At 39.5% G+C, this 288,358-nt stretch overlaps 2 protein-coding genes, 1 long non-coding RNA gene and 1 other non-coding gene across 8 annotated transcripts; 2 read left to right on the plus strand and 2 right to left on the minus strand.

The window, feature by feature from the left end:
- Window positions 1-9,112: 9,112 nt before the first annotated feature.
- On the minus strand, window positions 9,113-153,745 carry NCOA7 (nuclear receptor coactivator 7). 3 transcript variants are annotated; one of them, XM_060030012.1, is made up of 16 exons: window positions 153,622-153,745; window positions 128,942-129,052; window positions 86,937-87,157; window positions 71,076-71,155; window positions 67,583-67,690; window positions 63,532-63,645; window positions 62,851-62,976; window positions 60,954-61,138; window positions 55,807-56,819; window positions 54,389-54,557; window positions 26,134-26,281; window positions 18,398-18,523; window positions 16,945-17,097; window positions 12,169-12,264; window positions 11,652-11,725; window positions 9,113-11,276 (listed from the first exon to the last, which is right to left on the minus strand). In XM_060030012.1, the coding sequence occupies exons 2-16, from the start codon at window positions 128,989-128,991 to the stop codon at window positions 11,141-11,143; spliced, it is 2,799 nt and encodes a 932-aa protein (XP_059885995.1). In that variant the 5' UTR covers window positions 128,992-129,052; window positions 153,622-153,745; the 3' UTR covers window positions 9,113-11,140. The 3 variants fall into 3 exon arrangements, with proteins under 3 accessions (XP_059885995.1, XP_059885994.1, XP_059885996.1); XM_060030011.1 differs by having other exon boundaries at window positions 55,807-56,852; XM_060030013.1 differs by lacking the exons at window positions 26,134-26,281; window positions 54,389-54,557; window positions 55,807-56,819; ... (6 more) ...; window positions 128,942-129,052; window positions 153,622-153,745 and adding an exon at window positions 19,794-20,328.
- Window positions 153,432-159,506, plus strand: LOC132436942 (uncharacterized). Of its 3 annotated transcripts, none has more exons than XR_011246711.1 (4): window positions 153,432-153,522; window positions 157,231-157,310; window positions 157,448-157,530; window positions 158,686-159,506. It is a non-coding gene; the product is annotated as an uncharacterized lncRNA (long non-coding RNA). The 3 variants fall into 3 exon arrangements; XR_009521930.1 differs by lacking the exon at window positions 153,432-153,522 and adding an exon at window positions 153,742-155,060; XR_009521931.1 differs by lacking the exon at window positions 153,432-153,522 and adding an exon at window positions 155,090-155,228.
- Window positions 159,507-164,048: 4,542 nt separating this feature from the next.
- On the plus strand, window positions 164,049-164,120 carry TRNAE-CUC (transfer RNA glutamic acid (anticodon CUC)). The gene has a single exon. It is a non-coding gene; the product is annotated as a tRNA-Glu (tRNA).
- A 15,983-nt stretch (window positions 164,121-180,103) lies between these two features.
- HEY2 (hes related family bHLH transcription factor with YRPW motif 2) lies at window positions 180,104-190,925 on the minus strand. Its single transcript, XM_060030541.1, has 5 exons — window positions 190,796-190,925; window positions 188,805-188,883; window positions 188,585-188,668; window positions 186,186-186,267; window positions 180,104-182,220 (listed from the first exon to the last, which is right to left on the minus strand). The coding sequence occupies exons 1-5, from the start codon at window positions 190,876-190,878 to the stop codon at window positions 181,535-181,537; spliced, it is 1,014 nt and encodes a 337-aa protein (XP_059886524.1). The 5' UTR covers window positions 190,879-190,925; the 3' UTR covers window positions 180,104-181,534.
- Between the last annotated feature and the right edge of the window lie 97,433 nt (window positions 190,926-288,358).

Consider the following 288,358-nt stretch of genomic DNA (forward strand, 5'->3'; position numbering starts at 1 on the left):
CCCATCAAGCTTTCACTGCCATCATCCCGTCCAAACTATGCTGTCAAGTTGACCAATGACCCCCATGTCACCAAATCTAATTGTCTCTTCTCAGTGCTCATCTTTTCAGCAAAAGTTGATTATTATCTTCCTCTTGATAAAACATTTTTTTCCTCTTGTTTTCCAGCACATCACACTTTCAGATTTCCTCCTACTTGATTGGTTGTTCCTTCTGCAGTCTCCTTGGCTGCTTCCACTTCTTCCAAACCTCTCTCATCACTAATGGGCTTTGGTCCTAGGTTTTTCTGTCCGTCCTTCTCTCTCTCCCTCCCACTCACACATAAAAAGCTGTACATATTTAACATATACAATTTGATACTACTCTTCTCTTTAGCTATACTCACTCCTTTGGTGATCTCATGCAGCCCAATATCATCCCATTAGTCAGTGACAGAGGAGAGACCCCAACCCAAGCAGTCTAATGGGAACCTGTGCTCTTAAATCATGGTACTTTGACGTGTACATGTGTTCAGATACGTCTAGTATGAGTCATGTTTATTAAATATACATATGTGAAAAAAAAGAAAAAAATATATACATATGAATTTGTAAGAAAGATACCTGAAAGAATAGATACCAAATATATTTGCATTGTGATCTCTGGATGGGTAAATTATGTCTTGATGTTTTTCTTTCTTTTGGTTTTTCTGTATATTTTACGTCTTCAACAATGAAAATATAGTACTTTTGTCATAAGGAAAACATTTTAACAGATTTTTAAAATTCAGAATTCCAAATAAACTTCATTTCCTTTAATCATTCTCTATTTCATAAATAATCTCATTCCATAAATTTTTGAGTTGTTCAACCCTGATGTCAAGATCCATGAAGCATTTTTAGGCAGATTTCTTGGTGTTTGGGGGAGAGACAGACAGTGGAGCTACTACAACCATATGTCTGATACAGTGCAGTATTTAGTCCATTTTGCAGTGAGGATAGGAAAGTGTGTTGGTGAGTTTGTCTTAATCTCATAAAGTACCATCTCATCAGTAACACCCCTTTTCCACATCCTAAATAGAAATTTCCTGAACACAAATACAAAAACCTTCTCTGGCTTATATTTAGTAAATAGGAGTAACTTTTTGCTGTTTCACTAGTGTCTCAAGAATTTTAGATTTTTCTGAAGGTGAAAAAAAAGCGTGGACACACTTCCCTCTCCTTGAGAAAAACAGTATAAAAGGAAATACTTAAGGCTAGAGTGGCTGTTGCTTGGTACTAAGTACTGCATAATTTTGGCCTCCATCTGTTGGAGTGAGTGAAATGTCTAACAGGCAAAAGAAGGGGAGGAAGGAGTGCTTGTGTGTGGGAAAGGAGGGAAATTTCCGGTTTCCGATTATTAAACTGCCTTATTTAGAGCTCTCTTGGAAGAAATACTGGCAAGTGGCCCAGAGTCCCGACTTGTGACTGTTTGAGCTTTGCTGAAGTACTTTAAGGGAAGTCCTGATGTGTTGTTCTGAAGTGGAAACTGTGTAAATTATTTGTAATGGAGAGAATGATAAAAGAAAAAAAAATCCCATCTCCTTATAGCAACTTTCCCATTCCTGCTGTTTCCCTGGTAAGTTATCTTGTTTACTTACCTACAGAGTATAATGCAGACACTTCTGCTTTTTTTCATAATACTTTCCTGAAAGCCATGTCTTCAAAGCATTGAAAGTAATTTCTACTTTTATCAGAAATAAGATTACACTTAGACTTTGCATTTCTGATAAAGAATTCAGCATAAACAAAGTTTGATGTGACTAACACCTTACCTTTGTCTGGCATTTTGCAATTTTCTAAGGCACTTTCATATATGTAAGTTAATTTGATTCTCATAACAAATCAGAGAAGTAGATTTTATTACCCCTATTGTAGAAATGGAGAAAATGAGACATAGGAAGATGAATCAGCCTACTCACGATCATTTAGTTGGTGGATGATAGAGGGATCCAGACCTTTAGTAGAACCAGACCAGAGGCACTTCTTTTCTCCCTCAAATCAACAGAAAACAGCTACCATGTAAATCAGCCCACCTCCATCATCTTGAAGTTAATGTAAATTTTCTTGTCAAATTCACACCTGTATTTTTTCATAATCTCAAGGCCAATAAATCTCATCTTCACCATTCATTCTTTTTCTTGTTAAAAATTTTTTTTTAGTTTTCATAACTGATACCCAAAGCGTCTTATGCTTCTTTTTCCCCTAACGTTTTTCCATCTCTGACCTCTGAATCTCTTTCCACTTTAAAAGCCACAGTTTATTTGTAAGCATCCTAATCTGTATCCTCAGCTTCCTCACAGAACCATACCTTCACCTTCTTGCCTTAACTGAAACCTGGCATTCCCCCAAGGATATCACTTCCCTTGAGCATCGACAAACAAAAACTACTTTTTCTCCCCACCTTCCAACATGCTGAGAGAGATTTGGAAGCAGTGTTGGCGTTCTCTAGCTTCTAACTGCCAGTCCAGGTGATCCCATTCCCACCTGTATGCAACTCCCCACCCTCTGCGCCCTTTCGAGTATCATGCTATAGCATGAAGCATAATCACATCGTGCACCAGCTTCTTGGTCACTCCCCCAGATTCACAGAGAGCTTCAGGACCTGGCCCACAAATGCCGCCAGACTCCCGCGTTATCTCAGACAACCTCAGCATCCATGATTCATAGCTTCTCAATCACACAAAGGGATTCCAGTGCCCTTTGCCTCCATTCCTCTTTAGCAGAACTCATTCCTGTGGCAAAATCCTAGCTTGACATTTACCCAGATGCCCTGAAAACCTAAACTTTAGTGACTCTTCACACCTCTGAAAGCACCTGTCCCAGCAACTTCCTGACTTCTTAGTAATTTCTGTTCTTGATCTTTCTTCAATGCTTTCTGTTGCATTCCTACCTTCACTTCCTTCCCTACCCAGCATAAACCCCAAAAGCCCATCATTTCCCAGAATTGCTTCTGGGCACCCACCATGCCCTCCCTCTATTTTTGCTGTACTGCCAACAAACTTGCTATCACCTATGGTTATCTAATCGGTTAAAGACATGGGCTGGGGAGTCAGACTCCCTCAATTTCTACCATTTAGTAGTGATTCCACCTTAGGTAAGTCATTAATTTTTCAGGGCTTCTGTTTCCTCAATTGGGAAATAATAATAGAGTACTTATCTCATGACCATCACAAGTTATTGTAAAGATTAATTGAGATAATATATGTAAAGTGCTTAGGATAGTACCTGATGCATAAGCGCTCAATAAATATTTACTATTTGGATTGGCCAAGAAGTTCATTTGGGTTTTGAAAAACCCGAATGAACTTTTTGGCCAATCCAATATTATTACAAATAAACTGCTTGATGCTGCTTCTAAAAAAAAAATCACATAATCAAATTAATAAGTGCCAATACATGCCTAAATCTGCAAAGCAAAACACAAACATTTTTCACCTCTCTCCCTAGATATTGTCCACTTAAGGGAGATGCTTGAGAAAATACCCTTGTAGGGCCTGAGGACCTCTGATACCATCATGTTATCTATTTGTCCTCCTCATCAAAGGTAGATGGGATTAACAGACTGACTAATGTCTATTATTCTTAAGGTAGTAACAGCAAGGATTTTGTGTGACCGCTTCCCAGAAGACAGACTAGAAGAAGTAGGCATTAGACGTGAATAGACATCTCACAAAGGAGAAAAGATAAATGGCTAAGAAATACATTAACAGATGCTCACCCTCATTAATAGGGAAATACAAATTAGAACTACAATGAAATAACATTGCACATTCTTGAAACTGGCAAAAACTAAGAAATCTAACAATATCAGATGTTGGACAGAATATTCTAATAGGCATGTAAATGGTACAATCACTTTGTGAAACATTGAGGGGTTATCTTGTAAAGCCAAATACATACTCCGTGGACCAGCTGTTCCATCCCAGTGAAGCTCTTTCTCATGGGCCTCAGGACAATGGTTAGAGCCAGACAAAACTGCAGGCAACTCTGTGCACTGACAGGAGAATGGATTAAATAGTGGTACATTCGTACATTCACACAGAAGAATATTAACCCCACACACAAATGAAATATAGCAGCAATAACAACATGGAAGAATCTTAGAAACAATGTTGAAGGGAAAAGAAAAAAGCACATCTCTAACAAGTAAATGTATATATTGAATAGTATAATGACATTTTACATATATTAATCCATTTAATTCTAACATCTCTTTGAGGAAGGTAGTATTGCTTTCATTTTACAGATGAGGAACCTGAGGCACAGAGAGTTTAAGTGTTGATAACTTGCTGATAAGTGGAGGTTCCAGGATCTAGTTGACATTTACTTTATGCTTACACAGTACCACACACTTGCCTAGATTATTATTTTATAAAAAATGCTCCACATAAAATGTCCTTGATTTTTCTGCCTGATTTAATCTTTCTTCCAAAATCAACACAATGAGTTAGAACTGGGGAATCCAGTTTATCATATCCCTTTGCACTCTTTCAACCTTATCACAAAAGTGCAGGCTCACTGGATAGTTTGATCTTCCTTGAATGGTCTTCTGAGCTATTTTCCAGATTTCACATGTGGAAACAGAATGTGACTCACCTTCAATGCCCTAAATTAGCCCTGAGGCCCTGGAACTTCCCTTCAGTCTATGCTTTTCAGAATGCCGGTAACCAAGAGATCTGAAAATGAAGGAATTCGTTTCCCAGGAAGCATCCGCACACACCCCACCACCACCACCCTACCCCCCAGAAATCTCTTCCTCAGTCTTTACTTAATACCCCTAAGACCCAAAGGACAGAACTTGAGCAGCTAGAGGAAGGATCATTTCTTCCTGCCTCACAGTCTTAAGAATAATGCTTGTAAATTTGTGACTAAGCACTGTATAGCAGGGAGGGGAGGAGAGCCAGGAATCCAGAACCTTTGTTTTATTCCCAAGTTCTTCTGCTTAGCTGTGCAATGTTGGGCAAATTCAAATTCTCTGGAGTTCATTTCCTTTAGTTATGCACTTTGCTCAGTTAGACTTGACAAACATTTATCGAACGACTCCTAGGTGCCGTGCACCCTGCCAAGCACTGGGGCTATAGGGATGCGTAAGACCTCGTTAGCTACAGAGGACCTCCCAGCCATTAAAGAGCTGTCTTTCCAGAGTGGAAAAGTATGGATCTTGGTGCCTGAGGTGGTTAAGCAGAGTGTGGGTAGCCTTGTGGTGGAGATGTTGTAGAGACTACACAATGGTCAGCATACTGTTGTGGTTAAGAGCTCAGCTCTGGGGTCAGTCATAACTATAGATATCCTGGCTTTAACCCTCATGAACTCTGTGACTTCAGGCAAGTTACCTAACCTGAAGAATCAGTTTACTCATCTCTAACACAGAGATAATAATTAAACTATATTCGATTTGAGGATCAAATATGATAAATGCATATAAAAAGGAGGGTGAAAGTCATGATAAATAAATGTTACCTGTCTTCCTCATTCTCCTCTTCATATTATTATTGTTAATACATCATTTATTGCTCAGCAAGGTGTTGTTGCAGGGTTTGGAGATTTAGAAGTCGTCCATCAATCTTGCTCAGCTCTAGCTAACTCACTGGAGGATGGTACTTTAGATGGATATTCAGATCTTGTCCCAAGGCCTTTCCTGAAGATGTTGACATGTGTTAATGGGATGATTACAGGCCAGTGAAAAGTGAAGTTGACCTTGGAGGAGGTTCTTCTAAATGTTCTGAAGTATGAGGGATGGTGTAATTAAGCATAGAATAAGCAAGAGGATGCATTTTAGATAAAGTGAGGGTGTGTTAATACATTCTATTGGGAGAGGTTTAAATAAAGAGTGAAAATCATGCTGAATAAACTTGACTTGATCTAAAAAATTATGGTCCAGAAATTTTATCAGAAGTGAATGATGAATATGACTACAAAGAAATTGTAATTAACTTCTCATGTATTAAAAATGCATGTATTTCAAAAATACAAACTGAGCAAAATATTTGCTATATTTTGTCATGTTTATGACAAAGGGCTAATTTTGTGAGTATACTAAAGAAATCTTACAAATCAGTAAGATGAGGAATAACTCAATTGAAAAATGGATAAAGGACTCAGACAAAATATTCAGGAAAAAAGACACAAATCTGGCCAATGCATGTGGGAAGATGTTCAACATCATTCATGATTAGAATATGAAACTTAAGATAACATTCAGCAAAGATTAAAAAGAGATCAGTATAACCAATATTAGTGAGAGTGTGAGGTAACTAACTGGCATACTCATACACAGTTGGTGTAAACTAGTATAACTTTTAGGGAGGAGTAATTAATATTATCTTTTAATATAAAAAGTGCATGTACTCTGACTCACTGCTAAAAGTTATCTTACAAATATACAAATTCATAATGCACAAAGTTCTATACACAAGGATGTTCACTAAGAATTATTCGTAATAGCCAAAAAAAATCCATTAGTGAAGAACTGTTTAAACAATGACAGATCCATGCAATGAATAATGAGGTAAGTCTACCTATATCGATAAAAAATGATGTTCATAGTATGTTGTTAAATCAGAAAGACAAACTAAAGAACAGTGTGCATAGTATGCTTCTGTTTATATGAAGAAGATATAAATAAGGATATATGCGTAGAAATGCCCTAGAAGGAAACACAAGGAACTTTTGTGGTTGTTACCTCTGGGGATATAGGGGAGGAAGTGTTTGTCTTTTACTGAATTCCCTCTGTACTGTTTGATCCATCAGCCTGTAGAGATTGTGGTTAAACCATGGACTGCTGTGGGGATTAAAGGCTGAATTCCCATGTTTTCAAAATATGTCAAGGTAAGGAGGATTTTTTAGCTGCAGAGACATGAGAAGACATGCCTTATCATCAAAGTTTGTTGAATGTGAGTGTTTCTTGTTTAGCATATTCCTCAGTGTAACCTCAGAGTTATATTAAGCTAGATCAAGGTGACTTTTTGTAACCCTAGAAGTGGAGTGGTTGATGAAGTGATGGGCTCTTGTTGATAGGGAAATAGGACACCAAGATTATCTAATCGTCTCTTTTCTTATGCCTTTTGATCGCCCTTCATTCCAACAGGCTGATATTGAAAACTTTCTCCACAGGCAGGCAGGTTCTCTGGGTGTGCAGGGGGCCATTGGGCATCCCAGCTGGCAAGCTTAATAAGGAAGATTGGTCACTGAATAGAACTGTTTGAGGCATTTTGGGCAGTTCATTAATCCTTGATGATTCTGAAACTGGTTGCACAATTCTGCATAAGGAATACATTGTTTTTCCTTCCTGTGGTTCATTGTGATTGTGGATGGGTGCCTGGTGAGGGGTATGGCTCCTATAGGACTGCCATGGCAGTAGAATGTCCAGTATGGCAACAAAACACATACTGATGGCCAAGGCAGGAAATGTTTATTTGAGACAAGGCCTGGGCACTGGGAGAGGTTTTTCGTTATTTTTCATTAAAGATGAGGATCAGTAATGCTATAGAGATCTAAGTTTTCAGTGTAATCAGGGAACTGAACCCTCTGGTCTTTTTGTTAGTTGATGACCTAAGCAGTGAGACACACTGTTACTTTAGGTGGTACCACGTTTTGTAAGGATCCATAATGGCAGGGACAAATCAAAGTACTGAGAACTAAAGGTTCTCTGTGGCGAGGGAGTAACAGTCTGAGTTCATTGCTGATGACATAACGATTTGGCCGTGCCAAATCTTGATCTCAAGCTGTGCTGTTCAATATGGCAGCCACTGGCCACATGTGGCTAAACTTAAATACTTTAATATTAAATAAAATTAGTAAAATTAAGTGAATTAAATAAAAAATTCAGCTCCTCAGTCATCCAAGTCACATTTCAAGTGTTCAACACCAGTATGGTAAGCTAGTGGCGACCGTAAAGGACAACACACATTCATGGAACAGTTCTATCAGAGTAGAATGTTCTGTTGAGCAGCACTGATGTAGAAAATAAATAGGTCTCCAAAGATATTCTATCAAAAAACACCATTTGGATGCTTGCTTGACCATACCAGGGGGTCTCTGGTTTTTATTCTGAACCACTAGAGATCTGAAGTAGAAGGGTGGAGGCAGTAGGATTTTAGATTTCGGTGTGAATTGTAAAGTCTCACTTTTTCAGTTAAGATACCTTTTGTTGGCAGATCACTATGGATAATGGTCATAGGCAAGGAGGTAGGAAGATGCGACGCTCTGAGGTTAGGGCTTACCCTGAATGAGGAGTGAGTGACCTGATTGGGCAGAAGGAAGTAGTCAAAGATACTTTTAATACTTGAACAAAGGGCCAGTACAGCTGTTTAGTTTCTGGAACTTCCTTTGGTTTCTGACCTCCGTACCTTTCTTTATCTGATTATATTGGTAAAAATAGGTTAGGCATCCAAAGAAGAACATGAATCTCAGCTTCCCTTTCTGGTTTAAGAGATTCTTAATGCCTTCCTCGAAAGGAAAGTACTTCTTTCATTAGTCCTGTTTCATATGCCTCTAAAACTTTAAAAGGATTTAAGGAAAGGGAAATCAAATGAAGGCCAATACTACTTCTCACACTAGTTCAGGGTGTCCCTGGTGGCTTGTAGCATATCTAAATCATTTTCAACAGAGTCTGGTGAGACATTTGGTTGCCCCCTCCCATCCACATCTTTTGAAGTAGACTCATGAACTGAGGAATTGGCAAGGAATGAACACTGTTTGAGGTCTTCATCTTTAGGGGCTAGGAGACAGGATGTCAAAGAAAATCAGAGGGTAAGGTAAGGTGTCTCTCATGGAAGTTAGAAAGTAGGTCAAGAGAGAGATGTTAAAAAGAAAGTCACTATTCAAAGAACAGCTAGGATTAAGAACAGAGAAACTGCTAGACAGAGCCAAGAGTTTTCTCTAGTAACTGTAACAGGAGCAGTTTTCATGAACTGATGAAAGAATAGGAGAGTGGCTACAGGGAACAAAGAGGGAATTTCCAAGGCAGCAATAAAAACATGAGCACTGGACCTTATTTATTTAGTCTTGGATACTTCATCATCCTCTCATTCAAGTAAAAGCTCTAGCATGCAATAAATACTTGTTGAATGAATCCTCAGGAAAGAAAGTCACACTGAATGCATAAATTCCTTTATTGAAAATATTGGGCTAGCACTGCATTACATATATTCAGTATCCATAAATGAAGGGCCACACATTTCTGATTGGACAATACTGTTTTAAATAGAGAACACAGCATCTGAATATGCTCTCACAAGTATAATATCATGGACTAAACTAGGTATGAGTGAACTATATGCAAAATGACCATTTCGTTAATAGCATATGGTTGCAAATGGCATAAATGGTAAACGTGATCATCATGAGACATTCCTGGTATCTCATACCAACACATAATTTAACAAGCAGATTAAGGTTAAACTGCCAATAAGTTGTTAATCAAGAGTTCTCAATAGGAGAACTTGGGTGAAAGTGCACCCAGGCTATAGACTTAAGATTTTATAGCGTTCATTTAAACTTGCGTGGAATGTGGGTGGAGTAAAATAACTGTTGATCTGACAGGAGGCCACTTGGCAATTTGTTTGTTCTCTTTTATAAATAGTCTAAAATAAGAGAATAAGCTAAAGGAAATATTCTGCCAGCTTAAGGCCAACATTCTAAGAACTGTTTACTTCTTTAAAATGCAGGTATATAAACACTACTTTTTATTAATTTTTTCTTCTAAGATCACTGGGTATGTATCTTATGACAGACCACTTTCTCAGCTTTGGCTATCATTTGACATTTTTTTTCCATTAGCAGTCTTTGGCTTTCATAAACGTCTGACAGTCAATAATATTTGTTAAAATTTTAACAAGTCTTTATTATTAACTTTAATAAAAGAGTGTTTTATGATGTGAAAGTGAGTTGATATTAAAAAACAAGTTTTTACTTTTTATTCTAATTTTGGTATGAATGCATTTCTTTGCATTGATTTTTCTCAAATAAAAGAGTCTAGAAATCAAGACAATTGGGATAATTTGCCCTTTTTTTCATTTGATATAAAATATACAGAAATTAAAACACTCAGTCTCATTTCAAACAGAGGCCTGTTCATTAATGTAAAAACTTGGGGAAAATTATGCAAAAAAATCCAATAAAAATACAATTTTTGGTATTAACACGTGATTTTATAAGAAGCAAAACATTTTCTTTTCAAAAGCAGGGTTTGTTCTAAATCTAGGATCATAAAGGTATACATTTCTGTAAATATCAACTTATGACTGAGAGAAATAGCTTATTTTTCTTTTACACAGTTGTGTTCAGAGTAAATAACTAAAAATGTACCTTTTTAATGACTAAATGGAAAGCTGGCCTACAACAGTCAAATCAATAAACATTGGTATTGAGTTTTAAAAAATTCAGAATTATGTGTATATATATATATGTGTGTGTGTGTTTATACATATATATATTTGGACATTAAGCAGCACATACATATACATATCACCCTAAACAATCAGGGCAAAAAAAATTTAATATAAAACTATATAAATCAAATGGGTTTGTTGCCAAAACATAGCACAAAATGTATACATTTCTTTATTTCAAAATTTGACACATTAAAAGAAAAAACTGCCAACACATTTCAGACAATACACTAGAAATAATAAATAAAACAGTTTTTAAAAATCATATATTCCCTTTAAGTGCTGTGCACTCTGAGTTTTTCTAAATGAGACTAAACTTTTCCATGGCAAACAACAGTATGCTGTACATTTTGGTAATGAAAATTATATTGATAAATATACAAGGAATGTATATATTTCCACAGTATTTTCTTTTTCACAGTTAACAAAAATAAAAATTGCATTCAACTCACATCTATAAATATTCTGATTCCTCACTGTATGGATTTGAAGGAAGTGAGAGTATAAAGTCTTTCAACAATCTGGACTTCAGATTTCTTTCTTCATCGTCTGCCTTCCACATGTACCTTTCAGAATCTCTCTGCAATGTGATCACACGCTGAGATGAAGGCAGAAAGAAAGCACTATGATGGGATGAGGCAGTCTGGGCTGGGGCTTGCTCTTCCAGCCAGCTTTAGCAGGGCTGATTGAACCCAGTCTTTTTAATGTCGTATTTTAAGGCAGTCTGAATTTCACTCGAATGTCCATACCTCGAGATCCTGAACTATGAAGTCTTCCTTTTTGGAAAGAATATCATTATTAAAAGTGCTGCAGGAGTTGCTTCGTCCATGGTACAAATCAGCATCTAGCCATAAACCAAATCGTCCCCTGAAAAGGTTAATAAAATGGTGAAAACATTTCAATTTTATGTGCACACTTTCTGTCCTCCCTTGCCCCAACTTCTTTCTTTTATGCTGTACACAGACAAAACCCTAAACTGCTTATAAAACAAAAGGTACATTTCCTTTATTTCATTTAAATGACCCATCTTTCCTAAAAGACGGGTGGCAGCAGTCCCTCATTTAGACACATAAATAAGTCATTTTACCTTCAATTCTTAGTGTCATGTGTTAGACCACACTGTCCTAAATAATCGAAGCACATGGACTAGCTAAAATCACCTGACACCAAAGTTTCAGTTACCTGGGTCAAAACAGGCTCACTCAAGTCAGGTGGTAATTATAATAACAACAAAAACCTTACCCTCCACCACCAAGTTCCAAAGAACTTATGTCTCCATTGATAAAGTAAGAGTTTTCTCCACTCCACTTAAAGACCTTAGGACAGAAACACAAGACAGAGAACAGACATTTCAATCTGGAGAATTCACGAAGAGGGAGTAGCAGCATAGTACCTGTGTGTGTGCAAGGGCACTACCCATTGGCTGAGGAAGCTCCTGACGGCCAGACCTCTCCCGCACCAGGATGAGGTCTCCAAAGGGGTTATGATGTAGGAAAGACCTCTCAGACACATGTTGGCTCTGACTTGCAACCCCTCCCTGATATTAGACCATGCAAAAGAGCAGTTCCCAAGGCCTGGGGAGGGAATCTAAGCAGTTTCTGTGCTGCAGTCATGAAGTGCTGGCCAGGCTAGAGTGAGGCCAGATGAGGTTACCTCGAGTAACGGGATGGGACAGCTGCTGCTCCAACCACAGCCCCCCATCACCGACCCTCCTGACACCGTGACACCAGGAAGTTGGGTATTTCTTTCATCTAGGTACCTTGAAGTTAGGGCTAAACGTGTAGAGAAAAGTTTCGCCTGTGCCATAATAGTGATCACTGAACTTGAAAGGATGAGTTGCATATGCTCCAAAAATCTGCCAAAAGAAAACAGAAACCTTATCTACTTTCAACCATAAACCTCCCAAAAAAAAAGACTTTCTGAAATATTTTAGCACAATCCTATTCTGAGATCTCATTATATCTCTTTCAGCAAAGATCATTACTAAATCAGAGTTCCTAAATAAAAAAGACCACCATCCAACAAATAAAATGTCCCCAATTCTCATTAGAACCCAAGTGGCTTAGAGAACTTATCTGTCAAAGGCCAACAGTTGCTCCAGTTTTAAAAGACTTCCGAAGTCCACTATAGAGACAAATTTCTTTTAGTGAATACAGAGGACATACTGGAAACATTAACAAGATGCATCTTGCACACAGAAATGAGTGGTTGAGAGAATGAAGGCATAGCTCTGATGTGTTTTCTAAGTAAAATTGTGGCCAGAGGTTTCCCTGGAGAAAATAAATTTTTCTCTCCTTTGATTCGAAAAATGAGTTTTCAACATACTTATTAAAACTGCATCCTTAACGTGACTGATCCAGTATATCTTAGTTCAAAATGGCTTTTAAGAAAAAAGTAACAATTCCGTAATACTGTGGGCTTTAAAGGTGGGTTAGATGTATCTGAATCAATGATTTTTCTATTATTTCTTATTGGGGTTGGAAGGAGTAGTCTTTTCAGAACACGCATGTCCACTGCTTCAGCTTCCTATCCTCTGCTCAGATCCTGACCAGTGTGTGCAGGAGTGAGGACTGGCAAGAATATATATTCTGGAAATGTCCCTAGGTGATTCTGATATATTTTCTCCAAATCCCACTTGGGAAACAATGCTTTTTTTAAAAAATATTTATTTATTTGGTTGTGCTGGGTCTTAGTTGTGGCATGTGGGCTCCTTAGTTGCAGCTCGCTGGCTCCTTAGTTTTGGCATGTGAACTCTTAGTTGTGGCATGCATGTGGGATTTAGTTCCCTGACCAGGGATCGAACCCGGGCCCCTGGCATTGGGAGCGTGGAGTCTTAACCACTGCGCCACCAGGGAAGTCCCAAGAAACAATGCTTTAAATGGAGTCTACCTGAAAAATGTCTTATAAGTTTTCAAACTAATTTAAATTGGATTATCATCATCATGGAATCTCTTCTTTACCAAGTACACTCAGTTCCTAGCTCCTTGAAATACTAAAAATTAGGTAGAGTAGAAGTCTAGAATCTCTTTCTAACCCATGTTCTTCATACCAAAACCTGTCCCTAGAGCTGTTAAGAACAAGGAAAAAACAGTAACAAATTTTCTTAGCAATCATGGAAATCTGTTTAAGCACTGGAGATATGATGATACTAAGAAATTACTGTTAATTTTTTAGGTATTATAGCATTATGGTTATGTAAGAAAATGTCCATTTTATTTTTTTCTATTAATTAACTTAGGAAGAAATTGTAGAATAATGGTATTGTTGGGTCTATACCATCGAAAATTTTAACATGTTTGACAGTAATAGAACAAAGGAATCCAGGGGAATGAATGAAGATAGCCCAAAGTGGTAAAAGGAAAGCTAATATGACAAAACCTATAAATGTATAATTGCTCTCCTTTCTTCTCTCAGCTTTCTTAGTAGATAAAAATTATACAAACAGCTATGTAACAGTTTATTGTTGAGTTTGTAATATATATCAACGTAATATAACAAAATTACCACAAAAAGTAGAAAGATGTCATAGAGCAATATAGGAGTAACATTTCTATATTTCACTGGAATTAAGTTAATATAGATCGGACTCTATTACCTGATGATTGTTCTATTATTTTCCACAATGCTTTGTGGTATAAATTACTCCACGGTCTCATTCAATTAAATTTGGGCCCCTTTGCAGGGGTAGTTTCTGTGGCCAGTCTATGAAGTTCATCCTGACTCCAGGAAGGCTCTCCTTAGCTGTCTCTTTCCCCGGTTCTCTCTGGTAAACTAGATGGTCTACAGCTTAGTTTGCTGCCTTCATGGAACTACCAGCCTCCTCTTAGTTGTTTACCACCAAAATTTTCATTGTTCTCTAGAGTGTCCCTTGGCTTGACCTTCCCCATGTTCTTCTAAATAACATCAGTTCCTTTGGAGAGAGCTTCTGAGCTATATGTTTTATGGTCCGCCTCTTCCCCTGGAGCTGGGGGCTGGACAGTGGCCTGCTTTTCTCAAAGGTACAGTCCTGTTTTATGAGCAGGGTGCTGGGCAGGGGCAGCAGCCACTGGTCTTGGCTCCGCTCACCTGACATGGAACTTCTGCCCTATGTGCTGGAGCAAGGGCAATAGAGACCCCTGTATTCTCGGCCTGCCATGCAGAAGGTAGAGCAACTGTCCTCTGAGAAGGGGCTGGTCAGAGGAAGAGAGCCCTGAAATTTAGCCTCTGAAACAGAGATCTTGGGTAGGGGATAAGACATGCTGGGGACCTGCCCCTAGAGGAGGCATATCATAGTCTTTGCCTGGGAGCTGGCAGCTGAGGGATCCTCATCTTGTCCACACGTGCCCAGAAGGAAGCTTGTCTGAACAGGGGTTGGGGGAGGGAGCAGGCTGTGCCTTCAAATACCGCAGAATCTCACTATTATTACTGGGCTTCATTAGATTTTCTTAAATAAATGGCTCTTCACTTGCTGTATGCCCTTAGGGCAATTTCCAGAGACTTTAAATGATTGTTGTTTTTATAATTCCCACCAGTAATGATTGTTTCACTGGGGGTTGATTCCGTAGAACTCCTCATGCCTGCCATTCTGCATGCGTAATGCTTTTATCTTAGAATTTTATATAATTCATTTCCAGATAAACTTACAGGTGTTGTTCTATCATGTTCCCAAGCACAGCAAGCCGCATCCTTGCCTTGGGGGTAGGTGGGGTGGGGAAAGCAGAGTTATGCCTTCAAATAACACAAATGCCTCCAGGGCACCAGATCCAGTAAGATTATACCTCTAGACAAACAGTGTAATCTTCAGGTATAGGCAGGCCTCCTTTACATATCTGCTGATAGGAAGCTGAGTAATACTGGGCATCATCAAAACCTGCTCTGTGAGGCCAACACATTCCCCAACAAGTTCTCTTTTGGTAAATTAATAGAACTAATCTATACCTACGGTGCAGGTACGGGCACGCGTGCGTGTGCGTGTGCGTGTGTGTGTGTGTGTGTGTATGTGTGTGTGTGGTCTAAAACCATCTAGCCCTATCTCATCTAAAAAGTAGCACCTAACTTTGCAAACATTTCACTAAATCCCTAAGTAATTCCATTTTAAACCTTTGTTATTATTATTTAAATTTTTAACTTGACTCTCCCTACTGTTCAGCTTGGACTATGATTAAATAAAGTGTTTTCAATCAGTAAATAACAGTAGGAACAATGATAGTAACTAAACTATTCCTCACAACTCTTAATCTACTTACAGGAATGATCACCGTTGAGAAAGACAGTGCCCTTCTTTCTGCTAATTTTTCCCAAGACAAATTATGACAGCAAAAATCTGTTTCCCCTAAAATGATCCTAATTATATGGCTTCTCAGTAAGCTCCCCAATGCTTAATAGTGCCCCACATCTAACAGACAGTCATTATACATTTTCTGAATGGATGAATAAATAAATGGTTGTCAAGTAAACCCTGCTTCCAAATGCCAGGAAGAGAAAATAATGACACCTACAAAAAGTGTAAAGAAATTTCTTCTTGCTATAATATAGACCAAGTTGAAATGAATAAAGAGCAGACTTGAAAGATGCTTTCCTTTTGTGAAGCAGAAGTCGGCCTGGATGGTACATGAAAGAAACCTGGACAGATTCCACTCATACCGAGTGAAGAATTATTAGGTTAGGGGAGATGGGGGTAATATCTAGATTTCACCAGTGCCTCCAAGACCGACAGCAACGTGGGTGAAAGTGCACTAAGCAATGGTCCAGAGCATTTTCTCCTGTTTCGTAACAACTGGGCCCTTCAGGTACAACATACCATGGCCTTAACTGACTCTCCATCTCAGCAACTATGCGGGCAAGTTTGGTGGGCACTACTTCAGCTACCTGGAAGAAGTTCTGGTATGGCACTGGGACTGCTTTCTGCAGCTATGTCCAAATCTAGACTTGACTTTTCTTCCAGCTTCTCCAGTTTTAGGTTACAGAATATCATTATAGTATATATATATTACAGTATATATATTATATATAGAGTTTATATATATATATATACTCCATGATGAGTACAGGAAAAAAATTCCTTAGAATGTGACTGTATTTGGAGATACGCTCCATTTTCTTTTTTAGAGATGCATTCTGAAGTATGTAGAGGTGAAATGACATAATAATTGGGATTTACTTCAAAATACTTCAGGGAAGAAAAGCCAACAAAGGAAAGAATGAAGTGTATGTGGCAAAGTCCTGCTAACTGTAGAATCTGAGTGATGAGAGGTCATTGTATTAGTCTCTCTACTGTTGTGTAGGTTTGAAAAGCTTCATTAAAAAAAAATGTTCCTTGGGCTTCCCTGGTGGCGCAGTGGTTGAGAGTCCGCCTGCCGATGCAGGGGACACGGGTTCGTGCCCCGGTCTGGGAAGATCCCACATGCCGCGAAGCGGCTGGGCCTGTGGGCCATGGCCACTGAGGCTGCGCGTCCGGAGCCTGTGCTCCACAACAGGAGAGGCCACAACAGTGAGAGGCCCACGTACCGCAAAAAAAAAAAAAAAAATGTTCCTCTATAAGAGGAACAAGCCTCACCTGATTATCCATATCTTTGATGACCAATAGGACAGGACTGTCTAGTGATGCTGACTTCCGGTAGAGAGTTTTCAAGCTGGTCCCATGCTCTAATGTGCTGTATACGAGACTCCATGGATACCCCTGTACCCTTGCTGGAAGGCGTCGGGCCAGCTGTGAATCCAAAGATGAAGATGTAAATACACAGTCTGCCTACAAATCACTCATGAATTTGTAGCACAAAACCGATGCCTGTGGCTCAAACTCGATAATTACACTACTTCCATATCTCTCCCCTATACTGTAGCAAATATTTGCCACTATAAACCAAGAAGGGAAAATCATCCCTTGGCAGGGATGCTCCCCAGAGCACGCATTCCCTCTCAGGGATGATCCTGAAGGGTCACTATGCCACTATATATTTGAAGATACAGCACCTAGCTTGATAAAGAGGTATGAATTAGACACGTGCTCTCTTGTTTACACTTCAACCTGACTTTCACCAAGCAGTTCATGTTTCTCGAATTGTTCTTTCTAAACCTTCAAAGGCTCAGAGCTGCTACTGACAGCTGTAAATTCCCACCAAAGTGAGAACAAGAAGACACGGGTGTTTTATGCTAGTAATCAGATGTAGTCTGTCCTCATTACACTTGTATCTTTCACTTACATTAATATTAAACTTGGCTGCCATAAATATCAATAATGCATATCTCTTCAAAAATACACACAAAGGAGGCTATATAAAATGTTCAAGTCCTCAAGAATGCTTGACATAGTTCTAGAATCAGCATGAACTCCATCCCTGTAACTGCTTGGTCAAGTCGCCTAGCTTTCCTGGGCCTTCGGAGATGGCATTTGTAAATTGAGGGACTTGAACTTGATGATTCTTTAAGGTGTCTGAAATTCAGGTTTCTAAGCTGACTGATGGGGGAAGCACAAGAGGTCCCTTACTAAAGTTCAAATACAAGCACGTAGTATTTCATAAAAACTCACGTAAGAGATGTTCAGAAAATAGAAAGTAAACCAAAAAAAAGTACAGAAAAAGGAAAATTACTCCTAGTGGTAGGTGGTTTTCATAAAGCAAGTAAAGTGTACTTGCTATATGACTTTTACTGAGCTCAATAAATTGAAACCATCGGAACTCTGCGATAATCATTAGGATAAATTTGGATCCTTTTAAAATACATTAGGACTATAGTAGGACACTTTAAAAATTGTTTTGAAGACAAGAAATGGCTTTTTGTTCAGGTTCGGGGAATGGACGTAGGTGTCTGGCCAAGTCCTTGCACTCCCAAGAAGGTGGCAGGGATGCTGCCTTTCAGAAGCAGAGAAGGGCCCTGGTTAGGCTGCTGGTGTTTCTTCCTTTAAAGCTCGGCTCATGCTTCACCCCAAGTGAGAAGAGCAAATGCCAGGGGTGGGAAATGTGTTCTAAGGTTTGGAAGACACCCATCCTAAGTCCCCAGGAAGAACCCACCTGCTCGATGTGCATGTTCTCCAGAAGCGCACTGTGGGGCTGCAGGATCGGCAGGGCGGCCTCATCCTCATCTTCATAGTAGCTACATGTGCTCTTCCTGCGTTTTGCCTCCTCAACGGTGATGATCTGAAATGGAGAAGACAAATAAACCAAGAAAAACGATATTTTTGCTTTTCCTTCACCTGCTATAAAGGACCTCAGGTACACAATTGCCTGTAACAGGTAGGGTTTTAGCAGCAGGACATAAGTTGAGCCAGCACTTTGGGGGAAATGGCTAATCACAATGTCAATTTCAGAGCAAATGGAGAATTAACACAGTACAGCTATAGCACTTAATATGTACAAATTAAAGTCACAAGTTTTCCAGTTTTACTATTGCTCAGTCATCAAGTAAGAATTATGTGTAACTCCACAAGCGACTTATACCCTTGAAATGCCCTAAATTATTCTCCATTAGCCTGCATCTAAATTTGAATTGTTACGGGACTAACAGATATCATACTATGAGCAAGTCTTCTATAAATAGGGAAATGGGGACGATAAGGATAGTCCTTTAATCAAGAATCCTAATGTTTTCTCTCAAGGCTGATCATAGCAACCAACCCTGACAGAAATAGCAAATGATAACATCTAAGGAAAGCAACAATACAAAGAGACACGAAGCTTTAGTCTAAATTACAATTAGGTATGATTCTTTATGGAGAGTTGAGAAACCATCAAAATAATCTTTCCTTCAAGGCTGAGAACAGAAACATGATGTTGTACACAACATTTATTATTTCATCATAAATACACTTATAAACTACCAGGTTAAAAATCATTTTTCTTTTGCCTCTCCGAAAGTCTGGATAAATCACTAAATTACTTTGTAATTGAAGGATACAGACAGAAGGTAACTAATTCACCAAAATTCCTGAGTACAAATATTAATGACTTTTGCATCATAGAGAAAAAACATTTACATTACATTTAGTGAAGGTTGTCAGACAATGACTACTTAGTTTCCAAAATGCTGTCATCTGAGCTGGATTTACAGGTAAGGAAATTAGCCCTTAAATGTTACCGTCTTCTCAAGGGGCATTTACTTAAAGAAAACACTGTTGAAGAATCACACATCCAGCATTTTAAATGTATTAAATAAAGCATATATTTTGGGGGAACTCTACCTTTAACACAGGTACAAAGTGGGGCTGTGGAATGAAAAAATCAGTATGGAGTTTTGACTCCAAAGGGAAAGGGCAAACCACACCATCTCTCTCTCCAAAGTGAATAAAATACCTGCTCTGGCTGAAGTATTAGAACGATCCTTTCTAATTAGAAAGCATTTCAAAGCATCTTAGCGGCAGAGCTTGGAGGATTCACGGGCACATGATTAGCCCTCAGGACTCCAACATACCTTCACAAAAGGCTCTTGGTCCGGTCTGGCACAATAGAAAATCTGAATGTCCAGGGGCAATCTTCTCATCGTGAAGTAGTGTGAACTGCCTGCTTGCTCTCTAAAGAGGTGCAGGTTTTTTCTCTTATCTGCCTCCACACCACTGTTACTTACAGCCACACTGAGCTACAACTGTTTATGCAGTATCTCCTTTCCTGCATGATTGAGTTTCTGTTTCCCTTAGGAGACAGTTCAATATTTCTACAGGAACACACCCAAATTAGGATTTAGAGCAAACACACACTTCCTGTTAGGCATAGCTGTGAGGCTGTAAAAAGACACTTTCACCTTTGAAATGGTGGTTTCCTAACAGCACAACAAAACCGCATTGTTGTTTTTTTTCTTCTTCTCTGTCTTGTACTTTTCTTCCCAATTGTCCTCCAGCTGGCTGAGCTAGCTTTTCTAGCCCTGCCTTTTCAGATTTTTTTTTTCTGCATTCTAAAGCGAAACCTTCATTTTAAAAGTTTATGTGTGTTCCCTGACGTCAGTTTGAATCTCAAAGGAAATATGAAAAGGAGCCTTTACCAGAGGTAGGTTCATTAAGCTTAGAACAATGGCGTTTCACTTCAATACCGTCATGTTTGTTAGGTATGAGAAACTTCAAAGAACTGAAAGAACATCCGGTTTATATGAGGCTGAGAAAAATGTTAGTTTAGATTCAGGTTTTCTAAAGAGCACCTTTTAACCTTTCAAAATATTAATCTTAATGACTAATAAGCATGATGAGTCCTCCTCTACTGCCCAGACCAGATATCAGCGGGTTGGAAAGAAATGTAGATTACCATTGGATCAATTTTCAGGGATCTTTCTGTGAGTTTTCCAGATCGAAAATGGCCTCTTGGTCTCCAGTACCCCTGGGAGATTGGGCGCCACTACATAGTTCATCCTGGGGGTCAGTTCTAATGAGGCTCTGGGAGATAACTGGTGACCAGTCTCAGGTCAGCCAGAACTTATTCTCAATGCAAGAGCCTGGACACAATCTAGTGCAGAATCACTTGGATTTTGTGCCAGTGAGACAGCATTCTTTTCAGTGCCTGACACTTCATGACAGCTAACATTTACTGAGTGCTTTCTATATGATGGCAAGTGCCAGGTGCTTTGCCAGGCATGTGGCACAAATAATTCCAGTATATCATTTATCAGCTTTTCAAATTAGCGAAAGCTTTAAGAAAGGGATAATAGAAATAGTACTTTCTGTTGCCAGAAGCACAATGAGAAGAAGGGTATTCCTCACATTTCTGGAAAATTGTCATTATATAAAAGATTAGGAGCCTTAAAAAAAAATCAATAGCCTTATACTAAGTAATATCACTTTCAGGAAATTAGGGGAACAGTCAGAGTTACAGATCATCTCATCCTTGTGAAAACCTTGAACCAACACGATTCCTAAAAGTGGGGAATTGTTAAATAAATTCTGATTGAGGTTTAAAATATTATATAACCATTAAAATGAGGCTTCAAAATCTTTAATATGATACAGTTCTCACAAGATGTCAGGTGAGAAAAGCCAGACACCAAACTATACATAGAACATTATCCCATTTTGCAAAAATACTCTCTCACCCCTACCGCCTAGAAAACACCCTAAAATAGAAAAAAATGAGTCCAAAAAATGTACAAAAGTAATGTGTGGTTAGATACTATTTTCTAAATGTTCTGCATTGTGCTTTTCTGTAGTTTCCAAATTTCCTATAATAAAAGCAGGTGTTACTTTTATAAAATTAAGAAGTAAAGCTTATTTAAAGAGCTTGGGTATGGAGGATGGACTTAGTGGTTGGGTTGACTGGAGTTGCCCTAGAGTTTAAGTGAAGGATGCAGACAGCTGACTAGGGCAGTGGTCCCCACCCTACGTAAGATCAGAATCAACAAATTCTAACTAGAGATGACTGACTACATATGATGATGAAAGAGAAGAATCTGGGTTGATATCTAGGCTTCTAGCTTGGGGCACCACTAATTAAGATGGGAATACATGAGAAGAAGCAAGTTTTGGGGAAAGATGAAGAGACGTTTTGGACATGCTGAGGATCAGACACCTGTCAGGGGAGTGAAGGTTCCTCTTCCCCACCCACAGAGGAGAAGCAATGCCACCATGAAGCAATGCTATCACAGTGGCCTGGCCTTAAGGTAATGCTAGTAAGCAGAATTTGCTCCTGCATGGGAGGGAGCTTGGACAGCATTCTTCTCCTCATTGTACTTTTGACTTTCTCTTCCATGTGGCAAGAAATAGGGATAGGGGCTTCCCTGGTGGTGCAGTGGTTGAGAATCTGCCTGCTAATGCAGGGGACACGGGTTCGAGCCCTGGTCTGGGAGGATCCCACGTGCCACGGAGCAACTAGGCCCGTGAGCCACAACTACTGAGCCTGCGCATCTGGAGCCTGTGCTCCGCAACAAGAGAGGCCGCGATAGTGAGAGGCCCGTGCACTGCGATGAAGAGTGGCCCCCGCTTGCCACAACTAGAGAAAGCCCTCGCACAGAAACGAAGACCCAACACAGCAAAAATAAATAAATTAATTAATTAATAAACTCCTACCCCCAACATCTAAAAAAAAAAAAGAAATAGGGATAACAGTCCAGTCACCTCTCTCTCCAGTTATCTTTTCTTTCCATGTCCCAAGTGTTAACAAGTACACTAGGAGCTCGCAACAAGCCAACCCATTTCTTCCTCCTTCTCCATCCCTTCTTCTTTTCTTCCTCTTCCACTACAGGTCTAGAGACACCTTCTAAAGGGATTTGCCCTCTCATTCTCCTCAGTGGCTCAGTCTGAGTGGCTCACTCAAGCCCACTCTACTCTAGATCTGGAAGCAGACCTTTCTCTCTCTGCATGCCCCTTTAGCTCCTTTTCCTCTGGTGCTGGTAGGTGTGGCCTCTTCTCCCACAGGAGTTGTCAAGACCTGAGATTCAAGGTTGGGATTAGTGGAAAGATGCAGAATAGGCCTAAAAGCGGGCTGCTTCAGTTCAAGATATTCAGGCCTAGTCGGGAAAGGATTAAATCCCCAGTGAAATTTAAACCTTCTCTCTGGCCCTCCATATTGGGCAAGAGACCATAGCCTCACTAAGAAAATATACATTTCCTAGCTATGCTTCGTCTGTGCGCATATCTCATGGGGGTGGGGGCCTCTTGGGCACAGATGGTTAGGTGAGGAGGACGGGAATTGATATTCTCTGACGCCTTGGCCAGAATGCCAGTGTCACACCATCTCTGCCTCGTGGAGACCCAGTCATGCCTGTGGGGCATCTATGTGCTCTAGAACAGCAGCCTGGAAGAAAGGTGTGTGGAGGAGACAGAGGTGGGAGTCAGCAGCAGAAACTTTGAAAGCCGATGAGCTCGTCCAAGGAAGATGTAATAGATGAGAAGAAAAGAGAGCCAAGGACAAACTAGGGAACACCATGAGAAAAGGGACAAGCAAAGTATACTCAGAGAGACTGGCCAGAGACAGAAAAAGAGTTGATATGAAGAGCCAAGGGAGGGACAGCCTAATAGGCTTGGATATTTTTAATCAATGGTTTCAAACAAGAAGCTTATGAACTGTGGGAAGACAAACATGCAAACAAGTAAAGTGCTGAGCGATACACTACAGAGCTATGAGCAATGGGCTGTGGAAGGACAGGAGGAGTAACTCTGGCTGAAAGCATCACAGAAGTGATACACGAGCTGGACCTTGAAGGATGACGGGAGTCTGACATGGAAAGCTGTGTGTGTGCATGTACACATTTGGGCTGCGAGGGAGTGAATGAGAAAGGGACGAGTGAGGGCAAACACACATATGAAGGGACCTGGCATTCCAGAAGGAGTTAGACCCAAGGGGCAGGCCTCATCATCCTTCATCATCCCAGTCTGACAGAGTTCCAGCCTTGGAAGATCTGACTGCCCACTTGATGAATCTAAACCCAGGCTGGGAGTATTGCTGGAGAAAACCTGCCCTCACTGCAGCCTGGTTTCAGACCCCACCAGGGCTTTCAATACCAGACAGCCATCCTACTGCAGTTCTTCAGTTGGCTTTTTTCCTAGTCTCTGTAGCTGCTACTTCAGACCTTCTCCGTATTCCTCTAAGTCTTCCCTCCTTCACTTCTAGGGGGTGCTCCCTCCTGCTGCAGAGAAATAATCAAATGAGCAATGGCAGAATTTACCGCCAGTGAGTCTACATTTTATATGCACACATCCTATTCTTTTCTGCCGCCCGACCACCTAAGACCGATTCTATCCCTACCCCCACATTCCCGGACAATTCTCGGGGATCCAGCCTCCCGCTTATTCCCTCTCCTATTCCCTTATCTTCTGTACCTTCTGTTCCACCGTTCCCGCTGACCTCATCCAAAACGTTACAGTCTCTCTCACGAGAGGGAAAACCTCCCCACCCTCACCTCTTCTTCCAGCCTTCCATCTCATTTTTATTCTCCAAAACCAAATTCGAGTGGTTTGCCCACCTTTACTAGCTCCACTTACTCACCCCCAATTCATTCATTGAACACTGGTAGCTACATTTTGAAGCTACCACTTTAATGAAACTGCTTTTTGTCAAAGTCACCAACTATTACCTCCTTGGTTTTAAATCCAAAAGACATAGCTTAGTTCTTACCTTCTGACTCCTCCGCAGCATTAGGCATTTTTGACCACTACTCTCCTCTTGAAACATTCTCTTCCCTTGGCTTCTAAGACATGACTTTTCTTGTTTTCCATGCCCTCCCCTGGCTGTTCCTTCTCAGTCACCTTTGTGGGCTCGACTATCTTTGGCCCCTTAGAGCTGGCATCCTGAAGGGTTCTGTTCTGAGTCCTGCTCCTTTGCCAATGGACACACTCTCCTAGGCTGCCCTCACCTACACTCACAACTTCAACTTTGCTAATCACTTCCGAAAGTATATCTCCAGATCTTTTTCCTAAGTTTTATTCTCAGTTGTCTCTTGGACATTCCACAGACACCTCAAATTTAGATTAAAACCAGAACACAGAGCGTTTTCTGCCAAATCTAATCCTCTTGCTATGCTTCTTATCGCAGTGAAGGGCAGGTACCTCGATCCCTCCAGTTCCCATTCTAAAAACCAAGAGATCAATCTTGACATCTTCCATCTTCTGCACTGCCGCTCTTTCAGCAACTGTTCTCTCTCAACACTGATTCCTGCAAGAGACTCCTAATGGGTCTTCAAGCCTCAAGTGTTGTCCAACTCCATGAACATCTGCCAGCAAGAGCAAGCTCTCCAAAATGTGTATCTGTATTTACTTCTCCAGGCTCCAAACAGCTCCTACTGGTTGAAGCTGTTTGAGGACAGCTCAAACTGCTGCCTTCCTACTGCCCTTAGGAAAATAGCCAAACCAAACCTATGACGAACAGTTCATAGGTCCTTCGTGATCTGCCATTTCATTATCTCCAGCTTCATTTCTTGCCACTCCCTCAGCTTTGCACTCTTATGATCCAGCTACACTGAACTCTTATTAGTTCATCAAATGTCCCACACTCTCTGTTTCTCCCCTGGGTCATTCCTCTACATAGACTTTTCTCTCTGGCCAGAACATGTTCCGTGTTCCATGTCCCACTTTCACCCCAACTGCCTGTCCTCCCACTTCTGATCTCAGCTCAGATTACTCCTTCTGGGTCGCATTCCCTGATTCCCTAGCTCCATTCAGGTGCCTGGGTACATGCTCCCATAGCACGTGGCATTTCACCTACAACGGTAATTATCTCACTATATTGTAATGATTTATCTATACTCCTTGATCTCATCCACTGTGCCCCTAACATGAGAAGGGTGTGGTAAGTGCTCAAAAAAATTATGAACAGTTTTTTAGGTCAAATTAAGAAGCTTGACTTTCATCCTGTACGTAATGGGGACCCTGCAACAGTTTCAAAAAAGAGAAGTGAAACTACTGGGTTGTAGGGGTGGAGATGAGGTCTTTCTGACACACATAACTAGCTTCAACACAGATGAATAAGGTTTTTTCCCCATGTGATTTCAAAGAGGCACAGGAAATCTGACTTCTTGCCAGCCAAGAGGTTACTGGAATTTTGACACAAGAACATTTTGTTTGTGGACTGGACTTTTTTTTTTTTTCTTTTTTTTTTTTTGCGGTACGCAGGCCTCTCACTGTTGTGGCCTCTCCCGTTGCGGAGCACAGGCTCCGGACGCGCAGTCTCAGCGGCCATGGCTCATGGGCCCAGCCGCTCCGCGGCATGTGGGATCTTCCCGGACCGGGGCACGAACCCGTGTCCCCTGCATCGGCAGGCAGACTCTCAACCACTGCGCCACCAGGGAAGCCCTGTGGACTGGACTTTAAGGGACAGTCTAGCCCTCTCTTGAGTCTCACCTCCCAGCTCTTGGTGGTCGGCTCACTGAAGAAGTTGTCAATCATATTCAGTTCTTCTTTTTCCACCACCACAAAGCCTTGCTCTTTGGCATCTTTCCCATAGACATCAGGAGACCACTGAACAAAGAACGTGTACAAGTGATCCACCCTGAAAAACATGTTCATCACAGGGGTTAACACCAAATCTACTTTCCTGGCAGGCACCAGTAGGAACTTGGGCATGTACAGCTATCTTTTTCCTGCTTGGCAAATCCATTTTGCTAATTGGGAAATCTCCCATGTTGAAGATAATCTCTGCTAATGCATTCCAAACCGAAAATAAGTCAATAAATGGAAGCTAAACTCCAGACACTTGAAAAAATGTCTTTCAATCTGAGGCAAAGATCAAGAAATGGGACATAAACGTAAAAAACACAATGAAATATTTACACCAAATGTTTTTTCCTCATTGGGTCTTTGTTTATTGGACACCTGTATTCATGAGAAAAAAATTAATCTGAAGCTTTAGATGGGAACAAAGATAAGCAATATTCCAATGGGTCTTATGTAGATTGAGGCATTATTATATAATTTTAATAAAATATCTTTAATAACTAGAAAATATCAGGGATAGTATTAGCTGTTATTTTAACATTAGAAAGAGACGATTTTATTGATATCGGAATGCAGTTTGCTTCCCATATCTCTGTTCTCTTATACATATTTAACATCTGAAGCATCTCTCCAGACTTAATCAATAGAGAGGTGGCTAGTTCCTGAGCAGAGGGTGGGGCTTTTGGTCCCAGCACCTACAATATCCCCCCACCCCCCGCCCATGTAGAACAGTCAAAAGCCCTCTGACCTTAGATTCTACACCTGCAACCATCACAGTGGGGGAGTGGAAGATAGATAGGATCAAATGATTCTTAAAGTCTTTTCTAATTACAAACGGGTAATTTCAATTTGAGGCTACTGTTTGGGACAATGCTAACTTATTGCTAAGTTTTTAAAAGTTATAATTGTAAAAATATTACAACACAATTGCTATAGATTCAATGTTTGTGTGCCCCTAAAATTTGCATGTTGAAATCTAATCCCCAGTGTGATGGTATTTGGATGTAGGACCTTTCAGAGGTGCTTAGGTTATGAGGCATGATTGGGATTAAAAGAGACCCCACCGAGCTGGCTAGCCCCCTGTGCCATGTGAGAACACAGTGAAAAGACAGCCGTCTATGAACCAGTCAGCCCTCACAAGACAGTGAATCTGCCAGCACCTTGATCCTGGACTTCCCAGCCTCTAGAACTGTCAAGAATAAACCTCTTCTCTATAAGCCACCCAGTCTATGGTATTCTGTTATAGCAACCTGAACAAACTAAGACCAATATTAATTAAAACAAAAAAGAAATGTCACTATAATTCTAATATTCCCATCGGTCACACTGTCTTTAGGCTTCTATAGTCCTATCTGTTCTTGAACACATGTACACAGTTTTCTTTCCATTGTTATCAGGGCTAAGACATAATTGTTATATGTAACATAAAATAATGCATATTTGCCATGTTGCTAGTCCTTGTACTGACTTTTAAAATTATTTATTTATTTATTTATTTATTTATGGCTGAGTTGGGTCCTTGTTGCTGCGCGCAGGCTTTCTCTAGTTGCGCCCAGCATGGGCTACTCTTCGTTGTGGTGCGCGGGCATCTCACTGCAGTGGCTTTTGTTGCGGAGCATGGGCTCCAGGAGTACGGGCTTCAGTAGTTGTGGCATGCAGGCTCAGTAGTTGCGGCTCACGGGCTCTAGAGTGCAGGCTCAGTAGTTGTGGCGCACAAGCTTAGTTGCTCCACGGCAGGTGGGATCTTCCCAGACCAGGGCTCAAACCCGTGTCCCCTGCATTGGCAGGCAGATTCTTAACCACTGCACCACCAGGGAAGCCCCTTGTACTGACTTTTAATGCCTACATTTCATGAAAGTAATAAACCATAATTACCCAAATTCCTATGCCTTTGGGATATTTAGGTTTTTTCCATTTCTTTGATTATACAACGTTATGATGAACATCCTCATGAGCTATGCCTTTTGCCACCTTTTGAATTATTTCCTCAAGATTAGTTCCCAGAAAAGGGATTATTAGGCCAAAGGGCATGATTTTATAGCTTGTGATTCATCCTGCCAAACTGCTCTTGAAAGGCTGACTAGTTTACTGTGACACGAGCATTGCAGTTTGCATCTAAGTCTCATAACAATCTTGCTTATCCTTCTTTTTCTAAATGAATTTAATATATATTTTAAGTTTTACCCGACTCACTTTGCATTTCTTTGAGTGGTAGTGGGTTGAACATTTTTTAAATGTTTTCTCCCTGGCTGCTTTCATGAATTGGCTCCTTGTGATTGTGGAGTCAATGTTTTTCTTTTCAATATGTGGGAGCCTTTATATAATGTAACATTAACCACTATCAAATGTACTTCTAAGCTGTTTTTTCCTTTTTATATTAATTATGCTTTTTCTTCCATAATATAGAATTACCAGTTTTCATATATTTTATACACACACACATCCTCTCAGTTCCGTTTCTCTTGAGATCCTTGACTAATACAATGGACTACTCTGAAAAACTGTATAAGAAACTGATCAAAATGGTTATCTCTGGGGAATGGAATGAGGTAGAAGATATATTGCATTTATATACATATATATATCTTTCCATAAATTATTTAAATTTTTGGACTAGGTAGTACATTTTATAATTGGAGAATTAAAATTATATTTCAAAAGGCAAATAATGAGAAGTTTCCATCTCACTCATATCCCTGTCCATCACATTGTGGGTCCACCTTTTTCTGCTATAGTTGACCACTTTATTATTTCCTTGTGTGTTCTTGTAGTGTTATTTTTGTAGATAGAAATAAATATGAATATAGATTCTCTTTGTCTTTCATTTCTACAAAAGATAGTACTATCCTCTATCTAGCTTTTTTCACTAAACAAGATAGCCTGGATATCCTTCCACAACAGTATAGAGATGGCTTCCTCATTCTTTCTTTTATAGCTACACAGTACTTTACTGTGTGGATTTATCATAGTTTATGTAACCATCCTCTCCAGCTGGACACTTGGGTTGTTTCCAAGACTGTGCTTTTATAAACAATGCTATGATGAGTAACTTGGTATGTCATTTTTGCACACGTACAGGTAGAGTTGTAGGACCTATTCCCAGAAGTGGGACTGTGTTATCAAAGGAGCAATTCACTTATGCTTTTTATATATAATACCATGTTGCCCTTTTTAGGGATGGAATCATTTTTTGCCCTCCTACCAGCAATATGTATACTCTTTTGAATCTCTGAACTATTATTAACATGTAGTATGACATTTCCTATTAAGAGTTAACTTAGAAAAAATCATGACTCCAGAAAGGTTTGAAAAATATATAATTCTAGTGCTTCCCTGGTGGCGCAGTGGTTAAGAATCCGCCTGCCGATGCAGAGGACACAGGTTTGAGCCCTGATCCGGGAAGATCCCACGTGCTGCGAAGCAACTAAGCCCGCGCACCCCAACTACTGAAGCCCGTGCGCCTAGAGCCCACACTCTGCAACAAGAAAAGCCACTGCAATGAGAAGCACACACACCTCAACGAACAGTAGCCCCCGCTCGCCGCAACTAGAGAAAGCCCATGTGCAGCAACAAAGACCCAACACAGCCAAAAATAAATACATTAAAAAATATATATATATATAATTCTAACTCTTTTAGTTTGCTAACACCTAAAATTTAGTTCATCTTAACTGTATTTTAGAAAAAAGTTGAGAACCAAATATGCTTCACTCTAACTTTTGGAAAAGGACACATTTATTACATGCTTATCCACATCAAATAAAATGGCTTCCAAATATTTGTTGGCTAGCTTATTTGTGAGAAAGAGGAAAGCAGTCCCTGATACGTGGGAGCTAGCCTGCTCCTATCGGTCAGGCCCCAGTGTTGGGAGAAACTGGCCTGGCACTCACAGCTAGGCCCTGGTATTCTCCCGTTGAACATTAACAACTTCCCAAAACATCAATATCCGGCAAAGCCACTCTATCACCATGATGAATCAAGACAGAAATGAGACCACTGAGGCCTGACATCTAAACACAAACACTGTCCAACCACAAAAATGACCAAACATCTCTCTAATCTGGCTAATATAAATGACTGTGCTTCTTTACCAATTACGGCACTAGCCTCTCTAGTTTTTCCTCCTTCTACATAGGATTTATAATATACTCAATCACAGAATGACCTTTGCTTCCTGACAGCTTCCAACCTAGAGCAAAGTCCCACTTCTTTAAGTCATCCCTCGAATCACCTAACGTAAACCTACATCCTACGACCCCTTTCAAGCACCCGTTTACTGAGATGGCCCTAGGTCCCATGCAGTGCATTCTCCCTCGTTGCAACAAGTCAACCCAACACATTCAATTTCAGGTGTGTCCCTGGTTGTCCCTGGCTGCAGCACATCGCTTCCTTCAATAATACTCCCTGTGTACCCACTATGTGCCAGTGACCCTGACATTGAGGAACTACCTTCTGGAACATTAGGGTTGGTGGAGATATAGGATATCATTTAATCCAGCTAACTCTCCTTAGATGTAAGAGAATGGGGGCTCTGACGTCTACTACCAGCATCACAGCCAGGACTAGATCGCCTGAGGTGGCAATCAGTGTTCTTTGAACCACACTACAAAGTCCTCCCCTTAACCCACATCGATTTCTGAATTGTTTCCCACTTAACTTCCTGGTTATGACACAAGACACATTTTTATCACTTTCTGAACCTACTTTCCATGAAGCACTGCTCATTTATCCTCTAACATTTTACTCTCAAAGGAGAAGTCACTGTACAAGCATAAACACTGAAAAAGCATCCCAAGAAATGCTGAAAGCTCATGCTGACATATACCCCTGTGTAAGACTGCAAGGGAATGAGGGATGAGGCACAGATTTGAAGTTAAGATTTCATTTCTTCTTAGATATTATGAGAAAATATAAATTGTGAAAACTGCAGGTCAATAAAGATTTTAAGGTGAGATCCAATCTTAGCAATTGCCAGTCACTTCCCTTTTTGGTGACCAAGACATTGAGTTGCTTGGGGAAACCATTTGAGCAATCCTTTCTATTATGTAGATGCAAGGTGAGTAGGACTTAATATTCTGGAGGAAGTTATAATTGAACATTCCCTGCTTGAGGAAGATAACTCTTTCCTCCAACCCACTGGGTGGGTGGATGGGATGGAAGGTGGGTGAGAGGGGAAATCTGTATAAGAAGGAGGATTTCCTAAGAAGGAGGAATTGTGTGCCTAATACCTCTCTTTCAAAGTTCAAGATTATCAGAGCATCTCTGATGAATTAAGGTGGTCCTAATAGAGGTAAGACCTTAGGAAAGGATAATACCCCTTCTTCCACCCCATCCTTCTTGACGAGAAACTATTCAAGGGGGTGGGGAGAATGGCCTGGTCTAGACTCATGACCTGGGATCCACAAGATGCCATGGTTATCTTAGGAGTGGGTGAATGTGGGCATGGTGTGCTGCTGGGAAAACAGTGGGCATACTATGGAAGGAGATGGCTACATATGTCATACACATATGTGTGAGTTCCCAGGAGCTGTAACAAGTGAGGGGCTGGGGGAAGGTGAGTTTTGGCACAAAGTATTCTTGCCTGCCCTGTGCCTTTCTCTCTAGAAGAAATATGTCAACCCGGGGCAAGAATCTGGGATGACCAAGTAAAAGAGGTTTATTCTAAATCTCTTCTCTTGGGACTGCTGGATTTCCAGTGAGTGGTGAATCAAGCCTCTGGGATCGTCTGTTGCCAGAGTGAGTGGCCTATTTTGCAGCAAGGTCAAGAGCAGCCAGGGCCAGCACTGGGCTTGTTGAACTTACCACAAAAGGAAATATCTACAAAGGAGGAAAAAGGCATTCTCAAAATACCACAGAAAAGAGGGTAAAAGTCATAACAATTTTAATGTTAAACAGAGAAGCAACCTTCTGTTTTAAGCAATGCTGATGAAATATGTCAGCTACCTGAAAAGAAAAGACGTGATTCCCTGCCTTGAGGACCGCACACTGCACAACAACTCTAAGAGGCAAGTGTTACTATGCCCAGTTTAAAGATAAGGAAACTGAGGCTCAGAAGATTAATGTGCCCAAACACCCCATCTCTGGAAATGTTCCAGCTAGTCTAAGCTGACTGCCTCTTCTTTTGTGAATGCTAAACCCTAAGGGGGATGGTACATTTTTTGTACCTGTCCACAGACAGAGGTCTCATACTGTAGGTCAACTACTTCCTTGGCTTTGGGTTGTTGTTTTTTTTTGCGGTACGCGGGCATCTCACTGTTGGCCTCTCCCATTACGGAGCACAGGCTCCGGATGCGCAGGCTCAGTGGCCATGGCTCACGGGCCCAGCCGCTCCGCGGCATGTGGGATCTTCCCGGACCGGGGCACAAACCCGCGTCCCCTGCATCGGCAGGCGGACTCCCAACCACTGCGCCACCAGGGAAGCCCTTGGCTTTGGGTTTTATTAACGAAGCTTAAGTAAGTGTGAGATGCCCTGAGTGGCCCTTAGGTCACATGCGGCCCACTCCCCATTCCCGCTCCCCCACCTTGCACGCACAGGCGCACATCGCTGCCAGCACTGTGCTCCATGCTCGGGGAACATCGCGCGGTGGCCGCCTCACCTCAGCCACACTCCTGGGAATGGTTCTCCACTGGCTGCAACAGGCAGGGCAGCAGCCCTGGACAACCTCCCGCCTCTCTCAGGTGGTGGGCTTTATCTCTGCAGCCAATGAGGTTGCCCCAGCCTCGAGAAGCCTCAGGTGAGATGGCAAACCTCCAAAGTATGTTCTGCTATGGGGCAACCTGATGGGAAGTGCTCATGTCTCTTCTCTCAGACATCCAGGGCACTGGCAAACGCCAGTTTCCCTCAACTACAGCCTCCCGCATAAAATCTCCTCCTTCTCTCATGTAGAGAGGGCCCTCACGCGATGCCTCTGAGGAAAAAGGCGTGAACAATTAAAATGGCCTGTTCCACAAGAGAAAATTAAAGTTCACTTGGAGCCAATCTTATTGCTTAATTCTTAGGTCCCTGGAGACCAAAGAGAAGAGGATGTGACTTCATCTTTTCTCCTTCTAGATTAGAGCGGCACTAAGTTTATTTAAGTTTATCTAACCTAATTCTTGGAATGGCTCTTTTTGGCTAACTTAACTGGATTTTCCTAGTGGCTAGTTACCAGAACTGAACCCTGCCCTCTGGAAACAGGCCTAAAGTTCTGAAAACTCCCCTCCTAGTGCCTCTGGGTTCACCTCGCCCACTCCTTCCTCCTGACTATACCAGTTCCACTCTCACCTTGACCCTCAGCCCTCCTCTTTCCCCAGCATTAGCCCCTCCTGGATTCACACACCCCCAGGCCAGTCTTTCCACCTTACCTGCACCGCCGCCCCCTGGAGGCGCACAGCTTTGATCCTTCTATTGCACTTGCCCTTCCAAACGCCTGCCCACAGAAACAAACATCATCTTTCTAACTGCTCTCTCGGGGTGATGCACGTTGCTGAGTTTGCTTGTTGGTGCTTAATGGATCCATTACAAGTCAAGGGCACCTAACACTGGAGAAACCCTCCCTCGTGGGATTCTCTACTCCCCTCTAGCTCTCTTCCTTCACTGCTTCGCACAGCAGCTATTCCAGACCTCTACTTTCTCAAGCTCTCACCCCCGCTCTCCTACCCACCCACCCTGCCTAAACAGAGGACTCTCCGTTGTACCATTCTAGTAATGCACTCCCCTCTGCTCCCCTCTTAGTGACCTTTCTCTTCAGAAGAAGGAACTACTCTCCTGTTTTAACCCTCCTCTCTGAACTTTCAACAGTCCTGCTCCTTAGTGGATTCCCTCCATTATTCCCACCCCACTTCTTCATCCCTTTATCTCTTTCATCTTTTTTTTTTTTTTTTTTTTCCGGTACGCGGGCCTCTCACTGCTGTGGCCTCTCCCGCCGCGGAGCACAGGCTCCAGATGCGCAGGCCCAGCGGCCAAGGCTCACGGGCCCAGCCGCATCGCGGCATGTGGGATCTTCCCAGGCCGGGGCACGAACCCGCGTCCCCTGCATCGGCAGGCAGACTCTCAACCACTGCACCACCAGGGAAGCCCTATCTCCTTCATCTTAATCCACAAACTTACTTGCACTTCCTTAAAAAATAAGCCTCAAGATTTTGTTTCTCCCTAAAACCTCCTTCCTACACCTCATCTTCCCTTCAGATTGTACTGTTAACATCTGGGTTATGCATTTTTTTCCAACTCCTTTTCATTCCTGATTTTATTAACCTTTTAGTATACGCCCTTTCTTAAACCTGCCTCAGACACTGTCTGGAAGGAGGCAGGGTTTTTAAATCTTATTTAAAAGATTATAATGCTTGATAATCTTATTATTTATTTTTATTATTATTATTATTATTATTTTAAGAAGAGTGATGACAAAGGTAAGCCCAGTGGAGAATCATTTCACACTGGGGTCAGGGACAGCTTCCCAGGGGCCAAGGGCAAGCTGAGTTTTGTTTTTTGGTTTTTTTTTGGCTGCATTGGGTCTTTGTTGCTGCGCGGGGGCTACTCTTTGTTAAGGTGTTGCGGTATGTGGGCTCTAGGCACGTGGGCTTCAGTAGTTGTGGCATGTGGGCTCAGTAGTTGTGGCTCTTGGGCTCTAGAGCACAGGCTCAGTAGTTGTGGCACATGGGGTTAGTTGCTCCATGGCATGTGGGATCTTCCTGGCCCAAGGATCGAACCCGTGTCCCCTGCATTGGCAGGCAGATTGTTAACCACTGCACCACCAGGGAAGCCCCCAAGCTGAGTTTTGAAGGAGGAGAAAGAGCCAGTTACAGGAGGAAGAGAAGTGGCATTCTACTGGAGGGGATATGTGCAAAAAGACCTGGCATCTTAAGGGCAGGGTGATGCTGGAAGGAAGTCAAACTGGACATGGCAGAGGGAAAGAGGGGCAATACAATCATGTCACTGGTGGCTTCTGACAGAGGATTCTGTGATAGGGAAAAGCTGCTGAGATGCAGTGCCTGCCCAGAGTGATTCAGGCCCCGTCCTAGAGCGAGCAGGTTGAGAGAAATAAAAAAAAGTTCCTAACACAGTTCCAACAACACAGCCAGTGGGCATCTGAGCTGGGATGTCCATGTTGAACAGAAACTCATCAGGCAGGGGAAGAATTCCTGACAGGTAGAATGAAAGAGCAAGTTTTACTCTTTGCTAATGGAATGGCAGGAAAGGAAGAAAAAAAAAAAGCCAGAGGGGCCAGGTCACTAGGTCACAGAAAGTCCTGGGCATGAGATAAAATGCTTTGACCTTATCCTGAGGCCACTGTTTACCAAAGTGTAGCAGGGGCAGCTCCACTGACTTCAGAGGATACACAGAGGAACCCATTTTCATAGTTACGTATTTATTTAAAGAGTATTAGGAGGAAATGCAACTAGCATATTATATACTTCAGATTTCACAGATATTACTGCTCAGGAAAAGCCTAAGTAAAAAAAAAAAAAGATTTGACCTACATCCTTTGAAGACAACTATTAAGTAAACAGTAGTACAGATGGTTTGCAGATATGGGGACATTTGGAAAGGAAGTGAATGACCAAAGCTTGAGAAGCACCACTAGACAACACCCAGGGCTCCAGCAGGGAAGAAGCCTGGCCAGGTCTTTAGTTTAGAGAGATTGCTGTGGAGCCAAGGAGGGAAGGTCAGGAAGAGATAGGACCGACTAGAAACAAAGGCTCTGTGAAGAAGGCGACAACGGTGATCCAGCCATAAGATGATCAAGGCCAGAGCCCAGGCGAGGCAGTGGAGATGGGGAGAAGGCTGCCATCCACACTCCTCCAGGCACAAAAATAATCCCCACCCATCCAGAAACTGGTAATACCGAAACCCAGCACTCAAGCTTTGTTCAGGTTTTCTGTCTAACTACAAATGTGGACTTAATCAGATTTCTTCATAAGCCTCAAGGCTCCTTTAGAGATTCACCCCAAAGGAGACACCACATTCAAGCTACAAATCCCCATTCAGCAGATAAAGTTGTCATCTCTGAAGAAGGAATTCTTTGAAGGTAAGTGACAAAGGTCCTCAGAAGGCAGCAGGCTTACCTTAGAGGCAACAAAGCACTGCCAATTATAAGAAAGGAAGCAACAGCAGCAGTAACAACTAACTTTCATTTAGTGCATGGACAAGCTCATTTGTTTCTCACCATAACCTCAGGAGGTAGCCACCGTAATTATCGGTCCTATTTAAAGGTGGAAGAAACAGACACTTACACAGATTAACTAACTTGCCCAAGGCCACACAGTATGTTAGGGGCGGACCTGGTATTAACCTCAGGTCAGTTCGTGGTCCCAACCAACATGCTTCACCATTTCCTTTATGGTCAGTCCCTCTGTCCTGGTTTTACTATTTCATAAAAGCCCATCACTGACAAAGCTGTAGGGTTGAGGGATATAAAAACTGATGACAAATCTGAGTTGATGCTTGGAACAAAACATTATTCTAACTATTCACAGATTAGGTGTATGGGTTTTAGGTATGATTATAATCTATGCTATCAAACAAGACTACTAGCTATGGTGGGATTTTATTTACTGTTGCTTTTTTCCCTTTTTTTTTTTTTAACATAATTGTGACGTAAAGTACAAAAAGCACACATTTCTAAGTTAAAGACCTGACCTCCCAAGTTGGTGCCACTTGTTATCAGCTGGAAGCTTAGAGAAAGGTCCTTAATCTCCCTGAGCTTCTAAAATGAAGATAAGAAAACCTAGCTCCTCATATAGGTATCTGGAGCATTAAATGTATAAGTTCATTCTACTTTCGAACAGATCTTTCAGAAAGTCCCTTCCGTGTGATTCTCTAAAATCCTGCTACCACATAAACCAACAAACTTGACCAAAATGACCCAGAAGCAGTTAGGCACTCTTGTCTTATCAAAGGTCACCTGACCAGTAAGAAAAGAAATTGGGGCAATACACAGCAAGATATAACCCCTAAATCACTCACTTGATTTCAAAACTATAAGCAGGAACCACTAAATAACTTAATAACTATTTCATTAAAAATATACTTCAGAGTACATTATGGCACAGAGAATAGGAAATAAGATAAGGAAAGGGAAGAAGAGAGAAAATGTGACCTAGAGAGTACTTAACTATATACGTATGCAGTCCCACCATTCACTTGTATTGATTGTAAATTAAAGATATTTCAATGCACTTTGGCCTAAAACCTTCCCAGGCTCCTCCATTCTGAGTACAGCCAGATAAACCCAATAAGGCAAAGCACTCTTGACCACAGAGGTCGTTACTAGAAAACTATCACCTTTTAAAACCCACCCTCGGGCTTCTGTGGTGGTGCAGTGGTTGGGAGTCCGCCTGCCGATGCAGGGGACACGGGTTCATGACCCGGTCTGGGAGGATCCCACATGCCGCGGAGTGGCTGGGCCCGTGAGCCATGGCCGCTGGGCCTGCGCATCAGGAGCCTGTGCTCCTCAACGGGAGACGCCACAGCAGTGAGAGGCCCGCGTGCCGCAAGAAAAAAAAAAAACAACCCACCCTCAGTGGCCTGACCCAAGGTCCTCATAATGAAAGGGGTCATTTTACGGAATTCCCTGTCAGTCCAGTGGTTAAGACTCCGTGCTTCCACTGCAGCGGGCATATGTTCGATCCCTGGTTGGGGAACTAAGATCCCGCATGCCACGTGGCGTGGTCCAAAAAAAAAAAAGAAAGGGGTTATTTTACTTGCTTGTAAGGCCCCTTCTGGAGCCAATATACTACAACTCCAGAGGAAATCAATGGTTAGTAATGCCCTGATGTAATGCCCATTCTTAAAGGTTCTTTGTGTGTCTATGAAAAGAAAACATTATTTAAAAATCACCAACTAAATAAGCTTTGTTCTAGTTCACCAAAAATAACAGGAATCTTTTGAGAATCACTATCAAAAGTTATAGTTACAAAAAAGGATCACTCAAAAATAAGTAAAAACTGGGAGTTCCCTGGTGGCCCAGTTGTTAAGACTCTGCACTCTCAATGCAGAGGGCCTGGGTTCGATCCCTACTCAGGGAACTAGATCCCGCATGCCTCAACTAAAGATCCTGCATGCAGCAACAAAGATCCCGCGTGCTGCAACTAAGACCCGGCACAGCCAAATAAACAAATGTTTAAAAAAATAAGTAAACCCCCAAAGTTTATGTTAATATCAATGCTGGAGGCCTTCAGCTGGCAGCCTGTGGCAACTAAGACCCGGGGCAGCCAAATAAATAAATGTTTAAAAAAATAAGTAAAACCCAAAAGTTTATGTTAATATCAATGCTGGAGGCCTTCAGCTGGCAGCCTGTGGTGCTTTTTAGACTGCTCACCATTTTTTTTTTCTTAAATTAAACAGTGGCTAACACCGTAAAATCGGGGAGATTTGACACACATAATCCACAATTCAATTTCTTTTGAAACAGATGGGAAGATGTAGCAACACCAGGCTCACGTTCCCACATAACAGCATTAGGTTGGAGGTCGCGAGTTACCGAGCAGCTGATTCCCAGAGCGGGTAGTTAACACTGGCCCCTAAGCTTCCCTCCCTCCATCCTTCCATCTGGCCCCCGAAAATATTTAGGTTGCAATAATCACTGTTTCTGCATACTTACTCCCAAATGCTATGTGCGGCACCCATCGGCAGGGACTAATTATCCTGCAGTGGAAACAGGCGACAAGCTACTCTCCAGAGCCCTGGCGCTCACTCCTCCACCAGAAAGCACAGCCACGACAGTAGAGCACTCGCTTAAAAAGGGGGTTATTTCTTCATGTGCTTAGGTCTGACTGTAGAGTCACTGATTAACTCAAGGCATTTGCCAAAGCTGGTTAGTGAAGTTACTGAGGGGTGGCTGCCTAACAAGGTGCTTCTGGAAAATGATGATGAATTTCTAGAACTTTCAGTCAGTGAATCAAAGGTAAAATGACCAGGAAAAGAATGAGAGGAAGCAAGATCACTTCAAACCATTTTAAAGTATTAAAAAAAAAAAAAGAAGTGAGAATATTTATATAAGTAACTAATAATCCTATCACTTATATTTGTTCAGTAGTTTCCTCAAACTTAGAACTTGTGTTAAACACAAAGAGAGAAAGATAATTCCTTTAAGGAATTATTTTGGAGACCTTTTTGAATTTTGTCTTTATTAGTGACATTCTCACCTTAAAACATCATTATAAGACTACAGTAATGACATAAAAATCACCAGGTTTGTATTCTGAAACATACCTGGTTTGGCTAAGTATGGCCTAAGTTGTTCTAGAAAGTATAGTACTTTAAAGATTATTCAGCACTATGGTCTTCTTGTCACTGACAGTTATTAAAGATTTCAATTTAGCTCTGATCCCATTAAAAGATAACTTTTGATCAGAAAATCTAGCATTAACTACGGTTAAAGATTCCATGGTAGAAAACTAGGTCAGTCTGTGATTCCTTTAATTCACCCTTTTCTCTCTAAGGAAAATGTTAAGAGCATTTTGCTTAGTCTTCATGAGGGTCCTTAGGACTTGGCTATCTTCCCATTGTAAAGTGAGTTTAATAGGAGAATCAATTTTTTTAATGATTTTTTTAAATGATTTTACTTCTTGTTAACAAAAGTAATACATGCTCACTAAATGCATGCAGATAGAATATTTAATGGCAGAGAAGGATACTCTTAAGTAAAAGCAGTTTACAAAACAGTGTGTGTCTATCTATACGTACACAATTGTATATATATACACTATCATTACATTAATCCATGCATAGAAAAAGGCTGAAAGGCTACAAAAATAAAGATAAATTGTAGTTATCTTTGTGTAACAAAATTATAAACTTTTTGTTTTCTTTTTTATATTCTTCTAAATACTATATAAAGTCTATGCATTATTTTAATTATAAGTGATAAGTTATTTAAGCATTTTTATCTGTTAGACTATAGGCTAATTTATTCATGCACCCATTCAACTAACATTTAGGAATATATTATATTCTAGACCTTATGCTGTTTCTAGGACACAGTGTCATAAGACTTGGTCCCTGCCCTCAGAAGGTTAAAGTCCAGGAGGAAAAAGCCACAAGTAGTCCACATTTGTAGAAGAATGTAGTAAGTGTTATGATAGAGGTGAAAGTATAGGGGAGCAGCATCTAAACCAGACGGGGGAAGTTCTTAGAGATGATATTTGAACTAATTTGTGCACTTAGATGGGGTGGGTAGGGGGGTGGGCACCCAAGCAAGCAGCTAATAAGTCTGATTCATGTTTCTTAACACTGAAACACAGAAGGGTCACAATGGGAGCAAGAGATCCTAGAGATGTTAAATGGATAGAATAAGCTGGATGTGGTGACTGAGCAATGTGGGGAGATGACTGAGAAGCAAGATTATGCCCATGTTCTGGCTTTGGGGACTGAAAGGCTGGTGGTACCAGTTACTGTGATGGAGAAAACAGAAAGCAGGAGTTAGGGGGACAGTGGCAGGGACAAAGATGGAAATAAGGGGACTTCCCTGGTTAAGACCTCACGCTTCCACTGCAGGGGGCGCGGGTTCGATCCCAGGTCGGGGAACTAAGATCCCGCGTGCCGCGGGTAAGACCGAAATCCTAAGGAAAAAGAACAAACTTTTTCTTAAAAAAAAATGGAAATGAGAAGCCCAGTTTAGAGCATGATCTGTTTTGAGTTTGTTTGATCCATGGATGATCCAAATATTGAAGGTTACTAGGTATATATGTGTTTGGGGCTCAGTAGAAAGTTCTAGACTAAAGATAGCTGAAAATGATTGGCACATAATAAAAAGAATTAGGTGCAGGCAATTGTATATACAATGAGGAAGAGAAAGAGTCATTTAAAGGGTAACATTTAATGAAGAAACAAACTAGGAAGGGATGATAGAAGGAAAGAAGGTGTTAAAGAAATGAGGGATGGTCAATGGAGTCAAATGCTGCAAAACAAAGTCAAATAAGAACAAAGAGGGAGAATGCCTCGCAGATTCACCAATCCAAAGCAGCAGGATGCTCAGGGAAGGACCTGGGTACTTTGTATGTTTAAAGGCTTCTAGATGAGTTTATTACAAAGCTAAATTTGGCACCCGTTGATCTAAGCCATAAATTCTTTGTTAATGCCATATACTTTCATATCTGTGAAACAGAATACACTCCGCCACAGGCTTCAGTCCCCAACACACCTGAATCTAGAAACTGGGGATGACCACTCCTGTGAGGGGAAAAGGTGCCGGACTTCACTTCCTCTCCCCAGTGCCTCAGTACCTGAGGGTTGTTCCCCTGTCAAGTGCAGGCTGGGAAAGGGCTGTAACTGTCAGTCTAGAGAGGGATCACTGCAGGGTGTATTGTTTGGGGAAACAAGGATTTACGCAGGTAGAGAAAAGAAGGGAACCACCTGAATTCGAGAATATAGTATTTTTAGAGGTGCCAAGCTAGAAAGGTCCTAGACTTACTGCGAAAAGCCCATAAAACGACTAATTCCAGTAAAACCCCAGATTCAGGCAGATCAAGAAAAAGCTAGAAAGGTCAGTCTGCAAAGAGCTTTTAAAAACAAACAAGGGGTTTAGACTCGAATCCTGAAGGCTTAAGATATTTTGGGGGCAATGTGACAAGATCAAAATATCTTTTTAGAAGATGTGGCCGTAAGGTACAAAATAGATTTTAAGGGGGGGACTTCCCTGGTGGTCCAGTGGTTAAGAATCCACTTTCCAATGCAGGGGACGCGGATTCAATCCCTGGTCAGGGAACTAAGATCCCACAAGCCATGGAACAACTAAGCCCACGCATCACAACTACTGAGCCTGCGCACCACAACTAGAGAGAAGCCCGCACACCACAACGAAGATCCCATGTGCCGCAACTAAGATCTGATGCAGCCAAATAAATAAATAAATAAATATTTTTTAAAAAAATAGATTTTAAGGGGAGTAACTAGAGAAGCGGAAATTATAGTTTATGTATAAAGTGCTGTGTTCACAGTAATAGTCATATAAAATAAGGTACCTGGATCTTCAGAAGATGGAATATTATGTGGTTTTTTGTTTGTTTGTCTGATTTTGGTCAGATAACCACTGTAGCACATAAAAGTTCATTCTAATAATGAGCCAATGCTAGAACCAGCCTGAACTAAGTTAAGACATCGAGTATCAGAGAAAGGACATTTTAGTCAGGCCCTTTATTTCCATACAATGTTCTGATTAGACTACTTCAGTTCAATTAATGAGCACCCATAGAATATCACCCATAAAATACCAGTCACTTCCTCTCCCCATAACCGCTGAAACATATCTAGCCAGACGGAAGGCACTTGATCAAAGTCCGAGTTGAATAAATTTGAGGATACTGCAAATTTTCATTCCCTCACTAGCCAAGAAATGACTTTGACTGTATGAAGTATCCCTTTCCCACTCCCATTTCAGTGATTTGTTAGCCCAAAGAGTATAATCAATACAGTTTCGACTACTGGCTCTGGAAACTGGTTATGAGAATGGGATTTGAAATCAAAATGACTTGAGTATAAATCCTGGATTTGATGTTTGCCAGTTTGAACAAGATGTTGAAACTCAGTGTGTCCCAGTTTTTGTATTGGTAAAATGGGGAATAACGCCACATGGCTCACAGAACTATCATGAGTATTAAGTGAGATAACCCATGCAAAATAGCATCCGGAGTACCACGACCGGCTCAGAGTCAAGGAGGGTATCGAGTGCCCTGCCTGCCCTCTTGGCTCTCTGACTTAGAGCTGGGGAAATGGATAGTTCAGCTGGTGAGTTAGTTTCTTTGCTACTCCCCTTTGAGTTTGTAAGAGTGGCAATCCTACTTTAGAGGATGAAGATATCGTAAAAGCATCTTTGTGAAGGTAGGTGCTCAACCAGAATAATCGGATGCACTTTACAAAGTTGCAATTCAAGCACCAGAATTCTATAAGGGTCCAAAGATGCTTAGACCCATAGTTTGAAAATGAATAAGATTTCAGATACACAGCACATCGTGAAAAGCTCAGTACTCATGACTTTCAGAATTTATTCTAAATATTCCAAAACTAAGACAGAATATTTTTTAAAGACAAAAGGAAAATACAAAGAAGAGCTGAAAGGTAGATCCTGACTAGGATCTGACATCAACCAGTCCCTCCTAACAATGTAAGATAGCTTTGACGGACAAAAGGTTACATAAAGGGTCTTTGTGTCTTTGGCTGCTACTTCTAGAAATGTGAAAAAGGGAAATAAATCTCAATTTGTATTTACTATAGTATAAAACCAACAAAGATTGGACTAAAATGGTCTCTAGATAGATAGAGATATCCAAGTATCTCATAAAATTAAAATGTGATTAGAGACAAATTTTTTTTAAAAAATCAATTATATTCCATTATATCAGTACAAGGAAAAACAGTAAAGAGTAGAAAATAAAATTAAGAAATCCCTACAAAATCCTACTTAGAAAACAGTAACTATGCGTATGAAACTCTAGATAGGGCTAAGGACTAGCAATGAAACATATTTAATATGAAATACTTATTAGTTACTTATCCATGGGATGAGCTTTCCACTGAATATCTTTGGGGGAAATGCTGACCTAAAGAAAAGGCACCCTTCCTAAAAATGGGGGCTTGAACACTTGGTTCTACTCTTTGAGGTAGGCAACCATGGAGAACCCTGGAGAGAGAATACACACACTTGCAGGAAGTACCTACTGCTCACGTATTGGATCTGAGAAATATGCATATGACATGGATAGCACGTTTTAAAAGGACAGACACCTGTGTGCTCATGGGTACATAACTTAAATTTTGTAAGTATTAAAAAAAAAAAAATCCCAACCATTACAAAGTGCTTGGGAACCTCAGTTATTCTTGACATTATGTAAGGAAATACCACGCTTTCTAAAACAGAATCAACTTAACATATATGATGAGTTTACTCTAAATATGGGCAGGCACAAAATGTTAATTATCCCACGTAAAACAAAGGGCTTGTTGATCTCAATTAGAAACAGATTAGAGAAACATGGTATTTTAGATAATTTTTAACAAATATATATTACAAAATAGAAATATCAAGGTATAAATTAATTTCTCATTAAAAGAGTCACACAGAATAAAAATCCTCAGGCCACTACTCACTTGACTCCGTAACAAATGTTATATAACAAGTGTTCACTCAACTTTAAAATAAAACATTTAAAAAGCTACATTTGCTTCCTTTCTCTTCTACCAAATGGATAGAGAATCATACCACTTAGATTTCCCAGTATGTGGGGCAAAGGGCACTCATGCTGGTGCTGTATAAATTGCCACACACTTTCCTATGCAACCTGTATTTAAACGCCTTACACGTACCCTTTGGTTTGGTAAGACAGCCCGAAGAATTTTACAAAGGTGTTTAATATAGCGTTGCTTATAATGGAAAAAAAACTGGAATAACCTTATATACAAAGCAGAAACATAATTAAATCAACCAGGAAACATAATGGGGGCTACTAATTATATTGTTCATATACATATAATAGTATAGTAGTACGTAATGTGGAAAATATGCATAACGTATTAAGTGGGGAAAAAACCAAATTGCAAAATAGATTCTACCTTCCTCTCCCCTCCTGCTTATCTGTATGTTCAAGTGTTGCTAAAACTATCTTAGCATAATTATTTTCAAGTTTAAACACATTTAAAAATACCCACGGGCTCTCTCTTTCCCCTTTCCCCTCTCTTATTAGTTTACTTATTACACAAATCACACTAACCAATTAATTCATCTTGGATTAAACATTTATACATGATTTGGTAAATTCTACATAATTCCCAGTTAACTCCATTTCCATCTTATTTATTTTAGAAGCTGGATATTATGAAATCAATTATTATGAAACACTTCAGAGATTGAGGCCATAAATAATTGAAAAAAAGAAAACTTTTAATTTGAATAGGAATTATTGGTTCTTTCTAAGAAAGGAAATATCTCAGTGTTAAGAAAGGAAAAAAGACAATTGTATTTTTTATCTAGAAGAGTATCCAAATGTTTGGAATACAATCTATATTGTCTCTAGAAAGTGCGAGGAACTGTTTTCACAAGATCCTCAGGGTAGGTTTCCAGTCTTACTCATTTATAACTAGCCCAGTGCCTGCCAGGACGTACACACTCAGTAATTGTACAACTATGATCTAGTTACTTAACCCTCACCATGACTCGTTTTTCAAATTAGGAAATCATGTTTCAAATGGATAATGTATCTCATTCTAGGGCCCACAATTCCTAGGGATTCTCATTCATCTCAGTCCAGTTTGGGGGCTCATTATTCCATTGGCCAGAGCAGGGCAACCCAAGGCGCCATACCTCTTCCAGGGCAGGACACGATTCTGTCTTCTTAGACATCAGATAGCTTCTGGCACAGGCTCGCACAGAGTAAAGGTGCAAAAAATAGATGCTTGTCAATAACAACAACCTTATTGCCTGTGGTACTTTATCAATTTAGGATTATCTTCCCGATAAAATATTCCTTTAGGAGCAATAGTGTTGGGTTTTTTGTTGTTGTTGTTTTGTTTTCAAATTGAAGTATAACTTACAATATTATATTAGTTTCAGGTGTACAACACAGTGCTTTGGTGTTTTATACATTAGGAAAGGATCACCACAGGAAATCTAGTTACCATTTGTCACCATACAAAGTTATCTATTGTAGATTTCTGATTTGTGGTTACCATGGGATTCATGTATGTTGACCTATAAGTACACTTACTTGTTTTAAGCAGGTAATTATTTAAGTTCCAACACATTCTAAAAGATCTACATTTTTACCCCCCCATTTTGTGTTTTTGATGTCATATTTTACATCTTCATGTTTATCCCTTAACTGTTTATTGTAGTTATAGTTGACTTTACAGTTTTTCATCTTTTAATCTTCTTACCAGGACTTCCTTGGTGGCACAGTGGTTAAGAATCCACCTGCCAATGCAGGGGACACAGGTTCGAGCCCTGGTCCGGGAAGATCCCACATGCCGCGGAGCAACTAAGCCCGTGTGCCCCAATTACTGAAGCCTGCGTGCCTAGAGCCCGTGCTCTGCAACGAGAAGCCACTGCAATGAGAAGCCCGCGCACCGCAACGAAGAGTTGCCCCCGCTCATCGCAACTAGAGAAAGCCTGCGCACAGCAACAAAGATCCAATAGAGCCACAAATAAATGAATAAAATTTAAAAATAAATCTTCGTACTGGCTTATTTCAGTGGTTGATCCACAGTCTTTACTATATATTTGTCTTTACTAGTGGGATTTTTCCTTTTATATAAATTCTTCTTGTTGAAGCTTTTTCTCTTCCACTTAGAAAAGATCCTTTGACATTTGCTTTTAGAGTTGGTATAGTATTAATGAACTCCTTGCTTATCTGAGAAGTTCTTTATCTCTCCTATTCTGAATGACAATCTTGCCAAGTAGAGTACCCTCGGTTGTAGGTTTTTCTCTTTTAGCACCTAAAATTTATCATGCCACTCCCTTCTGGCTTGCAAAGTTTCTGCAGAGAAATCAGCTGATAGCCTTATGGGGATTACTTGTACATGACTCTTTTTCTCTTGCTGCCTTTAGAATTCTCTCTTTAAGTTTTGCCATTTTAATTACGATGTGTTGGTGTGGGGTCTCTTTGGGTTCATTTTGTTTGAGACTCTCTCTGCTTCCTGTATCTGGATGTATGTTTCCTTCTTCAGGTTTGGGAAGTTTTCAGCCATAATTTTATCAAATACATTTTTGACCCTTTTCTCTCTCTTCTCCTTCTGGGACCCCTATAATGTGAATGTTAGTATGCCTGGTGTTGTCCCAAAGGTCCCTTAAACTGTTCTCGTTTTTTTCTTTTTGCTGTTCTGATTGCATGATTTCCATTATTCTATCTTCCAGATCACTCATGTGTTCTTCTGTACCACCTTGTCTGCTGTTAATTCCTTCTAGTATGTTTTTCATTTTAGTTATTGTAATTCTTCAGTTCTGACTGGTTTTTGTTTTCTAGTTCCTTGTTAAAATTCTCACTCTGTTCATCCATTCTTTTCCCTAGTTCAGTTAGCATTCTTATTACTAATGTTTTGAACTCTTTATCTGGTAAATTATTTCTCTCTGTTTCATTAGTTGTTTTTTCAAGGGAGTTTTCTTGTTCTGCTGTTTGAAACAACTTTCTCTGTCTCTATGAAATTAGGTCAAACAGTTACCTATCCTGGTGTTGACGGGATGCCCTTGTGTGGAAGCATACCGACACAGTCTGCATGTGGCTTTGGTGGGAGAGCTAGATATGAAATGAGCACAGGTCATGTCTTTCCCCAGGGTGTGCTGGCAGCTCTTACCTTGGTGGGAGGTGGAGTTGGCGATGGAAGCAACAAAGCCAGAGCCAGGTGTGAGCTGGGGCTTCTCCTGTGCTCAGTGGCTGACACTTCCTCACTGGGGGCAGGGGCAGGTCCCAAGGTGCTGAAGCAGAAGCACTGAGGTTCAGGTTTGAGCTGGTTCTGTTCCCTCTAAGTGTGTGCTCTCCCTGCTCCCAGCATCGGCACCTTTGCCCCAGAGGAGCAAGGGGCTGGAGCGGGCACCTGGAGTGGGCAGCCCCATTGTGCCAGTCAGCACTCCAGACCACACACAATCTGCTGGCTCCATGAGCACCAGGGAATGGCTCCCCTCTCTGCATTCAGAGGTAGTGCCAGGTCCAAGCTGGCTCCTTCCTCACAACTGTGCGCTCTCCTCGGCAAGAGCAGCCTTAGCCCTAGCGGGGAGCTGCATCAGAGAACAAGAGGGGCCCAGACGTGCACTGAGGTGGTCATGGGAAACTGCCCATGGGAAACCAGTCAGCATCCTGGGCAGTTTCATCCTGAGCAGTTTCAGTCTGCTTCCTCCGCCTTGTTTCAGGAGAAAGCAAGTGTGTGCGCGCTCTTCAGGAACAGAGTCTAAGTTCCCCGCAGCCCCCCTGCTATTCCCACTGGTCTTCAAACAAGCCAAGGGGTATCATCTTCCCTGTACTGGACCCCAGGGCAGGGGCACCCAATATGTGGTTCAAACCGCTCACTCCTCAGGGAGGATCTCCCAGCCCATGTAATCTCCTTCCTTTTCTGTGTCTCCTCCTAGAGGCACAGGTCCCGACCTGATCGTTTCTCTTCCCTTCCTGACTTTGTGTGGATCATTTTTTACAGCCTTGGTTGTACAAGAGTCTTTCTGCCAGTTTCCAGTTTGTTTTCAGTGAGAATTGCTCTACTTGAAGATGTATTTTTGATGTGTTCATGGGGGAAGATGAGCTCAGTGTCTTCCTACTCCATCATCTTGATCTTTAAAATTACTACACTATTATTGACTATATTCCCTGTATTGTACATATATCCCAGGACTTATTTTATACTTGGAAGTTTGTACCTCTTAATCCCCTTCACTTATCTTGCCAATCCCCATGGCAACCATCCAGTTTGCTTTCTGTATCTGTGAGATGGTTTCTGTTTTGTTATGTTTGTTCATTTGAATTGTTTTTTAGATTCCATATAAGTGAAATCATACAGTATTTATCTTTCTCTGTCTTACTTATTACACTTAGCATAACACACTCTAGGTCCATCCATATTATTGCAAATGGCAAGATTTCATTCTTTTCTATTATGGCTGAGGGATATTCCATTGTGTTTCTTCCTTACCCATTCATCTATCGATGGACACTTAGATTGCTTCCATACCTTATTGTAAATAATGCTGCAGTGAACAATGGGATGCATACATCTTTTTGACTTAGTGTTGTTTTCTTCAGATATATACCGAGAAGTGGAATTGCTAGACTGTGTGGTAGTTCCTTCTTTAATTTTTGGCGGAACCTCCATACTGTTCTCCATAGTGGTTGTACCAATTTGCTTTCCCACCAACAGTGCATGAGACTTCCCTTTCTCCACATCCTCACCAACACTTGTTACTTCTTGTCTTTTTGATGACAGCCATTCTGACAGGTGTGAGGTAGTATCTAATTATGATTTAGAATTTATTTATTTATTTTTGGCTGTGTTGAGTCTTTGTTGCTACGCGCGGGCTTTCTCTAGTTGCGGTGAGCGGGCATCTCATTGCGGTGGCTTCTCTTGTTGCAGAGCACGGGCTCTAGACGCTCGGGCTTCAGTAGTTGTGGCGCACAGGCTTAGTTGCTCCACAGCATGTGGGGTCTTCCCAGACCAGGGCTCAAACCCGTGTCCCCTGCACCGGCAGGCAGACTCTCAACCACTGCGCCACCAGGGAAGCCCCTCTGCCCACTTTTTAACTGAAATTTTTTTTGATACTGAGTTGTATGAGTTCTTTATGTTTGAGTTCTTCATGTGTTTTGGATATTAATCCCCTATCAGACACATAATTTGCAAATATCTTCTCCGTTTCAGTAGGTTGCTTTTTCATTTTGTTGATCATTTCCTTCACTGTGCAAAACCTTTTTAGTCTGATGTAGTCCTATTTGTTTATTTTTGCTTCTGTTGCCCTTGCCCAAGGAGACATATCCAAAACAATACTGCTGAGACCGATGTCAAAGAGCTTATTGCCTATGTTTTCTTCAACGGGTTTTATGGTTTCGGGTCTTACATTTATATCTTTAATCTATTTTATTTTTGTATGTGGTGTAAGAAAGTGGTCCAGTTTTCCCAGCGCCATTTATTGAAGAGACTGTCTTTGCCCCCATATTCTTGCCTCCTCTTTTGTAAATTAATTGACCATAAAAATGTGGGTTTATTTTGGTGCTCTCCATTCTGTTCCATTGATCTATGTATGTTTGGTGCCAGTATGCTTTGATTACTATAGCTTTGTATTATAGTTTGAAATCAGGGAGTATGATGCCTCCAGCTTTGCTCTTCTTTCTCAAGATTGCTTTGATTATTTGGGGGGTTTTGTGGTACCATACAAATTTTAGGATTATTTGTTCTATCTCTATGAAAAACACCATTGGAATTTTGATAGGTATTGCATTGAACCTGTGGTATGGACATTTTAACAATATTATTCCAATCCATGAGCATGGGATAGCTTTCCATTTATTTGTGTCTTCCTTGATTTCTTTCGTCAGTGTCTCATAGTTTTCAGCATTTAGGTCTTTTACCTCCTTGTTAAATTTATTCCTAGGCATTTTATTCTCTTTGACACAATTGTAATTGGAATTATTCTCTTAATTTCTTTCTGATAATTCATTATTAGCATACAGAAACAACTGATTTTTGTATATTGATTTTTGTATTCTGAAACTTACTGAATCATTTATTAGTTCTAAGAGGTTTTTTTGTTGTTGTTGTTGGACTCTTTAGGGTTTTCTATATATGATATTGTGTTATCTACAAATAGTGACAGTTTTACTTCTTCCTTTCTGGATGACTTTTCTTTTTCTTGTCTGATTGCTGTAGTTAGGACTTCCAATACTATGTTGAATAAAAGTGGCAAGAGTGGGTATCCCTGCCTTGTTCCTGATCTTAGAGGAAAAACTTTTCAGCTGAAGTGAGTCTTTTGTATGCAGCATATAGACAGGTCTTGTTTTATCTACTCAGCCACCCTGTGTCTCATGATTGAAACATTTACTGCATTTATATTTAAGTGATTATTGATAGGTGTGTACTTATTGCCATTTGGTTCATTGTTTTCTGGTTGTTTTTGTAGTTCTTCTGTCCCTTTCTTCTTCTCTTGGTCTCTTCCCTTGTGGTTCAGTAATTTTCTTTAATGTTATGTTTGGGTTCCTTTCACTCTATTTGCTTGTATCTATTGTAGGTTTTTGTTTATGGTTACCATGAGGTTCATACATATTGACATGTGTGTGTATGTACATGTATATACATATATACATATGCATACACACACATGTACATATACATGTGTGCATATATATATATAGTTTATTTTAAGCTGATAGTCATGTAAGTTCAAACATATCCCAAAAGCACTACATTTTTACCACTCCCCTCCATGTATTATGTTTTATGACATCCTATTTTACCTTTTATTTTGCGTATACCTTAACCATTTATTGTAGTTATAGTTGATTTTACTCCTTTTGTCTTTTAACCTTCACAGAAGCTTTTTAAGTGGTTAATCCACTGCCTTTACTATATATTTGCTTTTATCAGTAAGATTTTTTTCTTTCATATATATTTTTATTTCTAGTTATGGTCTTATCTTTTCCATTTAAAGAAGACCTTTTAACACTTCTTGTAAGACCTGTTAGTTCAGTAGTGATGAGCTCCTTTAGTTTTTGCTTGTTTGCTCTGTATCTCTCCTTCAATTCTGAATGATAAACTTGCCAGGTAGAGTATTCTTGATTTTAAGTATATTTCCTTTCTACACTTTAAATATATCCTGCCACACACCGTGGCCTGCGAAGTTTCTGTTGAAAAATCAGCTAGTATCTTATGGGGCTTCCCTTGTATGTGACTAGTTGTTTTTCTCTTGCTGTCTTCAAAATTCTCTTTAACTTCTGCCTTGTTAATTATGTCTTGGTATGTATCTCTTTGGGTTCATCTTGTTCGGGACTCTCTGTGATTCCTGGACTTGGATGTCTGTTTCTTTCCCCAGGTTAGGAAAGTTTTCAGCCATTATTTCTTCAGAAAAGTTTTCTGCCCCTTTCTCCCTTCTTTTTCTGGGACCCCTATTATGCAAATGTTAGTGCATTTGATATTGTCCCAGAGGTCCCTTAAACTACCTGCATTTAAAGTTTTTTCTTTTTGCTGTTCTTATTGGATAATTTCCACTATATTATGTCTTCCAGATCACTGATCCATTCTCTGTATCATCTAATCTGCTGTTGATTAGGAACAATAGAGAGGAATAGTGAAACATGTTTGTGAACTTATGTCAACAGGAAAACATTAAGGAGCTGCGGTGCATTGCATGAGCCAAAGAGACCTGCCCATGAGAGTACACTGTCACACAGAAGGTCTATGAGAGCATCTTATGACCTAGAAAGAAAGCCACTGCTAGGGCGACTTCACTCTGCTGCTGAAACTCCAATGATATGAAGACCCATTAAATAGAAAGGCAAGAAGAAATGCTCAGTTTGATGTAGCAAGGGAATCCAGAAATTATCATCAGAGTGAGAAAAGCACTGCACGCCACTTCCTAGCTCCTTAAGGACTTTGTTGACCTTAAAGTCCTGAAGAATTTCATAAATTGGAAATAAAAATGAACTTTTATTTCTTGTGCACTTGGAGTTCTGGGTGGGAGCTAACTATAGAATTTCTTCATCTTTCCCTATCTTAAACTAAAATGTAGGTTTTCTTAAGGGTAGGTAGAGATGGAAATACATAAAGGAACAACAGAAAAAAAATTCCTAACATCTATACAAAAAATCATTAACATAGTGAGATAATGTCTCCCAGAAAAATCTTTGGTTAATTAATGATTAGCTTAAGAAAGAAAACTAAGAATGTCAGGTTATTTGTTAGCCAAAGACAAATAAATCATGGACACTATAAAACACAATGTAATAGAATTCAACAAGTGACCTACTTTAAAAAGCTCACAAAAACCACCTCTGTATGAGGTCAAAGAGAAGTACTGTTTCAGCATTACAGACTTATTCTGGGTTAAAGAATGACAGTAAAATAACTACATGTGTGAGACTGCAAAAAATTTACTCTAGAAGATTCCTTGGTATGCACAAGTCTCATTAAAGATAATAAAATTGAAAAATCCTAATGTCCTTATATTATAAACAGTACATTTCTCCAGAGAAAAAAACATATGATAGGTAGTTTTCCTGACGGATGAGGAATCCACATAACCTAAATGTGGCTGAAAGTTTCAGTGCTTTGTTTTCCCCACCTTTAAAATCAGTTTGTCCATCTATGACATCTGATTCTAGAACACTGATTTTAATAGGATTTCAGAAATTTATTATTTAAAAATATTTCAACAGAAGAAATGTGAAAGACACATATTTTCTTTGTATCTCCTCAGTGTCCCTAGTTTAAAATTTCGTGGAGATAGCATTGGGGCTGCAAGCACAGGACAGGAGTGTATTTTGTAAATAGGAAACAGATTATGTTTAACGTCTATGTAAACATGGGTCTGTGTCCAAGCCAGAAAAAATATTAACAAATTTGTTCATTAAAATCCTATTAATTATCTTCACATTAAACTATGATTTATTAAAATCAGGCAACTCGATGAGAATTATCATTCTGGGTACTAATCAGCCAGAAGGTGTGCTCGTGCTTGAAATTTAATTTTGCTTTATTAAAAATTCATGCTTTGGAGTTCCCTTGTGGTCCAGTGGTTAAGACTCAGTGCTTTCACTGCTGTGGGCCCAGGTTCAATCCCTGGTTGAGGAACTAAGATCCCACAAGCCACACAGTGCAGCCAAATAAATAAATGAAATGACCTCTTCACTACTGAGATATCAGGGGGAAAGTTCATTAAAAAAAAAAAAAAAGATTCATGCTTATGGAAGCTCAGTGAGTATTTGTTCTTGGTAGGTACGTTAGCCAAAAAGTATGCCTTGATGACTAGTTAGGAGAAGGAAAAATGTGTGAATTTAACAATTTTGGAAACTAATTGCAAGGCCTTTGTAAAGAAAGTATATTTTATTCTATTACATACAAAGGAAAAACAATTTTTTCTAAAAATAATATTTCCTAAATATTTCTATTATAAAGATGTCTTCAGTGACCTACTGCTGAAGAATGTCTATGTCACTATCCCTGCTATCCTAGACTGTCACATCACCAATAAATTTTCTTCTTTGGCAATTTAAAAACACAAATCTCTTTAGAGGTATATAGCCCCTCGAGTGTACCCAGGTGATCTCATGTTACACTTCTCACGCTGCTGAGCCACAGATACTTTTCTCCATAAGGCGAAAGCAATCTTTAGTCCCCCCAGAATAACAGGCACTTTAAAATTACAATCATGCCTCTCTATTGCACTTGGGGTTTGGATCTGCTCCATCATATTCCTTTATTCCCAACAGAATAGCAATTGCAATTACTGGCACTTTAGAATATCTCAATCTTCCTTCATTTAAAATTCAACTGGGTAGAAAGTTTTGAAAGTGGTTCGGCACATAGTACCTAGGATGATCTCAAATTTGCTATATTGAAAACACCCTTTAGCAGAAAGCTACTGAAATAATATCCTTCTAGAAATTCTAAAATGTACAATTAAGAAAAACCTATTATTCAAGAATAAAATTATTTCAAGATTAAATTAAAAATCAAGATGCAATTAGAATCTACTTGACCAACAGATTTCCCATTCTAGCTCACACTCACCTCTCCCGAGGAACAGCAAACCAGTACTCTGGTTGCTTTCTTCGTTTGCCATACTGCTGGACCATGGCTGCAGTGTGAGTGGCAAAGGACTTTCTCATTGGTTTTCCCACTTTAATGCACAGAAACATGGGTGGAGTCTTGCTTTTCTCTTCTTTTGAAGGAAGTATATCTGAATCACACATGAAAAAAATTTCCTCATTATTGACGATATTGGTGATAGTTGGCATAAACATCATACAACATCGTCATATTAGGACTAATTAAATTTTTCAGATCTTCTTTAGCACAGAAGGAAAAAGCTTTGGATGTTTCAGGTTTGTCTACACCACATGAGATGCTACAAACTAGGAATAAGGATAAAAACCAACACACAAAACAGCAAAGGGTGGAGAATTGTAACAACCCACAAGAATACATATTAATGAACGGTACTGAGGACCCAACCATACCATAACGCAATTCAGTTTAGAACTGAAATACCTTCAAAAACCTTTTAAAACTCCTTTAGATTTAGAAATTCAAAGTGAAAAAGGAAAGTTACCTGAAAGATGTAAAAAAGCGAACTACTTTTGAAATAGAATTCTATGTCATAGTTTAATGTTCAAAATAGATAGCATATATTGCTAATTGTTCCCAATTACAGTTGAGCCCTGAACAAAACAGGGTTTAGAGGCACTGACGCCTGTGCAGTTAAAAATCTGTGTATAACTTTAGACTTGGCCCTCCATGGATTCAACCAACCATGGATGGCGTAGTACTGTATTTCGTATTTATTGAAAAAAATCTGTGTATAAGTGGACCTATGCAGTTCAAAACCTTCTAATGTAAAGATATATACCCTATTGAGAAAATGCTGTTCTCGAATAATTATACTACTTTTGCTATTGCATGTACAAGTTTTAGGAAGGCAGCTATACAGGCATACCTTGGAGATATTTGTGGGTTTGGTTCCATCACAATAAAGTGAATATCGCAATCTAGTAAGTAACACAAATTTTTTGGTTTCCCAGTGCATATAAAAGTTATGTTTATACTATACTGTAGTCTGTTAAGTGTGCAATAGCATTATGTCTAAAAATGTACATCTTAAAGAATCCCTTGTTGCTAAAAAATGCCAACCATCATCTGAGTCTTCAGTGAGCTATAGCAGTAATATCAAAGATCACTGATCACAGATCACCATAATAATGAAATGAAGTCTGAAATCTTGCAAGAATTACCAAAATTACACAGAGACATGAAGTGGGCAAATACTGTTGGAAACAAGGTGCCCATAGACTTGCTTGACACAGGGTTGCCACAATCTTCAATTTGTAAAAAAAAAAAGAAAAAAAGAAAAAGAAATGCAATGTCTGTGAAGCACAATAAAACAAGATATGCCTATACAACAGAATATAAAGAAATTAAAAGTGGCTTACCTTCAATGGGTACCTGAATTCTCTTTAATAGCCATAACTGAATTTCAGATTTATTATCCATTTGTGCACCCTGGCAGCTGTTGTCCAGAGTAGGTTCCAAAGAGGAGTCTGGATCCACTTTATTCATATTTTCTTCTGTAGAAGAGCCTAGTTGCAATGGAAGGGGTGCTCTCTCTTTCACCCAGGTTTTATCGGCCTGTTCATTGCCCTCAATCGGGGGATCACCTGCCTGGGGAAGAGAACTACTAAGAGTGATGTCTATTCCCACTGGCTCAATACTTTTGCCATCACTTAATTCTGCCTTCTGCAAGTTATCAGGTAACTGTGACCCTTCTTTGTTCTTATTAAGGTAATATTCAATGAGTTTAACTTTATCTAGATCTTCATGTATGTTCAATGTGTTTTCCACCTGGCTTTCTGGGGAACCAGACTGCTTGTCCACCTCTGGCATTATATCTTGCTTCTCACAGGTTTCTAAATCTAGGGTCCCCTTCAATTCAGCATCACACTCTGTTTCTGAAAAGTTCAGGGCTGACTGCACCTGCATTTCCATAGTAGAACTGATTATTTGTGATTTAGTCTTCCTTAGCTCCGCTGGGTCAAGAGAAAGGCACTCCTTTGAGCTGTCTCTTTTGTCCATTCCACTATCATTTTGAGAAGAAAGTTCTTCCAAGTCAACGAAGTCGTCTTCTTCTCCTAAGAGAGAATTTTCTTTGGCTATAGATTCAAATGCAGCCTGAGTGTCAGAAAGTTCCTTGCTGACTTTAGCTACTGCGGCAGACCGTTTGATTGCCTCTGCAGAGAATTCCAGTTTCTTTAACTTGTCTGACACAGAGCTGTCTGAGGGTTTCTTTTCTGTGTGTTCTGTTGACTTCTCCAAAGGTCTTGTTGATTTGGAATCTGAAGTGATGGTTCTCTCTCCATTCTGCTGCCGTTTTTCTTTGTTGAGAGATTTGAACTTACTGAATGGGTTGATATCCTTTTCTGAAGCCAGGTCTTCCCATTCTCCAGGCCTGTACAGAGGACAAAGATCCTGAGGTAGGTCACTGTGGGGGGAAAAATGGTGGGTGCACATGGAATGTTAAAAACAAAAACCAAAACAAAATGGATGAAAGGCAAAAAACAAAACAAAACCCAGCCAAAAACCAAAACATAAATATACTACAACTTAAATTTATGTTTAAAGGACTTTAAAATAAGGAAATGAAATCCAGAAATTGACTTCAAAATGAAAAATAAAATCAACTATAAAAAGTGGCAAAATAAAGAACCATGAGAGTTGCTCGCATATCCTATTAGAAGCAAATGAATGGTATTTGAGGTCATTTATGAACATGGAGATGTCACCCACCAGATTTTTAATGATGAAATAATGTTTCTGATTTTCATGAAGGACAAAGGAGAGGGACTGTTTCAGTACTATGACTAAAATTCCTTAGATATTCAAGGCTTTTCCTTTTTTATAAAAGAGTACATAAACCAACTACATTAATTCTGAATGGCTCATTGACTGAGTAGCTACTCATTTAACTGCTCTATAAAATGACTGACACTGAACCATAATTTTGGAAGATCTGATGCTTCCAATAAAAGACATCCTTCTACTCCTGAAGGAGATGCAAGAGGATGATTTCCACTATTATTGTGTATATACAGCACCTGCTCCATTTTACAGTTTAAAATTTTATAGTTACCTGGGACACAGTCAATTGTTTTTCCTTAATAACAGATGCTTTACTACGCAGATTTGAGGTTTTATCAGTTACTCATTGCCATAAAGTAAAATTGATATTGTAATAAAATGAAAGAGTTAAGAAATTTATACTAATTATTATAAGTAAGAGCTCATTCAATTTACTTTTCTATAAAATTTTGAACTGGGACACAGTTAATTGTTCTTCCTTAATAACAGATGCTCTACTACCCAGATTTGATTTACACAGAAAACATTGATTAAACATGCTCTCCAAAGTTTAAAATAAATTGTCAAGAAACACTTTTTTAAATCTGTACTTCGCTTACCCTAGTGTCGATAGTGGGTTAAAACACAGAGGTATAAAAACCCTATTTAAAAATAATATTTTTGGATTTCAGAAATAAATTTTCTAAAAAGGCTAGATCATATTCAGGTAATACTTTATTATTCTTGCTTTGAAATACTTATGACAATACTCAACAAAGTGCCAGGAAGTTCAAGTTACTGAACTTGAACTGTCTCCCCAAAGTTACCAAATAGATCACTTGCATGGAACACCCATGCTTTTTCCAATACAAAATAAAAGCCTATGTAATTGTCAGCCTCTGACAAATGCTTTAAAAAGCCTCTAATTCATAATTCATTACAATTCCATAATCATTCATCGAGCCCCTAAACACCACATGCTAAAAGACAATTGTAACAGTATCTCTGTTCTTCAGGAACCTGCACATACAAAAGTGTTCTGCTCAACGTGAGCATCTCAGATGTTAAAGATGCTTCAATTCTAGAGTCAAATAAGTTAGTGTAATGTAGTATAATTTCCATTTTCAGACCCAAAATTTAATTTGGCATATTAAAGGCCAAAGTAAGTCCTGTAACAAAGAAGCCCAGCTTTTCACATACTTAACTAGCAAATTAATAAGCAAAACCATCTTCCATGAACACCTAAGCCCCTTCCTCATCTCTTCCTTCTCTAGCTAGCTTGACCCCCACAAAGAATGCATTCGACTGCACTCTAATCAGCCTCCTATATTACCTTCTTGTCTATCCCTCCCTTCTTGTTCTACCTAATCCAAGCCGGGATTAATTCAGCCATCTCTTTTTCTGCATCACAACTGTCAAGCTCTGTCGGGGCAAAGTACATAGTGGTGTCAACTGGCTCTGCTGTTAATTAATGTTTTCTAGACTCAGCCAGAGACCTAATAATGACCAATAATCCTTTCGGTTGTTCTGTTCCTAGTCTCCGTGGCAGCTGGAGTTACAAAATGTCTTACACAAAATATATAAAGCCTGAAGGTGAGGATGGAGAGATTTTACACACGCACACACACACACACACACACACACACTCTCTCTCTTTTAAAAACTATTTGCACGTGGCAGCTAGATAATTTGCACTTCTTGTTTTACCATACAACTTTAAATAATGAAATTTAAACTACTTTAAACAATTGATGGAATTCTGAGGTCAATACCAAGTTCATTTCACACTGATTCCACTACCACATTCTATTTTGCTCATTGGTGCACATACTGTTCATTAGCCTAAGAAGTCTTTATACACCTGCATCCACGGTAGCAATCACTGTACAATTCTGAAATAATTTCAACACATTAGGAGCCAATTCTCAACTCCTCTCTCTCCCCCCATCTACAGCATTAGGCCCGGATCATGAAACACAATCTCACATTGAGAGAAATCTTTCTGTAAGAATGTACCTTCCCTATTATTAAAAGAATACTTAACATCCTAAGCTGAAGATGTGTAACAGTATTACTCCACTGAAGCCATCATTGGGCAAGAAATGCCCCTATCTGCCCGTGCATCCACTTCCAAACTTAACTGTATCTTTACCTACTCTTATCTTCTTTCCTCTTGTCACCTCATGTTCACACTTTCTTCCCAAAAGTGACTCTTTCACTCCCTCTCCTCCTTCTCATCTAAGATTCCAAGGTAGCTGGACACTCCTTCACATGGTTCTCATGGAATGCCGTGTGCACGTCTGTATCTACAGTGTTGTTCAATTACCACTTCTCTCCACCTGTCGCACCCAGTAAACTGCAGGACAGGGGCCGTGACCCACTTATCTTCATATCCTTGCCACACAAGAGACGCGCACTAAGATGCATCAGAAGCCTCATTCTGCGTGAATAAAAGATTCCCACAGAACAATGATTAGAGTTTCAGATATGAACTGAAGGTTCAAATAAACAGCCTATACTTATTAGGTACCAGGCTATTTTCTAAGAGTTTTGGTATATCAATGCTTTTAGATCTTGTAACAGCTCTGCAAGCAGAAGAATACTATCAATTCCATTTTACAGATGAGAAAACCGAGGCTCAAGATTCAGTCACTCGTGAAGGTCATGGAGCCATAAGTGGCAGAGCCAGGGAAACCCAGGCATCATCCTGCAGGACTGCCTGGTCTGCTACACTGCCTCCTAAACCTCTAGGCACTTCTGCCAGAACTTGGAAACTACCCAGTGACCATGCTCCAGTGGTTCCTTCAGTGGCTGGGCATGTAAGGGTCTAGTGGATCAGATGCTAAGGACTGTAGAAGTCCAGGGGAACCTGCTGGCATAAACCCCTAGGGACGCTGTGTCTGGGTTAGTTCCCTAGTTACCTTCCCTTCTTTTCCTGAGCCCAAGGGGCTAGCTTCCCTTTGTTCTGTTGGACCCACTGCTTTGCCTTTACCTTGCTATCACTGAGAGTTTCTAAAGTGTTTTACTGCTAGCACATACATAGTATACAGAAATAGGCACACTGACAAAATGACAGAAAGAGTCAGATTATCCCTACAAGTGAATCGATTCTCTGAGTTTTCTTAAACCCTTTCTTCATGGGGAGCTTCTTTAAATCAAAAACCTCAGTTTTAGAAGGCAAAAGTAATCAGGACTAAAGTAATATCCATCTACATTTAAGAGACAAAACAAACTACTATTACAGCCTTTGCACACCACTTAAGGGATTCTGGTTACAGGGGCAGTGCCTCTGCATGTCCATGCAAATCTCTCTCCACACAGGATTAAGGAAACACATGAGCTGGGAAGATACCTATCCTAGAATTTGAATGAGGAAGAATGTAACTCTGTTTACCAATTAAACCAAAGAGAAAATACTATTCTCTTATCGATAATCAGACAAATTCTTTCAGAGAAACTTCATTTATTCTTTCATAAATTAAGAACATGCATTGCTCTTCAGAAAAATAAGCCAAAGAAATACCATTATTACGTGATTTTTTGATTTGAATGTTTCACTCTTCCTTATTGACCTTATCATTTCCATTTCCTCTCCTTTTTCTATTTTTTAAAATTTAGTGCACAAATATTCTACCTTCAAATTCACCTCTACACAATCTCTCACTCCTGCCAACGCCCTCACTTTTTAATTGCATTTAATTCTCCCAATACCCCTTTTTCTGGTAAACAAAGAAAGATCTCTTACGATGGCAAGGCATCTTTGATCTTCATGTGGGAGATGTCATTGTAGAGCGCGATGGAAACAACCTCTTCCATGGGGCAAATGAGGCCGTACTCCTCACACCCATTTTCAATGACCAGGGGATCGGACTTATGAGGGTCAAACATGATATTGTTAGGAGTAACGATCATGACACCTCCGACCACACCCTGAAGAAAAAGACAGTACAGAGTCGCTACAGGCAAGATGCAACCACCCTAGCAGCTTTAATGAACTTATGTTACCATTCCATTGACCTTCTGAACCATGGTATCCTGCAGGGCAATTGCATCCCCTCTACAAGGGCTGGAAAAAACAGGCTGATGAAATACAACGTTGGGTGCGGTGTGCTGAGCAGAGAAACAGGCTTGCCTCGCTGTGGCAATCAGCTAAGCCTGGTTCTAGCATGGCTGCTGCAATAGTACAATTGTGGTAGGATCTTGGGTTTCACATGTATGTCTCAGATTCGCCAACGTCCTGTCTGTAAAATGAGAAGGGCTGTCCCAGGTACCTTCCAAATTGAGAACTGGGTACTCTAGAATCCACTCAGCACATATTCACTACCTGTCCAGCAAGTGCCTGGTACTGTGCTAAGGGAGCGGCTGCACTTCTAATATTTTGCTCTAAGATGCTTAGAAAGCCCACATTCAGCAAAATCGGACACAAATAGGAGTATGAAATTTTTGCAGACAAAAGTGAATATATCCAAACTATGGAAAGCGAAAGCAAAGAACAGTAGCTTGGTGGGTACTTAAAGTCTGAAACTTGGTCAGTTTATATGGTAGACCCTGTTGGCCACAGGGATGTTATCAACCAGGGACAGCAGGATATAAATAACTCCCTTTAGGTAAGTTATTTTTTTTATTTATTTTTTTTTGCGGTACGCGGGTCTCTCACTGTTGTGGCCTCTCCCGTTGCGGAGCACAGGCTCCGGACGCGCAGGCTCAGCGGCCATGGCTCACGGGCCCAACAGCTCCGCAGCATGTGGGATCTTCCCAGACCGGGGCACGAACCCGTGTCCCCTGCATCGGCAGGTGGACTCTCAACCACTGCGCCACCAGGGAAGCCCTAGGTAAGTTATTTATTTTGATACTCTTAATGAGTTTAGTGATCACCTTGGCAAAAAGTTTTGCCTTTCAGCACTACTTAGTCTTGGTTGCAAAAGTTTCAAGTGCATATCAATAATGTATTTTCCTACCATTTGAACCTGGCATGAAGTCTCTACTATGAGCACAGGAATTCGCTTTATATCAATATTACCCCTTCTTCAGAGGCTCACAAAATGTCAGATTTGTTCTTTATACAAAACACCAACAACCAAAAAACTGAAACCAAGATGTAACAGACATTTTTCATACCAGAATTTCTAGCGGCAAACAGGTCGAGAACTTAACCATTTTCCAGGTTAGGTATTTAGCTCTTCACATGAACTTTCTTTTAATTAGCATAACCTATGAGTTAAATTTTATTATTGTTCCTACTTTATAGATGAGGAAAAATGGAAGCTTAAGAAATTCAAATACTTTGCCCATCGTCTCAGAGCTAGTGGTGGTAGAGTTGGAATTTAAGTTCAGTGAGCCCGACTCCAGCATTTGCTCTTAAACACATTCTGTACTGTCTCTCTAACAATTTATGGGCTAAGAACTGAAATATAAGTAATAAACCCAAGGTCACAAAGAATCGCATTTCAACGTGATGACTGTTATTCCCTCAGTAAGTCAAATGTCAGGCATCCAAGAGGGGAAAACTAATGGACAGTTGTGAAATGTTAAAGCTGAAACTTCGGGTAAGATATTTTAAAATAGCCTGCCTTCAGTCTTTTGGAACTAGTTTAGTTTTCCATAGACTCCAAGAAAAGGAAACAAATGGCATAGCCATATACCTTTCCATCGGTGAAGTAGCGACAATTCATTTTTAAGAATTTTACCACGCCTGGCTCGTCCTCTTCAGAAGTGGATGATAAGACTCTCTCAATGGGTTTTAAGGCCTTTCTTGCTAAGTCAGCATCCTTTAGAAAGCAAAATTTTCCAAAATCAAATAGAAGCACTTTTTCAAAAGATTATTCATTTATTTGAATCAAGCCATCTACGTTCCCTGTAAGTAACCTGTTCCTATTTAACGTGAACATAAAAAAAGGCATATGTCTTTCAACCTTCAAAAGTATCACCCAAATCAAACTAAGATTTTTAAAAAGCACATATGTATGAACCCATAAAAATGCCTCATCAAGTGTCTTAAAAAATACCTTAAATGAAAGAATTTATATTGGACTCATGGTTCAAATTCTTTAGAAAAAGGAGTAAAGTAGTACGAATAAATTATTGGTCTCATTGAGAGTTTAACTTCATACTTCTACATAAATAAGACATGCATTTCTGCCTTTGAGACCTTAAATGTGAACAGGTTTCTTCTCTCAACTAATGACAAACTACTTAACCCCACCTCTTTGTCGAGGGAGGAGAGTTTCAGATGAACTCTTGTGAAAAATAACTTGTAGAATTCTGCAATAACTCAAAACCATTGCTGAGAAATATGAACTTCAGTGCATGAATGAAATACATACAGGCAGTTTATCATATTCTGCATCTGATGATGAAGGAGAGACAGTAGCACCAGGACTGGATGATGATAACCTTAAGGTACTGGAAGGAAAGTTGGCATCTGGCACAAAAAGAACCTGAGAATGGGGAAGACAAGCTAGGTGAGTCCCAGGAATTGGGCAAACCACAAGGCAGTGTTTAGAGCAATTACTCTCTGTACAGTATCAGGCTGGGTGTGTGACTAAGACCTAGTTGGCTGTCACAGAACTCATGAGCTACTTGGGGCCTTCCAGACTAATCCATGAAACTATACTCAGCAATATGAATGTGTGCAGATGTGTGCAGTGCAAAGGGTACTGAACACACTGCAGGAGCTCACAGAGGGGAGAGGAAAGTGGGGAAGTATTCTGCAAAGGCCATATGAAGCAGGTGGGTCCAAGTGAAGCTTTGGACAATACATAGGATTTGGATAGGGAGGGAAGAGCCTTCCAGGGCAGGGTACTAATAGTACAAGGGAATAGAGGAGAGAGTCACATGGCGTGCTTCTAAACGTAATTCCTGTGTCAGGAAGGAAGGGGACACATCTAGGCTTTCTAAGCAGGCCCTGAGTGCTAACGCAGTAAGGTCCTTATACGATAAAGTGTACAAGATAGTATTAATGTACAAGATAGTATCAATAATCAATACTTTCTCTTCCATCACTGTTTAGGTTATCTAAAAAATAAAATAAAATAAAATAAAAACCCCTGAATTGTACTAAATAGCTTCCTTCTGTAAAGTATTCTGGCTCCCGAAATGTTATTGTGATTCTGTTATTCAACACTTTTTTCACGAGACATGGCTACATTCTGGCATCATATCAAAAACAGCCTTAAAGTGACCTCTAATGTTATAAAACATAATTCAGAGCAAATCATGTAACAGCTGTTTAACACTGTTATTCACTCTTTTCCATCCTTCCAGTCATCTCTCTATTTTAACTTTAGTTATTTTAAATCTCTCTTCAATCCAGAAAAAATGAGGCAACAACAAAAGACACATTAAGATAACGGTGGGAAAATCACCATCAAGGAGAAATAAGATGAGGACTGATTATACTGAAACTGTGCTCCAAAATTACCAAACATTCATTGAGAAGTGGGCCATAAAACTGGCTCTAAGTTTCCAAATAACCAATGCAAAGAGATAGACATCATGAGTTAACAGAATTCAATGTTCATAAAATAAAAACAAACCAGTTTCTTAGAAGTACAAGTATTCTCCCATGAAGTCTCATTAAAAAAAAAAGTGTCTCACAGTGAACTCTTTGTCCTTGATGACACATTGACAGTAAATACAATAAACAGTTTGGAGGACTGTTCTTTACAATTTCAAAATGGGTCAATGGAAAATGTCAGAAGTTTGGAGTTCCATAAAAGCAATTTACAGAAGGCTACAGCTCTTATGTATCATATGTATCTAGGCTAGAGGGACGGACAGATGTCATTTCTTCCAAACAATTCTCCATTCATATTTTTTTTTGCACCTGAGCTCTTGACAGGCATTAGGCAACATAGAGTGAGATTCTATTGTCTGACACTCTAAATGTCAAATCAAAGGGATAATTCCTATGCATAAACAGTTCACTGCACTGTAGACAGAAGTAACAGTTGAACACAGGGAAGCTCAGTCAGAATACGTCTTACTTCAACATGGAAGTGAGTCTGGATCACTCTTCTCAATTCCTTATCTTTGCCAGAAAAAACATGAGTGGAGCTAGATGCTGGGACAACTAACAGCACATAACTGTTGAGTTATATGAGGGTTACACAGCACAGTAAAGGCTAGAAGGGACATCCGAGATAATGCAGCCCAACCCCTCATATTTCAGAGATAAGGAAACCAGGGTCAAAAAAGGAAGTGACTTAGCCAAGTCAAACAGTTACTAAAGGGTCAAAGGAAATGAAGCTTTGGGGCACCTATTTCTATATTTTTACCCTTAACTAGGCATATTAAAACAGTTCCTATACCTCCTATTAGCTGCTGGACCTTAATCCCGTTCACTTAGTAAACGAATAAGGAATCACCCTAAATTATTTTACTAAGTCCCAGTGACTACAGTCTTCAGCCTTGAATTAGTAAGCCTAGGTTCACTGCTATGGGTCAGTTACACATTATGCAGCAATACCCCAGATTATAAGAAATCCAATAAAAGTGCCTGAAATCTAATTTTCCCAGAGATAAAAATTTATTAATTTTTAAAAAGTTTTAACTCATATTTCCCCTCAATTACCTGGTATCAGCAATATAGTAATATCTCCTTTTGACAAGGACATAAATACCAAAAGCATGATAGTACAAACTGGCCAATTTATGGTCTGTTGGTTTCATTTGCTGCCCGTGAAAGAAACGCAAAGAATACCACCATTGCCTGAATGAAGTTATACTTAGAAGAAGCAGTATACATCCTGAATAAAAATGTCACTCTAATGTAGAGATGCAGGAACATGGTCTAGTAAGTCAATAATGGAACCGGAATGTGCTCATGGCAACCAAGTAGTTCTACAGATGGGACTGGAAACTTGGCCTCAACAAGGATCTGCCTATGACTGGGCCATTTACATTTATTGGCTAAGTGTAGTTTTCAAGTAGAAACATAAGAATATCTTATGCAGAAGGTATTTAAAAAATTGCTGGATTAACCGAGAATGGCAAAATTATATGACATGTCAATTTCATTTAGTTTAACAAAGTACTAAAAGCCTGGGAAAAAATGTGTGGCTTTTTTTTTAAATTGAAATATCACTGATTTATAGTATTGCGTTAGTTTCAGGTGTACAGCAAAGTGATTCAGTTATATATATATTTTTCAGATTATATTCCACTATAGATTATTTCGAGATATTGAATATAGTTCCCTGTGCTATATGGTAAATCCTTGCCGCTTATCTATTTTATGTATAGTCGTTTGTATCTGTTAATCCCATACTCCTAATTTGTCTCTCTCTCTTTCCCTTTCTCCTTTGGTAACCATAAGTTTGTTTTCTACATCTGTTAGTCTATTTCTGTTTTGTATATAGACTCATTTGCATTATGTTTTAGATTTCATGTGTAGTGATATCATATAGTATTTGTCTTCCTCTGTCTTATTTCACCAAGTATAATATTCTCTAGGTCCATCCATGTTGCTGCAAATGGCGATATTTCATTCTTCTTTATGGCTGAGTAATATTCCACTGTGTGTATGGGCACTTGGGTTGTTGTTTCCATGTCTTGGCTATTGTAAATAGTGCTGCTATGAACACTGGTGCATGTATCTTTCTTAATTACAGTTTTTGTTTTTTCTGGATATATACCCAGGGGAAGGACTGCTGGATTATACAGTAGCTCTGTTTTTTAAGGAACCTCCATACTGTTCTTCATAGTGGCTGCACCAATTTACATTCCCACCAAACAGTGTAGGAGAGTTCCCTTTTCTCCACACCCTCTCCAGCATTTATTATTTTAGACTTCTCAATGACAGCCATTCTGACCGGTGTGAGGTGATACCTCATTGCTGTTTTGATCTGCACTTCTCTAATAATTAGCAATGTTGAGCATCTTTTTGTGTGTCTGTAGGCTTTTCTTGATGGTCCTGCTGAATGTCTCCACCTTTGGCTGGATTCACTTCTTTTGTCATGGTATCAAATCAAGACCAAAATGACAAAAATTTTGTCTAATTTAAAACAAAACAATGACCACAATGGACCCCAGGAGTGGACTAAACTGAAACTTGCAATTCTAAATTAAATATTCTAAGAATATCTGTATGAAATTCTACAGGGAAAAAAGTTACATTAATTTAACTTCTCTTGATGGAAACATCTATAACACAAATGATAGTTTGCCAACTGTGTTAATCATTTGCAAAGCATTCATCTCTGAACAGTTCATAAGTACCAGGATGCTTTCAGAATTCTTGGATCTAAATGGAAGACTGAACCAATGCACATTATCATTGATGATAATCCTGTGACACTAAGAGTGAGTCATCAAAAATGGCAACAAAAATAAATGCAAAATCTCTAAAGTAAAATTCAACAAGAAGATCATTACCTGGCCTGGAACAATAGTATGTGTGAAAAGCTTATTCAGTTCCACTAGTTTATTGGGAGTGATGTTAAATTTCAGTGCTATGGAGTTTAGGGTGTCCTGGCTTCCAGCCTAGAATAATCAAACAAACAAGATTCAATACACAAAGCAAAAAGCAAACAAAACCTTCCTCTTGATAGTCAACATTAATCTATTTGTGATATGAGTGAATAAAAATGTAACACATACATCCAAATGTATTATGAAAAAAGAGAATACATTCTCAATTCTTAACAGAAGTCTTAGATATTATTCATTTCTGGACTCCCTTATCTTCAAATTTCACTGTCCACTAACAGATTTCTAAACTTACTCTGGCACAACTTAGGTGTATGGAGTAGAGGGTGTATGAGGTATAATATAAAGCTAAGAAGAAAAGAAATATTACAGACAATACCACTCCTAGGGGTAATAGGACTACTTTTTCTCTTTGCATTTTTCTGTCTGTCTATTTGCCTGTTTCTTTACTGCACTTTAGGCTCCTGGACTGTGGCCTGTTAATGGCCTTTTTCCCCACAGTGCCTGACACATAGAAGGCACTTAAATATTTGATGAATGAAAAAAGTGAAAGGCAGGGAAATCTAAAAGAACTTCGGATTAGCTACAAAAATTGTTCACTGACATTAAAAATGACAATTTCCCATGGTCAGCCAAATTAGTGTTATTCTCTAAATCTATAAAACTTGTGATATGTCTCAGGTATACATGTTTCTTTCCTTCTCTAATAGAAGGGGAATAGGAATAAAAAGGGCAGTAAGAAGATGTGAAACTTCAGTGAAAAAGCTCCACCCAAAAAGAAGTCTGCTGCCTCTGGTGAGGTCAATATCCCAGGACAGACTCCCTGTCCAGGGTCACTGGATGGAACTTGTTAGCGGGAGGTCATTCTGGCGAGTGTCACTGAGAAGTTCCCAACTATAGCCCTGGGTCAACACTGGTGGCTGACCCTGTAAGCAGAACTGGCTCCACCAGGGGAGCCTCGAATTATAGGTGGAAATTTGAGGTGGCTGCAGGAGGTTGTGGACAGGGGCAAAGGTACACATGTAGAATTCAACTTACCACTCACTGCCCTTAAGTGTCAAAAACCTACCAACTAGGGCTCCCCTGGTGGCGCAGTGGTTGAGAGTCCGCCTGCCAATGCAGGGGACACGGGTTCATGCCCCGGCCCGGGAAGATCCCACATGCCACGGAGCGGCTAGGCCCGTGAGCCATGGCCGCTGAGCCTGCGGGTCCGGAGCCTGTGCTCCGCAACGGGAGAGGCCACAACAGTGAGAGGCCCGCGTACCACAAAAAAAAACAAAAACAACCCCACCAACTAGATGAACTGTCTCAGGCTAACCAAGTTCATAGTTACCGACTGCATTAAAATTACCTCAACGTATTTCTAGAACAAGACATAAATACGTATATTTTTAAAAAATTATTGAGAACTTAACCTATGCCCCTACCTTACCCTGAGCAAAATCACCTGTACTAAAGTGAAAAAACTTTTTTAAAATATATTTTTTTCAAATATTATACATTTACATAACATATTCAAATCTGGGGGGTTTCAGGGTTTAGCGTCAGTATAAGACACAGATTGATTATACAGACCAGAGCCAGACTGCTGGACCTGAATTCCAAATCTGCCACTTGCCAGCTGTGTGATCTTGGGTCACTTGTTTAACTTCTCTGTACCTCAGTTTCTTCATCCAAATTGAGATACATAATTGTAATTTCTAATTCAAGAGCATTTACTTCATGGCAAGTGATCAATAAATCGGCTTCATACTTTTACACAAACACTTGAAGATACTATGTATAGGGGTTTCAGGAAAGGAGAAACATTTTAACAATCTGCCGTTATTACACAAGGATAAGACATACATATGGAACCAAGTTACAGACCCTGGGAGGGATACTGGTATCAATACATGGTTGAAACTAAACAGAATGCTTGAACATCCACAGCTCTGGAGCAACGTAAGCAATCGGGTAAGGGGTTCCGGTCACGGTTCTCTAAACACGAAGTTATGGATCCCCTTTTATTTCCGACGACAAGTACACAGAGTAACTTGCCAACTAAAACTAATCCCCATAACATAACTCAATCAGGTGGATAGATCTGAATTACTAACTTGATCACCTGTTTATATGAATTAATTTGGGGTTGATTTTTTTACTCTCACTGCATTATTTAGTACGTGCTATGTGAAGCATCTCCTAGCAAAGATACTTCTCATTTCCTTGGAGGGGCTCGTGAATCACACTGTAGGCTACACACGTGGCTTTAGAATTAATATTGTTATTCATGATAAATAATCCAACACTTCCTCAGTATCTTCTAGGAGGCAAGGAACTGTGCTAGGTGTTATGGGGATCAACAATATATTGCAGACAGCGGTAATGTGAGATATATAATCACCCCCAAATCCTTTCTGGAAAGGACCAAGCCTATAAACCATAGAAAGATGCCTAGGGATGTTCACAGAGCCCTGAGCATGAAATGCGGGTGCCAGGGCTCTTCAGTGTGATGCTACAGAAGCTTGGAGAGGATTCACCATTCCAGAAGAAACGGCAGGGAGGGACAGGCCTTGCTGCTTGCCTTAAATAGAGCCTGGCACGGCACACAGATAATGAGTAGAAAAGAAGTACACATGAGGAAAACACAGGGGCAATGGCAACAGCACTTAATTTCTTTCTAGAAGTCAGAGATCACTCTTCAGCAATGCTGGTTCAAAGTGAATTAAAACAGATCTATAACTGAGTGCCCACTTTACGCCAGGCCTAGGATAAGTAGACACAGCTCCTGGGCTCCAGGAGCTCATGGCGCAATGAGAGAGATGAGCATGTTAACGTGGAAGTGCAGTAACGGACACATACGCTGCATTATTCATGTGCTGATTCAACCATATGGAGGCCTATACCCTGCAAGCACCAGAAACAGAGTGCTGACCAAAGAGGAATCTAGTCTCTCTCTGTGGGTAAATGAATTAAGGCACAATCTAGATATAACAATCACACGAGTGAATCAATAGTGTTAAACGGAGATACACTATGTAAAGATTCCATGAGAGAGAAAAATGAAGGGATCTGGCCTAGACTTGCTGGATGGTCACGGAAAGGAAGAGCGAACATGGAGAGTAATGGGAAGAAGATGTTAAGGCTAAGGTTCTGGTTTGTAGAAATGTACGGATGATGGAGCCACAGCTTCTTGAACAAAGACCAAGCACGGAGGTCTAAGTTAATGTCTGAGTAGACAGCTGAATCTTTGGTTTGGGAACTCAGAAAGCATGTCTGGGATGGAGACCTAAAATTGGTCGTCCTTGGCATATCAAACGGTAATTCAAGTAACAGGTATACCCAGGGAAAAAATAAGGAAGGAAGAGAAATGACTAAGGGGAAGGATGTGTCAGGGAGAAACATTATGTAAATCTAGTGGTATTAACAAACTTTCATTCTACCTGTTTATACTTACAGTGTATTCCATAGTACCCTGGGGCTTCTGAACCACCATCTTCTTTTCTTTTTTATCATGTGTTTTGTTTTGATTGTCATCTGGAGAATAAAATGTTTATAAGTGAATGATTTCATTTTCAGAAATTGAGGATAGGGTAATCTACAGTATATTAAAACCCACTTTCGAATTGACTTTGAAAAAAAAAGATTAAAAGAAAAGTGGACTAAATGTACAAATAGACCAAACTCATAAAAACATATTGTTCATCCATGTATACTTGAATAAATGATTAATGTTAACTGTGATCAAATAGTACAAATAACAATGAGGTTATGCTTTATAGTTATTCAAGTATTCGTTTAAATGATAATGTATAAAGACGAAGTTAAAGTAAAACTAGTACAGTCATGATATAAATGATGTATAATGATGTATAATGTAAATCAGTACAGCCCTTTCAGAAGGCGATTTGTCAATATGTAACAATAGCTATAAAAATGTTCATTCTTTGACTCAGTAATCTTTCCCTTATTTATCCTAAGGAAAAATTCAAAAGAAGAAAAATGCTATGCACAGCATATGTACTGCAGTATTATTTATAATAATGAAAACTTGTAAAGACCTATATGTTCAACAACATATTAAGTTGGACCACAGAGTTCGCTATTTTTAAGGGTCAAACTGGTCAACCTGATAGTTTGGCAGCTACATATGATTCAACCTAATTGTTATGATTAAATGTATCAACCCAGACACTGAAAACCAGAGACATATAACAATGGATACAAATTAAGTGATAAAAAGTACCAAATTGAATTAACTATGAAAAGATGCTCTAACTTGTATGAGATCAGAAAAATGCAAATTAAGACGCAGCATCATTTTACATCTATTAGCGTGGCAAAAATCAGAAAGCTGGATAATTCTAGTGTTGGCAAAGATGTGAACTGCTACTAGCGATGTAAACTGGTATAGCCATCCCAGCAAATTAAGCATACGTAGCCCACATGAGTCAGCAAACTAACCCACAGATATACATCCTCTCCCAGGAGATATCATGAAGTAACATGCTGGAGGGTATACAGAACAACAGTATCTGTGGCAGCAGCGAACAGGAGGGTCAGCAAAATATATCTAATTACTGCCTAGAATCCCAGAGCATAACAAGCCCAAGCATACACTGCAACATGTTTACATCGAGAGAAACAGAATGAGATGTACAGAATGGTATCATTATGTATATTTCAAAAAGCAGTCCACAAAACAACTACACACATTTTTCAAGGCCACATCCAGAAAAAAGCCTATACACATTGGACACAATAGAATGGAGTGGAGCGGGGAGAGAAACGGGAGTGGGGAATGAGGATAAAAAGGAACTCATGAATAAATAACGAAGGGCCCAGCTCTGACCAGTGATGACAAGCCACGCACTCTGAAGTGTGATTAACGCGTCCCTCTCCATCTGAGGTCCTACAACTCCCCACACCCACATGCAAACCAACAATATCATTTCAACTACACAACAAATGTGGGTAAACTGGACGAGAGCTGGAAGGTAACACAGAAATATGAAAACAGTTCATTCACATGGGATTTACTGACTTTTAAGTATTTCTTTTACATTATTTTAAATTAAGAACCAAGAAAAAAAATAAAAGATGCTGCTATTAGTATCCTTTTCTAGTCATTTGTAGAACCAGAGACACCCTGAAAAATCCCTGTGCTGTAAAAAATGACCTCCCTTCTGTCAGGTGACCCCATCTAAATTACTTCAGGAAGATGAGGCTGTACTGACTGTGGTTTTCAGATCTCCAAATTCTGCAGATCAGGAGATTCCACACAGCCTACTGAAAAACCCAATCACAGTATTTTACAACTCTTATCATCTACCTGGTGCTCATTCTTGTTAATATCTCAGCTCTACTCTCTGTCCCACACTCCTGCCCTTCTCTTTGTCACCATAAACAGCTGTCCCTTTAGTTCCTCGTGCTTTCAGCACAGTCTCTTCATGTCCTTCTGTAGGTGCTTCCTATTTCTAGAACCTAAGCTGCTGTTTCCCATCTGTGGCAGCTACAGCCCATGCCCTTCCATAGGCTGTGCCTAGTCATCTCTGGTCCCAATGCGGGCACTGTTGTTAGCCGCCAAATCATGAGAGTTTCCGTACTGTTCAGCTGCCAAAGAAAGACAGGCGCTGGCTGAACCTTTCAGGATACACTTAACTATGTGCACCTGAATTAGTACAAAACTTACTTTCCTTTGGCACAAGTGGGTAGGCCAGAAAAATGGCAATCACAGTAGTATTAGTAAAAGAGAACAAAAACCCGCCAGAGTCTAAGATTTTGAAATCCTCGAGGTAAAGACCGTAATGTACCCATCTTTGAGCATCTTGTGTTTTAATATGATATCCGTTATATATGCTTGCATGAACTTTCCAATATAGATCAACGAGCCTGACAAGTTTGATGGTGGGCAACATGCTCACTCACAGAGCATCACACCAGGAAAATCGTCGGAACCAATCAAAGCCACAACCCGAACACTAAGTTTTACAGCTGACTGAATACAGAAAGCAGAGGAGTAACTGGCACATTCTAAGGACCCAAACGTCTTCATATCAGTGACGCCCAAGGAAAGGCTTCATATTACTTCCTAAATATTTTCTTGCAGTAAGTTTTCAAGATGGCCGGCTGCTTGTCTCAATAAGCGAAGTCCTGGATACCTTATCCAGATGGATTCTGCAGCACATGGTCCATAAGGCACTGGGGAGAGTGGGGAATAGACCCAAGCCTCCTTGGAAAGAGCTCCTTTGCTGTGCTTCAGGAGCGGACTCCACCTCCAGCACTTCAGGTGAGGACTCATGGCCATCCACAAGGATGGAATTCTCTCTCAATGACACCTGACACCTCTACTTGAAGCTTTAGGCCTCCTCAGGCCCTTTGCACCTCTCCAAATTCGGAAACTCCCCCTGCTTACAAAAACCTGAAGCAAATGATGTAAAAGTATCTACTGCCAGAGGAGAAAATTGGCCAGGTGATCCTCAGAAGCTATTCAGAACCTCCTATTCGCCCCCCCTTCGAAAAGTTTCAGAGCCAGTTTTCCCACCCAGTAAGAACGTAACTGGGACAAAATTGACCAAAACCCTAGAAGAATGAAACATAAGCCCTTTTGCCTAACCTGTCTCATTTCTCATAAATCCTGGAGGGGCCGAAACAGGGAACGGGGAGAACCTGTGTTGACCTCAGGTGGACCTGGTGCCCTGCCCACAGCCCTGCTTCTTCCTCCCTTCCCAGCCCACAGAAGGGCCAGGGGTGTCCAGAAAACAAGGCTCTTGCCTCCTGCATCTGAGGAGATGCTAGATACGTTTACAGAAAGACTCTTCTCTCTCCATGTGTTAGGGCTAAAAGAAGGTGATGTTCAGGAGAATGTCCAGGGCCTGAAAAGGCATAAAGTCGGATGTAAAGGAATCCTTTCACTAGGTGATCTGTGAAGTCGTGGAGCTTACAACTGCCAAGAGAATATCTGAGGTTTGAGAACAGAACCTAAGGAAGGCTTAGATTTGGGGGGCAGGGGCCAAAAAGAAGTGTGGCTGATTGGCAGGTGGGGAGGATTGAAAAGATAGGAAAATGAGTGTCATGTCACAAAGGCGTGGAAAAAAGTTAAAGGAAAGTTGTACTGACGCTGTCAAATGTTACCCTGAGGATGAGAGATGGAAACCTGGAAACAGGTGACTGGGAGGTCACAGAGGTCCTGAGATGAAAGTGGAGGGATCTCAAGACAGATGGTGTTAACCCTATCAGTAAAGTTATTTGCTAAAATGTAAGGAGGTGAAGACAGGACTGGGGCTTTAAGGGGTTGTGACATTTGGAAGAGTTATTGTGGCAAAGGTCAGGTTTTAATAAAGTGAATACTGAAAAAAGCAACAAGCAGCAGCAGTAAGGGTTCCCCCAGGGGTGGGTCTCAACATCAGGGTGACAGACCATGCAAGAAATCAGCCAATCCCCTGCTGTCACGGCCACCCATGGGGTTAGGACACGCAAGCAGGGCAGCAAGAGCTCGAGGAGTGGTAGGTGAGGGGCACCGAGACGGGGTTAGGAGAATGACGTGACGTGTTAGCTTCCTATTGCTACTGTAAGACGTTACCACAAATCTCGTGGCTCCAAATAAAAAACAGACACAAACGTACTATCTTACAGTTCTGTACGTTCCAAGTCTGACATGGGTCTCACCGGGCAAAATTCACGGCGTCAGCAGGCAGTTCTTGCAGTTCTTTCCGGAGGCTATAGGGGAAGACCGGTTTTCTGGCCTGTTCACCTCAGAAGTAGCCCACGTTCCTCAACTCAAGGTCCCTCCCTCCATCTGCAAACCGTGCACCAAGCCGTGTGCTCTCATGCTGCCGTTTCTCTAGCTCTCTTCTGCCACCCTCTTTCACTTTTCAGAATCCTCATGTTTATACTGGGCACCTGGATAATCCAGGATGCGCACCTCCTTCAGGTCAGCTGATTAGCAACCTTAATTCCATCTACAACCTTAATTCGCCTTTGCTGTGTAACCTGACAGGTTTCGGAAATTAGGACACGGATCCCTTTTGGGGAGGGTGGGAGGGCATGAGGGCATTATTCTGCCTACCACAGGTGGAGAACAGGTTTATGGGAAAAGATAAGAGGTTCAGATCCAAAGAGGGGATTTTTGAGGATTCAAGTAGTGATCTCAGGTGTGAATGTGAGTATGCCGGGGAGAAGGGGGATAGGGGAAGGTGCGTGGAGGTGTTCAGGAATGCAGCTCTGGTTATATGTTTCAGTTCTGGAAAAATTCCAGCAAGAATGAGACAATATCAATGTCACTGAAACCAGAGCATCTGGCTCCTGGCACAGACCCCTGGGGACTGAGTGAAGTCAGGACAGTGGACATTATTATCCATTATTGTACATGAAAACAGAAACAAAGAGATACCTGTGAATTCCCTGGATCTTGATTCCATAAGCTCTACATAGATAGAGGAAGGATAGAAAAGTCCGTGTGTAGCTTTGTTTTTTCTATTATCAACTATCTGAACAAGCACAAACAGAATGTTGAAAATTATCAGGTTTTCAAATTATATCAGAACCAATTTTTCTCTGGCCTTACATCAACCGGGTGTGTGTGCCCCTTCTTCCCTTACTCCTCTTGAACAATCGGTTCTCTCCCTTCCTTCCAGCTCTATCATAAGACCATCTGAATAGGTACATGAAGCTGAAAGCACAGGACCCACTACACACTTGTCTGAAGAGGAAGGACAGTTTCCATGGCATCCAAAAGATGTGGATTCAGAGAGCAACAATTGTCTATGTCTCTCTAGATCTAAGAAAAGGGTACCCTGCTTTGTAAACAGGAAAATCTGTTTCCAATGACAGACATAGCCCTAAACTGGGAACAGATGTATTTGGTTATGGCAATCTGATGATATTAATCAAAGTCAGGTCATGTGCCATTTCCCTTATGTCACCCAACATTTTTCTGATTATTATTTGGTTTTGGGGTCAAAACAAGCTGGATTCACCGAACAACCCTCATAGCTCTGCAATGTTAAACAAGTCACTTGAAATCTTTGTGCCTCCGTTTCCTTATCTGTAAAATGGAGATCTCACAATGTTGTTCAAAAGATTAAATGAGATAATGGGCACAGTGTTTCTCTCAGAGCCTGGCACAAAGTAAGTGTTTAACAAATGTAATTAATAATACTGCAGTCAACATAAGTAAACAGCAATTTGAACAGAGCAGGGTGTTAAAAGAATTATACCATAAGCAAAAGGTTTCATTCCAGAAATACAGGAGTGATATAGCATTAATGTGATAGATGATTATAAACTGCTTAAAGGAAAAAAAACATATCTGATCACGCTGATACATGCCAAAAATCATCTGATGAAATTAAACAGCCATTATTATATTTTTAAAAAGAATAAAATTTTTAAAAATCCAACTGTTAGAAAACTAAGAATAGGAGTGAATTTTCTTAACATGATGAAGAATGTTTAGTTACTCTTTGATATTAATGAGAAATGTGCTTCTGAAAAAGCAATGAAACCCTAAAGGTTGTATATCAAAAGCAATTTCCCCATAAGAATGAAAACTAAATGACTTCATGACATCACTTCCAGGACTGCAGTGCCTGGTTAGTTACCTAAATGTAGCCTGAACTAACACACTAGTGAGGCCGCCACCCCAGCCTTACAGAAGGTTCCAGGGTATGCAGTGGGAGGGATACCCACAGGCACTGCACAAGCTCCACCCATTCTTTTTACTCCTGTTTTTCTATGAAGACAAGTGCCTGAGAGCACTTCCTGCAAAGCTTTTAAGGCTTCTGGGCATAGTATCTCCCAGTCCACTAAATTACAACAAAGAGGCTAACCTAATGTGAGGCAAGGCTAAACCGCAAGTACTCAAGGTCATAAAAATAAACTCTGCAGTGGAGATGAAAGCAGAAACACTTCAAACATAAGGAGACAGCTTGGAAATCCCGAGGAGGAAGAGGGAACCCCTGCCCTTTATTGGAGGCCACCTTTTAGAGCCCTGAAAGGCAACATGTGTGCAGAATGGACTCCATGTGCCCACTTGTTCCCCAATGGTCTCTAGAATTAATAAGCACTATTCTAAACCCTCCTAAAGCAGGCCTGAGTAAACAGACGAATTCTTATAGCAGAAACCAAAAGCAAATATAAAAAGTAAAACACTAACCAAAACAGATACAGGAATTCCTACTATCATAGTTTATACTCAACTTTGTTCTGGAATCTCTAGTCATAAAAAAGTTTTAAATACTGAAAAGAAAGAAATGAAAATTTGATTATTAGCAGATGAATTAATTATCTACCTCAAAAGCCAACATCATAAAAACATCCAGAAATCATAAAATTGTTCAGTAAGGTGACCAGATGTAGCAATCTTTTATACTTGTGATAAAAACTATTTGGAAAAGTTCCAGCATAATGGTATCAAACTAGAAAATATCTAAGAATAAATACAGCAAGACAATGGCAAAAGATATATAAAAAAAGTTTTAAAGGTTCTCTGAAGTATATAAATGGAAGCTTGAATACAGGGTGGTGCATATAATGTTCCTAAATAGGAAACATCATTCTGGTGAATATTTCACTTTCTCTTCAAATTAATTTTTAAATTATACGCGATTTAGGTCAAAAATTAAAAAACATTTTGGAGAAGGGAAACATGTCAAACTGTTAACCAGGCATAAATATATAAGACTAGAAACTAAATACATTAAGACGATCCAAAATTATTTTTGAAAGAGAAATACAGTTAAATACAGAAATACAGTTAAAATACAGTTGAATGAAAGAAGAAAATACCAATCACCCATTTTACCCCCATTCAGAGAGAAACAATGTTTGCATTCTGGTAAATATACTTCCAACAGCTCTCCTTCTTTTACACAAAGATGGAATTGTAGTCTATACACTATTGTCAACCTGCTTTTCTACTGTAACAATATTTTGTGAAAATTTCCCACGGCATTAACTGTTTTTCTTCATCATTAAAAAATGGTGGGAATTCCCTGGTGGTCCAGTGGTTAAGAATCTGCCTTTCAATGCAGGGGACGCGCTTTTGATCCCTCCTCGGGGAACTAAGATCCCACATGCCGTGTAGCAACTAAGCCTGCGCACTCCGGAGCCCGCATGCCACAACTAGAGAGCCCGCATGCCGCAACTAAGATTCGATGCAGCCAAATAAATAAATATTAATAAGTAAATAATTATGTTAAAAAAACACATTGAAAACAAAAAAATGGCACATGGTATTCCATTTAAAGTTATTTATGTTATTTTAATTTTTCCACTATTTTAAACATGCAATGATAGTCACTGTGGTCAAATCCACTACGCTCATGATCATTTCCTTAGGGTAAGCTTCTGCAAACAGAATTGTTGGGGAAAAGGGTGTGCAAAAGTAAAGCTCTTGATAAAAATGGCCAAACTGCCTTTCAAAAAGATCCGACCACATTCCTCCTATCAGTGTTTTTCCCTTGCACTCTCCGCAGTTCACTTCTAATTTGATTTTTCAAAATCACTAACCCTATTTAGTCTAATCTGTTGTCCTTCCCTTGGCCCCAACCACATTCGAGTGTTTCTCTAAAAGTGAGATTTCTCATAATACAAATGTGACATCACACGACGGACTGAGCAGGAAACAAGATTTGCAAGATGCAGACCACTATAGTCATAAGAGGACTAGACTTTCAGCTGGAACAAATAGAGCAGGTTCTGTCAAACACAGCTGCTTCACTTAGTGACTAGAATGGATTACAATATACTGTGTTAATGGGAGGGCTGGAGCTGTGAGGAAAAGGAAAGAGGTTCCCTTGAGCGAAACCCAGCCAGTTAGCAGGGCCTGGGGGGTGTGGGAATGGGGAGACGTTGGTCAGAGTACAAACATCCAGCGATAAGATGAATAGGTTCTGAGGATCTAATGAACAGCATGGTGATCACAGTTAAATACTGTATGCTGTACTTAAAAGTTGTTAAGAGAACACCTCTTAAATGTTCTTACCACATAAAAGAAATGGTAATTATGTGACCAGATGAAGGTGTTAGTGAATGCTAGGGTGGTAATCATTTTGCAATATATCTATGTATCAAATTAACACATTGTATACATTAACCTTACACAATTTTATGTCAATTATATCTCAGTAAAGCTGGAAAAAAGAATTATGATGCCTTTTTATATTCCTACTTACTGTCATGTTTACAATCATTATTATGTATTTTTAATTTTATGTTTTATTAGTTGCAATGCTGACCACCAATTCTTTTATAAAATGACTTTTTAAGGACTTCCCTGGTTAAGAATGAGCTTGCCAATGCAGGGGACATGGGTTCCATCCCTGGTCCGGGAAGATCCTACATGCCTTGGAGCAACTAAGCCCGTGTGCCACAACTACTGAAGTCCGCGCACTCTAGGGCCCACATGTCGCAACTACTGAGCCCACATGCTGCAACTACTGAAGCCCACGCACCTAGAGCTGCAATCCACAAGAGAAGCCACTGCAATGAGAAGCCCTCGCACCGCAACGAAGAGTAGCCCCTGCTCACCACAACTAGAGAAAGGCCGCACGCAGCAAGAAGACCCAACACAGCCAAAAATAATAAATAAATAAATAAATGACTTTTTCATTCTTGAGGACATTTTGACATGTGTCTCAGAAAAAAACATCACTCCCTCTCAGTAACTTTATTTTAAGAAAGGTATGATACAAAAGGTATGTTTCCTAAAACTTTAGTATGTCTGAGGATGTCCTGTTGTCTTTGAGTCTGAAAAACAACTTTTACTTCACAATTCTGAAGGAGATTTAATTCCCCTGGTGTTCACTGCTGTGGAGAAGTCTGTGCCTCTCTTCTCTGCTCCTTTGTAGGGAACATTTTGTTAAGTTTTTTGTGGTTTTTTTTCTTTTTGCCTGTTTGTTTTTTGTTTGTTTTTACCATTTATCCATAACCTGTAAACATTTGCCACATTTAAGTGCAGAGTTTTCCCCTTAATTTTGCTTAAATATGATGAGCTGTTCTGATTTTAGAAGTCAGGTACGAGTTTCAGCTCATGAAAGCATTCTTCTTATCTTACACTATGTCTCATTACTGCTTCTATTCCCATTGTTCTGACCTCCTCACCAAGAACACCATTGATTCCTAGGTCCTTCACTTACGCCTCCCACATCTGTCATCTTCTCTCTTAACGCTTGCATTCTTTCTGTGATGATCCTTTGCATTCTGGGGGCACTTGTCAGATTGGACCTGTTCACCACCTAGGCTTTTATGGTATGACTTCACTTTAAACATTAGTCTGACTTCCTTGATGGCCCCAAGAAGCACAAGCCTAATTATTTCCATCCTAATAATTTCGATTTATTTTATACCCAAGTCCCTGAAGTCTTTATACACTGCTTGATTAAAAAAATATATGAATAAGGTTCTTAATATCCTCTTTCCACATCAAAGTCCATTTTTTTGTTTGTTTGTTTGTTTTTGTTTTTGTTTTTTGCGGTACGCGGGCCTCTCACTGTTGCGGCCTCTCACTGTTGCGGCCTCTCCCGTTGCGGAGCACAGGCTCCAGACGCGCAGGCTCAGCGGCCATGGCTCACGGGCCCAGCCGCTCCGCGGCATGTGGGATCCTCCCGGACCGGGGCACGAACCCACGTCCCCTGCATCAGCAGGCGGACCCTCAACCACTGCGCCACCAGGGAAGCCCCAAAGTCCATTTTAATCCTTTAATTTGAGCTCTAAAGCACTAGAATGATCATTACTTTTGAACAGAAGAGTCATGCTATTGTATGTTTGTGGTTTGACCTATTTATGTTTAGGAATTAATTTATCAGAATAGCACATCTTTGGCTTTCTGAACTTGCTAAGTGAAACAAAGATAAGCAACAGATAGGAAATCTTCACACATGTGGTTAAAAAATACCCTAAGGGCTTCCCTGGTGGCGCAGTGGTTGAGAGTCCGCCTGCCGGTGTAGGGGACACGGGTTCGTGCCCCGGTCCGGGAGGATCCCACACGCCGCGGAGCGGTTGGTACCGTGAGCTATGGCCGCTGAGCCTGCGCGTCCGGAGCCTGTGCTCCGCAACGGCAGAGGCCACAACAGTGAGAGACCCACGTACCAAAAAAAAAAAGAAAAAAATACCCTAAGAAAAAGTAATCTGTATGAGGAAAAGTGTCAGGGTTGCCATCATGAGAAGTAATTCAATAGTTGGTTACTTTCATCCTGTAGCAAACCCCAAAAATGTTTAACAAAGGAAAAGTGGAGAATTTCATTTATTTTACTCTTGTTAAGTTCCTTTTGAACTCAGGAGGAAAAACTATGATGTGAAATGATTTAGACACTGCAGATTTATTATTGAAAAGCTAAATTCATTCTTTACACTGCAGAGGTTTTCTCTAAATAAATCTTTATTGCAATAACCACAAAACTGACCAAACTCTTACCTAAGTGCTTTCTGTTTGTTAAAATAACCTCCCAATTCTCTTACAATAACTACTTTACTACCCAGGATTCTTAGTATTAACCTTTTATATTAAAACACTACAAAAACATAGTGATATATTTAGTTCCAATTTAGGCTTGCCTCCTGCATTTATAAAATTTCTCTATCTCTTTCAGGTCTTACATCTATATATCTGTGTTTCAGTTAAAGAATTTCCCACTGAGACATTATCCACATTTGTAAAATTCCCATTCCTATATCCACTTCCACAGAAGCAAAGATGTGTACCATTCTAAGATTAAGGAATAATGTATTCCTTTAATGTAAGAGAACTTTGAGACATAATTCATGCAACTTAATATATTTTGATATTGTAATATGGACCAAACATCTTTTGAAACATATGTAAACATTCCTACTACTTGTGTCGAACTTAACTATAACTTAATAGCTAATTTTGAAAAATATATTAACATTGTTAAAATAGAAAATTATAAAAATATATTGTTATCAAACAATTCCTTAAGGGTTTATATAAATAAATAGAATAAGTGAATAAGGAGCCCTATATATCAGTAAATACAAGTGCAAGCATAGAAGGGTTGAGTTCACTTATGTTAGAAGCTTTTGCATGGATGCTTACCGTGTGCCCCGTGCTACAATAGGTGCTAGACCTACATTTATCTGATGCCATCTGCCTCGATGTAATTAGTCCACTTCCTTTCTCCTACTTCCCCTCTCAAAAACAAAACACTTTTGGAATTGGCACCATTTTGTTACAAGGCAATTCCAGTGACTCAGTCTTTCCATAACATCTTTTATCAGTATCTTAGCTGTAGTGTTCTCCGAAGTGGTAGGAGAGAGTAATGAATTACTACCCAAGGCTTACATGAGGCACAGATAAATCTAATTTAATAAATAAAAAACATTATTTTGTCTAAATATGCTTCCTGAAATCAGGTAGGTAATGTTACAGATGTGGAAATAGATACCTACAGAAAGTAATCACTTTCTTTTATATTGATGATAGAACTTTGCTTTTGTCTAATGTTCTTTTTCTAAAGCCCTTGGGTTTGCTCTATTACATTATTCAGTTCTCTATAATTTTCTGATTAATATTAAAAATAAATTTAAACTGTGTAATGTGCAAGAACATAAAGAGAACAAAACTCCTTTGCAATTTCTGTACCCAGAGAAAACAATAATCAACATATTGTTGTAGATCCTTTCAGTCTGTTTTTCTATAAGTTATCATTTATCATCCATTAACTTTTTATTTATTTATTTATTTGTTTTTGGCTGTGTTGGGTCTTTGTTGCTGTGCGCGGGCTTTCTCTAGCTGTGGCGAGCAGGGGTTACTCCTCTTTGCGGTGCATGGGCTTCTCATTGCAGTGGCTTCTCTTGTTGTGGAGCACGGGCTCTAGGTGTGCGGGCTTCAGTACTTGTGGCTCGCGGGCTCAGTAATTGTGTCTCGTGGGCTCTAGAGTGCAGACTCAGTAGTTGTGGCGCACGGGCTTAGTTGCTCCGAGGCATGTGGGATCTTCCTGGACCAGGGCTCGAACCCATGTCCCCTGCATTGGCAGGCGGATTCTTTACCACTGCACCACCAGGCAAGTCCCTCCATTAACTTTTTGTTTTGACTTTCTGTGCGTTCCCTGGATTACTTCTTTTACACATATTTACCTCACACCTTTAAGTAGCAATTTCCAGGCCTTTCACCTAAAATCCAGGTCCCTCTAGACAAATCCATTTGGTACCCCTAAAATACCTCCAAACACAAATTCATTATTTTCCTTCTTTCTTCTTGAGTTTTCCAGTTTGTCAGTTCTTGACGCTGTTCTTTTTCTCCCTCACACACTACATTGGTCACCAAATACTGCTGTTTCTATGAGCAAAATCTCTCCTTAGGGTGCTGTTTCTCTTCTGCCCCAGTCTCCAACCTGCCTTCAGGCTCACTTCCATCCATTGTCCTTAGATTTATCCTCTTAAAACAGACAGTTAATGGAGTTCCCCCAGCGGCTTCCCAGTGATACAGGATAAAGTCCAAATCCTTAATGTGGCTGACAAGATCCTCCCATTTTAGCATCTCTCCTCCCCAGACTAGAGCCACCAAAAGAACTTGGACTAGAATTACTTTTGACTTGAGGTCTAATACTCCACCTAGTGGTATGGGACAACATTCTGGGATGGGAACCTAGGAAATATGCCACGTGAGCCCTATGAGATCAAGCAAACCTGCCAACACAGCTGTCTGTCAGCTAGAGTCAGATGCGAAAAGGGACAAGCAACCCTGGGACTCAATGGCCCACCTGGTAGTTTTCTATAAGCACTGGATCCTCCTAAGAAAATGCCTCAAACCTCCAAACCGTTGTTATCATTGCCATTCTTGAGAGAAAATGAAAAGCTACGATGGCATCTCTTTACTTAACTGTCACCAAATAAAATCACAGGATAATTCTGACTCAACTATTGTAATGTTGCCTACATCCTTCCAGAATTTTCATGAAACTCAAACAAATCACAGTATTCATTCATCTATGTACATGTCACCCACTCAATGCACATTTAAAGAGCACCTGTAATGCAGATACTACACAAAGCTAAAATACAGGGTCCAAGCCAAAGCAGCCTGTAAACAGTAGAGCAGATAAATAAATCCAGGATGACAATGCAGAAGGGAAGTCTAACCTGTCCAGGGACAGGGAGGGCTTCCTGGAAGAAAAGATGACTGAGGGGATTTGGTGAAGCCTAGTAAGAGTTAGTTAGGTAAAGAGCAGAGTGAAGGGTATTGTTTCACATTCAAAGTGTTACACATGCAACAGAGTGCAGCACGTTAAAAATCTATCCCAAAGCAGCATCTGCAGTTAGTGCAGCATCATGAAAAGAGAAATCTCAATGGATAGGACTCTATCAACCTCCTTCAGGGAAACCCTACAGAGCAAAATGTCTCCATTTAAAAATACTTCTTAAGGGCTTCCCTAGTGGCGCAGTGGTTGAGAGTCTGGCTGCCGATGCAGGGGACACGGGTTCGTGACCCGGTCCGGGAAGATCCCACATGCCGCAGAGCAGCTGGGCCCGTCAGCCATGGCCGCTGAGCCTGCGCGTCCAGAGCCTGTGCTCCGCAACGGGAGAGGCCACAGCAGTGAGAGGCCCGCGTACAGCAAAAAAAAAAAAAAAAAAATACTTCTTAAGCAGCAGCATTTAAAGTAGCATGAGAAGAGACAGTATTTTAAACTGTACAACTGTAAAGACCACACATTTTCAAATGTCCAATGTGTACACTGTAAAAGATGTGAAATGCAATTTTCCTTACTCCTCTTTCCCTTTTAGGGATAATACTCAACACTTAAAATTTTAAGAGGAAGTTTATTAATCACACAGAAGTCTCTTTCTATAGGTTGACAGTTACAGCTTTTTATAAAATGCTGAATGGCTTCAGATTAAAAGCATCCATGAAGCTATGTAATATATGACATAATCACGGGAACCCATTGGAATACTACAAACCACAGGCTTTCCACTGCAGATACCTCATCTGCCTCTGTTGGAGCAATGTCAGCAAAACCTCATTTATAACCATCCCAATGGCAGCCCACCTTTATCTTTGATGAGCACTAGTAGAGAGTTATATTAACACAGAGGCGAGATCTGTCCCCCGATAACTTTGGCATCAACTGGGACCAAGTTTGGGACCCTGTGGACCAAGTGCCTGCCACCAGCCCAGGTTTCATATACTGGACTGCAGTTTGTTCTCAGAGACCTCAGTCTTCTGTCTCTGAGCCTAGCAATCTCAAGTACACTGTAACCCGTGTGCCACATCAAGTTTCATCTCCTGGTTCCCTTTCTTTGCACTCTTTTTAGTTTTTTGGCTGCGCTGGGTCTTCGTTGCTGCGAGCGGGGGCTACTCTTCGTTGTGGTGCGCAACCTTCTCATTATGGTGGCTTCTCTTGTTGTGGAGCATGGGCTCTAGGTACACAGGCTTCAGTAGTTGTGGCCCACGGGTTCAGCAGTTGTGGCTTGTGGGCTCTGGAGCACAGGCTCAGTAGTTGTGGTGCACGGGCTTAGTTGCTCCGCGGCATGTGGGATCCTCCTGGACCAGGGTTTGAACCCACGTCCCCTGCACTGGCAGGCGGATTCTTAACCACTGCACCACCAGGGAAGTCCCTTTGCATGCTCTTTTGAACATACTCCAGGCCTGCATGTGATAGGAGCAGTAGGTATGAGATGGATGGTAAAGTAAAGCAGGATCATCACCTCCATCATGCTAGACAAGCCACCTGTGCTAATGCAGCTGCAGATGCAATGACTATCCTCAGAAACTACATGATATTGTGGACTCATCTTAAGATTCCCCTCAGCTACAACTCTCAAGTCATCATCATCGTGGTCTTTTTTTTTTTTAACCAATGGATGCTAGGCCATTTCTCCTCCATTTCCTATTGCCTAGGAAACAGTGCAGGCATTTCTATCAAGATTTTTATGGACATGTCTATAAATATTAAGAAAAATATTCCTCATACAAGAAAAGTGACCATTCATTTAATAAATATTTATGAGCAGACACAATGTGCTAGACACTGTGTTAGATGTTGGGAACATAAAATTAAACAAGACACACCAACATTATTCAATTGTCATTCCCTTTAAACAAGATTATATATATATTTTATATATATATATATCTTTACAAAATATTTATATATAGTTATATAAATATAAATTATTATATAATTGTCATTCCCTTTACACATTATATATTATATATATACACACACACACATAGTAGCTGCTCAATAAACTGTTACTATTATTATTATATATTATGACCAGTTACAAATTATTTTTTAAAAACTATTACAGATTTTTTAAATGAAAATACTGCAAAGTTGCCACCAATACTCACCAATACTATAATATCTCTTTAGTTCTGTACGCCTGATCTCCTTTAACTGATTACTTTTTCTCTTTTTTTTCTCATCAGTAATATATTCCTCTTCCACAGCAATGTTGCACATGTCTTGTTCTAAAATGACTGTACTAGCATCTTCTTTTCCAGAATGAGTCCTTGTAGCCATAGCTGAGGCTGTCTCTGCATTTTGTTTGGCTTGCTTTTTCTTTTTCAATCTAGGGATGAGAAAAAAAAAAAGGAAAAACATTGGAGAAATAATTTGCTAAGAGAAATCATATTAATTTCATGCTACTGGGCTTTGAGAAACTAATTAATTGATATTGAAAAGTCTTTATATTACTGTTAATTACACTTTCCTGTTATTATTTTTTCTTTTTTAATCACTTAAAAATTCTTATGTGGAGATCTGTGGCCTTTCCTCAATTTTATATCCTCCACACTTATGTCTCAAAAAAAATCACTGGGAAATGCTTTAGACCTGAGGAAATACTAGATTCTTCTATAGGCTATAAAATATTGGGTATTTTTAATCAAGATATGCAGCTACCCTACTACAATGCCATGTTTAGTGTGTTACATTTTTTTAAAAGTGTTTCTGGTTTCAAGGGTACCTTTGGACTGATGGGCAAGCACATTTATAAAAACAAATCCTTTATAATTGGCTCACACACTGAGTAGAAAGGTTTGGCAAGGTATGAACTGGTTCAGGTCCGAGTAATTCCTTTCCTTTACACATGATAGTAGTAGTGAAGAAAGAGCTGCATTTCCTGAGATAGAAAATGCCACAATGACAACATATAGTTGTTATGATTACTAATATAATAGCTGACTGATACATTAGTTAACATATTTGATGTTTTCAATTCTTCATTCCTAAGTCAAAGACGTATAACAGAAGAAGTTTATAATAATTCACTGAAATCCAGTAACTCAAAATATTTTCCAGTTGATGTATCACTCTGGTTAACTGACGTGTCACTCTGTACTCACTAGTCCTTCGTAAGAATGTTTTTACTATCCCAGAATGTAAAGAATAAGGGCCTTGGCCTCTACTATGTGTGGCAGTCTGGTCATATATAAACATTTTTAAAATTAGGACCATTTTCCCCCCTTCTATCTAGGCACAGTTGGCTTTCTCACACACATGTCTATTTCCTTTGCTCTCTTGAGCATCTATACAATTTGATGCTGGGCAATGGATGAAATGTTTTGGGAGAAAAAGGAGATAACTGTAGGATCAAACAGGGACTAAGGTTTGATTTTATGCTGATTTGTTCTGTAATGTTGGAAAAATTAACAGTCTAAAGAGGTCCCTCACTGAGGCTTAGCTATCTAATGGGGTCTTTTATTAGGATCAATTGAAAAAATATGTATCAACAGTAAAATACAAACCAACAGAAACAGTAGAATATACCCAAATGCAATCATAGAACTATATAGAACATGAGAACTAAGCATGGTATAGTTCATGCTTAGTTCAAAAAGTTCATGTTATAGTTCAAAAACTCAGCTTTTGAGATAAAGATACCATACCATGTTCTAACAAAACATTTCAACTAAGCTGTTATTCACTGAGCAGCCAAGTTCTTATATTTTCATTAGCTAATAAATGAGTATATGGCCTAGGAGAAAGGAGAGCTGGAAAAAAGTCATAAATGAATATATTGCCCATCTCTTAGCTTAGCTCTCTCTTTAGGTTTACTTGTTAAAAAAACAAATAAGAACACAAACTAAAAAAAATTGGAAATTCATAAGAAGGAATTATATCCAGGAAGCATGGTTTTATTTTCTATCCTCAGATTTTAAACTGTTTTTTTCTGGTAAAAGAGTAGGTGGCTCTTTGCAAAGGTGTGTCAGATAATGCTCCTAATAAAACAAGTTCTCTCTCGATCAAGATTTCTGTATGAGGCTGAAATTAATATGCAGTAACCTGGATATCATACAGAGATCAGCTCTTTGCTTCGGGAGGTCTATGCAAAGAACTGATCTCTGTATCCAGAAGGACATGCTGATCTTGTTCTGATATACTGGTTTAACAAAAACATGCTTGAGGTGTACATTACTGCCCACTTCCCAAAATGATTCTTCCAGGGAGGAGAGAAAAGAGACTTCAAAAATTAGTTCTATGCAGACTGAGATATGTTGCTGCTTCTTAATCTCCTGAATTTTTCTACTGTAAGTTAATTTAAATGTCCTTATTTCACTGTTCCCACTATAATTAAATTCACTCAGATCTAGGGCACATGTTTTGATGAACAGCAGCACTGTCGGAGACATCTCATTAGAGGCTGATTTTCACACGCAGAAATAACAAAATGGGATACATTGTTTCACTCATTTTCCCCCCTTTCCACACAGACCATTATTGTCAACCCATATAGCCAAACATAGTTGTTATTTCAGAAAGGGAAAAAAAAAAAAGCTAGATAATAGCAATACCAAACTTGTTTAACAGAAGACAGAGTACAATTTAACACTTCAGTAATTTTACAATCAGCTACATCTTTTGTTTTGACTAGAGAACTCATGAGAATTTGTTTCTCTGGAGGTTATCAATATGAGGGGAACATTCTGATCTTGTAACTGGAAATCAGATGAGAGTTCTGGAAGCCCACTGTAAAATCCTTCCCCAAAGCATGGAAATACATTGTTAATACTTTTCTAAGGGGGGATAACTGCCAATCTGATAAATGTGGTATAGTTAATGCTCTTCAAACATTCCTTTTTAGGGCTTTTATCTTTTAAGCCTTCCTTTGTTTTTTGTTTTTTGGTTTTTTTTTTGCGGTACGCGGACCTCTCACCGTCGTCATGTTCTTTGCGGAGCACAGGCTCCGTACGAGCAGGCTCAGCGGCCATGGCTCACGGGCCCAGCCGCTCCGTGGCATGTGGTATCCTCCCAGACCGGGGCACGAACCCGTGTCCCCTGCATCGGCAGGCGGACTCTCAACCACTGCGCCACCAGGGAAGCCCAAGCCTTCCCTTTTGTTCTTCGAATCAGTATCATTCTAAGACATTCTCACAAAAGGGTTTTACTACTAAATTAAGATAACTGGAAACAAAAAGTTACATAAGAAAATAAACTCCCTTTATTTCACCAAAGCTTTTTTAATGGCCCCAAATGTACACATTTATATGGTGGACTAAAAAAATTACCTGGGGCTTCCCTGGTGGCACAGTGGTTAAGAACCCACCTGCCAATGCAGGGGACATGGGTTCGAGCCCTGGTCCGGGAAGATCCCACATGCTGCGGAGCAACTAAGTCCATGCACCACAACTACTGAGTCTGCGCTCTAGAGTCTGCGAGCCACAACTACTGAGCCCACGTGCCACAACTACTGAAGCCCGCACACCTAGAGCCCGTGCTCCACAACAAGAGAAGCCACCGCAGTGAGAAGCCTGCGCACCACAACGAAGAGTAGCCCCCGCTTGCCGCAACTAGAGAAAGCCCGCACAGAGCAACAAAGACCCAATGCAACCAAAATTAATTAATTAAAAAAAAAAATTACCTGGCAAGTCATCTTAAACAGATGAGTGATTGAAAATGGTGAGACATATTTAACATTTGATTGCTGTGAATCCAAAAAAACCCCAAAAAACCAAAAAACTAAAAAACAATAAACCTTTTGTGATGCTCATTTCTTTTTAAAAAATAGATCACAATTTCATAAAACAAGTGTTTATTACACAATCTCCTCTCACTACTGTAACCAAGCCCTGTCAATTCTATTTCCTAAATCTCTCCCTCTCAAATACACCTCTTTTTCTTGGTCTCTGCTCCCATGGAATGATTTCAGGCTTTCATCATCTCTCTGACTGAACTATTTTTTTACAATATAATTTATTGTTCTTTGTTTTATTATGAAAATAATATGTGTTCATACTAGGAAATTTTGAAATTGCAGAAAAATAAAACTAACACTTAAATCAAATGAAATGCTAACACTAAGAGGCAATCACTGTTTGGGGGAGAAAATGTAAAGGGAGGGGCAATTGCACTAGTCAGACCTTCCCCAAGAGCAGAAGAATGAGGCAGTGTGGCTCACCATCGTGATTCTGAGCTACTTATACGTGCCTTTCCATAAAGGATATTAAAGGACTATATAAGATAAACAAGGACCTACTGTCTTGTACAGGGAACTATACTCAATATCTTGTAATAACCTATAATGGAAAAAATCTGAAAAAGAATATATAAGTATGTATGTACGTATAACTGAATCTGTTGTACACTTGAAACACAACATTGTAAATTAACAATACTCCAATTTAAAAAAAAGGAATACTAAAGGACTTATTTTGGAATCTCTTGGCTCTTTTTACATTAAAATTGTGTGCACTTATAAGACATATGCACACCTCACTTTTTCCCCTACTCGTATCCTAATCCAGAGATAGCAGACTATAGAAATAAATAACGTGATACTGCTAAAGAAAGCATTCTTTAGTAGCTCAGTGAAAACTGTTTTCCTATGAAGCTTTTTCCTTTACTAAAGGAAATAAGTTTAGAGCACTGGCGGCCATCAAAGCCAAGGGCCTGGAGCAAGTTCCTTTCTTTGTCTCTGCAGAGGTCTTCCCTGTTGCTTGCTGACCGCCAGTGGAATGTAACACAAAAAGGCACCAAATGCAGAGAGGAGGTTTTCATTAGCACTAGAGTGAAAGCTTCATGAGGGCAGGGATTTGTTTAGGTTCTGTTAATGCCAGAGTCCCAGGGCCTGTGCATGGTACACATTAGCTATTCAATAAATACTTCTTGAAAAAATAAATAGATAAATGAGGTCACGTCCTGATTGTTTGAGATCTCCTCTCCTACAAACATGCCATTTCACAGCTTTCTTTGATTAGCAACATGTTCTCAAAAATAAACTCTCATCTCCATATCTAGATACTTAAAAAGAAAATATATTAGCCACATATAATTAAAAATATATTAAACTATAGACTTCTTTCATTAATATTAACTTAGTGGCTCTCTACGACTCTTAATTCCATAATTTGAGGTCCATGTGTTTCTATAAAAAGTGCCATAGACATAAACATCTAGCACAGCACTGTCTAATATGGTAGCCACTAACTAGTCACCTGTGGTTACTAAATGTAATAAAAATTAAATAAAAATTTTAAATTCAGTTCTTCAGTTACAAGAGTCATATTTTAAGAACTCAATAGATGCATGTGCTAGTGGGTACTGTATTGAACAACACAAGTATAGAACACTTGTGTCATCAGACAGTACTGGACAGTGCTGACCTAGAGCTGACTCAACAGAGAGCCCTATCAGCAAGAGACTAGAGGAAAGACTGAAGACAGAAATCGTTTCATATTTAAAGCTTACTGAGTATGTGCATAGAATACGTCTACAAGGGTATAACAAAAAATTTGTAAAGTGAGTTTCCAGCTAAAGAAAGGTAGTAGCTGTGGGGAAAGAGAGAGTAAGAAAAATTACTTTCTGCTTCTCTTTTATATATTTTGGATCTTAAACCATGTACAACATCTAGTCCCCCCCCCCAAATTTTTTTAAGTATTTAGTCTTTGAAGTCTCCTTCCTACAATAATTTAACACATATATTGTCACATTTTTAAAATTGAGTTTTACTCTTTAAAAAAGATTATTACGAAAAGTTTGAAAGAGCTTTCTTCTAACAGCAACTACTATTGAGTTGACTAATGAACCAGGCACTGTGTTATGTACTTTATAAATATTATCCTATCCTCACAAAAGGCCAAGGAGGTAGGCAATCTTATCTTACAGATAAGAAATGGAAGGCTGAGAAAAATTAGGGCCACTTTGCAAGGTCACAGGGCTTGGTTAAGTTGTGGAACAGGAATTCACAATGGCCACAGGGCCTCCAGGATCTCTCCTAAAGGTGTTATGGCATATATATATTTTGACTTTAAAATAAAATCCACTGGACTTTGGAAATTCTCTGAACTATTTGAGGGAGAATGGTTTGGCAACCTGGTAGGCTTCAATGGAGAACATGCTCACAGGAAGGAAAGAGGTTCTGGGCTTGGCTGTCTGACAATCAGTTGTGACCTTCTTTGGAAATAAGATAAACTCTCCAGGACTTCTAAGGTAAACAAAAGCAAGAGGCTGACATGATTTTCAAGGTCCTGTCTGCTTCTAACAGTTGGCTGAGCTTAGGAAATGTGCTAAAGCTATTTTTGAGGTTAAAAAAAAAATCTTTTAAATCCAAACTAAACCTTCCTAAGAGTCTGCACTTTCCTGTGCTCCCTCACATCTGATTACATCTTCCACTGCAGAGCTTCCAGCCCTGGGAAAATCCAGAGGTTAAGAAAGAACACCCTTCATATACAAAGGATGTTTAAAAAAAAAAAAAAAAAGGCAAGAAGCTCTGCTCTACAATTTGAGCTAATATCTCCATGAAGAAAAGTAGAAAATGTCAAAACTGAGCAGCCATGGAGGCAATATAATCTTTTTCTTTTATCGTTTTTTTTTTTAAGTTTTTTCATCTTTTAATTTTCTTAAGCATACCCCTTGGTGTCTCATTTCATCCAGTTACAGGTAAAGAGGGGATGAGGGCTTCCCTGGTGGCGCAGTGGCTGAGAGTCCGCCTGCCGATGCAGGGGACACGGGTTCGTGCCCCGGTCCGGGAAGATCCCACATGCCGCTGAGCGGCTGGGCCCGTGAGCCATGGCCACTGAGCCTGCGCATCCGGAGCCTGTGCTCCGCAACGGGAGAGGCCACAGCAGTGAGAGGCCCGTGTACCGCAAAAAAAAAAAAAAAAAAAAGAGGGGATGAGATTTGGTCTGTGGAACTCCAGAGAACATATTAACGAGCAAGAGGAAGTCACAAAAAAATAAACATTAGTTCAATATAACTTTCTAACAGAGCAATCCAATAGTGGGACTGGCTGTTTCACCAGAAAGGGAACTCCCCGTCACTGGAAGTATTCAAGCAGGTCAGGTCCAAGTTGTGACCTCCCAAACTGCATGTAATAGCCTTGCATATTTTTTATTGCAATATAATTGACATATTATATTAGCTTCAGGTGTACAACATAATGACTCAATATATGTATATATTATGAAATGACCACCATAATAAGTCTAGTTAACATCCATCACCACACATAGCCACAAATTTTTTTTTCTTGTGATAAGAACTTTTAAGATCTACTCTCTTAGTAACTTGCAAATATACAATACAGTATTATTAACTATAGTCACCATGCTGTACATTATATCCCCAGAACTTATTTTATAACTAGATATTTGTGTCTTTTGACCACCTTCACCCATTTCACCCACCCCCCAATACAGTCTTCTTTAATACAAATATTTCTCCTCAAAATTGCTTCTGTACGGAAATAAGAGTATTAACATAAAAGATGTAGATGTAATATTATTTCATTTAAAAAGTTATAGAACAGTATTATAGTATGACCCTATTTTTGTGAAATAAAACAAAAAATAAAAGAAAACCCTCCAAGACCAACAACTATTCCATTTAGCTATATATGTACATAGGTTTAGATATATAGGTATGGGAAAATGGTTGGTCAATGGGGAAAGAGAGAAGAGGGGTAACTTTTACTTTACACTTACGTAATTTGGTGTTGAATTTTTTTATACAGCAAGCATATATATTAATTTCGTAATTATAAGGCAAATACATTTTAAAAAACTAAGCATCTATAGCTATGACAACATTTTCCTAAATCTCATTCAGAGGTATATTCTTTTTTCTGAATCCAGCTATCACAGTAAATTGCTGCACTGCAACCCCAATCCCCTTCTTTATCAAGGCGGAGCTGGTCTGTGGCCCTCAGGGGACGTTCTCTTAGTTCTTGATCTTGGCTGTTCCACTGCAACCTTGTCGTTGTACTGTTCTGACCTTCAGAGTCTTGGCTGTTTTTTCCCGGTTGCCTAAACCAGACTCTTGCCATTTCCAGACTCAGGGGAATGGGTGTTGCCACCGAGTTAAGTTCGGCCTGTGAGCCAGAAACATCTGTGTTTGAACCCTCATTCTTTATTAGGTATGCATCTTCAGGCAAGTTACTAAATCTCAACTCGGGTTCCTTATCTGTGAAAGGGAAACAACGGCCTCAGATGGGGTTTTCTGATGATTAAACTAAGTAGTACACGGACAGCTTACCTGTACTATTAAACTCAACCTGTGCCTGGCTCCCAGTAAGAGCTCAATAACCAGATGTTCCTACTTGGTTGTGCCACTGTTGTTGTCACTACTTGGGGATCTCTCAAGATCCAAGAAAATGAGGTAACATATAAAAAGAGTATAACACAACAAAGATGTCTGAGAGATTCCAGACATTATTCTTCTCACTGTACATAAATATTAACTTTAGTTAACTGTGCTATGAATTTAGACACCAGCACAAAGCTATTTATTATTTCTAGGAGAACATCGCTTCTGGTGTTCCATTTCATTTTGTGATTTCACAAATGGAAGGTCAGTCTTCCATTTCCACTGCAAATTCCCAACTGGGATAAATGCCAAATAAAATCAAACTTCAAGCCGGGGGCGGGGGGGAATCATTGAAAAACAAAACGAAACAGAACACTCACCTAATGAAAATTCTCTCTTGGAATTATGATCAAATAAAACCAAAAAGTTCAGGAGTAATCCCTGGGAAAATCTGTAGATGTACCTGATTCTAGTGCCACCCTTTGAAATGTGCATTCATTTTTCTCATTTAGTCTAATTTTGATCATGAAATCCCCCTCTCCCCCAGGAGAATTCATCAGTTCAAATGGAAAAACTCTGGTTCCATAGAACCAACACAGTTAGAAAATGAAATCCTTTGGCTTTGAGTTCACTAACCAGCAATACAGCCATCCAGATGAACACAGGTAACAGAATTTCCCTTGGCCTCAAGAAACAACTGCGTTCCAATAAAGACTGCTAAACAGAATGCCAATCAGGGACACACCACAAAATTTTCCCTTTTCTAGGATTTCTTTGTGCTATTATAACAGTGGTGGAATCAGCAGATCTGAGGGGACTCTGGTAATCAAAGTGCAGGTGCCAGGAGTGGACATAAACAAATTGTCACACTTTCAGAGAAGGCTTGGGGGGGGGTGGCTTCATAAGGGACATTTCAGAGAACCTTACACGCTCCCCCCAGTACCAGGATGACAATGGTACTGCCACAAAATGGATGCCTACTGTGTAGAATGTTTGCCTTGTATTTACGAAACAAGACAGGCTTTTGTTGCATATATAGAGTGCCCGTGTGGGAGTCTGGTTCCCTTTTCCAAAAATCAGGATGCTGAGTCACAACCTGAAAAAGTTACATGGGAATCAATAGTACGTACGGACAACAGCAATATATATCTCAGCCATAAACTGAGAAAGGGAACCAGAAAAGGGAACTTGCTCTGGGAGATAAGAGAATTGCATTCTGCTAAGAGTAATCGGCAAAGTCCTGTAAATATAATATTTAAATATTAGGAATTTTACTGCTTATCAGTCAAGAATAAGCTGATAAACACAGCAATACAGAAATTAACCAAAATCTGCAAACAGAAATGTTAAGAAATGACTACGTATTTGGCAGTTTTTAAATTCCCTTTTGCTTTATAATGGTATTATGTATGTAGTTTATTTAACTTAATATCATCAAATCAACTAGCTGTATTAGCTTCCTATGGCTGCTGTCACAAATTACCACAAACTTGGTAGTTTAAAACAACACACACATATTCTCTTACAGTTCTGAAGGTCAGAAGTCCAAACTCAGTCACGGGGCCACACTACCTGCAGACACTCTTCCCTTGCCTTCTCCAGCTGCTAGAGTTGTATCCCTTGTGGCCCCTTCTCCCATCTTCAAAGCCAGCAGCACAGTTTCTCATTTCACTGTCACACATGCTTCTCTGCAGTCAAATCTCCCTCTGCCTCCTTCTTATATGAACACTGAGATTGCATTCAGAAGCCAACCTGGATAATCCAGGATAATCTCCCCATCTCAAGAGCCTTAACCTAATCTTATCTTCAAGGTCTTTTAGGCAGAGAAGGTAACACTCCCAGGTCTAAGGATTAGAAGCTGGATATCTTTGGGGGTCATTATTCAGTCTACCACACTGGCTAAATTAGCTTTTGCGTCACAAATAATTGTAAACTGAGCAGCATATCACTGTAGTGTCTTAGTTTCCCATGTCTAAATCATTTCTGCATCTATGCAATGTGTTGTCTACGTTACTTGAAAAAGTTCACTCCTGTCAGTGACCGGCAGTAAGCAAATATTTCTCAAGAAAAAACAAAAAGTTTACTCAGGACCATCTTGAAATCTAAAGGTGCAATGAAAATACCACAAACACGAGCTCTCATTTTATGTTGGGTGACTGCAAAACAGCCTCTTGGAGGTGGAGATATTGGAAGGAAAATTTTTACCAGTCAGGATTTTTAAGGAGTTCATCTCATTTTCATATCTGATTTCTTTAATCTTCACTGAAAACAGGTATTCATTCTTTATGACCAAAGCCAAGAAGTCCTCCAAATACTTTTTTTTTCTTTTACTAGAGCCCCTTAGCATGCCCAGAAATCTTTTTTTTTTAAGTCAGTTAACTATTTTTTAAAATATCTTTTACTCAGAATGAATCATATGCTCAGACTCCCCAGTGACATTTACAGAAAAGAGCATTGGGATATATACTTCAATGACATATACATCTCAGCATAACAGCAACATATTTCAGGGACACAATTCTTCTGGAGAAACAGAAAATTTTGATTTATTGAAGCCACTTAAGCAAAACAAGCAACTAATTAAAGAATACTACTCTGAAAATTTTCAAGCTGAAATACGAAGATGCCAGGGATCTTGTTCTCAGATTTTAACCTAAATCCCTGTTAACTGCTTAAACTACAGAAACATGGAGAAAAGTAAGGCTGAAAAAAGACAATCCTGAAAAGAAATCAGTTTAGTATATAAATTAACATTTTCTTGAAGGCCTAGTGAGTGAAACACAACATTTATGATCAGCAGAAATGGCCTGCTTACAGAAAACAGTTATGAGTGGCATAATATTATAATATGCTCTAACTCAACTTCTCTCACCCTTCCAACTTTTAAAATATATTCTAATAATTTTTAACTGCTTTTTTTTTTTTTGCGGTACGCAGGCCTCTCACTGTTGTGGCCTCTCCCGTTGCGGAGCACAGGCTCCGGACACACAGGCTCAGCGGCCATGGCTCACGGGCCCAGCCGCTCCGCGGCATGTGGGATCTTCCCGGACCGGGGCACGAACCCGTGTCCCCTGCATCGGCAGGTGGACTCTCAACCACTGCGCCACCAGGGAAGCCCTTAACTGCTTTTAAACAAGTTAGACACACACATATCCTTTTATGATAATGTTATTTCAATGTCATAAACTAGACACAGGATCATAACTCCTCCCATTATAGGTACTTTCAGAAAGAATAACCTTATATCAGGCATGACATTTTTTGAATTATTTTGGCAGATGCCCATAATTTAGTTGGCTTACATCCAGTATGTAGATGTATTTCTTCCAATTAATATATACTGGTCATGTCCTTGGGAAGTGACATTGCTCAAAAATAAAATTCAGGGAATGGGACACTAGTAATACCTACTTTGAAATCTTTCCCTACTGAAATTAGTGTTGAACTCTGGAGTAATTCATTTGTGTATAAGGGTGAAACAAACATAGATTTTGGAAGAAAAAGTCTGGCCTTGCTTTCATGTATCTGAGGGCCCATCTCTAGGGTGATGATCTTCCAACCACAGCAGTCTTGGTCAGGGTCTTCAAAAAACCTCATCCGTGGTTGTCTCTCAAGTATACTAGTTTGCTTGTAACCAACCAAAATAAACACCTGTGGTTTAATAAAAAATAATATTTGATCTTTTTCTTCCTTTGGTTTCTGGCACAGAGTTCCCAGAACATTTGGTGTCTCCTGAGTGATGAGAATGTCTCTGTATACTAATGAGATGACTCTGGTATGTGTGGGGAGGAGGGGTAGGGAGTGAGGGGGCCTAGATAGCTTCAAGATAGGGGTTGGTCACCAGAAACACCAAGGCTTGATTAGAAGCTTGGAACTTTCAGCCCCACCCCTAGACCTTGAGAGAGGGGACAGAGGGGAGGGGCTAGAGATTCACTTCAATCACCAATGGCCAATGATTCAATCAATCGTGCCTACCCCGTGAAACCTCCGTGAAAGCCCTTAAATGACAGAGTTCAGAGAACTTCCAGGGTTGGTGAACAAATCAATGTTCTAGGAGGGTGGCACACCCAGAGAGCACATGGAAGCTCTGTTCTCCCCACCCACATACTTTGCCCTATGCTTCTCTTCCATTGGGCTGTTCCTGAGTTATATCCTTTATAATAAACTCGTAAATGTAAATAAAGTGTTTTCCTGAGTCCTGTGAGTCATTCCAGTGAATGAGTAGGGGATCATGGGAACCAAATTCATAGCCAAGTTGGCTGTATGTATGGGTTGACTCGGGATGCGGAACTTACAAGGAGCATCTGGGGTGAGGGCAGTCTTGAGAAACTGAGCCCTTAAACCTGTGTAGTCTGACATTTACTCAGAGCTGTTAGTGAGAGAATTGAATTGAATGGTTGGACACCCAGCTGGTATTGGAGAATCCAAGAATACCAGATGCTAGACTTTGCCAAAGAACCAACCTTGAGCACAGCAGAGAAGATGGAGGTGAGACTGATAAAGACTTGTGTGAAAAACATGCAGGCTCCCCCTTCCTCTGATGAGAGTTGAATGATTGAACACCTGCTGGCAAGTCCTGCTTGGCCCACAAGCACTTTCTAAAAATCCAAATGACCTAATGGTGAGCATTTAAAATGGGGACATTTTACATTAAAATCCAGATTTCAGGCTGACCTTGAAGAATTAGAAGACACATAGCACTGGACTAGAGCCCCACATGGCAAAACAGGATGGAGCAGAGCAAGAGCAGCCTCCCTCCTCTGAGAGGGCATGTGCCGTGCAGTCACCAGTCTCTTCCATCCGAGCAGCACCTCCACGCCCAAGGCTGACAGCTACCACGTAGCATCCACTCGTTTACATCACTGCTTTGGTTCCTAAGGTCACTGTTTGCATTTTTTGCTACAGACAACATAAAGTTTTATTCTTAGGTCAATTCAGATCATCAGGAACCTGCAGTCTTGGACTGTACTGTGTTGGCCTACTGCAGAATGTCTTTAAGTCACGTTTTGGCTTCATATCCTCTCTTTTCACTCATAGTAACTGCAGTAAATTGCTCTTATGGATGTTAAAGACACTACCACTAAATTTTTAGTGTTCCTTTTATCTAGGATGTGAATCCTATGTAATTTCAGAATTAAAGGCTAGGAAGGGCTTTGTCACCTGGGGAACTGGTGTGCTCCACTCATGATTAGGGAGAACTATGGAAAGGAGTCCCTTTATATCACTAACCATGAAGTAGTCATCCCTCGGTATACATGGGGGATTGGTTTAGGACCTGCAGCCAGATACCAAAATTCATGGATGTTCAAGTCCCATAGTCAGCCCTCCATATTGGCTAGTTCTGCATCCATGGCTTCAACCAACCCCGGATCCTATATTAAGCTTTTGATCCACAGTTGGGTGAATCCAGGGATGCAGAATCTGCAGATTCTGAAAGCTGACTGTATTTATTGGAAAAAAAAAAAAAAATCTGCATATAAGTGGACTGAGGGACTGAGCAGTTAAAACCCATGTTGTTCTATGGTCAACTGTAATTCTGAGTCAACTATACAACTAATAACAGGCCATTTAGTGTTCTATTTTTCATCTCAATTTATATGTTCCCTAGCCTGGACTTTCAGTTTTTAATTAGTATTTTACAATTTTTTTTATAAGGGTAACACAGAGAAAATATATGAATATGTGGATAATTGCAACCTCATTCCTTGTGCTACCTCCTAAGGGAAACTCTGGGTTTGATTCTCAGCTTTTTCCCCTTTCCCTAGTTCTGGGCTTATTGACACAAATGTGAGAAATAAATTAGCAGGAGGAGAGAAGTGGAGAAGAATATACAATGAGAGAGGAAATAGAAGAAAAGATATCGGGACTTCCCTGGTGGCGCAGTAGTTAGGAATCTGCCTGCCAACGCAGGGGACACGGGTTCGAGCCCTGGTCCAGGAGGACCCCACATGCCGCAGAGCAACTAGACCCGTGCGCCACAACTACTGAGCCTGTGCTCTAGAGCCCGCGAGCCACAACTGCTGAGCCTGCGTGCCACAACTACTGAAGCCCGTGCGCCTAGAGCCCGTGCTCCGCAGCAAGAGAAATCACCACAATGAGAGGCCCACGCACTGCAACGAAGAGTGGCCCCTGCTCGCTGCAGCTAGAGAAAGCCCGCATGCAGCAACGAAGACCCAATGCAGCCAAAAATAAATAAATAAAAACAAATAGATTAATTAATTTTTTTTAAAAAAAGAAGAAAAATACCTAAAAATGAAGGTGGAAAGAAGGAGAAAGGTAAGGACTGACTGGATTTGAGGAGACCCTTTGTGTAGGTTTCAAGACAGAGAAAGTTTGGGGAGATAGCTGACAGCCATGTAAAAGTTCAGAGAGATGGGCAAAGAGGATTTTTTTAAAGTTCTATTACATATAATGCATTTACTCCCCTTTTGGATGTTTTCTGAGAGGTGAAGTAAGTATTTGAATTATTTTCAATTATTTTCACTGTCATACTTATTTCTTTGAATATGACTTAATGCTGGGACTGGACCACAACAAGTCTGCTTATATATATGGGTTACATAAATGTAGTTTTTATAAGGTGCCTCAAATCTCTATGGAATAAGGTGGGGCATGAATGAATGAATGAACAGATAAGAAATAAACAAACTTCAGTGCTGCAATGATAAAGCAGGCTAATTATAAGTTATCTATGTCAAATTCCACAAATCGTTAAAATCCTTGAATCCCAGCATGTCACATAGACTAAAAGGGACTAATACCACAGTGAAGTTGCTTGATACCCTTACAATGACAGAAATCAAACTCTGCCCAAAACCAATGTACTAATTTAAAGAATATAAGGTGCTCTGAGGGGGACAACTACCCTGAAACCTAACAACTCCCTCACCACTCAAACACCTGCCCATTTCCCCAGATAAAGAGAAATGGACTTTTCCATCATTAACTCTTCTTCATACTTAATATGTCACTTGGCACACGGAAACAAAATTCATTATATGCCATTAACTGAGTAATCAAACCACCTTCTACAAGAGCAGTCTTTACCAAGAAACTTTCACTTTGATTTTATTACATTTTCTTTTTGATTTTTTAATAGTAGTTGATAAAAGGCAAGGTAATTTCATATAGATTTGCATTTGTTTATGTAGTTTTCATTGTTCTGAGCTGAGAAATTCCTTTTAATTTCCGTACACATTATGGAACTCTTTTACATCTTTATAATATTGGAATAATAGTCATCCAAATTTCCTGTGGATTTCCATGTTCCTGTGTTAGGCCATAAAAAACTCAGCTGGACTTTATTCTGGCTGAGATTGAAGAAGCTTCTGAACAAAACCAAAATATAATGATAACAATATTTCATAAGATGAGGGAAAATAAATATGTTTTTAACTATCACTGAGTTGCTCTGCAGGGAGTATACTAGTTGCAGTTCAAATGAAAGTCAAGCAAAGGAAAGTTTCATTGCTGTTTATATGGATTAGCACAAAGAAGCCCCAATCAGTAAAAAGCAAGGCTCAATATTTAACCCATGTATTACACATTACAATTTCACAGCAACACGGGCAAAAACTAAAATTCAGCATTTATCAACTATTATATCCTTAGTAAATCTATTATACACACAAAAAATAAGGAGTTCTTCATCAATATATATTAATTCCTCTATATTCAGATATTGTTTAGAGGACTTGTGATGTTAAAGCACTAAATTGAGTTTTCAAAATTCTACATAAAGCTGTCACAATATTAAAGATTCTAAAATGGTAAAATAATAATAATTTAAAATAATTACCTAAGCTAATAAAAAATTTATCTTTTCCATCTTGTTTTCCAAGAAGCACAAATCATAAAATTTCAGGTAGGAAAGCTCCTTAAAAGTCATCTCACTGAATTGTCTATCCAGTGATGGGATTAACAATTATATTTACAGACCCTTTCCAAACACTCCAGTGCCTAGAAATTCACCAAGACGCAACATATATCATTCTTCTTTTTAAAACTCAACTCCAGTGCCTAGTTCAGTATCTGATACACTATAGATAATTGTAGTAGACTTTTGTTGACCTCCCTACAATCTGTTCCTCCTTGTTTTGCCATCAAGGACCAATTTTCAATAAATATACCCTTCCCCCACTTTTAATACCGTATCTGGGTAGGGTTCCACCCCAGCTCTAGGGATGAAAAACACAGTTGGTCCTTGAACAATATTAAGTTTGAACTGCACAGGTCCACTTACATGGGGATTGTTTTCAAGAGGTAACACTACAGTACTACATGATCTGAGGTTGGTTGAATCTGTGGATGCAGAACCATGGACACATCAGAACTGCAGATATGGAGAGCCAACTATAAATTATATGTGGGTTTTTGACTATATGGAAGGTTAGCACCCATAACTCCTGTGTTGGTCAAGGGTCAACTGTATTTAACCCAGGCCAATCAAAGCACCGAGGCTCCTCCTGCACAGCTGCCCAGAACCAGCACATGATCGAAGCTGGTCCAATCAGAGTGAACCTCAGGTCTCACGTGAACTACAGGTAACACACTCACTTTGCCTACTGTTGCACAGGGGAGATCCTGTGTTGTCAGTGTTTATCAAGTAAATCCTGGGAAGGAAGACAAAAGAATGGAAGAGCTTATATACAGAGAAACTGAGTCATGACAACATTATTTGGGGCCCAAATCAAGGTATTCTTTAAGTCAAATCTAAAATCTATCTCAGGACTTTTTAACTTATGGGTGCCAGTAAATCTCCCAACTCCTTTCCCCCTAAGCTGGTTTGATCTGTTTTCTGTTACTTGACACCACCCACCCCTCAAAAAGAGAGTTCAGACTATTGTGTAAATTTACATGTGAGTGACTCCAAAATGTGGACTGTCTGAGCTGGGGTTGGATAGCAGCTGGGAAGTTCGCCATTTTTGTCATGTGACAATAAAATGGATGCTGTATGCTAAAACTAGATCATGTGTCTATCAGGACTGCATCATTAGGGGACTTAAGAGAATTTTTAGGATTCTAGAGTAAACTGTCTACTTATTTAGCCTTCAGTAAGGTCTTCCAAAAAGAGACCAGTTTGGGCTGTAACTGATCTGCTGAAAGTAGAGCCAGATGAAAATACAATTTCACGAAGAGAAAACCTTTGTTTGCGGCTAAGGTGTGGTGACCTAGAGTCTTGCAGAGGTGGGAAAACCAAATTATCTGCCCCAAACTAAAGTCAGTACAAGGAAAGTAGGGGGCTTCACTATTCTTTTTTTTTTTTTTTAAGTCTTTATTGAATTTGTTACAATATTGCTTCTGTTTTATGTTTTGGTTTTTTTGGCCATGAGGCATGTGGGATCTTAGCTCCCTGACCAGGGATGGAACCCGCACCCCCTGCATTGGAAGGTAAGGTGTTAACCACTGGACCAGCCAGGGAGGGACTTCACTATTCTGAGATGAGGATTTGTGAGAAGCTGATCTTCCTCAGGCCCCTTACCTCCAGTTATTCCCTCTGCCAGACACACGTGATGATGGCCCCATTGCACAAATGCAGCAGAAATACAGCCCAGGGCTCCTAAGAAGGAAATCAATAGTGCCTCCCCAGCTCAGGTCACTGGTTTTCACTGCCCTGAAGCACAGACCCAGAGGGTAGTGCTACTCTCAAGACTAAGGAGATGGGCTGAGTACCAGCCCACAGCTGAGAGACCAAAATTCTCAAGCCAAATTCTATCTTCATCCAAAGACCGTGGCTCCGCCAAGGCTATGGTTCTGGTTTCCAGCCATGGTGTTTGGCCAATGAAAACAGAATGAAAGCCTGCTAAATTTTTTAATGGAATTGTATTGCCAGGAAAAAAAACCCTGATTTGTCAAACAAAATGGATTTGTAACTGCTCAACTCCCAAACGAATCCCTCGATCCCCAAATCTATGCCATCAGAAGATGGCTACTAGAGAAGTCCGGCTCCCAGAAGGTTCCTCCTCCAAGCTGTCACAACAGTGGATGAGAGTAAGCGGCTCTGAGCAGAACTGGGGCTGCCCAGGGAACTGATCCGCCACCAGAGCAGCAGAACCTGCCCCCTGGCCGAGTACAGCACACCGCTGGCCACCGTGCGCGCCTTCCCAGGTTGCCTTTCCCAAACCAGAGTTTTCTTATTTTTATTTTTGTTTTTTTCCAAATGGGAGTTTTCACTTAGGGAGACTCTAAGCTGGACAACTACATGAGCCCTTTCCCACCCAGGAAGGTGTGGGGCTGGAGCTGAGGCAGTCTGCTTGTCACCACATAATGAGGGTTTGGAGCCACCCCTGGCAGCTCCCTGTGGGGTCCACGAATGGAGAGGAAACAGCTGAGAGATATAGTGTATGAACCCACTTAGTGCCCTGTCTACTCTTGGAGATTTTTTTTCCCACTTGCATGAAAAGGAACACTAAACAATGATGACTTACAAGTAAATCAACGGCATCTATAAAGTTCTGCGTGAGACTGAATGCCATATTCCACCTCTGAAGTTTCTATCCATTGGTTTGACTTCCCGCTTGCACCAGAGAACTGAGATTTCTGCTCCTTGTGGCAGGCCTTTCAACATGTGAGACAGAGAGCACACCCACGCCTCACACCAAGTTTTTTTTCTTCTTCTGACTAAACACCTCCAGTCTTTTCCATTTCTCTTCACACAAGATACGCGTATGCTCCTACTATGCTCATTGCTCTCAAACGAACACAGTTCAGTGCCTGCAGAATCTCATCTGGGCCTGGGCAGGCAGGCATGGAATCTTCTATCCTCTCGTCAGGGTGATACTAGCTGCTTAGGGCTGTCACAGCACACTGTCCAGTGTGGAACAGCCTCTTAGAAAATACTGGTGACTGGATGGATGGTAAAGGAGGAAGGGAAAAAGAAAGGAAGGAGAGAAAGAAGAAAGAAAAATAAGAAAGACATAAAATGAGGAGAGACAAAAAAGACAGGAAAAGAGAAGGAAGGAAGGGGGAGGGAGAAACTTAACAGACCAAGACATCCCCAAGTAGCAACTTTTAAAAGCATGTGTTTTACAGCAGTGGTAACATCCTATGAAAAACACTGCTTGTAGCCGCATAGCACAGGGAGATCAGCTCGGTGCTTTGTGACACCTAGAGGGGTGGGAGGGAGGTGCAAGAGGGAAGAGATATGGGGACATATGTATATGTATAACTGATTCACTTTGTTACAAAGCAGAAACTAACACACCATTGTAAAGCAATTATACTCCAATAAAGATGTTACAAAATAAATAAATAAAATTAAAAAAAAACACTGCTTGTGGGAGTGCAAACTGGGACAAAATTTTTGGAGGGCAATTTGGAGTAATTATTGAAATTTTAACTGTACATAGGCTTTGATGACTGCTAGGAGTTTATTCTACAGAAATATTTGCACAAAAACACAAAAGATATGTATAAAATGCCATTCAATGCAACAATGTAATAGCAAAAACATGGAGCCATCATGGAAAGATGTCTATATTACATATAGCATTAAGTTTTCAAAAAGGAAGCTACAGCAAGTAAGAGAAAACATGATTATATATGCATGAATATTTCTGAAAGGATAGGCGTGATTCTATCACCCAGGTTACCTTTGAGGAACAGAAATTGCAGACGAGAGGGGGAAAGAAGAAGGTCAGAGGACTTTAAAAGTCATGTGTGCTACACTCTTTTATACTGTTTGAATTTCTTATTGTTACCACTTACTGCTGTTTCAAATCATGAAAAAATGGTGAACAGGGAACTCTGCTCAGTACTCTGTAATGACCTACACGGGAACAGAATCTAAAAAAAGAGTGGATATATGTATAACTGATTCACTTTTCTGTACAGCAGAAACTAACACAACATTGTAAATCAACTATACTCCAATAAAAATTAATTTAAACAAAAAAAAATTAAAAAAAGGGTGAGCCTCTGCAATTAGTAAAAACCGTATTTTCTCAATTACTCTTCTGTTCCTCTAGTCCCTATTTCTCGTTCTAACAAGAATAATGCTTCAGTGTGCAGTGCCCTTGACCAGTTAGGATACCAAGCTTGGTGGCACAGGTGAATTACACACTCATCCCAGCGACACTGCAGTCACAGAGCAGCTGGCGTCAGGAAATGCTCCACGCAGGGTGCAGCAGTGATGGAGCCAGCAGAGGCTGGGGGCTGTGAGGCCCCAGGAGACGATTTCTAATTCTGGTCTCATCTGACCCTTCAGCTGCAATCAACACTACTGACCAGACGTTTTCTGGCCTTCTTGACACCACCGCCTCTTGGTGTGGAGGGGTCTCTCCATCTCAAACCCCCTTGTGCTTGTGTTCAGGAGGAAGGCCGCCGGCGACAAGGAGGTGGTGCCCAGGTGAACACTGATGAGATCAGAGAGACTGGCAGAGGCTGGGACACACAGGCCTTCTACCAGAATAAGGAGTTTAGAGTTTATTTCAAGGGCTATGAAAAGCCACTGGAAGATTCAGTGCAGAGAATGAGATGATCTGATTTGTGTTTTAAAAGTTTTTCTCGGGGGCTTTCCTGGTGGCGCAGTGGTTGAGAGTCCGCCTGCCAATGCAGGGGACACGGGTTCGTGCCCCGGTCCGGGAGGATCCCACATGCCGCGGAGCGGCTGGGCCCGTGAGCCATGGCCGCTGAGCCTGCGCGTCCGGAGCCTGTGCTCAGCAACTGGAGAGGCCACAACAGTGAGAGGCTCGCGTACCGCAAAAAAAAAAAAAAAAAGTTTTTCTCTGGCTCCTACATGAAGAATGGGTTGTAAAGGGCAAGGATGGAAGTGAGGAGTTCAGTTAAAGGCTATGGCAGCTATCCAGAAGAGAGGTGATGGGAATTAGGAGATGAAGTGGACGGATTTAGGTTATGTTCTGAAGGTAAAGTCCACAGGGCTTGCTAAAGGATTAGGTGTGGAAAGTGAGGGAAAGAAGGTTAAAACTGACTCCTAGATTTTTGGCTTAAGCTAATGGGAAGCCGTGCTTACTGTGATGGGGAAGATGAGGGACGGAGCAGGTTTGGGACTTGTCTCCCCACACTGTCTTCTCAGAAGACTCACTGCCCATGCTTCCATTTTTATTCCCAAACTCCTGACTCTCCACTTTATACCTGCAGTTCAGGATTATGCTCCGAGCTTCTTCCCTGTGGATCCAATCACCTACTCCACTTTTCTATGCACTCTTCACAGCACACCAAACTCAAGATGACCAAAACTGAGCCTGAAAGTTGCCTCCCCAAATCCTGGTTTCCCTGAGGTGAAACTTACCATTATGTACTTACTGGAGTACATACCACTATTCATTAAGCTATTTACATAGAAACCTGGACCCTGGATTCTGCTCCATTTCGATCTCCACACTCCACCGTTGCTACTTCCTACTGATTTTACCTTCCTTCTACCTTTACACAAGCTCTCCCTCTACCGAGAATGCATCCCATCACCTTTTAGCTACCTCATCCCTATCACCCCTCAGAGATCAGGTCAAACATTACTTCCTCAAGAAGGCCTTCCCTGATCCTCAGACTTGGTTACGTCTCCCAGCTATAGACTCTCTGCTGCCATCTATCAATACTTTCTCTTTGCAGCACTTAGCAATAGTGTAACTGAGTAATTATTTCAATTAGCTGTTTAATAGCTGGCTCCCCCATTAGAATGTAAACTTCATGAGATAAGGGACAGTGTCTGTTTTAGTTATCACTGAAGGCTCAGTGCTTTGCACAGTATCCAGGCTATACAACAGAACCAAAATATACATTTGTGGAATGAGTGAATGAATGAATGAAAATTCCCTAACTAGCCACTAGCTGACCCTGGTTAAATAACAACCTCTCAAGGCTCAGTAACTCATCTCTACCAAGAAGTTAGCTTAAGTGGTTTTTAAGGTATTTTTTAGCCCTAAATGTCTATAAAAATAAAAAACTAAGTAAATAAATATAAACCATATGGAGATTCATTATTCAGAAAATAAAAAGTCTTCATTATGTTTTTTTGAAATGTCTTAAAATTTTCTTACAGCTGCAGAGGACTATTTTATGTCCACATGTATTTAATAAGTATTATTTATATCAATATTTTTAAGTCACTTTAGTTATATCTAGTGATTTCAGATAAGCGTTTCATGACAGCTCGCTTTCCATGGTTAAAGCCAAACAGGTTTGTTTATTAAAAACAAAAATAAGCCACCCACAAGTTCCTTTGAATACTCTCCCACTGTGTATCAAAGTACATCTTATTTTTAAAGATTCTTTATCGTTTCTCGATAATCTGCCTACCAAATATTTTTGCATGCATTATGATTTTTAAAAAACAATGAAAACTTCACAGCTTAACATGACAGTTTTTTTTTTTTTAAGGGCCATTATTATTTCTCAGAGGAAACAATTTTGTAGAACCAACAAAAAGGAAGGAAGAAACAGAGGGAAAGAGGCCCTGCTTATGCTAGCGACCGCTCTATAATTTCTCTACAGGAAGAAGCGGGGGGCAGAAATGAGTTTTAGAAAGCTTAAGGAAGACTTGGGGACTTGTGTTAAAGCTGCATCTTTTATTAGGACCATACGTTTCTCTGGGGTGGCATGGAGGAGTACTGACGGCAGTGGCATGAGGGAGGATGCTAAAGCCCCCAGAGCATCCTGCCTCCACCCAGACTGACACCAAAGGCCTGCCCCACTTACTTCTTCTAAGCGTTTTAGTTGTCTGCCTAGACAACTAAATAGTTTATGTGTCTGTGCGTGATCTTCACTATAAGCACATTTGTCTTTCCTGGTTTCTGCTTCTTCCTTAATTTATCATTTTCTCCACAATGAGGTCAAACTATGAGAATCACTTAAAATTTATGACCTCGAATTAATAAGTCACTAATTTTCTAGGACCAACAGTTTTACTCTATGGTCACATAGATTGGAGCAAAATTTTATCTTGAAAAAATTAGTTTCATTAAACACAATGTCTAGAAGTTGGAAAATAATTTAGATAAGATGCAAGAAAAAAAGTTATTCAGGGGCTCCAGAGAGAAACTGAAGCTAGTAACAGAATTTTGGTGGGCAGAACATGTGGCAGGGGAGAGAGCAGGCTCAGAGACCATGCCACATTGGGGACACAGGATGATGACATCACACTGGTGTGAGATCTGGACCAACCTGGCTGTGGAAAACAACAGAAGCTTCTGAGATCCTAGCTGTCCTTCATGAGTCCTGCCAAAGAACTTCCCACTCATAGCAGCACTTCCCTAGGAGGTAAACTTGGTGCTGTGTTTCATTATACCTGGTTGTGAATTCTGAGTAGCCCATCAGCCAAAGCTGATTTTAAAAACTCAATTTCTAAGTCGGAAAGACAATGACAAATACCATACGATATCACTTATATGTGGAATCTAAAATATGATACAAATAAACATATCTATGAAACAGGAACAGACTCACATAGAGAACAGACTTGTGGTTGCCAAGGGGGAGGGGGGTGGGAGAGGGAAAGATTGGGAGTTTGGGATTAGCAGATGCAAACCAGTATATACAGGATGGATAAACAACAAGATCCTACTGTATAGCACAGGGTATATTCAATACCTTGTGATAAACCATAATGGAGAAGGATATGAAAAGAATATATGTATAACTGAGTCACTTTGCTGTACAGCAGAAACTAACATTACATTGTAAATGAACTATGCTTCAATAAAATTTTAAAAATTAATATTAAAAAAATTAGAGGGGCTTCCCTGGTGGCGCAGTGGTTGAGGGTCCACCTGCCAGTGTGGGGGACGTGGGTTCGTGCCCCGGCCCAGGAGGATCCCACATGCCGCGGAGCGGCTGGGCCCATGAGCCATGGCCGCTGGGCCTGAGCGTCCGGAGCCTGTGCTCTGCAGGGGGTGAGGCCACGGCAGTGAGAGGCCCGCGTACCGCAAAAAAAAAAAAAAAATTAGAAACTCAACTTCTGAGCATCTTTGGTACCCTAGACCTTCATGGGCCATAAATGAAGCCTCTTTACTGACCAATGACAAATGGGACTTGTTAAAACTAATTGGTTGTGGGCTTATGGACTCATTCTTCCTCTCCAGAATTCAAACTTCAATCCTTCATTAGCATTAACAATGAATTCGTGTGTGATTTCTTACCTAGCAAGTAATAAAGTAATTCAGTGCTTGTTTTATTGATTGCTATAATAGTTAAAAGAGAAAGAGTAAAGTACTGGAGGCTCCCTGTAAGGGAGGGGGGTTTGAAAGCAACCAAAATTTGACCAGGTTGTGTTAATTAGGACAAAGTGGCAGAGAACCTCCTAACAATTATCAAAACCATCAGTCAAGAGGAACTTGTCCAGACACATGGTCAAGGGATTGATCCACAATGGAAAAAAACTGAAATGATTCTCTAGTGACTTGGAAGTTCTGGGTAGGAATCTTGTGGATTTGGGTCTTCAACGATGTTTTCCTCTTACCTTGCAGCTGAAGATTGTGACTGTAAATCAAAAGGAAGATATCTAAGTATACAGTAGGTAGTGCAAGACAACTCACCCAAATGATCTAAGGAAATCTCTCTCAGTGTCCCAGTCACACGCAATCTCATATGCACTTTCATGTGACCATGCATCTACCCAGTCTTCCCTCCTTCATTCTCTCTTTATGGTATCTGAAGACAGCCCAATGTCACCTCTTTGACGATGATGCCCAAGCTCCTTTGGACAGTCACTTCTTTTGCCCCACACTCATAGCACTTGGCAGTCACACCAGTTCCAGTATTTATCCCATTGTTACTACCTTATAAGCATCCTGTTATTACACCAGGCCGTGCATTCTTACAAATGTTTCCTGAGGGAAAGGACAGATGGGTACGACTTCAAGGCCACAGTCTAAAAGGGAAATGGCTCAAGAGGCATACGTTCTTTCAAAACAATTCTGCCAACTCCATCACAGATGAGCCTGTTGGAGAGGCAAAGCAGAAAGCACCTCCAGAAACAAATGTTTCCTGATGAGCCCATGTTTCCAACGGGCATGAATATGGGATGGCAGAAAGGCACGTAATGAAACTCAAACAAAAGCAAAACACAAATGACACAAACCTCTAAGAACAACAATGGACAGCTGAAGATCTGCATGAATAGAAGTTTGTAAACAATGCAACGGAAAAAGTAACAAGGAAATTCTATGGATGTTGAGATGATGAGAAGCAATAGGCCCACTGCCTATGGCACCCAGGATGAAGTTAACTTACAAGAGAGATAAAGTGGATCTAGTCCAATCCTATTTTGCAGCTCTATCAAACAGACTAGGTGGGCTTCCCTGGTGGCGCAGTGGTTGAGAGTCCACCTGCCGATGCAGGGGACGCGGGTTCGTGCCCCGGTCCGGGAAGATCCCACATGCCGCGGAGCAGCTGGGCCCGTGAGCCATGGCTGCTGAGCCTGCGCGTCCGGAGCCTGTGCTCCGCAATGGGAGAGGCCACAGCAGTGAGAGGCCCGCGTACCACAAAACAAACAAACAAAAAAAAAAAAAACAGACTCGGTAAAAAACTAAAAAGCACAGAGCATCCATGGCTAAGAAGAAAATGAAATCCAGGATGAAGTCTCTAGCCCTATAAGAAGCAACTCCTTGAGTGGTAGAACCATTACCAGTAAGAATCACGGAAAAAGATTAAAAGAAAAAAAAAATCCTGGTTAAAAAGAAAAACAACACAGATTCTGGAAATGACACACTAAAAGCAGCTTGATACCAACTCCCAAAAAACAAACTGACAGATATCAGACAAATCATTTGTGATTGCTTAAAGATGAATTATTGGCTGCCTGGAGCCACCACTGGTATGCTAAAATGAGTGAATACAAACTAAAATAATTATCTTTTTAATAGGGCTGCTAGATTTGGCATATTGATGGGCAAGTCACAGGAGGCGGTATATGAAGATTTCACTAAGGCTCTTGAAAATGTCTGTTGCTACCTTCTTAAAAGTAAGATGGAAATAGCCGAGCTAGAGAATTTGGTTAAGCAAACTTAGAGAAAATTGATTTACAGCAAGTAGAAAGACTTAAAGATAATTATTTAACTACTAATGGTAGTAGTTAAATAATGAATACGCCAGACTGCATAAAGCTCTCCAATCCAGCATTTTTATCAACTATTTGGATAAGGACGTAGAAGGCATGCTGTTCAGGCTGTGTAATTTGGCCCAAGCTGGAAAAGGACAGCAAATAGGTTTGATGTTGAAAATCAGGCTTCAAACTTCCTGGTAACTGAATAATGAATGGAAAACAAGATAAAATTAAAATTACAATTCACAAGGAAAAACACTCTTTTCCCTCAGTGTGAGTATGATTGTCAACAAACTAAGGAAATATGATGCTGTATTAACAAAAGTAAGGATAACAAGTAATATTCCTACAAATACATTATTCAAGACCATACCAAGATAGTGAAGAATCTGAAAACTATTTTATGTGAAGAGATTTAGAAACTTAGGATAGTCAGCCTGGAAAAGAAAAGGTTGAGAGAGAATATGATGTTATCTTCAAATACATGCGATGAGAATATACGAAAGAAGGATTTTATTTATTTTGTGTGGATCCTAAGTAACTGGGAATGAGAGGAATAAGTTGAAAGGAAATAAATTTTAACTAAAAATTAAAAAACAACTGTCTACTAACAAGAGCTTTTCAAGCAAGAAACAAGTAGCCTTGGGAATCCCTGGGACATTCCTCTGGCTGGAAAAACTCAGATCCAGGCTGGAAAAGGCCTATTTGTCAGATGCAGCGGAGTTTCCGGCCATGGCTTGGTAGCCCAGATGACCTTTGTCTTTCAACTAAAAGATTTTATGTTTCTGAACTTAGACGTGGTGCCTGTAGTAAGATGAGGAGTGGAAGAAAAGGAGATATCAAGTTTATATAAACTTGACACTTATTTAAGGAAATGCTGTCTTTTTCTGATCTCTCAAGCACTTCTTTCAAGCCTCCAGGACATTACCTAGTTACTATATTACCTGGTGCTTCTACATGCCAGACCTACTCTCAAGAGAGGGGCTGAAGTTTCTCATACGATGCGCCTATAAAAGAAACTGTGTACTAAAAGAAAGTCATGGAGACACATTAGATTTCTGAATGCAGGAAAAGAAATTTCCCAGCTGTTATCCAAGTCATACAGACTCTCCACGGCACATTATTACTTACTAGCAGGAAGATTTGCTAGTGCCTTGCTTTCTGTACACAGAAGAGGATACTTCAACAGGCCCAACCAGCCCTTCTCATCAAACTTACTGTCCATCAAGTTCCTATACAGATGTTACTGCCCACAGCATAAAGATTAGCATTTTTCATTTAAAACAAACATGAACAATTGATGCTCACCTACAACAGAATAATTGTATTAAAACATTAATATTTTAAAATTCAGTCACTTTTAGTTTATTTTTAAATTCATATTGGTTAAAAAAAAAAAAAGTTAATACCACCAAGGTACTCTAATTCCAAGCTGGTACATCTGTTTCTTAAAATAATACCCAAAGGTTCTATAAACTTAAACACTTAGGAATTCTCCAACTACCTTTGGATATATACCCCAAAGAGGGCACATTCTAATAAATTATTTAAGTAACTGTTAAAAAACCTTTTATGGGAAAATTTCTATAAAGTTTTCAATGAAGATATTACAACTGAACATTTCTATTATGGAACAGATTTATTCTATTTTTATATTATACTTGGAGGGTGCTATGGGGGTAGCGGTTCATGAAGGCTTTGGAGTAGGACACAAGAAGGAAGAATTCCCGGCTCCATTACTTGTTAGCTGTATAACTTGGGAAGTCACTAAACCACTCTGAGCCTGTTTCCTCATCCGTCAAAATGAGGAAAATACCATCATCTAGCCCAGGGGTTGTCCTGAGATTTAAACGAGGTCAAATCTGTAAAGCTCCTGGCACACAGTGAGCAATCAGCAAAGGAGAGGGTGGTATCATCAATATAGACAATAAAGTCGTTATAGACCCTGGATGGACAGAGTACAGGCGACCTGGTGTGGCTTATCTCCTGCTTTATTGCTCTGCTAATATTCTCATGACTCTACACAAGGGTCAGTCATTAAGTTAGCCTCTGTGAGGGACCGCCCTGTCTGAATGATCATATCCATTACCTGACAGACATGCTCAAATAGCTTCTCTTCCTCCTCCATCTTCAAAAACGTACTCTTCCTTGACCTCCACATCTCCCTCCTGCCATGGCCCTAATTTTTGGCTTCGCTTCCCAGACAAGTTCCGAGAAGAACTGCCTAGAAGTTCTGCTTCCACTCCCTTATTCCCCATTTACATTAAACTGGCTTCTCCCATCATGGTACTGAAACTGCTTTTATTCAAATCATCAATGACTTCCAAGTGGCCAAACTTAATGGATACTTTTCAGTCCACATCTCAATTTACCACTCTCTGCTTTCAAAACTTCTGATCATTCTCTCCTTCTTCAAATGCTTGCTCTGTTCTCCTGACTACTGTGATTCCACTTCTGCTGGATTTCATCCTACCAGATCACTATATGTTGGGTTTACCCAATTCTGTTCCCCATTCCTTCTGTTCTCTTTTCACTTTACACTCTCCCTACATGATCTCATCCATTCCTATGGCTGGGGCCAACAACTCTTCAATATCTATCTCAGCCCAGACCATTCTGTTTTCACTCCAGATTCACATATCCAATTAATTGTACATACAATGGTTCCACTGGGATGTCTCATAGACATCTCAAACTTAACACATCCAAACTTAAAGTCTTGAGATTCCCTCTCAAAATTGTTACTTTTCTAGTTTTCCCATTTCATGTCATGGAATCTCCATTCATGCTTAATCCTTATTCCCAAACATCACCAACAAGGCCCTGAACGACCTGCCCAGATTACTCTCCACCCTTCTTGAACTATCCTCACTAAATGTACTCTCTTCCAGCCACACTGACCTTCTTGCAGATCCAAGAACCTGCCAAGCTTTTTCCCACCTTAAAGATGTGAAGTCTAAGTGTTTCCCCCTACTTAGAATAGTCGCTCCCTTCCTTTTTCCCCAGTCCTTCTCCTAAATATGTAGATCATGTGGGAAATTCATGCTCATACCCAAGATCTGCTTAAATGTCATTTTTCTCCAGAGTTCTTTCTTGAACATCACTCTTGTCTAATGTGGATACTTCCCTTGCAATTCTTTCATAACATCCTGTTATTTTCCCTCAGAGCAAACACTGCAATTTCTATTGACATATGCATTTATGTGTTTCTTTAATGTCCTTGTGAAAAGTAATCTCCATAAGAGCAAGACCCACATTTGTTGTGTTTGGCACTCTGTCCTCTGGGCTTAACAGGTGCAGGCACATAAGGTCTGTCTGAGACATAAGCAATGCGTAAGGTTCTCCTCCTAACACAATATACTTCAAATTCAATGATAAACATCAAATGACTCTAATAAAGTCTTACCTTTGATTAGATCAGAGAACTAGGGGATGTCTTAAGTATCTACTTGTATCAGATAATAATATAAAAACCAAATTCAAAATTAGGGAAAGATTTTCCTATGCATTAAAAATAAACAGGAGGGCTTCCCTGGTGGCGCAGTGGTTGAGAGTCCGCCTGCCGATGCAGGGGACGCGGGTTCGTGCCCCAGTCCGGGAGGATCCCACGTGCCGCGGAGCGGCTGGGCCCGTGAGCCATGGCCGCTGAGCCTGCGCGTCCAGAGCCTGTACTCCGCAACGGGAGAGGCCACAACAGTGAGAGGCCCGCGTACCGCAAAAATAAATAAATAAATAAATAAATAAACAGGAAAGGGCTTCGCTGGTGGCGCAGTGGTTGAGAGTCCGCCTGCCGATGCGGGGGATGCGGGTTCATGCCCTGGTCCGGGAGGATCCCACATGCCGCGGAGTGGCTGGGCCTGTGAGCCATGGCTGCTGGACCTGCGCGTCCGGAGCCCGTGCTCCGCACCAGGAAAGGCCACAGCAGTGAGAAGCCCGCGTACCGAAAAAAAATAAAATAAAATAAAATAAACAGGAAGGTAAAGATTATATAGATTAGGTTTATAACTCAATCAATTTTATAATTTTAAGTTTTCAATGACCTGTTAAGACAGTGCAAATTTCACTTAAAGATAAATACATGTGTTTATAACATTTCTTTTATTTAAAAAATCCATATACTCTTATAAAAGAAAAATTATGTTTTCATATATATAATGTGGACATATTACTCATTTTTACATTTAAAATACATCTACTCTTATAAAAGAAAAAATATCCTGAAATCCTGATTACATAAGCTCAGAGTTGCAGTTAAAAAAAAATCAAATTTCTCTCAGTATCTAGTGAAAGCAGTTGATTTAGCAAAGTAAAAGGAATTATCCCCCACTTAAAAAAAATGATGGAGCCATTGAAATGGAGATGGCTCAGTCCCCAATGACCTCACCAGCATCTGCTTCAATTACCTTCTGAAAATGAAATAACCAAATTACCATTCAGCTTTCTGCTGTGCTAACAAAATTAATCTGAAATATCGAAATTCATCTGCTTTAAATTATGTATTACACAACTTCTAAACCCAAATCTCTTCAAGCTCTAAACTGTGAAGAACAAGCACCAAGGCTGTCATAATCAACAGGAACATTTTCACATACACAGGAAAAGTTAATGGAAAGATTGATGACCTAGCTCAAATCATCCATGACAGTAATGTGATTCAAATCATGCCACCTAAAAAGCAGGATCAGTCCATTTGGAATCTATTCTGCTTCGTACAACAGATGTGTTCTTGAACATGTATGTGCAAACTGTATTTTAAATGCCAAAGAGTGATTTAGAAATATAATTAGGTTTCATGGCTGCTTTTTTTCTAAGTATAGAAAGAATATCTTAAGCACGAATAACTGGCCTCTAACCATTTCCTAAGTTCACAGGATCATATTTTGGCCATCTAGTTTGTCAAGTATTCCATAAGTACATTAATAAATACCATTTTAAAATTGTGATGTACTCCATAGCCTTGTTTTCTGGTTCTTCTATATGTACATCATACCCTCTGTTCACACCTAAAGAAATCTTGTCTCAAAACCACCAAGCTACATTTCTCATTTCAGTACATGATATATCCACCTCAAAGTCACCTTTGATTCTTCTCCAAGTGAAATCAGTTGCACGGTTCTAGTAATGGAACCATTAAGAAAAGCCCTCGGGCTTCCCTGGTGGCGCAGTGGTTGAGAATCTGCCTGCTAATGCGGGGGACACGGGTTCGAGCCCTGGTCTGGGAGGATCCCACATGCCGCGGAGCGGCTGGGCCCGTGAGCCACAACTGCTGAGCCTGCGCGTCTGGAGCCTGTGCTACACAACAAGAGAGGCCGAGATAGTGAGGGGCCCGTGTACCGCGATGAAGAGTGGCCCCCACTTGCCACAACTAGAGAAAGCCCTCGCACAGAAACGAAGACCCAACACAGCCAAAATACATAAATTAATTAATAAAAACTCCTACCCCCAACATCTTCTTTAAAAAAAAAAAAAAAAGCCCTCCTTGCTCTCCAGCACCTTCTGCCTCAGCAGATGCTAGATCACGTCTTGCTTTGGGAAGAGATCCAGGCCCCCCAATCCAACTAACATTTTCCCTTCTCATCCATAGGACACTCAGATTCATGCTCTGTGGTGCTGACTCATCTGTCTGTTTTATTTGGTGCCGAATCACATTTGCAAACCATAGGCCACCCTACATCTTGCCCAGTCTCTTTAAACCTGGCCCACTATCCTTTTCAATACTGTTTTCATTTACGTGTGAGAAGCAAAAAGCTAAAACAAGTAGGCAAGCCTGCGGCATGTTCACTGGCATAATATACCACAAAATGAGTACAGAAACAAAAATGGGACATTAACCATTTTGGTTATGCAAACTTTATTTAAAATAGTAAATGAAGGAAGAGGGAAGTAAAAATGCATGAACACATGCCCTGTGACACAAGCACCAGGTAATCGTCTTTACAACAGAAGTGACCAAGCTGGAAGATTTTCACCTGTTAGGGCCTCCAACTCTGACTTAGAGAAGAAATAATAGGGGAATCCTTGATATACCTCCAAACTATAGAGGAAGGTCAGGAGATTGCTGACTTTTTCACTGGTATCTAGGGACTTACAAAGTTTCCTTGAAAGAGCAGAGATTCCTTAACTTGTTCCAAAGTTCCTAATAATTCCTCTACACGGAAAATCAGAAAATATCAGTTTAGTACTTAAACACATTTAATTATTGTATCATTTAGATCAGTGAGTCCTATTTATGGGTAACTGATAAGGTTCTATGAAATTCAATTCAACATAGTTTATTGAAAAATATGACATAATAATTAAGATTGTGGTCTGTGAGGTCAGGCATACCAGGGTTGAGTCCTAGATCTGCTACTTCATAATTATGTGACCTTGGGCAAATTACATCTATGATACAGCTTAGCATCTTTGTCTGTAATTAGGATGATAACAGGGTAATTATGAGATTAGACAAGTACACAAATCAATCTCTGTTACATAGTACATGTTGGTTATCATTCAGAGTGAATGACTGTTAGGCGCAGGGCATGAAGCTAGACCCTATGAGGAATATAAAAACGAAAAAGAACTGACAATAAATAACACAAGCAAATAAGGCAGAGAAGATGAGAGTGCTACTGGGTGTATCCAAAGATAGACTATGCTAAGGGCCTCAAGAAAAGGGATAAGGAAGCCTAGTAATGCCTTGGCTCAAGTGGCAAGGGAGGGTACATCTAGTTATGTGTGTGGGTGGTGGTGAAGGATTAAATGAAACAGGAAAGGCCTCAAGGAGACAATGTCATAATTAAAGATGGGTGTGCCAGAGTGATGGGTTTGACATCACTGTAAATAAAAAGAGGATCGAGAAGGGCAGCTCTTTGTATGATGAAAGCAAAGTTCTGAGGGGGGCAAAGAGTAAGACATGTATAGAAAATCGAAGTAGGAGATAAAGACAGAAAGGTAGGAATGAGCCGTATTGTGCAGAACCTCAAATTCAAGGGAAGAACTGGGAATGCAGAAGTGACATATCTGAAGTGCACCTCAGGAAGACTAATGTGGGAGGATGTGAGGGAGGAAATGCAATCAGCATTTGACTTATGAGTTAGAGGGGGTGAAGACTGTAGGAATTTTCAGATATGAATTTGTGTGTGTGCGTGGGGGGAAGACAGGAAATTTCTACTAAAATCACCAACATGCTGGACTACAAGCATGAGCGATGAACTTTCAGAGCTGTGAGCACAAAGCATTTTCTGGTTCAGAACTCAATTTTCTCTTGCTGAAAAGTTGTTGTACCAGCAACAATGAACGGTTTCAAATGCATGTGACAAGAGTATCTTGAGCCAATCGTGTCAAATTTAAATCCAAACTCAGGAGTGAGTTCAGCTGAAGTCTTTCTTGACTGTCAGCAACAACATTTAAGAAGGAGGAAAAAAAAAAAAAAAGGAAGGAGGTGGCTTAAACCATGTACTTTTCACATGCTTTGGTCTTTCTGTGTCTTGGAGTCATGTCTTCGGCCTTTCACTGAAGGCCATGACTAGAGCATGGACAAGTTTCAAGGGATAAACTCCCTGAAATGTACACCAAATTTATGCCTATATATTTATGCTTGCTTTTTCTCAATTTCTCATTTATTCCTATATTCCTTGCTTAGGCAGCATGCTTTTATATTAAAATTCATTAGTGCTTATTTTTCAATAGTGCTTATTACAAAGACTTTATACACATTTTAATTCAGTCAATCCTGTCAACAATCTTAAAAGGTAGGTACTATTATTATTCTCATTTAAGAGAAAAGAAAACTATACAGCTCCACAGACAGTAAGTAGTCCTACAGAGAAGAAACCTCCAGGAGGCCCCAAAGCAGAAGTTGCCTGAGCTTAGTTCCATCTGGTGGTTTTGTTGAATTAGTTTCCTTGGGTCTCGCTCTAGGATCTGGGACAGTCCAGATCAGCAAGGGAATTTCAGGTTAAACAGAGACATGCTTGTCATTTATCCTTAAAATTAGTTAGACCCATTACACTGCACAGTGGGAAAGTATATTTATATAACAAGTATCTTATGTACAGCTTTCTTTGAGCAATTGGTTGATGTGTGTTAGATCAAGGAAATTTGTTCTTCAGTGAGGAAAAATAACCTCACTGCCAGTATACTAAGCACCAAAGAATCCTCTAAATCAATGAATCATTGTTCAATATGGCCCAAAATAAAAATAAATTTTTAATTGTGATTCAATATAAACATCCTTATAAATATTTAAAAGAAAATTTTCATGAAATATTATTTATTCTGACTACATACAACAGATGCTGATATTTTCTATTCAGTCTAGCTCAGTCCAGATTGATCTATTCTATTCCATTCCATTAAAACAATGCTGTTTCCTATCCACTAAATTGATTTCATGACGCCCCAATGGGTTGGTAACCTACAGCTTGAAAAGCAGTATTCCCCATGGAATTAAATCAAGTAACTCTGCCTGTTCTTTAAAAATGAAGCCAAAAGCATGAGTCTAACTGTTAATGGCTAAATGTTTATATGCATTTTTTTTTTAATCTGTAAAAAAAAAAGTTAATGATTTCCTGAAAGCATTAGCAGGTCAAACTTGGCCATGGCTGTTTTTCCCAGTAATGAATGACAAGCAATATGTAAATATTCCCTTAAGAGCCACTTGATCTGAATTCAAATCAAGAAAATAGGAAACATAAGCCTTAAAAGACATTACAGCTCAGGCAAGTGTTTACTTGGTAATCAGTAATATTTTCAAGTAAGGCACACACAGCTTTTTCACAGGAAATGGTTTTAAAATATTCTCAATTTTTTAAGATTAATAAAATTCCTGAATACTGAAAAATTTACAGTGACAAAAATTAAGACTCACAAACCATTTATATCCTACATTAAAGAAGCTGTTTTAAATATTCTCAATCTGTCAGTTGGTCAAAAAATACTTAACGGGCTTCCCTGGTGGCACAGTGGTTGAGAGTCCGCCTGCCGATGCAGGGGACACGGGTTCGTGCCCCGGTCCAGGAGGATCCCACCTGCCGCGGAGCGGCTGGGCCCGGGAGCCATGGCCGCTGAACCTGCGCGTCTGGAGCCTGTGCTCCGCAGCGGGAGAGGCCACAGCAGTGAAAGGCCCGCGTACCACAAAAAAACAATAAAAAACAAAAAAACTTAACACTTGTTATATGTCAACCGGTACTTAACAAGGCACAAGGAAAGAGCACTGAACTATTGCTGAGTCCCTTCCCTCCAGATGGCCCATCTGGGGGGAGAATGACTGTAAACACATAAACAGCAAATAGGAGCTCAGAAGGTCACACACGAGACTGTCCTTGGATAGGGCTACGGACCACTACAGGCATGTGTCCCTAACAGCGCCAACAGCCCTCTAGGATGGTTCTTAGAAGCTGAAATCAGATATGGTTTCCAATAGTTAACTAGAACATTTACTTCCAAATCCATATACAACTTCCCCTACTTATGATGCTATGAATATGTTCTAATCCCCCTCTCAAAGTAAAAATTAATGTTTAATGCTGTTTAAACTGATACAACATGGAATGAAGAAAAATAATCAGAGATACAGACAAAGCAGACTGGGGTTCAGGGGCCAGACCCTCCATTTAAAGGGTAAGTGACTGGAGGCAAGTTATTTAACCTTCCAAACTACAGATTCATCATCTGCAATTCTATCTACTCATAGGATCATGGTGAGGTTGAAGTGAGGGAATGCACATGAAAGCACTTTATAAAGCACCACAAGTGTTATTATTATTAACTTTAGAATCAGTAGGCATAGTAAAACTGAGAAGATATTAACCAAATATTAAGAAGGTATAGAGTTTACATGTACCAAGCACTTAAAACGGGTCTATTTGCTTTTCATATACCAACTCAATTAAACTCTGCAATATGACAATGTCTGAATCCAACAACTGGTAATAATAGGGTTTTTCCTCAAATCTGGGACATACTAAGTTTCTTCTCTAATGGTCCTTGGCTAGCAGGAAAAAACAATTAGAGACTGTTTATTAAAGGAAGGGCAAGAGTTCACACCACACCACTCCACCCACATGGTATATGCATTCTTAGCCCAGCTGTACCACAAAGAGACGGCTCTTCCCCTAAGGTTCAAAGACTGCCTCCGTGGGGCTGGAGCTGGGAGCACTCCCTGTTGTCCTCAGCAGTGCTGCAGATCAACTGGCCAGGCACATCCAGGTGACGCCTTCTGCTGGATCTTAGACTCTGGACTTGACCAAGAGGGCAAGCTGAGATTTTCTGTCCAAATGTTATCTCTGCATTCATTTCTATTATGGGCAACTACTCTTTTTAGACAAGATGCAATCCTAGGGTGTAAAGTGGATCACTGTAATGCAAACCACTGACTTACACAGGTGGGGTATACAGACTGCATGTTTCCTATTGCCTTGGTTGGTTAACAGTCTGACATTAACCATGTTACGGATGGATAAAGTACATAAGACATGGATTATGGGATGTCTTCAAGTTATAAACAAGTTGTTTTTAGAAAAGGTCACTTATAACTTAGATCTTTGGAATCCAGGATGCATTTCTGCACATTAATTTACAGTGGTATAAATCAATGTTAAGCTGCCAGGACTGCCCACAGAAATCTACTCAACCCACAATGTGAGCAGCACGAGGTCTGGTAACCTGTGTTCTATGGGCGCCATTCTGCCACTGAGCTGCCACATGGCCCTGGGCAGCATCCAGAGCATAAGCTCTGGATGGAGAAGGACAGAGTTGGGCACAAATGCTGCCTCACCCACCTGCTGTGTAATCTCAGTGAAGTTATTCAAACCCCTTGAGTCTAAACTTCCACAGCAGTCAAATCATATTTGGGGATGAAACATATATATAAAGAGCAGAAAGGGACCTACACAAAAATCACTACAAGGGTACTAAATTCTGCAAAAGCCAAATAATGTCAAAATGAGTGTGGAAGAAGGGAGCCCTTGAAAAAAAAAATACCTGCATTCTAACTACAAGGGAAGAAAGACGGAGCAGGGGCCATAATGAATAACCATCACTCCAGAGGATAGTACAGAAAGTACAATTTGCTTTAATAATTCAGTCTTTCATTTGGTTTCAAGACTTGTCAAGTATCAAGGAATTAATACACACATATATCATATACTAATTTTGTATATACAAATTATTTGCAAAAGCATGGAAAAGTGTCTCATGAATCATTTGATCTGTAATAAACAACTGGTACAAAACACTGAAGATGGTGAAAACCAGGTGGGGCAGAGTCAGGAGATCCTGAAAACTCCAGAATAGATTTATCTAGTAGTGATGCTGACTCACATGTCCATGTAGATCTACACAGGCGTATTTCAAGATAAATTATAAGAAAGAAAGTATTGGGTGATCCTCGAATCACTAATTTCAATCCAAAATTATTAAAATGGGGCCTTTTAGGGACTTCCCTGGGTGGCGCAGTGGTTAAGAATCCGCCTGCCAATGCGAGGGACATGGGTTCAATCCCTGGTCCGGGAAGATCCCACATGCCGTGGAGCAGCTAAACCCGTGCGCGGCAACTACTGAGCCTGCGCTCTGGAGCCGGCAAGCCACAATTACTGAGCCCGTGTGCCACAACTACTGAAGCCTGCGTGCCTAGAGCCCGTGCTTGGCAACAAGAGAAGCCACCACAATGAAAAGCCCACGCACCGCAATGAAGGGGAGCCCACGCTCGCCGCAACTAAAGAAAGCCCGCATGCAGCAACAAAGACCCAACACAGCCAAAAATAAATAAATAAATAAATTTATTAAAAAAAAATAAAATAAAATAAAATGGGGCCTTTTAAACTTAACTTTGCTTTGATGTCAACTTCAGAGAGAGAGAGAGAGAGAGAACCATCAACAAAGGGGGTAGGTAAAGAATTATTTACTACATACAATCATACAATGTTTATGAAACCACAGGGTGAAATAGTGCACCAAGAAAACAGAGACTATTTAAATACTCAGAAGGGTAAAGGGATGGGGGGGTTAAAAGCAATTTTTAGGATTTCTGATACATATTGTGGTAGCAGGCAGAAATCAGGGCAAATCTTCCTTTTGCTCTCCTCTGCACACTAGCAGAGATTTGCATAAGGTGGTATGGCTGCACCCTTGGCCTGACTCTTTATATTCCTCCCTAGAGATCTTGCTTGGAGGGCCCGTATACACACACTCCAGAGCAAACTGCCCTAGGTTGTCAGAAACCAGCTTTCAGGCAGGTCCAGTTGGTGATTCCACTTTATGGAATTCCACAGTTTAGTCAGAGGTAGTTGAAAAGATTTATAACTTTGGCTGCCTCTTTTCTAATAATAACGTTTTTGGAGTGTGTGTTTGTTTGTTTGCTTTTTGCTTTTAATAGCTTGACCATTTGGGGCTGCAACTGCATTACAGTAGCTAAACTGCACGTTTATCTTTTTCCTCTCTCTCTCATTTCCTAGTAACTAGTCACGGTGATCTACTATTTTAATGGTACCACTGACTATTGGCCTTGTCCTGCTATCCCTATGCTCCTAGGATCACTCTCCATTTTTGGATATGTTTTGCTTTTTCACTGCTAGAATACTTTTCACAAGAGGTCAAGGCAAGCATGACAATTAAATTTTGTATTTCTGAGTTGAAAAAAGTATGCTGTTCTTCCAGAAGTTTCATCTTGCATTCTCCGTTTAAGGGGCTCCCCTCACTCTACATCTTAGGAGCAAGACATGGTTAGCCATGAGCAGGTTGTTCATGAACCACAGTCACCTTTACTGTTAGAATCAGTTTGGAAGCAAACTGAGAAGGCACTACAGCCTTTGAAATCACTATATAGAGGCATCCCTAGGCAAAAAAAAAAAAAGAGAGAGAATCTTGACCTAAATTCACATCTTATATAAAAATTAACTCAAGATGGATCACCAACTTAAGTATGAAACATAATACTATAAAATATTTAGAAAAAAATGAAAGAAAATCTTCAGGACCTAGGGCTAGGCAAAGAGTCGTTAGACTTGATGCCAAAAGCACAATGCATAAAATGAAAAACTAATAAATTGAATCACTAAAATTTAAAACTTTTGCTTTGCAAAAGACTGTTTTAGCAAGTTGAAAAGAAAAGCTACACACTGAAAGAAAATACTGGCAAACCACATATCAAAGGACTAGTATCTAGAATGTATAAAGAACTCGCAACACTGAACAGTAAGAAAACAATCCAGTTAGAACACAAACAAAACACATGGAAAGACATTGTGCTGAAGAAGATGGACAGATGGCTAATAAGCACATGAAAAGATGTTGAACCTCATTAGTCATTAAAGCAATGCAAATTAAAACTACAATGAGATATCACCATACACCTCTCAGTATGGTTAAAATAAAAAAGAGTGACAATACCAAATGCTGATGAGGATGACAAGAAACTGGATCATTTATACATTGCAGATGGGAAGGAGTAGAAAATGGTACAGCCACTCTGGAAAAGAGTCCAGCAGTTTCTTATAAAATTAAACACGTACTTATCACTCGACTCAGCCATTCCATTGAGCCTTTATCCCAGATAAATTAAAACTGACACTCACAAAAAAATCTTTACACAAATGATCCTAGCTTTATTTGTAACAGTCCCAAACTAGAAACAACCCAAATGTCCTTCAATGGGTGAAGGGTTAAAAAACTGTGATACATCCATAACATGGAATACTACTCAGCAATAAAAAGGAACAAACTGTTGATACATACAACATCTTGGGCAGATCTCAAGTGCTATGATCTGAATGTTTGTGTACCCCCAAAATTCATATGCTGAAACCTAATGCCCAATGTGACGGTATTAGGAGATGGATGTCTTTGGGAGGTGATTAGGTTATGAGGGGCAGAACTCTCATGAATGGAATTAGTGCACTTATAGAAGAGGCCTGAGAAAGCTCCTTGCCGCTTTCACCACGTGAAGTTACAGTGAGAAGGTGGCCTTTGATGAACCAGGAAGGGGGCTCTCACCAGACATAAAGCCTGACCATGATGGCTCCCTGGCCTTGGACTTCCAGCCCCTAGAACTGCGAGAAATAATTTCTGTTGTTTGTAAGCCACTCAGTCTGTGGTATTTTGTTACAGCAGTCCGAATAGACTAAGATACCAAGGGAATTGAACGAAGTGAAAAAAAATCTCAAAACATTAGATACTGTATGATTCCATTCATGTAATATTTTTGAAATGACAAATTATAGAGATGGAAAACAGATTAGTGGTTGTCAGGAGTGATGGGCAGAAGGAAGAAGGTGAATATGGCTACAAAAGGGTAGCACATGGGATATTTTTGATGGCATTGTTCTGTATCTTGATTGTGATGGTGGCCACACAAATCTACACGTAATAAAACTGAACAGAACTAAATACACACACACACACACACACACACACCCATACACAAATGAGTGCTTCAGTGCTTGTAAACCCTGGTGAAATCTGAATAAGGTTAATGGACTGTATCAATGTCAACTTCCTTGTGATATTTATTATACAATAGTTATGTAAGGTGGGAAACTAGATGAAAGGTATAAGATATCTCTGTATTATTTCTTAGAACTACATGTGAATCTACAATTGTCTCAGAATAAACATTTAGTTCTTGTTTATTCTAAGTGTCCTATCTTTCAATGGTCCACCCATTAGATGCCTGATTTCTTCCTTCCCCAAATAATCTTGCACTCTCTGCGGTCCTAATAGGAAAAAATAATTCACTAAAATTAATAGTATAACTCTTGTTTTCCAAAAATTCTTATTCCTGGTTTACTATTACTAAGTGAAACATGTCCTTTGGATACAACCCTATATTTGAATACTGACTCTTATACTACATGAAACGGACAAAATACTTACTTTCTGAGTTACCTCATTAATAAAACAGGGAGAAAACCTATCTCACAAGTTTATTGTGAAGATAAATGAAATAATAAGTAAAGTACTTGGCACACAGTAGTTCCTTAACAATCTAAAACCTAGCTTAATTTCTGAATAAAAACATCAAAGAAAAACTTTGTTTTTCAGTTTCCAAGACTTACATTTGGAAAACAGGAAGTGCATCTTTAACAAGAATATTGGGGCTGGGGACGTGGTGAGGCTGAATTAGTTCTTAAGAAGTATTTCAATTTAGGAGACCATAATGATCATTTTAAGCCTATGTTCTCACACTGAGTTTGAAAACATTCCAGTCATCAAAATGATTTATAAATGTTTTAATGTACCATTCATGTTATTATGATTAGTGAGTGGCTGCCATACAGATGGTTAAATCTGTAAATAGTAACCAATAATATAGTAGATTACTCCTATTCAGATACTAACACATGTACATATGTTGGACGAGTTCAAGTTTTAAAAATGACAGATACTACAATGATACAATTTCATCCATTCCATTTACCTACAAAAATACTTTTTAGTAATAGACACCCCACAATGTAATAAGCTTTAAACATGTCATAGATTTTTAGTTATAACTCAACTAATTAAGCTACAGAGCAGCAGGAACTAAGTACTTAGGATTTAAAATTCAATGTAGGTTGTTAAACACAGGATTCTGAGCAATCTGCAGTGCAATGCATATAGAATGTTAGATTCCCTGAGCAGTACTGACCTGAGAGAACTGTCAAGGACAGAAAGAGAAGAACCAATCAAATGTTACTTCTCTAGCGTAAATAAGAAAAAGGATGAAACAAAGTGCATTTAACTTCTACTGGTTACCTGCTCTGTTTATGAACAGTCACAAATCACAAAATGCCAAGTAATACTTTTAAGAACAAAGTCCCCTCAAACATTTTTTAAGTTCTGATATAAATTTGCAAACTGAATGCTTACCGAGCAAAATAACTTTGTTTCCGTTCCTTCTTCTCTTCCTTGGTATCCATAATATGCAATCAAAAGTGCAAAGTATTTGAAAAATGCCTTTTTAATCAATGAGTCATCACCCTGTAAAAAAATAACAAAGTGACTGTAAATTAAGAAGTTTATAACGGCAATATGAAGAATGAAGCAGGGTGGAGCTACATGGCCCCAACAAATGGAAGCTAAACTTTAACCGGTAAGCATAGTCACATGAGTCATATATGAAATACAAATGCCCCCGCGGGAAGGGGAGGGGGGCAGGAAACTACAGTTAGAATGGAAGAGTTAAACTATAAAATAAAAAGTGGCTGGAAAAATAAACTGAAGTATTTTCCTCATAATTAACAATTCTTTCAAAACGTGCTGAAACAAAAACCACTGACTTTAGAAGGCTTTAGGCTAGCTATGCAGAAGCTAATTTTTTTTAAATTTCTGAATTTATAATCACTCTTTTGAAGCCATTAATGACAAATATATCTCATACATAATGAGGAAAAATGGATCACTTAGGTGTCTTACAAGAATGTTCTTTCTTTAAAAACAAATCAGTGCTCTATTTTACTTCGGAAACATGCCAGCGAGTACGTCCCACTTAAGCAAATGTGGAAATGAAAGTTCAAAGCCTCAGGAAGCTATTCTTCAGAATGGCTTTATATGCTTGTCTCTGCCACTCCTTCCTTCCCACCCCTGCAACCCTCACCTAAGTTTCCCGGAAGCAACCCAATTTAAACCTGTAATAAGAGGTTGTCTCCAGATCAATCTTCCTTAAATATCACTTTCACCATGCCATGCCCCTGCTCAAAATTTCCCAATATCTACTTACTGCCTGGTTCACTAATCTAAACTGTCTGCACCGCATTAACCTTTCCTAAAATCTGTCTTTTCACCCTGAATGAGTCTCAAAGTAAAAGCAAAGAATTTTCATTAATCAAAATTATTTATCCATCTCAATTCCGTAAACAATTTAATTCACAATATATATTACAGGGAAGGTACTGTGATAAGTATCAGAGACCAAAGATAAATAAAACATGATATTTGGCCTAATGAAATTTATTGTCTTGCAAGGGAGACACTTAGGATTTCAGGTCAATGGGATACAAATCACTATGAAGAAGGCACAGGGCCTAGAGGAAGAACACTTAGCCTTATGCAGGGCCCACCCCACCGCAATCCCCACATACACCAAGATCTCAAGGATGAGTATGGGTTCAGGTTAAACGGTACAGGAAGCAAGTCCAGCTTGAACAAAAGCAAGGAGACACAATATTTCTCTGTTGCTCCAGGATCAAATGTGAAGCAGGGCAACAGTGGGAGATGAGGATGAAGACATAGGCAAGATTAGGGTCATGAAGACCTTTCATGTCATGCTGAAGAGTTTGAACTTGATCCTAGCTATGCATTATGTGCTGCCACTCCCTTCCCTGCACCTATGTCAGCACCTATGTCACTAAGTGATCACGCTGGCCCAAGGGCACCACTCCCGGCAGACATCACCAAAGGGGAGGAGGGAGTGTAACACATACAGATCACAGAGGATGGACTTGAGAGGATCGAGAACGGGGAAAACGGACGCATTAGAAAGATATTACAGTAAAACTAGTAGAGAGAGGAGGGCCCACACTTCGGCCAGCAGTATTTGACACAGAAGGAGGGGGCACAAGTTCAAAAAATATTTAGGAGGCAAATGAGTTCAGATTTGGTGACTCATTCCATGTAGACAACATGGGACAGAAAGGAATGATAAATGCTTTCCAAGTTTCTGCTTCAGGGACTGGGTAGACTGTGAAACCAAAGATATGATACAATCTACAGGAAGTGGCATGCATTTGGGGCGGGGGGCAGAAACAGATGAAAGATCAGTTTTGGACACGCTGCCTTTGAGTGTTCATGGGATAGTCAACTGGAAACATTCACCAGATGTTTGATTTCATGTAAAGCACAGGAGTGCAGTGAGGGCTAGAGAAAAAGATTTAGAAATTATCAACATATGGCTGTAGTTAAGGGAAAAAAAAAAAAAACAGTACGATAACACCCTGCAGGTATGACAACTATGCACAGGGTCCTGTATGGAAACAATGGATGACACAGTTTCAACTCTTACTGCTTGATCTCCATGGCTTTGACATGGTAGTGCCCTCAAGGGATTTACCAACCAGTAGGGAAATTAAGATGAGTGTCGGGTCAATGGGATACAATTGGTTAAACTAACTCCACAATAAAATGTGGAGTTAGTAACCTGGAGCTGTCCGAAAAATAACACTAAGAAACCAGAAGACACAAAGTTCAATTCTGATTGAGGTGACAAAGTAAACCTTCTAGGGTGGTGAGGATTTCAATAAGTAAAGAGGAAAAAGAGACAGCATTCCAGAAAGCGGGAATACCTGAGCCTAAGTATGCGCATGAAAAGGGCAAGATGGGCAGAGTAGCTACCGGGCAGAGAAAGAAAACCAACCACGATGCCTACCTTCTGTTAAGTCACTATTTCAACGTATTATCCCCATGTTCTCTCTTTTAATCCTTACATCCATAATATGAGTTAGGTATCCTTACTTCCATTAAACTGAGGCTGAGAGATACTAATTTCCCTAGTTCAACATGACCAGCCTTGGTGGAGCAGAGATTTAAATCCAATTTGGTGTACATTTCAATGTCTTTCAATAACCTTTGGAGCCAGAAAGCATTTGGAGATGAGTTAGAAAGAGTGGTCTGGAATCAGCAGCCTCCAACGCCTCGGCGTAGACTCTACAGGTTAGGACAAATGTACCTGGCCACGAGTAGGATGGGGGTCACTGAGACCTCCAACAGGACTGCCTCAGTGGAGCAGTGGGGATGGAAGCCACGCCTCAATGAATGAGGGAAGTACTCATTCAAGAACTGTGGTAACAAAGATAAACAGTGGCCGAGTGTCCAACTCTCCTAACCTCCATTTCACATGTGGCCTGAACCCACTGGGCTCCTCCCCAACTCTATACCTTAATCCTTACTCTTTTCCCAAGCTTGAGGTAACCTTGCTACACTCCTTCTGACCAGATCCAGCACAAGGGCCCAATTCTGCTCCCCCGACCACTCGTGTGACCTTCTCTCTTGGCCGTGTAAGCGTACTTCACGTGTCACTTATCACTTACTGTGAGGCACTTAATCGTACGCTGTGTGACAACGCCACTTCACTTACCCTCCTCAGCCCCAAACAAACCAAAGTTCCTCCAAGTCAAAAACCATCATGTTTCATACTTTCCTTATACTTCCCTAAATACCTAACACAGAACTAGGCAGAAAAGCCACATAAAAGCTAAGCAAGGAATTAATCCAGTCCTGGGGATAAGATCAATTATATGGCAAACTGATATCAATCCAAGGATTCCTCCCAAATTAACAATTATTTGGAAATGGAGAATGTAGGTTCAAGCCAGCCTCTCTGGAACTCCAGATAGAATTAGAACCCTGGCTTTCTGCCCTGCCCTGGGCCAGGTGGTTTATTTTAAAGTTCCTCTCCTGCATGCCACCATATGTGATGATCTCTGTTTATTAGATCTCCCCTCATGAATAAAAATGAAGTCATAACAATCTAATTGGAAAATTTTTATATTGCAAGCTGAGCCAGAAACTAATATGTGGTTCCAGTGGAAAAATATTGACAAAAATAAGTACAAGAGGAAAAGATTAAATGATCCGAGAACTGACATCTGGTGCTGCTGTGTCTGTTTAGAACTGGCAGAGCTCTTTTTCCATTTTCTATTTGATAAATAAAAAAATATCCAAATCTTTGGTTTCTTTTAAATTTCTGGGAATTTATACATTTCTTAAACAAGACAGATGCAGTTCTTTCAGGTCTAGGCACACCAACAGATTAACCAGAAAGAGATCAGCAAAGGACGCTATAAAAATGATTTGCACAGCGCACCACCCAGCAGCCTTCATGCTTCAATGAAGAACCAGAGCTCCTTTAAATCAGTCTCTAATGGGAACTACATTTTCCATTATAAGTGGTTATAATGGGCTGCTTAAAAGCCCTTTTTTCATTTAATGCTGACTTTCTCCTCACATCAATAAACGCTAGACTCATCCAAACACTGAATTACAAGAGTCTCCTGCATTTACAGTGTGTTACATTTTTACATTTACGGTGTATTACATTTACGGTGTATTACATAATTACAAGAGTCTCCTGCATTTATGGTGTATGAGGGAACACAAGATGTATCTTCTATTTAAATATTATTTTGTAATCTTAAATCAGAATGGTCAATTTAAACCTACATTCAGTTCATTATTCAAAAAAACAAAAAGAAACCGGCACATACAAAATCCTTACCTCATAAGAGCTGTGTTGAAGACAAAGTATTTTCTGTGTCACCAGCAAATGTTTGATGCTCCCCATGACACCACTTAGAAGGGATTTAAGGACAGAGCTACCAGACTCCCTAACTACATCAAACCAGTGTGGACCCACAGCCCAGTGTGGCTTTTTGGCTTCACATCTACACTGCAGCTCCTTGTTCATTCAGGTATAACCAGCGAGGACTAGAAAAACACCAGAGCACCCATGATGTCCATCAACTGTTTTCCCAACAACAGGTTTCCTATTATACAAATGAAATAATGACAACAGCACGCTTTAAGGCTTGGTCACACTAAATTTGGCCACATAAGGAAGAGACCAAAATGTACTGTTCTATGCAGACATTTCCTCCTAGAAAATACTTAGACTTATACTGAAATATGACAGGTGTTCAGTCTTTCTCAAAGCCATACTGTCATCTAAACACGTAAAGGGTATTCAAATATCAGTGTTAACCAAGGTCAGAAATTTGAATACTCCTTTTAACAAGAAACCTGGGAAGAAAGACACAGAAATAGAACAAAAGTCTGCCACAAACATGTAGGGGGAGCATCTAGGAGATAACGCCCCCAGATAAACAAATGTGTGTCACAGAAGCAAAGCAACAGAAAACAGAACTTAATGGCAACAAAGAACTAAAAAGTTATGCCTGAATCAAGGTGATGATCAAGGACAGGCCAGTGGTCTATCACTTGAATGGGACAAAGGCAATGGATGGCAAAATGACTGGAGACCTGATCAACTCTTACTCCATTATTCTTTGCCTAGGGAAATGAAATTAGACCTGAAAGAATTAAACAAATGTGGGTTTCAGTGCTCTTTTACCTAAGATGAGTACAGAGGTTTCATCAAATCTCCTAGATACTCTAAATGAAGAATCAACTCTGGGCTAGACAGATCACTTTATAAGTTCTCTCTAGGAAGAGAACGTGCAAATGAGATTTCTAAAACATCACTGGCAGGGTCAGGAGTTGTTGAATATGTGGAAAATGCCAAAAGCCTGACAAGAGGCAAATACTTTTTAATTTTCAACAAAATAGAGAAGGGAGTGTGCAAATTACACAGTGGAGAACATCACATAGATCCGTAGCAAAACTTTAGACGTGATCATTAAAGGCAGCTTAGCAAGGGCTCAGAAGAGGAGGTGGTGAACGCTGAGATCCATAATGTTAACAGAAAACCAACCATTCAGCGGAACAACAACAACAAACAAGCAAATCCCTTTTTGAAGCATCTACCATGGACCAAGGACTCTGCTGGAGATACAAAGATGAAGACAGCACTCATAGGCCAGGAAGCTCAGGTGGAACAGGCAACGGACACCCATCAGCTGGTAAGACGAGTGGTCCGATATTGGTGGGTACAAGGAACCACACAGCACAGAGTCGAAGCAACTACTCTGCCAGGAAGGGAAGGAGGGTCAGGGAAGCTCCACAGATGATGCCAGAGCTGGACTATGAGGGAGGAACGGGAGTTTGATCCTGAATGCGGAAGAGGTTGGTCTCACTAGGCAGAATGAGGATGGTACGAGCCATCGGGAGGGAACACATGGTACACAGGGAGGCCTGCGTGGTCTGGTGTGGCTCTCGTATAGGGCTGGTAGAGGGGAGGAAGTTCGGAGAATGGTGGCCTAGCCAAATTATACTGACCTAATTTCCCTCTTGGACATAGTTACTGTTCCAGTGCATCAAGGAAATTAGGTAACCACTGTGTAACTGTACTTAGAAGGCACTGGATAAGTTTCTCTTGATCTGCTTATGAATAAGACTGAGAAATGTGGCCTAGACATGGATGGATGCTTCTATGATTAGACTCATTACAGAAAGCACTGAACCACTGTACCAAGAGGTATGTGCTGACCAACTGACTGGCCTCAACCCGGAGCTGGGAGCTGAGCTCCAACTTCAACCTGGAGGGAAGATGTTAACAGCTTAATGCAGTGCTCGTCCTTAAGGCTTGTCCTCACCAGTAAATTCATCACTGACATGAATGAAAACAGGGGCCTCGGGGCTTCCCTGGTGGCACAGTGGTTGAGAATCTGCCTGCCAATGCAGGGGACACGGGTTCGAGCCCTGGTCTGGGAGGATCCCACATGCCGCGGAGCAACTGGGCCCGTGAGCCACAACTACTGAGCCCGCGCATCTGGAGCCTGTACTCCGCAACGGGAGGGGCCGCGACACTGAGAGGCCTGCGCACCGCGATGAAGAGTGGTCCCTGCTCACCGCAACTGGAGAAAGCCCTCGCACAGAAACAAGACCCAAAACAGCCAAAAATAAATTAATTAATTAAAAAAACAAAAACAGGGGCCTCATTAGACTTTTGGAGGGATAAATAACATCCTGGATAACAGCATTTCAATTCAGACAGACATCAGCTGTCTGTAGATTAATTTGGGGTTCTACATCTGGGAGAAGTGTTAAGGAATGAGAGAAAGGGAGAACCCAACATTAGCACAAGTGACTGTGACCTGCAGTTTGAGGTGACAGTAAGATCCACACACCCAGTGGTGCAATGCCACTGCTTCCCAACCCCTCCCGCCCCACCTTGGCAAAAACAGCAAAACAAAACAAAACAAAACCACTAATGCAATCAACCCAGAATAAAAAAGACTATGGTGGTCTGTCCCACCCTTTTTGAGGATTCGAATATATCAAGATTACTGCACTTAGCTCTGGGTCTCCCACTACCGTACAGGAGAAATATAAGGAAACTGGAACAAACAGAATGATTAACACAAAATTAAACTTTAAGAATAGTAGTCAAAGGAGCTGGTCAGGGTTAGCATGGAAAGAGTTGGGAGGAAAGGACAGCTATTTCCAAATACCTCAAGGATCTTATCTGGCAGAGGATTTAGCCTTGTACCAATAGAACTTCAAGGGTGTGCCTAGGACTAGGCACCGGATATTAAGGGAGAGGCGTCTTGGCTCAACATAAGGGCTTGATGCAAAGAGCTGTCTCCAGAGACAGCAGCTTCCTAATCGCCAAAGATGACTGAGCACAAGCTGGACAACCATTCTGTGGGGTCGCTGTAGACTGGAAGTTCTCAACCTTATCAAAAAATCAACACCCCTCACCTAAATAAATACAGTTGCCCCTTGAGCAACAAGGGTTTGGACCTCGTAGGTCCACCTATACTCCTATTTTTTCAGTAACTATAGTACAGTCCTACAGGATCCTCGGACATAGAGGAACTGCATATACAGAGGGCCCACTGTGAGTTATACACATTTTTTTACCCACATGGAGGATTGGTGCTCCAACCCCCCACATTTTTCCATGGTCAACTGTATATAAGTATTTTATAACATGTCCTTTATCATGCTGAGATGAAGTTGATAGATAATATAACCCATTTAACACACTGAATTTTATGAAGTCGATGTAATGCCCCAAAGGAAAGTAATTGATAACAGGTAGTTCAGTATGTAAATTCTCAGGTTTCAAAAATCAATATAATGCCAAAAGAAAAGTAGCTTACAACAGGTAAGTTATAAGTTAATAATTTATAATAATAAAGTAAATTCTCAGGCACAATTTCATTAGAAGACACAACAAAACACTCAGGTGCTTATACCAACTTATTTAGGACAAGTTTAGCTATAGGTGAAATAAGATCAGAAATAATTTCACTACATATGAGAAGTACAGAAAGATGAAAGAGCAGAGGTGAGAGGTTGGGAGAGGGTGGGTAATGGGTAGGTGGGAGTGCACAGAACATTAGAATAAAAACTAGTGCTATAAATAATAACCAGCATTTCTATACATAGTCATTTAGAACCAATCTCTTTCTTTTCTTTAGAATGTCCCAATAAATATTCATGTAGGTCCTACAGATGACATGAAATTTGAAATATAAGGACAATTATTTGTTGTCTAGGACCGTCCTGCTCATTGCAGGGCACTTGGCACCTCTGCTTCCCCCAACTAAATGCTAGTGCCCCTCCCCAGGAACCATGCCAACCAAACTGCACCCCAGTGGGGAATACTACACTCACTGAAAACCACTGTTACGGAGGAAAGTCAAGTTCCATGGATAAACTAACATTTTTAATTAAAATTTTTTAATTTCAAAAATTCCTTCAACGCTGAGATCTTACAAACTCCACACAGCTGAGTCGTTCTCTGTTTTCAAGATTCTCTGTGCTTTACCTGAATAACCCCTCGGACTCTTATTATTAAGGCAGCACAGCACCCTTAAAGCAGGACAAGCCCAGTTGGAATCCAGACTCTACCATCTCCAAGGTATGCAGCCTTGGGCAAGTTACTCAATTTCTCCAGACCCCAGTTTCCTTATCTGTAAAAGGCCTGGTATAGAGATGAAAAGTGTTCAAGAGGTATCTATCGAGTCTAGCACCCCACGGAACAGAGAATTCTCTCCATTGAGATTTCAACAAGCCCAAACGTTCCTGTGTTCATGAAAGTTACACCTGGAGAGCCAGATTCAAATTTGCCCCTAAACAGAAACATTAGATCATGAACTAACTCAAGCCAGGCAGCCCGGGTGAATGAACGTAGAGATGACAGCAAGCAGCAACAGTTAAAACTGTTTACTGAACATTAACCACATGCACCAGATTTTTTTGTTCAATGCTATTACACACACTGTTTAATCTTTATGACTATATGAGAGTTCATATTCTCAATCCTTTTTAGATAAAGAATCTGAAATTTAGAAAGGTTGAAACATTTATTCAAAGTCAAACAGCCATAAAAGTTAGAGCCAGAATGATCAGCTTTATCTAATGCCAAAGTCAGAGCCACTCATTATGGCCTCTAATGAGAGGCAATATTACTACACAGAATTTTCACGTCAATTGCCTGGTTCTTTCCAGATTTACCCACCATTAAAAGAACAAGAGGGTGAACACCAGTTTTCTGGTCAATTGTCTTTTAGGACATCGATCCTGAACTGTATTCAGGTTAGTCACTGCTATTCATTAATAAATGCACTGCACTGAACATGTTCAAGCATTTAATAAACATTTATTGCACTGAATTAGACTTTTAAAGAGCTAACTGGAAAGCACATTCCCTTAATTCACTAAATTAAGTGAATTACCTCTTAAGTTTTAAGGACAGAAGTAATAATATAACTTTGAATATGCCAGAAATATTTCCCTTAGCTGTTGGCAAATTTTTTTTGTTTCTGTTGTTTTGAAAAGTAATCTTCTGCCAATCCAATTATTTCCCCGCTGAAAACGAAATTAGTAAATACAAAGAATCAGAATTTAAAAATGGAATTTTGATCTTTTTAAAAAATGTTCTTTATTGATTTTAAGGTACAAAAGCCCCCCCTTTTTTTTAGGGGCTAAAACTGAAGGTCCTTTTTAGAACTAAAAATTATGATTCTATTAACTTCTACCAGAGATTTTTAATATACTGCATGCATTCTCTCATTAATACTTATAAGGATATAAGAATTCAGTCTTGTACAGTTTTCTACTTGTACACAAAGAAAGTCATATAAAAAGTTATTGGACACAATGAAAACAGAACAGAGTCTGCCCTGCTGATCTCACATCTCAACCATAAGAGGAAACTTCCTCTTTCTCACCATCAATCACTATTTATTGGTTGTCTGCTCTATGCATATGATTGTCCCTACCCTCACAAGAGTTGAAAAAAATCTGATGCCTGCATCGCCACAGAGGTAGTTTCTAGGGACACGCCCTACTATTGCTCCAGTACTGTAAGATCACTTCAGATCATCTCTAAGGTGAGTCTAAAGGTGGTAGGCTCCAAACAGCATCAATAGACAAACAGGTGACATGGGAAGAAAAGTTTGTCTTCAGTTACTTCTGGAATTCATTTTAATATTATTCAATAGACCCACTGCTAAAATCCTAGGATCTCTGGCCTATTTGACTTTTTTTGCAGATATCTTCTAGCCCTGGCCCAAAAGGAATTTAAAAAAAAAGAAAAAAGTTCCACAGTCTTCTGGAGTCTCTACTAGTATAGAACTCAAGCCTATTCCCCAAGGCCTTCCAGAGAGTAGGCACCAATGTGAATCACTACACCAGCTGCCTTTGCTCACAGCAAATGGCATCACTGCTGCAGGGGTTCTGGTCTTGCATCATGCCCCAACTCCTTCAATTTTAGGACAGAATAAGTGTGGCCAGTGGTTACTACTAATTATTATTATTTGATGGGAGGTATCTATTTGATGGATCTGAATTCGGGTTAATTCATGCAAACAAAACCAATAAAATTTGATGGATGAAAGATGTAATAAATGGAATACCTTTCCATAGAACATACAGTATATGGGCTGCAAACACTAGTTTCCAAGAATTACAGTGTCTTTTGAGACTGTGAAGAGACAGGAAGTTCACTTTACCAGGTAAGCTGCCATTTCACTGAGGAAAAGTCACATGCTTCTTTGTTCTCATGTGGATGGTACCGGCAATTGAATGCTATTTTCAAAATGCACTGGCATACACCCAATATGTGTAAAAATGCAAAATAAAAAATAATTGAATTATCACCCTTTTTAATACGCTTTCAGCATATTTATTTACATGGAATGTACAGGTGGCATTAAACAATTTACACTTACTCAAAATAGTGCCTTGTCACATACTGACAAGCAATCTCTTCAATCAGTAAGCTTACTAAGAACCTGTTTTATGCCTATCACTGCACAATTTATCTAAAACCTATGCATATAAAGAGGACTCAATACACTCTGAGAAAACTTCGATTTTTGACAAGGAAATAAAATCTACAAAAATTAAACAATCAGAAAAAAAGGATATGATAGAAAGTAATGCCAAATAAAATTTGTTATGCAAAGAGAAATACCAATGGAAAGAAAAGGGCCAGGTCACATAGGCCAGTGTTCTTAGGGAAGGTGTTTGAAGTGGGACAACACCAAAAACAACCATTCTGGTTATAGTTCAACAGTGCTACCCAATGAACAGTCATATCTGTAAACCAGAAAGAGTTTTCTCATTAATGAAAATGTTCTCTATCAGAGCATGCTCAAGAGGACTGGAATTCTACCCTACCCTCAGATGTGTAAGGCACAAATGGAGAGGCGCGTGTAGTGCTTTGGTCGGTACGGCACAAGATGTGGGAAATATGCAAATGTGGGTTCAGGAAGAAGCATAGTGAAAAGTGCTACGGGGCAGGGAATCTGCTCAACACAAAATTAAACCAGCATCAGGAAGTAGTGTGACCTCTTCTTTGAAAAAAATTATGCGTATGATATTCAATTCTAATTTTCCAAGAGACTGGGTTAAGAAATCAACTCTATGGTTTAAATATGTTTTCTTTTAAAGGTTTATTAAGTTGTTTGATATAAAAGTTCTTGCAGAATTCAAAAGAAAATGGGCTCTTTGGCCATTTGGCCAGACTGGATTGTTGTACTCAATTAAGCACTCCCGCCTTGTAAGAGAATTACACGTGCAAACCGTCCGCTATGCCACTTTGCGGTGCTTTGCACTAGTACACAGAGTATTCTTCTCTACTCTGTTGGCCATGTGGCTTGTTTTAACCAACAGACTGAGGACTAACAGTGTACCCACTTCAACTTAAGGCTCTAAGAGGCCTGGCAAGTTTCTGTTCTCCACCAGAAAAGTATGCCTCAGGTAGTGGCTTTTCCTTCTTCAGCACGGGTCCCAGAATGAAGATGTGTGGAACAGACCTGAACTCCTACCTCAGCTTTGGAGTCCCGCCCAGCCCTGCTGGACCCAGCCAACAGTAGCCAAACCACAGTCAACCTGCAGATTCATGAATGTGAAATAAATATTTGTGGTTCTAAGCCACGAAGATTTGGAGGCTGTTATGCAGTATTATTACAACAAAAAACCCAACACACCTTTAGAAATATCCTAATCCACAAATTACTTTGTGGATTTTTACCAGGAAGATCAAAGCCACATAGTACATGTTACCATCTATAGGCATAATTCTACCGAGGCCTGGAATACCAAAGCCCAGAGACAGAAGCAGCCAATTAACAAAAACAGCCAAGAAAGCATCCCTTCCTTCCAGCTGTCACTTACCTCACAACCAATGTGCATGGCTGTGGAAGTTTAGCTACAAGGAGGCATCACTTGACACCAAGCGTGACTTATGTACATCTTGGTACATTCACCTACAGACTTTGATATTATTTATTGTTATGGTTGAACTGTGTCACACCACCCCCCCAAAAAAAATGCTGAAGTTGTATCCACTGTAAGCCAGGATGTGACCTTACTTGGAAACAGGGTCACTGCAGATGTAATCAGTTAAGAGGAGGTCATACTGGAGTATGGTGGGCCTCTAATCCAATATGACTGGTGTCCTTATAAGAAGATGGCCATGTGAAGATCAAGACACACAGGAAGAACTCCACGTGAAGACAGAAGCACAGATTAGAGTTAGGCAGCTACAAGCCAAGGAGTGCCAAGGACAGCCAGCAAATCACAAGAAGCCAAAAGCAAGAAAGGATTATTTTACAGGTTTCAGAGACATCATGGCCCTGTTGACACCTTGATTTTAGACTCCACCCTCCAGAATTATAGGCAATGAATTCCTGTTGTTTTAGGCTACCCAGTTTTTGGTAATTGTCAGAGCAGCTCTAGGAAACACGCACTTATCGTAAATCTTATATACTATCACTGTTCCAAAAGGATACTACCTCCAAAATATTGTTACTTCCCCCTTATGTCTATTCTGCCACTTTCTCATATAATTTAAAGGAAATGTGGGCATATGATTGAGAGCATCGGTAAATATTATTTTGAATATTAGAGCAGAAAGCTCACATAGTTAACATCTGTACCCAGGAGACAATTCAAGCACAGTTTATTGAGTAGATGGACTAAGAACTGACTTGATTATCAGGGAAAATTCTTAACATAAAATGGGTTTTGAAATCTTCTGAGAATGTAGCATCACCATTGTGGCATGACACTCTCACCACACTTTAGCAATTTTAATCTAACAAACTCATACTGCTACATTTCTCACACACACTTATGCTGTCTTGTACCATTTCCTAATTAATGGCTCCTCATGCCCATACTCCTTTCAATCAGACTGTAAGCTCTCAAAAGGAGTGTCTCATGTTCTACATGTATAAGCAAGTGTGCCTGTGCACGCATGCATGCACACACACACAGTGACATACATTACAACTTCTAGTTCAGGTTAAACATAGGATTTATGTTTAATAAGTTGACTTTTTAGTTGTTATGGCTAAATACATAACAGAAACTGACTTCGGTTATAGAACAATAAGGTCTTACCTTTTATTTATATTAGTGGTCTCCATTTTCTAAAGTTATATTCCACGTCAATAAAAGCATATCCGAGCATAAAATCCTAATACGTATATTTTTCACATAAATAATGTCTTCTGCACTAATACATGCATTATAAAACATATAACAAAATAGAAGTCATGAAAAGATGATACAGACATTCTAACAATTTCTTACTATACCCTCAAGGGGCACATGAACCCCACTGGAGAACCACTGGTCCAAGCTATGACAGCAGATACATGAAAATATTTCCTAGGATTTGGTCCTTTCTAGGAAACACAAGACCTATGAGAATCTAAAATATTTACAAACTTTAAACACATTCTCTGGCAAACTCCTGAAACTCTCTTGATCAAACAAGCAATACTTTACAGTTGATGATAGTTATCCTTGCAACTAGGATTAGTCTGTATATTACTGGACCCTAATTGTAAATGCATTTAGTAACTGTGATGTTCTTTGCAATTGAGTCCTTTAGTTTTTAGACTTTAGGAATGAAAATCTATTATCAAAATTTCAGGCAAATATCTGTAAGACTGAGAGAACCAAATGATACAACATTCTGATCTTGAAAATAAAAGAATGAGAAAGATGGGCAAAGAGGAAGATGGAACAGAAAACTCATAAACCATCTCCTAAGAATGTTATCAACACAACAACATGCAGTCTTCTTATGTTCCATGTGCATGCATGTGGACAACCATGTGCTAGAAACCTGAAGGGCATAGAGTAGTACAAAACACAACCCCTACCAGCTAACTGTAAGAAAAACTAAGTCATAAAGCAAGCCTATATTTAATTTGCAGTACAAGATGTTACCAGAAAACTACTAGAGCTAATCAATGAATTTAGTAAAGGAGCAGGATACAAAATTAATGCACAGGAATCTCTTGCATTCCTATACACTAATGATGAAAAATCTGAAAGAGAAATTAAGGAAACACTCCCATTTACCATTGCAACAAAAAGAATAAAATACCTACGAATAAACCTACCTAAGGAGACAAAAGACCTGTATGCAGAAAACTATAAGACACTGATGAAAGAAATTAAAGATGATACAAACAGATGGAGACATATACCATGTTCTTGGATTGGAAGAATCAATATTGTGAAAATGACTATACTACCCAAAGCAAACTACAGATTCAATGCAACCCCTATCAAACTACCAAAGGCATTTTTCACAGAACTAGAACAAAAAACTTCACAATTTGTATGGAAACACAAAAGCCCCCGAATAGCCAAAGCAATCCTGAGAAAGAAAACTGGAGCTGGAGGAATCAGGCTCCCTGACTTCAGACTATACTACAAAGCTACATTAATCAAGACAGTATGGTACTGGCACAAAAACAGAAATATAGATCAATGGAATAGGATAGAAAGCCCAGAGATAAACCCACACACATAATGGTCACCTTATCTTTGATAAAGGAGGCAAGAATATACAATGGAGAAAAGACAGCCTCTTCAATAAGTGGTGCTGAGAAAACTGGACAGCTACATATAAAAGAATGAAATAAGAACACTTCCTAACACCATACACAAAAATAAACTCAAAATGGATTAAAGACCTAAATGTAAGGCAATACCCTATAAAACTCTATAGGCAGAACACTCTATGACATAAATCACAGGAAGATCCTTTTTGACCCACCTCCTAGAGAAATGGAAATAAAAATAAGCAAATGAGACCTAATGAAACTTAAAAGCTTTTGCACAGCAAAGGAAACTATAAACAAGATGAAAAGACAACCCTCAGAATGGGAGAAAATATTTGCAAAAGAAGCAACTGACAAAGGATTAATCTCCAAAATATACAAGCAGCTCATGCAGCTCTATATCAAAAAAACAAACAACCCAATCTAAAAATGGGTAGAAGACCTAAATAGACATTTCTCCAAAGAAGATATACAGATTGCCAACAAACACAGGAAAGGATGCTCAACATCACTAATCATTAGAGAAATGCAAATCAAAACCACAATGAGGTATCACCTCACACTGGTCAGAATGGCCATCAACAAAAAAACTACTAACAATAAATGCTAGAGAGGGTGTGGAGAAAAGGGAACCCTCTTGCACTGTTGGTGGGAATGTAAATTGATACAGCCACTATGGAGAACAGTATGGAGGTTCCTTAAAAAAACTAAAAATAGAACGACTTCAGCAATCCCACTACCAGGCATATACCCTGAGAAAACCATAATTCAAAAAGAGTCATGTGGCACAATGTTCATTGTAGCTCTATTTACAATAGCCAAGACATGGAAGCAACCTAAGTGTCCATCAACAGATGAATGGATAAAGAAGATGTGGCACATATATACAATGGAATATTACTCAGCCATAAAAAGAGACAAAATTGAGTATTTGTAGTGAGGTGGATGGACTTAGAGACTGTCATACAGAGTGAAGTTAAGTCAGAAAGCGAAAAACAAATACCGTATGCTAACACATATATATGGAATCTAAACAAAAAAAAAAAATGGTTCTGAATAACCTAGGGGCAGGACAGGAATAAAGATGCAGACGTAGAGAATGGACTTGAGGACACAGGGAGGGGGAAGTGTAAGCTGGGACTAAGTGAGAGAGTGGCATGGACATAGATACACTACCAAATGTAAAATAGATAGCTAGTGGGAATCAGCTACATAGCACAGGGAGATCAGCTCGGTGCTTTGTGTCCACCTGGAGAGGTGGGATAGGGAGGGTAGGAGGGAGACGCAAGAGGGAGGAGATATGGGGATATATGTATATGTATAGCTGATTCACTTTGTTATAAAGCAGAAACTGACACACCATGGTAAAGCAATTATACGCCAATAAAGATGTAAAAAAAAAATTTCAGTACAAATAGTTAAGTGCCAAAATAAACTGAAATTAGTAGAGCAGATGTCTTGGAAAGCGTTGATGGAATTAAGTATCAACCTGGTGCAGAATATTGGCTTCAAAAGGAAGAAATGTGTAAGGAAATTCAGATAGAGCAGGCAGCCAAAAGCCTGAAAGCAGGAATTACCCCATGTGCGTGAGGGGTACTGAGGACCCTTCCGACCCTACTAAAGTGCTGAGTTTATGCAGGTGATGAGTGGGAGATACGGCTGAGTGTCTGCAATGTGGACAGGATACAGTACCATTATCACCTAAGCAGCATTCTCTGACTTAAATTTCCAAGAGAAAGCCACCACCATGAAAATCTCATAAATCCTTTCACCTACTCTACTTATTCTTGAGGAACTAGTCTTGGGGCTGATCTATACATAAAACAAGCAAGCAAGCTAAATGCAAGAAAATATCAAGCAGATGGCGTGTGGGTGAAGATGTGGAGGAAGTGAAATATTAGAAGCTTTGAAAAGAGGAAGAGAGAGTAAAATATGTCAAAATGAATATGCATCTGATGAAGAAAAGTCAAGAATATAAGAATCCTATGATATATTAATTTTAATTATTTCTAACAATTATCATTGTAATATATATGGATAACAAATAAAATGTGAAAATAGAAATTGCCTATGATCCCAGCAATGGAGACAAAAGTCTCAATATTTTATGACTTTCCTGTCTTTTCTTCCATGAAGCTGCATTTTAAAATCAAATTAGGGTTTTTTGTACATACAGTTTGGTATACTATCAAAAAAGACTCCATTATTGGATTTGTCTCCAATTTTTACAATATCAACCTTGCTAATAGCCAATACTTATATAGTTGCTTACTCTGTGACAGAATTCCAAGTGCTTTACATATATTAACTTACCCAATTCTCAATACAATGTGAGAGGTGGATACTATTATTATCTTCATTTCACAGATGAGAAAACCAAGGAGAAATTAACTTGCCTAAGTTCACCTAGCTGACAAACGGTGGAAAAGGACTTCAAGCCAGGCAACAGGCTCCAGCATCCCTGCTCTTAACCCATCTACCATACCACCTGCCTTCCAGAGACAATGTGCTCCCCACTGAAATTAAGCCTCATCTCTGATTTTTTTAGGATGTGCTCAGAACAGAATCATGGGTGCCAAGGGATTCTATGAGTTGAACTGCTCTCCATCAAAGGAATAATACCCCCATATAACCTCTTACCATCTGTGAAAAGGGAAAATGACCCAACTTCAACTTGCCAGCATTGTTATGGACTTTTACAATCTAATTATAGTCTGCATTTCTTTCATGCAATGAAGTTGAATATTTTTTCATGTTTTGGCCGTTTGTAGTCCTGTTTTGTGAATTTTCTATTCCTGCTGTATAGATTGTTTGTGTCACCCATCCCCACCCCAAATTCATACGTTGAAAACCTAATGCTCTAGGTGATGGTATGAGGTAGGACCTTCAGGAGGTGATTAGATCATGAGGGATCTACCCTCATGGGATTAGCGCCCTCATGGGATTAGTACCCTCATAAAGGAGGCCCAGAGAGATCCCTAGCCCCTCCTACTAGATGAGGACACAATAAGAAGTCCATGGTCTACACCCTGAAAGAGGGTTCTCACTAGAACCTGACCATGCTGGCACCCTGATCTTGGACTTCCAGCCTCCAGAAATGTGAGCAGTAAATTTCTGCTGCTTATAAGCCACCCAGTCTATGGAATTTTGTTCTAGCAGCCCAAATGGACTAAAACGATTCCTTCCTAGAATGCTTTTTAAAGAGTTAAAGTGTGTTAAATTGAAATTATTTTAGAAGATCAGAGGGTTGCTAACTAGCTGTTTCAGTGGGAGCCTAGAGCCCGGCAAGTAATATACCTAGGGGGAATCACCAGGACCTAGGGCTGAGGGCTCAGCTGTAAATACCTGGGACCGTAAGGATTGAGCAAGCCCTCCCAACAGAGTAATATCCTAAAATTGTGCTTTACAGCATACAGCAGAGGCTGTACCTACTGGATGGCTGGAATAGTCATTACTGCTACTCAAGACACACTCAATTCCTCACATCAACATGTCTGGGGAAACAAATTAGTAAATCTGATGTTTGCTTAGTGAGGTCAGAATTACAGAAGGAAAATGAAAGATTTCAAGGGATCTCACGCCTATGGAGCAGTCTTACAGATTTTGCCTATTCTACATGGCTAGTTTGGTTAGTGATCACAATCGTCCACTAGTCAGAGGATTCCACAGGAACAGTGCTGAACAAATGCTATTAAATTCTTACTGGCTAAATCCTCTGTTAATCAGTCAACAGCAGTTTACCTCATGTCAGGCACTTTGCAATAAAATCAAGCACAGGGCTTCCCTGGTGGCGCAGTGGTTGAGAGTCCGCCTGCCGATGCTGGGGACACGGGTTCGTACCCCGGTCCGGGAAGATCCCACATGCCGCGGAGCGTCTGGGCCCGTGAGCCATGGCCGCTAAGCCTGCGCGTCCGGAGCCTGTGCTCCGCAACGGGAGAGGCCACAACAGTGAGAGGCCCGCGTACCGCAAAAAAAAAAAAAAAAAAAAAAAATCAAGCACAGAGGACGCCCTCCGATTACTTGGCTTGGAAAGAAAAATACTATATTCACATACTTAGGAGTCACTTCGTAGAATGGGCCACTATCTCCAGATGGTTCATGTCATCCATCAGGGTTGGTGGTTAATACTTCCGATTTTTAAGAGTAACACCACACTTGGAGGGTTTCACTCCTTTATGTACGAACTACAGAAGCAAACCCAGAGGCAGAGGCAAAAAACAAAAAACACTCTCTTAGGTGAGGGCCATAATAAATATGAACTTTTTTTTTTAATGAGTGTTAACACAATGTTTAGAGAGAATTAGTAATAGTAAGGCAGGGATGCTAAAGAAAATGATACAGACATATTCTACGGAGGATGGCGGGGAGCGGAGTAGAGGAGGGATGAATAGTTAAATAAAAGCTTCAACCTTGGGCTTTTTTTTTTTTTGACCAATCATAGCATGTTATCCAAAATCATAATTAATTTTTACTAGAAAGGCAATTTTGCTATTTATGAGAAATGCCTGTTGCCAGTATGGAAGCCTACTTGGGATACTACATTACATGTGGAAGGCTCCATGAGTTTCTAGACTCTCAACCAAGAATGGCCCCTAGAGATGACACCAGAACTGAGTGTGGCTTGCTAATGAAAGTAGGAGGACCAAGTGTTCCATGCAGAGGAAACAGCGTGGAGAAGAAAAAATCATATGCAGCGCATGTGCAGGAAGTGACAAACAGTTTTGTGTTACCAACATAGAGATTCTGAACTTGGGGTCCATAAACAAGGACATGTAGGCAAAATGGTGTGTTTCGTGTGTGATGAGACCATGAACTTTCATCAGATTTTTTTAGAGTCCATGATTGGGGATGGGGAGGTAAGTTAAGAACAACGGTGAGCCACATGCATGACAGGGAGGGGCAGGGGACAAGAGATGAATTCCTCAGGGCCCAGGAGAGCAGGCTAAGTAAGATTCATGGTGGACTCCTTCCTGCGCAGGATGGGAATCCTTTATAAGGTTGAAAAGGGAAGTTTAGAAGGAAGACTGGGTGAAATGTAGGGGAAAGTAAAGTGTAGGCAACAGTCCAAAGCATCTGAGGAACCAAACAAGAACAGTGGGAATGGAGAGAAGGCAATTAGAGAAATGATGATGAGATCAAAGGGGCAGGCTGAATGTTCATATTTGCTTGTATGTGCACAAAATGTCACTGGAGGATTCTCAATTAACTGATAACTCTGGCTGCCAGTGGACAGGGGAAGCAGGTAACTAGGAAAAAGGATGAGAGGGAATCCTTTCAATGTTTACCCATATGTACCTTTTGAATCACATGAAGGTATTGCCTACTACAAAAATAAAACTTTTTAAAAAAAGACTTGGAGGTTACCGGAATGATATGCCTCTATGTAAAAATTTGCCCACATCTCTCTCCAAATCCCCTCCTCAATGTTTCCAGTTGCACTTTTGAATTCAGATTATTTTTACCTCAAAAGCTCCTGGACTGCACCAATGACTATCCCTTGAGAAGGGCCAGTCTCTCTGTGGACCAGGGTGATAAATGTATGAAAATGAAGTTGACACCACACAGATGCAAATAACTATTTACGTGGTTAAATTCAGCCAACTTAACAGGTAGTTGTCAAAATACCAGAATGAAGAAAGTCTCATCAATTAACTCAGGGAGCTCAATCTTTTAAATTTTATGGTGAATAAAAGAGACTCAAGGAAGAATCTCTATGATTTATTAAAACAAAGATGAATCAAATAAATTACTGATGTGAAAGAGGTCAGATGTGAGGTACAGTGTGGTGAGTGTTAAGCTAATTTAGGCTAGCCCTTTGGCTAAAAATGACTTTTTTTTTTTTAATTAAATAGAATGAATCTCCTGGTCAATCCAGAACTGACTTAAACTGAATGGTTTTACCAATTTTAAATTAGTCAATAGTAGACATAAATTTAATAGTTAAAAAAAATAAGTGGATCTTAGTTTTGCAAAACTATGTAACACTGTTTTCCATTTGGCTATACAAGTGTAAATATACTAAACTTGCAATACTTGTTCAAAGCACATTTAATGGAACCTATTAAACTTGTTAATCAAAACATACTGTATCCATAGATCAATTCTGCACACGTTTCCATTTATTGGTATTATGTTTTATATTTTTCCTTGTTCTACAAAAGATGTGAGTCAGCTTAATAAATTCAATAAAATGGGAAAATATACTTAGGTTAAAAAAATCAGAAGAAAAAAAAAAAACAAGGTAGAACAGAAATTCCAAACCAAAGGGAAAGTCAGAACATCAATAATACGCCATAGGTTTTTACAGGGTTATTAAAATGAAGTTGTAAATCTGACTCTGTGTTTCCTAGTTGCCAAATCAGAAAGGGAAATATAATCGACTATCTAATTCTATTTTTGCATGATGAAAAATGGACACTCCATAATTGTTCAGGGGAAGTAAAGCTTTTCTTTGGCATTTAGAGTTGAATGGAATTTCTTGCAAGAGTCTTCAAGCAGGAGCTGTAGAAGGAACTATTACCTTAATAACCACACCTCTTAAGTAACATAACAGTAGGTTTCTTGTGACTGTATTAATAGAATGCTTCAGTGTGAGCACAATTTGGGGGGAGGGGTGCAAAGGATGCAAAACAAGGTAACCAAAGTATACAGTTTCTGAAGATCTGGCTAGACTCCTGGTGTAACACCTAGAATTGGAGGGGCATGGGTGGACATCATGGCCTTTGTTCAGCCAACTCTCTATAAACATTTCTTTCAATTAAGCTTCTGGTCAAATTTATGAGCAGACAATTCATTGTCTCTGGCATTCATTACCGTTTTTAAAGGGAGATTAGTATACAACAATTATTCTTCATCCACTAGTTCCCTATATTTGAAATTCAAGGTTATACCAATTTTCTTTTCTATACTTTTTCTGCAACCATAACAATTTTGGTTCTAACATATGTGAATTGAGTGGATCTTACTGGATGTAAACAACAACAACAAAAATCATGGGCTGGGATAAAAAACGGTGGGATAAAAAAGGGACAGTAAGGGACATTTAGCGAGGAAGGGATGGGGGGTTTGGTAATAAAACCTTAGGAAAGACATAGAAAAGTAAGATAGAGTAAATCTAGGTCTTAGGATTTCATTCCAGTGGTGCATGTGGAGTCAGGGTACCGGGGGGCTCACTTGTCAGGACCCAGGTAGTGAGTCATTCAATTGCAGGGGCGCTACCCATTTGGATGCAGGACACACACAGAAAAATGCCTCTTCCATTCTGACATTAGGAACTGATTTCAAGGTCAAGAGTGCCACACAGTCAAGCGCTCAACTTCTCTTTGTCAAATGAACAAATAAGTGTCTATTATCTGCAACAAAGTAAAGAGAGTTTACTGTAACCACAGGGGAGGGCTCTTTTGAGAAGTTTAAAGTGAGCAAGGAAGAACAATATAAATTAACTGCTCAATATCCTTGACTACAAATAGAAGATGTGTAAAATGTAATTATCTTTATTTCATGGGAGAATTTTTTCTCTGTTTGAATAAATCATAACCTATTTTTCATAAGCTCCCTCCCACTGCTGGTTCCCCCAATCTCACTACCTTTTACATAAAAGTGTTATTTCCTCACCATCTAGGAAGAGCCCAAGTAGGCTGGAGAAGCAATAGTAATAAACTAGGGCTTACCATAGTTTTGTGAAAATAAGTCATTTGGGTAATATGTAGTAAGGACGGTGAAGAGGTATTAAAATGACAAAAGAGAAAGAAAGAAAATAAGTGACTGGACCACTCCCAGATAATTCTGTTAAACAAAGTGATTGAAAAAAGGTTAATACTGACTCAGAAAACTTACGTAACAGGAAATAAAAACAAAACAGGAAATATTGTATCACAGTGCAAAAATAAAGCAAATGAAATGTGATGCAGTTATCCTTGATTATTTCAAGATAACGTAAGATTTAAAAGCAGAGAGGCACCAAACCTTCCAAACCTGCAATGTCACAACCACCCTGGGTGTCAAACTTGAAAACTGATATGTTTATATACTGAGGAAAACCATGCAGTTGAAAATGTGTATCTATACCGTGTATTTTGAATCATTTAGGAATCACAGACACTTCTAAATGCTTTATTTCCACTTTTACCTGTAATAAATACATTATAATTAGGTCAACCACAACAACTCAACTCTAAAATGAGTTAATATGTCACTTATTAACCAAATCATTGTTACCTCTGGAGTAACCTAGAATTTCCTTTAAACATGAATTGTACTTTTTAATTGTGTTTTAGAGTTTAATTAAAATAAGTCTGATTACCAATTAGAAAAAAATTGCAAGCTTAGAAATGAAATTAACTTATATTAAGAGTTGGGGAGAATTACCTTATTTAATAACACATTAAAGAAGGATAACATATGGTCCTAAAAATGTCAAGATTCAACTTAAATGCTGGGATAACCGAATTTGACTATTTAAACAAAGAAGTAATTTTTAAAATCCAGTTAAACTTCAACGGCCACAGGAAAACACATTTTAATCCTAAATTGTCTTTAGATGAAGCTTGAAACACAGTTCATTCAACAAATAACTAATGAGCGCCCACTATTCATCAGACTAGGGGATTACAGGACTGAACAAGACGAAGACACTGTCCTCCTGGAGCTTACACTGGTTCATTTTCCAAAGCTCTAAACCTTAATACGTTAATAAAATTGGCGCTTACAATGATCCACTTTCCAAGGCTCTAAACCTATTGCTTAATACGAAATTTAAAAATGATAGCCTGTGAAGAGATAATCTTGCCAAAGGCTCTGATGTATGAACTTTACACTTGGGATAGAAGAAAGAATTTATAACCAGTTTCTCAGAAATACAGACCTTATTAACATCCAGTTGGAAGCTAGGCTGCGCCCAAGGCTGCCTCTGCTGGCCGACTCCGTCCATCCTTCCAGCAGATTCTCAACTCCCTACACCTGTATCAAACTTGCCACGCTCTTCACGAAAGCCGAAGGCTGCCAGGTAGGCAGCACAAGAATTCCTCAGCCTCATCTATCTCTTGAATATTTGACTCCTAGAGGAGCCTTCTCTAACTGGCCCTAAAATGTTGACTGTAAGGGTTGGAGACATCAATTTTATGTATCAGCCTGCCAACTCTGAAATACACAAAAATCCACAGCGACTTCTCCATGCCGCTGAAATAACGCTGTGCGTGGCTACATATTGAGAGAGAACAGGAAGAACGCATCTGTTCATCAAGCCGAAAAAATACGGTGACATATTTCCACCTGAGCTGCTGAAAATTCAACGGTATTTCTCCCTTCACCCCCCAATAATCCACACAGCAACACATCCTCCCCGTCCCTGCCCGAAGCGCGCACCCCACGGGGCCCAGGGTGTGGGCGGGGAAGGGTCAAGCTCTCCTTCGCCACAGCTGGGCCTCCCGAGCTCAAGAAGAGGTTGTCAGGTTAACAGGGGGCTGCGCCCAGCGCCATTAGGACACCTCCGAGCGCTGCACCGAGCTCCAGAGGGAGGCAAGTTTGGCGGGTCCTGGCCCCGGCCCCCCGCCCCTACCCAGCAGCAGCAGCAGCAGCGGGCGGCTGCGACGGCTAGTCCCCGCCTCACCTACTCACCTACAGGGCGGGGGCGCCGGCTCTTCGGGTCCGGGAAAAAGGGAGCCGGTGCACGCATTTCTGAGAGCGGTGGCCTCTGCCGCTCGGCGCCTGGGAGCGCATCCTCCAGGGTGGGTGGGAGGAGGGGTCGGGGGAGGACCTTGCGGTGACGCGGTGCTGGGGCAGGAGGGAGGAGCGCCCAAGCGCGCGCCCCGGGGGACCGGCGTCCGGTGCTACTGGACGCGGTCGCCGCGGGGACTCCTCAGGCCTTTCCCCAGGCGCGGTGCCTAGCCAACCCTGCAGATGCACCCGCGGTCAGGACATCGGCCACGACAGGCTGCCGGGCCTGGCCGGAGGCGGGGAGCAGCGGGTGGCGCGACGCGGTGCAGACGCCCACCTCTAGCTCCGCCCGGCCCGCGCCACGCTCTGCGCCCCTCCGCTGCGGCGGGGGCCGGGGAGCTCGGCGGCTCAGCTCGGCCGTTCGGGCTGCTGCTGCGGCATCCTCCCTGCTCCGGCGACCTCCTAGCTGGCGGTCTGGGAGCCGCGCCACCCCCTGGCGGCTGCAGCCTCCGCTGACCCGGCGCAGCCCCAGCCCGAGCCCGACGGCTCCGCCCCGGAGAGGTGCGCGCTAGGCCTCCGCAGGCCTCAGCCCTTTGTGACGCCTCCCGGGAGTGAGCTCGTTGCGACTCCGGCGGTCGGACGCCCGGCGGCTAAGCCTGGGAGGGTCTTCTTACGTCTACCCGGTCTGCATCTCCTACAGCTGGCTCGCTGTGGCCACCACTGTTCGTGGGAATACGCCTCTGAGAGCAGAGCTGGAGTTAAAGAGTGTCTCCCTGAGCTTTAAAGCCTTGAGTTTCCTTCCAGTTCGGGGACCACTGGTCACAATAAATTCATCCTTCTGTCCTTAACGGCGTTGTGTTTCTCAAAGGGGCCCACCATCTCTTCCCCCCTCCCGCTCCCATCCTAGGCACAGCATCCCGGATGCTGCCATTACAGCAATAGGGACGTAGCAATTGAGCCCTCCAGGACGACTCTTGGCAAAGACCCGAGAGAGCCTGGGTTGGGAAGATTTGCATCAGCTGCGGGGCAGTGCCTGTGAGCTTCCCATCCCCATCTGGGAGCTGTTCCTTCTACGGTCCCATGACCAGCACTGCAAGATGACTAGGAGGATTTGGCCGTGCGGTTTACCCGTCCGCACAGAAAAAAACTTCATGGTGGAGCCTGCAGCTGGTGCGATAACATTGGTGTGTCAGAGGCCAGACACACAGGCACACTAGATAGCGGCCTCCTCTGGATTGTTGATGCTGCTTAAGCTGTAACAGCCTCTCGTGGAAGACTGAGCGAAGCATCTAACAGTGATGGCTTTGGGATTTCAGTTGCAAGTGGTCATGCTATATTATCTTGCAAAATATGGAATAATCGCCCATGATATACTGAGCATGTATAAAATTGGACCTCAGGTTTGCATCGTTTTGGTTTGAATGTGAAGAACTGGGTATTTTACTCTTTTCTCTTTAGGCATTCATTATGTTATTTGCAAATTATTTCCAAGGGAAAATTAGGCTTCTAAGGTATAAAGAGCTGATTTCATTGAATCAGAAGAACATGGTTTGGGATCATCAGAGAAAGTGAGTTGCTCTCACACTTCTTTAACGATTTTGAAATCTAAGATGAATTTTTTAAAAACAGGCAAAGAAGAGACATGTTCCATAGCAGTACAAACTGTGATAAAATTGCTTAGACTTTCTGAGATGAGTTCTTTTAAGTAAAGTGGACATCCAGTGGGGAGCAGGGTAGGAGCTGCATTGTGTACGGATCAGGAAACACAGGGCACATGACTTGGTTACTTCCAGAGACTCTGATTTGATCTAGAGCCCCAGTTTATTTTCAAAAGTACCCATTATTATTCATCATATCTAGCCCCATATTCAGAACGAATTGACTATAGGAATCTATATGTATATTTGTGATGAATAAGTGACAAAACAAAGTCACTTAACGAGAATTTGGCAGTTGCTGAGTCTCACATTTGTAAAGTCTGCTTTAGTCTGTAGTTTCTGCATGAAATATCCATTGAGTTGCAATTCTTTTTTTCTTTTTTTTTGCGGTACGCGGGCCTCTCACTGTTGTGGCCTCTCCCGTTGCGGAGCACAGGCTCCGGACGCGCAGGCTCAGCGGCCATGGCTCACGGGCCCAGCCGCTCTGCGGCATGTGGGATCCTCCCAGACCGGGGCACGAACCCGTGTCCCCTGCATCGGCAGGCGGACTCTTAACCACTGCGCCACCAGGGAGCCCGAGTTGCAATTCTTGACTGTTTCCATCCTTTCACCACCAAGAGTTCCCTTTTGTTTTTCTCTCTATGGACCCCAGATTTTGTCAAGAAAAAAATTAAGCAGTGATCTTTTTTTATTAGGCAAAGATATAACTATGTGTTTTAAAAGTAGTAACCATCAATTATAAATGGTTTGTCAGCCTTTGAAAAACATTGCTTATAATTTAAGGATCCTCTTTACTGTCTTCATGAACTGCTCTAGGACTGCAGGCTGTATCATATGCTTATTATAACATTTTATTACAATGAAAGTCACGGTAGAATAAAGATTTCTGCTCTACAGTTTAAAGAGGAAGAAAATTCCCCCTTAATGATTGTTCATTTATTCTTTTTCATTAACTCAGCATTTATTGATTTGCCTAAGCCTTGTCTTTATAGAGAAATCCAAAGAAATAAAACCATTTCCTCATCCTCTAGATCTGTGCTGTCCAATACAGTACCCACTAGCCACATGTGGCCATTTAAATTGAAACTAAATTAAATTTAAAATGTAGTTTTTCATTTCACTAGCCACATTTCAAGTGCTAAAGAGCCACACGTGGCTAGAGACTACTCATTGGACAGCATGGAATAGAGCATTTCCGTTATGGCCAGAAATTCTTCTGGATAGCACTGCTCTAACTACAAGGTGAAATTTTAATTGGGAGAATAAGATATAGTATATAAAGTTATTGGGGAAATCTTAGTACACTACAGATCAAACCTCATTAGAATGTGTACTTCTTAAGAACAGGGTAATCTCTAAGAGTTCGGGCTCTGGCTTCAGACTGTGGCTCCATCACCTGCTGACCTTGGGTAAATTACTTAACCTCTGTATCTGTAAAAGGGGGATGATAATAGTACCAAATTTCAGGGTGGATATAGGGATTAAATGAGATAATCTGTGAATGACGCTTAGGCTAAAGTCTAGAACGTGACCTTCAAGAAAAGTTAGGTATTTTTATAGCAATATACATTATTATAATAAAGGTTTTCTTTTTAAAAAATTGTATCCTTGGCACCCCTCACTGTACTTAGCTAATAGAAAATGCTTGGTAAATGCTGAGTTGATGAAAAATTGTAATGCTACACTGATTTTATGGATATGAGGGCCTCTATTAAAAATGAAAACTGATCTTTCTATCTCTGTTGAAGGGTAGAGGCCATTTTAGTGGAATTTAGGCAGAATTGTCATCTCACTTTTTCTGGGGTAAAGAAAGCTGTATGATGAGACTTTGGGGGTAGACAGAAGCAGAAAGGCCTTCAGCTCTTAAAGGAAGAAAAGAAGGTCACTTGCCCTCCTTTTTTTTGCTCCTCAGGGCAGGAATTGGATAGTGGGAGACAACTGGATCCCTGAGTTCAGGCATCAGGTGTTCACCCAAGGGACTTCCTGGAGGAGGTGGGTATGAATTCCACATCTTTGGGAACATCACCAAACAACAGCAACCATTATTGCAAATGTGTTCTGTATTTTTCTTACATATCTATCCAAGAATAGTTTTGTAATGAAGTATGTATGTCTGCTTCTGACCACAGCACTGGTAACCTCTCATGAAACTGGAGTTCCAGAAACACTGGCAAATACTGCTGCAACACCTTGTCAAAATGAAAGCTTCCTGGTAAGTAATGAGCTCACAACTACAGAAAGAATTGAAACTTCTTTGGGAGTTTTCTCGGTAAAGATGTTGAAGAGGAGATTTTTGTACTGGTTGGTGAGTTTAATCTACCAGCACCAAGAAAGTTCATTCTCTAGTGGTTAAACCCATCCTGCTTTTCCTAGCACAAAGAGAAACACACCTCCTTGCACACACCTGACGTAGGCTAGTTGAGACACAGGGGTTCCGTGGGAGGGAAACACTGATGACATCTTGGAGGTCTGTGGGGGAGCCATCTTGCACCTAAAGAGGCAGAATAGAGTTCACTATTTAACAGTGTTGAAGGCAGTAGCTCATTTTCACAACTGGGGTCAGAACATCTTAGATACCATCTTGAGTTTTGAGAAGAATGTAAATAGGTCCTTTTGTGGATAGGCCTACGTTCAGTGCTTCTCTCGGCTTGTTATGAAGAAGAGGTAGAAATCTTGTTTAAAGAGGAGGTAGAAATCTCGTCTAAAGAGGAGGTAGAAATCTCCTTGTCATTTGAAAAGAGAAAGAGCCTGCCAGAGTGTATTGAGAAAGAAATATAGGAACGGATTGCTGTCTGGGCGCCTGTTAGTAGGTAGAACGTATGGCTGCTTATTTAGAATAAGCCCCCCCCCCAAATTTGTCCCTTTCTTTTATTCACAGTTAATTAAAAAGTATCTACCCTTGGACAGTTTCTGCTGCCTTATTTCTGCTAAAGATAGTCTATTTAATAGCTTGAGAATTCTGGTTTTTTTAATAATTTCTGAAAAACTTATTTAAATAATCTAGTGCTAAGATACTGTGCTAAGATATAATTTAAAATGTTGAAATGAATCCCTAAACTCAAAGTGATGTTAAGTGGTGATTGTTTACTGGACTTATTTGAGTGAAAGAAAATTACAGTGCAATAAGCTGAAAAGGGAGTTTTTCGAAGGAAATAGAGATTCACAGAAAGTGGCAAAAAATGTAGAGGGAAGTCCCAGGTTTTCCCCCGGTTATCTCCCAAAGATAACATTTTGCATAACTACAGTAAATATCAAAACCAGAAAATGACATTGGTATGATCTTTAGAGCTCATTGAGATTTCACTAGTTTTACACATGTTCTTGCCTGTGTGTGTGTGATTTCTATGCAATTTTATCATCGGTATAGATTCTTCTACCACTACCACGATAAGCTGCAGCGGCGGTCTCCAAACTTTTTGGCACCAGGGACCGGTTTCACGGAAGACAATTTTTCCACGGACCGGGTGGGAGTGGGGGAAGAGATGGTTCAGTGGTAATGTGAGCGATGGGGGACCATGGGGAGCAGCCGATGAAGCTCCACTGTCTGCAGCTCACCTCCTGCTGTGTGGCCCGTTTCCTAGCAGGGGGGGTTGGGGACCCCCGACTGTATCACTCCTACAAAGGTACCACTCCTACCCTTTTACAGTCACCTCCATCCTCCTCCCCACCCCATCCAATTCCTGTCAATCACTAATATGTTCTCATCTCTACCATTTCAAAAATTCTAGATAAATGGAATCTTACAGTGTATAACCTTTTGGATTGGCTTTTTTTTTTTAATTCAGCATAATTCCCTTGGGATCTATCCAAGTTGTTATATGTATCAATAGTTTGCTCTTTTTTTTGAGAAATATTCCATGGTATGTGTGTCCCACAGTTTAACCATTCACCCACTGAAGGATGTTTCCGTTGTTTCCAGTTTAGGCTATTATGAATAAAGCTACTATAAACATTCATGTGCAGATTTTATGTGAACATAAATTTTCATTTTTCTGGTATAAATGCCTAAGGGTACAATTGATGGGTGCATAATTAGTTTTATAAGAAACTGCCGAAGTATTTTCCAGAGTGGCTGTACGATTTTACATCCCTATCAGCAAAGTATGTGCGATAAATAACATGCTTTCAATGTATTAAATGAACTTACTAAATTGAAGTATAGTCAAACGTTTCTTTTACTATCCACTACTCTACTGACTGTAATTGCTTGTTTACTTGAACCCCACCAGACTAAACTTCAAGATCAGGCATCCTGTGCCTAACATAGTGACTTGCATATAATAGACAGTCAATAAATATTTGTTCAGCAAATGAACAAATTAATGAACAGAAGAAGAATAGCTGAGTCAGGTTGAAATCAAGTTGAAAAATTACATTGCCCATAAATTATAACGAGAACTGAATTTGAATTGGATGCCATGATTTTTCTTCCAATATATAACATTTTCAAGTCAGAAATTGGCAGTCCATAAGGTAAGTCATTTGTGGGTCAATTAATAAAAACTAAATGCCTATTATGTGGCACCAAGGTTATTTGTTGTAGTACTTTGTTAAGAGCAAAAAATTGAAAATAATCTAAATGACCAATGATATAAAACTACTTTAATAAAATATCTATACCATGGAATACCATGCAGTTATCAAAAATAATGAAAAAACTCTTTATGTAAAGAATGGACATGCTTCAAAAGAAATTAATTTAAAAAAAGGTTACAGAAGAGTATGTAGAGTATGCCCCTGGTCATGTAAAATTTTAAACAAGGAAATTAAAAGAGAAAAGATACATGCATAAAGATGTTAATTCTCCATAAATCAGTTTATAAAGCAGAGGGTGTGCCTGCACCATCTTATGCACCATCATAAGAAACCATCTTATGCTTTGAGCATCTAATTGCTCAAAAATTTATAGGGACATGTCAAAAGAATACAGGAGCCAGCTTACAGACACTCCTTCTGGCCATATTAGGAACAATTTAAGTATTAATAATGACAGCAGTAGATTACAACACATTGACTAAAACCACAAAAATAAAAAAAGAATGAGTCCAAACTGATATTTTAAAATTAAATAAAGAATAAAAAGAGGGAGTACAGAAAGGAAAGTTCTTTACAGGTGAATAATAAAATTACACCGTTTTGCAGTCAACATAGTAGTAATTGATTCAGGCAAGCATCATCGGTGGATGCTAAAACCACTGGGTGAAATTTTGCGGGGGAACAGAAAATTCATACATTTTCAAAGTATTACTTCCATGGTGATATTTGCTTTTTGTTGTTGTTGTTATTTGTTAATTACAAGTGTAAAGGGTAAATTTACAATGGAGAAATATGGCAGACACCTTCACCAAATGATCAGACTTACTGTGTTTGTTTCCTATTGGTGCTGTAAAAAATTCACCACAAACTTAGTGGCTTACAACAGCACAAATTTATTTTCTTACGGTTCTGTAGTCCAGAATTCTGACATGGGTCAGAATCTAGGTGTTGGCAGAGCTGCTTTCTTTCTGGAGGCGCTGAGGGAGAACATTTTCCTTGCCTTTTTCAGTTTCTAGAGGCCCCTTGCATTCCTTAGCTCATGGTCCCCTTCCTCCATCTTCAAAGCCAGTTAAACGCTGGTAGAGTCTTCCTGGGATCACATCACTGGGACTCCAACTCTCCAGTCTCCCTCCTTGACTGAAAAGGACCCCTGTGATGATTTCCAGCCCACCCAGATAATCCAGGCTAATCTCTCTCTCAAAATCCTTAATTTAAACACATCTGCAAAATTCCTACTGCCACGTGAAGTAATATTCATATATTCTGGAGATTAGGACAGGTACATCTCTGTGGGAGCCATTATTCTGCCTACCACATTTACCATTAGAGATAACACAATACATCAGCATTATTTGAATTATGATATAATGCACTGAGAAGGACATATCACTTAAGGTAGTTTTCCTGACGAGAAATATGTCTAAATTGAGGGACTTTCTGAAGCAAATGTCTTCCACTATTCAATGCTATAAAAAAAAAAGTTGGGGAATTGTTTCAGATTAAAGGAAGGAGACTACAGAAACTTGGCAATTAAATGCAGTGTATAATCCTTGAATGGATCCTGGATAAAAATGAAAAAGTATAAAAGGTGTTAGGACAATTGAAAAATTTGACTATGAACTGTATCATAAATAATATTGTATTAAATTTAAATTTCCTAAGTGTGATAATTGTATTGCTTGTTCTTAGGAAATATATGGTATAGTTTTTCGAAGTAAAGTATCATGGTGTCTGCAACTAACCTCAAATGGCTCAGAAAAAAGATCAAGAGAAAGCAAATATGGCAAAATATTGACAACTGGTGAATCTAGATTAGTACTATAAAATAGAAATATAATGCAAGCCATATATATATATATCAATAATTTTAAATATTCTAGTAGCTAGGTTAAAAACAAAGAAGAAAGTGAAATTAATTTTAATATTTTAACTCATATTCAATTAGCATTTAAAATGTGCTCAATGTAAAAATTATTAATGAGATATTTTACTTTTTTTTTTTTTTTCTTCCTTTCCTTCTTCCATACTAAGGCTTAAAAATCCAGTATGCAGGCTTCCCTGGTAGCGCAGTGGTTGAGAGTCCGCCTGCCGATGCAGGGGACGTGGGTTCGTGCCCCCGTCCGGGAAGATCCCACATGCCGCGGAGCGGCTGGGCCCGTGAGCCATAGCCGCTGAGCCTGCGCGTCCGGAGCCTGTGCTCCCCAACTGGAGAGGCCACAGCAGTGAGAGGCCTGCCTACCAAAAAAAAAAAAAAAAAATCCAGTATGCATGCAACACTTATAGAACACCTAAACTCTTACTAACCACATTTCAGTGCACAAAAGTCACACGGTGGATGCTGGTACTACTAAATTAGCACAGGTCTAGATGAAGCATATATGTGTGTTCAATGTTCTATACTTGTAGTTTTCTGTAGGTTTGGAATGTTTCAAGATAAAAAGTTGGGGAAAAAAGAAATAGATATTTCTAGGAAATAAAAAATAAAATAAATAAAATTTAAAATAGCATAGACAATTTCTAGGAGGATACAGAAGAAACTGTTAACACTGGTCAACTCTGGGAAGAAGAAATGGAGAGTGATAAAAGAGGAATGATGGTTCTCGCTGTACCCTTTCGTACCTTTTGTACAAGACTGTGACTAAACCTATTAAAACAAATTTAAATTATTCTAAAAGTAATATCTGCTTTATCTTTTAATTCAAAATCAGATGCTCTTTCATGCTAAGCTCTGAAAACCCCCAGTTGAGAGGTAAAATCTCCACCTACTGCACTCGATTTCCTAAAAATTCCTTGATATAGGAAAGGGGTGTGGGTCCCATCTAAAATATAGTAGTTGTTTAGAAATTTCTTCTGGTGATGTTTCCATCTTTACTTATTAGTCTTAATAAGTCATTTTAATCTTCCTGTTTGCATATTATTAAATAATTTTAGATAAGTTTTATCAGTAATCTAAACTCCATTTCTGAGTTGCTGAAAGCAAGAAAAAATATTCTAGCTCAGGCTCACCTAAATTCTAGGTGATGGACGAAGGCTGTAATTCACAATGGCGCCGGAGGTTGTGCGCAAGTTCATTACAAATTTATATCTGTTTTACTTAAGCCTCCTTCCATTTTGCACCGGAGCGGGGTCTCTAGGGTTACATTTGTCCAACTGTAACGGCTGACGCTTTCAAAACTGAGTTTCATCCTATTGTCTTCTGCTCGTATTTCATGAGGGCTTCCGAACTGAGGCTGGGCTGGAAGATTTCTTGACTCCTTTGGTAATTGCATCATTTCCTGGCCGTTTCTCATACATAATGCGGAGAAAGGAAGCACTTGCCCAGATAATAACAGCTTGAAAAACAGGAGGATAATGGAAACAGCGCGTTTTAACGCTGTTTACGCGTTTAAAACGCGTTTTACTCCGATCCGGGTGCAGATGCCCTGGTTCTTCACTAAGCGAATTACCCACAGCCCTCCCACTTTCGTTAATCTGACTCTCAAATAAGTAAATTAAGTAGTCGCGTCCTAAAGGCCACGAGGCCCTTCATCACCCACACTTACAGAGCATCTGCTCTGTGCCAAGCTCTACACCGGGAAACACTCGCCGCCCGTGGCAATCTTACCGTTAGATTTAGTAAAATGTTTAGTGGGATTTAACATCTGCGTGAGAGGGAAAGACAAAGACATACACAGAGAGAGAAAGAGGTTAGATTTAGAAAGAGCAGCTAGATGATTGAGAAAATGATAAAGCAAATTGCAAGGTTCTGGACAGTACTTTAACATTGTCTAGATACAGATATTTACATGTTACATAATTAGGATGAAATACCAGGACGTCTTTTCCAGCATGGCGGTCGGAAGAGGATTCGATTTGGAGGATCCAGCCTTTCTCCTTAGGAGCCGCCGCGGAGATCGCCTGAGAGCGCAGAGCATTTGCCGGGTTTAGTCAAGTGAAGAAATTCAACAGTTCCTCCCGTATCCTCCTAGAAATTGTATATGCTATTTTAATTTTATTTATTTTATTTTTTATTTCCTATAAATATCTATTTCTTTTTTCCCCAACTTTTTATCGTGAAACATTGCAAACCTACATAAACCCAAAACAGGAACCAAGTGGGCAGGGCTTAGAGGCAACAATCTCTTTTTTTATTGGCCAGGTTTACGTGGCGATTTCTAAAGAAACAAATACACTGAGAGAGAGAAGCTAGCAAGCTCCCTGGTGGTCTAGTGGTTAGGATTCGGCGCTCTCACCGCCGCGGCCCGGGTTCGATTCCCGGTCAGGGAAGCAACTTTTCTTGCTTGCAAATGAGTTACGATGGTTGTTACCGAATTTTTTCTATTATACAAATTCAATTAGCTTTGAATATTATTGAACCTAAGATTTAAAATACGCCATACCTTTCTACAGATATTTGCAATCAAATAAGCAATAAAATGATCCCTGATTCTAAAGTACTCTAAATACAACTACGTCACTTATAAATTTGCGTTTTCCAGCTTTGCAAATAGTTTGGATGTGTATACAAGCATTAATTTATTGAGCCTTTGTTAATCTGGAGCTTCGTTTGACTAATAAGAGGAGGAAAATCATTTTAGGAGGGATTATACCTATTTTGCATCACGCTGAGAGTCAAGTTTCATATATTCAGATTTTGTGCTTTGTAAATTGCGTATGTTGGAGCTGTTCTTACCCGGTTCTTCTTTATGAATCTAAGATCTTTTCTGAGATATGTTGTTGGTTAATTATCAAGTAGCTGCTTTATATTTTCTGTTACTAACACACTGTAGTAATTATTTTACCTGTTGTATTTTAACTTTTCTCAAAGACCTTCACGCAAATATGGCAAATTTCTTGCATCCAGTGTGTCGATTCCCTGTAGGTTAATCATATAGGTCTTTCAAAAATAGTTAAGTATCGTTTGGAATTCTTACATTCAGGGCAAAGAAGGACTCTGGGAATTCCCCAAAAGAGAATATGGAAATGTTGGAGTCAAAAAGAAGATAAAATGGTGCTATATAGACATCACATTTTTTTTAATCCTGAAATTTCAAAATCATTCTAACCTTTGCTAACTTTTAAGCTACTGGGGTTTTTTTTTGACCATTTCATTTTAAGCCTGAAATTTCACAATAGCACAGAAATAAACCAAGAGCTTAATTACAGCTCCTGTGGCTTTGTCTTACTTTCCTTTTAGCTGTGCTGAGCCTGGTTTGGAAGAGGAAAAGGAAGAGTATTTATTAATGGTCCGGGGGTAGGAAAAAGCAGAAGTGTTTAAGGAGTCTTTCATTGAGGAATTAAGACAGAAATATATTTCTTATTATTATCGCCATTAACAAAAACAAAGGCACCTTTCCTCGACTCTTTGCTATGTGGTAAGTACTTCAAATAATTGAAATATGTAATGAGGGAAGGGAGAAAGAAGTGGATATGAGAATGAAAATAGAACTGGAAAACTGGTTCCCAAAATAGCCTAGAGGCTAGCAGGATCTGGAAAGCTTGAGAAAGTGGGAATGGGCATTTAATCTTAGGGGATCCAGGATGACCAAGGCCTGGGCATCCAGTGTGGCTGTACCAGGCTGGCTATAGAAGGGCACCTGTGCTAGGGAACAGTGCAGGTCCGGGTAAGACAGGTTAGTGCAGCCAGATTATGGAGGACCTTAAGACAATCTATGGAGTTACAAAGTGAATGCAAGAAGCCTTGGTATTTGATAGGATAGAAAAGCTTAAGAATAATAGGGAAGAATCAGTAATGACAATATGAGTTGTGTTCTATGTGGTTAGTAAAGTTGGAGTGGCATGAAAAGTGGTAGGGAGGTTGAGGTGGGGAAACAGACTGGGGACAGAAGGTAAGTTCAGTTGGATCCCAGCTGTGGCAGCACAGGTAAATGGTGGTTGGAAATACTGGATGGAACTTAGGAAGGTAGGGATTTTGGAGTTATTAGCTTAGAAGTTTGAGAAGATATGAGCTCTCTCAAAAAGAGAATCTAGAAAAAGGACAGAAGACCAAGTAATAAACCAAGGTGAGAATATATTATAGGAGAATGGGAAGAAGTAGAATAACCAGAAAGAAAACAGCAAAGGAGCAGTAAGAGAGTTTATAACCAGATCAGAGAAATTCAAGAAGGAAGTAGCAGTGAAGAGAATAGGATATTGTAAAAAGGTCAAGGAGAAGATGAAGGAGAGTAAGTAAAGACGGGTGGTGAGACACGGCTGTTGGGTTCAGAATAGACCAGTGGAAGCCAGACCACAGTAAGCAACTCTGTCTAGGAGACCATAGCTTTAAACATGACTCCATGTGGTGAGGGTCTGGACTAGTGTGAGAAAGAGACAGCAAACCTATCAATAACTAGATATTGCAGAAGAGCAAATATGGAGAAGAAAAAGAGGTCTTAGGAAAGCAAAGAAAACACTCTTGTTCAGGAGCCAGAGACTGTGAAATAATCCTGTCTGCCAATATCAGCTGAGTTACCTTGGGAAAGTGACTCAGCTTCTCTGAGCCTCTGGAGCTTTTTCTGTACAATGGAGATGCTACTAGCTCCCATGCATGCTTCACAGAGTTATTGTCACTCATTCATTCATTCATTCACTGATTTAGCAAACACTTCTTAATTCTCACTCCATGCCAGTCACTGTTGTAGGCACAGGTAAGAAAGGGCAGTAAGACTGTTTATCACAGTTGAGTAGGAATCAAAGGGGAAAATGATTAAGGTTTTGATTATGGCCTATTAATTTGGAAAGGGTGTTGATTCAGAACGAGGCACAGCAGGAAGTTAAGTTGCATTTAGGTTTGGACTAAAGAGAGGGCATCCAAGTGAAGCTGTCCTATACATGGGTTGACATTTTTGACTAATGATGATAGATTCTGAGGAGATTCATCTTTGAATTGAGAATTGAACTCTCAAGAATGGAAATGCATGCCAAGAGATTGAGTACAGCAAAATGAAGAGTGGAGGTTTGCAAGCCTGACTGGCTAGAAGAGGACAAAGGAGGAAAGTCTGAAGGAGCAGAGTGAGGATAAGTCAAGGTCAAAGAAGTCAAAGAAGAAAGAGTCTGGAGATTGCAGGGTAGTCATTAATAGCAGTAGCATATTTCTCTTGTTTGATTTATTTTTTAATGGAGTTTTATTTTGTTATGGTTAGAATCATTTTGTGTTTTATCTATTCTACTGTTTTTTATGTATATATACCACTATTTATTTATTTATTATTTTTTAATGGAATTTTTTTTTTTTTTGGCCACACTACACAGCTTGGGGGATATTAGTTCCCTGACCAGGGATTGAACCCCGGCCACCACAGTGAAAGCCCTGACTCCTAACCACTGGACAGCCAGGGAATTCCCTCTACTCTTATTTTTAGTCAGTTTTTCTACATGACATTGTCATTTAGACACAGAAATATATCACATAACCTACACATAGTATGAAATTACTGCTTCGTAGAGCCAGAATATTGTGCTCCATTTCTGTGCTTTCAAAGAGTGGGGAAATGCTGAAGGACTGTCTGCAGAAATACTCCACATATGAAGAGGCTCCTTAAGGGTAAAGGAATAGAAATTATTTAACCTGCAGAAAATATAGCAGGGGTTATTTGCTGTATACCAAAAATATATTTCTGGACCTGTCAAATTACTTTATTTAAATAAATAATCATCATTCACCCAGGGTTGGGCTACTACAGTGGACCTTGATTGGGCTGACAAATTCTAGAATTATAAAGGATGTCTGAGAGTAACTAAGGTAGGAAGGAAAGGAAGGACTTTCAACAGCATCTAGTACAGTGCTTGACATATGGTTGGTGCTAAATCAATGAATTAAATAATCAATTAAACCAAGAAGTAGATTGCTAGGACTTCACTTGAAAGCTAACCCCTCATAATACTATTTTTTATGAATCACACTGCTATATTTCTGCTGAGAGCAGAAAGCAGAAAAAGAATTAAACTGAGTCATCCTGAATAATGTCTACCTCTTATTGTCTTCTTTTAGATGAATTTCTAAATTATTTCTATGAATTTCTATAATATACATAATATAATATATAGTACTTTTAATAATTTGCGTATTGTTTTGTGTAAGTTATGGTTTTGAATGCTGAATCCACAATATTAGAATCAATTCTTACAATTATCCTTGCTTTGTAGTTTAGGAAACTTAGAAAGTTTATAACTTATTTATAAGTTATACAAGTATGTCATACAAATATGTTGGGGAACCAGGATTCCCGCCTGGATTTGCCCAGCCTAAATCCTGTATTCTTTAAGACTCCCCAGCTACAACAAATTTTCTGGTGGCACTATGGAGTGTTCTTTAGAGCAGTCTTTACAAATAGGGTGGTTCATGGGGAGTGTTCCACAGAAGGAAAAAGGAATTGTGTGATATCTCAGGTTCTATTTTAAATGAATAATTGAACTCTATGCATTACAATTTTGGTGAGAGTCAATCCTAGCAGCTGCTTATTGGAGGTTACCAAATTCCCCAGAAAGTTGGGGAAAACTTTCAATTAAGAAATAAGTTTAGGGGCTTACCTGGTGGCACAGTGGTTAAGAATCCGCCTGCCAACATAGGGGACACGGGTTCGAGCCCTGGTCCAGGAAGATCCCACATGCTGTGGAGCAACTAAGCCCGCGCGCCATAGCTACTGAGCCTGTGCTCTGGAGCCCGCGAGCCACAACTACTTAAGTCTGCGTGCCTGGAGACCGTGCTCTGCAACAAGAGAAGCCACTACAATGAGAAGCCCACACACTGCGACGAAGAGTAGCCCCCGCTCACGGCAACCAGAGAAAGCCCGTATGCAGCAACAAAGACCCAACGCAGCCAAAAATAAATAAATTAAATAAATTAAAAGAAAAAAAAGTACTCTTAAAAAAAAAATAAGTTTAACAGCAAACACAACATACTTGCATTTATTGGATAAGCATGTTGATTTGTGAAAGTGTCTCTTTCTTCAGCATAATTTTTATTTAATTAAAACTAATCTTTGCCACATCTCCATGTTGATCACTATTATCTTATTGACTTAAATAAAAATGGTTCTTTTTTTCCATTTTCCTCATTTAATGAGTAAGCTATAGAAAAAAATGTTTTTACATTAGTTACATAAAAGAAAAGAAATTTAAATTTAAACCATGGACACACTTGATCAATTACTTTTTTCTGCTTATTACATCCTCTGAATTTTTATAATATATGTAACATAATGTATGGTACTTTTAATAATTTCCTATTGTTTTGTGTAAGCTATGGTTTTGTAAATTCCTTGACGTTTGAGTTCATAAAATGTACTTCTGTCTTACAAAGTGATAATCATATAATTGGTGCTCAAAATTGTTGTCATTTTTTGGTCTTGATTATTAGTATGATCCCTGAAAGCAATAATGATAGTAAGCCAGGAGCTTCATGAGGACAGGGTCTACATCATATTCATCTTTGTATCCTCTAGACAATGACAGTACTTGGCACATAGTAGCAAATCAAATGACTCGAGTGGATAAATGAAAGAATGAGGCAAAAAATTGAAACTGGCACTTTTCAGAAGAAACATGGTCACCAATAAACCTTTGAAAAGAGGACTGACTTCTTGTGTAACCAAGAAATGCACATTAAAACAAGACAGTCTGATTATACCCATAAATTAGCAAAAATGGAAAAATCTAACAATATCAAGTGCTGGTAAGGATATAGACTGAAACTTGTATACGCTAAAGGTCGGAGTGTAAATTGGTGTGATAAAATAACTTTGGAAAATAATTTGTTATTATCTAGTAAAGTTGGAGGTTCTCATGCTCAGCAATTCAATCCCCTGGGAGAAATCCTGCACATAAGCTCCAGAAGACATATACAAGAATGTTCACAGTAGTACCATCATAATAGACCCAAACTGGAAGCAACCTAAATGTCCATCAAGAGTAGAAGAGCTGGGCTTCCCTGGTGGCAAAGTGGTTGAGAGTCCGCCTGCTGATGCAGAGGAAACGGGTTCGTGCCCTGGTCCGGGAAGATCCCACATGCCGCAGAGCGGCTAGGCCCGTGAGCCATGGCCACTGAGCCTGCGCATCCGGAGCCTGTGCTCCACAACCGGAGAGGCCACAACAGTGAGAGGTCCGCGTACCGCAAAAAAAGAGTAGAAGAGCTAAATTATATTGTGGTATAGTCGTAAAATGAAATACTACAGAGTGGTGAAAACAAACGGATCACAGCTCCTCTTATCAACATGATGAATCCCAGAAAAATACTACTTAATTTAAAAAGCAAATCAAATACAGAATGATCTCATTTCATATGCAGTTTTAAAATTCTAAATGAAAACTATTACTTATTGATATGTACATGGATGGTAAACTATAAATAAAGCAACATAGTGGGTGTGCCTGGTTAATAGAGATATGGAGAAAGGATTCAATGAAAAGCACACAGCTCTTTCAAAGTACTGGTAGTGCTAAGCTGGGTGGTGAGCACACAGGTGTTGTCTCCTTTGATTATTTATAACACATATATCATTTTTCTCTACCAATTCAATATTTCACTAAAATAAAAAACAAAAAGGAATGAATGATAATGTTTGAATAAAGTCTTTGAGATAATGACATGCAAGCAATATTTAGATGAGCAAAAATTCCACACCTCTCTATTGCTGTAGGTTTTTTTTTTTTAAACATCTTTATTGGAGTATAATTGCTTTACAATAGTGTGTTAGTTTCTGCTTTATAACAAAGTGAATCAGCCATATGCATACATATGTCCCCATATCTCCTCCCTCTTTCGCCTCCCTCCCACCCTTCCTATCCCACCCCTCTAGGTGGTCACAAAGCACCGAGCTGATCTCCCTGTGCTATGCGGCTGCTTCCCACTAGTATCTATTTTACGTTTGGGAGTGTATATATGTCCATGCCACTCTCTCACTTCGTCCCAGCTTACCCTTCCCCCTCCCGGTGCCCTCAAGTCCATTCTCTACGTCTGTGTCTTTATTCCGCTCCTGCCCCTAGGTTCTTCAGAACCTTTTTTTTTTTTTTAGATTCCATATATATGTGTTAGCATACGGTATTTGTTTTTCGGGCCTCTCACTGTTGTGGCCTCTCCCGTTGCGGAGCACAGGCTCCGGACGCGCAGGCTCAGCGGCCATGGCTCACGGGCCCAGCCGCTCCACGGCATGTGGGATCTTCCCGGATCGGGGCACGAACCCACGTCCCCTGCATCGGCAGGCGGACTCTCAACCACTGCGCCACCGGGAAAGCGCTGTTTTTCTCTTTCTGACTTACTGCACTCTGTATGACAGACTCTAGGTCCACCCACCTTACTACAATAACTCAAATTCGTTTATTTTTATGGCTGAGTAATATGCCATTGCAAATATGTGCCACATCTTCTTTATCCATTCATCTGTCAATGGACATTTAGGGTGTTTCCATGTCCTGGCTATTGTAAATAGAGCCGCAATGAACATTGTGGTACATGACTCTTTTTGAATTATGGTTTTCTCAGGGTATATGCCCAGTAGTGGGATTGCTGGGTCATATGGTAGTTCTATTTCTAGTTTTTTAAGGAACCTCCATACTGTTCTCCATAGTGGCATATCAATTTACATTCCCACCAACAGTGCAAGAGGGTTCCCTTTTCTCCACACCCTGTCCAGCATTTATTGTTTGTAGATTTTGTGATGATGGCCATTCTGACCAGTGTGAGGTGATACTTCATTGTAGTTTTGATTTGCATTTCTCTAATGATTAGTGATGTTGAGCATCCTTTCCTGTGTTTGTTGACAATCTGTATATCTTCTTTGGAGAAATGTCTATTTAGGTCTTCTGCCCATTTTTGGATTGGGTTGTTTGTGTTTTTTTTTTTTTTTATATAGAGCTGCATGAGCTGCTTGTATATTTTGGAGATTAATCCTTTGTCAGTTGCTTCTTTTGCAAATATTTTCTCCCATTCTGAGGGTTGTCTTTTTGTCTTGTTTATGGTTTCCTTTGCTGTGCAAAAAGCTTTTAAGCTTAAGTCCCATTTGTTTATTTTTGTTTTTATTTCCATTTCTCTAGGAGGTGGGTCAAAAAGGATCTTGCTGTGATTTATGTCATAGAGTGTTCTGCCTATGTTTTCCTCTAAGAGTTTTACAGTATCTTGCTTTACATTTAGGTCTTTAATCCATTTGGAGTTTATTTTTGTGTATGGTGTTAGGGAGTGTTCTAATTTCACTCTTTTACATGTAGCTCTCCAGTTTTCCCAGCACCACTTATTGAAGAGGCTGTCTTTTCTCCATCGTATATTCTTGCCTCCTTATCAATATTGCTGTAGTTTTTAATGGCGTTTTTTTCTGAAGTAGGAAAGTTCCAGGCAGGTTGAAAACGATAAATGTGAAAATAAACCACAAGGTGGCGTCCTAGTCTCATGTGTCTCATCCAGACACGTTTAATCCAAGCAACCCTTACTTACCTTGGAAATGTTGGATATAGTCAAAATCTAGAGTTTACTGTATTCATAAGGAGCAACAGAGGATTTTTTTTCTTTTAGCTTCTTTCTTCTCGTTTCATATGCTTGATTTTACTTGCATATGTACTGCGCTATCAGATTAAATTTGGGGGGAAGCAATTCAGATAAACTCAATACAACAAGTATGCAGGTCTAGCGTATGACATTTATTCATTCATTCCTCATTCAGTCAGTCATGCATTCATGTATTCAGTCACTTAACTAACATCCACACATATTTTTTGAACTTCTCTTCTGTACCAGACACAGGGCAAAGAGGCCCTGGAAACAATGATGAACAGAAACATAGTCACTATCATTTGCTTTCAGTGTAGCGGTGGAGACAAGATTAATCATATAATCACAAATTTAAATTGCAACTGACAAATTCTGTGAAAGAGAAGTATGTGGTTTACAAGATTCCACAATATGGTTTTGAACCAGTTGGCGATGTTAGAGGAGTGATCCATCTCTCAAGATGTGAAAAATCAGATGAGTTACCTAGGTAAGAAGGAGAGAAAAGAACATTGTGAGTAAAAGGAACATGTGCAAGGCCTTGTAGCAGGAGAGAGCAAGGAGAAAAAGGGCTGGAAAAAAGGGGGATGGCTGGGTAGCAATTCAGAGGTAGCAGAGATAGGTGAGGAGAGGTCTAAGAAGTGGGCAGGGGACAGATCTTGCATGGTCTTGTGGCTTGAGGTTAAGGATTTTGTCCTCATTCTAAGAGTATTAGGGAGGCACAGAAAGGAGGGTGGGAGCAGCTCAAAGTCCCTGCCCAGTCACTGGTGAGTCAATAGCTTCGTCAGGGTTTATGACAGATTCTGCCTTAAGTGCTAGATGGTGGCACGACTCTGTCCCCCTATGTATGATTAGCTTTTTGATAGTGAAGGACATCATTTAGAAACAGTAATATAACTTCAATCTCAGCTGCATTTATTAGATTTAAGATTTTTCTTTTAAAGAAACATGACTTCATTGTATTTATTTTGGATCAAATGAAAAGCCATAGCTTTTTGAAGACAGAAAACATAAAGTGTGCTCTCTTAACAAATAAATAGATCTATTTAGCTCATCCACAACAAAATAAAAACCTTTGGCACCTAAAATATAAAAGGTATGAAAGACAGTGTTTCGTTTATGGTCATACTGTCTCAGAAAGAACCATGTATTGGCAATTAGGAGACTTGGGTTAGGAGACGACTGTGGGGAAAGATCATCGAACTTCACTCAGCTTCCGCTTTTTTCACCTGCTAAATGAAGCACTTGGTCTAAGTTATGTTCTTCCAACTCTGAAATTCTGTGAATCTCTAAATATATTCAAAAAGAAATATGTACATGCTATTAATTTAAAGAGAATGGGTATTGGGGGACTACCTGGGCATGTATTTGAGTAAAGTTGTGTGAATGGGACTGAATGAGACTTATTTAGGATCTTAAGACTTTTTTTTTAACTTCTGGCCACACCACGTGGCACATGGGATCTTAGTTCTCCCATCAGGGGTCGAAACTGCACCCCCTACAGTGGAAGCATGGAGTCTTAACCACTGGACTGCCAGGGAAGTCCCTTAAGACATTTTAAACGAACTAAATTTGAATAAGCTACACTACCATTTGTTGATAGTATACCATGTGCAAGTCTTATGAACATTATCTCATTTAATCCTCCAAAAATCCTTGTGAGATAGATGTTGCTTTTTAAATCCTATTTTACTGATGAGAAAAACAAAGCTTACACAGATACAGAAATTTGTCCAGAGTCACACAATTAATACATCTCAAGATGTATCCAGATCTGTCTGATTTCAGAACTTGTCCTTTTAGTCATTATACTATTTATTATACCCACTGAATAGTTGAGATTTTAAAAATGACTTAAAAATACTGAGTAGAATAGAGAGACATTGACTAGAATTATAAATATGGATTTCAAGTTATTTATAAGTGATTTGAATAAGTACCAAAATTTTTAATAAGCTGCCACATCTTAAAAAAAACTGTTTAATAGACGTGATTTAACTAAGTTAAACATGCAGTGTCCTAGATAGGGCTGTGAAACGGCACTACCATTTAGCAGAACACCTCCTTGCTAATATGTCTTTACTGTATCAATAGGGGATATGCCTACAGAATTAAACTTCTAATCTGTACATTTAAAAAGAACAATTAAATAACTTTTACTATTCTCTCAGTTGTCATATCCTGAAAATAAACAGTGGTGAACTTTGTTTCTCCTTCTGTCTCAAGCTCCTGATACCCAAAGCAAGTAAGTTGCCTGCTGGACCTCGGTGTCTTGAGAAGCGACTAAAGGCACTTACATTGAGTTATTGCTCCTGTATTGTTTTGTCTGTGGCTCCTGCTGTTGGGCACGCTTGGGGTTTGACAGTCACATCAAAGGGGTAGACTGTGTTGTGAGAGTAGTCAGCATGGGCCAGATAATTCATGGGTTTATTGCTGAGACCTGTTCCCATGATAGTCATGGTCAGGTGGTACTTGGTGTTTAAGTCTGTTCTCTTGGTGTAAAACATATGCCTTAAGCCTGCTGAATGACTCAGCAGTTGTGGACTCATGGATATTTTTGGGGGGGCTTTCTGAATTTTGAAAGGGGACATAATGGCCCATCAAGCCTCCTTATTGTAGCAGTAAAGGATATTTGTCACCATAGGCAATGCTTGCCCACTGAGCTTGACTGTACCCTCATCTGATGTCACCAGGCTGTCTGTGAGTTTTGATGTTACAGCACTCAACCATTTGTACTATGCTATGCTTATCTTTCTGCTGTCAGAAATATGTCAAAATAACAAAATAAATTTAACAGTGGCTGCTTGTGAGACAAAAAAGTGACTGGCTTAGTTCCTGTTTAGGAAGTGGCTGGTGACTGTGACTGAGAAGTGTGTTATGATGACAATAAAATATGGCCTGTGTGCCTCTGTGTTTTGCCCTCCTGACTGTGAACACGTCTCCATCATCTTGCCAGGCCCCAAGGGAAGCCTATTTAAAGTAGCTGTGCTGGGACAGACTGGCTAGGATATGGGAAGAGGCCAGCCATTGCTGGCCCAGGAGAAAATTTACACAAACAGAGCTACACGAAGCTCTGGTCGTGTTGTTTTGGTGGGAAAAAAACAAAACAAAAAAACAAACAAAAAACACAGTCTTTGGGTTCTCTGCAATTAAGGGAAAAGGCTAAAAAAAAAAAAAAGCAATGGAAGAACTAGGAAGCAGGCAGAGTTTTATAGTTTTATAGTATGATAAATAATACTCAGTTCAATAGCTTATAATCAGGAAAGAAGGGGTTAACTCAAGATGCTCAAGATGTTGTTTCAGGAGTTTATGAGCAATATAAAATTTATCACCCTACTTATACAAGTGAAACATTATGAATAATAGCCATTCTTTGCAAAGTAGTTTTTCTTCCACAGGAGAAAATTCGACTGTTTTCACAGCAATGAAAACATAAAACTATTACAACGCAAGCTTAATGCACGAAACTTTAGAGTTAACTTGCCACTTTCTACCCCTTAAAAAATAAGCTTATAAGGCATTCTATTACATGCATGTTCCATTTCATATGCATAAATCTCTTCATTCCCACAGACTAACAGAATGACAGCAGAGGTCAAGGAAACAGAATATTCAGTTCTCAGGAGACTAAGAATTTAGAGGCATATAAAAATGTCTCTGGATATAAGATTTTTGCAAAATTATACACATATAAACTGTTAACTGCTATAGAAAGCATGCTTAACTGCAGGCCAAAGAGTTTAGGTTAGTTAAAAACCCCTTCCTGATAACAAGACTTGTTAAGGTGAATGGATTACTGAGCAGGTCTTCATAGGCCAAATGAAGAATGTTGTTTTATGACATGATGGACCTGGAATGTATAAACATTCAGAATAATCCAGCATTTTTCCCTCAAAAAAACTCTTATCTTTTATATCTAATGGAAGACAGGATTTTTTTTTCAAACTCAATTTACTCAGCTATCTAGTCTTAATATGTCACTATTTTGCCTCACTTTTGTCAACCACTTTGACTGAGATTATAGAATATTTCTGGTAGATTTAACAGAGGATAACTTCACTGATTAAGTAATTTAAAACTTTATTAACTCTCAACTGCTTGACAGGTAAAAGTTAAAACTAGGGAACTGCCAAAATAATTTCCTTTTACGTTGCATTACAGAAGAAAGTGGAGGTTTTTTTATCCTTTAATATATTAAAAGGGAGAGATGGTGGAGATTTTTATGCTAATTTACTCGTATTTAGCTCAGAGTGATCTCAGGCAGGTTGAGATTCTTGGTTAGTCTGAATGAGTGAGTCCAAAAGTACTGCCAGAAGCCACAGCCTAGAGGTCAAAGGTATGGGCTTAAGAATCAGACAGGCCTGGGCTGAGTCACAGCTCAAACTGCTAGGTATAACCTTGGACAATCAACCTCTTATTCTCTAATTCCTAATATGTAAAGGTAATAAGACTATCTACTCTATACGATAGTTAACCAGGCTTAAGTGAGGTAACAGATTGCAAGCACTTAGCATGGAGCTTAGCACAGAGAACGAAACAACATTAACAGTTAGTATCACATCTTATATCCGTTTTAAGACCTGTGACTTAAACAGTGTGTGCTGGTTCTGTCAGTTCTAAAAGAGGACCTGATTCCCTAACCAGCCAACCCCATTCATGTCTGTTCTTCTAAAGTTAGAAGTGAGGGAGAAAGTGCCAACTGGGACCTAAGGAACCATTTCTCATCTGCCTCTGGTCCCTCAAACAAGTTTGTCTATGGAAGCCAAGGGACTTTTCTTCTTTTAAAGATGTCTCATCCAAGTTCAAAGACTTATCCTTCCTTCCAAAGAATATGAGCTATAGTCACAGTTTATGATGTCATATTTGCTGTAATGCTTTGTTATAGTTGCTGAAATGCTCACAGCCTCAGTTGCTTAGATCTTAAAAGAATTACAAGGGGAAGTCAAACTCCATTCTTCAGTAAAATGCAGAACTAGGAATAGTCCCATTGGGCAATAAAAACATGAAAAGCTTAAAAAATATATATCTATCTTTAGATCATTAAGCCATTACAAAGTCAACCCAGATTCTTTGATTTGACTAAGACCCTATGCTGGTATTTTTAAAGTAAGCTAAATCACCCACATTTAGTCTATGTATATTTCTAGCCATGGATTTTAAAAATCACATTCGAATATAATATTATAGTAGTGCCTCAAATCCAAGATACAATTTTGAAAAAAAGTTTTACACTTTGGAAATTGGGATGTGTAAAGTTATTTCGTGGTGGTACTTTTCTTTAAAATCTGACCTTAAACTAATAGTGTATCTTGTAATTGATGGAGTTTTAGACTTATGAAATTCTAAAATTATCTTGCTTTGTGAAGATGTTACCTGAGGTGATTTGTGTTAACTTTGTGTTAACACAAATGTGTTAATGTGTGTTAATTTAATGTGTGTTAATTTGTGTTAACTTTGTGTTAACTTAATTACTAGCAAAGGCACAAGTTGAATATATAATAAGGAAGATAATTTAAAAGGCTTCATTAAGACTGATGATACATGTGGATCATACAACCATCACTCTAGTTAATATTTGAACTATTTTATGTTTGAACATTACTTTAAAAGTCCCTCAGGGACTTCCCTGGTGGTGCAGTGGTTAAGAATCCGCCTGCCAATGCAGGGGACATGGGTTCGAGTCCTGGTCCAGGAAGATCCCACATGCTGCGGAGCAACTAAGCCCGTGCGCCACAACTACTAAGCCTGCACTCTAGAGCCCGTGAGCCACAACTACTGAGCCCACGTGCCACAACTACTGAAGCCCGCACGCCTACAGCCCGTGCTCCGCACCAAGAAAAGCCACTACGATGAGAAGCCCAAGCACTGCATCGAAGAGTAACCCCCACTCACCACAACTAGAGAAAGCCTGCGTGCAGCAATGAAGACCCAACAGCCAAAATTAAAAATAAATAAATTTATATAAAAAAGTAAGTCCCTCAGATTTCTCCAAATATGATAGGAAATATCATATTTGTAACTGCCAAAGATCCCAAGGAGAGAAAAAGCTTCCCTGGCTAGTTCCTAGGAACCCGTTTCCTCATTTTCAGGGCACCTGCTTCTTTTGAGGGTCCCTATGAATAGCTAAGGTGGTAGTCATACCCATCAGTCAGGCTGTGGGATCCCATAACATTAGAAAGCTGATGTAGACAGCACAATGCTAGGCACACAGTAGTTATTCAATAAATACTTTCTGGCTCAATGATGTGAAATATAAAACTGGGTCCTAATTAGACATACATATAGCTTTCATCATTTGGGGAAAACCAAATTTCTAAAAAAGTCCTCCTTTTCCTTTTTTTTCCTTTTTTATCCCCCCACCAAAAATCCTTTGAGTTAATTTTGGGACTAAATTTTACACAAACAAAACCCACCAAAAATCAAACCCTAAAAGTTCTTTGCCCATGAACTATAAACAAAGTTTTTCTTTTTTCTGTTTTGGTAGTGAACATGAAAATTACCACAACTAAAGGTGAAACACCACTTTCACAAAACATTGGGTCAGAGATGGAAAACTCAATGGTAAATTTAATAGAGTGAAATATGATGTTAAAAACTGAAGATATGAAACACTGATCAAGAACCAATGAACTTTAAACAACTGAAATTACTGACAATGATTATCTTTAGGAACACTGACAACCCTTAGCAATTATGTAGCATGTTAGCTGGCAAATATTTTAATCAAATGATTTGAAAAATAATAACCCATATGTAACTGGGAAGAAAAAAATGTAAGAAAAATAAAGGAAGAGGATAAAAACAAGAAGGAAGAAGGGGATTTATCTTAAAATATTTAATCAAAAAAAATATCCCAATCACTAAAATAGTTTACATTCCAAAAAAAAATTATTTGAATGCTGACATTACAACAGGCACAGAATCAACTATTAGATCCTAAATCAAAATTATTTCTATGCCTGCTATCCACAAATCATGATTAAAAAGCAAACTCCAAATACTACTAAATCCATTTTCTTATTTGTTACTTAATTCTATCAGCACTGACAATATAATAGTCACAGAGCTTACAGACAAGGGCAACAAAGGTGATCTGTTTTTGCTCATTTTTTCACCTACTTACAGAAAAAAATTAGATAAACTATATGCTTGATTTTTCAAAACTAAAATAAGAGGCTCCCACTCTTTCCTTTAACTTTGAGCATAATTGATAAGCATAATAGAAACATTTTTTAAAAAATTCTTCTCATATGTTTGGCCCAACAGCTTCAGAAACTCTGAAATAGTCTATTTTAGGCTTCACTGAAGAAGGAGGGATACCTGCCTAATTCCTACAGCATCAAAAGAAATCTTGAGGTAGGTACAGAGAATTTATCATCAGGAGGCATATATATACACACACATACACACACCTATCATGCATGCATGTGATGTTTTAAAAATACTCTATAAATATTCTGAGTTCCAAAATGTATGACACATTCTAGCTTATTACCCTTTGTTCGGTATACTGTTATTTGACCTTCTGGTTTTCGCACTTTTCCAAGAAGAATGGTTAAGAATAAAAGGCAGAGGAAACTGATCACTTCCTGCCTCCAAATGATGTCATACCTATGCTTAATTGGTTTACAAGCTCAAATACACGCTAATTTCAAGGCTGTGAATTATATCAAATGACTTTGAAAGAGCAAAAGAAAAGCCATGGCTTAATTTTTAGTGAAACAAGGCCTTGCTTGAAATTCACGTCAACTTTCCATTCTGCAAAGCAACTCATCCACATAAAAATGGTCAAAAAAGGACTTCATTTAATTAGTGATATGTAGACTTTTGCATAGAAAAAGGTTACAAAGTAATACAAAAAAGACTAGGTACAGTAATTTTAAAACAAATATTTAAAAGTATAATTTTGCATAATGTTTAACATTCTCATAATGTTTATTGCTTTCTCCACACAGCAGAGAAATGAAGTGCATAATAATACATGCTGTGTCTTTGTCTTTCAAACATAAATTCTCACGTGCTCAATTTCAAAGTATTAAGAGATTATTTTGTCATTAAACAAAATAAAAACAACAAAACCAAAACACCATTATGTAGCACTAATCTAGGCATGGACAAAAATAATTTATGTACATCCCATTACATACATTCATCTTGATTTGGGATCAAATACAATCACAAGCTTGACAAAGGACATTTAAAAATCGTGGCTTTTCTCTTCCCATTGTTCTCTCCCTGCCTCATCACTTCCAGAAATGCAACTTCTCCCCAAAAGGTGACAAGAATAGATTTTACATGTTATCAGGATGAAATGAAGAGGATAAATATGTAAAAATAGTCCAAATGAAACTGAATAAATTAAACTTTTACAAACTGGAGAGTTTTCAAGTTGGCATGAGTCAGATAGCCTCTGGCGGGCACACAGTAGGCAACTGCTTCTAGGTGCACTCTATAAATGCATGTTTTATATAAAGAAGCACCATATTTTGAGCCATAAGAAAAAAAAAAGTGCCTGGGGGTTTGCAGGCAGGGCAGAAATGCTTGTTAATCTGAGCGCTGACGTAATAATTGCTTATACTAATACATTGTTAAATGTCACAACTTGGCAAGTTTGTACAAAAAAAGCAAACTAGGATAAAACTAGGTTTCTCAACTTGAAAATTACTTTCAGCAATCCTTTTGGCCAATAAAAACCTGTTGATTTCAACAGAGTGCTCTTTTCTGGTATTTGTACTAAAACGTCTGCAGCCTAATGCAAGACTTCTGTCCCTTCTCCTTTCTTAACCTAACCTCTACGCTCTTCTTTACTTGTGCAACGTTGTATGTTCAAAAGAAAACTTTATTAGCTCAGGCACTTATGAAACATGAATATTTTTTTTTCCATTTAGTTTCAAGAAAATTCAGTCAGGGCATTTTCCTTCCCCAATTCAGACATCGTGATGCACTGCTGGATGGTTCAGTCCGTATATTTTCCAGGAGACTTCTAAATGAAAACAAGTGTGACATTTTCAAAAGTTGCTGATGTCAGTTACCAAACTGCCTTAAACCGAAACTGAGAAAAAAGATAATACCACATTTCCACTTCTGAGGTTTGTGTCTCAAATAGCTTTATTGTTCCTTTGTGGATCCGCAGACATCTGTATGGCTACTTTCAGGGTGCAGAGGTTTTAAGCTGACTCTGAAATAAAGGACATTCAGTTACTACTGCAAGAAGTTCAGTGAAAACTTAAAAAGCTCCCACTTCTGTCCCCCAGGGTCGGTAAGGTTTACTGTTTGTTCCACTGCTTGTCTGCTGAGGGCTGGACGTGGCTGATACCGACAAGGGAGGGCTGATGGCTGTGGCAGCTGCCACCGCTGCAGCTGCGTTTGGGGGGAGCATGGGGAACGCCCCAGCGAAGGACAGAGGGAAGCTGTGCGCAGCTGCCGTGGCTGCTGCAGCGGCTGCGTGGACAGTGGCCGAGAGGGACAACAGAGAAGTGGAGAGAGGTGGCACACAGGGGGCGACACTGCCTGTTGATGGCATCCGAAGGGCAGAGTCTGCGTGGGCAAACGTGGCCGTGAGGAGGGTGGAGCCATGGGCAGGAGGCACTTCTGAAGTGGTGGAGAGGCGGCAAGGTGTGGGCTCCGAGGCGTGGAGTCCGCTGGGTTGGAGCAGGGCTGCCGGAAGGTGATGGAAGGCCGCCGCCCAGTGGTGAGGATGCAGGGGGTGATGGTGGTGGGCCAGAGAGGAGGTCATTGCCGCCGCCTCTCGCTGTGAGGCACACGTGCTGAGATGAGAGACCAAGCGCACCCGCAGTGGATCAGAGGAGTCCAGGCCTTCCACAGAGCTCAGGTACCTTGCCACTTCGGTTAAGCACTCTCGGAATCCAATGCTCATGAAGTCCATGGCAAGGGCATGGGCGTCAAAGTAGCCTGAAAGGAGGTTTGAGCAAAGTGGGGGCCAGGAGAGACAGTGAGAGAAAGAAGGATACAATTATGAAGAGTAGCCAACACCTACGTTCCACCCTGTCCTTCAGAGATTTAAGAAGAACGACGATCCTTTCTGAGAACGTTGCCAGCTATTTATGGTTGTAATTTTTGCAGAAGTTAAGAAAGTGCACTTTGCAATTCACATGTGTGACAACTCTGGCAATGCTATGTACTGCAGTTGTTCCTGCAACCAAATAGCACAGTGGGGAAAAGAATTAAGAACATCTGTGTTTCAAACACTTCCAGAAAAAAAAAATGGTGTCTCTTCTTTTGTATTGTGGGATAGTGAAATTTTCTAGTAAACTTTTCCACGGTATAACAGAGTACCAGTCTCTCTGTCTCTGTCACATGAATTGGAGATTAAAGGGTTTATCTGAAACATCCTCACTCTCTTGGCATTTATAACTGAGATGTGAAATGCATATGAGCAGTTTGAGGACTTTTTAGAAATGTGCCAGAACTGCTCAATAAATTCATAAATGCTTCTTGACTCAGTGTTTTTTATCAACAAAATGAAAACACCATTACTTTGTATGGAAAAAAGTTAAAGAAGCAAAATGATTTTTAAAAATTTGGTTACTAATTTGAAGATCTTATTTTTCTATCAGGTAATATAACATTACTATAACTCCTAGTTTTCCTGAAGTCCAAATATATATTTCTTTCATTGGCTAGCTTCCTTTTTTCTGGCATCCGTCCAAGAAAAAAATGTATATTAATTGTGTCAGTGTGTATGCACATACCCTTACACCTAAGGTTACTACCATTAAAATGGCTAGAGCTGGTCACATTTATGAGAATCCCTTTTTATCCAAAGATAACACATTAGAATAGAAAATAGTAACATCTGATTAGAATCAGTGCCAATTTAGGGTACTGATAATGATCAGACATTTGGGGAAAGGTCACCACTTTGAATAAGTGACCTCTAATATGTATAAACGTATCCTTTTTAGACTTTTTTTCTCATTTGCAACTTTTTTTTTTAAACAATTTTCAAATTAAAATTTAGTCTACTCACTCCAGGGATGTGTATATACATAAATGAGAAATATCACATTCAAACAAGGTTCTTTTCATCTAAGGCATTTACTACATTCCCTTTTTTATGTTTTTGTAGATCAAAGTATTACCTGTTTTGTTTATCATCTATTAACAATTAGACTAGCACTTTGGAAAATAGTAGTCACAATATTCAAAGTCCAAGAGCTAGAACTTCAACAGAAATTTGGAAGTCCCAAAAAGAAATTTGAGGAAAACATATACACCATTAAGACCGTAACAACAACAGCACAAAGCTGACATAAGAGAACATCATGAAATGTGGAAGATAGCAACAAAAAGAGTCATCATCCCAGGACTTCAGCATGGTTAGCAATAAAGCCCCTGGCATTAGGAGGGAAAGTTCTTCCTGAAGACGCCGCCTCCAAAGAAAGACTTCACATAAGAGTCCTCAGGGTTCTCTGCAAGGCTTTGCAGACTTCTGACTTCATGAGAGAAGGGAGATAATCATCAGAGTAGACAAGAGTCCAGAAACCCAGAGGGATCTAGAAATTTAGGTTACTCTACTAAATCCTCTCTAGAAACTCCTGCAATACCAAGACAGATTAAAGAATGGACCAACAGAATTGTACCCCAGGAGCTTCCAAGTATCTTCATGAGTCGGCATGAAGTAATTGAAATTTGTGATTTGCCAGCTGTATGGGGTTGTATATGGGTGAGTTCTCTGTTGCATCTTAAGGAATATAAATTATGTAATTCCTATACTGTTGCTGAATGCAGAGGGAAATGACGATGAGCAACTGTTTCCTGCGACCGCATCTTGGGCCAATAATCATAGCACAGGGGTCCACACCACTTCCATCACTGCTCTCTGGGCTTTAAGTGAATAAGCTCACAACAACCTTGTGAAGTGAACACTATCACTGTCCTCATTTTACAAATGAAGAAACTGGGGTTCAGAAAAGGTCAGTCCTTTATCTAGGGTCACAGACCAAAAAAAAGAAAAACAAGCCAGGATTTGAAACCAGGCAACCCAAATGCAGTGTCTGTCCTTCACCAGTACATTCTGAGGCCCCCATAGCAGCTGTGAGTCTTTAACAACTCGAGCCCACACTGCCAGCCCCACTTCTTCAAGGCCCACACGTTCTCCTGTGAGGTGACCTCTCTAATGAGCTGGCAGTCAGGCGACTCGTATGGAGCTCGCTCGGAAATGTCTGTTCGCAAACTATTTTGGGATGAATTTTAGGACCGTTCAGGTAGCCAAGAATAGCAACCACGATGGAACTTAGTGTTTATAATAAGGCATAAGAACAATATTACTCTTTAGAAGTATAGCTCATGCCAAATATTTGAAACGCTGATAAAAATTCTTAGCCTTGTGGCTAACAATGCCAAGGGAAGTAAAGCAATCAAACAACTTTCCCTGCACGATCACTAACCCGATCAGTCCCCTAACATCCTGAGGGAGCAGGTGTAGAGACAGAATCCTGGGGCGGCGGGGGGCCTCGAGGGCTCAGAGGGCTAGTACAGGCCTCCTTGTGCAGCCCAGCACCTCTGTCTAGGCTTAAAGGTGGGTCAGTGGCCGAGCTGGGCTGGATCACAGGCTTCTAGAATTTCATCCAGTTCTCTTCCCTATTACGTAAGAATATTTGCAGCCTATGCCGAGGGTTACATTTTAAAGGGTAGAAATCACAATTCCATACCCATTCAGGATGGTTATTCAGGCAGGACAGACGGTTCCTTGAGAAGGTACAACAGAGGGTAAGTCACATCGTGTGTGAGGGCGTCCCTTTACAATGATCACCGCCCCCCCACCCGACACAGGTAAAAGATGGTGAAGGTCAGGGCTGATGCTCCACAGGTCCTCAGCTGGAGTTAGACACTGAAATACTTCTGTACCAATTGATAAACAGCTATTTCCCTCCAATGCCCTGCCCCTGTCCTGACCTAGGGCAAACTCTGATACTACATAATAAAAGGTTAATGCTGAGCAGAGATAAGCGTTCAGGGTGTAGCTGCAGCACTTAGCCCCTGTGGTACCCTCTCCTTACCCAGTTATCAAATATATGGGACAGCCCTTGGCTAAGATGAATACCAAAGGCCTGTGTGAAGGGTGAAAAAGATATAAAAGGGCAAAATCAAGTCTGAGTGATGTGTGAGAAGTGGGATAATGAAATCTGAATGAATACTACATCGTTTAGGATCTCAAGTCCATTCATAGCATGAACTGAGGGTCAGGAACTGGACTATTCTTCCCTAAATCACTATCCAGTACAGAAGACATCTCTCCACAGCACTGGGCCCAGGGCACCTGCTCCTGTTTGCTCTTCACAGGAATGACTGCTCCATCAGTGGTTTCCGGGACAGAGATTCACTACCTGCACTTCAAATGCTCTGTGTGGTCTAAATCCAAGATCAACCAAACTCTGAGAACAACAATGAAAATTCACTTCCTTTGGAAGAGCTGCATTATAGTGAGTCCTATCCCTGATTTAACAGGGGACTGGGGAGAGGGAAAGAAGAGAAAAAGATTGTGTCTAACCTCCTGTTTATGTTTGGATGTTTGTGTGTTTGTTTTGTCTTTCTGTACAAATTCCAGCATGCACTTCTGAAAGTCCCAAACAAACCTCTGACCAGGCTGCTGTGAATGAAGCTTTACTCCCACAGTATTATAAAAGCAAACACAAGCCCAGGGTCAAGTGCTTCTTTTGTTCCAGAAGTTCTTTCCCACGAGTTCAATCCTGCCATTAGCATTGATTTCCACGGCTTTAATCTGGGACCTCCTATCGCAGCTCGTTAAAGAACTGTTCAACTATGACTTCCTTACAATCTTAGGGAGAAAAAATGAAAAGAGAAAGGTAGAAGGGGCGGCGGGGGGGGGGGGGGGAATGAAGTCACCTACTTACCTTTACCCCCAGTTGCCTGGAGCATCTTTAAATGATCGACTGTCATTTGCAGTATTTCAGCTTTTTCTAACTTTGCAGATCCCTGAGTAAACAAATAATAAAATCTTATAAGTCCTATGGAAATGAATTTGGAAAAACTTACCCTGAATTTTTCATTTTCCCTCTCACTAGAAAATTCTAAGTTTAACTTTTTCACAGAAAAATATGAATTCTTCCTGAACTTTACATGAAAACACTAATTGCATCACACCTAATGACAGATATTTGCCATTTTAACTTTTAAAGACTAAAAGGCATAATAATTTTTAAACACAAAAATAATTACACTAAGATAACTCTACTCAAACTACTACAACTGCAAAAATCTCAAACTGCATCAAACTGGTTAATAATATACTTTATTTTATCAGGGGATATACAATAGTCTTATATAATGCTTAAGTCTAGATCAGTTGAATCCAACTCTGGAGGAAAAGCAGATAGGATCTCATAAAATTATTGTTAAAAAGCATATCTTTCAAAAATAGATAATTCTATTATGCCTTTAAGGTAATTCATACTACACCACTGTAAGTATAGAACCAAAAGTGCGAAGGGAAGACTTTCAAGGTTTTTTTTTCCCAATAATTACCAGCAGGTGTCACTGTAAATTCCAAGACCATAAACAAGGAAGCATAATCTAACTTGAATCTAATAAGCATCAAAAATGCTTAAGGATATTTGAATCCTTTAAAATAGTTCTTAATAAAATTTTCATTGTATTTTTATGCCCCTCCCCCATTTTAAAACAAGGCAACCTCTGGAAACCAACTGAAATACAAATGTGCCACTTCAAACTGTCTCAGAGGGCTGTGGGTGGCTTCTAATTTCTTGGAAGAGCTAAATAATTAAATCAGTATGTTTTCTTGAAAAGGAAACTGCAGTTTATTTCAGGTTCCTATGCTTTACTTGTTTTGTGAAAATTGTCAGCACCCAGTACATGGTGAGAGTGCCAGAGTGACTTAAACTGCTTGAAAGAACACTCTTCTAAATATATTGTGACAGGGCCAGCTCTCTAGGGTTGGTCGCCAAGCTCAGCAAATGGGAAAGCCTGTGTTTATGGTAACTAACTGCCAAACTACTGAGGTTTGCTTTTAAGGTTTAAGTCGACATTTAAGAAAAAAAATCTAACGAACTCCAACCCCCCAACCCCCCGCCAAAAAAATCACCGAACTGTTTCTCATAATTGCAGACATTTCAGCACTGAAAGTAAAAACGTCACTGATTACTGATATTTCCATTTTCAACGTATTGTCATGGGAAAAGCTAATAATCAAAACTACAATTTGCCCATTACATTTAGCTCATTAAAGACAGTTTCAGCATATAGAGTGGTGCCTTTTTTCTCTTAAAAATGTATAGTCAACAGCATTTGACAACTTGTACTTCTATCAATGTTCAGTTTTTCCATGAATATGTACAGTAGTTTCAGTGAAAGTGACTAATAACAAAACTGCAGTTTCTGGATAATTTCCAAGGGCTTTGTAGGGCTTGCTTTATAATGTTTGTGGTTCATGAAGTAAACAACAAAATGGAATAAACAAACAACAGCTGTCTTATACCCTATTTGAATTTAATTGAAAGTTACTTTCAACAAAGGTATGATGCCATACTCTTTGAAAGATGCTCTTTGAAATCTATCAGCCATGGCGGCAGAAGGAAAAACACAACTCTTCAAAAATGAAAAGGAAGATTTAAACATTTGGCTTTCTACTTTACTAAGTGTGCAAATCTTTTTTCCTTCTTTTTTTTTTTTTTTTTTTTGGTAAAGGAATACGTTAATTCTGAAAAGGGGAATTTATGGCTAGTTTGATTTTTCTACCAACTTCCACAAAGATGCCTCGAAACAAACATCATTCTATTAAGCCAGGAATTAAAAATGAAACCAAGTGGTTTGGTAAATAAATTTTGTTAGTAGTATTATTTAGGAAATAGAGCTAGAGGTGTTACTTCCTCGGCTTGGATTATTTTTTAAAATAAAAAGCTTACTTTTTAAAGAATAGTTTGAGACAAAAATGAAATTTCACATGGATATCTTTTCTGAAGAAGAATACTACATACAGCTCAGTTTTAAACAAAACCACTACTGGTATTCACAGAAAGAACAGAGAGAGCGTGAACATGTTACCCTTAAGGGAAAATAAGCTAGAGAATGGAAATGTTTTTCAACTTCATGATGGATTATGTTTTTAATAGTTTTGCCACAACAAAGCATTTTATTGAAATAGCTGCTCTGTGCCAGATCACGGCACATACACCATTATTTTAATGAGCTTTAAGAAGAACCCACGTTGCCAGATGAGAGAATCAGCTTTTTTGAGCTCACTGGTGGGGTGGTCAGGATGGGGGGGGCAGCTTACTTGTTTTTCAAAAGCGGTTGGCACCAGTCGTCTCAGCTCAGATAAACTGTTATTTATCCGATCTCGACGCCTTTTCTCTATTATCTATCCCCAAAAAGCAAAACAACAACAAAAGTTCATGAATACACAAATGATAAAATTACTCGTAATGGAAAAATACAACTGCTACACATTAGGCTGGATTACATGAAATAAAAAGACCAAAAAAAAAATCACATACCCCTCTCCTTTTCTTTCTTGCCATAATCTGAGATGTCGTTGTTGGAGAATTCGATCTAATCACAGAGCTAGTACTTTGTCTATGAAATAAGAAGAGTTTGTCAGGTGCTGCATTAACATAACAATTGTTTTCTTCTGGGTGCTTGATGGCATCCATTAAATATTCAGAGTGATAGCACAGTTCAGATCAGCATTATTTTATTCTTAATTCTTGCTCTTTACAGACTTTGCTTTCAGCCCTTATATCTCTTTTCAGGTAGGAATCATGCCTTTTTTTCTTTTAATTTTAATGACTAATCCAGATGTCAAATCCACTGGCAAAAACGTCCCTAAACTTTTACTGAGCCTCCCAATGAAATAATTATGGGCAGTCAGGGTGAGAAGTTAGATATTAGTACTTCCTAGTTCCACTCATAAATGTTTCTTAAAAGTCAATTAATCTCTAATAGCATCCCTCCTCCTCCCTCTGGTAAGACCCACTGAACAAAGCAAAGCTATTTTAAAATAATTACTATCAAACAGATATACAGCATCACATGTCAAACTGTTGTCCCTAGATGCAATCTTTAAAATAAACAGAAGTTACCTTACTATTTCAAAACTCCAAGTAGTCATACAAGAAAAAAATGACAACTTCAATGTTTTCTATATTAATCTTCCAAAAGAATGACCCAAAATTAAATATGCCACTAATAGAAAAATTAAAATTAGATCAACTACTAGGTAAATGTTTTACTTTGAAAATAAAACTCTAGGTGAGTATCTCTCAGCCTTCAATCTAAGCTTAAACCTCTCAGAGTTGTAATCCATCTTGAGTTTGCTAATGAAAAAATATTTTATATCAGAAGTTCAGTCAAATCACTATATTGTCACATAGTTTTTATGATCCTTTCTAGTTTGTATCTGTTTCTCTTCATAATTCATAGATACTCTGCTTCCTCATGTTCTCAAATTCTCCAGGTTCCTGTTATTTGTTCTCTTTCATTATAGAAATATTGCACACACCAGGTTCTTATTACCTCACCTTCTCACTTCTGGATCTTATTTCTGAATTAACTGTTCCCCTCATTCCCATCCCCTTCTCAACTGGTTTCACCTTTCACATGACATCTTTTGTTTTTCGGATCTCATTTTTTAAGATGACACAACACTTTATTAGAAGATACTTTGCAAACAACGTTTCAAGCGAATATCTTTGCTTTTAATGATTCCAGTCTAAGGTTTGTACATATTAGAATAATAATATTGAAAGAAAAGCAGTTTTCCAAACGTAGAATTTTACTCTTTGAGTGACAGCTACAGATAAATAATTAAGGTGCTTCTGGGGATGCCAATTAGAAGCAATTATCATTTGACCCGCCTTGGCACTAAAACGCCTCCATAACCTCTCTCTGTCACTGGAAAGTGGAGGTCTGGCTTCCGTGATCACGATCTCGATCTTCTCCAGACTCAGGAACAAGCAAAGAGATGATGCCTGAAACGATCCTTCATCTGTCACTCACACTCCCGTCAGCCAAGTCACATACGATCAACTTGGAAATCTCAGCCTACTTAGCCTTGACATCGCTAATTGCTTTCATGGCTCCAAAAAGCAAGTCATCTTTTAGTCTCTTTAAAAATAAAAAAAAATCATTTTTTTCTTTCTTCGCCTGGCCCATTTTGAAAGTGCTCCCAAATGCAGTTTCGGTGGCGGGGGCGTCGTCCGTCTCCCGGGCGTGCCACTCCGCACGCCCAACGCTGACAGCCGGGGACCCTCCTTCTCCAACCTCTGCACACTTTCAGCCGCCCCACCCCTAGGGTGCAAACCCACATGCCTCGCCCCACCCGAACACGCGCTCCTGAGCGCCCACCCCTGAAAGTTTTTCGGGCAAAACTTTCCCCGCTCGGTTAGAACGCGGCGCAGAGGAACCTCGGGATTTCCAAGTAGCCGCTCGTACACAAAGCTCCCCGATGCCTCGGGCTCCGGACAGCTCCTGCCGAGCCCGCGCTCACCCCGAGTAATTGTTCTCGCTCCCCACGTCGATGGTCTCGTCCATGTCGCTCTCAGAGGTCGTCTCCTCGCAAGGGCGCTTCATCACGGCGAACACCGCGCGGGGTGCAGCCGGGCCGGAGCCTCGGACACCAAGCCGGACGCAGCGCCCTCCCCGCCTGCCTCCTCCCTCCCGCCCTCCCTGGGCCCGGGCAGGCGCGGCTCGGCCGGCAGCGCGGTCGGCTCCTCGCGGCTCTTTCCCACGCTGCAGCCCAGCTCGGCCGCAAGAGCCGGCGCCGGCCACGCCTCCCCGCGCGGGCGGGGCCCCCTCGCCCGCCTCCAGCGCGCAGGCCCCCGCAGCTCCGCCGGGCACCGCCTCCTCGGGAGTCAGCGTGGCCCGGGATTGGCCGGAGCGGAGGGGCGGGGCCGCTCTCGCCAAAGCCCGCCGCGGAGCTCCGGCTGAGGCGTGGGAACGCGGCCGCGCATCTGGGGCCCGGGAGCAGAGCGCGGGTGGAGAGAGGCGGCGGCGAGCGGGAGCGCGAAGTCGCTAACTCTAGATAGGGAAGCGCGCGGACGTGGGCACAGGCGCGGGCGCGGGCGCGGGCGCGGCGGGGGCGGGGGCGGGCTGGCGAGGGGCGGGCTCTGGACCTCGGGTTTTGGCGCTCCTCCGCACCCAGCAGTCTGCCGGTGAAGTTTCAGCCCTGTGTTTAAAGAATAACCCCAAGCGCGTGGCTGAGTGTGAGCGAGCGTGTGTGACGTCGGGAGGCGCCGTGGCTTAACCGAACCGCCCCACTCGGCTGTCCCTTGTCTGGACCAAAACTGCTGACTGACTGACCCTGGCGGTCACATTTGCCCTCTGGGGTTTTCGAAAACCCTAAATCAAAGTTGCTTCTCTTTGGCAACTCCCAAGGCTACTTCCGCGGCCTCTGGGCTGTGAACAGATAAGGACGCAAGTTTCCCCGACCAGGTACTTGACAACTGGCGGTCGGAGGGTCTGAGAGACCGGCCACCAAACGATTTTCTAATTGCACCTAATCAGTTCTTTCCATTTGGCCACTGAGGCTGTGGATAATAGATCCCGTTGAGTAGACCGTGGGCTGGAGTTGTGTCTACTCTGGTGGCAGGAAGGACTAGAGCAATGATGCGGGTATTTCAGGACACAATTTTAGTAGTTTTTCAAGTTCGAGTTTTTCGGGCTTGGATTATCCAGATAATTGCAATTCACACTCCCTGGTTTGGGTAATCTCAGCGGTAGAGTTAAGTACAATCCCGGACGTGAAAAAAAATCGCGCTTGGAAATTAATTTGTTTTCTAAAAGACGAATGCGTGTCCAGTCTTTAGTGCATTGGACAGCGTGGGTTGTATAAAACTCTAGATGTGCTTGTAAAACATGTTTTCAAGCTGCTCTTTCCATCCATGCTCTGAGGTAGTTGTTTGAACCCGCTACTTAGTTGTGTCTATGCGAGGGCAGCGGGAGGCGGTGGGCCCGCCGGGGCGCCGCGGTACCGGGAGGCGGGCGCCGGGTGGGTCGGGGTTGAGCTCGAGACTCCACTCGTTGCGCCGGGACAGCTCGGTGCTTAGAGCAGAAAAGCCTCTGAGACAGAGGCGTCAATCAGTCGCCACAGCCCTACGCCACGACGGAGTCTTATTTTTCTGGGGATCTGCTTAGGTCGTCCCCCTCTGACACTCCATTCTCTCCTCACACAAGACCGGCGCGGGACGGGGAGGAGAAGAGCAAGGGATGAGACTTGAAAAGACCGGGCCGGGGCAGGGCAGGGGGAGAGCGGGAAGGACCTGCAGTCCGCGGGTTAAGCCCTCGTTAAACCACAAAACCCCTTCCCCACACGCCCTCGTCTCTTTTGTGCGGTCCCCACCGCGGCGCCTGCAATAACCGTGTGAACAGAAACCCGAAACGTTCCATCCTGACTTCTGAAACTTAACACCGGGCAAAACACACAGTCGTCGGGAGCCGGGCGGGGCCTGGTGGGGATGCACCCGGTCAGCTCGAGGCCGCGGGGGGCGGTGACCCCCCAGCTCGGCTGTGGGCCTCCCCGCCGCGCGGGTCTCCGGGCCTTTCCTTCGCTGCAGCGCCGGCTGCCTGAGCGCGCTGCGGGGAGCCGAGCGGGCTCGCCTCCCTTCGGCTCTGACCTCCCCCGACGTCACTCGGCTCTCGGTCCTCACAGCCCGGCTAGGGAAGAGCCAGATCTGCGCGGGTCGACCGTCCCACCTCCCCGGCGGATGCGCCCGCGGCCAGTCCGCGCAGACAACGCGGGGACACGCCGCCTCCAGCCTGGGGCGAACTCAGCCTTCACGACTTTTAGCGAAGGGTGCGCATTTTTCTGAAAGCGAATGTCTACAGATGCAATTAACCTTGGCCACGCGATCAAATTAGCGGGCGCTTCAAAACGCCGGGGACAAAACCTGAGATCATTACTGAAAAAAAATTTAAGAGTTCTTTCTCACTATCCTACTGTATTTAATTATAATAATTGCGAAGAATTGCGAAGAGGGAAATGACTTGCTTGAAAAAAAGTTGCAGCTGGTTGAAGTTTTTCCATACTTGTCTCTGAAGACTTAACCACTGTACCATGCTATAAAGAAAAATGTGTCAGGGACGTTCGAAATGCACACGCGGATTTACTGTCGCTTAAAAATACTTCTTAAGCAAAGAGGGTCATATTTTAAAAACGTTTAGAACAGTGCCTGGTACGTTGGAAGCGCTCTATATACGTCTGTTAAATAAACAAGAATGCGTAAGGCAAAAGACCTCGGCGTTTTGAACACGACCAAAGTAATAACATGCTAACTTATCTGCAAGATACTTGATCGCAATTAGGCAGCACGAGATGTTTCAATTAGGTCTTTTATTCCCCTCTAATATCCCATTTGCCTATGCCCTGGTCAGGCGCCTTGTCTGACACTGAAAGTGCTTCTCGGGTCAGAGGGAGAAACGGAGGAAACTCTTTAAAACGCCCCAGCATCATTAAAAACGGTGGTGGATTCTCTGGAGTGCGAGAGCGAGGTGTAGGGGTGGCGTCTGCAGAGAGAAAGAAAAGAGAATGAGAAAACCGCGGGATTTCAAGCTTCATCGCCCCTCAGCGACATCCTTTTCAGTGAAAGTTGGTTGAAGGCTTAGGAAGAACTCGGGCAGAAGAAAAGATGTCCGCGCGCAGAGCAAACCACAGTTCGTTCCTTTTCAAAGATTTGTACAATGAGATAATTAGACCGAAAGATACGAAGAACTTCCCTACAAACGAAATGCCATTAGGAAAGAAAGCCCAGAAAGACAGATCTAAACGGAATGGAGGAGGAAAGACTCAGCTGTCTTCCCGAAATTGGTCCTTTCCTCCTTGTTTTGTCCTTCTGTGATTTAACTCACTTACTGACGTGAGTGAGATGTCTTAATATAAAGTTACAGTTTTTGCACCTGTATTTTATACATCTGGCCATTTTGACCCTGTTATAGCTTGTCCCACAAAATTTGAGTTGTGTTGCATAAATTAATGAAGTGATTACTTTGCTGCATTTTAAAATGCTCCTTGCAGCATTTCTGGAAGGAAAGCAGGATTTTTTTTTTTAATTCTAGGTCTGCTTTTTTCCTCATTAGAGCACTCTGATTTTTCAAGATCAGTGGTCACACTTTGTTACTTGGTACTTCTCTGAATCCTTTGAGGTACTGCTTACAGTTACTGTAAAAAGTGTCAGCCACTCCAGTGTTTGGGTTCGTTAGAAAGTCACTAAGACATGACACCACTTTAAAAAAATGTTTTAACTGAGCTTCACAGTGAAATACAGGCAGCTCTGTTATTTAAAGACCTTTATGTTAGTCTGAAAAGGCTAAGTGCACATCGTTCATATTGAGAAGTCCAATATTTTGCCCTTTCTGAAATATAATTATTTACACAGCTTTCTCTTGCAAATGGAAGACAAGCAGGTCGCCCCAAGATGTGCTAGTCTATTTGCAATTGCTGGGGCAGGTGACATGCACGTGCGTGCGTCTGTGGGCAGCCTTGCTGGGCTGGCTTCCCTGACTACAAGGCTATTGTGAGCTGGCAACACTTTAAAGTGTGTGAGAATGCTGCACCCTGAGAGTGGAGGCCAAAGGCAAGATCCTTGTAAATTTCAATACCTTTCTCAACATCAGTCTGGCAGCAGGCAGCCCAACCTAGGGTCACCGTTGGACACACATTTGCAAGCTAGTAAAGCAAAACAAAGCAGAAAGCAAGGGGAAATTTAGGCCCACCAACCTTGAAGTCATCCATAAAAGGGAACTGCTTTACCAGTTAACAATTATCCTTGCCTGGTTACCCACAAAAAGTGCATCGTTTTTTCTTGGCTTGCCCCAATAGGTGCTACTTATTTTTTACATCAGAAGCTTCAAGGTAGGAAGTCTAAGACCCAAAGGCCCCTTTCTTGGAGATTAGAATGTTTAAATTGATCTCTGTTATTAAGGGGCAATTTATTTAAAAGCTTTTATTTCATGAGTGATGTTATTAGTACCTAGCACATGCCCAAGGAGGAAGGCTGGTTTTATTGCAGGACACAGGAGAAGAGGGTTGTATAATTAAGTAACCAGTTTTCCATACCCCTGTAAGCAACAGTCAAAAGATAACTAAACTCACTATATTAACTTCCTCTTTGTGAGTGTTAAACTGATGTTGGCAGGCTTTTCTATTAAGGAAATTCTTTAAAATTTTCATTTTCTTGAAGTTGGTTTGATTGAGAGATTTTTTTTCCCCTCTCAGGAATACAATAAGAAATATTCGCTCCTCTCATGGAAATCATCTTTTAACTAACTTCATCCCCATCCTCTAGAATAGAATAGTGCCTGACACATAATGGATATACAATAAATGGTTTGTGAATGAATTTCTTGTCAAAATTAATGAACTCCTTGCTTCTTTCCATATATACAGAATTTAGATACATCAGAATAATAAAATGGAAATAAACAACCGTGAAGTAAAAAAAATCATGAAAAAAATTGAAAAGAATATACTTAAACATGAGCAGGAAACCATTTGCTGTGAATGGACCCTTAGGTCACTCCTGAGCTTCCTGGCAGCCAAGTCAGAAGAAACAGAGTGAGTTTTCTAATTCTTGTAATCGGAAAAGAGGAAGCACATTATTTGTCAAAAAAGAAAAAGTTTATCCAGCTGTGAATTCTAAACGAGCTACATGATTGCCTTTTTCACAGATTTAAAATTTTTATTTTGTTTAAAACAATTATTTTCTTTGTCTAAAATTCTTCCCCAAGTATCTACATTAATTATTGCATGAACATTCGTATTATGTATAAATGAAGACAATAGTTTATCTCCTAATAGCTGAATAAGTCGTTTTCTATGCTCTCGCGATTAATAAACTGACATTAATAGGACCAGTGCCTCACATAGTTACAAAAATGTGGATTCTCCATAGGAAAATTTCTTTCAGTTTTAGAAAAAGTTAAATCAAAGATTCATGGATCTGGTTGGTTGGTATTACTTGATGAAAGTGAAAGAGACTCTACAGGTTTCTGAAATATCAAGTGCTATGGAAAAGTTTAAGACTAAAAGAATTTCCCAGTAGAATGCAAATGACCATGTATATATTTTTTCACACTTTTATTAGGATACTTTTATTAGATGGGTGCACATTTATGCCCTTATCTGCTTATTTTTAAATTGATAGAGACTTTATGGGGAAAAAAACCCCTCATAGACTGGAAATAAGAAGTTGCTAATTTTAGATTTATTGTAGAAAAATTGAAGGCTATTTTTGGACCTTCATGCTTTGTAAACCTATTGAAGTAGTATGTTACAAGAAACAGAAAAATAGCAAGTTTGGCATCTGTTGTTTGAAGGGACAGCACAGAAGTTGTTTTTTTTTCTTTCTGGCTTTAGACTTCAAAATAATTTAATAATGTCATAATGTATTGGGAACATATGACTAAAATTTTTTAGAGATAGATTTTGGGTCTTAAGTAATAGCTCATTCCATTTCTAGGAATTGAATAAAGAAAACAGTTCTGTGACGAACTGCAGTATTCATCAGGGCAGTGCAGTCTGTTTGGAAACAAAATGTCATGGTGCTTAGTAGAGAGCAGCCATGCTCGGCTGCAGCATGGAGAAGCTGTGTACTCTGCCTTGAATATGTAAGAAAGGTACATGGAAAGTACGTTTCCATAGCACTTTTAATCTGAGACTCCTAGGGCATTATTGAATCATGAATCTAAACTCACAGCACTGCAGCACTTGCCAAGGCTGGCTATCACGATTTTGCTAGAAAAACAGTCTCAACAGAGGCATTAACAGAGTCTGAAAATAGAAGACCAAGTTATGGATATAAAACAAAAAACCAATAAAACGGTGTATGTGGGTATATATGTATCTGTCTCCCTATATACAAACGGATAGATAAAAGTATCTGTATATAGACAGATAGAAAAGGCACAAAATAATTAAAGGTTTTTTAATTGACATGACTGGATCGTTAGTTTATAAAAGGCTATGGTAATATCTGGCACTGACCAGTAACTCACATCACAGAGGAAAATGCTGCATTTTGTAATTAAACCACCATTTGTAACATGAAATTTACAAATTGTAAATTTTTGTGTGTATTTTCTCCACTTTTAAAAATTACATTGACTGTATTCCAGTTTATATTATTTTAGATACTGAAATATGTTATCTTTATTCTATCATCTACATTTAAAATTAGTTTCCTTATGCAATTTAAAAAATGTAGATCCTTAGAAAAGCAGACTAATAGTTGAACCTCTTGGGGCAATGTTACGTTAAAGGGCTGGGAGAGTGATTCTCTCTGGTATTCAGGTGAACAACTGAAAAATCATGTTCTCTGTACATGAACGCATGAAATATTGTTAAATTAACTAACTATATACTTGCGTGCATAGCTTCTAGTTGAAATAACAAAGATTTGAACAAAATTTAAGATGAAAACATACTAACCATAAATTTATTTTTGTGTGTGTGTGGGAATTGGGAAAAGGATGTCCATACTTTAATTTTAACAACGAAACTCTTTGTTCTTATTCAAAAATGTAGTTTGGGAACTAATACATTAGGAACATCAGAGTGGGGACTAAATAAACAGAACTGAGGGAGGAAATGATCTGAAAATAAAACCAAAGAGATTATAGACAGAAATCACTGACAGAACTATTAGTGTGTGTACTTGAAATTAATAAGGCTAACTCATTAATCATGGCTTGATTTTTTTCAGTCTGTGCCTCTCAATATGTCTGTTCTCATTTCCAGGCCACTAAGTATTGAACACCTACTTTGAGTAATGCTCTCTCTCAGTTAAGCAGTGTGAGTGATACCTGGTGAGTAAGCCTCAATTCCTGCTCTCAGGAAATAGCAGGGGAAATAACACGGCAGTCTAAACGCAAACAACTGTTACCGAGATGGGATGTAGTCAAGGCCAAAGTAAAACTGCATGCTATGGGCACAAAGAGAAAGAAGATTCATTTTTAAAGGGAGATCGAATCAGAGGCAGCGCCAAAATTTTTGTATAAGATTAGAGGTGGCAACCCTGTTGGAAGGGTGGGAGTGGCCCAAAGACTTTTGTCTTCAATTTCTCTTTATACGACAATCACACTATTCTTATTTAGATATTATGTTTATTGTCTTTGTATTGCTCTTAAGCATTATGAGAAGGGGAGTTTTCTAACCCCTTACCTCTCCTTTGGTGCAATCATAGGATTAAGGGAAAAAGTGAGCAGAGCCTTGAAGGATGTCCAGAATAACTACACTCACAAATACACTCTCCTGGAGAAGGACCAGCATTTGCAAAGACACCTGAAGAGTGCAGGTGGTTCTTAGGGGAAGATGGATGATCCTCTGCTGGAGTGAAGGATATGGAGGAAAGGTGGGTGGAAGGGAAAGAGTTGTCTTGGGAAATGAATTAAGCTGTAGCCAAGTCATGGTGGAGCTTGCATGCCAACCTGCATGTCTTGAAGTCATTTGAGAGTCACTGGAGGTGTTTAAGAGAAGTGACATGTTTAGAGCTATAATTCATTAGATTGATCCAGTCAAGTTTCTTCCTTGTTTTAGTTGTCACTAATATGAATTGAAAACATTATAATAGAAGAAAAATTCAGGACAATTTGTCTTTATAAATGGAATTCTTCATCTTTTTTGCTCAGTGCAAGTCACTTAGCCACCAGAAGAGCATTGTCAGGTAAGACTGTTAACTGAGTCCTGGGGAAACTCGCTGCTTTTAATTGGGTTCCTTGGGTTTTCTTTAATATGACCCAATTTAGATGAAAGAACATGTTCACTACCTGTTTTGTGGAGTATTCACAGAATTATGCTAGGACTTGCACATCAGTATTTATAGATTTGTTTTATAATATGTCATGTCATAATTAAAATCAGCACAGTTATGCTCTCAAGGATTCAGAGAACTTTCTAAAGTGAGGTTTTCATCTTCATTGACTTCAAAGTAACACATGGGACATGAACATTGCTAGCCATCTCAGATTTATCCAGATTGAATACTTTCAGTGGAAGACTGAGTCCTGATTCCTTCTTGCTACTTTCTTGCTGAAAGAGAGAAATAGGTTACAGTTACTTTTCTACAGGGTGCCATAAATAAACATTCAAGGATGTTACAATTCAGGTGTTATTTAACAATTTTTAGACTAGTAAAATTACATCTTTCCCTGAAAGGCCTTGTTGAAATGAAAGTAACTTGCATTTAAATATTGGATATGCGGGCTTCCCTGGTGGCGCAGTGGTTGAGAGTCCGCCTGCCAATGCAGGGGATGCGGGTTCGTGCCTCGGTCTGAGAAGATCCCACGTTCCGCGGAGCGGCTGGGCCCGTGAGCCATGGCCGCTGAGCCTGCGCGTCCGGAGCCTGTGCTCCGCAACAGGAGAGGCCCGCGTACAGCAAAAAAAAATATTGGATATGCAATCAGTAAACGGCAATAATGTTTAATAACGAAATGCAAGACAGCCTTAAAATTGTGATTTTCTTTTAGTCACTGCATTGCAGTTGAGAATAAAACAAGGCTCCTATTAGTGAACAAAGGTTAGCAAGGTAGGGCTCTCGATGAAGTTGAATCAGAGCGGAGAGCTTGCAGTGCAGAGACTTCCTTCAGATAATACTTCACATTCAGCTTCAATCCACTGAACAAACATCTAGTGTGCTCATTAAGAAATTCAAAAGCAATGTAACAAGTGATTTTTGCCCTTGGAGAGTTTACTATCCAGAGAATACATTAACGATTTGAGTAACTGCCATTTATCAAGTGTTTGCTATGTGTCAGACACTAAGCTAACAAAGCGCTATGTGGATTAGTTTATTTAATCCTCACCAGAACCCCTTGAGGTAGGACAATCATTGTATGTATGCGTGCATGTATGTGAATTTAGATTTATTTATTTTTTTCTTCCAGTTTTATAGAGATATAGTTGACATACAGCACTGTATAAGTTTAAAGTGTACAGCATAATGATTCAACTTATATGCATCATGAAATTTTTGCCACAATAAGTTTAGTGAACATCCATTATCTCATATAGATACAAAATTAAAGAAACAGGAAACAAACTTTTTCCTTGTGATGAAAACTGTTAGGAACTACTCTCAACAACTTTCATGTATAATCTACAGTACTGTTAATTATATCTCTCATGTTGTACATTACATCCCTAGTTCTTATTTATCTTATAACTGGATGTTTCATTATCTTTATCGTACTGATGAGGAGTCAGACCCAGGGATGTTAAATGACTGCAGAAGGTTTTATGGGTCTTAAGGGATAGCTAGAGTCAGGTTTGACCCAGGGAATCTAATTCTGACCTAGTGCTCTTACCCAGTACTGGACTTTGCCTCTGAGAAGAATTTATGTGACACAGACACAGACTGTGCAAATCGGTCGAAGTGACACATTTTAAGAAAAATTTGTTTCCCAATGACCATTTCTAAGTGTGCTGTTTGGAATGCCAAAACATTTTCTCATAGAAATTGTGATACCTGGTGGTTAGTATTTTGTCTACCCTCAAAAAGCCTAACTACTCCATAACAGAGCCAGGAAAGTTTGTGGTTAAGAACATAAGCTTTAGCATCAGACACCAGGGGGACATTCTTAGCTCTGCCACTAGTTTCATGGCTTTGAACACACTCCTTTTTCTAAACCCAGGACCTCATTCATGGGTTAATGATACCTAATAAAAGGGTAAGGATCAAATAAAATAGTGTCAAGTGCTCTTAGAAATGTGCTTCACACAGGGAAAGAGACAGATATTATAGCTGATTAATCATGGGTCCTGAGAACAGAGGACAAACTTCCTTGTTATTTTATTTCTTTATGAAAATTAAAGCCATCTTTTATTGCTTTTATATTATAGTAGCAATACATGTTCATTGAAGAACAATTAGTAGATCATGTTAGTAATAATAACATTTAAATTGCCATTTAACCTGGCAATCACAGATAATCACCATTAGTACTTTAATCATTATTCTTTCAGTTTTTGTATTTTTTCCTTTCCACAAAACATGGGATCATTTTGCCTAATAATATTTAATAACCTGATTTTAAACCTAAATATATATAAAATGAACATTTCCCTCATTTCATTAAATAGTCTATAACATTTTTTTCCTGATAGTGTAGTATTCTTTGGTATGGATGTACCATAAATTCACTTAATGATTCCTTATCGTTGGACATTGAAATGTCTATAATCTTTTTTCTATTATGAACAATGCTGAAATAAACAACCTTGTAGGTTAAAAATGTATATGTGTTTTAAATTATTTTTAAACTAAATTATTAGAAATAGAATCAGGTGACCACTTTTGGTATTTCCTGCCAAATTATCTTTCATAACAGTTCGACCAATTTATATCCCTTCCAGCAATGTGTGAGAAAACTCATTTCTTGTATCATCGCTAACACTAGATAGTTTGATAGTTGCCAACCTGATGGGTGAAATAGTATCTATCATTTTAATTTTAGTTTTTTTGATTATTAATGATATAAGATGTTTTTCATAGTCTTATTGGTTATTTGTAGTTTTTTATGACTGTTGGTACACTTTATTATTCTCTTGAGGTAGTTGTCCTTTTATTATTGAGTTAAAAGTGCTAATTATAAATAAAGGCACAATGTTGGTCTCATATATTACAAATATACATATATAATTATTTCAGCTTCTCATTTTCTTTTAAATCTTATTTATGTACCTTTTGATGTATATGTACAGAGCTTTTTACTTTTTCATGTTTATCAGTATTTGATGTTTTTTCCCAGTTAAAAAAATTTTATTCAATCTAGAATTTATTTTGGTATATTTTATTATATAGGAATGAATTTTAATTCATTCAACAAACCTTAACTGCATGCCTACAATGTACCAGGTATGACTTTGCTTGGGGAATAATTGCTGTGTAAGGCAGGCAGAATTCCTGCCCTCAGGAGGCATTCCTCTTCAAGTGGCTCATTAGTTGATGCTCATACATTACTTTCCTCTCACTGACTTAAATTCCTCCTTTATTCCATACCAAATACATGTGTATAATCAGGTCGGTTTATAGACTTTCTACTTGATACCATTTATTTGTTTCTTTGTTTCTGTGCCAGGATCTCACTGTTTTAATGATCATAATTTTAAAATAATGCATTTTAATAAATAGCAAGGCAAGGACTAATTTCATTCCTCTTGCTTTGTTCTTTAATTTTTTTCTTGACTTGTCCCTTCTTTTTTTTTTTTTTTTTACTGTTTCTTTTATTGTGGCATAACACGTACAACATGAGATCTTCCATTTGAACAATTTTTAAGTGTACAATTCAGTGGCATTAATTATATACACAGTATTGTGCAACCATCGCCACTCTTTTTCTAAAACTTTTTATCACCTCGAACAGAAACTTTGTGCCCATTAAGCAATAACTTCCTATAAACCTCCTCCCCCAGCCCCTGGTAACCTCTAATCTACTTTCTCTCTCAGTAAATTTGCCTATTCTAGATATTTTATATAAGTGGAATCATACAACATTTGTCCTTTTATGCCTGGCTTATTTCACTTAGTGTACTTTTAAGATTCATCCATATTGTAGCATGTATCAGAACCTAATTCCTTTTTATGGCTGAATAATATTCCATTGTAGGTAATACCACACTTTGTATATCCATTCAGCTGTTAGTCGTGTCCTTTGTATTTATACTTCTGGAAGAACTTTAGAATAATTTTGTCAAATACCTCTCCCAAATCCTCTAATGTCTTCTTAACATCCTCTCATATCCCTTTCTATGTACCTTTTATTCTATTAATCCTATCTCTCCAGGTTACTAGTACTGAATGCCTTCATACTGGCCCAAGCCTAGCACTGTACCTTGATCCTTGAACTTCCCTCAAGCTGCCCCATGCTTCAAAATTAACTACTTCCACCTTCATTCTCCTAATGAAAATGGACAGTTCCTCGGTGCAATTGATCTCACAGAAGTATTGGGAAAACCATCTGAATTATCCCTAAATTGTGAAAGTTAGATGCCCCTTGGTGGAATGTGTATTTTAGGAAAGGGGTATTTTATCCTTTAAATGAATTTAAATGATTTGCTATTTTTTAAAAATTCCAATAGCATAACAAAGTATCTTTTAAAATTTCAGTCTACAGGAGGGTAACTTACTTCTGAGTTGAGAGCTTCTTGAGTCTGCCTGCCCATCCACAGTATCTTAAGGCATTCCTGTTTTGTCAGATACTTTCTGTGTTTTCACTGATGAACTCAATAATTTTCTTTCCTTTTGGAATTCCTACCATAGTCATGACTTTATTGACCCCAGTGATGGTAGAAGTGTTGGAGGTGGTTTATGTGTCTGATTGGCAGTGGGTAGGTATAAATCAGGTACTATTTTAAAATAGAGGCTTCCTGTAAGTAATCAAATACTAAACTGTATATTCTGGTCCATAATTCAGGAATGGAAAAGAGAAATGAGGGCTTGCATGGTATGAGACGGCTTCACGGGTATTTCAAGAATAATTTATTTGAAAAATATATGTTTCTTCGGTTCTTTGCAAAGGTAAGGACAAGCTCCTAAAAGAAAGAAACTATTAGATTGATGGTGTTTATTAGTCCACTACTGTACGTGTAATGGAAAGAGCAATGGCTTTGGAATCATGCAAAATTGGCTTAAGTTCCTGGCTCTGTCACATGGTAGCCTATGTTATCTCAGCCAGATTAATGTTTCCTCTAAGCCTTAGTTTCCTCAACTATAAAATATACCTCACTGAGATGTTTTAAAGTTCAAACAAGATAAATAATGTGAAACCTCCTAGCAATATGTAGTCCATTGTATACCCTCAGTGAAGATCAATATCCTTTACCTTCCTTCCCTAAATAACAACAAAAGTAGTCTGTATGGGGGAAAGCATTTGTAGTACTGAATGTCAATCCTTCTTGGTTAATAGCTGAATAAAGATAATGTCTTAATTTTTCAAAATACCTCACCTTTCCTATGTGTAGCTTTCATTTCATGCTTCACTAAATTATGGTGCTTGCAAAGCACCTTGAACTTTTCCAGTACAGAGCACACTGTAAGCAGGATGGAATTAACATTACCCCTGGTCTATAAATTATCATACCTACATTCTTAGTGATTGACAGGATACATGTTTATACAGTTGATGTCACCTAGGGACATATTCTTGCCTGAGTTCTACGGCAGTGTTTTGCCACCTGTAACTGTGCTGAATAAAAATGGTCCCATCTATCATTTCTGTAGCTTTTCCTCATAGAAGCAGTCTTGATAAGGATAAGAAATCCAGGACATCATAGCATCAACAATCTTTTCCTCTTCAAAGGCGTCTTTCAGACCAGGCTCTAGCAGTCCCTTACAAACATTCATTATATAAATCATCCACACTATTGCTTTGTGGGAGGTGAAGTGTTTAGTAAAAATGATCGTCTGAACACAGGTTGGCTGTGTGGGTGCGGGACAGAAATTTGGAGAGTGGAAAGTGAGTGCTCAGCATGCATTCATTGCTGATACGAAGTCAGCTGCATGCTTGGCTCATCCTGGGTACGCTTCTGCTAGCTTTTTGGCTAATATATAAAATGCAGGCTGTTCTTTGTTAGAGAGAAATTTGTGAGTGCTATGAGCTACCTGAACACTAATGATATTAATTCTTAAGGTTAATTCTTGTACTGCATACCCAGTGGCACCCTGAGGTCTGGGGTTGAGAGGCTCTGTGTCATAGGATGAAGAAACCACCCCAGATTGAGCTCAGATTGAGTCCAGGGGGCTCGGTCTGACTCCTGTAGGGAAGTAAATGGTAAATAAGAAATTTGGAAGCCCCTCATCAGAGTGTATCTTCGCGCTAGAGAATGATTTAGTGGAGGATTGAGCTTTAAAGTTAATACGAACAGTGTATAGGATTTATATGAGTTATGCATATATATTAGTGTCTATACTTTTTGTTCTGTTTTATTTTGGTCATTGCTCCTAATCTGGGGCCCTCGTATCACTCATGATGCACAATGGTAGTCATGAATATATTTTTTTGGCGGGGGTGGGGGCCTATTTCTAAAAGCCTAAGAGAAATCATATATGTTATTTATTTAAACTTTAATAATGCATCTTAGGCTACCAGCAATTATATTACCTATTTATTTATATCATAATGATACTTAATAGACTAATAAAAATATCAACCTAGCACAGCACCTGGTATATGTAAGTACTCAGTTAATATTTGCTAGATGAATCAGAATTACATAAACCATTTTCCATAGTTGAAATTCTTGCTAATTTGACTCTTTGATTTTTTTCTGATAAACTCATTATTTCTGCATTTGTTAAAAACATAATTTAGGGGGCTTCCCCGGTGGCGCAGTGGTTGAGAGTCCGCCTGCCGATGCAGGGGACACGGGTTCGTGCCCCGGTCCAGGAGGATCCCACATGCCGCGGAGCGGCTGGGCCCGTGAGCCATGGCCGCTGAGCCTGCACGTCCGGAGCCTGTGCTCCGCGATGGGAGGGGCCACAACAGTGAGAGGCCCGCGTACCGCAAAAAAAAAAAACAAAAAAAAAAAACCATAATTTAGAACAGAAGGATTATTTTTTCTAATGAAAATCTTATACTTTCCCATAGTTATATTTGCCCAAAAACATAAGCGCTGCTGTGACCGTTTGCACGAACTACCTGTAGTGAACATCAGTTATCTTCTGGTATCCTATACACCTTTTCCCTCCTTCCTTGCAGTACTCAGATTTTCCTCGAAGAGCCACCCCTCCTCTTGTGTAGCAGCTGTTAGTTGTGTGGGATTGAACTGCCTTCAGTTCAGGAGTGGGACCTGCATTGGTGTAGACCAATCAGTTGATTGCACTGAAAATTCAGTCTCAAGCAGGTTGGGAGATGTGAGTAAGAGCACATGAAGCCCACCTTCCTGGGAGACTTGTTTTGGAATCATGAGGGAAGCCTGAAGATGACATTATGAAGGAGGGCAAAACCAGGAAAATTGTAGGAAAACAGAGCCATGTTCTTGATTGAGCTACACCTGAGGCCAGTCCTAACTCTGAACTTTACTGTTATGTGAGTCTCTTTTGGTTTTTAAACTAGTTTGTAAGAGGTTGTCTGTTCTTTGTAAGGGGAAACAAGAAACAAAAAACAACCACCTTAAATGATATACAGCCTTATCTTAATTATATTATTTTACAAGTAAGCGTTAAAAAATACTAGGTTCTCCGCAAAATATGTTAACTTTTTGCTTTTAGAGAGAGGCACAATTAATTCCAAAAGCACAATAATTTTCCTCTGCCTAGAAGACAAAGATACATTTATGTATTTTAGATTAAAAAACCACTAGAAAAACAGGTTGAAGTTTATGAGAAACTCATAAATATTTTCCTTTGTTTTATCATTGCACCTTTTAGGCATTGTTCATTTAGAAAAAAACCCCTATTATGAAGGAGGTTGGAAAAAAAAAAAGTCATGTCAACAATAAGTCCATTTAGGTAACCTTTGCAGAGTTGGTGTTTTTTAATGTCAACAAGTCTTTTGCTTTATATTCTGCCTTGGTTTCCATCATTGTTCATTTCAAAAACCTCCCCAAGTCAGATTTTTCATGAAGAATCATTTAAAACAAAATATATCTGGAATTCTACTTCTCATGACCTAGTTGTATCACAAGAGGGATCAAAGAGGTTTTGTTCTGTTTCTATAATCAGCTATTTCTTTGAGAGGGCAGATTCATAAGAGTTTGAATTATGCTTAGAAATGCATACAAGGCAAGCAGCTACAAGGCATTTTAATTACCTCCCTCTACTCCAATGGAAAGAAAAAACAGGCGTAAACAGATGTCTAAGTTAAATTCAGTTTGATTCTTTTAACATAGCAAATAATTGGAGTCTTTCCTTTCTTCCTAGGCTTTTTCTTTTTTCCTGTCTTTAGTCTGTTTTCTCCCCAGCTCGTCCCTTTTATTTCCTAAGCATTCACCTTTTGCTAATGTTAAGAGAATTTCTACTTGACAAATTCTTTTCCTTGATAGACGCTATAGGACATAATATTAATACTCACAAAGGGAACAGATGGCTGCCTTTGGAATCCCCCAATTATAGTAGTACCTTGCTTAATCTGAATTGACTAATTAAAATCCTCAATTAACTGGAATTGATAATTCAGTGTACACGACCCCTACGGTGACCTCATGATATGGTGAGCTTGCTAGTGAGTATTTAGAATTATCTTCCTGCCCTTTGTTGTGAGGACATGTACCTTACCATGAAAAGGCAAGGTAATTGACTCATTTAAGGGATTTATTAAAACTCTAAGAAGATCAAACCCTAGTATCCTAGGTTTGCTACGAAATCAGAATACATATAACCTAAGTTTCCATATTTTCAACATGTACATGTGTAACTTTAGATTAATCACTGCTACTTTGAGATTTTCCATTTTTCCATTCAATTTGATGAACATTTATTAACCTTTCAAAATATTCAATATACTATGCTAACTGTCAAGGCAATAAGAAAAAAAATGTTTCCAGTTACCATTGTTGTCTAAAAAAGTCACTGATGGCTTAAAATAACAGCAGTCACTTTATTATGATCATAGATTCTGTGTGCAGGAATTCAGGAAGGGCTTAGATGAGTGGTTACAGCATTGGGTGCCTTATATGGTTGCAGTCAGGTAGTGGTTGGAGTTAGAAGACGAGGGAGCTAGAGGAGCTGAGGACTCTATTTTCCTTCAAGCAGCTTCAGGGCCTGTCATTGTGGTCTCTCTGAGTGGGATAATTTGGGCTTCCTTACAGCATGGAGGCATCGAGGCAGTTGGATTGCTTACATGACAGCTCAGAGCAAGAGGTTAAGGTAACAAGGTAGACACTGTAACACCTTTTATGACCTGGCCTTGAAAGTCATGCAGTGCCATTGCTGCCACATTTCATTGATTACAGGTGTGTCAATAGTCCCTTCAAATTCAAGGGGAAGGGAATTAGACTGCGTATCTCTTTGAAAGAGTGGTAAGTTTCTAGAAAAGCCTGTAGGACTCGAATGTGGTCATTTTTGGAAAATATAATTTGTCATGATGAATGAGACTCAATATCTTTTCCAAAGAAGCTCATACTCTAGTGGATAGAACCACAATTCTAAAACTGTGCATTGAGGTATTCCAGGTCTCTGGAAAATTCATAGGGTAGCTGTAGGATACTTTACATTTTTGAGGGAAACAATGTGACATCTGTAAGATATCATGTGAATTACTACTATTAAGTAGCTTGGATTTAATAAGTGGAACTGTTAGGCATTTCTTTTGCCCTAGTTATGCCATGAAAAAATTACAAAGATACTAAAAGATTATAGAGGCAGAGGAAGTTTAGGAACCTCTGGGATGAAAAACAAGACATAGACATTCCAACTACAGTCTTAGCAGGCCCATAACTGACATTTGTAGGGTCTGGGGCATGATAGAAATGAAACTACTAGCTTGTTCCTTTCTTTTCCCATTACAGCATAGGATCTCCCCCTTTATATCCAAGCTCTGTACCTTCTCCCCTACTGCAATAACAGCTTCTTTTTGGCCCTAGGAGTGAGCATACCAATGGCAAATCAGCTCTCTGGAGGAAGGACCAGGGTAAGAGGCCCGTGCAGAAGCAGATTCAGTGTGGATTTAAGCAAGTAATTCTGGAGTCCCAGGTATGTGATTTAGGAAAGGAGACCAGGGCTCTGGATGAGCATGCCCCACCGGGCCCACAGACCTCCAGCCCATTTGGAGGGGCATGGCTGGAGGGCCTTCTAAAATTCAGGATCCTGGGCAAGGCTGGGACCAAAGGAAGTACTGAGACTCAGCACAGAACCCAGCATATAACTGGTTCTCAATATATATGTGATGTATAAATTAATCCAGGGAAGATTCTGATAAGTATGATGTCAGAGGCAAATATTGGCTGCTGTGAAAACTGTAAACAAGAACCATTAATTGTGGCTAGGTATCTTGGAAAGCCTTCTGTGTGTGTTACCTTCAAGGATGAGGGATCGAAGAAGTAGGGCGTGGTGGCACAGTGGTTGGGAATCCGCTTGCCAACGCAGGGAACACGGGTTCAGTTCCTGGCCCAGGAAGATTCCACATGCCGCGGAGCAACTAAGCCCATGTCACAACTACTGAGCCTGCGCGCCGCAACTACTGAAGCCCACGCGCCGCAACTACTGAAGCCCAGGAGCCTAGAGCCCTTGGTCTGCAACAAGAGAAGCGTCCGCAATGAGAAGCCCACGCACCCCAACGAAAAGTAGCCCCCACTCACCGCAACTAGAGAAAGCCCATGCGCAGCAACAAAGACCCAACGCAGCCAAAAATAAGTAAAAAAGAAAAGAAAAAAGAAGTAGGGGGAAGTGGGATGGGAAATCAGGAAAAGGCAGGGATTAACAAAACTGCTAGAGGCAAGCATCAAAAGAAAACTATGTTCCCTGTCAGGGTGAATCTGGATTCGGTGGCTTCCTGAAGCACATAATAATTTGAGGGGCCTTTTTCAAAAAAAGAATACAGAATTAGATACAAAAAACACACACAAATTACAATATATGAAAGTTCATAAAGTCACAAGTACAAAAAAATCTGAAAAGAGCGATTTTTAAATTACCTGTATGCCACACCTCTATACTACTTTTTAAAAAATACTGTTTTGGCTGTATACTCTTTGCTTCTTTACTAAATATCAATTTTATGTTCTGTAGAGAGACAAGAAAGATATTTTAGTCTTGATTGAATTTTTTTTTTTTTTTTTTTTTTTTTTTGCGGTACGCGGGCCTCTCACTGTTGTGGCCTCTCCTGTTGCGGAGCACATGCTCCAGACGCGCAGGCCCAGCGGCCATGGCTCACGGGCCCAGCCGCTCCGCGGCATGTGGGATCTTCCTGGACCGGGGCACGAACCCGTCTCCCCTGCATCGGCAGGTGGACTCTCAACCACTGCGCCACCAGGGAAGCCCCTGAATATTTTAAAAAATTATTAGTTTAAAAATTTTAGCACCATCGTTGTTAGTAATGTCATAAATTTTTACAACTGTTTTCAAATTGGGAAAACCTTTTATCATATTGTTGAACTGTGATAGACCTGCTTTCTATTTTTAATATAGTTAAAGGTTTGTTCCCTTCAAATCAAGAAATTCTGATAAATTCTGTCTCACACAATTAGCATAAACTGTGAGAAATATGGACCTTTTATCATTGTATGCACTGCTTTTTAAAATATATTCCTGACAAGAGAAAACATCTGTTTTGATAAGATCTTGATGAGAACCAAATCCTCTGTTACAATTTTACACACTTGGTATTTGAAAGAATTTTCTATGGATTAGCTTCTGGTTCCATACATTTCAACATCATCTCTCCACCATCACATGCCGTCAGAGCTGAGCTATGAAGGAATCACTGTCTGGCCCTCACCTTTGTGTCAGGAGGGCAGGAGAGTTGACACAGTGGGCTGTAAGGAGGTTCTTAGAATCTATACTCTATACTTGCATGGGGATAGCTGGTGACGACTTTCATGGGAGTATCTGTGAACCATATACATAGATGACAATGTACTGAAACTATATGTATCCCCAGCTGAATCAACCACCCCTTAATCATGTCCTCCAAAGTCACATGGCCACCCAATGTCACCTAGTAGGAGGAAATGCTGGAGTGGAAAGAGACAGTGGCCTGAACCAATTGCTGTTAAAAAATAGTTTACTTTGCACATTTTACAAAATCAGGTGCGCATGTGAACACAATGCTATGGCCCTCTCAGGACCTTAGAAAGGGCCCATGCAAATTAGGCACTTGAAGTTTAGACTTCATTCACTTAAATCCACTTCTGCTCACCATTCTCTCTATATTCACTAAAGAAGAGAAGTAGCCCAAACTGAGAAAGCGTGTTTTGTGACAGAACAGACACTGGCCTGGAATATGGACAGGAGCTTTGTCCCAGCTCTCTCAGCTCTGCTCCTTTGGGACACCCTTTAGGATTTACTCTTGTTATCTGTTAAGTTCTGGCCCTTCCTCATCTGCAAAAGGAAGTGAGAAATTGGAATTCCAGTTATGGGACCCTTTGTGGCCCCACCTGGAAGGTAAATCATATTAAATTATGCCAATTATGTACATTTTAATCCACATTTCCATCAGTTTCCATCATGTTTCCATCAGTTAATACTGCCATTTCCATAACTCACACTAATGTCATCATTTATACAGTGATCAAGAATTTAAAAATAGTTTAACTCGACCATAGAGAGGCAGGTGTAGCACAAAGCACTCAGGAGAAGGGAGAACAAACAAGGTTATCATTCTGGATACCATCACTAAAAGTACATTGGAACATTTTTTTCCAGTTTTAAAACTGTTTGTCTTTCGAGAAAATTTGCAAAAGTCACACAAGCTCCTTATAAAAACAATTCAAATGCAGAAATTTATATAGCAAAAAATAGAGATCTCATCCCCACATTTCACTCCTGAGGAGAATTACTGCGAACAGTTTAGACAAGTGTAGCCTTCCAGAAGTGGTCTATACCCACACAGTGGTAGGATGACATTTTGAAATATTAACTGAGGGTTTTTTTCCCCCTGTATTTCCTGGTGGTCCTGGCCTTTCACCCATTCCATAAACTAGCACATTCTGCATTCACTGCCTCAGGGAAAAGATGACCCAACTGAATGCGTTTAAAAAAGGAAGTCAACAACTTTTGGGTTGCAACATTTTGAGCCCTTGTGGGAATAGAAAAAGACTTAGGGAATAAAAAGAGATTTGGAAGAACATATGGTAAGTCAGAAGAAGCCTTAGAGCTTTCGAGACTAGATAAAAAAGCTATCAATTCTTGGGAGAAGAGAGAGATTTAGAGAGGAAGAAAGGACCTCTAGCTGCTTATGCAGCTTCATTCTGAAAATTAGAAAAAGGCCACATTTTGGTGAATGAATTACAGTAAAGTGCCTTGTTGAGCAGATCCTTCCCAAGGGCGGTGGCTTAGGTGGCTGACAACACTTTCATACAAAGACAAAAGCCCTTCCTTCTTCCAGCGGCCTTGGCGCCATGCCAAGGGTCTTGACTTTCTAGATTTCATCCCTACTCATACTTAAGCAAGTACCTTTGTGCAGTGTTTAAACCATACAACCGTATGCGGCATCCTTTTTTATGGGTTCCTGGGAAAGAAGGTCCTCTGCCCTGACTCCCCAACTCAAGTGAACTTGGTGATGGAGAGATAGGATGCAAGCAGGTTTAGTGAATCTGAAGGTAGAGAGGTTGTGCCTGCTGTCCTGGTAGACCCTCAGGCAGGGGTGGTGTCAAGGCCCCACGAAATGCCACTGTGGTGTGTCTAGACCCATTGGACTTTAGACAGTCTCTCAGAATTTCCTACAGTGTAGCATGAATGGAATGACTCTAGGGAAGGGCATGGAAGTAGCCGGGAGAGCCAGACTCAGGAAGGGGAGGATGTAGAAATGACTGGAGTGATCCTAAGATGGGTGACCGGACAGGGTGAGAATGGATCCTAGGATCCTTGATAGAGGACAAAATCAAGGACAAGATGTCTCTTCACCCATATGCTGACCCTAAATAAACCTTCCTGGAACACAGCTGCAATATCAGGAATTAATTTCTATTACCACATAAAAATAAGGTTAAAACAGAAAATAAGTCCATCGTTTTAAAAAAGTTACCTTGCGGGCTTCCCTGGTGGCACAGTGATTGAGAGTCCACACGGGTTCGTGCCCCGGTCCGGGAAGATCCCACATGCCGTGGAGCGGCTGGGCCCATGAGCCATGGCCACTGAGCCTGCTGGTACAGAGCCTGTGCTCCGCAACGGGAGAAGCCACAACAGTGAGAGGCCTGCGTACCGCAAAAAAAAAAAAAAAAAAAAAAAAAAAGTTACCTTTCTTGCATATTTGAATTTGTAAATCGAGATTCATACTTCATTAGCATTGTAATGCTAATAAAATTGTATGTACACTTGACAACATATTTGGAACAATCTTCTTGATGAGCACATATTAATCAACCGCCATAAAAAAATCCCTTCAAAGTATGGCTCCGTGTAGCATTTATCTGACCATTTCCTGGATGTTTAAGTTGTAGTTATCAGTGTTTCACTCTTATGAACAATGCAGCAGTATTTATCCTTTTACATAAACCAACTATTGTTAGCACAACCTCTGTGAACAACTTTTTTGTGTACCTAGATGCCAGGTATTGAGAGAATTACATTCTAGCTGGAAATACACACACACACACTCCTATCAATATGAGAAATCATGTGCTGAAATTCATGTTCAGTTCAATTTTTTTAGCACCAATATCCTTTTATCAAGTGAAATATTATTTTGTGGCAAGTGTATACCTTAAAGCTATGAAGTGGAGGCACTCTGCATGGGTGGAAGTAGAAGGCTAAGAGATGTTCTGCTCTGGTCAACTCTCTCCACCTCAGTGCCTCACCTCTTCCCTGCCTCTGCCTCTGAGTCATTTCCAAGGTGTAGGGATGATACCTCACCCCTTTCGATGTTCAGGGGTCAGGAATACCACAGACAAGATGTAGGATGTTGGCCTGGAAAAGGCAGGTAGCTTAGGTGTCTTTTATTGCTTTTTTGACTCTTGTTCTGTGATTTAATATCAACTGTTGTGAGGTTAATCGTGCTCTCCTTTGTGTTTCCATAATACTTAGTATATAATTCAATTACAGCACTTACCACATTGTTCCTTCCTGAAAATATTGTTCCAGAAGAGGAACATTTCCTTTAGCTTTAAAATCTGTAGAACTTATCCACAAAACTTGACGAGTACTAGTTTTTCCATCAAGGCCTTCTGAGTGAATGAATGAATGAGTCATACACATTTTGCACAACGACTTAAATATAGTGCAGACAAGCTTTTCTTCAAGTATATAGATACTTTTCAAAAAGCACAAATGTTCCTATTTTAGTCTCCCTTAGTCGTCTTTAGACTGACTATATAGGTGTCTAAGAATTCCTGCTTTAGAATAGATTTATAGAAAAGGATTGGAATTGGCCCAAATGTCTCACATCATATTCTTGCAGCCACCTTTCATAGATGACATAATGAGAGCAGCATATGTACCTATAAAAACTATGACTGTGTGTGAAGGATGGATTTGGTACATGTTAAACAAAAATGGGAATATGTCTGCTTTTTACATCTGACAGGAGAATCAAAAGGCTGCCCACTCCACCCAAACTTTCAATTTTGTTACCACGATGTGTGGGTGGAGGACCCCATAGAATGAAACACAAAATGAAGTAGAGTGTGATAAATGCACAGTAACTAATGGAGGGATTGACCACAAGAGGATAATAGTTTTTTTCCTTATGTGTTTTTATTTTGACATAATTTCAAACTTACAGAAAAGCTGCAAGACAATTTCAAAGGATTCTCTTATACCTTTTACCTAGAATCTCAAAAAGATAAAAACTGAAACTTGCAGACATGATGCCACTTACCCCTAATTATTTCAAGTGTATATCCTGAAATCAAGGACCTTCTTTTACATAATTAAGTGTAATCATCAAAATCAGGAAGTTAACATTGATACATAACTATTATTTAATATACAGTCACATTTTTCAAATTGTCCATTTAATTACCATTGTAGAAAACAACTGCACAAAAACACAACAGCAGCAAAACAAACAAACAAACCCCCCTGCTGAATCTCACATTGCATTCAGTTTAATCTCCTTTAACCTAGAACAATTCTTCAGTCTTGCTTCGTGTTTTGTGACACTGACATTTTAAAGTGTGTAGCCAATTATATTTTGTTCCTCACGTTCCTCAATTTGAATTTGTCTGATGTTTCCTCAGGATTAGATTCGGGGTAGGCATTTTCGGCAGGAATTCCACAGGAGTGATGCTGTGTCTTTCTTAGGGTATCATACCAGGAGGCATGTGATAGTGACATGCACCATTACTGATAACGTTTAATCATTTGGTTAAGGAGGTGCCTGCCAGATTTCTCCACTGAAAAGTTACTGCTTTTTTCATTGTAGTTAATAAATATCTTATGGGAGAAACTTTAAGGCTATGTAAATACTCTGTCACTCATCAAATTCATACATACTAGTTTAGTACCCATTAATGATTCTTGCCTGAATCAATTACTTCAGTGATGGTTGTTAATGGTGACTTTCCAAGTCCATCATTTCTTCTATATTCATTAGTTGGTTTTGTACTGTAAGGAAGAACTTTCTCTTCATATGTATGTATGTATGAATAGGACTATGGACTCATGGATTCTTATTTCATTCAATGGGTTATAATAACTTACTGTTATTATTATTTCGATGCTCAAATTTCCAGATTTTGACTAGTGGGAAGTTCTTCGATCTGGCTTCTTTGTCCTTTTGGTATGCCTCCACCATTCTTTGAAGCACATCCTTATTTTCTGCCACAAAAAGATTTTCTAGACTCAAGTTGTCCTTTCCATGCCCCGTTTTGTTTTGGGAATGGAGAATAGGTGTCACTGCTTCTAGGTCTTCTGAGTAGACAGAGCTGGGAAAAGCCACAGGAATCATTTAGACCTTCCTTCTTTCCACATTTGTAACTTTGTCAGTGAGGAATCGGGCTCCCACTGACCACTGTATATTTACTTATGTGCTTAATCCTAGAATATACAGAAAATAGTTTCATACCTTTATGTCAGTGATAGAAAGAAACCCTTGCTGACTGCACTTCAATAATTGTTAACACTTTTTGTTTTTAGCCTGAAGATATATAGTCCAACTATTCCACTTAAAAGTTACTTGAGTTAGTTTTCTCCCCCGTCTCCCAACTGGTTCATTTGTTTGTTTCTGTTTGTATTCCATTTTAGTTTCTGCCCATCCTTGTTTTCTTGAGTATATGAAGAAGCATTCACATGATTCCACAAGTCAGGATTATATAAAGAGTGGTGTAATTTCCTACTATTCCTTTTGTTATTTTCACCAATATTATTAGTTTCTATTTTGTCCTGTGTTTCTTTATGTGCAGATGAGTAGTTATATGTGTATTTTCTAAATTTCTCTTCTCTCTTACACAAAACTAACACTGTAAATATGCTTCTCTTTTTTCATTTAACAATATATCCTGGAGAGCACTCCATATTGGTTCCATAGAGATCTTACTCATTCTTTCTTACAGTTGCCTAGTACTGCATTGTATAGATGCATCATTGTTTATACAAGTGCTCTCTTGTAAATGGGCATTTAAGGCTGGTTTCCAATATTTAACAATTATAAACAATACTGCAATGAATAATCTGAGTAATATTGTACAGATATATTTTTATAGTTTTGGAGGTGTATTTTCAGGGTAAATTCCTAGAAGTGGTATTGCTGGGTCAACAGGTAGACACACATGTAATTTTGTTAGATATTGCAAATCCCTGTCCATAAAGGTTTTGTACACACCCATTAGCAATGTATGAGAGTGCCTGTTTTAAATTTTTGCCATATGATAGATGAGAAATATAATCGCACTGTAATTTAAATTGCCATTTATTTATCTTACCATGACCTAGGTTGATTATATTTTAATTTTTTTATGGGCCATTTGTATATTTCTTTTGTTGAATTGTCTATGTTTTCTGGGGACAATATTTAGTTGGCCCATAGAATAAATGGAGCAAGTGAAATAAACATGCTCATCTTTAAACAGTTTTTGAGAGAGGAACCAACTTTATATTCAGAGGATTGTTGGTCTCCTCATCTGTAATCCATTGTCTACCACTGACAGGACTCTACCTAAGCTATCTCAGAGAGAGGGGAACCTACCTTGTTTAAAAGGATATCCAAAGCGGGAAGTTCCATAACAACTAGAGACATTGTTCTGATGCTTGCAATTGAGTTTGGGAAGTCAGGGAAGAAAGAATGAAAATAAAAGCTGGTTTTTCCACTTAGTTGGGTGGTTAAATTCGCTGACCTTTAAGGTTCTTTTCCACCCTGAGTTTTATGATTCCATGAATCATTCCTCTGACTCAGGCAAAGTTAACGATGAAATGGCTGGGGAGGTGTAGGGGTCAGAGGTGACCTGGAGAGGTGGTAAGTGGGTGAGAACAAGGGGCAGAAGGGAGAGATTTTAAATGAGAATGCAGAGTTAAGAAATACATAATTTTTTTTTCTTCTTTCAAAACCTGGTATCAGGAGGAGGAGCAAAACTGTCCATTGGCAGAAAGGAATATTGAGTGGATAGGGAACGGCAGGGGGCGATAGTGTGGCTGTAGTAGGGGATGCATTCAGAGAGCTGGACAGGATTTTAAGGATGAGTAACATGACAAAAGCATCATCAGCCACTGTTCCACAGGGAAAATAAGGCAGTTATGGGGGTGCACAAAGTCCTTAGAGTGATTTTTCCTTCTTCCAATTCCAATTACTTTGTATTTACATATATTAAAAAAAAACTGCTTGGGATGAAACAAACTAAGGTAAAACCTATAACATTTTCTGAACAGAAATAAATGCACTGCATTTTGAAAAACTATTTCAGATTTTAAGGCCTTACTTAGAGGCAAGACATTAAGGGAGAAGTGAAAATCTTCTCTACATCAAGGTATTTATAAGAAAAGATTGAAAGTATCTTGAGGTAACAATGTTATTTAGCTATTCAGTTGTAGAAGATATTTTCCTTCAGTTGACCCAAGGAGAGGTTGAGTTTGCAAATCATTGTATACGAAAGTAGACATGCCATTTTCATTTTGTCTTAAAGAAATATTCGAAATAATGATATACAAAGGAGAAGAAAGCCTGGAGAATGACTTCGGTGACTGTGGCACTATGGTCACTTAAAATGAGTATATAATGTTTTCTTGTTATAGCAATGATGATGATGATAATGATGATGGTTATTATGATAGTGATAATTAATAAAAAGGCTCACTGGAAAGCTTGAGCTTCTTTTTTTGCTAGTATGATGGAATCTTTCTATCGCCACAGGGTGGAAAGAAATCTGAGAGTGGAAATTCACGTGCAAGCAGCACCAAGGGAGCATAAATAAGGAAATGATGTTCCCTTTGAAATGACCTCCGCGCTTCCCTTGTTCTTCTGTGTTGGTTTCACTTTGCTCGACTTCTGAATGACTGAGCTGCAGAAGACAAGTCCTTAGTGCTCTTTGATCAGTGCTCTCATGCTTTTTTTCTCTCTCCTCCTTTCAGAATGTGCTTTCAGGACTTTCTTTACACTAGGATATATGTGTCCAATAAGTTCAACATGCTATTTACCTCATGAGTATTTATAAGAGCAGAAGCACTAAGAAAAAGGAATAAACCTCTGATTGTAGAATCTCAGTCACCAGCTACTGGGAACATTTTTGAGGGTATAGGAATCTCTAAAAATGCTCCTTAACTCATACCACTTTATCCATCCATTCATTTCTCAAATATTTATTAGACACATAATGGGTGTGTTGCAGGTTGTGTTCTCTGGAAGCATCTGGAGTCCAAGATATTTATTAGGCATCAACACCTGTGAAAAGAAGGGGACAGAAGCAGAATTGGGCCAAGAGAAGTCAAATTGCAAAGTAGAACTGACAAGATCTCAGCTCATTGAGCAGGGAGCTCTGACATCAGACTGCCCATTAGAGTTGTCTCAAATCAGCTTCAGGCCTTTATCCTCCAACACCACTCTCCCCTTCTTGCTCAGTTACTGGATGCAGTCTTCCGGAAAAGGCATGATTTCAGGTGAGGCAACTATTTATCTACAGCTGAGGCCAACCCTGATGGAGCTAGCAGCTGGAGGCTGACCCCACTCTCAGCAGCTGGGCAGCAAGTCTTTCCTTGAAGGGGCATCTGGGAGGCACATCTCTGTGCCAGACCCTGAGCTAGGTGCAGGGAACAAGTAGGTAAGGAAGACACAGTCCCTTTGCTCGAGGAGAAATAATTCCGTCTGATCTATCGATGGTTATCTCTGACTAATTTTTTTCTTAATAATTCTTGATTGCCCAAAGCCCTGGATGAGGAGCTTTCCTATTCATGGGCAAACAGTAATGGTGTATTGAAAATAGCACAGAGAGACCTGGGTTAGCCCTTGGAGAAGTCACGTTTCCTGAGTCTTCATTTATTTATCTATGTGATGAATATCACAATATCCTTTAGAGAGAGTTCTAGAAATTAGACAAGGTATTTATACATTTCCTAGCAAAGTGTTCTAATACTTAGTAAGTGCTCAATAAATGGTAGCTGTTATTACTACCCTCCTCAGCCTCATTGGGTTCATGGCCACGACCATCAGCCTTCTCTATAAATCCATTATGATGGGCTTGAGTCATCTTTTCTGTCCTTCATTTTGACCATGACATACCTTCTCAAATATGTCTGAGTCCTCACATCCTATTTCAAAGCTCTTTAGCTCTCTGATTCTTATGAGTTTACTAACGTCTATTTCCCCCACCCCTGCTATTTATATTTGCTCCTTTCTAGGAAAAATTTCCTTAATACTTCTACTCCATCCTTAAGTTTTATCTCCTTGGCTACAACTCATGTCTAGAAAACTTGTACCCTTTAGTTTGGCAGACATTCTTACACATTAAAACATTCCATATTTTTCATAACTTTCTCCAGGATGACTGGAAAAGAGCAGCAAATTCTCACTGACACAATCCTTCCTGATTCTTTTTTAATACTATTATCACCTATATCTTACTGCATATGTTTTCTAGTTGGCTTACATGCGGCATTCATAAAAATTCATTATCTAGGTAAAGCTAGAAGTAATCGTAGAAAATTTTGGCCACATCTTTCTCATTTAGAAGATGGGGAAATTGTTCCTACAGAAGTTAAGTTGCTCATATTCACACAACTAGTTAAGCAGACACTAGAATTCTGATGATTAAAGTTGTTTAACTCTATGCTTCGGTCTCTTCTTCATTTTCTGTGCCACTAATGCCATCTTAAGTTTATATCCCTAAGGAATAAAGAAATGAATCAACAGAGTCAGCAGAGAATTCCTCTTTAAGAGCTTAATAAACACATGAGGGAAGATGATTCTCACTTACCTTTTGTTTTCTCAATTAGTCATCCCAGAATGAGGGGAGATGGGCCAGTCTTGAGCAGTAAGCTAGCTGTCTTTGTCTCCATCTTCCCTTCTCCCCTCTCCGTACACCTCTGCTAGGAACCCTACAATGTTAGCTAGGCTGTCTCTGTCAGGTGATGCTTCGGGAAGAATTGAGGTCCTTTGCTTACCTTCAGGTTCTGACCGTCCTGCAGTCCCGGATCTCAGATATCAGTTTCCTGAGACCTTTTAAGATGAGGGCAGGACCCTATACCGCAAGTCTCAGAGTGGATATGAGAATCTATAGGTCCAGCAAGTGCTCTCAAAGGTGAGTTGCTCAGAGGAATGCACATTTCACCTGGAATAGAGGAAGGGAAATCATTCCAGTGGTATGTTCATGAGGAGGTTTTGTTGGCGGTTGGATGGACACATTTTAAACACGTGAATAATCCCTGGAAAACACCTCATGGAACTAGTGACTTCAGAGGGCTGTGGGGTTTTCCCTTTGTTCAAGTTCTGGGTCGTGGTGTTCTTTGCTGACAGTTCAATGTATATTCAGAAAAATTCAGTTTGACTTGGGCCAGTTCCAAACCACAGACCTCCTTTGCATTCCTGCCCTTTCTACTGTGTCCTCTGTGGGATTTGTAGAAGAGGACAAGACAGTCTGGAGAAAAAAAAGATTTTATATTTATTAATTATAATTATAAATTTGTCAAGTTGGAAAGTTTATCTTTAAGTCAAAAGTTAGATCTCAAAGACCATGTGAGAAATTACAGATTATCTCAGGTGTTTCTGAAAGATGCAATTTAGGTTTACAGAGTTCCCTCTGAGTAACTCAACAGGTGTCAAATGGGGTATCCTTTCAACACAATGGTTGTTTGGGAAATTTTTTTCTTTAATTTTTGGAGTCATAGGTTCAGCAAACATACCTTTTCCATTTCTTTTTTTTTGAAGCCCAGACACTGCTTTTGCTCATTAATTGACGGTAAATTGGTTTATATTATTAAGAAGTTACTAAGACTATTAATGCTCTTTGTAATTCTCAAAAGGCATAGAATTTTAACTTACTCTTCTTCACAGTTCCTAAACAATAAAAGCATCATGGCACACCTCTTGTTATAAACATCTTTTCACAGGGTTGGAATTGTGATTAAGGAATGAACTGTCCCTGCCCTCATGGAGTTTAAAGTCTGGAGAGAAATCAGACATTGAGCAGGCATTTATGTACCAGGAAGACAACACCTCCGTAAATACTGGATGCTGTTGTTTAATAAGATTACTGTTGAACACCAGGTAAGAATGATTAGAAGTGGCCAAAAAGATAACTGCACGTAGGAATATTTTAATCTGTGTTGAATACAGTGGTGATTGCTTAGCAACTCTTACTTAAGAGGGTTGGAGAAGAAAAGTGAAAAATTTTTACAAAGATAGCTATTGTTTTTAAGTTTGTAGTTTCTCCTTTCTCAGAAGAAACCTAAATAATGGCCTTTAGGCTTTGGTTGGGGCATAACTATTTAATCTGGTTGTTCCTGGAATTGCCTGGGGGCGGGGGGTTCACAGTGGGCAGGGAGGGAATGTTGGCCTGGCTTCATTTTTGCTTGCACAGATTCAAAACACTTACTTCTTTTCAGAGACCCTAAAGATATTTTTTATTTAGAAATATAAATTAATAAATAGGAACAATGGAAACTTCAAGGAAAGAGACTGTATCTGAATATCAAGAAGCCTGTATCAGTCAGATCTGCTAGCCTCTGGAACAGCATGTCTCAGGAAGTATGAGAAACCTTGTTGCTTGGTATCATTTCAAACTGGAGTGACTAATCTGATACTAAAACAAAAGAAATCATAGCTTGCACCAACAAAAGAATAAATGAAAAGACTTAGTAAAGATTTTCTACTTTAAGTTCTTTGCCATAGTTTTCATATTTGACCGACCATTACCAGCATAGTAAAGATAATCATTTCCTAGCTTAATAGGTTTCTATTGGGTATATATTCTCATAAACACATAGCACAATAATAAAAAGCAGGAAATTTTGAAATCATTACATGACAATAAAATTATAGTGAGGCATGTACTCGCTCTGCACATCTGGAATAAATATTCCCCAGAATAAAAGAGACTATTGGGTGAGTTTTCAGTCTGTTTTAATTCCAGAAGCTCATGGTGGATATGCTGATTAGGATCCTCTTCTGCTTTTGTGATAGATAGAAACACACAAATGTGGCACCACAGCATCAACTGTAAAGTCGTAGCTGGAGGCCGCTGCCATCTCTTTAGCACCATCCATCCCAAGCACTTGGTATCATTTCTGAAATTCAGCCCAGGATGCAACAGTCAGATTCACTGCATTATATACCTTCAGAATGCATTGGTTTCAACTTTTTAACAGTCTAGATTTATTATTATTAATAGAATGAATGTAGGAAGATATTTGCTTCTACATAGTAAATGTTGAATAAAAATAATTTTGTTTTTACTGGAAGAAAAAAAGATGAACCTGACAAACATGCGGATAATATGTATCTGGAGCATGTTTCATTAGCACAAGGAAGTTTTAGCATGTAAGCAAGTTAGAAAGGATAGAGTCTTTCAGGTGAATCAGGAGATAGTTCTGAAGTATCCAGACCAGGATGTGGATTACAGCAGGCCAGGGCAGTTGGTCAAATTCTAGAAATAGAGACAGGGTTGGCTGCTTCAGGTAGGAAGCTCTGAGGCAGGGAAGAGCTGGGCCCCTGAGCAGGAATGGTCAAGCATGTCCTATAGGCAGAAGTCAGCAGGCCCAGTTTCTGGGAGGCTAGCGGATCAAGAGACACTCAAGGTGAGCAGTGAAAAGAAGACAGAAGCGATTTGTTCTCGGCCTCTTTTTGAACTTCTGCTATGTGGGTGGGCCAGGGCTTGCAGGTGTCCGTAGCCAGGAGAGAAGGACCTCGCTAAGATCAGCTTTCAGTTTTCTGTTATCCTCACCCCTTGTCTCAAGCTATTCAGCAATATTGCATCTTTAATGGTTAAGCTCTGAGGCAGGTGGCTATTTGTAAGCCTACTAATTAGATAAAGGGACTGATTTGCACCAGGATGCAGATAATGCATGGAATTGTGCCAAGACCCACAGCTCAGGAGTTTATGACCCCCAGCTACCATGGCGACCACAGCTATTCAGTTGGAAGAGCCTTTTTGTTGTGGGATAGTAGGCAGCACACAGGGCAGAGCATCAGCTTCTGTGTGGTTTGAAACAGAAAACTGAAAATGGAAGAGAAGAGACAAGTAGGCAAGAAGGCATTAGATTTATACCCAAATGGGTAGAATATTCTGTGGGCTCACTTCCACCTGTTTATTAGAAAAAGCAGGGCCTTTCCTTGAGGGCAACTGTCTGATAAGCCTGAGATTTGGAAGGAAACATGTGTTTGTGGAACTTCTTGCACTGTCTTCACACTTCACAACCCTTACCTCTGTGCCTTTGATTTCTTATTCTTATCTTTATTTTTTCCAAATGTTTTGTTGTATTCACTAAGCAGAACATATAGTAAGCTGCAACCTCATGACTCCAGAAAAAACAGAGATCTATTTTCTGGTTTTAATGTGTGTACTATAATCATATATTCTAGAGCTGGAAGAGGCTATAGAGTTAGATGGTCACATGCCCAGTTTCACTGAGACTCTCCTGTGCCCTGGTGCAATAATGAACAGTTCCCCTTTTCATCCTTGAAAGCAACCTGCTTGGGGGCAATGATTATCCTACTTAGAGATTATGTTATCCAACTCTTCATTTTGTAGGTAAAGACCTAGAGTATTTAAAAAACTTGAACACCAAGCTGAGGAGTTAGAACTCTTGAAATGGAGACAACTATTATAAAAGGGGAACATAAGAGTGAAATGAAGAACCATTGAATCTAGGCTGGATCGGGAAGAAAATAAATCCAGAAAAAGGCTGAAAGATGGGGAAGCAGGAGAGGGAGGGATCAGGCGCAGGAAATAGAGAACTGAAAGGATAGGAAGTTGTGGTCAAAGATTGGGATATTGAGTTTGTGATTTCAAAGGTGAAGCATTAACAGTGTGGCCTCGGGGTGCAGAAGCCCCAGCAGGAAACGAATAACCCACGTAAGGATTAACCAGAGACAGTTTAATAAAACGACTGTTTACAGAGGTGTGAGCAGGTAAAACAAAGAAACAAAAAAACCAACAAGGGATGGTGAGACATTCAGGAATGAGTACAGACAGAAAGCCATGCCATTTTCATCCCTAGGCTTAAAAAACCAAGGAGAGGGAGTGGTGTTATTGAACCCTGGCTGGTGTTGTAGCCAGGCGAGAGGTACTGTGCCTAGGAGCTCTGGCCATAACTAGATGAATGCAGCTATTGGCAAAACTTTGGTTAGAAAAGGATGTGTGAGGATGGGATCACTGTCTCCTTCTACTCTTAGATCTCCTGCCAGGGCCTCCTGTTGGTTAAGTCTAAACAAGAGGCAGAAAGAAGCAGAGAAGCTCAGAAGATGGATCTGACAGGCACTGAGAAAATAATCAACACTTTAAAGTGTTGTGAAAATAGAGAGTTGCAGCAATTGTCTGTAGATATTGGCTTCACCCAGGATGATAGTGAGAGAGGGGGTGGAGAAAAGATGTAATATTCTCTCCCAGAATTTTATATATATACAGTACCATTCTGCAGAACTATAATATATGATAACTGATTCTTAGAAATATGACCAGAAGGCAATCTAAGATTTTGAGGTCTCATAAAAAGTAAAGCTTATTCAGATAGTTTTGGTGTTATCTGTATTTTGTATTCCTATTATTTACAAATTATAAATCCTTGTGTAGGCCATAATAAAGGGCTGAATATACATTCCACCTTAAACAACTAGAAAACCAGAGAAAATATATGAAGCAATGGTTTTTAGACATGGTCAAAGGCAGCTGAGGAGAGTGATCACTGAGAGAAAGGGAACAATGAAGAGAACTCTATGATTTCCACAGTTTACTGCTTGGGAGAGATTCCAGGCTGCAACCCAGGGAAGGGAATCCAAAGAGATCTTAGATAATTTTCTAAATTAAAAAGACAGAATTTGCAGTTCGGGAGGCCAACATGGCTAGAATTTGCAGAGAAAAATGCCAGAAAAAGGGAACTACCAAGTGAAAAAGAATTTAGAGAGATGTACAGAGGGGTTCCTTCAAGCCTTTGACTGAATACTTTTATGAACATGCATATGAAGAAACTCTTCAGGCTGGGAAAAGAACCATTGCAAAGGAGTAGGTAGAATAATCTCTGGAGCTTAGACAGATTGGGAATAGTTCAGGTTTCCACCAGCCAGAGTAGAAAGATATTCTAATACATGGGGCATTAGGTAGAATCCTTAAAAAGGACCAAGTTAGCTGTAGACTAAAGGCTGCTCTGGACGTACCCTAACACATTTTAAAAGCAAACCTTGACAGAATCAAACTGATTTCAAGCAACAAAACTGTGTCCCAGAAAAGCTTCATAATATTAAAAGAATACAAAAAATCCAGCAGCTAAAAATATAATATTTGCTAAGTCTGTCATACAAACAAAAAGATTATCAGACATTCAAAGAAACAGGAAAAAAAAATAGTGCTGATGAACTTAGTTGCAGGGCAGGAATAAAGAGGTAGAAATAGAGAATGGACTTGAGGACATGGGGTGGGCAGGGGAAGCTGGGGCAAAGTGAGATCAACATATATACACTACCGGATGTAAAATAGTTGGCTGGTGGGAAGCAGCAACATAGCACAGGGAGATCAGCTCGGTGCTCTGTGATGACTTAGAGGGGTGGGATAGGGAGGATGGGAGGGAGGCTCAAGAGGGAAGGAATATGGGGACATGTGTATGCATATGGCTGATTCGCTTTGTTGTGCAACAGAAACTAACACAGTATTGTGAAGCAATTATACTCCAATAAAGAACTATTAAAAAAGAAAAAAGAAACAGGAAAATATAACCCATAAGATCATCACTAAAGTAAAAACAAACTCAAAAATGACCCAGAAGGTAGACTTAGCAGATAAAGGTGGTAAAACAGCAGTTATAAATATATTCTTATATATTGAGAAAGATAAAGGACAACATGAACACAATGATCAGAGGAAGCAGAAGATATAGAAAAGACAAAAGTGAATCTTCTAGAGTTGAAAAATACAAGTCTGAAATAAAAAGTACAATGGAAGTAATTAACACCACATTAGACACTGCAAAAGAAAAGGCTAGTAGTGAACTCAAAGACATAACAATAGATTCTATCCAAATTGAAACACAGAAAGAAAAATGACTAAGAAAAAGTGAACAAAGCATTAGTCATGTGTGGGACATAATGTGAGACAATATCAAACCATTTAACGTACATGTTATTGGACTCCCTAAAAGGGGATGGCAGAAAAATATTTAAAGTAATAATCAATCACTTTATCTACCAATATCTACCCTCCCTTTCCTTCCTTGTGATCAAACAAGTGACAACAGTCAAATCTCTTACCACACAATCCAGAAATTACTCCTTGGTATTTACCCAGAGAAGTTGAAAACATATGTCCACACAAAACCCTGCACATGTTATTCACAGCAGCTTTATTTATAATTGCCAACACTTGGAAACAACCAAGATGTCCTTCAGTAGGTGAGTGGATAAATAAACTGTGGTGCATCCAGACCATAGAATACTATTCAGCTCTAAAAAGAAATGAGCTATCAAGCCATGAAAAGACATGGAGGAATGTTAAATGCATATTGCTAAGTGAAAGAAGCCAATCTGAAAAGACTATATACGGTATTATTCCAACTACGAGAGTCTGGAAAAGACAAAACTTATAGAGACAGTAAAAAGTTCAGTAGTTGCCAGGGGTAAGAGTGAGGAGGAATGAATAGCAAGAGCACAAAGTATTCTTAGGACAGTAAAAGTACTCTGTATGATACCATCTTAAAATAATTAGTATAGTAGATTTAAACCCAACCACATTGACAATGATATTAAATGTAAATTGTCCAAAATAGATTTTTAAAATAGAAATACAGTGTGAGCCACATATATAATTAAAATTTTTCTAATACTCATGTGATGAATAAAATGTATGAAAATAGTTTTAATAATTTACTTAATTTAACCCAAAGTATATAAAATATTTCAATATGTAATTAGATAAATATTGAGATATTTTCTATTTTGATTTCATGTAAGACTAAGTCTTCAAAAACTTGTTGTATTTTACACTTGAAGCATATCTCATTTTATGATAGCCATATTTCAAGCGCTCAATATCCACATGTGGTCAGTGGCTACCATATTGTACAGGGTATGTCTAAATACTCCAATTAAAAGTCAAAGATTGTCACATTAAAAAAAAGTAAGGCTCACTATTTATCCTTTATAAGAAACCCACTTTGAATGTAAAGATAGATAGCATAAAAGTCAAAGAATGTAAGAAGATATTCTATGTAAACACTCATCAAAAGGAATTTGGAGTTGCCATATTAATATTGAAGTAAATTTCAGAATAAGGAATATACCCGGGATAAAGAGGGACATTTTATAATGATAAGTAGTAAATTCATTATGAGGACCTAACAAACCTAAATGTTAATGTACATAACAAAAGAGCTTCCAAATATATGAAATGAATCTGATAGAAATGAAAAGAGAGCTAGATAAACCTACAAATATAGCCGGAGATTTTAACAGTCCTCTTTGTTGATGGAATAAGTAGACAGAAAACTCATTGAGGGAAAGGAGACTCACCAACACTATCAGCCAAATTGACATTTATAGAACCATTCACTCAACAACAGCAGAATAAATATTCCTTTTGAAGAGTGAGCTGTGACAAAGCGAGAGAGAGGCATGGACATATATACACTAACAAACATAAGGTAGATAGCTAGTGGGAAGCAGCCGCACAGCACAGGGATATCAGCTCAGTGCTTTGTGACCACCTGGAGGGGTGGGATAGGGAGGGTGGGAGGGAGGGAGACGCAAGAGGGAAGAGATATGGGAACATATGTATATGTATAACTGATTCACTTTGTTATAAAGCAGAAACTAACACACCATTGTAAAGCAAATATACCCCAAAAAAGATGTTAAAAAAAATATTCCTTTCATGTGCACATGGAATATTCACCAAGGTAGATCATATTCTGAGCCATAAACCAAATCTCAATAAAATTAAAACATTTGAAATTATACACAGTATGTTCTCTAATCACAATGATTTTAAATGAGAAATCAATAACAGGTAGATATCTATTTGAGGAATCTTCAAATAGTTGAAAATGAAACAAATCCATTTAAAAAAATGGGCCAAAGAAAGAAATTACAAAGAAAATTAGAAATTATTTTGAACTGAATAAAAATGAAAACACAATTATCAAAATATGTGCAGTGAAAGCAATGTTTAGATAAAAATTTAAAGCATTAATTTCTGTTAGATACACAGAAAGTTCTCAAATCCATGATTTAAGTTTCTACCTTAAGAAACTAGGAAAATAAGAGAAAATTAAACACAAAGTAAGCACAGGAAGGAAATAATAAAGATTAGACCTGAAATAAATGAAAGAAAATAGAGAAAAATCAGTGAAACTTAAGATGTTTAACAATAATTCCACTCCTAGGTACTTACTGAGGAAAAATGAAAACATATGTCTATAGAAAAATTATATTTGAATACTCAAAGCAGCAGCTTTATTTACAATAGTTGACAGTTGGAATGAACCCAAATGGCTATTAGTTGGTGAGTGGGTTAACGATGGTATATCCACACAATGGAATATTACTCAGCAGTAACAAGGATTAAGCTACTGATACATATAACAATATTGATGAATCTTAAAAGTATTATGCTAATTGAAAAAAGAAGCAAAATTTATATGATTACAGTATGTGAGATTCTAGAAAAAACAAAACTAGTGAAAGAAAGCAAATCAGTGGTTTCTGGGACCCAGGGATAGGGTTATGGGATTGGTAGCAGAGTGATAGGAGCAAATTTTAGGGGTGATGGAGATATTCTATATCATGATTATTATGGTGGTTACATGACTGTATACAATTCGTCATAACTCATTGAATTGTTCGCCTAAAATCAGTGAATGTTATTGTATATAAATTGTACTTCAATAAAGGTTTCTTAGGAAAAAGAGAAACTTTGGGCTATAGATGATGTTTTACAAGTTAGCTTTTAAAAATTATATGCTTATTTAAAAGAAAAATAATCAAACAGAAGGGTATAAAATGAAAAGTAAAAATCATTTTCTCTTCAAATTCCCACTTCTTGGGGGCATTTTACTAAAAATTTCTTATGGAAATTAAAAAAGTTTTCTATGTTATTTCTATTATTTGTTATAAACAAACATTTATCAGATGTGCCTTATGCTTTAAAATTTTTCTTTCTTTCCTTTCTTCTTTTCTTTCTTTCTTTCTCTCTTTTCACAAGTAGACTCCTATTTTATGAGTTAAAAAGTTTTGGACACAGAAATAGGTAGATTTACCTTATTCCTTCCTACTGGTGGCATGTTCTTCTATTGAATGGATTATTCTAGTTCATTTAGTCGTTTCTCTACTATCAGATATTCAGACGTCTTCCATGTTTTGCTAGAATAAAAATTGCTACAATAGATACTCATAGGTGTGTATACATTTTTGTATCTTGTACCTAACCATGTAATTGTGGGGCCATTGTTTATGCAAATTTAAAAATTTGATGAATATGGTTAAATAGTATTTCCAAAATCTTACTTACTCCAGTAGTATCTATTTCCTTGTATCTACACAGATTCTGGGAATTATCAAACTTCCTCATATTCACCAATCTGATAGGGGAAAAAAATGCTACCTCCTTGTTTTTTACTAAATGGTATTTTCCTTGCTACCAAACAGAGCACAAGATCATAAGACTGTCTGATACAATAAATTTCAGAATAACCATATCTGCCTTCTAGAATTTTTGATGAAGACCTAAATGGCTCTATGTGGACAGCTGCTGAGAAGTACTACCTGTTGTTTTCAGGAATCCCTCCTCTTTTCTCTTAATGATCATACTGCAGTATGTTTTCTGTATAGACCTACTACTTTAGATCTTACGGGAGTAGAATATATATCCACGTGTCTCTTAGAGTTCATGCTTTTAGTCTCTTCTTTTAAATGCTTTTGCTCTCCCCAGTGTTCCTTTCCCGCATGGGTATTTAATCATGTATATAACAAACCAGCCTTACATGTGACTCTCCTAGTAATGCCATATGGTTTCCCTGAATGAGGATAGATGGAGGAATTTATGGACTTTGATCAGCGCACTATAACAAATACAATTATGGCATGGGAAATTTCCTACTAGAGTTCAAGAGAAAATGGGGTAACCCCCTCCTCTGGATGATTTGTGTGTCTGAATGAATCAGGAGGTTTTCCCCAGATCCCATCCTCTTTCATATGTAATCATGGAGATGATGTGCCCATATGCATTACTGGTGAAGGATTTCTCTCCACCCCCATTGCCAATCAAATAATCACTCCTTTAAAACAGAGGGAATGATTTAGCAGTTCAAGTGTTGGCTTTGAAACATTTAGACTTGGTGGCATCTTTCAAAGTTTCATCAGGATTGACTTAGTCCTTCATTCTGGAAATATCACAACCACATGGAATTCTAAGCCATTACAGAAGAGCTCTCTTTCTAAGAAACTGCAAACTTGGGGGCCATATTTTCTCTGAGATTATTGTACATACAAAGTATCATTTTCTGAATTGTGTCCTTATGAGACAAACTAAGAACCATCAGATTCTGATCTTAGTTATCCCTGGTAGGTTTCAAAATTTTAAATGGAGAATATAAACTAAATATTTAGTTGAATTCTTAACTGACAATGCTATCTGCATTTTCATACAGAGTGCTTTTATGCTTTTTATGGTTCCATAGTTGTCCCTGTGAATAAATAAGTCACTTTGTTTAGGTTATTTGCCATTTTAGTGTTGCTTTCTGAAACTCTAGCAAAATTTAGCCTTTTGTTTAATCTGTGTTCTTAAAAAAGGGAAAAGATGGAAGCTAAGTAAGTTTCAAATCCGGGCCACCCAGATAGAATTCCTGCTTTATGCATTATTTCCAATGAAGGGAATTATCAGGGAGTTGGATGCCCCCTCAGCCTTGGCCTGGCCTCTTTGAGGACCATCACTGTCATTATTGTGACCTAAGCCTCAGTCAAAGAATTCTTTATTAGAGAACGGAAGAAGTCTTGGGAGTTCACAGAGCCACGACATATGTAGCACAGTGTCTGAGGGAGGCATGCAGAGGTGGGAAGCGAAGGGTAAAAGCAAAGGTCACTGAAATACAAGGAAATGCCTTTGTGTGAGAGGCACAACCTGCTGTGTGATTGCCAAGATCTCTCTGGAGAAGAATTAACCAAATTTGTTCTCACACTTGATAGGATAGGAAGGATTCTCATGGGTGTGTAGTCCGAAGGTGGCTGGGTCACTGAGAAACATAGGAGCCCACTTAGCCCAGACCTGAACTAAAACAATAAAAATACAGCAGCTTGGCCCTTTCTTTCAAGTTTCATCTAAATGTCAACAGTTCTGTGTCTCTTGGCAGCCCTGAAGCTTCAGCCCCTGTTGTCCCAGGAGTTTGGCATCTCCCAAAATTGGAGAGCTGTTTGAAAAATCAGCCTCTGCACTCCCACTCCGAGGTGGCTATATCCCTGACCTCCTGGGCTCCTGGGTAGTTTCTGATGTGTTTTTCTTCTGTACGATGTGCTTGTGTTCTTGTTGTTTGGTGAGTCTGTGGCAAATCCTCCCAGCCTTGGGAACAAAGAGGTTCTGATAAGAGTCTCTTCAGTGGCAGATCTCTATTAAACAATACATGGCTTTTCTTTTTGTTTGTTTCTAACACCCTGCTGGTTGCCAATGGCACCGTGTCCCCCTAGTCCAAACTCCACTGAGGAATGATATCCTTGTTTTTTGTTTTGTTTTTTTTTTCTAATAAAGCAGTCTGTAGGTCTCAATAAGGACTCTTTCTTAACATCAACCACCATCCTGTTGAGAAGCCTGGGGAGACCATTTTAATTGACCAGAACCTAATCCAGTTGTTGATCACAGAAAATGAATGCTTTTAGGTTGGTTTCCCTTTGCACACTTTACAGAGCTAAAGATTAAATATACAAGCACTCTGTTACTAACATATAAGAAGGCAAATAATTACAAGGGCTTTTTTCATTTTGAAAATTGGATGGAATTCCAAGCATCATGATAAAAATATTCTCTGTGCTAATAGAGGGTTCTGCGGATCTTTAATTTTTCCCTTATATAAGTGACATTGATGTAGCATGGACAGATGGTTAAGGGCTCCGTTTAACTGGAGCAAACTCGGAGACTTTTTCTAGTTACTCTGAGTCTTAGTCTTCTCATCTGTAAAATGGGGATACAGACAGCACCTATCTCCAAGAGACATTATGAAGACTTAATGAAATAATCCATGCACAATGACTTCCATGTAGTAAAAAATGTTAGCCACAAAAGTTTCCTTAGTGTAAGTATGCAGAAATTTCATAGCTGGCTAAATGCATTTGATTAAAATAAACATATAAAATTAAAGCTTTAAAAAATTACAGGGGGGAAAATTATAGTTGTGGCCCACATTCAGTGGGTTGTGTCATTATGCTAGATAAAATAAATACTTTTGTTGTCTCCCCACACCCTCTCCCCCACCCAGGGTTGATGTATCTGGTGTTTATTAACTCATTAGGGAGAAGAGGGAGTATATATGACTGATTTTGCTTTTTTACTCCCTTCTCTGAGTCCATACCTACAGTGCATACATCTCTCTTAGCACTTACTAAATTGTATTGGGATTGTCCATTCATCTGTCTGAATTATCCACTAGGATGAGAGCTTTTTGAGGACAGAGACTGTGTCTTATTATCTTTGTCTCGTGAGCAAATTTTATAGCACTTGGCACATGGTGCCATGGTAGGTCCTGAATAAATGTTTCATGACTGACCAGATGTATTTTTAAGAACTTTCTGCCAGCTGATAGCAGTACTTAGCTATTATTAACTACAACCAGAAAAAAATTTTTTTAAATAAAATAAAGCATAAAATGTGTTCAGGCTGAGAAAATATTATTACAGTGACAAATATATCATGTTTTTAATATCAAATAACTGAAAAATAGTTTTTAAATTTTGAAATATTGAGTTCAGAAATTAAAATAATAGATGCCTATATGTCTATCACTAAAATTCAACAAATGTAAATACTTTAGCTTTCTCTATATCTTTATAAAAACATAATGTTAAAGATAGAGGCCTCCCCCATCCATCTCTCCTCTCTCCTCATTACTTCTCCTTCCCGTCCTCTCTGGAGGTAACTGCTATCCTGAAATGGTATATATTTTCTCTGTGGTAAAAGTACAAAAACTATTCAGTTGTTTTTTGGTTTTTGTTTTTTAAATAAAAGTAGAGTCTTTTCAAATACAAAGTCTTTCTTAAACTCTTGTTTTGGTGATATGCTTTTTTCTCTCATCTCAAAACACCATGCTAACTAGGACAGCGGAAAATGTCACAGCCCCTCTGGCTAGAGAGCCTGATTAGGGAGGGGTGCAGATTAAGATTAAACATAACTATGCCCTGACTTTTGTTTGTTTAATAGAAAAGTGTGATCTAGGAGTTTAAATACCTTGCATTTTTGGTCTTAAAACCACCAATGACATATTTAAGCACTAGGCACTTCATTTTTCAAAGTCTGCATCAGTTCTGGAAATAGTCACTAACCTCCTTGTCATGGGTGCATAATAGTTTTTCTGCCTGAAGAAAAAAAAATATTGATTTTGTTCATTTTTTAAGTGATAGACCTCTCCCTGTCTTCTTCAACTTTACCCTCACTGCGCGCATGTAACACAGCAGAGTACACCCCAGAATATATAGTCCATTTGATACAACTTGTTACTCCCTAGATTCAGATTTTTTTAAAATTGAGGTTTAATTCACATATCATGAAATTCACCCTTTTAAGGTGTACAGTTAAGTGGTTTTTAATATATTCAGAAGGTTGTCAAAACATCATCACTAATTCCAGGACATTTTCATTATCCCCAAAATAAACCCCATAACCATTGGCAGTTACTCCCCACTTCCCTTCCTCTCTTTAAGCAACCACTAATTTACTTTCTGTCACTATGGCTTTGCCTGTTCTGGACATTTCCTATAAATGGAATTATACAGTCTGTGACCTCTCATGACTGGCTTCTTTCAAGGTTGATGTATGTTGTAGAATGTATCAGTACTTCATTCTTTTTTACGACTGAATAATATTCCACTGTAGATCACATTTTGCTTAACCTTTCATCAGTTGATGGACATTCGTGTTGTTTCTACTTTTTGGCTATTATAAGTAATGCTGTTATGAACATTCATGTACAGGTTTTTGTGTGAACATACATTTTCAGTTTTTTTGGGTATACATGCCTAGGGGTGGAATTGCAGGGTCATATGGTAACTCTATGTTTAACTTTTTGATGAACTGCCAAATTATTTTCTAAAGTGGCTGCACCATTTCATACTCCCACCAGCAAAGTATGAATATTCTAATTTCTCCACATCCTCAGCAACACTTGTTATTGTGTCTTTATTACAACCATCTAGTGATTATGAAATGGTATTTTGTGATTTTGATTTACATCTCTATAATGACTAAAGATATTTAGCATCTTTTCATGTGCTTATTGGTCATTTGTATATGTTCTTTGGAGAAATGTCTATTCAAATTCTGTGCTCATTTATTAATTGGATTGTCTTTTACTGCTAAGTTGTAAGAGTTCTTTCTGTATTCTGGAAACTAGATCCTTTTCAGATATATAATTTTTAAATATTTTCTCCCATCTTGTGATTTATCTTTTCCCTTTTTGATAGTGTCGTTTGATGTAAAATATTTGAATTTTGATGAAGCCCAGTTTATCTATTTTTTTTTTTTTTTTAGTTGCTTGTGCTTCTGGTGTCATATCTAGGAAGCCATTTCTTAATCCATGGTCATGAAGATTTAGTCCCACGTTTTCTTCTAAGAGTTTGATAGTTTAGCTCTTACATTTCGGTCTTCGATTCATTTTGAGTAAATTTTTGTATGTAGTATGAAATAGGGGTCCAACTTCATTCATTTTTTAAGCCTCAGTAACTTTATTTATTTTTAACTTTTTATTTTATATTGGAGTATAGCCAATTAACAATGTTGTGGTAGTTTCAGGTGCACAGCAAAGCGACTCAACCATACATATACATGTATCCATTCTCCCCCAAACTCTTCTCCCATCCAGGCTGCCACATAACATTGAGCAGAGTTCCCTGTGCTGTACAGTAAGTCCTTGTTGGTTATCCATTTTAAATATAGTAGGGTGTACATGTCAATCCCAAGCTCCCTAACTATCCCTTCCCCCCACCCCCGGTAACCATAAGTTCATTCTCTAAGTCTGTGAGTCTTTTTGTTTTGTAAATGAGTTCATTTGTATCATTTCTTTTTAGATTCCACGTATAAGCGATATCATATGATATTTCTCTTTCTTTGTCTGACTTCATTCTTTTGAATGTGGATATCCAGTTGTCCCAGCACCATTTGTTGAAAAGTCTATTCTTTCCCCCATGAATGTTCGGTACCCTTGTCAAAACCAACTAATCATAATTGTTTAGGTTTATTTCTAGGCTTTCTATTCCATTCAGTTCCATTGATCTGTTTATCATTATGCCAGTATCACACAGTCTTCATTACTGTAGCTCTGTGGCAAGTACTGTAGCTTTGAAATTGAGAAGTATGAGTCCTCCAAATTTGTTATACTTTTACAAGATTTTTTGGGTATTATGAGCCTTTTGTATTTCCATATGAATTTAGGGATGAGCTTGTTAGTTTCTGTAAAAAAGGTAGCTGAGATTTTGATAAGGATTGTGGGGAATTAATTTGGGGAGTATTGCTATCATTTTTTTTTTATTTTTCTGCAGTATTTATTGATTTACATAAATGGGAAAATCATAGGTTTTTTTTCTTTTCTTTACATCTATATTGGAGTATAATTGCTTTACAATGGTGTGTTAGTTTCTGCTTTATAACAAAGTGAATCAGTTATACATATACATATGTTCCCATATCTCTTCCCTCTTGCGTCTCCCTCACTCCCACCCTCCCTATCCCACCCTTCCAGGCTGTCAAAAGCACCAAGATGATCTCCCTGTGCTATGCGTCTGCTTCCCACTAGCTATCAACCTTATGTTTGCTAGTGTATATATGTCCATGTCTCTCTCTCGCTTTGTCACAGCTTACCCCTCCCCCTCCCCATATCCTTAAGTCCATTCTCTAGTAGGTCTGTGTCTCTATTCCTGTCTTACCCCTAGGTTCTTCAAGACATATTTTTTTCTTAAATTCCATATATATGTGTTAGCATACGGTATTTGTCTTTCTCTTTCTGACTTACTTCACTCTGTATGACAGACTCTAGGTCTATCCACCTCATTACAAATAGCTCAATGTCGTTTCTTTTTATGGCTGAGTAATATTGCATTGTATATATGTGCCACAACTTCTTTATCCATTCATCCGATGATGGACACTTAGGTTGTTTCCAACTCCGGGCTATTGTAAATAAAGCTGCAATGAACATTTTGGTACATGACTATTTTTGAATTACGGTTATCTGAGGGTATATGCCCAGTAGTGGGATTGCTGGGTCATATGGTAGTTCTATTTGTAGTTTTTTAAGGAACCTCCATACTGTTCTCCACAATGGCTGTATCAATTTACATTCCCACCAACAGTGCAAGAGGGTTCCCTTTTCTCCACACCCTCTCCAGCATTTATTGTTTCTAGATTTTTTGATAATGGCCGTTCTGACTGGTGTGAGAGGATATCTCATTGTAGTTTTGATTTGCATTTCTCTAATGATTAATGAAGTTGAGCATTCTTTCATGTGTTTGTTGGCAGTCTGTATATCTTCTTTAGAGAAATGTCTATTTAGGTCTTCTGCCCATTTTTGGATTGGGTTGTTTGTTTTTTTGTTATTGAGCTGCATGAGCTGCTTATAAATTTCGGAGATTAATCCTTTGTCAGTTGCTTCATTTGCAAATATTTTCTCCCATTCTGAGGGTTGTCTTTTGGTCTTGTTTATGGTTTCCTTTGCTGTGCAAAAGCTTTGAAGTTTCATTAGGTCCCATTTGTTTATTTTTGTTTTTATTTCCATTTCTCTAGGAGGTGGGTCAAAAAGGATCTTGCTGTGATTTATGTCATAGAGTGTTCTGCCTATGTTTTCCTCTAAGAGTTTGATAGTTTCTGGCCTTACATTTAGGTCTTTAATCCATTTTGAGCTTATTTTTGTGTATGGTGTTAGGGAGTGATCTAATCTCATACTTTTACAGGTACCTGTCCAGTTTTCCCAGCACCAGTTATTGAAGAGGCTGTCCTTTCTCCACTGTACATTCCTGCCTCCTTTATCAAAGACAAGGTGACCATATGTGCATGGGTTTATCTCTGGGCTTTCTATCCTGTTCCATTGATCTATCTTTCTGTTTTTGTGCCAGTACCATACTGTCTTGATTACTGTAGCTTTGCAGTATAGTCTGAAGTCAGGGAGCCTGATTCCTCCAGCTCCGTTTTTCGTTCTCAAGATTGCTTTGGCTATTCGGGGTCTTTTGTGTTTCCATACAAATTGTGAAATTTTTTGTTCTAGTTCTGTGAAAAATACCAGTGGTAGTTTGATAGGGATTGCATTGAATCTGTAGATTGCTGTGGGTAGTAGAGTCATTTTCACAATGTTGATTCTTCCAATCCAAGAACATGGTATATCTCTCCATCTATTTGTATCATCTTTAATTTCTTTCATCAGTGTCTTATAATTTTCTGCATACAGGTCTTTTGTCTCCTTAGGTAGGTTTATTCCTAGATATTTTATTCTTTTTGTTGCAGTGGTAAATGGGAGTGTTTTCTTGATTTCACTTTCAGATTTTTCATCATTAGTGTATAGGAATGCCAGAGATTTCTGTGCATTAATTTTGTATCCTGCTACTTTACTAAATTCATTGATTAGCTCTAGTAGTTTTCTGATAGCATCTTTAGGATTCTCTATGTATAGTATCATGTCATCTGCAAACAGTGACAGCTTTACTTCTTTTCCAATTTGGATTCCTTTTATTTACTTTTCTTTTCTGATTGCTGTGGCTAAAACTTCCAAGACTATGTTGAATAATAGTGATGAGAGTGGGCAACCTTGTCTTGTTCCTGATCTTAGTGGAAATGTTTTCAGTGTTTCACCACTGAGGACGATGCTGGCTGTGGGTTTGTCATGTATGGCCTTTATTATGTTGAGGAAAGTTCCCTCTATGCCTACTTTCTGCAGGGTTTTTATCATAAATGGGTGTTGAATTTTGTCGAAAGCTTTCTCTGCATCTACTGAGATGATCATACGGTTTTTCTCCTTCAATTTGTTAATATGGTGTATCACGTTGATTGATTTGTGTATATTGAAGAATCCTTGCATTCCTGGAATGAACCCCACTTGATCATGGTGTATGATCCGTTTAATGTGCTGTTGGATTCTGTTTGCTAGTATTTTGTTGAGGATTTTTGCATCTATGTTCATCAGTGATATTGGCCTGTAGTTTTCTTTGTGACATCCTTGTCTGGTTTTGGTATCAGGGTGATAGTGGCCTCGTAGAATGAGTTTGGGAGTGTTCCTCCCTCTGCTATATTTTGGAAGCGTTTGAGAAGGATAGGTGTTAGCTCTTCTCTAAATGTTTGATAGAATTCGCCTGTGAAGCCATCTGGTCCTGGGCTTTTGTTTGTTGGAAGATTTTTAATCACAGTTTCAATTTCAGTGCTTGTGATTGGTCTGCTCACATTTTCTATTTCTTCGTGATTCAGTCTTGGCAGGTTGTGCATTTCTAAGAATTTGTCCATTTCTTCCAGGTTGTCCATTTTATTGGCATAGAGTTGCTTGTAGTGATCTCTCATGATCTTTTGTATATCTGCAGTGTCAGTTGTTACTTCTCCTTTTTCATTTCTAATTCTATTGATTTGAGTCTTCTCCCTTTTTTTCTTGATGAGTCTGGCTAATGGTTTATCAATTTTGTTTATCTTCTCAAAGAACCAGCTTTTAGTTTTATTGATCTTTGCTATCGTTTCCTTCATTTCTTTTTCATTTATTTCTGATCTGATTTTTATGATTTCTTTCCTTCTGCTAACCTTGGGGTTCTTTTGTTCTTCTTTCTCTAATTGCTTTAGGTGCAAGGTTAGGTTGTTTATTTGAGATGTTTCCTGTTTCTTAAGGTAGGATTGTATTGCTATAAACCACCTCTTAGAATTGCTTTTGCTGCATCCCATAGGTTTTGGGTCGTTGTGTCTCCATTGTCATTTGTTTCTAGGTATTTTTTTATTTCCTCTTTGATTTCTTCAGTGATCACTTCGTTATTAAGTAGTGTATTGTTTAGCCTCCATGTGTTTGTATTTTTTACAGATCTTTTCCTGTAATTGATATCTAGTCTCATAGCATTGTGGTAGGAAAAGATACTTGAAACAATTTCAATTTTCTTAAATTTACCAAGGCTTGATTTGTGACCCAAGATATGATCTATCCTGGAGAATGTTCCATGAGCACTTGAGAAAAATGTGTATTCTGTTGTTTTTGGATGGAATGTCCTATAAATATCAATAAAGTCCATCTTGTTTAATGTATCATTTAAAGCTTGTGTTTCCTTATTTATGTTCATTTTGGATGATCTGTCCACTGGTGAAGGTGGGTTGTTAAAGTCCCCTACTATGAATGTGTTACTGTTGATTTCCCCTTTTATGGCTGTTAGTATTTGCCTTATGTATTGAGGTGCTCCTATGTTGGGTGCATAAATATTTACAATTGTTATATCTTTTTCTTGGATTGATCCCTTGATCATTATGTAGTATCCTTCTTTGTCTCTTCTAACAGTCTATATTTTAAAGTCTATTTTGTCTGATATGAGAATTGCTACTCCAGCTTTCTTTTGGTTTCCATTTGCATGCAATATCTTTTTCCATCCCCTTACTTTCAGTCTGTATGTGTCTCTAGGTCTGAAGAGGGTCTCTTGTGGACAGCAAATATATGGGTCTTGTTTTTGTATCCATTCAGCCAATCTGTGTCTTTTGGTGGGAGCATTTAGTCCATTTACATTTAAGGTAAGTATCAATATGTATGTTAGTATTCCCATTTTCTTAATTGTTTTGGGTTCGTTATTGTAGGTCTTTTCCTTCTCTTGTGTTTCTTGCCTAGAGAAGTTCCTTTAGCAGTTGCTGTAAAGCTGGTTTGGTGGTGCTGAACTCTCTCAGCTTTTGCTTGCCTGTAAAGGTTTTAATTTCTCCATCAAATCTGAATGAGATCCTTGCTGGGTAGAGTAATCTTGGTTGCAGGTTTTTCTCCTTCATCACTTTAAATATGTCCTGCCAGTCCCTTCTGGCTTGCAGAGTTTCTGCTGAAAGATCAGCTGTTAACCTTATGGGGATTCCCTTGTGTGTTATTTGTTGCTGCTTTTAATATGTTTTCTTTGTATTTAATTTTTGACAGTTTGATTAATATGTGTCTTGGCATATTTCTCCTTAGATTTATCCTGTATGGGACTCTCTGTGCTTCCTGGACTTGATTAACTATTTCCTTTCCCATATTAGGGAAGTTTTCAACTATAATCTCTTCAAATATTTTCTCAGTCCCTTTCTTTTTCTCTTCTTCTTCTGGAACCCCTATAATTCGAATGTTGTTGTGTTTAATGTTGTCCCAGAGGTCTCTGAGACTGTCCTCAGTTCTTTTCATTCTTTTTTCTTTATTCTGCTCTGCAGTAGTTATTTCCACTATTTTATCTTCCAGGTCACTTATCCATTCTTGTGCTTCAGTTATTCTGCTACTGATCCCATCTAGAGTATTTTTAATTTCATTTATAGTGTTGTTCATCATTGTTTGTTTCATCTTTAGTTCTTCTAGGTCCTTGTTAAATGTTTCTTGCATTTTGTCTATTCTATTTCCAAGATTTTGGATCATCTTTACTATCATTATTCTGAATTGTTTTTCAGGTAGACTGCCTATTTCCTCTTCATTTGTTAGGTCTGGTGGGTTTTTATCTTGTTCCTTCATCTGCTGTGTGTTTTTCTGTCTTCTCATTTTGCTTATCTTACTGTGTTTGGGGTCTCCTTTTCACAGGCTGCAGGTTCGTAGTTCCTGTTGTGTTTGGTGTCTGTCCCCAGTGGCTAAGTTTGGTTCAGTGGGTTGTGTAGGCTTCCTGGTGGAGGGGACTAGTGCCTGTGTTCTGGTGGATGAGGCTGGATCTTGTCTTTCTGGTGGGCAGTTCCACGTCTGGTGGTGTGTTTTGGGGTGTCTGTGGACTTATTATGATTTTAGGCAGCCTCTCTGCTAATGGGTGGGGTTGTGTTCCTGTCTTGCTAGTTGTTTGGCATAGGATGTCCAGCACTGTAGCTTGCTGGTCGTTGAGTGAAGCTGGGTGCTGGTGTTGAGATGGAGATCTCTGGGAGATTTTCGCCGTTTGATATTATGTGGAGCTGGGAGGTCTCTTGTGGACCAGTGTCCTGAACTTGGCTCTCCCACCTCAGAGGCACAGCACTGACTCCTGGCTGCAGCACTAAGAGCCTTTCATCCACACGGCTCAGAATAAAAGGGAGAAAAAGTAGAAAGAAAGAATTAGTAAAAGTAGAAAGAAAGAAAGAAAGGAAGGAGGGAGGGAGGGAGGAAGGAAGGAAGGAAGGAGGGAAGGAAGGGAAAAAAGAAAGAAAGAAGATAAAGTAAAATAAAATAAAGTAAGATAAAATATAATAAAGTTATTAAAATAAAAAAATAATTATTAAGAAAAAAATTAAAAAAAAAAAAAACGGACGGATAGAACCCTAGGGCAAATGGTGGAAGCAAAGCTATAAAGACAAAATCTCACACAGAAGCATACACATACACACTCACAAAAAGAGGAAAACGGGAAAAAATCATAAATCTTGCTGTCAAAGTCCACCTCCTTAAATTGGGATGATTCGTTGTCTATTCATGTATTCCACAGGTGCAGGGTATATCAAGTTGATTGTGGAGCTTTAATCAGCTGCTTCTGAGGCTGCTGGGAGAGATTTCCCTTTCTTCTCTTTGTTCTCAGAGCTCCCAGGGGCTCAGCTTTAGATTTGGCCCCGCCTCTGCGTGTAGGTCACCAGAGGGCGTCTGTTCTTCGCTCAGACAGGACGGGGTTAAAGGAGCTGCTGATTCGGGGGCTCTGGCTCACTGAAGCCGGAGGGGGCGGGGCACGGAGTGCGGGGCGGGCCTACGGCGGCAGAGGCCGGCGTGACGTTGCAGCAGCCTGAGGCGCGCCGTGCATTCTCCCGGGGGAGTTGTCCCTGGATCCTGGGACCCTGGCAGTGGCGGGCTGCACAGGCTCCCCGGAAGCAGGGTGTGGAGAGTGACCTGTGCTCGCACACAGGCTTCTTGGTGGCGGCAGCAGCAGCCTTCGCGTCTCATGCCCGTCTCTGGGGTCCGCGCTTTTAGCCGCGGCTCGCGCCCGTCTCTGGAGCTCCTTTAAGCAGCGCTCTTAATCCCCTCTCCACGTGCACCAGGAAACAAAGAGGGAAGAAAAAGTCTCTTGCCTCTTCGGCAGGTCCAGACTTTTCCCCGGACTCCCTCCCGGCTGGCCGTGGCGCACTAACCCCCTGCAGGCTGTGTTCACGCCGCCAACCCCAGTCCTCTCCCTGCGCTCCCACCGAAGCCCGAGCCTCAGCTCCGAGCCCTGCCCGCCCCGGCGGGTGAGCAGACAAGCCTCTTGTGCTGGTGAGTGCCGGTCGGCCCTGATTCTCTGTGCGGGAATCTCTCCGCTTTGCCCCCGCACCCCTGTTGCTGTGCTGTCCTCTGTGGCTCCGAAGCTTTCCCCCTCAGCCACCTGCATTCTCCGCCCGCGAAGGGGCTTCCTAGTGTGTGGACACCTTTCCTCCTTCACAGCTCCCTCCCACTGGTGCAGGTCCCGTCCCTATCCTTTTGTCTCTGTTTTTTCTTTTTTCTTTTGCCCTACCCAGGTACGTGGGGGAGTTTCTTGCCTTTTGGGAGGTCTGAGGTCTTCTGCCAGCGTTCAGTAGGTGTTCTGTAGGAGTTGTTCCACGTGTAGATGTATTTCTGGTGTATCTGTGGGGAGGAAGGTGATCTCAGTGTTCTACTCTTCCTCCATCTTCCCAGAAGCCCTCGAGTATTGCTATCTTAATAGTATTAAGTCTTCCAGTTCATGAACATGCAATATCTTTCTATTTATTTAGAAATAGAAAGATTTTTTCTTTAATTTTTTTCAATGATGTTTTGTTGTTTTTCAATGTGTATGTCTTACACTTCTTTTGTTAAATTTATTCCTTAAGTATTTTATTCTTTCTGACACCTTTATACATGAAATTGTTCTCTTAATTTTATTTTCAGATTGTTTATTGAAAGTGTATAGAAATTTCTATATATACTATATTGCATGTAACCTGCAATTACATATAATTTTACTTCCTCCTTTTCAATCTCAATGCATCATATTTCTTTTTCTTGTCTGATTGCCCTGGTTGGAATCTCCAATACAATGTCAGATACAAGGGGCAAAAGTGGATATCTTGACTTAAGGGGAAAAGCTTTCAATCTTTTACCATTAAATATGAGATTAATTGTGGGTTTTTCATAGATGTCCTTTATCAGGTTGAGGAAATTCCTTTCTATTAGATTGTTGTTGTTGTTGCTTTTTAAATCATAAAAAGATACTGGATTTTGTCAAATGTTTTTCTGTGTCTATTGAGTGATCATGTTTATTTTTTTAAAATTTTGTCCGTTATTCTACTAATACAGTGTATTACGTTGATTTGCTTTGATATATTGAACTAATTTCACATTCCTCAGATAAATCCCACTTGGTCATGGTGTATGACCATTTTTATATGTTGATTTCAGTTTGCTAATATTTTGTTGAGAATTTTTGCATCTATATTTGTGAATGAAATATTGGTCTATAGTTTTCTTTTCTTGTAATATCTTTGTCTGCTTTTAGAATAATTTGGGAAATCCCTTCTTTCTGTTTTTTGGAAGCATTTGTGAAGGATTCATGTTAATTCTCTTCTTTAAACATTTGATAGAATTCACCAGTGAAGCCATTTGTTTCTGGGCTTCTCTTTGTGGGAAGTTTCTTGATTATTAATTCAATTTCTTCTTTGTTATAAGCCTGTTCAGATTTTCTATTTCTTCTTGACTCAGTTTAGTTTGACTGTGTCTTTTTAGTAGATCGTCCGTTTCACCTAGTTATTAATTTGTTGGCATGTAATTGTTCATGGTGTTTCCTTATAATCCTTTTTATTTCTGTAAGACTAAATAATATCCCCTTTTTCATTCTTGATTCAGTAATTTGAGTCTCTTCTCTTTTTTCTTGGTCACTTTACCTAAAGTTTTGTCGATTTTCTTGATCTTTTGAAAGAACCAACTTTTGGCTCTATTGATTTTCTCTATTTTTCAATTCTCTATTTTATTCATTTCCATGCTAATATTTATTATTTCTTTCATTTTTCTCACTCTGGGTTTAACTTACTTTTTCTTTTCTGGTTTCTTAAGGTAGAAATTGTAGGATATTTATTTGAGATTTTTCTTTTTTTAATGTAAGCATTTACTGTTATAAGTTTTATTCTGAGCACTGCTTTCTTTGCATCTCATACATTTCGGTATGTTGTGTTTTGTGTGTGTGTGTGTGTGTGTGTGTTTTATGTTTCATCTCAAAATGTTTTCTAATTTCCTTTATGATTTTTTCTTTGACTCTGGTTGTGGTGTGACAAAAGGAAATTCATTTCTAATTTACTTCTGTTGTGGCCATACATTGTGTTGATTTCAATCCTTTTATATTTATTGAGACTTGTTTTATGGCTTTATGGTCTATCCTGGAGAATGTTCCATCTGCACTTGAGAAGAATGGACATTCTGCTATTGCTGGATGACGTGTTCTATAGATACGTTAGGTCGAGTTGGTCTATAGTGTTGTTCAAGCCTTCTGTTTCCTTGCTAATCTGTCTAGTTGTTCTATCCATGTTTGAAAATGGAGTATTGAAGTCTTCAACTATTATTGTTGAATTTCTCTTTTCAGTTCTGGCAGTTTTTCTGATGTATTTTGGGGCTCTGTTGTTAGGGGCATATAATTATATATGATTCAGATTAGGAATGTGTCAAATTGTGCCAGATGAAACAATTGTATATGGACTCATATAGTTTCAGAGCTGGAGCCCACCTTGGTCCTTATCTAGAACTCTTACAGATGAGAAAAAACTGAGATACACAAAAATAAAATGAACTTCCAAAGTAATACAGATACTAGTTATTCCTGGAGGCAGGGTTAGAATTAAGGTCTCCTGACTCACAGACGCTCATCTCTACTAACGCCCAATAGCAGCCCGAGCTTTTTTTGAAATGGTATACATATATTACCTTATTACTAACCCTAGAAAATAGTCTTTTTCAGTGTAAAGAGACAGATGAAAAGCTATTTGTCCAGTTTTCCTCAAATGGAGAATTTTATATAGTCAATATTAAAAAATCTTAAAGAGAAACTACATGGGGAAGGAATGTGGCTAAATGATGATAATGGATTTTATGTTCCTAATGGAAAATCTGAATTTTTAAAACATTAGATGAAAGACAAAATTCAGACTAACCTATGTCAAAATAATAGAATGTAATGGAAAAGTAATCAAGGTATTAACTAGCTCTTGCAAACCAGCCATGTTATGTCGAGAAAGATATTAACCTAAAAGAAATTTCAATTATTGTCACCTGTTGATCTGAGTTAATGGTTTGTTCTTTGGTTGCTTGTTTGTTTTCAGCAGAACTTAGATCACTGGACTAGCAAAAGCCAATTAACTCAAATTGGAAATGAACTTTCCTACTAGGAAAGAAAAAAGACAAAAATAAAGAAAACATGTAATAATAAGTTTTGAAGTAGCATTAACTTTGATTTATTTCCCAAGATAACTGTGAATATTTCTTTTAAAATTAATTTTGTTTTCAATAATCTATGATTTCAATTAAATGCATTAAAATTTGTAGTGATTTAAATCTCAAATACCTTTTCCTACCCGTTTCCCTGTTTTTTTCAGAGACACTTAAGTATAGTTATTGGCCTCGTGTAGCTGAAGGTGTGTCTTTTTCTATTCTGTAAGTTAAATAGCTTCTTTCCCTAGAGGTGTAGATTTAAACTAAACTCAGTGACACGTTTCATGTATGGCTCACAGTTGTATTTATCTTCTCTAATTATATTTTTTATACTCTTTTTTTTTTTTTTTAGTCTTAAGCACATAATTCAGATTTGAGTTTTTCAAAGTTCACCAATATCTTTACATTCCCTTGCTTTTGTGAACTAGCACTTTTTTGCCCAAGTGACTTGACATACCATCATTCTTCCAGTGATCATTTGTAAGAACCTGAGTGGACAACAAGAAAGCCCAGTAAACTTAGGACTTTGGGGGAAATTTGGCTAAGATTGAAGGTGTATAAATAAGGGATTACCCTTCGTTTGTTTAACAAATATTAAAAGGACTCCTACTATGTTGTCAGGCACCATTCAACAGTTAACAAAACTGACAAAGTTTCTGGCCTTGTGGAGCTTATATTCTAGTTATGGGGAAAAGATAGTAAAGAAATAAGCAAATAAATATGTGTCTGGTGTTAATAAGTTCTAGAAAGAAAAATAAAGCAGGTCAGGGGAATAATATTTAAACAGAATGTATGTTTAAGGAAGGCCTTTCCGATTAGAAGTCATTGATCTGAAATCTGAATAAAGTGAGAATTGAGCTAAATGGCTATCTTGAGGTGAAAAAGCAAGCCTTTGAGGTAAGAGTTTGCTGGGTAAATTCAGAGAGCAACAAGGAGGCCAGTGTGGTTGGAGATGGAAGAGGTGAACCAGCAGGTGAAAGCAGAGAGGTAACAGAACCAGGTCATTTTGCGCCTTGCTGCATATGGTAAGAACTCCTAGTTTTCTTTGAGTTGGGTGGGAGTCTTGAAGGTTTTGAGCAGAGCAGTGACAAGATCCAACTTAGGCTTTAAAAGGATCACTCTGGCTTTTGTGGGGAAAATGCAATGTAGGGGGACAGGCGTAGAAAGAGAGAGACAAATGGGGAAACTATTTGATATTCCAGGCAAGAGATGGTGCTGATTTGGACCATGATGGTAAAAGGGAAAGTTCTAGCAGGGAAATGCTAAGTACTGTTAGTTTGGGTTGGTGAGAGGGAAATGGAGGTATACAGCAGCTAAGTGACTTTTCTTACTTCTTTAAGTTTTGATTGTTTATAGAAGTTACAGGAACAATGTAAAGATTTATACTAAAATGAACACTTGACTATTCATTACCTAGAGTAAGAAATAAAAATATTGCCAGTACCTTGAAAGCCTTTGTCATCCCCTTCCCAATCATATCTTTTTCCTGCCTCCCAGAGCTAACCATCATCCTGCCTTGTTTTGATCATTCTCTTATACTTTTCTATAGATTTACCAGTGATATATGTATCCCTACACAATATATTGCTTTGATTTGGAAAACTCTGTGGCAAGCACAAACCTAGCTGTGTAGGGAAAGGATAATACTGCCACTGTGAGATAGAGGCTTCTGGGAGAAGATGAGTGACCAGGACTGTATGGTCACAATCTGGCTTCAGCTTTTCTGAAAGTTTGCAAGACCCCTCACCTCGAGAAATCTTTGGGCAAGGTCTTGAGTAACTATAGGGAAGCACTGGGCTGGCATACTGGAGTTGGGCCAGCAACCAGGACTGTGTTGGGGCCTGGGTTCTAAATGTCCAGCAGGAAAATGATAGTGAAGTGAGTTGTTCTTTATTTTCTGCCTCTCAGCTAATCACTGCTACTAAGCCTCTAAGCTTACCTCCAGCCCTTAGGAGCAGGTCAAAGCAGAACACTTCTGTGGAGTGAACTGAGTGTCTTCAGCTGATCTAGGCTGCAGGGCATGGAGTGGAGTGGGGTAACTTACTCAGCATGTAGTCAGGAGAAGCCAAGTATAGATAATAGTTTCTTCTGGCTCATGCAGACATTTTCAACTCATGATGAAAAGAAGATATGATTGCCCAGTCTTCAACGTGGGCCTGTATCTTGAGTCACATTGTTCCAGTCTTAGCTAATTGCTCTCTCCTTCCTGTATAACTATCATCCTGGGATCTCCCTTCACTAACCTTCTTGAGATTCCTTCAGTTTTATCCTGCTCCCTGCATCCTATGTTTTTTGAGGTTTGAGCTTAACTCTATTATTGTTATATTCTTTTATAATCATTTAGGTTAACCAACATACCATTTTCTGATGCTCTTTATTTCTTCTTATATCTTTATTTTTCCATCTGGGATCATTTTCCTTTTGCCTGAGAATAGCCTTCAGAATTCCTTTGATGCATGTCTGTGAGTGGTGAGCTCTTTTGGAGTTCTTCTTCCTATTTAAAAAATGTCTTTATCTTCTGCATTGAGAATCAGCAGCATTTAAAAAAAAATTTCCATGTGAATATTTATTGACCTTCACCTGACTTTCTTTTTTTCAGTGTTATTTGTTTGGACCTATTTGGCCCTGCATGACTGGCTCTTTTGTGCCACATTCAGCCATCTGGCTCTACTGAAATGGGAACTTCAGCATCTTTTCATCATTCCCACCCTCATTCTCTCTGTTCCATATGGAGGATTTACCTCCTGATCTTCTAGACTTTCTTGTCCTCTCTTCCTCTTACCTTTTGACCTCACTTCACATTCTTCTCTTATTGGTCTTGCCCTATTCCTTCAGACCAGGCTTGGCACAGTTTTTTGGCTAGGCTCTTGACTCCCTCCTTGACTGTCATCCAAGTTCTCTTCCAGTTCTGCTGTATCTAGCCACTGGATAAATCTCTCTCCAAGTTAGGATTGGATCCTGGAAGCACTGACTTCAGTACAATTTTTATGGGTATAACTTTTGGTGGGTTAGTTCAAACAATTCAGATTCTGGTTGATGACACAGTTAATTAAAAAAGGGACAGAGAGGATCTTGGGGTGGAAGGGAGAAGTTGCTTCACAATTTATCAGGGTAGAAATTTAAACATTACTTAGAACAAACCAAATGAAACTCCCAACATATGCATACAAAACATTGTTTAAGTAGGTATAAATTTTATCTGAAATATTTAAGCTGTTTTCCTGTATTAGGGATTTAGGGCAAAGAATTTCTTTTTAATACATTTATTTATTTATTTTTGGCTGCGTTGGTCTTCGTTGCTGCGCACGGGCTTTCTCTAGTTGCTATGAGCAGTGGCTACTCTTCCTTGCGGTGCACAGGCTTCTCATTGCGGTGGCTTACTCTTGTTGTGAAGCATGGACTCTAGAGGTGCCGGCTTCAGTAGTTGTGGCACCCGGGCTCAATAGTTGTGGCTCACAGGCTCTAGAGCTCAGGCTCAGTAGTTGTGACGCACGGTCTTAGTTGCTCTGCGGCATGTGGGATCTTCCCGGACCAGGGCTTGAACCCGTGTCCCCTGCATTGGCAGGCGGATTCTTAACTATTGTGCCACGAGGAGAGTCCCAGGGCAAAGTTTTATGATTTTTAAGTCTCACTATTAAGAAGTAAAAAACTTTTTCTTAGAATAATTAGATATGATTATGCCTTGCAAATTTATTGAATCATTGGAATTAGAAGGTGAGTTGGGAAAAATGTATCATCAAATAATTTTCAAATTATTACAAATGAATTAAAACTTGATCTAAAATATATATTGTTCAGAGTATGCTACAATGATCTATCTTATAGTAGATATATTGGACTGATAGTATGCTTTCAAATAAAAGTCAGTTTCTTTCTGAGAAAAGCGTTCTACCAAGAAAGTAACTTTTATAGCAGGTGTGAAAAAAGAAGTTGCAACTCAGTTTGTGACTCTGATTTTCTGTGTGTTTGAAGGAATTACTTTATTGGCCTGGATCTCACTTTCCTCAGCTATAATATGGGGAGACTAATTGTTGCAAAGTGTTATGAGAACCTTCAATGGAAGATAACTATCAAAGTGCAAAGAATAACCAGACATTTTACTACATTTGTATTCATCTGATTTTGAAATTTGTGCTCTTTTTTCCAATTTCATAGAGGAAACACCATCTGCATATTTCATCCTGTTGTGATGAATTATAAGAAGGGATATGGAAGTCAGCTCTGAATTTCCTTTTCTTTTGGTGTGTATAAACCAGTCTTTAATGTTATTACCCTGTTGTTTTTGTGGTTTCCTTTCCTCTACGTCAACTGCATTCGTGTGAAGGGCTTTCTCCAAGATTAAACATTTGCCTCATTGGCAGCTTTTCTGAATTTTCATCTGCCAAACTCTTCGCATGCAGACTACATAAAGCCAATTTTTTTTTTTTTTCAACTGAAAACATGACGATGTCCTGACACCTCATCACTGTCAGGACCTTGACAGGGAAATCAGGCAACTGTTATAATGCAGTGTTGAATATGAAGATAAAATTGTGATGTGGGAGGGAGATCAAGAGTACTGAAGGGAAGTTCTTTCTATTAATATTAAAGAGAAATCCTTTTTATCCGGTGGTCTGATTGGACAGAAAAATGGTGTCAGTGATCATAAGACAGAGATGCAAAAGTCAGGCAAGCTGAGAATAGTGGGTGTGTCTGGGGTATTCCTCTAGTCAAGAAAGCCACTGCACTTTTGGAAACTGGAGATGGTCTCTGAATTTGTGAGGTTACTGCAGCAGCTGGGAAGCTGAGTCTGTGGGCTCAGAGGTATGTGCAGAATGTGTTTGATCAGTTTCCCCACTTGGGGTTGAAGAAGGGGGCATAAAAACGATATGATCGAAATAGGGTGAAAAGACGAGTCGAGTTCTGGGGAATAAATCTCAGCTTGAATTTAGATTCTAGACAATTTCCCTGTTGAAACCTGTTGCTGCAGAAAAAGTTTGATTTTTTGAAATTTCAATATGTGAAAAGCACACAGGATGTTTTAGTGGCTCCATAAGCACTTGCAAGTCTCCTATTCTTTCCCTCCCTGCAACAGCTCCTGGAGTCTGACACCAGCTCTGCCCTTTGGGGAGTATAACATGGAAATAAGCATGATAACGGTCTTCATGACTTTATTGTATCCTTGACAACCAAGAGATGTTAGTCAAAAATGGCTTTGAGAAAGCAAGGATTGGAAACCTCAGGTTTTCTTTTGAAAGAAACTTTGGTAGTAGCCTATTTATAAATTTTATTGCTTTTATCCCGCCTTTCCTCATGAGTTCAAGGAATCCACGGACATTTTCTCCTGCCACATACCCAGGCAGTCACATAGCCTAATGCCAAGAGTATCCTCATGGATGTAGATCTTTATTCCGTGGGTGAACCACCAGCCCAAGGTTGCCTGGGATGTTGGCGGAGAGGCTGGGACCAAGCCACAGCCCGGTTCTCAAATTCTGTACAAATAACTGTCTGCAGCTCCCCTAAAACGTATGGACAGCTGATGCAAGGTATTCTTGTGGGAAAAAAACAAAAGGGCGGTGGTACGGCCAGGTACTTTTATTTGTGCCAAGAGTGCTCAAGTGGAGAGGTTATTTTGTTGGACTCTGGAGACCTGAATTCTTGAACTAATTCTGCTACGAGAATTACTGTACTGGTGCTGGATGAGTCACTTAGTTGTTCCATGGCTCAGTTTACCCATTCAGAAATGAGCCTAGTGATGCTTGATCTGTCTCTTTGAATAGGGTTCTTTTGAGGATTAAAAAAATGATGTGAAAAGTGAAGTGTTATATAAGATGTAATATTTGGCATTGGCACCGTATTAAACAAGGGCAATGTAACAAAGTATCTTTTCAAAGCAAATTTGCATTTAATAGGTTCTTGGTAAAGTTTGTCAAATGAATAAGGAATTGCAGAATGTTGGAACAGGAAGAGCCCTTGGTAATGATGGGAAACCAAGACCCAGAGGACTTAGCTGGCTTTCATAACTTATTTATGGCTGGGTTCCTTGTCATGCCCCCTCCATGTTCCTGGCTCCTGTTCTATTGCTTTTTCTGATATAACACATTGCATCTCTTAGGCATGACCATGGTAGCTTATACCCTAGATACAGAATTAAACAACGCTGAATTCTAGCTACGGGTAATAGTTTTTGAAAGGTTTTAAAATTACCTCCATGAGCTATCTTAAACTTCTTTAACCTGTTTAATTTTTCCCCAATAGCTCTACCCTCAGAGAAATACTTCAAACACAGGCATGAAGAAACAAACATTTACTGTAAATTAATTATTGTTTCCATTTCAAAAAGTTGTGAAAGGTCTATAGACCTCCCCAAGATTTACCCAAGTTGGTTTCTAAGAATATTTTCCTATAATTATAAACATGCAATTATAGGAGTGGTTGGGAGGATAATTTCAAACTTTGTTCCTCTTGTTTCTTCCTAAGGGCACAAAATCCCATTCAACAATACAATGTTTATTATTTTAAAATATTGATGTAACATTAAAAGATATTAGCAGGAATAGGAAATGTAAATCTTGTAAATGCAATCAATTCACATTCGTCAGAGTCAGGACTGTATAATATTTATTTAATTTTTAAAACTTTATAAATTACATACAGAGGATTTGAAAAGGAATCGAGGAAATGCTTTATACTTATTTCTGGCCAAACTAAAAGCAAAATGTATTTGAAACTTTCAGAAATGTTCATTTTCAGTAAGGTTCCATCTACATTTAGGAGAGCCAGATAAAGCTTACATGCATCACTGATCAAAATTCATCTTGTTAAACCTCTTTTAGCTCAATGAACTATATACCAGTTTTGATTCTTGATCATGAGGTGATTTTAAACACAGTAGTAATGCCTCCTGAGTCCTATTCAAGCTACAATCAAGCAACTGTTTTTTGCTTGATGATTTAATATCATGTAACACTGGAAAATTAGGAAAATAAGCCATATAAAGAGGCAGAAAGTATTTACTTTAATTGAAGAGGTACCATGACCTGTACACAACATTAAAATTAATATCTTATTCACTTAAATACACTTGGGATATTTTTGCTGCTAACTAGAGATAATGAAAAGTCTTGACCTCCTAAAAATTTTGTTGAGAGAGACGCTAATTTAAATTAAAAAAAAGAAAGAAAGAAAAACAAGCTAGAAACATTGGTATTTCTTTGTTTAAAGTTGTGAGGGAAAACACACAATAAGACATTTATAACCGCCACTGCATTGTTCAAAACATTGCTTCTTGGATGGATCTGACTCAGTCATGAAGTGAGTTCACAAGACAACTCCCTTTTGGTGTGGCAAGAACAGAAGGGAAAATAAGCCAACGTTCACAAAGCCACTTCAAAAATGAAGATCGTACCACAGAGGCATTTATTTAAAAGTTTATATATTCTAAGCCCTTTTAAAAACACGTTGAATCTACGAGTGTTTTGTCTGGGCTGTTATTGAACCCCACAATCTGAGAGTTCAGTTGGCAACACTTGGGCTTCTAAGGCCGTTTTCTGCCAAGGTGAGCACTGTCAAGGGGGCACTCCTTCAGCTTTACACTTGGTTTTCACTTTTCAGCTGGAAAACCATGTCTGGGCCACAACACAGTCAGCAGCTGGGGCAGAAGGTGTCTGGATGGTCACCGTCTGCTGTCACCTAATTGACTGAAGCCCTTGGAATCTTCAGGAATGTGGAAGCAGTGGGGAAGGTGGATATTAGCAACGCTTTTGAGACATTTCCATAATTTTCTTGGACAGCTGATAGAACCAGATTCCAGAGAGAACAGACAAAAACTAGCAGTAAAATGAGAGGAGATAATGTCCTGGGCTAAATATAGTCCTAAAGGCTCCATTTCTAGATAGAGGGTTTTATATGCCACTTGGGAGTTCTTTGGCATTCTCAGTGTTCTGAGGCACTTGTTTCTTGAGCCAATTGAAATCAGCCTTGAAGTCTTCCCATCCTCTGTGTTGGGTAGCTTTCTGTTCTTTAGTTGAGCAAAGAGACAGTGATGAAATCAGACTGAGTGTGGCATTCAGAGCTTTGAGTGAGAAATCAAATCAGAACAAGTGTTACCAGAGCCAGGTGTGTCAAAGATTGACAGTGAGTCAATTTTGAGGATATACCAAGATCCCACCACATACATGGTTTGTATATTTGGAAGATAAAGCAAGAACAAATGATATGGGAAAAGGAGGCAAATCTAGAGAAACAAGTAAACACTGAAATTTCTTCTGGGAGGGAGGACTATCAATTGATAGCAGACGCTCTTATATCTCCTTAAGCTGCTGTAGTTAAGGTTCTATATCAGAAGGTGCTGAAGGAGCTAGAAACCAGATCACCAAGGTTTTCTTGTTGGTTATCCTGGTTTTAATGTATTCTGGAAGGTATACTTAGCATCACAAACCTCTATGACATAGGTATTTCCTCCACGTTTATGGAAGAGGTGTGTCATAGTTCGGGTTCTCCAAATACAGACTCTGAGATTTATTACGTACGGTAAATGTGTTGGGAAGTGCTCTTGGCAACAATACCTTCGAGGGGTAAGGAAAGCAGGATTAGGCAGGGAAGAAGCTGAGTTATGATGCTTTTGCAGTCAAGGCCTTAGCTACTCCTACAGGGAGTTCTAGAGCTGGAGTAGTCCTTGCGAGTTCTTCCAAAATGGGGCCGGGATGTGAGTTCTGAGTAAAAGTCAGTCACAGGATGCACAAAGAAAGGATTTTTATCCCTATTGTGCAGATAAAGAAAAAAACTCAGAGTGGTAAAGTAAATGCCTAAAGTTACATAGCCTCTAAGTGGAATAGCTAGGGGCTGGTCCTGTTACCACTGAACTCCAGACCCATGGTCACAGCCAGATAATACAACACCTCTGGCAGAAGAGGACAGAATATGGTCTCCCAGTGACCTGACCTAAGAAGTAAAATAAATGTGCCTCTGAGGTTCTTTAAAATTATCTGATGTGCATATCTTTTGGTTTTGTATAATACAGATAATAGCACATACTTTTTTAAAAATTATTTTTTACTGATATAATTTTCAAACGTTTTCTTTGCCACTACAATTTTCCTTTTTAACTTATGGTTTAATAGTAACTTCACATAAAACTCTTAGGTCTTAGGTTAGCTGATCTTTTCTTAAAAACAGGCCAGAAAACCATCTCATTGTTCGTACTGAATACTCTCCCTTGAATTAATGTACATCATAATAAATTATAAACGTAATAAACATTGAACTTTTAGAGTTTTCTACCCACTCCACACAGAAGTTTTATGGGTTTGAGTAATTGTGGCCAGAGCATAAATGTGGAATCAATGGTTTCGAGAGATAATGAGATTTGCCTGAGGTTACATAGCCTGTGCAGGTGATCCTCACGTACACCTTTCTGGGATACGAATATCCTGTGTGCTCCTTGTATGCTGCCTCACCCTAAGGAACACTCCACCATGGCTCCATGGTATCTAGGAGGTAACGTGTTGTACCATAGGAGTCAATGGAAGAAACAGGGCTAATGTATTTTCAATGTGAGAGGTACAGCCAAAACCACTGCAAAGAGACATTGGAATTCTAATCTCCCATGAGTTCTTAAGAAAAATAATTGCTCTGGAAAGGCATTAAGAGTTTCAATTGAACTTGTTATCTATTTTCTTTGGATGAACTCTGCTATTAGTCAATGTTACCTGGGCTTGGGTACCACATTGGAACCAGTAACAGAAAATATAGATCATACAACTTGCGAGAAGCATGAAGCAGCCATGGGTTTATCTCAGTGCTTCCATAAATGGTGACTTTGATTCTAGTTACACGAAGCCTTCTTGATTATTATTATTTGAAAGGGATCCAGCTAAAACAGCATTTGCTTGGATTCTTGGGTCAACAATTTCACTTCCAGTGGCAGAAAATATGCTACATAAAAGGATTATGTCTATTTTTTTAACTTTCCTTTCCTTTTTGGTCACTTAGCCAAAATGAGGTCTTGGAAAATATTCCCCACACGCTCAGGTGTGGGGAAGAAGTGTGTGTGTGTGTGTGTGTGTGTGTGTGTGTGTGTGAGAGAGAGAGAGAGAGAGAGAGAGAGAGAGAGAGGAGCGCACAAGTGAATTACCTGCATCTGAATGTGTTATAACAGTAAGCATGGCTTGTTCAATAGACCAAACCTGTTAGGAACAGCTTCGAGACTGGCTAAGGTTTGGTTTGGGCTGCCTAATAAGTGTTATTTGAATGATGTGTGTATCACATAGTGAGTGTTGGGAGATGAATCCTTGGAAGCAGTGGTCCAGGCTGTGATATATCTATGGCAGGATTCAGACTCTGTCTTCTTCAGAGAGGTGGTCTCACACAGTGCTGATGGCTCTAGAACACTACTCAGTCTAACCTCTGATGGGGCCAGGTAGTGCCACCTTTGCTGGGGATAATGACCAAAGATATGTTGCTGCCAATAATTAAGATAAACATTTTTAGAACAGATGGACAGCACAGGAAAGGCGACTGACAATTCCTAAGTTCTATAGGGGGACTTGAGGTTACAACAAAAGCAGTTTTTGGTAGAGATTGAAATGCCCATGGTTATGCACATAGAGTTACTAGATGTTGCCAAGAACTGAGAGCTCCAATTTTATTAAATAACCCAGGAAATAGAATATCAGCATTAGAAGTCTTATCATTTGACAAATTTAATCATTTTAAAGAGAATTATTAGGTCCTGGGGATTGAGGGCCACAGAAAGTTTTCAGCACTGAATCAAATAATTGTATTGTAGGTTGCAGTACCAAAAACTTTAAAAATGTCCTTGAACCTGGTTGAGCAATTGTTTCTAGGAATTTATCTTAAATAGTTAAAAATATGTGCAAACAATTTACTACAAGAATTGTCTTTGAAACTTCTCATGAGTTAAAAATTGGAATAGGGCTTCCCTGGTGGCGCAGTGGTTGAGAGTCCGCCTGCCGATGTGGGGGACACGGGTTCGTGACCCAGTCTGGGAGGATCCCACATGCCGCGGAGCGGCTGGGCCCGTGAGCCATGGCCGCTGGGCCTGCGCGTCCAGAGCCTGTGCTCCGCAATGGGAGAGGCCACAGCAGTGAGAGGCCCGCATACCGCAAAAAAAAAAAAAAAAAAAAAAAAAAAATGGAGTAAATGAAGTATTGAAAATGAGGAACTTGTTAAATTATTGTTAATCCACATAAGAGAATCACATTTAGTCATTAAATGTGATGGGATAGAAATGTTTATTTGTTGATAAGTTTTTTTTTTAATTAATTTATTTTTGGCTGTGTTGTGTCTTCGTTGCTGTGCGTGCTTTCTCTAGTTGCGACCAGCAGGGCTACTCTTCGTTGCAGAGCACGGGCTTCTTTTTGCTGTGGCTTCTCTTGCTGCAGAGCACCGGCTCTAGGCACATGGGCTTCAGTAGTTGTGGCTCGTGGGCTCTAGAGCGCAGGCTTAGTAGTTGTGGTGCGCGGGCTTAGTTGCTCTGCGGCATGTGGGATCTTCCCGGACCAAGGCTCGAACCCGTGTCCTCTGCATTGCCAGGTGGATTCTTAACCACTGCACCACCAGGGAAATCCAGAAATGTTTATTATATGTTTATATAAATGTAAATATATATATGTATTACTTTGAAACATTTCAAATGCACAGAAAATTTGGAAAATGGTGCACTGAATATCTGCACCATACCTTCTCTTTCTCTCTCCCTCTCTATTTATATATGTATATGAGCATTCTTCCCTTTTGCTAACCCTACTGTAAGCAGGCTACCAATATCATGACACTGTACTTCTTAGTACTTCATTCATCATGCCTCTCTAAAGAGTAAGAGTATTCTCTATCACAACACCATTACCACCCTAATACAATCATCATTAATTCAATGACATCATTTACAAACATTTAAATTATCCTAAAAAAATTCTTTATTCTTTTTTTTTTTTCTGACCCAAACTCCAATGAAGTTTCACTCATGGCATTGGCTACTCTATATCTTCAGTTGCCCTCAGTCTAGAACACTGTTCTTTTGTCTTTCCATGATATCAACCCTTTGAGAAGTCCAGGTCAGGCTTCTTACAGAATGTAATTCTTCTTACAGAATGCCTCACATTCTGGATTAATCTGTTTCTTCATGATTAAATCCAGGTTGGACATTTCAGGCAAGAACACGTTATAGGTGATGTGTGTACCTCCTACTGCATTTTGTCAGGAGGCGCATAATATGAGGCAGTCGCATTGCTGGCAAAGCTTGACTTGACTGGTAAGTGCCTTTATTTAAAGGCACATTTTCAATATATTGTGGGCTGATATTTTGAAGTGCAGATGTATGTTTATCGATATGGAATGATGTTTATGCTCCATTAAGTATAAATAGAAAATTACAGACTGCAAGGATCCTAATTTTGTTAAAAGGATTTCACACACACACACACACACACACACACACACACACACACACACAGGGAAAGGTTTAGAGGGATATAAATCCCAAGACATTTATAGTAGTTATGTCAAGGTTGTATGACTATAGGAGATTTTTATTTTTCTCTTTTTTATTTATTTTTCTTAATTTTTATAATGACTACATTTAACTTGCATATATATTTTTTAACTTGCATATTTTTTTTTTTTTTTTTTTGTGATACACGGGCCTCTCACTGTTGTGGCCTCTCCCGTTGCGGAGCACAGGCTCCGGACGCACAGGATCAGCGGCCATGGCTCACGGGCCCAGCCGCTCCGCAGCATGTGGGATCTTCCCGGACCAGGGCACGAACCCGTGTCCCCTGCATCGGCAGGCGGACTCTCAACCACTGCGCCACCAGGGAAGCCCTAACTTGCATATTTTTAATAAAATGGATTGGATGCAACTGACGTTTTACAGTCTGACTATTTTAAGTAGGTGAACATTGTATGTGTGTTCTTTACCCCTCCCTGCTTTGGTGACAGTAATGTTAAATACTTTGCACACTTGGAGCTACTTTTATTATTATACCAGATACTACTGGGCATATTTCCCTAGGAAGGAACCGTTAGATTAGTTCAAGGACAGAATTCTCATACTTCTTTCCAGAATTTTAACATGTATATTTTAATAAGTACAGTGTACTTTAATGAGGACACTTTATTTTATACTTTAAAATAAAGTCATCACAGAATATAAAGTACTTGTTTATTTCTTGCTTCAGGATAGCGTAAAAATGCTGTGATTTTGGCCAGTATTTATGCATTTTGCCTTTCCAAGTGATATATACAGCTGTGGCCTAAGGTCACTCGCCCTCTTGGCAAATGTCCTCTGGCTATTTGAGTAAAGGAAGTTACCTTTATTCAGCACAATCACAGGGAGCTGGTGAGTCAAGGAGGGCTGAACCTAGACTCATCTTGTCTGCTGACCCATTAGTATATGCCAGGTGGTAGGGCCACCAAAGACCAGAGGCTTAGGGCTCTGGGGCAAGGCTCAGAAACGCTGGGGCAAGGCTCAGAAACTGTCTTGGCTGAAAGACAGAGTTGAAGATGGCCAGATCACAGCCTCCTGCCACCTTTGTTATGGATACGCAGCATGTTTTTGCTGGAAGCAAAGGCTGCCACTGGCGTTCCAGGGAAGCTGACCAGGCAAGAGGCAGTGATGTTGGGTTCTGTCCTTGGGGAAATCTTCATTTCATCCCTGGGAAGGCAGACAAACTGGTGCAAAAGGAAACCCACACCTAGTAACTGATACACAGCAATGACGTCCTGCTGGGAGATCTGTAGAACAGGGCTAGATGGAATTCTGCATTCCATTAACTGTAAGCAGGATGTGAGGGATTAAAAGGGAGTTGGAGTGGGCAGCACAAGTCTAAAAATTATCTATTGGAATCACTGATATTTTCCACTGAAAACATAAAAAGCACCCTTAGTATATACTGCAGGAATAAATCCTCTGGAATACTATTTCTGGGGAATATAGTAAGGTTAGCACTAGGCAAAACTGATGAGTAGGTGGTGTGATTTTTATAGTACACTACTTCTATTTTAATGCCCGTCTCCACCAACCCTGGCACCTCATTTTTCTTAGCGCTGTATTCCTTTCCATTGAAGAATCTGTTCTCTATTTTATACCTTGGAATTCAAGGAGTAAATGAACTTCGATAAACCTTGGTGGAGCTGAAAGAACTCTAGACAAATCTTTAGAAGACCTGGGCTCAAGTTTCATCTCCATTACTAACTGTTTATATGAACTTGGGCGAGTCTCTTAGCTTCTCTGAGCCTCAGTTTTATCATCTGTAAGTGGGAATCATAATCCAATATTTAACCTAGGTCTTCGTACACAGTGAGAGAAGGGAAGGAAATGAGAACCACTGCTTGCTTGGCATCTCCTATGTTCCAGAATCTGTGCTGGGCTAACTTGTGTAGCAGAGTCTCAGCTTGAGCCCAGGCTATAATCAGCATTTGGCGTCTGCAATGTCTATATGTGTTTGGTGACCTGGTAAAATGGGTTTTCCAGAAGTTTGGGGGAACTGAGAAGCATCCAGAAAGAGAACTTAACTTGAGTGAAGAACAAGTTCAACGGACAACTTTGTTCTCTAACACATTATTAGCAGAGAGGAGTTTCTAAGTAAAGCACGGTGCTTATCACTCATAGATAGATACCTACGTCCAGCCTCTTATCGATTTACATCTGAAGTCTGTGAATAAGTGGAGCTATATGTGAAAAAAAGACAGATCTTGAGGAAGGGTGGCATTCTCTCTGCGGTAGTTTATATCCAAGATGGCCACCATCGATCCCTTTCCTTCCTGTATGTCATTCCGCTATCAAGAGGTGGAATCTGTTTCTCCTAATCCCTTGAAACTGGACTGACCTCAGTGACTTGCTTGATTAATAGAATGTGGCAGAAGTGATATTCAGGGATTTCTGAGACTCATTCATAAGAAGGCTTGGCGCTTCCATTTTGGGTCTTTTGGAATGATCTTTCTTATAACTCTAAGCATTCAGGTAAGAAGCGCATCTCAAGACCATCATTCATGAAAAGTCCAAGCCACGTGGAGAGACCCTGGTGACATCATGTGGAGAGAGTCCAAGGAGCACTGAGGCACCAGATGTTTGAATGAAGAATCATTGTAGCAGAGGAATCTTAATTCCCAGCTACCCCACGAGGATGCCATGTGATCAGAGAAGGACCACACAACAAAGCTCTCGCCATAAAACTATGAGCAAAACGTAATGGTTGTTTTAAGTCACTAAGTGGCCTTAAAAGGAAGACTGCGTGTGTGTGTATGCTTCAAGTGTCCTAGAAAAAAGTTTGGAAGCTATTTTTGTAAAATAAAACATGTTTTCAAATCTATCTCTGTGAAATAATGTAGAAAAACTGTGGTCGGGAATGAGGGGATGGTTGAGTTGGGCACTGACGGAAGAGGACAAGGAGCCAGCTATGAACATTTTAACCATGAGCTTCTCGTTATGCTCGGGTTTCCATAGGAAGAAATTTTATTGATAAATTAAGACATGAGGCCAGTGGTATCTTGGGAGACTTTTGGATAAGCTTTCGCGGATTCCTTTAGTCAGTTCAAATCAAGAAAGCTTTGAGAGATCCTAGCTCCTTCATGTCCAGAATTGGCCCTGGCATTCCAAGTTATATAGGAATGGGGTTATATTGATGTGGGTTGAGTATATGGATGCAAAGGGACTCTGGGGCAATAGGCAAACTCTTTATAAGCCTATGACTTACTTTATATTCAGAATAAGAGCTTCTTTATTATGTAAGAGACCTAGCTGAATGGGAGGTCCCCTTATGAGGGAGTTAAAATGAAAATAAAAACCACATGAAAATGATTGACTGTAAAGAAAGGCATCAGATCGTTTTGGCCAAGAACTTGGTCCTTGTGTAAAAGACCCAGGACATGACCTCAGCTGTGCCGTGGCCGGTGTACTAGATATAGACACGCAAGGCCATGGACCCCCTGCTTTGTGGGTCAGACTCATTGACTGACAGCGCATGGACTGCGCTAGCCCTGCTACACCCTGGGAAGGATGTGGTCCTATAGTTCAGGAGTGGCACCCCTGGCAAACGGCACTTCTGTTTGGGGATTGAAGGACTAACTAAGAGATAATTTGATAATTCGGTTGCAGTGTTGGAAGTACAAGGGAGTCAATGTGCTGAGTGTCTGCAGATAGAGAGATACATTTATTGCAGGGGTTGTGGAGAGGTTATCACAGCTCTTCTATATTACAAGTTTACTTCAGCTTCTTTTTCAAGGAAGCTTTCTCTTGCTAGCTGGGTTAGCTGTGGAGATACACAAGTCCTGAAGCAGGAGACTTTTGGGCAGTAAGTGGATACAAGGAGGTGATTATTCACTGAAGTGCATTTCTTATATTTGACCATGCTTTACCCTTGGGTATTGTTGAATCACTTTCTTCTTCTTAGTCATGCAAATAATCACTCTTCATTGGAGAGTCATGGTGTTCTATTTTTCGGTAATTTTAATGTTTTAACATTGATTTTCAGTAACTTAAAAACAGTGTGTTTACAGGCTCCAGGTTGTCTGCCCACTTGTGAGTGGGGTCTTGGGTCAGGTCACTCAGATTCTCACAGGATTCATTACTCACCTACATTGTGGTCTGCAACGTACACCGTACGCCAATTGGAGGTAACTATATAGCAGGCTTTTGTCTGCAGTGAAGAAGCAGGAAATCAAAGGTACAACTACTTCCTGACCAATTCAGCTCTCTGTCATGGAGTAGATGTACGTTTGATTACTTAAATAGAGAGGAAGAAAAACAAGTTTCAACCTCTGCAGGCAAGCAGTGGCTAGGACGCCATCTGAACCCTTGTGAGACCACATGTCAGGCCTTGTTTTTACCCAAGTCCATTGAAGTGTAAGAGAGACTTTCTATAGGAAATAAGCAATTGAATATGTTCATTGTCAGAACAGGCAGGGAGCTTTGTTAACAATCATTGCACAAAATGGGGGGCAGTCAAAACGGGATTTTCTCTTTATGCCTAATGTCCCTGAGATCAGTACCGGGACCCAGAGCAAGCCCTATCACACCTCCTGCACTGTGGTTTGAATCACAGGTTTTATCTCTCTGAGGTTTGAATCCACATGCATGGAAGGCAAGGCTGGTCAGGTCCACACAGCCCAAAGTACAACGAAAAGGCAGCATGCATTCTGTTCACACACCTTCTAGAAAAGCAGATAAAATATCTGCATTAGGACATAGAGAGACCAAGGCTTCATGTAATAGGGTGATGGGTAACTGTGTGGACCTGTCTCGGGCAGAAGAGAGATACAGAAAACTAAACTCTGAAATTTACACATACTTTGCTGAGAAGATCAAATCAAAAAGCTGGGCTTCAGATGAATGTTACTGGTTGGTTTCCGTGCAGAACTTTGCCAGCACTTTGAGGTTACTTCTGCAAAACTTAAAGAAAATAAGAAACCAGCAACTCAGGAGAGATGCATGAGAGACACGAGGGATCTGAATTAACTGGCACAGTATCTGGTGGGTGAAGATCTAAACTCCAAAGTCCCTCTGACTGAGATCCCTCTTTCTGACATGTTCTGAACAAATTTAAGGCAGGACAAAAATTATTCTTTTGAAGGAGAGGTGTGGAAGGAGATAGAAAATAAAGCATGGAAAGGGAGCAGGAAGCTGCCCTGAAAGCTCCCATTTAAGACTTAGAAGCAGAGCGGATGGAGGAATTATACCCCGATCCATCCACTCACCCACCCTTCTTTACATCTGTCCATGGAAGAAAGAGAATAACAGACCAAGACTCGCTGCCACACACCATCCTTTGAAAGCAGTTTGCTTATTTTAATGCTTCCCAGATGGATGCTTAAAGAGATTCTACGGGTTCCCGTCAAAATGCAGCGTTTCGGTTTTTGGGGTGGGGAGCGGAGGATTCGGTGTAAGGGCCGGTATTTAAAACTAACAGCCTTTTCGTTGTTGTGAAGCAATGAGGAGAAGCCAGGAGTCGAGGGGTGAAAGGACACTGCTTTCCTTCTCCTTTAATGCCGGGACTGGGGACACATTTGGTGAAGCCCAGGGGGGAAACGTATCTCTGTCAGTGTTGTGTGGATGAATAGAGAGCTTTTGTCTCTTAGGATGTCAGTCCAGCACCTTCCATCAGAATTAAGTTCACTCAAAAATTTAAAGCACTCCACCCCTACCACCTCTCCTACATCCCTGAAGGATTATATTACTGTAATCAAAGTAACTCCAGATAGAAAAGGCCTTACAGGTTATCCGGTTCATCCTCTGTTAGTGCAGGGTTTCCTCCTTCGGCGTGGCTTTTACTGTTGTGCTGTGTCTGGTTTCCAGTGTCCTGCGTGAGGGAGTTTCCCGCCCTTCCCTGGGGAGGCCGTTCTCTAATCCAGCAGTTCTCACTGCCAGGAAGTCTTCTCCGATACCCATCTCTAGTTTTCCCTTCTTCAGCTGGGTCCCATTACTGCCAGGCACTGCCTTTGTACCAAGCCTCCCTCTTGGTGGCGGCATGCTGTTTCCCACCTTCGTGTCCACACGGATTAAAACCCCTTTTGTGTTGTTCACTCTCCTTTACGCATCTTGTCCTCCCTTCTGGAGACGGCAAGGTCTCTTTTGGGGATTCCTTCTACCCTGTTTTGTTTGTATCTTGCCTCATATGTGACCAAGGAATAGAAGCCTAATTTTCATAATAAAGTGGGGTGTTATTAAAAACTTGTTTTTGTAACTTTAGTGATTTTAATTTTTTCCCCAAAAAACTAATTATAAAGCTCTTGTGTGTTTCCTCAAGAGGCTTAATCTTCACAGATCAGCTTTGTTATACACTTAACGATGACAAAGTCGTGTTTGTAGAAATGAGAGGAAGATGAATTTAGAAAAGAAATACACATGTTTTTAAGCAATAAGATGAAAAGTTAACCTTAGGGAAAGAACCTGCAGAATCATCTGCAGTGTGGCTTTGTTAGGTTGTGTGTTGTCAGGGATCTTGAAGTAAGTGTCTTTTTTGTCATAAGCAGGATGGTCTCAGGGGCTGTTTGGTGCCACCACCTCACAGACTGGATGACCTAGCGAATGACACCCTGAGTCCAGAAGACCAAGGGCAACTCCAGATTCCTGAGCCTTTCCAGGCTGTCGCAGGTGGACTGTCTAATCAGACAGGTTCTGTACATGCGTCTGATGTGGAGGGAAATCCTACTTTTAGGAGGGAGAATGTCAGAAGACATGGCACGTCTGGCACTGTTCTAATTAAAAGTCTAGGCTCTGGAGGCAGACTGGGTGTGTCTGTGTGAATTTGGTCAAGATACTTAATCTCTCTTTTCCTTAGTTTTCTTATCTGTAAAAGGAATTAATCATAGATTATTTCATAAGATTTTGGCAGGGGTTGAGGTAATGCTTGCAAAACAAAGCACAGCACTTGGCACATAGTAAACACTCATAACATGTTCCAAGTTCACCTAGAACATCTTTCTGAATGTTGAAAAAGCCTTTGCCAAATTACGTACAAGGATGCTCTCATAGCATTGTTTATAATGGTTAAAACAAATTGGAAATAACCAACATATCCAATAATGGAGGATTGAAGTCTGGAAAATTTCATTAACAATTTAAGTTAATTTAGAAGAGCAGAGTACGAAGCTGTCCAAACAGTAGGATCACAATTTTTATGCAAATATACAACATATATCCATCAAAAAAGACTGGATGTAAATGCACCAAAATGTTAACTGTGGCTGATACTTTTTTTTCTATTATTAGCAGATGTTACTTTTATTTTGCTATTTTCAGAAATAGAATGTTTAATGATCTGGGGAGATATGGTCACTGTATATAACCTATATAATTTATGTTTTTACTCTTTTAGAGTAAGGAATCTCCTTAGTCTAAGCCTCTGCAAAGCCCTGCTGCTTTATATTCAGCATCTAGACATGCTTTTTTATAATCAGCAAAAAGGAGATGTGTAAAACTCTGTGCTTTATCAGTAGTGTCTTGCAGGCTGTTACTCCATGACTCTTAGGAGGTGGCCCTGGGCAGGCCTCGGTCTTGCTGGCTCCGGGCCTCTGAGCTCTCTCCACTCTCTTTCTTGGCACCTGCTGAGTCACCTTCTGCCCAGGGTAGACCTTGTCCCCTGCTCTGCAGAAAAAAGAAAGGTTATTCATTCACTTTTAAATCAACAGATCTGAATTTGAATTCTAGCCTTGACACTTGAGAGTCTCACGTCCTTGAGCATGGGGAGAGAAGGAAGCAGAGTATGTGTGTATGGGGTGGGCCAGGAGGCACTTTACATAAAAGTTAAACTAGGGACCAAACAGCTGTGTAGGGTGGGACAGTCTTCTCACTCCACGTCCTATGCTCTTGTCTCTGCATCTAGCAGTTGGCTTGTTGTGAATCTTTTTTTTTTTTTTTTGCCTACAATGTGGGAATAATAATGAGGGGATTAAGCGAGGTAACCTGTTTGGGAGTCCATGGAACATGATATATGCCTAGTTCAGAAGGGTGTGATGGCAATCTTGGATGAAGAAACTGAAAGGGGTTGACTTGGAACCAGAACAGAACTTCAGCAACCTGATTCCTAGGTTGGTATTCTCTTTACCACCATGGGCACACACACTCTCGGACATATACTGTTATTATTTCCATGAAAGAAAGAATTTAAAAGTAAAAGCAGTGTCCTCTTTTTTTTTTTTTCTTAAGTAGTACGTGTTCAAGTCAAAAGGAATTTTGACCCAGATAAAGCTTTTTTTCCCACTTAGTCTACCCTATTTTGTGTTCCGAGTCGTATCATAAAAGATATTTTTAAGTGAAAAAATTGACTGATGCTGATGGATTTACAAGTGAAACCATATGTCAGATTACGCCTCATGAGCTAAGATTTGAACTCCTTGTGATGTTTTTTTAGTCTTCGTCTTGTTTGGCATATTTATTCACATAAGCAGAATGGTCAGGGGCTGGGTGTTTTCTAGGATTTGCCAAGCCCTCAGACTATGTGCTGCGTGCTCAAAGAGACTAAAGCCCAGTGATGTACTTCCTGCAGCATCAAGGTAGGTGACCTGCACTTTTTCTGGACCCTGCTCCAGGCTACAATTAGCCAGTTTCATTTTCTCATCTCAGAATAGGAGACATTTGACAAATTATGTTTTGCAAATGGTTATTTTGAGTAGCTGAGATGCCGTATTTGATACGGCCCATGATTGTGATGTTTATATTATGAGCGATATCACTTTCCTTGTTTTTTATTATAATCCTTTTTTCCTGCCCAATTCAAGATGGCTGAAGGAGTGCTTCCGGCCCCTGCAGCGACTAAGTGCTGCAATATGCTTTCTGTCTGCTCCCCTGACCTCAGGAACACAAAGTAGGCTTCTAAGGATTCCACTGTTTGCTTCAAGCCTCACGCTGGGTCCCTGCTGTTGACCACATTTTGAATGTTTTTCTAATGATTTTTCAACTACTTCCTTGGAAAAAAGGTTCATTTCTGGAATCATCTGTTGGTAATTAGGGTAACCAGCTACTTGCCTTGTATTATAAGGTCTGGATGAAGATTTCGTGGGTATTGGTGTTCCAAGTCACCTTTGTATTGTAGCAGAGTATTGGTTCATTGCGAGAGTTTGGGAATCACTTAGATTCTGTAATCTGGAGGCTCTCGGTCAATACATAGTAAAGCTGTTGATAATGATGATAATTGGAATTTGTAGTGATTCATAGTTACAAAGCAACTTGTGAATATTCATTTATCCAACAGAAATTCTGTTTATCCAACAGAATTCTGGTTATACAACAGAATTTCCTATTAAATTAAATTGCTCAAATTCTGTTTATCTAACAGAATTTTCTAAAGTCTACTATATGCTAGGTACTCAGGATTTAAATATTAGTAGAACATGGTCCTACTCTCACAAAGTTCATAAGGAAGTAAGATACAGTAATTTATTTGGTCCTCACCATAATCCTGTGAGATAGGATTTATTTTTTCAGGTCTGATTATTTAGGCCGGGAGAAGTTATGTCGATGTTGTCACATTCGAAGGGGGCCATGCAGATCCTCAAATCTAGGCTTCTTTGCTCCAAACTCTTGCTCTTGCCCATGAGCCTAGGCTCTGGACTCAGACGTCTGCATTCTCATTCTGAGCTCCACCACTAATTAGCTGTGAGACTTTGCAAATTACTTAGCCTCTTTTAGCTTCAGTCTCTTCACCTGTAAAATGGGGGAAATAATCTTCTTGCCTCCAGTGTTATTGGAGGGTCATAAGATAAGCACGTGAAGCACTTAGCACAGTGCCTCGTGCTTAGTAAGTCTCAACAGATACTACCTGTGATGGGAATAACAGGAATCATCATGATTACAGCTATCGTAGGAAGCTTGCCTGCTAGACATTCTTATATATATATATATATATATATATATATATATATATATATATATAAATAATCATTTATTCAATAATGAAATACTTATTAAGCATATATTATGTGCCAGGCATGGACCTAGGTGCTGGAAGTTTACCTTCCAGGAGCTATTTAACCATCTCTTGAGAGGTGGTTATTTGCAATATCTGCATTTTACATGCAAAAGAAATGAGACTCAGAGAGCTGTATACTTACAGTTATATATAACATCTCTTTCTCTCCCTCTCTCTCTCTCTGTCTCTCTCTCTTACTCTCTCTCTCTCTCTCTCTCTCTCTCTCTATATATATACACACATACACACACACACATATATACACACACACACAAACACACACATATAATTTGCCTGCAGTCACCTGACTAGTAAGTGGCAGAGTCAGAATGCTAATTCAGGCCCTCTGCCACCAAGTCCAGTGCTGCTTCTATTACTATCTAGAGCAAGAGAGCTCTTTCATTCTAGAATCTGCTTTCCTTTCTTTGATGAAGGGATGGAAGTAACCATAGAACACCATACATGTTATGTAAATCTAAAGTTTTAGGTTGCTGTAATTAGAATTTATTCAGAGAGGTCCAAACAAAATTTTTTTAATTTAAAAGGATAACAGATTAGATAAGAGGTGATATGGTAGATGCCCCTCTTTCCAAATAGATTCACTCTACAGACAGGTGGATATTTATCCTTAAAATCACCAAAGAGGGCTTCCCTGGTGGCGCAGTGGTTGAGAGTCCGCCTGCCGATGCAGGGAACACGGGTTCGTGCCCCGGTCCGGGAAGATCCCACGTGCCGCGGAGCGGCTGGGCCCGTGAGCCATGGCCGCTGAGCCTGCGCGTCCGGAGCCTGTGCTCCGCAACGGGAGAGGCCACAACAGTGAGAGGCCCGCGTACCGCAAAAAAAAAAAAAATCACCAAAGATATTCCATAACCATTTTTTCCCCTCACAACCAGTTTCACTGTCTAATAACAAACATGCACAGAAATGCCTTCTTTTTGTACAATGTAAATATCTAACATGAACTTGAGCAGTCACAGGCTAAAGGGAGGCTTTTACGTGGCACTCAACATGGGTTAAACTGAATTAAATTCTTTCTCATTCTAGAAGCAGTGGAATTAAATATCAGCTGATCTACTCTCTTCTCATAAGATTGTCATTTATATATAATACTTAAAGCGGGCTATTTAATCCAGATCAGTTCTCTCTTTTGGTAAATAAATTCTAAATCCCATGCTTTTTCCTTTTGGCAGTTATTATTATTATTATTTTACCATTTTAAATTTATCTTTGCGATTTAGCACCAGTCACACACCTAAGGTGCTTAATTTCAGCCCAAGGATTTCAGATAGAATTGCTCCCTGTCTGGACCTGTGATTTCTCCCTCACAGCTTGAGGCAGCAGAGTCCTGGAAGCCACTCCTGAAAGTGTAGGCTTGTCTAATACACTTGAAGGTGGAAGCTTGAGAGTCAATAGATAAATTGCAGGGTGAACTTTAAACACCTCGAAGAACCGAAACTTGCTAAAAGATCACCTGGCGCACAGGCCTGCTTCATAATTCATTCATTCATATGTATATTTCTCTACCTGGCCTTTTCTACAGTGCACGCTAGAAACCTGTAACCAATCTGCCCACTCACCATATAGTGGCACTGAGTTCCAGATAAATGTGGTGGGATCATCGCTAAGCTCCTGTGGTTGTTTTGAATCTTAATCCTGAGTTCTAACCTTCAAAACCAGATGAATTTAAGTAGCATATTTTTCCCATTACCTATTTCACTGATCAGTATCTCTAATCATCCAGGTACAAGGCAGACCCTCTGTAGAACATCAGAGTCTTCCCCCACCGCTTGGCCACACATACCCAAACATATCTGAATCCCACTTAGACTCAAGCTCTGATCTTGGCTACATGGACCCAATTGGACAATAAACTATAACTATTTTTAGGGAAAACCACTTAACTGTAATATCAGTGATCTAAAACCATTTACATGTGGATAAAATGGTACCCCTTTGGGGGCAGAAAAATGGAAGAAACGAAACCATTTCTGGTATAATGGAGAAAGGACAGTCTCTTCAATAAGTGGTGCTGGGAAAACTGGACAGGTACCTGTAAAAGTATGCGATTAGATCACTCCCTAACACCATACACAAAAATAAGCTCAAAATGGATTAAAGACCTAAATGTAAGGCCAGAAACTATCAAACTCTTAGAGGAAAACATAGGCAGAACACTCTATGACATAAATCACAGCGAGATCCTTTTTGACCCACCTCCTAGAGAAATGGAAATAAAAACAAAAATAAACAAATGGGACCTAATGAAACTTCAAAGCTTTTGCACAGCAAAGGAAACCATAAACAAGACCAAAAGACAACCCTCAGAATGGGAGAAAATATTTGCAAATGAAGCAACTGACAAAGGATTAATCTCCAAAATTTATAAGCAGCTCATGGAGCTCAATAACAAAAAAACAAACAACCCAATCCAAAAATGGGCAGAAGACCTAAATAGACATTTCTCCAAAGAAGATATACAGACTGCCAACAAACACATGAAAGAATGCTCAACTTCATTAATCATTAGAGAAATGCAAATCAAAACTACAATGAGATATCATCTCACACCAGTCAGAATGGCCATCATCAAAAAATCTAGAAACAATAAATGCTGGAGAGGGTGTGGAGAAAAGGGAACACTCTTGCACTGCTGGTGGGAATGTGAATTGGTACAGCCATTGTGGAGAACAGTATGGAGGTTCCTTTAAAAACTACAAATAGAACTACCATATGACCCAGCAATCCCACTACTGGGCATATACCCTGAGAAAACCATAATTCAAAAAGAGTCATGTACCAAAATGTTCATTGCAGCTCTATTTACAATAGCCCGGAGATGGAAACAACCTAAGTGTCCATCATCGGATGAATGGATAAAGAAGATGTGGCACATATATACAATGGAATAAAAAGAAACGAAATTGAGTTATTTGTAGTGAGGTGGATAGACCTAGAGTCTGTCATACAGAGTGAAGTAAGTCAGAAAGAGAAAGACAAATACCGTATGCTAACACATATATATATGGAATTTAAGAAAAAAAAATGTCATGAAGAACCTAGGGGTAAGACAGGAATAGAGACACAGACCTACTAGAGAATGGACTTGAGGATATGGGGAGGGGGAAGGGTAAGCTGTGACAAAGCGAGAGAGAGGCATGGACATATATACACTACCCTACGTAAGGTAGATAGCTAGTGGGAAGCAGCCGCATAGCACAGGGAGATCAGCTCGGTGCTTTGTGACCGCCTGGAGGGGTGGGATAGGGAGGGTGGGAGGGAGGGAGACGCAAGAGGGAAGAGATATGGGAACATATGTATATGTATAACTGATTCACTTTGTTATAAAGCAGAAACTAACACACCATTGTAAAGCAATTATACTCCAATAAGGATGTTAAAAAAAACATTTCTGAATTTCAGGATGATGAAATAATAATAGTAGAAAACGGACAATTCTGCATTCCATATAAATGAAACTTCTACTTAATGAAAACCTCAGTGAAATGCCACATATTGCAGTAGATGAACGTTTATATAGGACACAGAGAAGTATAAACCCTATGATATGATATCTATTACACATCAAATTTGTACTTTTCAAAGGGAGACTTAAAAAAATTAATCCTGGTGTAAATTAATGGAGAATCTTTCTCACAAGCATTTTCTCTGCCTCCCAGTGACATCATATTTTGAGAGATGATCATGGACAAGCATAGACTTGGTACACTTATCCATCTGGGCTGAGCCGATAGGTATGGGTTCTACGAGTGAGTGGATGGAAGGGACAGCTGCCCTTGATGAGCAGAACGGAAATCATCACTCAGGCAGTAGCCAGTGAAAGCCTTGGGTGAATGCTCCTAAAACCCAAGTATCCATTTAAAAATTAATTGCATTTGACATTGGAAACACACATCATGGATCTCATGTGGATGACTTTCCTTTGAGGTCTACAATGCTCACTGCTGTGCTGCAGATGTGCTCAGCCCCTTGTAACTACAAAATGTAATTGGGATGATCCAAATCTTTATAGTTGGATGATGAGAACCAATCATCAGAAATCAGGAAACGGGGTGAATCTGAAAGTTCCATGGTATGGGGAGGCTCAACTCCCCAAAGTGTATAATAACACCCAATTAGTCTCAAATACATTCTCACTTTGATGGTAGCCACCACAGTCATCTGTAGTAATATGAAGAATTATTCTGGGTTAAAGTGCTGATTTTCTCTGAGAGCCTTCTTTTGGTCATACTAAGTTCATGTATTCCTTGCTCTATTTCTTTGCCTTCTCATCTTACTTATACGCTTATTGATTCAGTGCTTAAAAACTGCAAGTTTAATCCTACAAGTGGAGATTGAAATTCTGTGCTTGCTTTCTTTTCTCAATTAAAAATTTGTGTGTGTGTGTTGGTAGACTAGTATTTCTTTAAAATTAAAAAGGAGTTGTTTCCAGCTTTATTGAGATATAACTGAAATTCTGTGCTTTAAATAACATTTTTGGGACTCCTGCGCTGCTGCTTTTCCCTGTTTTGATCCTGTGGCATCGTATCGCAAAAAGAGACACTCTACTCTATACTCTACTCTCCACACATACCAGTCATCCTTTCAGAGACTTTGTGCTATTTCTCCAAGGCAGCCCAGCATCATTTGGCTACCGCCCTGGGCTCTCTACCACTCTTCTGTTGTGTGTTGTGATGTTATTGGACGTCATGTGTGTCTCTTTTTGGCGTGGCTTGCTGAACCCTGAGCAGGTTGTTTTTGGATAGTGTGAGAATTTGGCAGACCGCTGTGCCAAAATATCTTTATGTCTTGAATTGGATGAGAAAATAAACTGTAAAATTTTACTTAGTGATAATCCTATGCTTCAGTGAGTTTACAAGGTGAGTCTGCAAACTCGGTGTTCAGTGTTCCCCTTCCTTTCTGTTAGGATGATAACACCATTCCTCTCAAGGACAATCATTGGAGCAATTAGTGATTTTGTTATTTCGACAAAGTAAAATTCCTCATCTTTGCATAAACTCTAGCATTTTTTTTTTAATTCTTGGTGTACCTGAGGCTTTTACACTGATTTAGTTAAATAACCCCATCAATGATATAGTATTAAAGTCTTCGCAAAATTATAGAAAGATAGAAGAAGAAAGATAAAAAGAAAGGGAGAAAGAAAGGAAACCCTTTCTCCCTGTCAGCCTCCCAATCCCCAGCACCACCAAAATCTTCCAAACTCCTAAATTTGCTTTCCATTAAGACAGTGGTTAGACAGCAGCTGTTTAGCTTCTTAAGAGAATACACGATATGGTAATAAACATCATTTCAGAAATATGCTTTTTGTCCACTTTACTAGGAAGCACAATAATGAGCTCTGCATGTTCACTACACTTTTTACTCCAGGCCCTGATTTTAACGAGGAGGGCTCACTGCAATTCATTCACTCCCTACCTACCAAATGGAAATGTTTGTTTTGTCTTTCAATTCCAGCCACCCCTGACTTGAATTCTTCTATGCTGTGTGTTGCAAAATGCTCTTTGAAGTTCATGGTGTCATCCATTTAGAATGAACCATAGGTCGGCATGTGCAGCTCCTGTCTCCAGTTGTGCTTGGTGTCCCAGTTTCTCCGGGGAAGGTTCAAACCTGACAATAACCTTCGTTTATGGTATAGAAATCCATGCATAATGCTGGGCTTGCCAGATGGAATCTAAAATTTTATGGCAGCTTGCTTGCTGTTTGTGTAGGAAATTCAGTTTATAGGGAGATAGAAGGGTGATGATTTTAATGCAATCAAATGTCTTGAAAAGTACTTCCTGGATGTCTCATGTTATATGCTCAGCTGGCTGTGTGTAATAATAGATGTGGCTCCTCTTTCTCTATAGCCTTGGGCAGTCCTGGGGAAAGTGGAGAGAAGACAGATTTGGTTTAGGACAGTTGTTTGTGGGTGGAGATGTATGTGGAAGGGAGAAGGAATTGGAATTTAAGGATGCCCCAATGTATTTTTCAGGACTCTATTAGGGAGCCCACAGAAGCAACCAGATATATCCTTTATGTTAATGTTGAGTCTGGACATCTTAAAAGTTACAAGTAAAATATTCTTTAGGAGACCATGCGCTTTGCTCTATGTGGGCATAGTGCTTTATGGTTTACAAAGCTCTTTTTAAAAGACGTTTTTTTTTTTCCATTTAATCCTCACAATGTTGTTCTGAAGTTAAGACTAATATTTCTGATTTCTAAACAAGAACAAAGCATGGGTTTTGGAAGAGTGATGTTGGGTTGAGATTCCTGTTCTGCCATCTCATCTAACCTCCCTAGGGATTGAACAAGACAGCTTTCAAAAACCGCCTGGCACACAGGAGGGGCTCCATAAATATTTTTTCTCACCCTATCTTCTCCCTCCCATCCTTACCAGCTAGATAGGTAAACTTCAAGGAAAGAGGTTGATTGTAAGGCTGAAGATAAGCACTATTTGTATACTGAATAATCAAAGCACTGGGTTCTTTAAATTTGGTTCTGATCATAATCAGGGTAGTACAGAATGGGCTTTCATTAAGGGTGAAATTAGTCATTGAAGAGAAGCAAACTGGCAGGCTCCAAGTAGCTTGAGGTATGTTGCTTGAAGATTTTTTGAGATATCATTTATGAATGAGTTGATGAATTTTATCAAATAATTTAATTTTTCTATTGTAAATTTAAGTCTGTAATCCCCTTAACTCTCTGATCTTGAGGTCCTCATTTATAAAGTAGAATAGTCTGACCAGTCATTATTGTGTTGAAGGAAACTCTGAAAATTGTTTTGCCAGCCCTTTCATTTTACAGACAGAGGGAACATAACTGGTTCAAGGCCAAGCAGGGGAAACTGGACTCGAATGCACATCTCTGTAGCCATATGACTTCTAACCCCTGGACTAATGCACTTTCCATTTTAAGTTGCAGGGAAGTCAACTCATTTCTGTGTGTTAATAAGTGGTTATAAATTTTAATATGTGGACCTCATCTTTTTTTTTGTACAAACAAACGGCTTTTTAAAAATGGTGAAATTCAAGAGACAATTGTGAATTTAAATACTGAGCCGGTATTAAGGAATTATTTTGATTTTAGATGTGGTCAAGGTAGTGTGGTTATATTGAGAAAACTATAGAGCTTATTTTTAAGAGATCCATAATGAAATATTAATAAATGAAATGATGTGTCTGGGATTTGCTTCATATCATATAACAGGGGTGGAAAGTGAGGGGATAGGAGTAAGTACAGAAAAAACAAGACTTGCTGTGAGTTGATAATGGTTAAGTTGGGTGATGGGTACATGTGAGTTCATTATGTTATTTTATTTTTATACTTGTTTGAAATGCTCCATAATTTAAAAAAATTTATGATTGGTTATATTTTTATATACACTTGGTGTATCCACTGTTAAACTTTCCATTTTGTCTTCTGATCTTGTACACACCAGCAAACATTAGTTTCTGTTTATGCTTTTCCCAAGAAATTGGTTTGCTTTTTTTCTGAAAGACACTGTGAATCATAGAATTAATTTGTTGCCCTTTTTGTTTTGGATGTTAGAAAGCTTAGGACAAAATGTGTGGCCTACCACATTCATTTATTCTTTCATTCGACAGAGCTGAGGTGTCGCTGAGATGGCCTTCTTTGTTTTCTGCCAAGTTTTTCATGAGCAGGGATTCTAGAGAATTAATTTTGGAGGCTACATGGTGCAGTGGTTAAAATTCCAGGAATTAGACTATCTGGGCTCGTAACCTAGTTTTGCCACTTAGCTACAGGTTAGCTTCTTTGAAGCTCAGTGTAAGCATCTGTACAATGGGGATAATAATAGAATTCACCTCCGGTGAATGTGAGGGTTAAATGAAACAGGGCTTTTATTGCCCTTAGAGACCAGATGTAGTACATAAAAAACAGTCAATAGATTTTTCTTTTATTATCGATCAATAATTATTGAGTACCTTCTATATGCTAAATGCTAGGCTGGGAAGGGAGCTTGCAGTGGTTTCCTAACTTCACTTTGGGTTATCTCTTAACTTTGTCACATTTGTTTTTTAATTCAATAACTTTGAAGTTTAGCTTTTCCTGTTGTATTTTATGTATTTTTTTAAGCATTCATAAATTCTTTTTGAAATAAAGTAGCATATAAATAAAAATATTGTTTCTGAGATTATGTTTACGTCTAACTCTAGGCATATTTTAGGTAATATTTTGATGAGTAAAGTATTTGATAATGAAGCACCCCCAGTAACCATGTAATTGAAAACTCAAAAACACAGTAGTGGGAGAACCAAAATCTGGAGTCAATGAATGCTGGAATTTGAGAAAGAGAATTGCTTAGCTTCTAAGTTGAAATTTCTCTATTAGTTGGTACTCAGCTTTCCCTAATATAAATCATTCTCTTCATATCTTCCACACTTCTTATTTAATTTTGATCCTTCTTATTTAATTTTGCCAACTTTTAAAAATGTGAGCAGGGAAGTCAAATGTGTCATTATAGCAACAGATCCCTAGGGAGTTAACAAGATTTGACCCACCTATTATTGTGCAACTCTTCCCCCTAATATGAAGTCTACACTGTATAACAGATATTAGTTATAGGATACATACACCCCAATGTTCATAGCAGCATTATTTACAGTAGACAAGATATGGAAGCAACCTAAGTGTCCATCAACAGATGAATGCATAAAGAAGATGTGGTACCTATATACAATGGAATATTACTCAGCCATAAAGAAGAATGAAATTTTGCCAGTTGGAACAACATGGGTGGGCTTGGAGGGTACTATGCTAAGTGAAATAAGTATGACAGAGAAAGACAAGTACTGTATGATATCACTTATATGTGGAATCTAAAAATGAAAACAAACTAGCGAATATAACAAAAAAGAAACAAACACAGATATAGAGAACAAATTAGTGGTCACGAGTGGGGAGAGGAAAGTGAGAAAGAGCAAGATAGGGGTATGGGATTAAGAGGTAAAAACTATTATGTATAAAATAAGCTTCAAGTATATATTGTACAGCACATGGAATGTAGCCAATATTTTATGATAACTATAAATGGAGTATAACTTTTAAAAATTGTGAATTACTGTATTGTATATCAGCTATACTTCAATTAAAAAAGGAAAAAAAAGTAACTACAATTAGTTAGTACATGGTATCAATGTTAAATTTCCTGAGTTTGATAAGTGAGAATCATGTCCTTACTCTGAAGAAATGCACACTGAAGAGTTTAGGGGTAAAAGGACATGATGTCTCCAATTTGCTCTCAAATGGTTGAGAGACAGAGACAAAGAATGGGAAAAATATGTAAACACTTCATATATCTGGGTAAAGGGTATATGGAGGTTCCTTGTCCTACTAATTCTTACAGCTTTTCTGTATATTTAAAATTAGATCAAAATAAAAAGTTCTAAAAAGTAACAATAGAATTTTTTTACTTAAAATGTGAGATGTTTTTAACAGTGATGTTTCAATCTAGAAGTTATTCCTTCCCCACCTCTACCCCCGACACATAGCACTGTCAAAGATTTGCTTTTCTGTCCACAGGCAGGGGAAAATGCTTGTTAACACTAGTATACTCTGGCATTCAATATTAAACTTAAATTGGGAATGGAACATGGAAAAAGGATGCAGAATATGTCAAGTTTCTGGCATTTCAAGGCCCAGTGAACTCTTAATGGTGACATCATGATCATCAGAAACCAGTTACAAGGATTGTCCTCATTTTACAGGTCATAGAGTTAAAAAGCTTAAATGAGTCATTCCAGTGACCCTTTCCCATAGAACACAATGTTGTGGTGACAATTCTAGAAACAACAAGCCATATCCTCACTTAAGTTCATTATGATGTTTGTGCTGGGCAGAGGCAAAGGGTCTCCTTTACCCTCCACCACTTTTTCCAACAGCAAATCTTCTTGTGTAAGTTTCAACCCACATCTGAGGCTTTAGATCAACAAAGTTTCCCCAAATGGTCTAATTACCTGATCTTGTCGCCTTTGGGAAGATATATTGTGAGAGTAAAAACAATTTTCACTTGACATAAGCACTGCTACTTGTTGCTGTGCATTGAGCTCTTTTAATATCATTGTGTGTAAGGACTTGCAGGTGGGAGTCTACATCAGGGTGAGAGTTCTTTGAAAATACATGCAAATGGCTGGAAAAATTAGAGCAGAGTCTTGGATGTTGTAAGTTAAAATCACAGCGAAAGATTGATTAGTGGCAATTTCAAGCATTTATTAGAATAATGATAGCTCCACACATATGAAATAAAAATCTATTTTATGAAATATGCTATAGGAGAAATGAAAGGGAAGAATGATGCCTGATTCCTCTGATCAGGTTGCTTGTGGTTCTAATGGGGATACAAGATGAACACACCTAAGGCAATAGAGACTTAATTGGTGGGCTGAAGAGCACTAGTCCTGGAGGTTTCAGGTTGGTCCCTGATTTACTGTGTAATCTCAGGAAAGTTCACCACCCTCACTAATCTGCAGTTCTCTTATTTGTGAAATAAAGGGTTGATCAGATTCCCTTCTAACTCTAAATTGTACTTTTAATAATAACATTATAAAATTCAGTCTTTCAAGCAGTGATGATATTGTTAGAAATTTGTTATATAGTGAAATAAGTTTTAAAGTCTTCTAGTCTTATATAAATTATGTCTGAGATTTTTAAAGTTAAGGAAGGTCAGTCTCCTAAAGTTTTAGTAATTTTTACTCTAGAAGACGAGGAACTCTTTGGATTCATATTTTTAGCTCATGCTGGCATTCAAGCCCTGACTCATTCTATTGGAAAACAACATTGCTTTTTAAATGCCAGAATATGAAATATTTATAAGGCATATCTACAATGATTGAATAAGCTATTAATATAATGCTAACACAAATAAGATGAGGTGCATGTTATCACAACCCTAGAGAAAGGAAGCAAATTAAAAAATTTAAATAAGTCAGAGGAGTCAGAAGCTCCCATGAGAGGTAGCAGAACAATAATTACAGTAGTGACATTCTGAGAACTTGAGACTGGCAGAGGGTGTGTGTGTGTGTGTGTGTGTGTGTGTGTGTGTGTGTGTGTGTGTGTGTGTGTGTGTGTGTGTGTGTGTGATTGCTCCTCCACCAAAACCAAAGAGAGAGTTGACAAATCATGCCTGTTACTTCATAGTTTCATAGTTACTTCTTGGTGTTACAGATTACAAACTTTGGTCTGTCTTTTGCTGATTTTCATGATAATGATAGGCCCACTTTAAGAAATTCTGATCTGTGAAAATCCCTACTTACAAAACATATCACTTCTGGAATGATCATTTCTTTGACAAAGTTACTTTACACAGACAGCCTTGTAAGCACATAGAAAGTATGATTTGACTGTCAAACACATTTACTGTTTAAAGTGGAGTATAAAGTGATTGGTTCTTGAAGAGCCCCACATTGAGCAAACAGACAAAAAAACCAGACATCAGAAAAGAGCACCTTCAAAACTCAGAAATGCTAAAATATAGAATTGCTTAGTAAATTAATTATTTAGAGTCTCAAGACAAAATTATTTTTGAATGGCAATATATTAGGTCCCTTAGACACAATTCTGAAATACAAAAGTCTAGGAAAACTAGGTTTTTTTCCACCTTTATGTGATGGCAAAACTTAAGCTGACCTGAAAAAATTTGGTAGAAAACCTGACTTGAATTGATGTGAGTCTATTTATAGTCTTATTTACTTCACTTAGTGTGAATATTTGTGCTTCTTGCTGTAGAAATATTAATGTGTTTGATTACAGGGAATGACGCCAGCCTTGGCTGACTTGTTATGTAACGTGCAGCAGATGTGCTGTTACCTTTGTAAAATCCCCAAATTCTCAAGTTTGAAATTCATATGGCCATATGGATTTCAGCCGAGGGACTATGGAAAATAATATATGATATGATATGATATGATATAATTCTTCGAGCTTCCATTGACTCCTTTATATAGATTCATATAGAATTTATATAGATTAAAAAAAAATCAATAGTTCACACTAATGCTGTAAATTTGTTTTTATTTATAGGTATTTATCCCTTGCCTCTTTCAGCTTTCTGAAGAGTTGACTCTAAAATGAATTTTTCAATATAAATCATATTTTCCTATGGGTTACTTTATTTCCCAAAGATAACAGAAACCCACAGATACTACCAATATAGGATATATATGACTATATAAAGAGCTTTGGTTTCATTTTACAATAAAATAACTTTAAAAAACTTACCATACTTATAAGATCATACAATTAAAGGAGGAAGTTAATATTATGGTGTTAATTAAATTGAAAAATCAAAAATATACTTAGCCTATTTCTCAAAATCCAAAAGTTGTTCTTGGAGATTCAGCTGACATGTGAAAGAGATTTGCTCACACCTTGTGAAGGCTTGCTTGATATTTCTATTATGATTCCGAAATGAATACACACATTGGAAATATAAAATGTTTAGTAGCTTGCCACAGGAAGTAACACACATAAAAATTTTTCTTTTGATCGTGCTGCCAACTTGCTGAGTGACCTTGACCAAGCTACATTTCGCTCTTTAAAATGATAGGTTATTTCTAATTTCTTTCCAGATTTAAATCTATAAATCTATTTTTCCGCATTTCCCTCTAAAAAGTTTATGATGTTCTGGTTAACTAAAAAATAACAACATTTTGATATTGGCAAGGATTTTAGAAGCACCAAACCTCTTCAGTGTGAACATGCAAATGAGTTGTACTGCCCAGGGAGAGGCTGAAGGAGTACTCCGCGGGCCCACAACAAGCTGTGCCAAGGATCAGCGCTCAGAGCGCTAGAAAGGCAGGGAAGGGAAGAGCTGTGTGCCCTCGCCCTGAGGGGGAAGGGCTGACACAGGTGGGTCACCTGGAAATGCTAAGTAAGACAAGTTCCTTTCTTCCTTTGGGGAACTCGGATTACAAAAGGGAAAACTGAAGAAAAGCTGGTTGTTTATAGAGTGGGTGCTAAGTGTACAGGAGAGACGTAAAGCTTTTCTTGGAATAGACAGAAAACAAATGCCTATACTGTAGTTATTTTTCCAGGGCCCTTAGAACCACAGTAGAACAAAAGGTCAGAGATTTCAGTTCTTGGGAAATGGGCTAGGGGAGCCTCAGGATGTAGTAGAGACTTGACCAGCCCGAGGCAAAGCTAAGGAAAATGTGTGGTGAGTTAGATTATTTAAAGCCTGCGGTCAAAATCAGAGCAACTAAGCCATGATTGAGAACAATGAAAGAATAAAAGGATTTCTGTAATTTTTGAAACCTTTCTTTAAGTAGCGTACATCACCTTTTAAATCTTGCCGTTATATGTAGACTATGCTTACATGTAATGGAGAATAGAAATATTATCAATCATGTTAAAGTCAAGAAAGAAATAGAAGTCAAGTATTTGTGAGTCACGTGGTTTGACGAGGCTTTCAGGGAAGAGTCAGAGTTGGGTCTCTAATGTTCTAGATAAACATGTACTTCGCTATCATGTGGCCTTGTTCCGCATTTGAACAGAACCTATTCTATTTCTGCTCACTGTATGATTGGAATGGCTTTTATGCCTGGTTGTTGCATTTCTCCATGTTTTTATGGATAATTTTCCTCTCTTTCCCAGGATTACCAAACAACTTTGGTAATTGTCTGGATTACCAAAACAACGTCTTAGATGGCCTCTTTTTCTTCTACAAACTGAGGAAAGTCAACTATACTGCTGAGATTATTTTCCGATTGCTTTGTCCTGACATCACAATAAGGCCATACTCCTCCAGGCATTGAGAACAAGTTTCAGGCAGAAAGAAAGTAGAAGGTCCTTTTCTGCCAGACTATGTCTTTTTATGAGAGGGGCGCTTTCCAAGAGACTTTGGTCATGTTTTATTTGCCAGACTGTATCTTAATGCTCACCCCTAGATGCAAAGGAGGCTGGGGAAACGCATGGCTGCCCCAAACAAAAATTTCCCTTAATTGTTTTGGTAAGGAATTAAGGGAAATTTACATTAGGTAAACACAGTTTGTGATTGATACACCTTGCCAAAATTTCCCCCAGGTTTTGTTTGTTTGTTACTCTATGCCTATATGATGCTTGTCATGTAGAGTTTCACAAATTTTAGTGAAGTTAAATTTATTAGTCTTTTCTTATATGGCTTCTGTGGTTCATTGTATACTTAGACTGACTTCTCAATTCTGTTTTTTAATTAAAATTTTTATTTTGAGATAATTGTAGATTTGCATGCAGTCGTAAGAAATAATACAGAGAAATTCCATGTATCCTTTACTGTTTTCCCCAATGGTAGCATCTTACAAAATTCTCGAACAATATCACAACCAAGATATTGACATTGATACAGTCTAGATACAGAATATTTCCATCACCATGTGAATATTTGTGCTTTTTGCTGCAGAAATATTAATGTGTTTGATTACAGGGAATGACGCCAGGCTTGGCTGACTTGTTATGTAACGTGCAGCAGATGTGCTGTGTTACCTTTGTAAAATCCCCAAATTCTGAAGTTTGAAATTCTGCCCTAATCTTTATTATTTCTTTCCTTCTGATTGCTTTGGGTTTATTTTTTCCTCTTAGTCTAGATTCTTTAGCTGGGAGCTTAAATTATTGATTTGAGACTTTTCCTCTTTTCTAATATAACCATTTAGAGCTATAACTGTCCTTCTCAGCACTGTTTTAATTGTGTTCCACAAATTTTGATATGTTGCATCTTTATTTTCACTCAGTTGAATGTATTTTTTTCCGTTTCCCTTGAGATGTCCTTTTTGGTCTCTCCCATTCAATTTTTTAAAAATGTACAAGTCAATGGTTTTTAGTATATTCACAAGGTTTACAGTCATCATCACTAGCTAACCTGAGACTATTTTCATCATCCAAAAAAGAACCCCCTACCCACTAGCAGTCACTCCTCATCCCCCTTCCCTCCAGCCCCTGGTAACCACTAATCTATCTTCTGTCTCTATGGATTTGCCTGTTTTGGATGGTTCAGATAAATAGAATCATACAGTATGTGTGTCTGGCTCCTTTCACTTAGACTATTGTTCTTAAGGTTTATCCATGTTGTAGCATGCATCAGTACTTCATTACTTTTTATGGCTGAATAATATTCCATTGTTTGGATATACCACATTTTGTTTATACATTCACTAGTTGAAGGACCCTGGGATTATCTCCATCCTTTGCCTATTATGAATAATCCTGCAACGAACATGCACATACATGAATGTTTTTGTATGAACACATATTTTTAATTCTTTTGGATGTATCCCTAGGAGTGGAATTGCTGAGTCATATGGTGTCTATGTTTAACTTTTTGAGGAACTAACAAACTTTCCCAAAACAGCTACCCCTCCTTTCTGTTTCATAAAATATTTTTGGCACATTTTCTTCTTGGACTTTCATTGCTTCTTTTACAAATCTATTTAAATCTTATATTTATCTTGAATTTTGTTTTGAAATCAGAGGTTAAGTAGGAAAACAAGTAATTTTTTCCCCCAAAGTGGCTACCTATTCATCTGAGCTTTGTCTTTTCATCATTGGTTAAAGATGTCATATATACTAATTTCTCATAGGTAATTAAGATCTTTTTCTGATTTCATGCATTTTGTTTCATTAATCTGATTGTCTACTTAGGAACCCATACCATATTGTTTTAATTATTTTGGTTTTCTTATGTACTGTCATTTTCAAAAAAGTTTTCAACTCTTCTTACTTTATCCACTCTTCTTGACTTGATTAGTTCATTTGACACTAGGAGTTCTTGGGAAGATTCACTTCTATCTCTGAAGAAAATCAAGTGAGAAAAGGTTTCCAGGGTGAAAGGAAGATGGTGTCACTTGCTTTGCTGGAGAAATTATGGAATATAATATTAATTTAAATATTAGTCCTTTTTAGCCTGAGATCTTTCCTGCTTGTTGCCTCATCAATTTACCATTTAGGTGGCGAGTATTTTGACAAAGGATAGTCCATCTAGATTTCAACAGTATATCTTTCTTTTTTTTCACACTCTGGACATTAGGCTAATTATCCTAAATTTTGTTTACTTCTACATGATTTAGGTTTATGGCTTGAAGGGATTCTCTCTCTTTTTTTTTTTTAAAGAAGATGTTGGGGGTAGGAGTTTATTAATTAATTAATTTATTTTTGCCGTATTGGGTCTCCGTTTCTGTGCGAGGGCTTTCTCTAATTGTGGCAAGCGGGGGCCACTCTTCATCGCGGTGCGCGGGCCTCTCACTATCGCGGCCTCTCTTGTTGCGGAGCACAGGCTCCAGACGCGCAGGCTCAGTAGTTGTGGCTCACGGGCCTAGTTGCTCCGCAGCATGTGGGATCCTCCCAGACCAGGGCTCGAACCCGTGTCCCCTGCATTAGCAGGCAGATTCTCAACCACTGCGCCACCAGGGAAGCCCTGAAGGGATTCTCTTAATTCAGGACTCAATTCTCTGTGAATGATGAAACCAACTCTATGAAAAGAAGTACATGCAGTTTATTAAACATTTACCTAAATAATAATAATTTAATAATACTATTGCCTACTGTTCAGCTGTTACATGCTGACTTATATATAGATTATACCCAGATTCTATAGGTACAGTCCCTCTACTCTCTCCTGAAGAGCAATGTGCGGCCATTATTAGTTTTTGAGAAGGTCAATTACTTAATGGAAGTCATTACATTTTACAAAGAAAATCTGATAATTGTACATGAAAGAGGTGGAACAGAAGAGAAGCTGGACACAGGGAGGCCATTTAAAATGTTACTGGCACAACGTGCTTTATGGCCTTGTGGTGGTAGTAAGAAAAACAGGGTTGAAAAATAAGGCAAAAGGAAATTTGAAGGTAGAGTCAAAGGAACTTGAAAATTTGAGTTATTGGCAACTTGGAATGTAGCACATGGAGGTGTAATCAGTGATCTTTTTCAAAATTTGCCTCTTCTAGGAGGGCTGTTTACATGTTGCTTCACTGAGTTTTTGGTTGTGCTTTATTGCTTTCCAATTTATAGTGACATTTCCCACTGTGTTATGCTGTTGCTTTCGCAAAATGTCATGTTGCCTCATGCTTGTGGGTGGTTCTTCCTGTACTAGTCTATATGCTCCTCAAAGGCAGGGATTATTTTGCTTATTTCTTTGTATTTCATGGAATCTAATGCTGCTGTTCTGCCTACAACAAGGTTTTAATAAATATTGTTGACTGATAGGGTGACCTAAAGGGGAAAGAGAGTGTAAGACCAGGGGAACTGGTACAACACAGGAAGATTCAGGAAAATAGACTGGATTCCCATGCTTCTTTCTGATGACAAAAGTAGAAATAATCAAAGGAGACCCCCTGTGTGAAGTGGATTCTTCTATAGCAGACCACCCTGCCATTTCATCAAGTCTGGTCAGTGTCCCGGGGAGCCTTTTCTTCAGGCTACAGCCTGGTGCGCAGCACTGGGCCAAGAGCCTCCCACAGTCTTCATTAACACATGGGCAACACACACACACACACACACACACACACATACACACACACACACACACGCACGCACCCCAACTGGTTAAAAAAAAAAACCCAACCAAAAAAAACTATAGCAAGGAAAGGAGACTGTTTATACATTTCAGTTCCTCAACATCTGTGGCTGTCATCTGTTTTTGGTTTGGTAATTTTTATTAAGGCAAAGTGGCACATGCTGTCATAGGAACGGCTCCAGCTCACGCTCCCCAGCAGGTCACCGGGTATCCCCTGGTGTGCTGAGACATGATATGTTTTCTGCCAGTGGATGAGGTGGAGGGAAAGCTCTGCTCAGCATTAATTTCTAGTTCCACACGGAAGCAGACAAGCCATGGGCAGACATGTGAAATGCAGAGAACAATTACTCCCTTTAAGGAGTTTGTCCATTAATTTTACAAATAATTATTCAGCACTCGTCCCTCGCGGTGATTTTATTTCCCCAAGGAGGTCAAGATAGTTGGCCTGCTATCAGGAGGGTGACCTGTGGGCTGTGATCTTCCCTTGTGGTCCATTCACATGCCCAAGCTGTTCTTCCATAACCCAGTCTGCATCTGGGACCAAGCTGCCTGGGTTTGGGGGTGTGGCCTGTGGTCAAAGAACAAGATTCACTTTGCAACAAAATCAGTGGTTCTCAGGTTCGTTAGTACCAAGTATGTGAAGTGACCGCAGTGATTTGGAAGTGGAACCTGGCCACTGAACCTGATCTCTGGCAAACTTTGGGATGAATTCACATTTTTATATGCTTTGAAGGAGTATCTGGTGGTAGTTGTGGCAATATATGTGGATCTTCTCCCAAGAATGTCTCATTAGACAATAGTGAAGGATAAAGTAATGTTGCAAACACATTTTCCTAGAGTGGCTGATGTCACTGACTTTGAGAGTGACCGTGATTCTGCCCAATGTTGAGAAAAATGAGGATAAAACAAGGTGGAGTCTGAGACTAGAGATTGCTAGATACGTGGCACTCTCTCTCGGTGACCTGCAGGCTACAAGGCAACATTATACTGTCAGAAGATGAGCAGTGGAGAGTTCTAGACAGAGCTCAGCAGGGGCCCTTTAATGACATAAATCTGCTCTGGAAGGGTGGGTTGGGTAGTTTGGCCTGAGCTGTTTCCCCTTAAGAGCAAGCAGAAGCCTTTTTGCCAGTGTCTGAGAAATTGGGCTATAGCCCATCTATCGATGCTCTGACAATGAGCTTCATAAGAGTTTTGGTCTCAAAAAAAAAGCTGAATTTCTTCTAAAGACTTCCTGTACGTAGCTCAGATCCTTCAACTGAAGACTGTGATTCCACCACTTTCTTGATGCTCATAGTGACTTACCCAGCTTGCCTGCTTGATCCTGCTGTCTCTGTCACTCACACCCTTTTGACCTCAGGCAAGGGGTTAATTTCTCTTTAAGTCCTTCTCTGTAACTCATGGAAAAAAGACTGTCCTTCTGGAGGCAGGGAAAAGAAGCAGGATTGAAACTCTCACTTGCACATGGTTGTAGTGTAGATAAAATACATAAAGTACATACTGTAAAGCTCTTCCAAGATCGCCTCCTCAAGGCTGATGTACCCCACCCTGGCTCCTGGGGATAACAGCCACAGATGGCTCATATCTGCTCTCCTCTCTGGGAATTGCCCTCCATAGCAGAGAACTGTCTCACCCAAGGTTACATCTCCTCCTAAAGGGTGAAATAAAACCAATGCTTGGCTTCTGTAGGGATTCATAGGCGAGTCCCCTTTGCTTCATTTTGGAACAATTTTGAAGGGCCTTCCAGCTCTAGAGCTCACCATAGAATCTGTTGACGTTCACTTGTCACTTCACATGGATCACCTTCTCCCTCTGACTGTTCCTACCTTTTTTACTTCCTGATACGTATCTCTTCTGAGAACATTCTGCAGGCAACATTCCATTTTTAGACTCTGTTTCCAGTGAACCCAGTTGAAGACAGTTGGTACCAGGAATGGTCATAGGAAATAGACTCTAAGAGAAGAATTTTTTGCTGACTCAATGGCAATGAAGACCCCATTACTACTTGCAGGTAGAATATATATAGTCCCTGCTATGTTGTCCTGGTGCAACTGTTAAAACTTTTAGTGGTGGTAAACTGGATTGTGATATTAGTGGAAGGAGATATACTGGCTGGTACAATACATTGGCTGGTATTGAGAAGTATGACAGAAATTGTAACTATAGGGACTTTGGAATTGGATGGCTGTTGATTAGCACCACTGATTCATCAAAGAGGGATAATGGCAGGCTTAGGGTGATTAATTACCAATTCAAGGCAGACTGTGAAAATTAGAGGGCCTCTTTGGCAGCACTTAGGGAAA

The sequence above is a fragment of the Delphinus delphis genome, chromosome 14, assembly GCF_949987515.2.
Source record: "Delphinus delphis chromosome 14, mDelDel1.2, whole genome shotgun sequence".
NCBI lineage: Eukaryota > Metazoa > Chordata > Mammalia > Artiodactyla > Delphinidae > Delphinus > Delphinus delphis.

Coding starts and splice junctions, on each gene's coding strand:
- NCOA7 (XM_060030011.1), bottom strand. CDS start 128,991: ATGGATACCAAGGAAGAGAAGAAGGAACGGAAACAAAGTTATTTTGCT. Junction 56,853..60,953: donor ATCAAAGATGCCTTGCCATC/GTAAGAGATCTT, acceptor TTCCCCCCACAG/TGACCTACCTCAGGATCTTT. Junction 54,558..55,806: donor AATTCAGGTACCCATTGAAG/GTAAGCCACTTT, acceptor TGTGTGATTCAG/ATATACTTCCTTCAAAAGAA.
- HEY2 (XM_060030541.1), bottom strand. CDS start 190,878: ATGAAGCGCCCTTGCGAGGAGACGACCTCTGAGAGCGACATGGACGAG. Junction 188,884..190,795: donor AGCGAGAACAATTACTCGGG/GTGAGCGCGGGC, acceptor CTTATTTCATAG/ACAAAGTACTAGCTCTGTGA. Junction 186,268..188,584: donor CAACCGCTTTTGAAAAACAA/GTAAGCTGCCCC, acceptor TTGTTTACTCAG/GGATCTGCAAAGTTAGAAAA.